Here is a 243,793-nt window from a genome sequence, read left to right on the forward strand (position 1 = left end):
TATAATTTTTTTAGAGGTTAGGACGTCCGCTTTCTAATCGGAGGTCGGGGGTTCGATCCCGCGGCACGCACCTCTAACTTTTCTGAGTTATTTGCGTTTTAAGTCATTAAATATCATATGCTTTAACGGTGAAGGAAAACATGGTGAGGAAACCTGCATGCATGAGAGTTCTCCATAATGTTCTGAAAGGTGTGTGAAGTCTACCAATCCGCACATGGCCAGCGTGGTAGACAATGGCCAAACCCTTCTCACTCTGAGAGGAGACTCGTGCTCTGTAGTGTGCCAGCGATGGGTTGATGATGATCATGATGTAGATAGTTTTAGTTTAGTTTTAGTTTGAGCCTCAATAGCTCAACCGGTATAGGAGTGGACTGAAAACCGAAAGGTCGACGGTTCAAACCCCGCCCGTTGCACTATTGTCGTACCTACTCCTAGCACAAGCTTGACGCTTAATTGGAGAGGAAAGGGGAATATTAGTCATTAAAAAAAAAGGCTAATCTTTCTATAAAAAAATAAATAAATTAGTAACACGAGGTGAAATAGAGCTTGCCGGCCGCGTGGGTTGGGTTCCGTCGCAATCGGCGACACAATTAATATTCAGTGCGCTGCATTTCAGTGTAGTAACTATTAACACGCTATGCACTAATTACTGCACCATTTTGCACGATAATTCAAAAACTATGATGCATAAAAATAAATATAAATCTGTTTTAGAATGTACAGGTGAAGCCCTTTCATATGATACCCCACTTGATATAGTCACTCACTTCGAAAGTTGAAAATACTAATTATTAGTTCATGACCACAATTTTTTTTTGTGTGATCCAACCCTAAATGCACGGTTTTCAGATTTTTCCCCAAATGTCAGCTATAACATCTACCTACCTGCCAAATTTCATGATTCTAGGTCAACGGGAAGTACCCTGTAGGTTTCTTGACAGACAGACAACAAAGTGATCCTATAAGGGTTCCGTTTTACCTTTTGAGGTAGGTACGGAACCCAAAAAAAAATCAGCAATGTATAGCGTACAAAACTCGGGTCAATGCCCCGCCTACGACGCGGCATTGACTCCGAGTGGCCTACTTACGCAACGTTCGTTGACCCCTAGCGTCAGTCAGATGTTTTATTTGCAATATATCGTAAAGTTTTACAAAATTATAGGTTTTTTTGTGGCGTTTTTTTTTTGTTTTATCATATCAGTGATCATCAATATCATCACCTGTCTTCGTTGTTGCTAGCGTTCTGGTTACACCCTGTACAATAACATTAGTAGTTATGTAACAAGAAATCTCGCGGTTAAGTGGATATCGCTTCACTTGATTATGCACATGCATTTGAACGTATGAGGAAACTGCATGGTTAACCATAAATAGTTAGTTTATTCACCGATCTTACGTAACTAGCTATGAAACCGTTGGTCCATCTGCTTTTCCTTGCGAATAACCTAATATAAGTCCCGCAAATTGCTAATGCGCGTGGCCGCCATTTTAGTGACGTCAGCACTAGACTGAAGTTTCGAGCTGATGGTTTTATTTCGGCTGACGTGAAAATGACGTCATTTCGATGTTGATGAAACATAGGTCCAGCGCAATCTCTTTGTATCTACTTTTTAAGATTTCTTTTTTGTAACCTGTCATTTGTGTTTTGTGGTGCAATAAAGAATACACATACATACGTATTATAAGTTATATTTTGAAAGTCAGTTCAAAAAGTAGCCTATGTTACTCCCTGGTTAATCCTCTACTTGTCTGTGAAAGTCCCGTCAAAATAGGACAGACAGATCGACAGACAGAAATTTTAAAAACGTGTGATTCAGTTATGGTACAGTTTAAATACCCACATGAGCTATGAGGTAGTTATTTCGAAATTACAGACAGACACTTCAATTTTATTTATTAGTATAGAAGTATATATTCAGATTAAGGTGCCTTTAAGTGTGTTAAAAGCCAAGGATAGAGAGAAATAGCACCAACTGGAGGAGGCCTATACCCAATGAGGGATCCTTAACAAAAAACATATCAATATTGAGTATAAAGAAGCAAATGTGCAAAAAATTAAATTAATATGTAAATAACTACTAATTTACTAACACAAATAAACACAACTACAATCATAAATACAGACGCACACATTTATACAATACGCTTATACACGCACACACACATCAACATAACACTGATTAACATACTAACAAATAGAATTAGATTAGGTATTAGAATAGATTCAGAAACTCTGTAAATAATATTAATTGATAAGGAAAATTAAGGCTTAATAAAAAAAAAATAAAAAAAAGTGTGTTATCATTGCAGGACCTCCAGGCATCCAGTTCGAAAATGCCCTCTTACAAATCGCTCCCGTCAACAAAGGGAAGTGTCCGTTCGTCCGAGACAACAACGACATCGTGTTCCAACTATACACAAGGTACAGTCTTCATCACCATCAACCCATCACCGGCCCACTACAGAGCACGGCGCGGCGGGGTGATTACGTATCACGCGACAGGCGTAAATCTCGCAATCATCGTAACACCGTCTAGAGCGAAACCGAAATAGCCACAAAACAAAATAACAAGAAGAAGAGAGACAGCAAATGAACTGATGCATTGCTACTGCTGTCGCTACTGCAACGATTTACGTAATCACCCCGCAGGTCTCCTCTCAGAATGAGAAGGGTTTTGGCCATAGTCTACCAGTTACCACGCTGGCCAAGTTCGGATTGGCATAAAACGCCGCCAAGAACATTATGGAGAACTCTCAGGCATGCAGGTTTCCTCACGATGTTTTCCTTCACCGTTAAAGCAAGTGATGTTTAATTGCCGCTAGGGGTGTGTGCCCGGGATCGAAACTGGACCCTCTGAAGACTTAAACTAATAGATGACACCCGCGATTTAGGTTTTTAAAAATTCCATGGGAACTCTTTGATTTTCCGGGATAAAAAATAGCCTATGTCCTTCCCCGGGATGCAAGCTATCTCTGTACCAAATTTCATTAAAATCGGTAGAACGGATGGGCTGTGAAAAGCTAGCAGACAGACAGACAGACACACTGTCGCATTTATAATATTAGTATGGAAGTATGAAGAATTAAGAATAATAAATTACAAAATTAAGAGAGTATAAGAAGAGTGGCGTGTGGCAGTCCCTACAAGAGACCTATGTCCAACAGTGGACGTCTATCGGTCATTGATGATGATGATGAAGATTTTTCCAACAATCAAAGTCAAATGATTTATTCAAAATAGGTAATAAATTACTCTTTTTGATAGTCAGTTGTTGGATTTGTAAGATATAAATACAATTTTCAGACACAACCCAACAGTGGGCCACAGTCTCCTAATAGATGACGATGAAAGCCTGTTCGCGTCCAGCATAGACTTCAACGACCCTACCGTCATATATTTCCACGCGTTCATGGAGACCCCTGATGATGGCAGCGCGCTCATGGTCCGAGAAGGTAACATAACCCATAACTGATGGAAACCCAAATAGTCGAAATCTGAACACGAGGCAAATCAGCCTACTGATTCGCTAACTCAGTGTCTAACACTGTATGATAGCCACCGGCGCAAAGTTACCTGTCTATCGGTATTTTTAATCGACTTCAAATTACAAAAAAAATAAAAACCGACTTCGATACACAAACACTAAAAATTGAAAAATAATTTAATTTATTACCGAATATATTATGTATACAAGAGTTAATATAGTTCCATAATAATACTTTTTGGTGCCGGTGCCAATTAGCTTTAGCTGCGCGAATCGCCTAGACTTCATATTTTTATGAGACTCCACAATGGCACCTCATTGGCACCGACCCCAAAAAATATTATTATGGAACTATATTAACTCTTGTATACATAATATATTCGGTAATAAATTAAATTATTTTTCAATTTTCAGTGTTTGTGTATCGAAGTCGGTTTTTATTTTTTTTGTAAAAAAATTTTATTTCACAATTTTTAGTGGCCCCATGGAATTATGCTATGACTGGTTAAAAATCTACTGTTTACTAAGCTATTACACTGATCGCGAGCAATTTACTCTTATCCGTTGAGGAGTTCCAGTATCTATCTTCGAAGATGTTCATCAGATCTTCACCAAATTTAAATGGGACCAACTTTGAACTATACCCTTTCAAACAAAAAAAGAATTTTCAAAATCGGTCCAGGCGTCTTTGAGTAATCGGGGAACATAAGATTCCGACGAATTGAGAACCTCCTCCTTTTTTTGAAGTCGGTTAAAAAAGGAGGAGGTTCTCAATTCGTCGGAATCTTTTTTTTTTGTATGTTCCCCGATTACTCGAAGACGCCTGGACCGATTTTGAAAATTATTTTTTTGTTTGAAAGGGTATACTTCAAAGTTGGTCCCATTTAAATTTGGTGAAGATCTGATGAACATCTTCGAAGATAGATAATGGAACTCCTCAACGGATAAGAGTAAATTGTTCGCGATCAGTGTAATAGCTTAGTAAACAGTAGATTTTTAACCAGTCATAGCATATTTTAATACCATGGGGCCACTAAAAATTGTGAAATAAATTTTTTTTACAAAAAAAAATAAAAACCGACTTCGGTACACAAACACTAAAAATTGAAAAATAATTTAATTTGTTACCGAATATATTATGTATACAAGAGTTGATATAGTTCCATAATAATATTTTTTGGGGTCGGTGCCAATGAGGTGCCATTGTGGAGTCTCATAAAAATTCGAAGTCTAGACGATTCGCGCAGCTGAAGCTAATTGGCACCGGCACCAAAAAATATTATTATGGAACTATATCAACTCTTGTATACATAATATATTCGGTAACAAATTAAATTATTTTTCAATTTTTAGTGTTTGTGTATCGAAGTCGGTTTTTATTTTTTTTGTAATTTTTTTTTACAAGATATATTTCGGAGAGTGTGCCGAAGAACTTTTCGATCTGATTCCTCCTTCACCTTTCTACTATCGTACCACAGGGCATCGCCAAAGTCTGCACCCGTACGCGAAATTCCACGGATACGTACAAAGCGATTTGCCTCCACATTTCTAATTCGAACCGCTAAGGTTTGGAACACCCTTCCAGGATTAGTTTTCCCCTCCAATTATAATATCGGTACCTTCAAGTCAAGAGTGAATAGGCATCTTCTAGGCAAGCGCGCTCCATCTTAGGCTGCATCATCACTTGCCACCAGGTATGACTGCAGTAAAGCGCTGGTCTATAATATTTAAAAAAATCATCATCATCAATTCAGCCTGCGGCGGTTCCAAAAGAACCATTACCCAGTCCTTAGCTTTCTTTATCTAGATTTCCCATCACCTATACAGAGTGTAACCAGAACGCTGGCAAAAACGAAGACAGGTGACACTACTGATGATTACTCATATGATACCGTAAAAACAATATAAAAAAACCTTATAATTTTGTAAAAGTTTACGATATATTGCAAATTAAACATCTGACTAACGCTAGACGTCAACGAACGTTACGAAGTAGGCCACTCGGAGTCAATGCCGCGTCGTAGGTGGAGCATTGACCTGAGTTTTACACGCGATACATTGCTGGTTTGAAAAATACTGTCTAAATCACTAAAATTACAAAACGAAGCAAATGGTCATTGGTATTAGATTGTGTTTAGGTAGTATAACAATAACGCTAAGTGTTTGCTAGCGTTCTGGTTACACTCTGTATAATTTTTTTTTTTAATTTTTTTCCAGCGTACACACACCGAGGCGACACGAATGTGATAGTGGTGGACGCGCAGCGCCTGGAGGCGGGCCCCTGGTACTTCAAAGCGGCGGAGAACACCTGGTATATTGGCAGGATCGCCGCGCAGTTCATAGACTACTTGGTTTCAAGGTATTTCTAGTGTTTTAATGTTTCTACTAGTTGAACCGCCCCGGTTTCGCTCGGATGGAAATGCTATATGTTATCCCACTTCTGATGTCGGCTAAACTGCCTTCATGAAGATGATGATGATTGATGATTAACCGGATAAGTCAGGATTACAACATATTAGATTAACCGAGCCTTTGTGGGCGCACTAACAATATCCTCGCACTACGAGAGACAAGACAGACTACCCTCAACAATAACTACATATAGCAACCCTAACTAAGTCCCTACCTAGATCGGCTCCTCCATCTCCACACCGATCCCAAACCAACCAGCTAACCTAACACACCACAACTAGTACAAACCAACCAACTGAAACCACATTATGTTACAACAACAATTATGAAACTCATGGCAAGACACCCTGTCTGCCGACAACCTCCTTTGGCCGAAGCCAGAACAAGAATGACTACTGAGTCTTTGGCGAATAATCAATCGTGACGCACTCCGCGTCCGATTTTATAGTTTCACAACGACGCGACGGTGGGGACGATGACGTGATGCTCAATGAGCAAACTATTTACAACTGAAAGACGGCATTGCCAACATATCCATATTTTCAGGGTATATGTATGTGTGTTTCTTTATTCCACCATAGCTTCTAAATGCCTGTACTTTGGATGTATGGCTATGGCGTATCGTTCGAATCCTTACATCATACTAAGTGACACTGACTGTCAATTTTTAAATATTGCGGCTGTATGTGGCGGCCATTTTGAAAGGTAATTTTTTTCTTTTTAGTTCGTTTTTAGGCAGGGTAGTTGTGGTTTTTTTTTTGGTTACATTTAATGTGATTTGGACTTACTTTTTGAAATCATGTAAATCAAGTGTAAAACCAGTAGACTTTTTATCTTGTTTCGCAGAGGTCTAAAACTGTCGAAGACGCACCTGGTGGGGCACAGTCTCGGGGCGCAGTCGGCCGGGGTGGCCGGGGGATCTCTGCAATCAGGTATCTCCAGTACTTACAGTACGCGGCCGATAGTAATATACATTGCCTTTAGAATGACATTTCGGCTTTGTAGAGCGTTGTCTCGGTCACTCATACCTATATGACGTTTTGTCGGGCTCAACGACAGAGACAGTGCTCTACAAATCTGCTATCTCCTTCTAAAGGTCATTACTTACGGCCGCGTATGTACATCACCTTTAGCAAATAGCAAATTTGTCTGTCTGTCTGTAGTCCTGACTGCCAGCGTCCAGTCAGGACGCCTGCCAGTGACGTCGAAGCTTCGACGTTCTGTTACACATTCTCTAACTGTGGTGAACTGTGGTTCTGGGACCTTTGGAACACCCTTCCACCATCAGTTTTCCCACCAAATTATAATATGGGTACCTTCAAGACAAGAGTGAATAGGCATCTTCTAGACAAGCTCGCTCCATGTTAGGCTGCATCATCACTTGCCACCAGGTCTGATTGCAGCCAAGCGCTAGTCTATAAATTAAAAAAAAAAACTAGGCAGCTTTTTGGAGCATTGGACATGGGTTTTGACAGATTTTCACAAATTCCAGGTCTCGTGTCCCGCATCACGGGTCTGGATCCGGCACTGCCCCTGTTCGACAAACTATCCCTCTCGCAGCGCCTGGACCCGTCGGATGCTGAGTTTGTGGACGTCATTCACACTGACGCCGGTATTTTTGGTGAGTCATCATCATCGACAGACCGACAGACGTCCACAGCTGGACATAGGTCTCTTGTAGGGCCTTCCACATACCGCTTCCTCCGCACGCTTGATGTCGCCCGTCCACCTAGAGGGGGTCTTCTAACGATGCGAGGTCGCCATTCCAGCACCATGGGACCCCAACGTCTATCGGTTTTTCTCTGACCTGCTGATTGACCCCGGAAAATCATAGAGTTTGATTTTCCACGGGATTTATTAAAATACCTAATTCCACACGAACGAAGTCGCGAGCATGAGCTGGTTCGGAATATATTCAAACTCATCTGTTTTCAGGTTTCAAGCAGCAAGTGGGCCACGTGGACTTCTATCCCAACGGTGGGATCAGCCCTCAGCCGGGCTGCGAACTGGAAGTGGTCATTCCTAAACAACTTGTGCTCAATAAATGTAGGTTGAACATTTTAGCATTTTAGCTAACCTAACCTAACATTTACATAACATTCTCAGTTACCGGCCAAGTGCGAGTCAGGCTCGCACAACGAGGGTTCCGTACTACAGTCGTATTTTTTCGACATTTTGCACGATAACTCAAAAACTATGACGCATAAAAATAAATAAAAATCTGTTTTAGAATGCACAGGTGAATCCCTTTCATATTAAGTACTTAATAGTAAGTAGTCTTTGTCTGGTGGGAGGCTTCGGCCGTGGCTAGTTACCACCCTACCGGCAAAGCCGTGCCGCCAAGCGATTTAGCGTTCCGGTACGATGCCGTGTAGAAACCAATGGGGTATGGGTTTAATAAAAACTGCCATACCCCTTCCAGGTTAGCCCGCTATCATCTTAGGCTGCATCATCACTTACCACCAGGTGAGATTGCAGTCAAGGGCTAACTTGTAACTAAATATTTAAAAAAAAAAAAAAAAAAAAATTAGTTCATGACCACAATTTAAATTTTTTTGCGTGATGTAACCACAAATTCCCGGTTTTCAGATTTTTCCCCTAATGTCTGCTCCCGCGTTTCGGCCCATATAACCGCAACGTTGGTGGGGCCATGGGTGGTGGTGGGTTAGAAGAATAACCTAACTAACTAACTAACACCTGTGGCCCTACCGCGGTTGTTTGACAGCTACAATGTCACGATCGCAATCATCTCTGATTGGTTAATGCTCGCTCACTATTGGCCACAATGCATTGTTGCAACAAGAATCGCACAAATTCAGCCAATCAGAACAATTGAGATTGTAATAATGATTGATGCAGGTTTTAGACAATCGCCCTTCTGTCTTCAAATTCAAATTCAAATTCAAATTCAAATTTCTTTATTGCGAATATGGGTAAACAGTGCAGATATTACAAAACAAAAAGGTACAGCCAAATTCTGCCTATTAGCATGCAATATGTTATGACTTATGATATACCGAACAACGTGTACATAGTTTTGATTAGTCAAATTAAATACTTAGTCACAAAAAAATACAAATTTAAATGATAATGTTACAAATGTCAAAAATTAAAATAAAACTAAAATTTCTCTACAAGGTAATCATTAATCGAGTAATATGTCTTTTCTAACAATAGTTTTTTCAATTTTATCTTAAATAAAGGAAGTTCTCGCGTCTCAATTATATTTCTTCCCCCAGTTTTCTGCAGCCACTGGCGATCGTACATGTTCTTCAGCGAATCAGTGTTACACCCAAAGTCGTTCGTGGCGTCAAGATGTCCCTCGTGGAAGGAGTACACGCGGGGGTTCTGTGCGAATCAACCGACCACCCATATGGGATTCGGAGTTGATTTGAAGTAGGTTTCATCCACTTCCCACAACTCAGGGTGCAATCGGGATGGGTGCTTTGGTTTCAAGACGCACAAAAGGAGTGGGTGTAAATTTGGGCTTTTGGGACGTTTGGAATGGGTATTATGGTTTCAAGACATACAGACCCTGAGATACAGGTTTTGCAAACTTACTTCAGGGTCCCTGGCACAATTGTAAAAAGACCTTTTAAAACAAATAAATCATTTCATTTCAAAAAAATCATTTCATTTCATTTCATTTCATTTCATTTCAAAGACATACAGAGATTTGGGCTTTTGAGACGTAAAAATATTGTAAAGTATGCGTGCTTTCTTGAAGTTTGTTAAAGTAGTCTATTTTATCTATATATATAAAAGGGAAAGGTGACTGACTGACTGACTGACCGACTGACTGACTGACTGACTGACTGATCTATCAACGCACAGCTCAAACTACTGGACGGATCGGGCTGAAATTTGGCATGCAGATAGCTATTATGACGTAGGCTTCCGCTAAGAAAGGATTTTTGAAAATTCAACTCCTAAGGGGGTGAAATAGGGTTTTGAAATTTTGTAGTCCACGCGGACGAAGTCGCGAGCATAAGCTAGTTTCGTTTATATAGGTTAAATTGGGTTTCCTTCGTCGTCATCATCACCATCTTCATCTTAAACCGTCGCCAGCCCACTACTGAGAAGAATAGAATAGAATGATTTTTTATTCATGTAAACTTTTTAAAAGTGCTTATGAATAGTCAGGTAGTTTTAATTTACCACTGGTTCGGAATGCCGTTCCTACCGAGAAGAACCAGCAAGAAACTCGGCGGTTGCTTTTTTTAATTTTTCAATTTACAATGTTATTATACCGTACTATACAAGCCATTGCAGCCACGTGCATTGCTGGAGCGAGTCAAATCCAAGCTTTTTTATCGTTTACATAGTCTGCGACTGTATAATATGCTTTTTTTAGAAGAGAAGAGTTTGGACATAGTCCACCATGTCAAAGTGCGGTTTGGCAGACTTCAACACTTTTAAAAACATTATGAACAACTCTCAGGCATGCAGTTTTCCTTAAGACGTTTTCCTCTGACTGACTTAAGTGAATCAGTGGTACACCCAAAGTCGTTCGTGGCGTCGAGATGTCCCTCGTGGAAGAAGTACATGTGGGGGTTCTGTGCGAATCAACCGACCACCCATATGGGGTTCGGAGTTGATCTGAAGTAGGTTTCATCCACTTCCCATTATTTAGGGTGCAATCAGGATGGGTGCTTTGGTTCCAAGACGCACAAAAGGAGTGGGTGTAAATTTGGGCTTTTGGGACGTAAAAAAATGTGTAAAATACGCGTCAAATTAAGAAGTTTTTTTTCAACTATTTTTATTTTAAGTTTGTTTAAGTTATAGAAGTGGTTATTCAGGATGAAACCAGAACGCCAGCAAAAACTTTGCGTTATTGTGATACTACCCAAACACAATCCAATACCAATAACCATTTGCCTCATTTTGTAGTTTTAGTGATTTAGTATTTTTCAAACCCGCAATGTATAGCGTGCAAAACTCGGGTCAATGCCCCGCCAATACGACGCGGTATTGACTCCGAGTGGCCTACTTACGCAACGTTCAAAGTTCAACGTTCAACGTAATGCACAAAGGCACAATCACTATGTAGTAATAATAATTGCACGCTATAGTAATTAGTACAGCACTCAGCACGGCTTTTCTTTACAGGTGATAACGACACCAAACTCAACGGCTTTTTCGTGTTTCAACTACAAGACAAACATTCCTACAAGAACACCAACACTATAGCAAACAATGACATTAATTCACTACAAACAATTAGAAGACAAGATATTACAAAAGAAAAGGAAGATACCAGAAAACATAGACTACTTGAAAGACCTAATACCATAACAGATACAATCAGTAAAAAAATAATCAAAAGACCAAAAAGAACATTCATCAAGCTTAGACAACACACCGGAAGATTTCAGGAGAAATCACAGATAGCCAAAGTTTTTAGAAAATATAAAAGATCCGACTCAACAAAGTCTACAAATGACAAAAATCAAAAAATCTACGAAAGACTCAAAAGAAATGGATTAAAAATCAAAATTCCAAACCACATACAACGACTTTTCAACCCAGTTTTTACAAAATCACAGACAATAGAAGACGATGAATTAATCGAAAAAACCTTTGATACTAAAATTACAAAGAATGCAATTTCCAAAACTCAGAACACCTTTAAAGGAAAATCCGAAAAACTACATCATAGACAATGTCGATTCATATCATTCTTCAAAAGACCACAGAATAGTGAAAATATGCTATTTGACTCAACAAAGTGTACAAATGACGAAAATAAAAAAATTAACGAAAGACTCGAAAGAAATGGATTAAAAATCAAAATACTGAACCACATACAACGACTTTTCCACCCAGTTTTTACAAAACCACAGACAATACAAGACGATGAATTAATAGAGAAAACCTCTGATACTAAAACTACAAAGAATGCGATTTCCAAAACTCAGAATACATTTAAAAGAATAAAAAGATCACAATCAAAATCCGAAAAACCACATCAAAGACAACGTCGTTTTATATCATTCTTCAAAAGACCACAGAATAGTGAAAATATGCTTTTCAAAATACTAGATTTTCTGATAAGGAATCGTCAAAAAATTACTCCGACCATATCCATAATAAGAGAAATAAGTACGATTGTAAAAACATCGAGTGGTATAATACAAAATGTTATTAAAGAACAAAATAATATAATTGGTGATAATTCAGGAAATATAAAACCAATATCAAGTACATACAATTTTGAAATCGCAAATGAGTCAAAAATTAAGTCGTTTTTGAGAAAACTTCTCGGATTAGGCCAAGGAAATAAATTGATTGTTACTGCCAGTACATAGTTGATAGAATAGTTTTTGTGTAAGTATTTTTAAATAAATCTAAGTATATATAAAAGAAAAAGGTGACTGACTAACTGACTGACTAATCTATCAACGAACAGCTTCAATTACTGGACGGATCAGGCTGAAATTTGGCATGCAGATAGCTATTATGACGTAGGCATCCGCTAAGAAAGGGTTTTTGAAAACTCAACCCCTAAAGGGGGGGAAATAGTAGTGTAGTCCACTCGGATGAAGTCGCGAGCATAAGCTAGTCCATTATAAGAGAAATCAGTACGATTGTAAAAACTTCGAATGGTGTAATACAAAATGTATAAAGGAACAAAATAATAATTCAGGAAATATAAAACCAACTAGCTTATGCTCGCGACTTCGTCCGCGTGGACTACACAAATTTCAAGCCCCTATTTCACCCCCTTAGGGGTTGAATTTTTAAAATCCTTTCTTAGCGGATGCCTACGTCATAATAGCTATCTGCATGCCAAATTTCAGCCCGATACGTCCAGTAGTTTGAGCTGTACGTTGATAGACCAGTCAGTCAGTCAGTCAGTCACCTTTTCGTTTTATATATTTAGATTTGTTAAATTAATTTTAATGAATAAATTATTTGATGAATTAATTTTAATTTCACTCGCTTTCGCTGTTGTCATTATCTTGCAGTGTTGCACATATAAATGTTAAAATATGTACAATAGTACGGAACCCTTCGTGTGCGAGTCCCGACTCGCACTTGACCGGGTTTTTTATATATTTTTTGTAATTTCGCAGGGCACGAGGGAAATACTTCGTATCAACACGCAGGCAATCTCCATACTCTATAGAATAAGTAGTTTTTAACTAGACAATTGTGTATTTTACTACTTTTGAATTTGATAAATATTATTACTTTATTATAAACTAGGATATAAATAATGACGTACCCTGAAAAAAATATTAAAATCCAACAAAGATTTACAAAGTTACAGGCATTTTAATATTGGAGTGGGAGGGTCTTCTATCCCTTTCTCGCAAAACGAAAATTTGTCTGAAACCGCACGAAGCTACTAGTGCATTAGTCACAATGACGTCATAATTCTATATCGCTATCTCTATCTAATCAGAAATATTTAAATGCTTATAACTTTTTTGTCATTTGATCGTTTTAATTAGTTTTTTTCAGTTATCGTCATTATTTTTATCCTAGTTTATAATAAAGTAATAAAAAAATTGGAGTCAAATACCCAATTCAATTAATAATAATATTTAAGAAAAAATAATGTAATGTGTAGTTTATAGCAAATAGTTTTATACGTTATTCGTTGTAAATATTAAATAGATTTTTGTATAAAAAAAGTTTTTTTTTTAGCTGGAATGTCATTGAGTTTTGTAATTCATCATCCATGTGCGACAAGGCTATCTTGGCGCGTGGCGAAAATCGGAACTAACATTGCCGTCAAGTGTCCCCTTTGTTCTTGTTTGAATAGTCTAAGCCTTTGTTCTGCAACAGCGCCCCCCTGTCAATGTCATTCAAGTGCCAAGAGAGCCTTGTCGCACTGTTGTACGCGACAGGTTGAGATGGCAATCGGTGTGGGGACGCCCCGCACACCCACTGCGCTAACCCTGTGCGGGCGAGCGCGAGGGCTGTGCGGATGTGGGGGGGGCGTTCCCTCCCCGATTGCCCCCTAGTAGATATAGTACTATATGAATGAATAAATGATTATTTATTTATTACTAAATTAGAAGATTTAGATTTTATTTAATTTAGATTTAGATAGAGATTAGAATTGATTTAGATGGCAGCAACAGTCGCTTGAGTACTGAACAATTGTACAACGAAAGGTGACCACTTACCGGTACATGTGATGCTGGTGCAGCAGCGAGCCCAGCACGAGCGAGTGCAGATACACAGGCCGTATGAGCCTGCCCAGCAGCGCCCCCTGGAGCCCCACCACGCACCAGCGCGCCATCTTGTCCGAACACGACATCGTTAACAGCCGCTCACCCTGTATGTGCCATGAGAAAAGAAAATCACGCTGTATATATAACACGACAAATATTAATAAAATCACGCTGTATATAACACGACAAATATTAAGAGAATCACGCTGTATATAATACTTGCATATGCTCGCGACTTCGTCCGCGTGGACTACACAAATTTGAAACCACTATTTCACCCCCTTAGGGGTTGAATTGAGAAAAATCCTTTCTTAGCGGACGCCTACGTCATAATAACTATCTGCATGCCAAATTTCAGCCCGATCCGTCCAGTAGTTTGAGCTGTGCGTTGATATATTAGATAACTGTATATCAGTACCCTTATTATAAATGCGAAAGTGTGTTTGTTTGTTGTTTTGTTGGTTTGTCCTTCAATCACGTCGCAACGATGCAACGGATTGACGTGATTTTTTGCATGGGTATAGATAAAGACCTGGAGAGTGACATAGGCTACTTTTTATCCCGGAAAATAAAAGAGTTTCCACGGGATTTTTAAAACGAAGTCGCGGGCATCAGCTAGTAACGTATATTTAGATAACTGTCTCACTACACAATCCGGCAAATATTCGTATGATACAGGGTGTGCTCACCTGCAACAGTCCGTCCCACGTCTGTACCACGTTGGTACTGTTCTTGACCGGTATGGTTCCCTCGCCGGACTCTATCTTGGTACGCAGTTGACCGCGCGCCAATCTGATGAAAAAAGTCATTTTAATTCTTTAATAATATTTTTTTTTTTTTTTTTGTTCCTGTTATTTGATTTTCTGTTACTTTACTTTAATTTTTTTTGTTGCTTCTGTTATTTTATTGTTTGTTGTTTTTTTAAAAATATGATAAAAAGGAGAAAAATAAATAAATGAGAGATTTAAATTAATTTACGTACTTATTTAAAAAAAACAATTAAACAGACAGACATAAGTGATATAAGTATGGATACTTTTTGAAATGAATGTGTTTCGACATGAGTGTGAATGTGTTTCGAGATGAGTGCGAATGTATTTTGACATGAGTGTGAATGTGCTTGGGGATGACTACGACAATGCTTTGCTGCGATTACGCACTGCCCTTCCGTCATCCGTAAGAATACTAGCAATTATCTACGACATATTTTTTTTTTTTTATTCGTTATAGGCGCACGCTTGACCACGATCACACCTGATGGAAAGTGATGATATGGCCTAAGATGGGACGCGTTTGCCTAGAAGGTATTCACTCTTGTTTTAAAGATACCCGGATTATAATTGACAGGAAACACGTCATAACGTCACGGAAATATGTCATAAGCTCCCATACAAAACAAAAAAGAACGTATTTTCACGGACTCGGATCGGATGAGTGCGTAACCGTTAGCATGAGTGTGTATAGACACCTGTCAGGTTGTCAGTCGGGTCCAGGACTGTAGTTCTCGTGCGGGCTGAATATGCATCCGTCACCACAAGGCTATATTATTTATTTATTTTGTTTTACCATGAGTGCAAATGTGTTTTACCATGAGTGCAAATGTGTTTTGACATGAGTGCGAATGTATTTTGACATGAGTGCGAACGGAAAATGGGGATGACGGTGGCATTGTTTTGATATGAGTGTGCGTGGCTTTAGAGATGAGTGCGAATGTATTTTGACATGAGTGTGTACAGTCACCTATTGGGGTGTCGGTCGGGGCCCGGGCTGTAGTTCTCGTGCGGGCTGAATATGCGTCCGTCATCAAAAGGCTGTCAAAGGCAAAATGGGACGCTTATATGGACGAGTGTTTTGTTTTAACATGAGTGCAAATGTGTTTTGAAGTGAGTGCGAAAGTGTTTTGACATGAGTGCGAACAAAAAATGGGGATGACGGCGACAGTGTTTTGTCATGAGTGCGAATGTGGTTTTGATATGTGTGTGCGTGGTTTTAGAGATGAGTGCGAATGTATTTTGACATGAGTGCGAACGGAAAATGGGGATGACGGTGGCATTGTTTTGATATGAGTGTCCGTGGTTTTAGAGATGAGTGCGAATGTATTTTGACATGAGTGTGTACAGTCACCTATTGGGGTGTCGGTCGGGGCCCGGGCTGTAGTTCTCGTGCGGACTGAATATGCGTCCGTCATCAAAAGGCTATATTATTATTAACTATTCAGTATGGGATGCTTATATGTACGAGTGTTTTGGTTTAACATGAGTGCAAATGTGTTTTGACATGAGTGCAAACGGAAAATGGGGATGACGGTGGCATTGTTTTGATATGAGTGTGCGTGGCTTTAGAGATGAGTGCGAATGTATTTTGACATGAGTGCAAACGGAAAATGGGGATGACGGTGGCATTGTTTTGATATGAGTGTGCGTGGCTTTAGAGATGAGTGCGAATGTATTTTGACATGAGTGCGAACGGAAAATGGGGATGACGGTGGCATTGTTTTGATATGAGTGTGCGTGGCTTTAGAGATGAGTGCGAATGTATTTTGACATGAGTGCAAACGGAAAATGGGGATGACGGTGGCATTGTTTTGATATGAGTGTGCGTGGCTTTAGAGATGAGTGCGAATGTATTTTGACATGAGTGCGAACGGAAAATGGGGATGACGGTGGCATTGTTTTGATATGAGTGTGCGTGGTTTTAGAGATGAGTGCGAATGTATTTTGACATGAGTGTGTACAGTCACCTATTGGGGTGTCGGTCGGGGCCCGGGCTGTAGTTCTCGTGCGGACTGAATATGCGTCCGTCATCAAAAGGCTATATTATTATTAACTATTCAGTATGGGATGCTTATATGTACGAGTGTTTTGGTTTAACATGAGTGCAAATGTGTTTTGACATGAGTGCAAACGGAAAATGGGGATGACGGTGGCATTGTTTTGATATGAGTGTGCGTGGCTTTAGAGATGAGTGCGAATGTATTTTGACATGAGTGCAAACGGAAAATGGGGATGACGGTGGCATTGTTTTGATATGAGTGTGCGTGGCTTTAGAGATGAGTGCGAATGTATTTTGACATGAGTGCAAACGGAAAATGGGGATGACGGTGGCATTGTTTTGATATGAGTGTGCGTGGCTTTAGAGATGAGTGCGAATGTATTTTGACATGAGTGCAAACGGAAAATGGGGATGACGGTGGCATTGTTTTGATATGAGTGTGCGTGGCTTTAGAGATGAGTGCGAATGTATTTTGACATGAGTGCAAACGGAAAATGGGGATGACGGTGGCATTGTTTTGATATGAGTGTGCGTGGCTTTAGAGATGAGTGCGAATGTATTTTGACATGAGTGCAAACGGAAAATGGGGATGACGGTGGCATTGTTTTGATATGAGTGTGCGTGGCTTTAGAGATGAGTGCGAATGTATTTTGACATGAGTGCGAACGGAAAATGGGGATGACGGTGGCATTGTTTTGATATGAGTGTGCGTGGCTTTAGAGATGAGTGCGAATGTATTTTGACATGAGTGCGAACGGAAAATGGGGATGACGGTGGCATTGTTTTGATATGAGTGTGCGTGGCTTTAGAGATGAGTGCGAATGTATTTTGACATGAGTGTGTACAGTCACCTATTGGGGTGTCGGTCGGGGCCCGGGCTGTAGTTCTCGTGCGGACTGAATATGCGTCCGTCGCCACAAGGCGCAGTGCTGACATACAAGTGTAGGAGCCTGTCTTCCTTCATCTGGTATCCGCCGCCGGACACTGGCTCCAGCTCAGACTCTGGTAGCATTTCCGTGGGATCTGGACAAATGGGATCGTTTTAATAATATCCTCAGCACTAATACGCTCCAAATGTTTCGTAAGTCCGTTTAGTCGCACGGTAGCGCGCTCCGGTCAGTGGTCACCCATACCGCGCACTTTGGCTGCGCTCAACGCGCTGCTGAAGGAGTCCCCTCGCTGTGACATATTTGCTGACAAATGGGCTGACCTCATGGGTCAGATCTTGCACTTTTGTGAAAATTTATAATTTTGCTTTTTAAAATTGATAATTTTAACAATTTTTGTATGTATGTTTATGTTAGTTTGTACTCGTAGTTTAATTAGTGTAATTGGCTTAATGGCCGTTCTAATTAAATAATAAATGAATGATAAATGATAATACACGACAGGTCGAGGTGGCCATCGATGAAAGCACGCCCCGCACACCCGCACAGTCCGTCACAGGTGTGCGGTGCGTCCTCCCGCCTCATACCCCGTTTGCCATCTCAACCTGTCGCGGACTATAGCATAAGGTATAGCATAAGGTAATAAGGTATTGGACTACACAAATTTCGAACCCCTTTTTTACCACCTTAGGGGTTGAATTTCAAAAAATCCTTAGTGGAAGTAGACTTCCACTAAGGATTTTTTGAAATTCAACCCCTATGCGGATAGCTATTATGATGTAGACATCATAATAGCTATCCGCATGCCAAATTTCAGGCTGATACTTGGGGCTGAAATAGGGGTTTGAAAGTGTAGTCCACGCGAACGAAGAAGAAGAAGAAGAAGAAGAAGATATAATTACCTTCAGATTGTGCGTACATTAGCAACTGTGTATAAAGAAACCTTTGCAGGCACCGTCGCGCCACCACCTGGGAACAATCATAAAGTTTTGGAAATAAATTCTACTCTACTACAAGTAGAGAACTGTTTAGAACTGAGAACTTTCTTAAGGGAAGGCCTATGTCCAAAAGTGGACGTCCACAGGCTGATGATGATAATAATAATAATAGCCTTTATTTCCCAATAAATATAACAAAACACACTTTATCTTAAACATAGTTATACTTAATTCTATTTTTAAATATATTGGCTTAAATTAGTTAATTAAATCACCTTTTCACATTTCAACATGTAATAATATGTTGTGAGGATAAAAAATATAACTCTTACAATGATATTAACTTATATTATTATATTATAAAAATATTAGTATTAAGTAGAAAAGTACTAGGTATTTCATTTAGTTATAATTGCTATTTATTTATTTATTTATTTATTTTATTTTGTAGAGACAAACAGTTACTTAGCTAGATAGTATATATATAAAAACACTTAAACCAAAGCAGTCTCCAATGAGAAATTAACACTTATAATAAAAAAATTGTGTCCACAACACACGGGCTATGCTTTATAATTTCAGTTCATTGACTTCTGTTACTCTAATTAGGTACATACTGGCAAAAATAATCCTACACAAGTATTTTGTTAATTAAGTTCAAAATCGTGATAGTAATTAAAACATTTGCTACTTGCCACTTCATTATTGATACTTAAAATAAACGATAATTATAGGTACCTACTTCTTTCTTTTCAAATAGCTCAACCGGTATAGGAGTGGACTGAAACCGAAAGGTCGACGGTTCAAACCCCGCCCGTTGCACTATTGTCGTACCTACTCCTAGCACAAGCTTGACGCTTAGTTGGAGAGGAAAGGGGAATATTAGTCATTTAACATGGCTAATATTCTTTAAAAAAAAAAAAAAAAACAATAAATTTTACATTTAACTAACAGTGAAAAAAAGTTTTAATGATGATGATACTATTGTAAAATAAAAATAAATAAATATGACAGTCACCTCAGCGTGTCCGTCGTTGACGGCTTGTCCTCTGACGGATATGTGTTCCCCGGACACGCACTTGGTGCCCGTCGCCACCGCCAGCACCTGAGTCATAGAGACACGCACTAAATAATCAAATCAAATCAAATCAAATATTTTATTCATAGTAAGTACATACGGAGTACACTTTTTGAATGTCATTAAAAACCGACTTCACAGTTTTTATTTCACAATTTTTAGTGGCCCCATGGTATTAAAATATGCTATGACTGGTTAAAAATCTACTGTTTACTTAGCTATTACACTGATCGCGAGCAATTTACTCTTATCCGTTGAGGAGTTCCATTATCTATCTTCGAAGATGTTCATCAGCTCTTCACCAAATTTAAATGGGACCACTTTTGAAGTATATATACCCTTTCAAACAAAACAAAGAATTTTCAAAATCGGTCCAGGCGTCTTCGCATAATCGGGGAACATACATATATAAAAATAAAAATAAAAGATTCCGACGACAAAAGATTGAGAACCTCCTCCTTTTTTTGAAGTCGGTTAAAAACAAGAAACATGTTGATGCTGTGTGTGCCCTAATACAGCGCGACAAGGCTATCTTGGCGCGTGGCGAACATCGGAACTAACGTTGCCGTCAAGTGTCCCCTTTGTTCTTGTTTGAATATTGTAAGTCTTTGTTCTCCAACAGCGCCCCCCTGTCAATGTCATTCAAGTGCCAAGAGAGCCTTGTCGCACATTAACATGGCTAATATTCTTTCATGATCAACCCATCGCCGGCTCACTACAGAGCACGGGTCTAATCTCAGAGTGAGAAGGGTTTTGGCCATAGTCTACCACGCTGGCCATGTGCGGATTGGTAGACTTCACACACCTTTGAGAACATTATAGAGAACTCTCAGGCATGCAGGTTTCCTCACGATGTTTTCCTTCACCGTTAAAGCAAGTGATATTTAATTAATTAAAACGCACATAACTCCGAAAAGTTAGAGATGCGTGCCCGGGACCGAACCCCCGACCTCCGATTAGAAAGCGGACGTCCTAACCACTAGGCTATCACAGCTTTTCAATAATAATATTACAAGCCTCAATAGCTCAACCGGTATAGGAGTGGACTGAAAACCGAAAGGTCGACGGTTCAAACCCCGCCCGTTGCACTATTGTCGTATCTACTCCTAGCACAAGCTTGACGCTTAGTTGGAGAGGAAAGGGGAATATTAGTCGTTTAACATGGCTAATATTCTTTAAAAAAAAAAAAAATCTTTAAAAAAATAAAATGGCAATGGCAGTAATGGAACCTTGGCCGTTTCCACGTTGTTCCCGATGGTCATGACGATGCCGGCCAACACTTTCCGTCTAGAGTGCACCAGGTCTGCGCCCATCAGCTCATTGAACTTCTCGTTCACTAGTCTGTGGAGAAAACACTATTGTTCAAAAAATTAAAAAAAAAGTCTTCACTAATCTAAAGATATAAAACGATAAGGTGACTGACTGACTGATCTATCAACGCACAGCTCAAACTACTGGACGGATCGGGCTGAAATTTGGCATGCAGGTAGCTATTATGACTTAGGCATCAGCTAAGAAAGGATTTTTGAAAATTCAACCTCTAAGGGGGTGAAATAGGGGTTTGAAATTTGTGTAGTCCACGCGTACGAGGTCGCGAACATGAGCTAGTTAAATTAAACAATATAGTCTATTTGGCCCACAGAGACTTCAACCTGAAGAGTACGCATATACAAAGTTTTGCATGAAAACAAAATCGTAAAATGGAGTCACGTCATCAAGACAATCATGTGCGGAATGTTAAAAAACTTACGTTACAAGAAAAATATGACCAGAAAAACATGAGAGCGCGATATATTTTACTACTAACGCCATCTATCGAGGTACATGTAAAACTAGCTTAATAATTAGCGCACGCTTTCGTCGAATAAATGCAGCCCTGTTAACGTCAGCTTCAATGCTGCCGGCGCATGCCGCCGTAGTTTGATGTTAAACTAAAAAGAGCAGTCGCTAAGTTTATTCCTGGTTCTTTTTGACAAGCATTCGGATCCAGTGGTAGATTCTCTTGACGATTCAATTTAAGCTAGTTTTATAAGTACCCCGATAGATGGCGTTAGTAGAAGGATATATCGCGCTCTCATGTTTTTCTGAGGGCCTAACATGCGCCCCGCGAGAAAATTTTGTCTACGCATTATCTCGTGTTTCTTCATACAAATAAGACGAGTAAATGCGTAGACAAAATTTTCTCGTGGTGCGCATGTTAGCCTAACAGGTCATATTTTTTTGTAATCAACACTCAACAGTGTTACAGATTTTTACAGTTCAGACTTAATCAGTACGCATATTATAAATGCGAAAGTGCGTTTGTTTATACATATTCTAAGCAGTGGCGTGCAGGTCATAGAAGCATAAATACACTGCTTACCCTAGTCGTAATAGCTCAATGCATATTTTCATTATGAGCTGCCAGTAAACAGGCTCCTAATTAACTAGTGCCTACCCTGGCTTCAAACCCTGTGCACGCTACTGATTCTAAGGTGTCTGATCGTCTGTCTGTCAACTCACTTGGCAATATGGTCGGCCATCAGTTGCGGCAGGGCCTCAGCGACGTAGTCCAGAGGCACGGCGACCGGCGACGGCGGCGCTCGTTCACACAGCTCGCCCAAAGCCGCCCGAGCTGCAGCAAGCTTGGCGAGCTTCTTGTTTGAGCCTGTGGGTAGTGGGTAGGGTATTCATAATCATAATCATCATCATCATCATCATCATCATCATCAGCCTGTGGACGTCCACTGTTGGACATAGGCCTTCCCTAAAGAGCGCCACCACACCCGGTCCTCAGCCTTCCTCATCCAGCCACTTCCCGCCAGCCTCTTTATATCGTCGATCCATCGTGCTGGAGGGCGTCCCACACTACGGTCTCCACTCAAGGAGTTTCCGGCTCCAACGGCCATCGCCTCTACGACAGGCATGACCTGCCCACTGCCACTTCAGCTTGCTAATAGTTTGGGCTATGTCAGTGACCTTGGTTCTCCAGCGGATCTCCTCATTTCTGATCTTGTCCCTCAAGGAAACTCCTAACATAGCCCTCTCCATAGCTCGCTGAGCGACTTTGAATTTGTGGACAAGGCCGTTTGTTAGTGTCCACGTTTCAGCACCATAGGTGAGGACGGGAAGAACACACTGGTTAAAGACTTTCGTCTTGAGGCACTGAGGAATTGACGATGAGAAGACTTGACTCAATTTTCCAAAAGCTGCCCAACCTAGCCGAATTCTTCTGTTGGCTTCCTCGTCGAAATTGCTTCTGCCTAATTGAATTGTTTGGCCAAGGTAATTGTATTGTGAAACAATTTCGATGCCAACATTTTCGACGCTCATCGGTGACGGGACAACGTGTTGGTTGAACATTATCTTTGTTTTGTCCAAGTTTATCATAATCATTTATTTATTTTGCTCAGATATGGTAGGTACATGTATATTATTTACATGGGGTCTTAAAAGTTAGGTAATCAGTTACATATCCTGCCAAGCATGGCGTGCAAAATTATTTCTAAATTATCTAATTTCATTAATATTGTTATGTCATCATGTACTCATACTCATCATGTAAATGTTTTTAATAATTCAAATGTCTATTTCTATGCATGCATTATTTAAAATTTGTCATTAAAAAAGTCATTAACACTATAATAAGTTTTATTTAGTAGAAAATTAAATAAATAACTTCTAAAAGATCTGAGGTTCATTCCATAGCTGTGCGACTATTATTAATAGACTAAGCAGCTTTCGCTGATTCGTCTATATCAGAAGTGCTTTGAGTTTTCCAAATGTTTGTCTAATCTATTCTTGAAGTGGTTAACAGAACTTGACATAACCACATCTAAATATATAATAAAGGTGACTGACTGATTGACTGACTGATCTATCAACGCACAGCTCAAACTACTGGACGGATCGGGCTGAAATTTGGCATGTAGATAGCTATTATGACGTAGGCATCCGCTAAGAAAGGATTTTTGAAAATTCAACCCCTAAGGGGGGGGGGGGGGGCTAAGGGGGTGAAATAGGGTTTTGAAATTTGTGTAGTCACTATTATATTTTTCAATTATATTTTTAACCGACTTCAACAAAGGAGGAGGTTCTCAATTTGACTGTTTTTTTTTGTATGTTTGTTACACGATTTACCCCGTCAATTATGAACCGATTTTGATGATTCTTTTGTTTGTTGTGTATGACATACTTCAGAGGTGGTGACGTTTCAATTTGGTAAAGATCTGGTGAATATCTTCGGAGTTGGAGAATGGTACTCCATTATTTTTTAATTTTCAGTGTTTGTGGTTATTGAAGGTTTATTTTTTATTTTTATTCAGATACAAGTTAGCCCTTGACTGCAATCTCACCTGGTGGTAAGTGATGATGCAGTCTAAGATGATAGCGGGCTAACCTGGAAGGGGTATGGCAGTTTTTATTAAACCCATACCCGTTGGTTTCTACACGGCATCGTACCGGAACGCTAAATCGCTTGGCGGCACGGCTTTGCCGGTAGGGTGGTAACTAGCCACGGCCGAAGCCTCCCACCAGACAAAAAGGTTTTTTATAGCTTTTTTTTACATACAGCGATCACTTACCATAGCCCTCGAAGACCTGATCCTTGATCTGGCAAACCACTTTGAACCTCATGCTGTGACTCAGTTGTGGAGGTGCTGTTAACAAACATACACATTTTCATTTTCGCTTACAAAATAAGCCGGCCAAGTGCGAGTCAGGCTCGCGCAACGAGGGTTCCGTACTACAGTCGTATTTTTTCGACATTTTGCACGATAAATCAAAAACTATGATTCTAAAAATAAAAAAACAGTTTTAGAATCCATAGGTGAAGCCCTTTCATATGATACCCCACTCGATATAGTTATCTTACTTCGAAAATTGAAAATACTAATTATTAGTTCATGACCACAATTTAATTTTTTTTGTGTGATGTAACCACAAATTCTCGGTTTTCATATTTTTCGCCGAATGTCTGCAATAAGACCTACCTACCTACAAAATTTCATGATTCTAGGTCAACGGGAAGTACCCTGTAGGTTTCTTGACAGACCAACAGACAGACAACAAATTGAGCCTATAAGTGTTCCGTTTTTCTTTTGAGGTACGAAACCCAAAAATGGATGGATGGAAAATGTGTACGGGAGCGGTGTCTGTGTGCTCGACCGTAGCAATGGGGGAATTTCCCTCCGAGCAGTGTTGTGCTCGGGGCGCCAGCTGGGCCGACGGTTGTATCTTGAAACTTCTCAATAAAATCCAGATCGCAGAATTTTTTTTTTTTTTTTTATAAAGAATATTAGCCATATTAAATGACTAATATTCCCCTTTCCTCTTCAATTAAGCGTCAGGCTTGTGCTAGGAGTAGGTACGACAATAGTGCAACGGGCGGGGTTTGAACCGTCGACCTTTCGGTTTTCAGTCCACTCCTATACCGGTTGAGCTATTGAGGCTCTAAAGAAAACTCCGTTAGTGCGAGTACTGCCGGCGGTACATTTGTTCGGGACTACGTCATGAAAATGTTATCGTTTGAATAGCGCCATCTAGTTTATTTATTTATTTATTTTTTTATTTTTTATTTATTCTTCAAATTTACATATGAAAACACTAGGGTGAAACGGTAATAGCTGTGTTAGTTAAAAAAAAAAAACTGTGTTACAGCTATTAGCGCCCACCTCCGGATTAAGATATTTATTACAGTAATATAGAAATAGAGTAGATTAGTAATACTTAAATAGTCAGAATTCACAAGTAATTTAAAGCACTTAATAAGCTAGTGTGCGTGTGTGTGTGTGTGTGTTGCATCTGTGGCAACCGTCACACATGTATACGATTTGTATGATCGCGCGGAGATCTCTACCGGACCAGACAGCGCGGGGAACACAACCAGCCTCGAGGCCCTAAGCCAAGATGGCGGGCCCTAGCCGGTGTAATAGGCTACTTGACAATTTTTTTAAGTTGGTCTTAAATGGTTAATATTTGTCCTATTATATCAAAAAAATTAACAATATATTTTTTTGCGCCCTAAAAACCGTAAAACTTTAATTTAAAAAAATATTTTTCTTAGACAGGTGAAAACACTGTCGGCCATGTTTGGCCGATAGATTATCTGTGCTCTGACGTCATGCATTTGTAAACAACAGTATAACCACAGGGTTATACTGTTGTTTACAAATGCATATAACAACAGTATAACCCTGTGGTTATACTGTTGTTTACAAATGCATGACGTCAGAGCACAGATAATCTATCGGCCAAACATGGCCGACAGTGTTTTCACCTGTCTAAGAAAAATATTTTTTTAAATTAAAGTTTTACGGTTTTTAGGGCGCAAAAAAATATAGTGTTAATTTTTTTGATATAATAGGACAAATATTAACCATTTAAGACCAACTTAAAAAAATTGTCAAGTAGCCTATTCCAGGGTAACGTGAATACCCCGCGCCCTACTCGTGTAAGGAGGCCCGTACACTGAGTAGAAGACCCTGTCGTCGTCGATTTGTATGACAGATTTGACTATCCGAGACAGGTCACTAACTATAGGCCTCAAAAGAAAGCTCAGAGTCACTCAGCGGGCGATGGAGAGAGCTATGTTTTTTTTTATTTTTTTTATTCAGATACAAGTTAGCCCTTGACTGCAATCTCACCTGGTGGAAAGTGATGATGCAGTCTAAGATGATAGCGGGCTAACCTGGAAGGGGTATGGCAGTTTTTATTAAACCCATACCCCTTTGGTTTCTACACGGCATCGTACCGGAACGCTAAATGCGGAACGGTAGAGTGGTAACTAGCCACGGCCGAAGCCTCCCACCAGACCAGACTAGAATTTTAGAAATTACGAAATTCCAAACCCCTGCCAGGAATCGAACCCGGGACCTCCCACTATTAAGACCACAGCGCTCACCACTGCGCCAGGGAGGTCGTCATGTGCGGAGTTTCAACTCCTATAACTAACTATTGATGCTGGCAGTGGCGTGCAGGTCATAGAGGCATAAATGCACTGCTTACCCCAGTTGTAATAGCTCAATGCATCTTTTTCATTATGACCTGCCAGTAAACAGGTTCCTACTTAACTAATGCATACCCGGGCTTCAAACCCTGTGCACGCCACTGGATGCTGGTTACCTTGCAGTGAGTCCAGAGGGGAGCCGTCTCCGAATGTGAACTGGAATGTGAGTCCAGGATACTGTTCATACAGCGTGTTGATGGGGCTCTTCATAGCCTGCAGCATCATAGACGGACCGAATATATCTGAAACATATCGACGCTGGAAAGCGATCTTGTTGTATCTTAAAAAAAACCGGCCAAGTGCAAGTCAGGCTCGCGCAATGACGGTTCCGTACTACAGTCGTATTTTAACGACATTTTGCACGATAATTCAAAAACTACGATGCATACAGTGGCGTGCACAGGAGTTCAAGCCAGGGTATGCATTTAGGTATGAACTTGTTTTACGGCAGGTTATAATGAAAAAGTAAGCATTGATTTCTTACAATGAGGGTAAGCAGTGCGTTTATGCTTCTATGAGCTGCACGCCACTGGATGCATAAAAATAAATAAAAATCTGTTTTAGAATGTACAGGTGAAGACCTTTCATATGATACCGCACTTGATATAGTTATCTCACTTTGAAAGTTGAAAATACTAATTATTAGTTCATGACCACAATTTAATTTTTTTCGTGTGATCTAACCCTAAATTCACGGTTTTCAGATTTTTCCCCAAATGTCAGCTATAAGACCTACCTACCTGCCAAATTTCATGATTCTAGGTCAACGGGAAGTACCCTGTAGGTTTCTTGACAGACATTTTTAACATCGGGATTTTTAAAAAACCTAAATCCACGCGGACGAAGTCAGACATCAGCTAGTTATTAAATAAATTCATGTCAGTCAGTTAACTTACTTGGCGTCGGAGATTTCTTGGCGATGATCTCAGGCGGAGGTCGAACTGACTTCCCTTGGAAGCGGGGGTACTCCGCAACTGAAAGTTAAATTCATCATCATGATCAACCCATCGCCGGCTCACTACAGAGCACGGGTCTCCTCTCAGACTGAGAAGGATTTGGCCATAGTCTACAACGCTGGTTATGTGCGGATTGGTAGACTTCACACACCTTTGAGAACATTATGGAGAACTCGCAGGCATGCAGGTTTCCTCACGATGTTTTCCTTCACCGTTAAAGCAAGTGATATTTAATTACTCAAAACGCATATAACTCTGAAAAGTTAGAGGTGCGTGCCCGGGATCGAACCCCCGACCTCCGATTAGAAGGCGGACGTCCTTACCACTAGGCTATCACAGCTATTAAATAATAAAAAGAAAGTTAAATTACTGCGTTTTAACTGTAAATACCAACATCCCTTCAGGTGAGGCTGTGTTAAGGATTGCAGAAAACTCCGTTGGTGCGAGTACTGTTATTCGGGACTGCGTCATGAAATGTTATCGATTGAACAGCGCCATCTAGTTGCATCTGTGGCAACCGCCACAATGCTATGAAGATGGCGTGCCAGTATACAGCGTCTTTTTTACCAGTAGCCAGCGCCTTTTTCTTAAAGCTGTATAAGAGTCGTGTAAAGGCTCAGAGTAAGTTTTTGTCTTTGTCATAGTTTACCTTTTTTTTGTTGGGCACGTTGTAGTTTGTGCCCAACAAACCTCTGTGATAGTAATTTATTGCGAATATTACGAGTTTTTATTTAATTTTCTGTTTTAAATTTAGTATTGAAGGTGTGTAGAAGCCATTTATGTTGCATTGCTGTGTAAAAGTTGTAGCGAACGCAAATTATGAAACACTAGCTTATGCTCGCGACTTCGTCCGCGTGGACTACAAAATTTCAAAACCCTATTTCACCCCCTTAGGAGTTGAATTTTCAAAAATCCTTTCTTAGCGGATGCCTACGTCATAATAGCTATCTGCATGCCAAATTTCAGCCCGATCCGTCCAGTAGTTTGAGCTGTGCGTTGATAGATCAGTCAGTCAGTCAGTCAGTCATTCAGTCAGTCAGTCAGTCAGTCACCTTTTCCTTTTATATATATCGAAGATAACCTTTCATACGTAAGTATTATTTCTTTTGCTGTTTTGTCCCTTTCGGGTATACGCGTCTGACAAGTCTCTTGATACTTAGTCTGAGTGTAAAGGTCATATAAGGGTTGTATAATGGACATACCAGTGTTTCTGGCTGGCTCGTCGCTGGTGAAGTCGGGCGGCGGGCCCGGCACCGGCAGCACCCTGCCCGCGCGCGCCAGCAGCGCCGTGAGGCAGGCGCGCGCGGCGGAGGCCCGGGCATCCCGCTTACTGTGGCCAGTACCTTCGAACGTCATGTTTGCAACCTGCGGGACAAATACTCATTTTTAGGGTTGTATCTCCAGAAAAAAAGCTACCCTTATAGGATCACTTCGTTGTCTGTCGTGTCTGTGAAGACCCTTGTATTGACAGACAAAGAGGGGACCTAGAATCATGAAATTTGGCGATCAAGTGATGCTGTAGTTCACTTCAGCCCCAACTCGATGAGGGCAGAAGCTGGAGACTTGCCGCCCGAGGCCACTGCGTCTGCCGCTTTGGCCAACACCTGGCCCAACAAGTGTACAAGGGTTCCCCAACATCAGATACTCACCGTGACTGACACAGTGAAGTTGGGGCAATGCGCGGGCCCGCCCTGTCGCGTGATGCTGTAGTTCACTTTCAGCCCCAACTCGTTGAGGGCAGAAGCTGGAGACTTGCCGCCCGAGGCCACTGCACCTGCCGCTTTGGCCAACACCTGGCCCAACAAGTGTACAAGGGTTCCCCAACATCAGATACTCACCGTGACTGACACAGTGAAGTTGGGGCAATGCGCGGGCCCGCCCTGTCGCGTGATGCTGTAGTTCACTTTCAGTCCCAACTCGTTGAGGGCAGAAACTGGAGACTTGCCGCCCGAGGCCACTGCGTCTGCCGCTTTGGCCAACACCTGGCCCAACAAGTGTACAAGGGTTCCCCAACATCAGATACTCACCGTGACTGACACAGTGAAGTTGGGGCAATGCGCGGGCCCGCCCTGTCGCGTGATGCTGTAGTTCACTTTCAGCCCCAACTCGTTGAGGGCAGAAGCTGGAGACTTGCCGCCCGAGGCCACTGCACCTGCCGCTTTGGCCAACACCTGGCCCAACAAGTGTACAAGGGTTCCCCAACATCAGATACTCACCGTGACTGACACAGTGAAGTTGGGGCAATGCGCGGGCCCGCCCTGTCGCGTGATGCTGTAGTTCACTTTCAGTCCCAACTCGTTGAGGGCAGAAACTGGAGACTTGCCGCCCAAGGCCACTGCGTCTGCCGCTTTGGCCAACACCTGGCCCAACAAGTGTACAAGGGTTCCCCAACATCAGATACTCACCGTGACTGACACAGTGAAGTTGGGGCAATGCGCGGGCCCGCCCTGTCGCGTGATGCTGTAGTTCACTTTCAGCCCCAACTCGTTGAGGGCAGAAACTGGAGACTTGCCGCCCGAGGCCACTGCGTCTGCCGCTTTGGCCAACACCTGGCCCAACAAGTGTACAAGGGTTCCCCAACATCAGATACTCACCGTGACTGACACAGTGAAGTTGGGGCAATGCGCGGGCCCGCCCTGTCGCGTGATGCTGTAGTTCACTTTCAGTCCCAACTCGTTGAGGGCAGAAACTGGAGACTTGCCGCCCGAGGCCACTGCGTCTGCCGCTTTGGCCAACACCTGGCCCAACAAGTGTACAAGGGTTCCCCAACATCAGATACTCACCGTGACTGACACAGTGAAGTTGGGGCAATGCGCGGGCCCGCCCTGTCGCGTGATGCTGTAGTTCACTTTCAGTCCCAACTCGTTGAGGGCAGAAACTGGAGACTTGCCGCCCGAGGCCACTGCGTCTGCCGCTTTGGCCAACACCTGGCCCAACAAGTGTACAAGGGTTCCCCAACATCAGATACTCACCGTGACTGACACAGTGAAGTTGGGGCAATGCGCGGGCCCGCCCTGTCGCGTGATGCTGTAGTTCACTTTCAGCCCCAACTCGTTGAGGGCAGAAGCTGGAGACTTGCCGCCCGAGGCCACTGCGTCTGCCGCTTTGGCCAACACCTGGCCCAACAAGTGTACAAGGGTTCCCCAACATCAGATACTCACCGTGACTGACACAGTGAAGTTGGGGCAATGCGCGGGCCCGCCCTGTCGCGTGATGCTGTAGTTCACTTTCAGCCCCAACTCGTTGAGGGCAGAAGCTGGAGACTTGCCGCCCGAGGCCACTGCGTCTGCCGCTTTGGCCAACACCTGGCCCAACAAGTGTACAAGGGTTCCCCAACATCAGATACTCACCGTGACTGACACAGTGAAGTTGGGGCAATGCGCGGGCCCGCCCTGTCGCGTGATGCTGTAGTTCACTTTCAGTCCCAACTCGTTGAGGGCAGAAACTGGAGACTTGCCGCCCGAGGCCACTGCGTCTGCCGCTTTGGCCAACACCTGGCCCAACAAGTGTACAAGGGTTCCCCAACATCAGATACTCACCGTGACTGACACAGTGAAGTTGGGGCAATGCGCGGGCCCGCCCTGTCGCGTGATGCTGTAGTTCACTTTCAGCCCCAACTCGTTGAGGGCAGAAGCTGGAGACTTGCCGCCCGAGGCCACTGCGTCTGCCGCTTTGGCCAACACCTGGCCCAACAAGTGTACAAGGGTTCCCCAACATCAGATACTCACCGTGACTGACACAGTGAAGTTGGGGCAATGCGCGGGCCCGCCCTGTCGCGTGATGCTGTAGTTCACTTTCAGTCCCAACTCGTTGAGGGCAGAAACTGGAGACTTGCCGCCCGAGGCCACTGCGTCTGCCGCTTTGGCCAACACCTGGCCCAACAAGTGTACAAGGGTTCCCCAACATCAGATACTCACCGTGACTGACACAGTGAAGTTGGGGCAATGCGCGGGCCCGCCCTGTCGCGTGATGCTGTAGTTCACTTTCAGCCCCAACTCGTTGAGGGCAGAAACTGGAGACTTGCCGCCCGAGGCCACTGCGTCTGCCGCTTTGGCCAATGCCTGGCCAAACAATGAATATACAAGGTATTTTGAAATGATTCGGGTAGAGCACCTTAATATAGTACATCTTCCAGCACATTTTAATTGCCAAAACTTTGATCTGAGATCTATAGAGGGCACTCTTAACACAGTGGGCGTTACCCATTTTAAGTGGCCAATCAATCACAAACGAAGCTATGTTTTTCCTACTGAATGTGAATGTTTGGTGAGTTTTTGTCTTTGTCATTTGTATGGGATTACGTAATAGAGATAAATCATTCTATCCGTGGCATAGAGTATAGCCACGGCCGTAGCCTACCAGTGTGTGCTGAAATCTAAGCCATGGTGTATTACTAACCATGAAAAACAGTGTGTGCCACTCGGGGTGTGAATATTTTGTTCTCAGGCGACGAATATTGAATTCATCGCTACACTCAGGCTTCAAAATAACGCCCTAGAGGAACAAAATATCACTTTGGCCCCTTGCAACATGATAGGGTATTTTACCCTTTTTTGAAAAGCGTCTTAATTTAATCCTAAAGTGATAATAAACTTCCAAAAAATTTATTTGATCGATATGTGCAATAAAAATGCATTTACATTTTGCATTTCAAATTTCGCCGCGAAAACGCTACCCGCCATCTTTTTAGATTCATGAGCTGTCATGACGTCACACGGATTGGTAAGCAACGGTGTTTTCTTAATACTTCACAATGTCAATCCATGTGACGTCACAATCGGTATTAACATGGCGGCTACGATATCATATATCATGCGTTTTGGATATTTGTAGAACAGATAAAAAAGTGAAATCTTTAAAATAAATTATATAATTTAATAAACTGAAATTTACGTTTTCGATTTCTTGTTGTTTAAGAGTATTAACTATTTAGTACGAAATTGATTGGAAAGTTACCTGCAAGTTCCATTTAAACCCGCCATCGGCTCGGATGGATGAAGCTGACTTTTTCGCCGGTGGTTCTTCGTCTGTACAAAAACACTCGTTTTTAGGATTCCCTAGTCATTTTAGCGTTTAAACTACCGTGAGATTTCCATTATAAATACTATCTGTCCCGGCTTTACTCACGTGTGTAGTCGACGTTAGCCCGACTAGTTTCGAACCCATACGGGGTCCTTTTTCAAGGGAGTCCGTCCGCGCACGCGCCGCGGTTTTAACTGCGGGATGCACGTGCCGCTGCCCGTAGAGCTCGTTGTGAGGGTGGCTGGGGTGGGGGGGGGGGGGGGGGGGGGGAGACAGCTGCCCCCGAAAAAGACCCCGTATGGGTTCGAAACTAGTCGGGCTAACGACGACGGCGACGACACACGTGAGTAAAGCCGGGACAGATAGTATTTATAATTCCCTAGTCAAATAAAAACCCATTGACGTTCAATGGACTGGTCTTGCATAAGTCAATCTTCTTCTTCTAAATATATAAAAGGAAAAGCTGCCCGACTTACTGACTGATCTATGATCTATCAACGCACAGCTCAAACTACTGGACGGATCGGGCTGAAATTTATCATGTAGATAGCTATTATGACGTAGGCATCCGCTAAGAAACGATTTTTGAAAATTCAATCCCTAAGGAGGTTTAATACGGGTGTGAAATTTGTGTAGTCGAAGTCGCGGGCATAAGCTAGTTAATCATAAGTGATGAATGAATAATTAAGATGTGATAGCCTAGTAGTTAAGACGTCAGCCTTCCAGTCGAGGGGTCCAGGGTTCGATCCCGGACACGCAATTTTAAAGTTATGTGCATTATAAGCACTTAAATATGCTTGACTATGAAAGGAAATATCGTAAGGAAACCAACATGCCTAAGAGTTCTGCATAATGTTCTTAGGCAACCCCCTGCCGGACACCCTTAAACTTTTAAACTTTAAGGTGTCTGGCAGGGGGTTGCCATGATACTAGTGTCTGACAATGCACGACGTGATTTCTATATATAATATTCTGTAATAAAAAAATATAAAAATTAATTATAGGAAATATATAAAAATACTTTGACGTAAGATTTGTTACACCTTTATTACCTGTTATCTCCCAAAGCTACCATAATCTAAACAAACGTACCTCCCAGTGTTGGGGACAATACGCAGAGAAACGTTCAGCTTTTATAAAATAAGGAAGGTCTAACACGCGCTGGCTCTTAGTCCGTTAAGTTACTTATCGACGGATTAATACAGAAGTATAATAAATAAGCCTGATAAAATTAACATTATTTATTTATTCACAAGTAAAAAAACAAACACAATATTCTTTTTTAATATTTTTTTTTAAATAGGTACAGTATTTTAAAAGTACCTACTGGTTTCCACCACTGTTTAAAACATTTCACCAGTAATTTAAAGGAACTATTATAATAATTGATTAAAACTAATTCACATACAAATCTTTAAGCTCATGCCAACTTAAAAACTAATTTTAGGTAAATCTGGCAAACCATAGACATAGATCTATTATAGGAAGACCAGAATCTCATGAAATGAAATTCCAAAGTTAGCAACACTGTACTTTGTGAATATCCTATGTACATAGTACTCTGTGGTGAATTATTAGGTAATATTCACCACAGAGTACTTCTCTGAATTCACCACAATATTCACACTATATTCACAGAGTACAGTGTTGCTAACTATGGAATTTCATTTCTGTATTTTTCATGAGATTCTGGTCTACATATAGTTTCTAGAACCAAACTGCGCGACAGGTTGAGATGGCAATCGGGATATGAGGTGGGGGGACGCCCCGCACACCCACACGTCACCCGCGCTCGCCTGTGTTCTCTTCCAGATTGCTATCTCAAGCTGTCGCGCACTATACGTTTGTCTCCATACAAATGATGGACTGTGGACTGTGGTGTGATGGAGAGACGCCATATTAGCCCTGTTAATTATGACTAATATTCCCCTTTCCCCTCCAATTAAGTGAAAATCTTGTGCTAGAAGTGGGTACGACAATAGTGCAACGGGTGGGGTTTGAACCGGCGACCTTTCGGACTTCAGTCCGATCCTTAACCGTTGAGCTATTGAGGCTTATTAATTAACGTTCTTTATCCTTTTATGGGTACACAAGCAACGCCCATCCATCTGTAATTTCTCTGACATCCAAAATTACCGCAAAATATACACCCTTGAACTATAGTCCTTTCTGTACTGGTATTGTTATTGTTCAAATCGTTAACGACCGTTACGTTATAACGATAACCGTTACGTTGCGTTATGTTATTACCGTAACCATTGTTATAACGATAACCGTTATCTTGCTTAGAGTTATAATCGTAACCATTGTTTGCGGATGTGTTATAACCATAACCATTTCCATAGCTATTCGTATAATTATTCGACTTAGTTCCATTTATCGGTATATTATGGCCATTATTGTAACTGCTATACGGATAAGCAATAGGAGAATTAACGGAACCATTTATAGGTTGGTTATAATAGTAACCATTTGCATAATTGTAGTTATAAACGGGTGCGTTCGTGTTATAACCATTAGTCGGTGTATTATAGGGTGCAATATTAGTGTTAAAACCATTTGTCGGAGTATTATAGGGTGCACTATTAGTGTTATAACCATTTGTAGGTGAATTATAACCATAACTATAAGTATTAAAGTTTGTAGGCGGTTCATAAACAGGGTTATTATAACCATAGTTAGTGTTATAATTAGTATAACCACTATGCGTTATAATATTATCGTTTATGCGGTTATTTTCATATTGATTATAACCACCGTTTTGGTTATTATAAATATTATTCTGCTGATGCAGACTGCCATAATAATTATAGTTGTCATCACTAAGTAATAGATTATTGTTGATATCTTCATCCTTTTTTGGATGCGTTATATCGTATACTTTAGTGTAAATATTACTGAAAAATTTGCTAACTCTGTTCTCTGGAGCTGCGTTTCTTTTAACTCGATGCGTGTTTAAAACTGTTGGTCCTTTTAAAACCTTTAAGAAAGTACTTATCTTTGGTATTTCTATAATGTATTTTTTACTTGCAACTTGCTTTAGTCGATTTATCAAGTTACTATTAGAATTTGTTATATTCAATTTGTTATTACTTTTAATTTCGTTTTGTTTCTTAGTTCTTATAGCTCTTTTAGGTATTGGTTTTATTGGTTTTTCTTTTTCTTTATTTTCTCTAACAGGAATATCTTTTATTCTTGGTGTTATAGATTTCGAAACATCTTTTAGTTCATGTTCATCTATATTATCAATTACTAATTCGTATACTTGACCAGATTCCGTGCGTTTTATAACACCTTGGTCATCCATTATTTTTTCTTCTTCGACGCTACTGTCTAGAACATAAATTTCTAGTATATCTTCTATGTCATCGAATGCTTTTAGAATTTTGAATGTTTTAATTTCATCATAATTTTTAAAGTCATTTGTGTTAATTTGGTCATCTTTCACGAAATCACTTTTTGGTTTTACTTCTCCATCGTCATTGTTGCTTTTCGTAACAAATTTTACAATTAAATCCTTAGGAGGATTCGTATCTTTATCTTCCGAATTTTTCTCAATTTCATCTTTATTCAGGGGTACTTTTTCTGGTAGGGGTGTGTCTGTTTGATATTCTTCCTTCGAAAGTATTTCTTCTGCTGCATCATTTTGTTGAGAAATGTTTTCCAGTTCTTTTTTGTTTAATAGTCCATCTTCGATCTTTTCGTTTAAAGTTATGTCCTCTATCCCAATTTCATTTGAGCGCATTTCTTGTTCTCTTGGACTCTTGTTTTCTTTTACATGTTTATCTTTGGAAACTATTTTTTCTATTGACTTTTCATACGGAAGCATCTGCTCCAGATATGGTCCATCGGGGGGTATTCCTATATTTTTTATGGGTATGTTTAATACTTTTTTATCACTCAGCTGTGTATCTCCACCTCCTATGATGATTTTATTATAACCTAGTGCATTTCCCACCATTGTCTCCAAAAGTCCTGCACTGTAATAATTTAAATGAAGTGGAGCATTCACTTCTCGCTTAACTCGTGGATCTAGTGTCATCGGTTCTTTTATATCACTTATGCTTTTTCTATATTCCGGGATAAGTTCTTGTATTTCACTTAATACCGACTCTATTTCTGTCAAAACTTTTATGTCATCATTTGGCTCCGTAATTCCAACACTTGTTTCTACATCACTATCTATAATTTTGGTGCTATCTGCTAATCTCCTGACTCTTATATTGACACTTGGATTGTTTCCACTGTAATTGTTATATTCCGTGATTAATTCTTTAATTTCATCTACTACAGATGCTATTTCCTTCCACTCTTTTGTATTATTCTTTAATTCTTTTAATTCAGCACTTATATTTTCATCACTATCGATAGTTTTCACGCTATCTGTTTCTCTTTTGACTTTTGTATCAAAACTCGTACCATTGATCACTTCTGTTTCTTCATAATATGGCACCGCTAATTCTGCTAGTTTACCCATTTCTGCTGTTATGTTGTTCCATAAATTTTCAATATCTTTTGTTACCGTTTCCCTCCATAATTTTGCCGTATTCTCCAATTCAAGTCTATCGCTACTAAGATCACCTTTGACATGTATGGCGTTATCTGCATTTCTGTTAACTATTTTATTATCCTCGTAGTTGTTGTATACAGGGATTAGTTCTTTTAGTTTATCAATTTTAAATTTTATTTCCTTCCAAACTTTTGCGTTACCCATTTCTTTAACTCCAACACCTGTATTTACATCACTAACGATATTTATAGGATTGTCACCTTCCCTATTCTTCCTTGAATTTGCATTATTTTCATCATAATCAATATATATCTTGAGTAATGCATTCAGTTCATTTATTATCACAGAATTTTCGTTACCTTCATTCTCCAATCCGGAAAGTCTATTGACATCGATATCAGGAGCTTCTCTTTTAACTCTTATATCAAAATCTGGATTTCTCGGAGTTTTTATATAATAGTTGTTATTTTTAGCGAAGATATTTACTAAAACGACGACAATATACAACGGTAGTAACATTTCGATGTCCGCACGTATTGATCGGAATTGCGTTTTGAATTGAGAGCCGGATATGACCGACGACGTGTTTTTCGAGCTTATCTTTAAATTACGAATACGACTAGTACATATTCTCGACATACTATAGAGCTTTTAAATATACACAAACTAGTTGACCTACCCCGGCTTTGCTCGGCTGGGAGTTCTGAAAATCCTTTCTAAGAAGGGTTTATGATATTATGAAAAATCCTAGATGTAAAATCTCAAGTTTCTAGACCCAACTAACTGTTTGAGTAAACCCTGTGTTATGTACGCTGATATGTAAGTGAGTCAGTTTTTCTTTTATATATCAATATATTATGTACGTTATAGTATATGGGAAATCGTACCGGGCCTCTTAATCACTAGGTAGCACAGTTTCGTCCCTGGTTATTTAGTCTGGTGGTAACCACACCAGGCAACGGGAACCATTTCGAAATTAAAAAATCTCAAGTTGCTCTTCCGGCAATCGAACTTGGTACCTCTCACTTATAAGACCTCAGTGATGTTTTACTAAATATTTTGCATGCTTATATGTAAGGCGAAACATTTCTACTGGACAATATTTAATAACATCTTATTGTAAAATGTTTCCGCAAATAAAGAATCTTTGAATCTTTGAATCTTTGTGATCGCCACTGTGGCAGAGATGTCATTAAAAATTATATAATCTACCCTACTATACATTCCTATATTAAGAAATACAGACAAACATATTTGAAAACCATATAATATATATAATAATAAGGAAACAGTAGCTTGCAATGTTTACAACGCACGGAGGCTGGCTTCGATAAATTAATTAGTGGCCTTCATGATATTAGCAGAGAGATTTACTTTAAGCATGAAGCGGCTATTGATGGGAAAATATTCTGATGAAAAAATATCCGTCAAATTAGTTTTCATTTTTAAAAAAATTAATAAAAAACGACCCCGTTAATATGACTGTGTACACGTATTTTCTTTTTCGGTAATTCATTTTTTTTCTACCAATCTAAATATATAAAAGGAAAAGGTGACTGACTGATCTATTAACGCACAGCTCAAACTACTGGACGGATCGGGCTGAAATTTAGCATGCAGATTGCTATATTGATATAATGACGTAGGCATCAAACGTAGGCTAAGAAAGGATTTTTGAAAACTCAACCCCCTAAGGTGGTGAAATAGGGGTTTGAAATTTGTGTAGTCCACGCAGACGAAGTCGCGAGCATAATTTAGTTTCTGTATAAAACAAATCCGTGAGAAGATAGAGGATGGAACTTTTCAACAAAGAATTACAATTAATAATAATAGACATATATTCGTACACTTTCGCATTTATAATATCAGTCTGGAATAGTATGGAACCAGACTACTTTTGATCAGTGCAATAGTTCAGGAAATAGTATATTAAACTTTTCACCAGCGAACAGTAGATATTATTCAGAATTTTTTTTTCAACCTTTTTGCCTTCTTTTTATATTAATATTTTGATCACTTTGAAAGATAAAATGAAAATGAAAAGAGCCTCAAAAGAATACAGACTTTTTTGCTTAAGACTTATCGCATTGTCCCATCTGACACTAACACAAAGGTTAACTATCTATAACATGAATAATAAGGAACAATAATTATTTATAGTAATTCATCGAAATGCTATCAAATGCAAGCAAAAATTTTTGGGTTGTACAGTACAATTTCTGGATAAAAGCCAGACGATCTCTCTGGTGCAGCGGTTGACTTTAAACTGAAGATTTCGGGTTTGATTCTCCTCCAGTCACAGTTAAGGAAAAAAAACTAAATCGCTTGTAAGTTGTAGGCACACCCTTAAGTGGTTATAAAGCAGGCATCAAAATACGCACTTTTGTTGTTTTGCTTGCCAAGAATTCGAATCTTTGACTGTCAGTAACTAACCACATAGTAGACTATGTGGTTAGTTACAGAGTATTGCGGATTCATATAGGTGATAAAACTATATAGTAACAAATTTTTTTCTGGCTGCAACTTGCAGTATCATATTATTAACTAGCTTATGCTCGCGACTTCGTCCGCGTGGACTACACAAATTTCAAACCCCTATTTCACCCCCTTAGGAGTTGAATTTTCAAAAATCCTTTCTTAGCGGATGCCTACGTTATAATAGCTATCTGCATGCTAAATTTCAGCCCAATCCGTCCAGTAGTTTGAGCTGTGTGTTGATAGATCAGTCAGTCAGTCAATCCTTTTATAAATTTAAGATTTTGACAGCTTTTTGGTGCTACACGATTTTTACCCAGAAGCGCTAACATACTATGACGCCATGGCGACGTCACCGGCTACGTATCCAAACAATTCGTTTTAAAATGTATGATAGTTAAATCACTTGGCTACAATCTGGAGAAGTCGCCAATTTGGAAGCTTAGCTATGACCGAGCCTACGTGGACACTGGCTACTCTGACGACCTAGCGACGCGTAGCCAAGTCGCCAGTATTAATACTCATCATCATCATCATCATCATCATCATCATCATGATTAACCCATCGCCGGCTCACTACAGAGGTTGGGCGTCCTCTCAGAAGAGTTTTAGATATTGGTAGACTTCACACACCTTTTAGAACATTATGGAGAACTCTCAGGCATGCAGGTTTCGTCACGATGTTTATCTTCACCATTAAAGCAAGTGATATTTAATTACTTAAAACGCACATAACTCAAAAAGTCAGAGGTGCATGCCCGGGATCAAACCCCCGACCTCAGATTAGAAGGCGGACGTCCTAACCACTAGGCTATCACAGCTTCGTATACACCCTGTATAGAGATAGCAATTGAAATACCTTCAGGGTTGTCAGTTTTCCGTTTGGTTGCTGAGTCGATGGTGGTGGGCATCTCAATGTCTGTTGTGGAACTGACGCCACTGGAGTTCTGGAAAAAGATATACCATACAGTTTATTGTCTGTGCTGCTTGTGGCAATCAAAGTCAAAGTCATTTATTAGGGTTCCGTATCTCAAAAGGAAAAACGGAACCCTTATAGGATCACTTTGTAGTCTGTCTGTCGGTCTGTCAAGAAACCTGCAGGGTACTTCCCGTTGACCTAGAATCATGAAATTTGGCAGGTAGGTAGGTCTTATAACAGAATCTGAAAACCGTGAATTTGTATTTAACATCACACAAAAAACTTAAACTGTGGTCATGAACTAAAAATGAGTATTTTCAATTTTCGAAGTAAGATAACTATACCAAGTAGGGTATCATATGAAAGGGCTTCACCTGTGCATTCTAAAACAGATTTTTATTTATTTTTATGCATCATAGTTTTTGAATTATTGTGCAAAATGACGATAAAATACGACAGTAGTATGGTACCCTCGTTGCGCGAGCCTGACTCGCAGTTGGCCGGTTTTTTATTCAAATTGGATACCATTGTTTGATTGCCAATTGTTAAATTTATATGACAATGATGACATTTAATTAAGTAAATTTAATCCTAACAAATTTAATTTTAACAAAGTATTTTTGCAATTAATCTGAATATATAAAATGAAAAGGTGACTGACTGACTGATCTATCAACGCACAGCTCAAACTACTTGACGGATCAGGCTGAAATTTGGCATGCAGATAGCTATTATGACGTAGGCATCCGTTAAGAAAGGATTTTTGAAAATTCAACTCCTAAGGAGGGAAATAGGGGTTTAAAATTTGTGTAGTCCACGCGGACGAAGTCGCGAGCATAAGCTAGTAAAATATAATGTAATCTAATCTAGTCTAATCTGCACCTTGGGACTCCCACGTCTGTTTTTCGAACTACATAGCCGCTTCAGCTTCGCAACCCGCTGAGCTGTCAGTTACTCTGGTTGTTCAGAGTTGATGAAAGTCATTCTAATTAATCAGAGCTTAGGGCTGTAAATCTGATGCACTCGGCAGATAAAAATGAACTTTATACCCTATATTGTTGAGTTGATTTTCTAATGCTTTCAATTCAGAATTAGCAAGCACCCTGAGTATGCAGTTGAGATACTCTGAAAACATAACATGTGGCCCTCTATGGAACTAAATATGTAGGTACAACAAAAGTGATGGTGGGATGATGGGACAGGCATGCACGCCTGGGTGCTAACTGCTAGCTAGCAAGTAACTTAATACAAGATTACAGTAAACAAATATTAGGATGTTAAGATACCGAATATTCAAATATTCCTATAATAAAAATTACTTACAGCATCTGTTTTTACATCTGAAACCAAAAAAAAACATATTCAGAACTATGTAAGATATTTTTTCTAACATTAACTTCTGATTACAATGGTTTAATGAATTGCTTAGTAAAGGAGAGTATTTTGTATATACTAAGTATCACATTTTACACACTAACATACCTACTAAAAATATTTTAACTAAGTATTTTTAAGGTTATTAAATAGATTTTGTTTTAAACGCTAAAATAGATTTTGTTTTTAAAACTATACATACATATTCATTATTAAAACATAGTACATACCATTGTTGGGCGCATCGAAGTATTTCTCCATATCCAGCACTAAAATATTATCACTATGTTCTTCAAGTGGCTTGAAATCGAAAAGATCTTGAAATATATCACTAAAGTTCACAGAATTCACTGCATTACTAACTTTTTACTTTCTTAGATAGTTATTTGGGACACTTATTTATTATAATGACTGACTGCTAAAAAAGGTACAAGTTAAAATTATTTCATACAATATTAAAGCAGTTATAAACACTTTACAGTGCTTTACAGATTCTTATTTCCAAGGGCAAACAAACGTAAACAAAAATCCAAAAATCAATCCGCTCTTTATTTTTTTTTAAACTGGTTTTACGGCTCTGGATTAAAGAGTACAATAAGTGATAACCATAGATAATATAGATCCGTGTTCATTGCAATGAGTAAACAATGTTCATTGTTATGCCTTTTCCGTTCGCGCTGCTTGATCGCTTTAATATTATAAAGGCGTGAGACGCGAGTTCATAAATACAATATACTACAACATTAAAATATACCAAGAAAAACAATACTTTAATATTTCAGCGTTATTAAGACGATCGTAGTCAGGTGTTAGGAGTCATATCTATTGAGTTACAAAACCAAGAAAATTACTTCATGAAAAGTCTGTAGGTACCTACTTTCCATAAAAATTACTATGTATTTTTAAATAAACTATCCATAAAATATATTATAGTTTTAAACTAATAGGTTTCATACATCGACATAGGAATTAGTACATGCAAATTCTTTGGTTTCATATATTTTAATAAAACAATTCTGTAATTCCTAATTTAAATTTTATTATCACTTCACAATTTCTTTGGTTTTTATGAGTAAAAAACTATAAATTACATGTTATTTTATGCAATAAAATCAGTACCTACGCTGCCTAAAGTGATGAACATCGATCTTTAGGAGACAGCAGATTTGTAGTTGTCTCGGTCATTGAGACCGACAGAGCATCATATGGGTGACAGAGACAACGCTCTACAAAGATGAAATGTCATTCTAAAGGCTGATGTTCATCACTTTCGGCCGCATACTGTACTTATTATATATACTGTAACACAAAAATTGACAACAATTAAAAATATGTACACAAGGATTCACCTAACAGGAGTAAAGACAAGCAAGTTTGTAGTACAAAATATTTCATTTACTATTTTCTTTTTCAGCAGAACTTGCCTTCCAAAGTGAAGGTAGTCCTAATATATTCAAAGAGCCATTAGTAAAAAGTAAGAACTTATGATTTTTCATTTCATAGGTTTTTAATTTACAATAGTCCATTTTGATGGCTGCTCACACTTTCCTGTATCCGGACAGAATCTGTTAAATGTAGTACCACTTTCAAAGCCTAATATTTCTCTCTCTTCTTGTATCCTAAATGTAAATGTACTTTCATGGGTACCTATGAAGTATGCTGCGTGCGAACAAATGATTTGATCAATTATTGCTATACCACCATCATTGAACTGTTGTAAATCTGATGTACTCGGCAGATAAAAATGAACTTTATACCCTATATTGTTGAGTTGATTTTCTAAGTGTTTCAATTCAGAGTTTTGAGCATCGGATGCTATGAAAATATCTAAAATATGTGGGTGATATGTTTTGATAGCTTTATCAATTTGCATGACAGTTCCTTTTATTGACGGCACATCTTTTCTGCGAGCTCTTGCAAAGTCCTGCCTCCTCCAATGAACGCTAATATATGTGCTACATCGTTCATCATTACAATTCAAACTCTCTGATATATATTTTTTTGCTTGTTCAATAAGTTTTTTATTAAATTTCATGCTCTTTCTGCAATCCCAGAAGCTTTTTGAACCGTAGTAATCATGCAAAGGTATCTCTCCATGTGCAAACATGATATATTTATCTGAACGATGCAATGAAATAAGTTCCAATAACATTGATGTCCTCCCTTGAAATTTTGTACACTCTGTCTCTTTAACTGTTACGTTATTATAGCCCCAGAAGCTTCCACTGTAGTGACAATCTGTATCACTCTCCCATTTATCATCAAAAATACCATTTTCAAAGGCATCTGGGAAGTTTTTTAAAACATACAACCTGTCGATTTCAAAATATTTTCTTTTGGTTTTTGGAAAAATTTCGTTTAATTCTACTACTGGTGCGAAGTTCCTGAGTGATTCGACGTCGAAAAACATACTCCACGGGATAGGTTTATGTGAAGAACCTACGGTTTTCCAATGGTATAAGTTATACCATGGAGGTAGAACTAATTTCCAATTTTTTCTCTTCTCGTGCTTTCGTGCTTCTGACATCATTATCGCGAACCTCATGTAGACATCTCGCCTTAAATTAAAGCCTTCTGGAGGGTTTACATCGTATAATATGAATTTTTCGTCTTCTTCTACGTGAATGTTACAAGATTGATGCGATTTAGCATCGCAGTACCCTTGTAAATCGTCTTCTGCACAAGTGAAAACTAAACAGGATGTTAGCAGAAGTGAAAAGAATAACATGTTTTTAAAACTTCACGATTTCCATTCAAAAATTGCAAAATTTAAATAAGTAAAAAATATGTAAAAAATATAAACAACAATGACAAAAACAATTTTAATTTCTCAACTGTCAAGTGAATTGTCTTTGAGTTTGACGTTTATGTACAACAAATTGTGCAAATTCCCCAAATTCCCCATTCTTTCTTACTGTACCTACTGAACGCAGCATTTTCTACGTCTGTCCATAGTCTGAACTGAGCTATTTATACCCTGGCAACACTAAAATTCTGATGTCATTTTCATTTCTGGTCGGTGCATTTGATGTCATTCGTGGAAAAAAAATAGATATACGAATGTTCATTTTACTCAAAATATATTAGTAAATCTCGTAAAGTGTAGTGAAATACCGCGTTTTATTAATTAAAATGGAGCTCAACGATGTTATTGTGAATCAGCCCGTCGTTATAGACAATGTAATTCATATGAATATCGCAATAAGCGATCGATTTTTTTGTCCCGTTATTGCACCTTACATTTCACGTAAAATCGATTTAAAATGTGTTTTATTCTTCAATAGAACAACAAAGCACCTTATTTTGTTGGTTATTCAACGTTATTCTGTAGATAAAAGTGCTTAAAAATACTCTTTAAATCCAATATGAGTCATCCGCTTCTGTAGCTGAAAAAAACTAATTTTATATTGTTTGGTGTTATTTAGGGTTCAGGGGTTATCAAAGCTGGGTTCGCTGGTGATCAGATACCAAAATGCAGGTTTCCAAACTAGTAAGTAATATTTTTTATGTTAATTTTTACCATTTGTATGCTTAAAATGGTCAAGCGGAACATAATATGTTTATATGGCATTGCACTACAGTGAAGTCGAATATCAGTTTATATATCCCACGGTTGGACAAAACTCGTCATTAGGGTTCCGTAGCCGAATGGCAAAACCAATTAGATTCGTCATGTCTGTTTGTCTGTGTGTATGTGACAGCCACTTTTTTCCAAACTATAAGAGCTATACTGTTGAAACTTGGTAAGTAGATGTATTCTGTGAACCGCATTAAGATTTTAATACAAAAATAGAAAAAAACAATAAATTTTGGGGTTCCCCATACTTAGAACTGAAACTCAATTTTTTTTTTCAAACCAATATTATTATTATTATTCTTTATTTAAAGGTATAAACCCAATACAATATATAAACTTAAAACTAAAATACAATAAAAATAAATAACTGAATGACAATAGGTAGTAGGTATATCACATGACCGTAAGTAGTTTATTTGCTCTGTTCATTATGGGGTTGTGTATAGACGGCGGGATTTCGACGTTGTCGGTATCGACGGTAAACTAAACCAGCGGGCCAGAAGTTAGTATCCAAAAACGTGTTTATTTTACTCGTCGGTATTGTTATTTTAAATGAATTGAATGATGTTTCGTTAAATTGTTTGAGCATCTCAACTTGGCTGCATTGTTCGCCCCTATCCTTAATATGGTCAATAATATCAGCTACAGAGACGGACTTCATTACTCTAGAAACGTAGATAGAACATTGTGATTCAGCTACGCGAATCTTGCCCGTTGTTACCAACGTTCCTCGCAAATTATTATAATGCTTTCGTTTTTTATTTCGTACTAGTGTAAACTCGTCATCACTCGGTTTCAGCTTTGAACCGCTCTCAACATGCACGCCACTCTGACCCGGCGGCGTATTCTGCATACGGGCGACTTTCGCACGCCGTGATCGGCCCGACTTATGTACAATATCTCTGTACGTTGGCGTAAATACCGCCTCAACTGGCATCGACGGACTCGGGCACACTATCTTTGTATTTGGTACATGCACAAGCGGTAGCGATTTTGGGTGTTCGGGTGTTGTAGGTTTATCTTCCTCGGTTCTTTTAGATATTTGTTGTTCAAATGAGTTGCGCAATTCGACGATTTCAGCACTCATCCTCGTCTGAAACTCGGACAGTTCCGTCTTCATGATAGTCATATCTTTTAAAAGTCGAGTTACATCGACATGGTCGAAAGAAACCGGTGGTAATCGGTTCAAGTCTTTAGCCACGAAAGTTGGTTGCACATCAGGGTCCACTTCCTTCAATAACTTAATAGTGTCTTTTATGTTGCGTTTCTTCTTATCATCTCCTTTTCTGTGTATTAATCGTACTTTATCACCACATGACTGATACAGAACACTCTTCCCAGTCTCAATTTCCGCATCCGTGAAGTTGGTAGCGCAGATTTGCACAATGCTCAACTCATCTAGCAAGTCTATTTTGTTTTGCACAAACGTTAGGTACTCATTGATAATAACTTGACCCGCCATATCTTATGAATTGGACCAGCGGCGTAAATGGCATTATGAACGTCCGTGCCATACAACCCGTACCGAGTGACTATGTGTGGGCTATCTATGGATAGGTCTTCAAAAATGATATTGAGGTTTCTATTATAATTTTTTTCTAAACTGAATAGTTTGCGCGAGAGACACTTCCAAAGTGGTAAAATGTGTGTGTCTCCCCCCTGTAACTTCTAAAATAAGAGTGATAAAACTAAAAAAAATATATGATGTACATTACCATGCAAACTTCCACCGAAAATTGGTTTGAGCGAGATCTTGTAAGTAGTTTTTGATTTATCGTTGCAAAATGTCGATAAAATACGATTGTACTACGGAACCCTCAGTGCGCGAGTCTGATTCACCCTTGGCCGGTTTTTTTGTAGAGGGATGAGGTGTTAAACCATTCATCATCACCATCTTCATGATGATACTCAATCCATTGCCACTACTGAGCATGGATCTCCTCTCAGATAGTTTTAACTACGATTACAAAGCTCCTTAACTTCTGTTGTTTTGTTGTAGTATTGGTCGACCCAAGCATGTCCGAGTGATGGCTGGAGCCCTAGAGGGGGAACTCTTCGTGGGCCCGCGTGCAGAGGAGCACCGAGGCCTGCTCAGTATCAAGTACCCCATGGAACACGGTATCGTCACAGATTGGAACGACATGGAGAGAGTCTGGAACTACATCTATAGCAAAGTAAGGCTTTAGTAGGCAGCATATCTTGAATTGATGGGGGTGACTGCCCTGGAGAATGGGGCTACAATCACCCAGTATTAATACTTGATTTAGGGCTGAATCAATTATGGTGTGTTAACCCCCTAGTCTAGCGGATCCCTCCCATAAAGAGGGTTATGACTACCCCAATTTGTAATATTGCATATCATATTTTATACTAGCTGATGTCCGCGTGGAATCAGGTTTTTAAAAATCCCGTGGGAACTCTTTTGATTTTCCGGGATAAAAAGTAGCCAATGTTACTCTACAGGTAAAGGACCTGGAGAGTGCAATAAATCACGTGATTGAAGGACAAACCAACAAACAAACACACTGTCGCATTTATAATAAGGGTACTGATGAAAACTGGCAAAAAAGATGGATTCCAAACCAAGGCTTCTTTTTCATTTGAGATGAGCTTGTTGACATTTAGCTTTAACCTCATCTTTTCAGGACCAACTGTCAACGTTCTCGGAAGAGCACCCGGTGTTGCTGACGGAGGCCCCGCTCAACCCGCGCCGGAACAGAGAGAAGGCGGCTGAGATATTCTTTGAGACCATCAATGTTCCTGCGCTCTTCCTCTCTATGCAAGCTGTGCTTAGTCTGTGAGTTACACATACTATACACACACACACTTCTATATTTACACTCACCTATATCCCCCCCCCCACACTACTTAACACACCTAGACAAACACACATGCTCTCATACAGATATCCACAACTACTTTTTTGTATTTGTATTTAAGTATTTATTTTTCGATTTAGACTTATACAAGCGCTTACGAAAGTCAGAGCGGCATAGTACAATACAATAACAAAACAAGTATACAAAATATGATCATATAATCTAGATAATACTAGTTAAAATGGCATAAAAATTACTAAGTTATTCAAGCACCTTGTTATCAATCAATATATCATCAATCAATACTTATAATAAAACTGTAACAGGTCAAATTCTGTACATTGAAGATATTTTGAAATTTTTTTTTCGAGGGCACTCTATAATCGATACTGAACACAAAACTGTAATTTTTTTCATTTTTGTCTGACTGTCTATCTGTCTGTCTGTCTGTCTGTATCACGGCCGCGCATCACGCTGAAACTACTGAATGGATTCCAATGAAACTTGGTACGATTTGAGGTCATACTATGAAGAAGAATATAGGATACTTTTTATCCCGAAATTCAGCATGGTTCCCGTAGGAGAGGGGATGAAAGTTAAAATGTATACTGAGTTGTAATTTATTAACGCGTAGTCCGATTTCATTCATTCTTTTTTTGTTAGAAAGGGGATATTTTAAAAATTGTTCCGTAAATATTTCAAGGTAATCAGTTTTTAACCGACTGTCAAAAAGGAGGTGGTTCTTTTTTCTACATCGATTTTTTCGAGATTTCTGGACCGATTTGCAATTTTTTTTTTAAATCAACAAAAAAAGTTTTCGTGGTGGTCACATAAAAAATTCTGGATTCAACTCCTTAATCCTGATGCTGCAGGGTTACTGCCCGCCTGAGTTATCAAGATTCAGGAAGTGTTCATAGTGAATTTATATTGTAGGTACCAAGCAACGACTTTATTCTCAGACTTCAAGTCTCAACTCCTCAACCCTGATGATGTAGGGTACAGCACTCCTAAACTATAATGTTTCAGGAACTGCGGATGATGCAAAATTATTTTAGGTACCAAGCATAGGCTACATCATTGAACTTCGAATCCTAACTCCTCAATCCTGATGCTGCAAAGTACTGAAGTCCTAAATCGTGGGGATTTAAAAAAAATTAAAAAATTTGAATCGACTGTTAGGCGGAACGAAGTTTGCAGGGTCAGCTAGTTTAGAAATAAATGGTGTTATTTAATTTCTAAATGACAAACCCACACCCATGGATACATTATACACAGACACCCATACCAGTGTCTATGTAGAAGGACTCAGGTCTATGCAGTGGGGTTGTGTCTGTGTGGATGTGTGTAGGCGTATGTGGTGTGGAAACTTGTAAAGTATGGCGTACGCAGTGGAAAATATTCTATATCCGTCTTTAGAATAATATTTCGGCTTTGTAGAACGTTGTCTCGTAGCTCATATAAGTCCTGCAAATTGCTAATACGTTTGGCCGCCATTCGTCGCAGCTTTATCATCATCATCAGCCTGTGGATGTCCACTGTTGGACATAGGCCTTCCCTAAAGAGCGCCTTTTATTCATTTACAGATATGCAACAGGCCGGACAACAGGGGTAGTTTTGGATGCAGGGGATGGGGTGACCCACTCTGTCCCCATATACGAGGGGTTCGCGATGCCCCACAGCATCATGAGGGTTGATGTGGCCGGGAGAGACGTTACCAGATATCTGAGGTATGTCAAACTTTTTTTTTTAACTTTATAGGATTGCGCTTGACTGCAATCACACCAAACAGGAGATGATGCAACCGTGTTTGCACTCTCTATTCCTTCACTCTCATAGCCCAATGGGACGGCAATCGGACATAACTGGAGAGAGATCAGGTGCGTTACAGGTATATAATATGATAATTATTAGGGTTCCAAATCTCAAAAGGAAAAAAGGAACCCTTATAGGATCACTTGGTTGTCTGTCTGTCTGTCAAGAAACCTACAGGGTACTTCCCGTTGACCTAGAATCATGAAATTTGGCAGGAAGGTAGGTCTTATAGCAGACATTAGGGGAAAAATCTGAAAATCGCAATGCCACACAGCATCATGAGGGCCGATGTGGCCGGGAGAGGCCTTACCAAATAATACCTGAGGTGAGTATGCTGCACGGGTCATCTCCGTTGGTCAATAATCGACCAGACGGGGGTACGGGCCTCGAGGCTTTGCCTCCTTACCCGGGCGGGTCGCTGGGCATCTTTTTTTTTTTTTTATTCATTATAGGTGTACGCTTGACCACAATCACACCTGATGGGAAGTGATGATGTGGCCTAAGATGGGACGCGTTTACCTAGAAGGTGCCTATTCACTCTTGTTTTAAAGATACCCGGGTTGTAATTGGTAGGAAACACATATCGCGGAAGAGTATTCCAAACCTCAGCCATGAGTATGAGGAATGATGACGCAAAACGTTTCGTGCGTGTACCTAGATGGAATGTCGACGACATAAGGATGGAAACTCGCCCGACGTCTTGCGGTTCGGTGGTAAAATGGTGAAGGGGGGACAAGATCGAAAAGTTCCTGAGCACACTCTCCGAAATCTCTGTGCCCAGGTGTTTTACTTTAGCCTTTTCGGCTAGGGCCTGCCATCTAGGCTTGGGCCCTGGTGGTTAGGTGTTTCCGGTGGTAGGTCTCTGCACGACGGCGCTAGGCGTGCCGTCCAGTGCAGAGACGGTATCGGTGTCAAATCCGGTGGTTGTCTCGTCGTCTCGGTCGTCGTCGCCATCGCCTGCGTTGCGCGCTGGTGAGGGCGATCGGAGAAGCTCCCGAGGTAATGGACGCCCGTCCATCGGACGTGGGATGAGTAGAGCGATGCCGTGGAGGTGTTCGCACGGTCCGTTGTCCGCACGCGCAAACATGCGCCGCGCGAGTGTAAAAGGTGCCTTCAAATTTGCCCCAAGGTGGCCGCGTGGATGCAGCGCGTCCGCAGCGCTGCAGTCGCGCTGCTTTGTACATCCATATAATTTCGAACGATGATCTGACGCGCGGGTGGAGCGCTACAGTCGCGCTATATCTATATATATAAAAGGAAAAGGTGACTGACTGACTGACTGACTGACTGATTGATCTATCAACGCACAGCTCAAACTACTACTACTGGACGGATCGGGCTGAAATTTGGCATGCAGATAGCAATTATGACGCAGGCATCCGCTAAGAAAGGATTTTTGAAAATTCAACTCCTAAGGGGGTGAAATAGGGTTTTGAAATTTTGTAGTCCACGCGGACGAAGTCGCGAGCATAAGCTAGTGGATTTATAAAATAGCACGGCCGCAGCGCTGCAGCCGCGCTACCTCCGCGCGACATCTTGTTGCAAATTTGAATAACCTGGATCATCAAATTAAAAAAAAAATGTACCCTCTCTTACAGGCTCCTACTCCGGAAAGAGGGCGTCAACCTGCGCACCTCGGCCGAGCTGGAAATAGTGAAGTCCATCAAAGAGAGGGCCTGCTACCTCTCGCCCAACCCTCTCAAGGAGGAAACCATGGACTCCGAGAGGGCCCAGTACACACTACCCGACGGCACGCAACTAGAGGTAAATAGTGACTTTTATCTGTGGAAAGAAGTTAGTATAGCGCTCTATTGTAGATGCGCTTTAGACCAAACATACACAGACAGCTTGAAGCAGTCAGGATGGACTGCTTCAAGCTGCGACTGCGTATTGAACTACAGACTGCTACGTATGTACATACACGAACCGCTCAAGCAGTTGCAACTGCTTCGGGCGGTCAAGCAGTCGCCAGGCATACACTGACTGCTCGAGCTGTTGACCGCTCTCGCGGTCTTCATTCCAGGTCGCGCACACTTCCCGCCCGCACGCATCGTTTAAGCTGCCATCGAGCAGTTAAGCTAACTGCTCAATGGCAGCTTCAAGCTGTTGACTCTGACTGCAAGAGCGGTCCGTGTATGTTGATCACTGGTTAACCGCTCGAGCAGTCCGTATATGGCCGGCCTTAGTATGGCCGAGATGTCGATAATCGTCGATTCAGGAACAAGCCGAGAGTTCCCTCACTCTAGTTCACTCTGGTATAGTCTCTACATAGTATAAAACTAGCTTATGCTCGCGACTTCGTCCGCCTGGACTACACAAATTTCAAACCCCTATTTCACCCCCTTAGAAGTTGAATTTTCAAAAATCCTTTCTTAGCGGATGCCTACGTCATAATAACTATCTGCATACCAAATTTCAGCCCGATCCGTCCAGTAGTTTGAGCTGTGCGTTGATAGATCAGTCAGTCAGTCAGTCAGTCAGTCAGTCACCTTTTCCTTTTATATATTTAGAAGATAAAGTCGCTTCCCACTGTCTGTATGTATGAACGCGTAGATCTATTAAACTACGCAACGGATTTTAATGCGGCTTTCGCCAATAGATAGAGTGATTCAAGAGGAAGGTTTATAGCTATAGTTTAGTTCTCAAAAAATTAGAGATCCCTAGAGAAATTGAAATAATGTTAATTAGGTCGGAGAAAATTCTCTCATTTGAGAGTTTCCGAGGCAAAATACACCTCAATGACACCACATTAGTATCTACATTGCACCCATGCGAAGCCGGGGCGGGTCGCTAGTACAATATAAGAGCCCTCGCCCACGGCGACTTTTTGTAGCGATACAGTAGCGATGCTGTCGCGCGTCCGCATCGATACAGTCGCGAAGCGGTCGCTAGCTGTGTGCCCTCGCCCACGGTCTCAGATTCAGTCGCGATGCAAACGCGATATTGTCGCGCTTCTGTGTCGATGCAGACGAGAAAAAATGTTGCACTGATGCTCGGTTCTCTATTCACGCGCCACCCTCCCTCCGTTCTTCCCCCGATGTCATCCGACAAAGTCGCGCGTTTGCATCGATACAGTCGCGATGCAGTAGCACGTTGCAAATGCGACTAACACGCGTTAGTAGTGATGCTGGCGTGCGTTTAGTAAACGCGCGACAGCATCGCTACAAAAAGTCGCCGTGGGCGAGGGCTCTACGTAGGCATTTGTTTAATACCCATAATATGATGGAGCCGAAAAGTCCTTGAGTGGAGACCGCGTTTAAGCAAGCGTAGTGTGGGACGCCCTCCAGCACGATGGACCGACGATATAAAGAGGCTGGCGGGAAGTGGCTGGATGAGGAAGGCTGAGGACCGGGTGTGGTGGCGCTCTTTAGGGAAGGCCTATGTCCAACTGTGGACGTCCACAGGCTGATGATGATGATGATGATGATGATGATGATGAATATGATACTTACAGATTGGTCCAGCGAGGTTCCGCGCACCTGAAGTGTTGTTCAGGCCTGATCTGATAGGTGAAGAGTGTGAAGGTAATGGTGACATATTTAACAGACCTCTAAAGAAAAAATTTACTGTCAATTTTTAAGAAAATTTTTTTTAACAACGAATTAATTGACATCTAAATAATATAGATTAGTAGCCCGACTAGTTTCGAACCCATACGGAATCTCTTGAAAAAGGACCCCGTATGGGTTCGAAACTAGTCGGGCTAACGTCGACTACACACGTGAGTAAAGCCGGGACAGATATTATTTAGAATGGAAATCACTCACGGTAGTGTAAACGCTAAAATAATTGACATCTCATTAATCAAAATCAGTCCAGTAGTTTAGCTTCTACGGTGGAACACACATAGATACAAACATCTAGGGTGTAACCAGAATGCTGGCAAAAACGAATACTGGTGATAGTACTGATGATTACTGATATGATACCACAAAAAAAAAACGCGATTTTTTTTTATTAAAAATCCTTTATTTTGTTAAAGTTAGTTAACGATACATAGCTGATAAAACATCTGACTGAGGCTGGGGGTTAACGACGAACGTTGCGTAAGTAGTCCACTCGGAGTCAATGCCGCGTCGTAGGTGGGGCATTGACCCGAGTTTTGCACGCTATACATTGCGGGTTTAAAAATACTAAATCACTAAAACTACAAAATGAGGCTAGCGTTCTGGTTACATTGTGTATACATAGACTGCCAAAATCATAACCCTTCCTATTGGCTTCGCCGTAGTTGGGTAAAAACAAAAATCTATTGCACCCCCCAGGCCTGCACGAGGTGCTAATGTTCGCGATCCAGAAGTCAGACATGGACCTGCGGAAGGTCCTGTATCAGAACATCGTGCTGAGTGGGGGGTCCACGTTGTTCCGCGGTTTTGGCGACCGCCTGCTGGCCGAGATACGACGCCTCGCGCCCAAGGACATGAAGATACGGGTGAGAATGACCTACAATATGCGCCAGAAAATAATGTACATCGACCTTAAGAAGGAGATAGCGGTTTTATAGAGCATTGGCACCGATTCTAAGCACAACTTAATTTTAGAGTATTCGCACCCTCTTTTTACTATTGTAATATGAAAAGGACAGAAGCAGTTTGACATTTCTAAATTTAATTTTTAGATGGTAAAACCCGTGATTTTAGCACGCACTCGCGAACCTACTGTTTAAATTTGTATTGTGCACTAAAATTTAGAGTCTTTAAATAAGTCATGTTCCGTTCCTTTTTTAGCATTACTAAAACGAAAAGGATGCAGATACTCTAAATTTAGTTTAGAGAGAGACTAGAGAATCGGGGCCATTGTCTCTATGGTTGAGACCCATTGACTTATAATAGTAGGTATAGACGAAGGCTCACAAACGAATTGACATTTGCACAAGTCTGTCTGTCAAGAAACCTACAGGGTACTTCCCGTTGACCTAGAATAATGAAATTTGGCAGGTAGGTAGATCTTATAGCTGACATTTGGGGAAAAATCTGAAAACCGTGAATTTGTGGTTACATCAAAAAAAAAATTGTGGTCTTGAACTAATAATTAGTATTTTCAATTTTCGATTTAAGATAACTATATCAAGTGGGGTATCATATGAAAGGGCTTCACCTGTACATTCTAAAACAGATTTTTATTTATTTTTATGCATCATAGTTTTTGAATTATCGTGCTAAATGTCTAAAAAATACGACTGTAGTACGGAACCCTCGTTGCGCGAACCTGACTCGCACTTGGCCGGTTTTTTTTTTACATAAAAATAGAGTAATTTCTACTGGAAAATATTTTTATGTTAAGAAATCAATACCCTTATTATAAATGCGAACGTGTGTTTGTTTGTTGGTTTGTCCTTCAATCACGGCGCAACGGTGCAACAGGTTGACGTGATTTTTTGCATGGGTATAGTCAAAAACCTGGAGAGTGACATAGGCTACTTTTTATCCCGGAAAACCAAAGAGTTCCCACAGGATTGTTAAAAACCTAAATCTAGTTAAAAAAAATATGTCGTTTATGCATTGTGACGTCATTAATCGCTTTCCGTAGAGCGTGACGTTAACAAATTATGTTTTTGAAAATCTTGTTTTTTTTAAATGTTAAAAATGTTTTTTTTTCTCAGATCTCAGCCCCACAAGAGCGTTTATACTCCACGTGGATCGGAGGTTCGATTCTCGCCTCGCTCGACACATTCCGCAAGATGTGGGTCTCTAAACGGGAGTACGACGAGGAAGGCCACCGGGCGGTGCATCGCAAGACATTCTAAACGCTGTTAGAATTCTAAGTTGTTTTAGAATTGTCGCTTATAATTACTGTAATACACTGTAAAATGACTCTGTATACCAGAAGGCATTCTTATATACATTCTTACAGCATATAGTATTCTAAATTGTTTTAGAATTGACGCTCATAACTCTAATACACTGTTAAATAGTCTATAAACCGGAAGATATTCTTATTGAGATTCGTAAATAGATTCTAATACCATTTGAAATTCTAAATTGTTTTAGAATTGACGCTTATAAGTCTAATACACTTTGTAACTAATCCATACATCGGAAGACATTCTTACTTAGATTCTGATGGCATTTAGAATTCTAAATTGTTTTAGAATTGTTGCTCATTATTTCTAATGCACTGTAAAATTAATATGTACATTTTGTTTGCTGTTAGAGTTTTAATGTGTATTATGTATTTTTGTAAGCTTAAAAATGTTTTTTCGGCTGGGCCGATTTTGATGAGACTCGATAGACTTTACTTACGAATTGTACGAGTGAGGAAATAGAGAGTGAATCCACACACACACACACTTGCGTACACACTTGTGCACTATAATATCTGCTACGCGTATTTGGCTAGTCTCCGTTAGGATGGACCGCCTAGGCCAAAATTTGGCCAAGTGGACATTCCGAGAGTTGCATAAGTTTGCAAAGTACCTATCAAGTTGCAAAAATTTGCAAAGTATCAAGTTGCATAAGTTGGCAAAGTATCAAGTTGCATAAGTTTGCAAAGTATCAAGTTGCATAAGTTTGCAAAGTATCAAGTTGCATAAGTTTACAAAGTATCAAGTTGCATAATTTTGCAAAGTGTCAAACAGAAGTGGGTAAAAAGTAAGTTATTTTCCTTACATTGTTGCAAAATTACAAATGAAAACATTATAATAATAAAAAATAATAAATATGTGAATTAAAAAGTTAGTTATAATTACTATAATAAATCGAAATGACAGCTTTGATATAAAAACTAGGAGTTACTAAGTATTTATTTATTCTTTTATAGCTTCATAAATTACTTATTATTATTTTAAGAGACTTCTATGAAATACTTAACATGTGCATGTCACATGCATTTTGCATACACATGCATGTCACAATTTGCACGGAAAAAATTCGTGCATGCGTGTATTACACGTCAAATTTAACTTCTTACGCGCTATTTTAACTTTTTGTGTCAAATTTGATGTCAAAAGTACGTTTTTAGTCCTTATTTTAAAGGTGAACCGTACTTTTGACATGACAGTTGATCCATAGAGTTAAAACGGCGCATAAGGAGTCATTTTGTACGGGCTATATACAGATTTTATTCCGTTGCCAAAAATTTGGTAATAATTTACTGTCAAATTAACAACTATAGTGCATAAAAAATTACTCCTTACGCGCCATTATAATTTTGTGTCAAATTTTAATGTCAAAAGTAGGATTTTAGTCCTTTAAAAGTGAACCGTACTTTTGACATGATAGTTGACCCATAGAGTTAAAATGGCGCATGAGAAGTTTTTTTTTACGATTTATAAAAATACAAAACATGACGTATCTTGCTGTCATGCACAATTTATTTCTTTACTAATCAATAAATAACTATCAAATATTATTAATTATATGCATGCATGTAATATGCACATGTTTGCATAACTAGATATGTAAGTGTAAGCGAATGAAAAATAAAGTATTTAAATTGTTTTAAATATGTTCAGAGATTTTTTTGTATTCCAATAAACATTATTTTTAACTCATTCGTTTGTTTTTATCTATCTTCTTCTTCTATATTTTAAAGAGGTAAAATTTGTAAGTTTATTTTTAGGAAGTAATCTCTGGAATTACTGAACCGATTTTGAAAATCCTTTCACCAGTAGAAAGCTACATTATTCCTGAGTGATGGTCCCGTTGACTATCCTTCGGGTACGGATTCCTAAAATCCAAATCCACGCGGACAAAACGGCATCATTTGGTAGTATAAAAAAAAAACAAAAAAAATATTTTTTTATTTCGACCAACAAGGATCATATTGGTGTTAGTAATTTCGCGAAACTTAAACCTAATTGTTAGTAATTATTAATATTGGTGTTAGTAATTTCACGAAACTTAAACCTAATTGTTAGTAATTATTAATATTGGTGTTAGTAATTACACGAAACTTAAACCTAATTGTTAGTAATTATTAATATTGGTGTTAGTAATTTCACGAAACTTAAACCTAATTGTTAGTAATTAATGATTAAACGAACTTACCTGTACGTGAAGTTCTATCATAATTATACGAAGTGCTACGTCCGAAGAATCAGTAACGTCTAGATATTATTGAACACAATGTAGTACGCATAAGGAGTCACCACTTCAGCACTGTAGTTTAGTTTTTTTTTTTTTTTTTTTTTTATTATTATTACCCCCCGATTGGACGACCTCACTCGCCTCACGGCCGTCGCACCGCCGCTTTTCATTTAGTTTAGATGATTGCGATGTTTCCGCAACATTCTGGGTTATCAGGGCGGGCGGGTGTTACTGATTCTTCGGACGTAGCACTTCGTATAATTATGATAGAACTTCACGTACAGGTAAGTTCGTTTAATCATTAATTATACTCGTGCTACGTCCTCGAATCAGTAACGTCTAGATATTATTGAACACAATGTAGATGTTGAGAGTACGTGGAGGGAACGTCGCAATAAAAATAATATGAATGATGTAGGAAACTTTTGCTCATTCATTACAGTAACAAAAGAGTATTACGTACAAAGAGTAATCGTCTTCAAAAATTGCAATATTATTTATAAATGTCATTAATTTTAATCAAAGCGAACATATCGTTCTTACTAAGGCCAAGTTATCTAGGCTACTAAGGTAAACTACCTTAGTAGCCTAGATAACTTAATAACGAGTTATTGACTACCGGCCTGTTGTAAAACTTGGCAAAGGTAGTGGAACTGCCGCTACACCCAGCGGTCTATCTTATTATATCTAGATTGACCCCAAGCTTGAACGCCATAGATGTTGAGGCGTGTCGGGTGCTGTGGGAAGAAAACATGAAAACGTCAATTCCACTATCTTTCCAGGTGGACTTAATCCACTGGCTTAGCGTTTGAGGTGAAACACAATAGTCGGTCAGACTTTCGTAAGTTTTTGGTTCTGGCCATGTATATAATACCTAAGCGTTTTTTGCAGGGCATATTTCTGGGAGTTCCTTGAAGGAAGGCAGGTAGTTACAAAATAGGTTTGTTATGTACCCACTTTGGACGTTTTAATAAATTCCATGATTTTTATAATTTATTGATCATTTGAAATAATTACTTTGTCAATTTTAACTTTAGACAGCGTTCGCACTGTGTGCTGTCACAAGAGCAAATAAAGTCATGCATTTCTTTGAAAGCTGTTCTACAGGGTCATACTTTCAATAGGAGACAAAGAATCTAACTGATTTGAACTATGTTTGTTTACCACGTGGATATTATGTGGTGGTCTTAGCTTGTAAGTAAACACTTTTACAAAATCTTGTAATCCTATCGTCCTGTGATATATTTCCAATTACTTATTAGATAGAGAGCAACTCTGTGACTATTGATAGTTCTATATTGATCACCAATATTAATTATCTTAATGAGGAACTCTATGACGATTGGAATGGATGGATCGTAAATGTTTAAACAATATAATCTATACAAAAGGTATAGGTACCAACGTTTGAGGCAAATGTTGTGTTTTATTATTAGAGTGTTAGTCGACCATGGAACCATCATGATTGATGATGATCAGGTAGGAATGGAAAGGATGGGCACATGTCGCTATAGCAATACGGTCCGGACAATACCCCGGCAACCCAGGGCAATGTTTGCTGGGACAAGGTATTAGAACATCGTTAAAATTTAACTTTACGTCTGATTTGAGCAGATGCATAAATAATGGGTACCATGGTTGATTGGGTCAATAAGTAACAACCATTATACCTACAGCTTTGTCTGTGCTCTGCAAAGTTTTTAGTATAACAGCGCTAGGAATAAATACATAAATTAAAGCTTGAGACCAGTCTAATGTGAAAGCGTCGATTTCAAAAGCATCAGGGTCCCTATGCTATGCCATGAGACGAATTTATCACATTTAGTATTTATTCGGGTAGCAAATAAATCAATTTGTGGGACTGGAAAAATTTCCCATCAATTTTTGATAGCCAGAGTTCGTTAACTCCCATTCAAACATCATGATGTGATTGACGAGATTCCCGATCAGCAATAATATTATCTAGCGACTTATAGTTAATATATAAAGCTACTATAATAATCATCTGAGACTCACACTACTGCCATATTATGGTCTTTAGTGACGTTGTTCATGTGAGGGTATTTAACGCCGCCTATGCGATTAATCTAGCTCACTGCAGTTGTGTTTAAGTAATCTCTGAAAGTCGTAAAAACATTTTGCAAATAGCTTTAGGGCAAAGTACGCAGTTAAAAGTTCGAGATGAATGATATATGTAGTTGCCCCTCACTATAAGACCAGCGACCACTTAGCGGTTTGACCATCCCGTTTTTGAGGCATCAGACCAGACATAGCTCCTCTAATACATAGCTGTCGCTTCTACGTAGTAGTACTTGCAAATTCTTTGGTCGCTTCTGATTCTATGAACTGAATTGTCAATGACATTCAGAGCCACCAATTTAAATTAGTAAGGGTTGTGACATTGTCATAAATGGTTCATAATTGTCGCAGGTTATATTGGTTTCGTACTGTAACCATCCGTATTCTATGGCCTGCATTCAGAGACAAATAAACCTAATAATTTGGCAAATTTCCGTATTTTGCAGCGTTTTAAGCGTAGCATAGGTTATGATATTATAAATTGCCATTTATGATAAGTATAACCTAAATAATTGCAAGACTTTGAAGGTATCCTGCATTCTGTTACTTTTTACTCATTATTTCCTCATTAATAATGAAGCCCAGCGCCCTTAGTAAATTTTTAATGGCCTCAATATTTTGCATACAGTCTTCGTAAGTATAACCTACGAAGTATAGCTTATGTATCTATAAGTATACTTATAGATGATACAAAACCACATGAATGTAGAAACTTTACAATAGGTTTCATCAGTTTAGTAAACATTTATGGCGCCGTAGGGTAGGTATACAGATACCGAATGGCAGGACTGGTCTATCAAGTTTCATTTGATAGCCGTTTATCTAAGATAAGATGGTATTAAATCAAAGTCAATTAAGACTTATAAAACTGGGCGAGGCGTCCAGCGTAACGTATCAGATGTACTGGCGGTGGGTCTACTTGGGCCACTGCGTGTAGCCTTGCGACAGGTTCTCACGGGACAGCACGTTCTGCGGGGCAGGTGGCTGGTGGCTGCGAGTCGCGGCCCTCGTGATGTTGAAGCTTTTGGGCTTCTTGGGAATTTCGGGTTTTAAGTCCGAGCTAGATTTTGAAACAGCCATCGACCATCAGAACAGCAAACTGTTCTGATGGTCTCCGGAAGGTTGCTACCAGAAAAGAATTTTGCCATTCTTAGTAGGCAAAAGCTAGTCCTTTAAATCCCTCTTAACCAAATATAAAGTGCGAAGTTACGCCGTGCTTCCGATTCGGAATGTCGAACTTTGCATAAAATTCGACTAAGTCCCATAAGACCTCTAGTCAAATCGTTGTTCTCGGTGGCACATAGCTGATCCGATATTACTTTTCCGAGCAAGAAAATACCAGCTGTTATCTGCTTTTGACGTGCCTCAATGGCCTTGTCCATTTGACCTGATCAGGAACTGTGGCCTTAAACTTGGGATTAAGCTTTGGTGCAGCCATATTTATACAGTTCCTCGGAACCAAGAATTTCTTCAAAAGTTCCTTGTGAACATCCTTATTTGAACCGGATGTTGCTACATGGATAAATCTAGGCGCAACTTCCTTAATAATGTCAGGCCCATATCGGGTCTGTACCCAGTATATCAAGATTATGGTGTTAGCAGCGTCCTCATCACGAACACTCGATGCAATCGGTTCTCCCGACACGTTATCGGGTATGATAGAGAAGCTAATATAATTGTGGTCTACAAAGACGGCAAGATAGTCCTAAGGACTACTCTTTTTACACTCAATTGCGACGATATAGTCCCTCAGACTACTCTGATGCATTTTGTTACACCCTAGAATTCCCCCAAGGGTTTAAAGTAGAACGAGTGTGGCGAAATAGTCCCGCAGACAACTCTGATATACTCTTAAGTTTATCTGTTATCATTATAATTGCGGGTACAAATGCGGCAAGATAATCCTAATGACTACTCTGATGCAATTTGTAAAAATAAAGCTATTTCACAGTCGTTAACATTCAAATGCGGCGAGATAGTCCCACAGACTACTCTGATGCATTTTAAAGAGTTAGGTATTTACGGCCAATAGTTCAAATGCGGCGAGATAGTCCCGCAGACTACTCTGATGCACTTTAAAGAGTTTATGCAATTTACGGCTAATAGTTCAAATGCGGCGAGATAGTCCCGCAGACTACTCTGATGCACTTTACAGCCAATAGTTCAAATGCGGCGAGATAGTCCCGCAGACTACTCTGATGCACTTTAAAAAGTTGGCAATTTACGGCTAATAGTTAAAATGCGGCGAGATAGTCCCTCAGACTACTCTGATGCAGTTTAAAGCCAATAGTTCAAATGCGGTGAGATAGTCCCGCAGACGGCAGACTACTCTGATGCACTTCAAAGAGTTAGGTTAAAATGCGGCGAGATAGTCCCGCAGACTACTCTGATGCACTTTAAAGAGCTAGGTTCAAATGCGGCGAGATAGTCCCGCAGACTACTCTGGTGCATAGACCGTAGCGTATCATTTGAAGGTTTAAACTAGAACGAATGTGGCGAAAGAGTCTCGCAGACAATTCTGATACATTCGTAAGTTTTTTCTTTTATCATTATAATTGCGGGTAGGTAGGTACTTACCATCAACAATTTCTTTTGGCGTGGCTGGCCTCGATGAATTTGACGATGAATCCGAAGATTGGCTCGATGATGATGGAGAACTTAACGTGACCGCGTCACGTTTTTTATGTCGTGAAAGTTTCACTTCCTTTTCTTAATTTATTCACTATTAATTCCAAACTACTTTTGTTTACACGTTTCGGCATAGTTACTATAATTATTAAATAATTCCAAACTACTTTTGTTTACACGTTTCGGCATAGTTACTATAATTATTAATTTATTAAATTATAAGTCTACTGCGTGCGAGATACTGAACAAGTGAAGTGGTTGAGCACTAAAATGCGAATGAAAAGCGGCGGTGCGACGGCCGTGAGGCGAGTGAGGTCGTCCAATCGGGGGGTAATAATAATAAAAAAAAAAAAAAAAAAAAAAACTCTAAACTACAGTGCTGAAGTGGTGACTCCTTATGCGTACTACATTGTGTTCAATAATATCTAGACGTTACTGATTCGAGGACGTAGCACGAGTATAATTATTAATATTGGTGTTAGTAATTACACGAAACTTAAACCTAATTGTTAGTAATTATTAATATTGGTGTTAGTAATTACACGAAACTTAAACCTAATTGTTAGGAATTATTAATATAGTAGATAGTAATATACAATAGTGATAAAAATTGATAACCCTGAATACAACATAATTTTCCCACTTCTATTCCTATTGTTGTATAGTCTTTGAAAAAAAATATGGTTAATAAGGTCAAGCTTAACAATGAAAAAACTATTCCTCAACTTGGATTGGGCACGTAGAAGGTCATTTTTTTGATTTTCATGTTTACAGGAAGACTTATAAAGTTTTGGCAAGGTCACCTCGATCGGTTCCAATAGGTAGGTAGTAGATACACTGATAAAAACATCAGTCAAGTGCGAGTCGAACTCGCACACGAAGGGTTTCGTACTATCGTACAAGAAATAGGTAGATAACGTTTTTTTTATTTTCATGGCAACCATTTTGAAATTTATAGGTAGGTATAGTCCGTACAAAATGACTCCTCTCGCGGCATTTTAATTGTAGGTATGGGTCAACTGTCATGCCAAAAGTACGGTTCACCCTGTGGGTTCACTTTTAAAATAAGCACTAAAATCGTACTTTTGACACAAAAAGTTAAGATGGCGCGTGAGGAGTTAAATTTTACGCGTTATTTTGTTGTAATAGCGGCAATAGAATTAGAGATACACATTCTGTGAAAATTTCAAGTGTCTATAGTACGCGGCCGAAAGTGATATGTACATCGACCTTTCGACGGAGATAGCAGATTTGTAGAGCGTTGTCCCTGTCGTTGAGACCGACAAAACATCATATAGGTATGAGGGACAAAGACAATGCTCTACAAAGCCGAAATGATATTCTAAAGGCCGATGTACATTACTTATGGCCGCGTATTGTCCCTTATCGGTCACGAGATACAGGACAGGACGGCGGAGGCAGTAACAGACTCACGTTGGCAGTGTTGGCAGTTGGTACCCTCTGGGTTCGGAACTACCCACTATAATATTATTGTAGTTTTTGTACGGAACCCTAAAAACAAGTTAATTGTTGAACCATGATCTTAGTGCATAGACTGCATAATCATGATAAATAGGAGTGCTGCCAGCACGCGGCAAGTTTCCCTATTTGTGGGGAATCGAAGGCTTGCGCGGAAGAGATCGACATGGCAGAATTTAGAGAGAGGAATGGATAAAAGTCCTTTTTTGCTCGACATAACATTCTCAGTTACAAATAAATCGGTGATTTCCACGACAAACAAACTAGGAACCGTGATAAGCTCGCAACTCCTACGCTCCGCCTCGCGAAAGTGGGAAAGTCATTTGTGGGAATGAGTGTAATCCATACTAATATTATAAATGCGAAAGTGTGTCTGTCTGTCTGTCTATCTATCTGTCTGTCTGCTAGCTTTTCACGGCTCAACCGTTCAACCGATTTTGACGAAATTTGGTACAGCGATAGCTTTCATCCCGGGGAAGGACATAGGCTACTTTTTATCCCTGAAAAGTGAAGGATTCCCACAGGATTTTTAAAAACGTAAATTGAGATATGTTGTGGCCGTATGGTAATAATTAAATGCGGCAACGGTGAAAGGAAACGGACAATTCGTACATATTACAAAATCCACGCGGACGAATTCGCGGGCATCATCTAGTATTTTATAATAACACAAACAATTTTAGACTTGCCTTTATACAAGTTTAGCCGAGTTTCTTGCTGGTTCTTCTCGGTAGGAACGCCATTCCGAACCAGTGTTTTTTTTATTTAATAGAGATAGCGAGCAAATGAGCAGGCGGGTCACCTGATGTTTAAGTGATTACCGCCGCCCACCAGAGGAACGCCGATGCCTTGCCGACCTTTTGAGGAATTTGTGACCTTTTAGAAATTAAACTAGCGCATCCATTTTGAGAACTCACTCGCAATATTTGCTCTGTCTCAACTGTCATGTCGAAAGTACAGTAGGTCTATTTCGTAAAACCTGCATCAACCATCGTTACTATCGCAATCGTTGTGATTGGCGGAATTTATGGCATTCTTGTTGCAACAATGCATTGTAGCCAATAGTGAGCGAGCGTCAACCAATCAGAGGCGATTGCGATCGCGACATTATAGCTGTCATTCTACCGCAATCAAGCAGCTGTCTGTGAGACGTGAGTACACCCAAGTTCTAAAAACGGAATCAAGGAAGCTTAATGGGAAGCCGTAAAGTTTCACTGGCAACACTAAGCAAATCAAGGCAATGTCATAAGTAAAAAAATGTTATCAACTCACCTTCCGAGGGCATTGATTAAATCTAGTGATACGACGGTCGGCTCTATAACAATAAATTCGCCTTTCGTCGGTCGGCTATACGCTTCTTAAATATTTACTCAAAAATACGTTCAGTATTTTAAAATAATAATACTGCAAAAATGGCTTCAAAAATGCCTTATGTGAAGTTTGATAACGGTTACGAGTGCCCTATACTGGGTTTAGGAACATGGCAGGTAGATATTATTATGGTAGAAATTCGATATCGTTTGGCAGGAGGAGGGGGTGTGGAGAGGGGGCAAGGCAAACCTCAAAATGAGATTTTTAAAAACCCCCCCCCCCCCCTCACCCCCTCCGCCTGCCAAACGATATCGAATCCAACCCAACCCAACTCTTTTATTTAAGTAGTTAAGTACTAATTATCAATAGATTTTACAATTTACTGAGTTATGTAGAAGCTTCAGTTACTAATTCTAGGAATTCCTGGCTTTGTGGAAGTAAATTATCCCATATATAATAGAAGATTAAGATGGCTACGGCTTACGTCACAGGCGCCGGGATAAATCCTAAGCGTAACGAGGAATTTTAAATTAACTCCTGAGCGTAGCGAGGGTTTTGCATCTAGAATCCTGAGTGAAGCGCGTAGGGGCGTCCCAGACGAAAGTATTACCCACAACTTCAATACTCTACTATTCACATCTCGCAAGACAATAAAATCAAAATCTTAAATAGGTGCCTACTTATAGGTATCTATCTGTCTTTCGAAGTTTCTTGGAGCAAATCGTTTATTACACTTTGAGCATTAATAGTATATAAAACTGTCCAACAATTTCCATTACAGTCCTCTTGGAAAATCCTTGCGTGCGGCCAGTAAAGACCCAATAACAGTCCTCTGATGTAACTAATGAAATACTTTCTTCAGTAAACTAGCCGATTCCGAGTAAGTGGGAGAAAATGTATTTTATTTTTCAGTCGAAGCCTGGCGAGGTGGTGCAAGCTGTGAAGGACGCCATAGACATTGGGTACCGACACATAGACTGTGCGTTCTTGTATGGCAACGAGCCAGAGGTGGGGGCGGCCATCGGGGACAAGATTAAGGAGGGGGTTGTTAAGAGGTATGGACCACAAAGTACATTGGTATGGTGTAGACTCCCACTCTTGGCAGTTCTGTCATGTATGACATTTCAATACACAAATATATTCCCTGGTGCAGATGTGCACAATGTAGACTTATGTGGGATTGTCTAGAATGGGAATGTCTTGGTTTTGAATTCGACTCTCGGCACTCGGAGCAATATGGAAAACTAGCTGATGCCCGCGACTTCGTCCGCGTGGATTTAGGTTTTTAAAAATCCCGTGGGAACTCTTTAATTTTCCGGTATCAAAAGTAGCCTATGTCCTTCCCCGGGATGCAAGCTATCTCTATACCAAATTTCATCAAAATCGGTTAAACGGGCCGTGAAAAGCAGACAGACAGACAGTCGGACAGACAGACAGACACACTTTCGCATTTATAATATTAGTATGGATGAACACATATTTTAAATTGTGCTATAAGACCTTCCTAACTGCCAAATTTCGTGACTCTAGGTCAACGAGAAGTACCCTATAGGTTTTCTTGACGACACGACAGACGGACTGACAGACACGACAGACGGGCAGACAGACAGACAACAAAGTGATTCTATTAGGGGTTCTTTTTTCCTATCGAGGTACGGAACCCTAAAAACCTGCACATCTTGTTCTAGAGAGGACCTCTTCATCACATCGAAGCTCTGGAACACCTTCCACCGACCAGACCTGGTGAAGGGGGCCCTAATGAAAAGCCTGAAGAACCTCAACCTGGAGTATTTAGACCTGTATCTTATACATTGGCCCCAGGCCTACAAGGTAAGGGAATATCGTCACCTCAACCGATGGACGTCCACTGCTGGACTTGTGAGGAGTTCCGTATGGGGTAGATGTGAGTTGGGTAGAGCTAATTTAACAACTTCAATCTGACTTCATAGTTCTTCAACTATGTAAACGATAAAAAAGCTTGGATTTGACTCGCTCCAGCAATGCACGGGGCTGCAATGGCTTGTATAGTACGGTATAATAACATTGTAAATTGAAAAATTAAAAAGAGCAACCGCCGAGTTTCTTGCTGGTTCTTCTCGGTAGGAACGGCATTCCGAACCAGTGGTAAATTAAAACTACCTGACTATTCATAAGCACTTTTAAAAAGTTTACATGAATAAAAAAACATTCTATTCTATTCTATTCTATTCTATTCATAACTGCCGCAGCTCAGTGGATTGTGAAGCTGAAGTGCACATAGTTTGAAAAAAATCAGCCAAGTGCGAGTCAGTCTCGCGCAACGAGGGTTTATTTTATTTGTCCAAGAAGCTGCTCACAGAATTACACACACAAGTTCCGTACTACAGTCGAATTTTTTCGACATTTTGCACGATAATTCAAGAACTGTGATGCATAAAATAAAAATAAAATCTGTTTTAGAATGTACAGGTGAAGACCTTTCATATGATACCCCACTTGATATAGTTATCTTAAATCGAAAATTGAAAATACTAATTATTAGTTCATGACCACAATTTAATTTTTTTTGTGTGATGTAACCACAAATTCACGGTTTTCAGATTTTTCCCCAAATGTCAGCTATAACCAGCCAAATTTCATGATTCTAGGTCAACGGGAAGTACCCTGTAGGTTTCTTGACAGACCGACAGACAGGCAGACAACAAAGTGATCCTATAAGGTTCCGTTTTTGCTTTTGAGGTACGGAACCCTAAAAACCAATGGATTTCAAGGTGCTAGAATCGTCCGCGACCTCACATCGGTAACCCCACCGTTGGAAGACCCCGACTAGGTGGACAGATTTCATACAAGTGTGCAGGAGCACAAGACTGTGGTGTGTGGAAGACCCTACAAGAGCGTTAATCCAGCTGTGGAAGTCTATCGGTTGATAATGATGATGATGATGACGAAAAACTGTATTTTTAAGCAGTTTACTTCTTGATCGACCCCTATTTCATTATATTCTAGGAAGATGGAGATCCGTTGTTCCCAACAGACGAGTCCGGCAATATCCAGATCTCAGATGTGGACTATGTGGACACTTGGAAGGCGCTGGAGCCCCTGGTCGGCGAAGGCCTGGTCAGGAGTATAGGTATCTCCAACTTCAACTCCAAGCAGGTTGAGCGACTGCTGAAGAGTGCTACTGTCAAGCCTGTGGTCAATCAGGTCAGTTAAATAAGTAATGAATGTCCTTTAACCAGAGGTTTAATTAATACTGTGGTAAACTAGGCCAATTAACTAAGTAGTGTATTTTTTATAATAAATAATTGTCATGAAAAATGCCTTCATAAATCCTGTAGTAACTAAGTAACGTGTTTTGAGAAAAGGTATCCACTGTTAAGCATGTGGTAAAGCAGGTCATTTAATTAAGTAGTGTATTGAGGTTATATAACGTCATGAGAAATCCAATATGGCGGATTTGACGCAAAAATATGACGCATTGTCTTACCTGTGGTAAACTTGGCCATTTAACTGAGTAGTGTATATGTACAAGTTCATCTCTTTGCTCCTTACTTCCAAATTATTCATTTATGACGACCTCTCTGGCGCAGTGGTGAGCGCTGTGGTCTTGTCAGTTGGAGGTCCCGGATTCAATTCCCGGCAGGGGAAATTTGGAATTTTATATTTTCTAAATTGCCTCGCTCACGATTTCGCTATTTATTAACTTAATTTATTACTACTATGTAACTACAATTTCGGTACATGAAAAATAAAAATGAAATAAAATAAAATAAATAAATTTATTGCGACAAGAATAACATGATTTCAGCCAATCACAACAATTGCGATTATAATAATGATTGATGCAGGTTTTTCGGAATCAACCCGCTGGTCTAAGAATTAAACAAAATTTCAGGTGGAATGCCACCCATACCTCAATCAGAAGCGGCTACAGGAGTTCTGTGAAGCGCGGGGAATCAAACTCACGGCCTACTCGCCGCTGGGCTCGCCCGACCGGCCCTGGGCCAAGCCGGGCGAGCCGCAGCTGATGGACGACCCCAAGCTGAAGGCCATCGCTGACCGCCTGGGCAAGACTGTGGCGCAGGTGCTTATCAGGTGAGCCGAGAACCTTAGCTCGAACTAAGCATCATCATAAAACAACTCCAACCCATACATTACTTAGGGACTCTCTAACTGACTATCATGCTTCTTAATTATTTATTTGTGTTTTTGTGTTTTCTTTGGTTATTTATTAGTAAGTTGTTAGAATACTCAATTGTGTTAGTTTATCTTTTAGTGAAGTAGGTAGGTTTAAATTAGTATGTAGTACAGTTTTTATTATAAGAATAGATATAGGTGTATGAATAGCGTTAAGGAAATATAGTAGTAAGTTATGTACTTAGTATTAAGAGCGCCACCTCGCCAACAAACTGGCCCACCAGTTTGGCGAGATAGATATGTAGGAAACTTTGTAAAATTATTATGAATAAATAAATTAAAAAAAAAAAAAAAATATCTAGTGTGACTCCAAATTCTTAAAAAAATAAACCCATAGGTTACTGTTATTGTCCCTATTATTAAATAGTCCGCCAAATTCTAAAAATACGTCCCCATATTCGTGACCAGAATGTTTTAGCAGTCAAGTCAATGTTTGGGCAAGACTGTCGCGCAGATGCTCATCAGGTGAGCCGAGAACCTTAGCCCGAACTAAGAAAAGGGTCTTGAACTGTTGTAATAAAATGATGAGATTTTTATTTCTTTTTAACATAATTACTTACTTATTTTTTTTTTTTTTTTTTTTTTTTTTTTAATACAATAAAACTTAAAGCTAGCCTTATCTAATTACTATATAAATCATGACCGCGTGGAATGGTGCCAAGAATACTGGCTGCATTTCCGCGCTGGACAGCCAGGCTGATCCGCTGCGCAAAAAATGAGCCAGCCCTTCTGTCACCAGTTGAGGCTATTAATCGCGGTGAAATGTCTCGTAAAAAATTTTTAGCACTAAGACTCCATGGCCCCAGGGTCTCCACGGCAAACGGCACAAAAATGTAACTCTCTATAAGAGAGGCATACTTGCGCCGCTTGCCGTTTTCAGCTGTTTCTGCTGCGGCTCCCGGTCTTGATGCTGTCTTCCTGATATGACACGGGGCCAATGTGTCAACGCAAGTTGCGTCCCACATTAGCGCCCGTCCCCGTTCCCAGGGAACCAGCGTCAATATTATCAACTTACTTATTAACGTCACGCTTTACGTACGGAAAGCGATAAATAAAGTCGCAATGCATAAACGACAAAAAAAAAATAATTTTTAGCATAAAAAGTATTTTCTCGCAGAAATTACTCAATTATGTTTTCGAATTGAATTTCAAATGTTTTTTAAAGCATGTTTGTGATTAGTTGGTGACTCAAAATAGTTAACGCTCACTGACATTTTCGTCTATCATTTGTATCATTACGTAACAGAAAGAGCCCTATTATACTAATTTCTTAACCTAGCGTCAAATGTCGGTAACAGTTGACGCCTGCCAGTGTAGGTGAAGCCCCAACGTTTTGTTCCAAGTTTCCTGTCTGCTCCAGGTACCAGATAGAGCGTGGCAACATCGTGATACCCAAGTCCGTGACCAAGTCCCGCATCCAGAGCAACTACCAGGTGCTGGACTTCCAGCTGTCCGCCGAGGATGTGCAGCTCATAGACACCTTCGACTGCAACGGACGCGTCCTGTTTATGCCTGCGTAAGTATCATCATCATGATCAACCCATCGCCGGCTCACTACAGAGCACGGGTCTCCTCTCACAGTGAGAAGGGTTTTGGCCAAAGTCTACCACGCTGACCAAGTGCGGATTGGCAGACTTCACACACCTTTGAGAACATTATGGAGAACTCTCAGGCATGCAGGTTTCCTCACGATGTTTTCCTTCACCGTTAAAGCAAATGATATTTTAATTTCTTAAAACACACATAACTCCGAAAAGTTAGAGGTGCGTGCCCGGGATCGAACCCCCGACCTCCGATTGGAAGGCGGACGTCCTAACCACTAGGCTACCACAGCTTCAGCCTGCGTAAGTATGGCATATATAATAATAAATATATAAAGGGAAAAGATGACCGACTGACTGACTGACTGATCTAACAATGCACAGCTCAAACTACGGACGGATCGGGCTGAAATTTGGCATGCCGATAGCTATTATGACGTAGGCATCCGCTAAGAAAGGATTTTTGAAAATTTAACCCCTAAGGGGGTGAAATAGGGGTTTGAAACTTGTGTAGTCCACGCAGACGAAGTCGCGAGCATAAGCTAGTCCAGTAGTCCCATACAAAAACAGAGAGAGCGCTTTAACTTTTTGTGATGTAACTACAAATTCACGGTTTTTAGATTTTTCCCCTCATGTCTGCTGTAAGACCTACCATACCTGTCAAATACCAGGATTCTAGGACAACGCGAAGTACCCTATAGGTTTCTTGGCAGACACGACAGACAGACAGATAACAAGGTGATCTTATAAGGGTTCCGTTTTTCCTTTGGAGGTACGGAACCCTAAAAATTAATAAAATGTGTTTTTTCAGGTCGTTTGGTTACAAATATCATCCATTTGAAAACGAAGAATTTTAAAAAACTGCTTTAAAATATTCACTTCTTAAATAATGGGTACAAAATAAGTTCTCACGCGCTTTAACATTCTGTGAATTGTCATATCAAAAGTACGATTCTAGTCCCCACAGATAATATGTCCAGAAATGCAACTAACGTGGCCCCCTCAGCCCTCAGTCCCTCTCGCTCAAGCAGATTTTCTTACTTGTGAAATGTCATTCCTTCTACACTTCACGTTGTTTGCCAAATACTCACGTACCTACAAATACATTTTGGCAATCAAAAAAAAGTGGCCACGGCGATAAGGCCAAAACATAATCATTTTGTCACGTTCTAATAAGAGCTTAAATGCATTTAGCTATCTCGCTCTAACAGGAAGTGTCACAGCCCTACTTCTAATAGTCCTTGTTCTGAGCTAGTCCCTCTGTACTCTTGACATGCCAGTTCACCCATGAAAGTTAAAATGACGCGTGAGAACTCATTTTGTACGGACTATAACTACCTATTTAACTAAAAGTTAAAAGAAGAAGCTATTTTAAGTTATTTCATTTTGAATCTTTATAACTTTATTATTCTTTATTATTAGGTACTTAGTCGAAATTATTTTTATTAAGGAAATATTTTAGTTTTAAAGGCAGTAGGTATTATTATACTCACGTTCCTACATATAATAATTATATAAAGATATTTTTTTGTCGTAAAGTACTGACACCAGTACTTTACTACCATTACAATCTAGCCTATGAGAGAGGCTAATAAGCATTATATTAACCTAAACTTATAAACGAACTTATACCTAAGAATCGGTCCATTGACTTAGCTTAGTTTATAGTTAAGAGACCTTATTGGAAGACACTTTGTTCTTGTGTTCTTTAAATTGCACTAGAACTAGACTTTCTCTATAACTACCTCTTAAGTCTACGTATTAGGTCTGTGTTGATAGGATTATATAAAGATGGTGCTACATTTTGTGATAAAATAATAAAAATGTTAAACCTATCTTGTGTTTTATTGACAACTGTATTGATAACTACATTGACATCCTACGGGTATCCTAAAACCCAAATCCACGCGGACAAAACGGCATCATTTTTTTATTTTATTTTATTTTATTCGTTTTTTGCAATCAACAGCGATATATACAATATAATTTTACATAATAACAGACTGAAAATAAGGCCAAATAGGATTACAATTTTTTACAGATTACTTAAATAGATATTAATTATAAATTTATAACAGTACGTTTGATAATTTAAACAAGCTTTACAATAATATAATCCTAATATGAAAATATAAAAGTCAATTAACTAGTAAAAATACCTAGTAGGTGATTCACAACATATGTATGTTTTTTTTTTTTTTTTTTTTTTTTTTTTTTTTTATTAACTATCAAATATTGAACATTTTACAAATACTTTTAACACAACAAAAAAACCACTAAGGTTTAGTATGTTGCTTATCATTCCGTCCATTAATCGATTTTGGGTATAGTGCTTCCATAAATAATGTATACATTATGTATAGAAGCACTAGCACTAGGGAGCGTTACATGATAATAATTTGTTATATTTAATTTTTCAAAAATGGGAATTGTTAATATTTGTTTTGAAAATATGATTTTAACTTGTGTTTAAAGTTAAATTCGGTTAGTCCTGACCTAAAAGTATTATCTAAACTATTTATTAGGCGAGGGATCATGTACGCGCTGGTGCGCTCACCATATTTATTTTTTGCAGAGATGGTAACTAGTTTTTTTTGAGTTACTTTGCGTGTCTGAATTTTGTTAATAACTTCCTTTTGCATGGCTAAATTAAAAAATTGTTCTTTTAGGATCGTAAGTTGAACTTTGTCATAAATATTAATCTCTTTACAATACTTAAATATAAGATTTTCATTATTTTTTGCAAGTAGTTTAATATTTAGAGGAACAATGGTTTTTAAAATCCTTAGTTGCAACTGATAAACATGTTGTAAGTGCGACTTGTCGGTTCGACCATAGCTACTCAACCCATAAGCAATTATGGAGTCGGCAAGAGCATTGTACAGCATCAATTTGACTTTAAAATTTAACCTCTTTCTAATTATAAATAAGTTTGCCAAGAATGCTCTGAGCTTATCACAGACATGCTTTATGTGCTCATGCCAGTTGAACTTATGGTCAATTATTAATCCTAAGTATTTATGCGAGTTAACTATTTCAATAGTGGGACAATTACAGTTGCTATGTGGTTGGTGCAAACAGTTATGATTATGCGCAATAAGTTTATGTTTTAACATGCTATTAGCTTTTAAATTTGGTGAATGTATGTGGACTAATTTTGTCTTTTGAGAGTTTAATATTACACCACTGTCATGACACCATTTATTTAAATTATCAAAGTCTTCCTGTAGCATTAGCAAGGCATCATTGACATCTTTAGCTGCTACAAGCATGCATGTATCATCAGCATATTGGTACGTAGTACAGTGTCTAAATATCTTATTCATATCATTCACATAAGTTATAAAATGCAATGGTCCAAGCACGGAACCTTGAGCTGTGCCCTCAGTTACTGTGATTGGTGCGCTGTAGCTGTCACAGATCCTAACGCGGTAGCTTCTATTACTCAGATAGTTTTTACACCAATTTAAAAGAGATCCCCGTATACCTGAGTTTTCTAATCTTGTAATAAGCTTGTTGTGATCTAATGTGTCAAATGCACGAGAAAAATCAATAAATAAAGCCAGAACATGTAGTTTTTGGTTCATCCATGAATTAACTTGATCTGTAAAGTCTGACAATAACATTGTCGTATTCTTACCGGGCCTAAAACCAAATTGGCTAGAGCTTAAAATATCATTTTTTTGATAGAACTCATGTATTTGATTACAGATATATTTTTCTACTATTTTATCAATGGAAGATGTTAAAGTGATTGGCCTATAATTATTTAAGTCATCATATTTACCTTTCTTGTGTACTGGTCTTACACAACCTACTTTAAGTTCATCAGGATAGGACTCAGTTTCAATACAGGCATTTATAAACTTAGCTAAAGGTTCTGAAATTATATTAGCAAAACCCTTGATGTCTCTCATTCTAACACAATCAAATCCTGGGGCTTTATCAATACGAAACCTATTTATTAATTTATAGACACTATCCGGCGTTGCCTTCCTAAAATACATGCTACAATTAGATTGTATCGTGTTGTTTTGACCAAGATTTAATAAGTTCTGGTTGCAATTCGGCAATATATTTTTCACGGTAGTGTCAAAGTTGGTCGCAAAGTTGTCTGCAATTTGTTGTGGTACACGACTGAGCGATTTAAAAGCATTTAACACAACCTCATCAATTGATCTTATTATCCTTCCAGCGATATCATTTAGTAATTGCCACAATTTTCTTGAATTATTAAAATTTTTAATTATTTTCTTTTTATAGTATAAATTTCTATAGTATTCAGTTATTTTATTTACCTTATTTCTTTTCCTATTGTATTCTAATCTTAACAATACGTTATTTTGATCTTTCTTCCATTTATGAAATAGTTCATCTCGCTTATTACTCAAATTAATGATTTTTTTATTTATCCATGGCGCCTGGCAATGTAGTTTTGAATTTATACTAATAATTCTCTTTGCCTTTGAATAAGCATTATTAAAAGTATCAGAAATGAAAGTATACATTTGCTGCGGAGACTGCATATTGTCAATATGAGACCAATCCACACATAATTCCTCGTAATGTGTGTGTGTATGTGTGTGTGTATGTGTGAGTGTATGTGTGTCTGTGTGTGTGTGGGTGTGTGTTTGTGTGTGGGAGAGAGAGTATGCGTGAGTGCGTGCTTGTGGGTTATGATATTATGCGGATTTATGTACTATTATAGATACCTACCTACTAGTATAATTATTATCAGTTACATATTATTATTTTTCCGATGCAGTTTAATTATTTCCTTTTATAATTGCATTTTGGACAGGTGAAAAAGGTCGAAGTCAGTATTTAGTATATTTAGTAGTATAGTAATATACAATCAATACTGATAAAAACTGATAACCCTGAATTCAAGGTAATTTGCCGAATTCTATATCTATTGTTGTATAGTCAGCCGGCGATCGCGTTTGATTTGAAAGAAAAATGGTTAAAGGTCCGCTAGTCAAGCTTAACAATGGAAAAACTATTCCTCAACTTGGATTGGGCACTTGGAGGGTAATTTTTTTTTTTTTTTTAATTTTTTGGCAAGGTCACTTCGACCGGTTCCAATAGATAGGTAGTAAGTACACTGAAAAAATATCAGTCAAGTGCGAATCGGACTCGCAAGGGTAAGGGTTTCGTACTATTGTACAAGAAATTGGTATTTTTAGGGTTCCGTACCTCAAAAGGAAAAACGGAACCCTTATAGGATCACTTTGTTGTCTGTCTGTCTGTCAAGAAACCTACAGGGTACTTCCCGTTGACCTAGAATCATGAAATTTGGCAGGAAGGTAGATCTTATAGCTGACATTTGGGGAAAAATCTGAAAACTGTGAATTTAGGGTTAGATCACACAAAAAAAATTAAATTGTGGTCATGAACTAATAATTAGTATTTTCAGCTTTAGAAGTGAGTGACTATATCAAGTGGGGTATCATATGAAAGATCTTCACCTGTACATTCTAAAACAGATTTTTATTTATTTTTATGCATCATAGTTTTTGAATTATCGTGCAAAATGTCGAAAAAATACGACTAAAGTACGGAACCCTCATTGCGTGATCCTGACTCGCACTTGGCCGGTTTTTTTATTTTTTTATTTTCATGGCAACCATTTTGAAATTTATAGATATAGTCCGTACAAAATGACTCCTCTCGCGACATTTTAACTCTATGGGTCAACTGTCATGACAAAAATACGATTCACCCTGTGGGGTCGCCTTTAAAATAAGGAATTAAATCGTACTCATGAAATTTGACACAAAAAGTTAAAATGGCGCGTGAGGAGTTACATTTTATTTTGTTGTGATAGTGGCAATACAATTAGAAATAGACATCCTGTGAGAATTTCAACTCTACTTATTACGGGTCACGAGATACAGGCACAGAATATATAATAGTATGATACAGGACAGGCAGCGGAGGCTTAGATAGGCACCAGTTGGCAGTGTTGGCAGTTGGTACCTACCCTTCGGGTTCGTAACTAGTCTACCCACTATAATAATATTATTGTATAATAATATATTATATATATATATATATATATATATATATATATGTATATAATAATATATTTGTACGGAACCCTAAAACAAGTTAATTGTTGAATCATGAATCATGATTATGGAGTATAGACTGCATAATCATGATGATTAGGAGTGTTGCCAGCACGCGGGAAGTTTCCCGATTTGTGGGGAATCGAAGGCTTGCGCGGAAGAGATCAAAAGAGAGGAATGGATTAAAATCCTTTCTCTTAATATTTCCAGCAGAAATTGTTTCTGAAATCATCTATTTATTTCAATCCGTTCAATAATTTAATGTATAAGATTTAAATTATTCTACTGTGCATGAAAAATAAAGAAAATACGTAGTAAGTAAGTGCATCCATTTTGAGAACTCACTCGCCATATTTGTTTCGTCTCAACGTTCGAAAGTACGGTTTTAATTCATTTGGGTACTTTTGACACGACAGTAACAGTTGAAACAGAGCAAATTACGCCGAGTGAGTTCTCAAAATTTATGGAATAATTCTATATGCATTATTCCATAAATTTTGAGAACTCACTCGGCGTAATTTGCTCTGTTTCAACTGTTACTGTCGTGTCAAAAGTACCCAAATGAATTAAAACCGTACTTTTTGTATACAAGTCAACGGTTTAGGTTTCCTGTTACACCCACAGAGTAGGATGTATATTATAATTTATAGTTATAAGTCCCACAAATTGCTAATGCGCGTGGCCGTCTGCACTAGACTGAAGTTTCGAGCTGATGGTATATTTTTATTTCGGCTGACGTCAAAATGACGTCATTTCAATGTTAATGAGACATGGTTCCAGCGCAATAGCAATTTGCGGGACTTGTACATCCTCACCCAAGTTCAAAACGGAATCAAGCAAGCTTAATGGGAAGCTATAAAGTTTCATTGGCAACACTAAGCAAATCAAAAAATGTCAATACCTATTATCATCATTAAGTAAAAAATTGTTATCTATTTGCAACTCACCGGTTTCCGAGGGAAGTAATTAAATATTTACTCAAAACTAACTACAACGTTATTTTAAAATGATAAAACTGCAAAGATGGCAATGTCATCATTATGTTAAAAAAAAACCGGTCAAGTGCGAGTCAGGCAGGCAGGTTCCGAACTACAGTCGTATTTTTCCGACATTTTGCACGATAATTTAAAAAACTATGATGCATAAAAATAAATAAAAATCTGTTTCAGAATGTACAGGTGAAGACCTTTCATATGATACCCCACTTGATATAGTCACTCACTTCGAAAGTTGAAAATACTTATTATTAGTTCATGACCACAATTTAATATTTTTGTGTGATCTAACCCTAAATTCACGGTTTTCAGATTTTTCCCCAAATGTCAGCTATAAGATCTACCTACCTGCTAAATTTCATGATTCTAGGCCAACGGGAAGTACCCTGTAGGTTTCTTGACAGACAGACAGACATCAAAGTGATCCTATAAGGGTTCCGTTTTTCCTTTTGAGGTACGGAACCCTAAAAATGTTATCTAAGTAGGTACCTAGGTATTTGCAACTCACCGGTTTCCGAGGAAATTGATTAGATAGGTACTTAAATTTAGCGATACGATCCGCGACGGTCGGCTCAATAAAAATAAATTCGCCTTCCGTGTCGGTCGGTCTGCTAGAGACTTCCTAAATATTTACTCAAAAAAATAATTAAAATAATATTAGGCACTGCAAAAATGGCTTCAAAAATGCCTCATGTGAAGTTTGCAAACGGTTGTGAGTGCCCTATACTAGGTTTGGGAACATGGAAGGTAGATATTAATAAACAACTTTTTATGTAGGTAATTACTAATTATATCAATAGATTTTACAATTTACTGAGTTAGGTAGTGGCTTCTGTTACTAGTTCTGGGCATTCCTGGCTTTGTGGAAGTTAATTACCCCATATATAATAGAAGATTAAGATGGCTACGGCGTACGTCACGGGTGCCGTGGGGGCAAATCTCAAACGTAACGAGGGAATTCAGAGTAACTCCTGAGCGTAGCGAGGGTATTGCATCTAGAATCCTGAGTGGGGCGCGGGGTTTAGGGGCGCCCAAGACTAAGACAGTCTTGAACCCACAAGTTCAATACTCTACTTTTCACACCTCGCAAGACAATAAAATCAAAATCTTAAATAGGTACCTACTTACCTATCTGTCTTACCTTATCTACCTAAGTTTCTTGGAGCAAATCTTTTATTACACTTTGAGCATTAATCTATATATATAAAAGGAAAAGGTGACTGACTGACTGACTGATCTATCAACGCACAGCTCAAACTACTGGACGGATTGGGCTGAAATTCGGCATGCAGATAGCTATTATGACGTAGGCATCCGCTAAGAAAGGATTTTTGAAAATTCAACTCCTAAGGGGGTGAAATAGGGGTTTGAAATTTTGTAGTCCACGCGGACGAAGTCGCGAGCATAAGCTAGTCTATATATATATAAGGAAAAGGTGACTGACTGACTGACTGACTGTCAACGCACAGCTCAAACTACTGGACGGATCGGGCCGAAATTCGGCATGCAGATAGCTATTATGACGTAGGCATCTGCTAAGAAAGGATTTTTGATAATTCAACTCCTAAGGGGGTGAAATAGGGGTTTGAAATTTTGTAGTCCACGCGGACGAAGTCGCGAGCATAAGCTAGTAGTATACAAAACTGTCCAGCAATTTCCATTACAGTCCTCTTGGAAATTGCTGGCGTGCGGCCAGAAAAGACCCAATAACAGTCCCCTGATGTAATGAAATACTTTCTTCAGTAAACTAGCCGATTCCAAGCAAGTGGGAGAAAATTTACTATTATTTTTCAGTCGAAGCCTGGCGAGGTGGTGCAAGCTGTGAAGGACGCCATAGACATTGGGTACCGACACATAGACTGTGCGTTCTTGTATGGCAACGAGCCAGAGGTGGGGGCGGCCATCGGTGACAAGATTAAGGAGGGGGTTGTTAAGAGGTATGGACTCCCAATCTTGGCCTTTCGGTCTTAAGACCCTCAATAGCTCAACAGGTAAAGGAGTCGACTGAAAACCGAAAGGTCGACGGTTCAAACCCCGCCCGTTGCACTATTGTCGTACCTACTCCTAGCACAAGCTTGACGCTTAGTTGGAGAGGAAAGGGGAATATTAGTTGTTTAACATGGCTAATATTCTTTAAATAAAAGTATGGATATGTCAATATACAAATATATTAATTATATGCATCCGAAAAGACACATTTCCGATTTTCAAAGAATCAAGTTTTGGCCTCAAAAACTACGTTTTTTTTAAAAATATTATTACTATAAAAATTAAAGATATTCTTTACTGAATCACGAGAGCTAAAACACGATTGGTGCAATTTGGTTCGATACAAAAAAATCGCGAAGTTTCCCCAAAATTCACATTTTTTTACCCGACCATTATAAGAAAAACCAGTTTTATTCGATTGATATAAAACTAATTTCAATAAAATTTCGTATTCACGTTCAACGTTTCACTAAGGGACTACGGTATTATTTTATTGACAGACACGACAGATGGACAGACAGACAGACAACAAAGTGAACCTATAACAGGGTTCTTTTTTCATATTGAGGTACGGAACCCTAAAAACCTGCACATCCTGTTCTAGAGAGGAGCTCTTCATCACATCGAAGCTCTGGAACACCTTCCACCGACCAGACCTGGTGAAGGGGGCCCTCATGAGAACCCTGAAGAACCTCAACCTGGAGTATCTAGACCTGTATCTTATGCATTGGCCCCAGGCCTACAAGGTAAGGGAATCGCCTACGCCCCGATGGACGTCCACAGCTGGATTCGTGGGGAGTTCCGTATGCGATAGATGTGATTTCCACAATCTAATTTAACAACCTCTCTTAGTTATGAAGAACTATAAAGTCCAGGACTTCATAGTTCTTCATAACTAAGAGTGTGCTGAATAACTTTTCGACCTGGTTCTTCCTTCACCTTCCTACTATCGTACCGCAAGGCATCGCCAAGGTCTGCACCCGTTCGTAGTTGAAATTCCACGGATACGTACGAAGCGATTTGGCTCCTCATTTCTAATTCGAACTGCTAAGATTTGGAACACCCTTCCAGCATCAGTTTTCCCCTCCAATTATAATATGGGTACCTTCAAGTCAAGAGTGAATAGGCATCTTCTAGGCAAGCGCGCTCCATCCAAGGCTGCATCATCACTTGCCACAAGCGCTAGTCTATAAATTAAAAAAAAATTGCCAAAGCTCAGTGGATTGTGAAGCTGAAGTGGCACATAGTTTGAAAAACCAATAGACGTTGGGATTTCAAGGGGCTAGACTCGTCCGCGACCTCACACCGGAAAGCCCAGCGCTGGAAGACCTCTTAGGACAGGGGTCCTAATAGTAGGGACTAGGACAAGTCTGCGGGAGCACAGGACTGTGGTGTGTCTTGGAAGTCCCTATAAGAGACTAAGTCCAGCAGTGGACGTCTATCGGTTGATAATGATGATGATGATGAAGAAATTAGGTTCTTTGTATAACAAACATGACCATAATGATGATGATGATGAAAAAGTGTATTTATTTTTAAGCAGTATACTTGTGTCGATGATGGACCCCTATAATTTTATTTCATTCTATTCTAGGAAGACGGAGATTGGTTGTTCCCAACAGACGAGTCCGGCAAGATCCAGTTCTCGGACGTGGACTATGTGGACACTTGGAAGGCGATGGAGCACCTGGTGGGCGAAGGCCTGGTCAGGAGTATAGGTATCTCCAACTTCAACTCCAAACAGGTTGAGCGACTTTTGAAGAGTGCTACTGTCAAGCCTGTGGTCAATCAGGTCAGTTAATTAAATAAAGTCATGAAATATTGCCTTTAGAAATCCTGTAATAACTAAGTAATTAGTGACGTGTTTTGAGAAGAGGTATCACTGTTAAGCATGTGGTAAAGCAGGTCATTTAATTAAGTAGTGTATTAAGGTTATATAACGTCATGAGAAATCCCGCTATATTGGATTAGAGCCGGCGCTATGGTCTAAGAATTAAACAAAATTTCAGGTGGAATGTCACCCATACCTCAATCAGAAGCGCCTACAGGAGTTCTGTGAAGCGCGGGGAATCAAACTCACGGCCTACTCGCCACTGGGCTCGCCCGACCGGCCCTGGGCCAAGCCGGGCGAGCCGCAGCTGATGGACGACCCCAAGCTGAAGGCCATCGCTGACCGCCTGGGCAAGACTGTGGCGCAGGTGCTCATCAGGTGAGCCGAGAACCTTAGCTCGAACTAAGCATTATGATAAAACAACTCCAACCCATACATTATCTAGTGTGACTCCAAATTCTTAAAAAAATAACAACTGTTAAAGCCCCTAATTTCTTAAATTGTCCACCAAATTCTGAAATATGCCGCCAAGTTCTAAGAAAATGTCTCCAAATTCTAAAAATACGCCTCCATATTCGTGACCAAAATGTTTTAGCAGGCCAAGTCAATGTTTGGGCAAGACCATAGATAACGGAATATAATATCTCTAGTCCGTGGGTAAGACTGTAGCGCAGGTGATTATCAGGTGAGCCGAGAACCTTAGCCCGAACTAAGAAACGGGTCTTGCACTATGGTAATAAAATGATGGAATTTTCATATTTTAATAAAAAATCCCCTTGATATCGTCTGATGTTGTCCCCCACTAGGTGGACGGACGTCATTAGACGAGTCGCAGGGAGCCGCTGGATTCAGACGGCGGAAGACCGTGGCGTGTAGAAGTCCTATAAGAGACCTATGTCCAGCAGTGGAAGTGTTGATGATGATGATACAAAAAATCACATCATTTTATTTCCACAGTACAAACCCTATTACAATATGATCGAATCCCATACAAATCTCAGAGGGCGTTAACCATTTTGGGACACCAACCAATCATAAACGAAACTATGTTTTCGAATTGAATTTCAAATGTTTTTTTGAAATAGAATAGAATAGAATATGTTTTATTCAAGTAAACTTTTTACAAGTGCTTTTGAATCGTCGGGTAGTTTTAATTTACCACTGGTTCGGAATGCCGGATCATCATGGACCGGAAAATCATGTTTGTGATTAGTTGATATGGTGACTCAAAATGGAACGAAAATCTCAGTGACGTTAACGCTCATTGAAGTTTTCGTTTATGATTTGTAGGGCATTACGTTATAGAAAGAGCCCTATTATACTAACTTCTTAACCAAGCGTCAAATGTAGGTTACGTTTGACGCCTACCAGTGTAGGTGAAGCGTCAACGTTTTGTTGCAAGTTTCCTGTCTTCCCCAGGTACCAGATAGAGCGTGGCAACATCGTGATACCGAAGTCCGTGACCAAGTCCCGCATCCAGAGCAACTACCAGGTGCTGGACTTCCAGCTGTCCGCCGAAGACATGCAGCTCATAGACACCTTCGACTGTAACGGACGAGTCCTGCCTATGCCTTCGTAAGTATAAGTCCCGCAAATTTCTAATGCGCGTGGCCGCCATTTTAGTGACGTCAGCACTTGACTGAAGTTTCGGGCTGATGGTGTATTTTTATTTTGGCTGATGTGATTTCGATGTTAATGAGACATAATAAATTGTTGTATTTTCATTTTTCAGGGCGGCGGGTCACAAATATCATCCGTTTGAAAACGAAGAATTTTAACTACTGATTTAAATTAATATTCACCGTTATAAACCCCGCAAATTGCTAATGCGCGTGGCCGCCATTTTAGTGACGTCAGCTAGACTAGACTGAAGTTTATGAGCTGATGGTATATTTTTATTTCGGCTGACGTAAAAAATGGCGTCCGTTGGTTCCAGCGCAGAGAAATTTTGTTTATCAACCAGCTCAGCTACATAACGATAGATTGCAACATTCGGCCTTACATTAATATTAACCTTAGAATTAGGCTTTGTGACACACTAATATTGTCGAAATTAAATTACTGTATAACAGTTTACGGTCCTTGCCTTTTCGGTAAAACATGGCGATTACTTGAACGCATACAAAATGCATGCGCTCGTTTTTGTTTTCCTATTCCACCAAGATCTCACGTCACTCCATTTTTAAATCAAAACAACTTGCTAAAAATGAAGAACAGATATAATCTACTTTTAGGTACTTTATTATTTGGTATTATCAAAACTAAGCAACCTGAGTATCTGTACAAAAAGTTAGTATGGCGCGAGCCAACCTTTGGACTTAGATCGACAGTGCCTCCATTATTGACGCCACGCCACAGGTCTGCAGCATTTCGTGGCAGTTTTAAATACCTTGCCACGAAATGCTGGAATGACATCCCCCCACCCTTCCGTAACGTTGGCTCCAAATTTGCGTTCAAAAGATTATACCGTGCTCACCTACTAAATATTCAAAAGTCGGTAAGCTAGTTTGTGGCAGTCCAAACAACAACATCACCCCTAAATTAACCCCTAGTTTAATCTATAATAGCAGTAACATAAAAATAAAGAACACAATTTTGACCTATTTTTATTATTTTATTTTATTTTAAGTACAAATAAATAATGATGCTACTAACCAGGACTTCCCTCGTTTGGGCTCGAACAGAAAACCAGCGTTGTGGTTACATCGTGTAACCACAACATTCAGCTGAGTTCGGGCCTTTTCGTTGGCACGACACATTTTAGATAATAGGTACCTATTAGATTTTAAGGAATGTTTTTTTTTGTAAATATTTGTGTTTGTGTTTATCATGTGTCGGATCAACTAATAAACTTCTATTCTATTCTATTCTATTCTATTCAACACTACGTAACATCGGAGGTTAAAGTTCGGATTAAAATAAAGTTTGACTACCACTTGCATTTTCCCTCCAGTTTAAGATCGGATTATTTTTAGTCCGAACTTCACCTAATAATATCTGCTTGGGGAAAGTCCGGATCTCAGCCTACAGCCCTATTTAGCCTATTTAAAACAGATTTATCACAAGACACCACATATCCTGATAGCTCAAAGATTTATTATTTGAAAAAATAGCTAACACCTACTCACCAAAAAAACCTCGTAAATTATCCTATAAGACGACTCATCCAGTATAACGTGCATTAACTCACGCCCGATGCGTCTGAACGACCAACATGGACTGGGACGTAGGGCAATACAAAATGGCGTCCCACACTTTGTTACCAGATTAGAAAAATAAGTACTAATTCGGAATTTATTTAACAAATACGGTCTTTCCCCATTTATGATCTTACCCCAAAGCGCTTTACTAGTCCTAATTTTAAAGGTGGTTCGTACTCTTGACATTTCTGTTTATTTTTGTGATAAAATAATAAAAATATTAAACCTATCTTGTGTTTTATTAATAACTGTAAAGTAATAACAACTACCTACATCATCATCATGATCAAACCCTTCAATTGAAGTGTCTGTCTGTAATATCGAAATAACTAAGTACTTACCTCATATTAGGCTCATATGGTTATTTGAACTGTACCATAACTGAATCACACGTTTTAAAAATTTTTGTCTGTCTGTTTGAACGGGTTAATCTCCGGAACGGCTGAACGTATTTTGAAGGTACTTTTACAGACAAGTAGAGGATTAACCAGGGAGTAACATAGGCTACTTTTTAACTGACTTTTTAAAAAGGAGGAGTTATGTTTTTCTATTTATATACACACCGAAATCTCCCAAGATTTCTGAACCGATTTGTGTAAATTTTTTTTAATCGATAGATAAACAGCGACAGTCCCATAAAAATTTTGGATCCCAACTCCTCAATCCTGATGCTGCACAGGATCGTGATTTAGAAACTGTCGGTTATAATTGAATCGGTGAAATGTACGTACGAGTACATAAAACTGTAGGTACGTCCATAATTTTTGAAAACAGCACCGAATTGGATTAGGTATTTTTATTAAAAAAAAAAATTGGAAAATCCATAGGAAAAGACCGTTCCATATCCATACTAATGTCCACACTAAAATTATAAATGCGAAAGTGTGTCTGTCTGTCTGTCTGCTAGCTTTTCCCGGCCCATCCTTTCAACCGATTTTTCTGAAATTTGGTAATTTGGAGCTTGCATCCCGGGAAAGGACAAAGGCTACTTTTTATCCCGGAAAATCAAAGAGTTCCCATGGAATTTTTAAAAACCTGGGTGACTGACTGACTGACTGACTGACTGATTGACTGATCTATCAACGCACAGCTTAAAATACTGGACGGATCGGGCTGAAATTTGGCATGCAGATAGCTATTATGACGTAGGCATTCGCTAAGAAAGGGTTTTTGAAAATTTAACCCCCAAAGGGGTGAAGAAGGGCTTTGAAATTTGTGTAGTCCACGCGGACGAAGTTGCGAGCACAAGCTAGTTTATAATAAGTAGGTACCAGAATGGATATAGTGAAGTGATAATGATAAACGTCGATTAACTATTGTATTGTTGTATTAAACTGATAAAATGATAATATATTATGGTAGGTACGTACTTGTAAATAGGATTACCTATGTGTCTCTCTACTTATCTCATCAATATCTATAGTTAATATTTTAAATGCAAAAGTGTGTCTTCCTGTCTGTCTGTCTGACTGCTGTCATTTCATGGCCCATCAGTTTAACCTTTTTTTAGAACTTTAGAAATAGCTTACATGCTGGGGTCGGACAAAGGCTTAAATTATTGTCCTGGAAAAACAAGGATTTGCGACAGGATTCTTCTAAAAATCTAAATGTATGAAGTCGAGAGTAGGTATCATATTTCACTTGGTACAGACGGATACAGCTTGCATCCAGGAAATGAACATAGACTACTTTTTATCCTGGAAAATCCAAAGGTTCCCAGTGTCCACGGAATTTGCAAAATAAAAATACCAGTCACGTGCGAGTCAGACTCGCACACTGAGGGTTCCGTACGTACAAGAAATAACGCTTGTTTAACTTTTTATTTTAAATCATTTCATTTTGAAATTTCCAGTATTTGTACTCAAAGCGGCATCTTCTAGTAGTATAGTAATATACAATACCTACTGATAATAATTGATAACCCGAGTTCAAGATAATTTGCCCTCCTACTTATACTCAGTTTTGATAGTCCGCCGGCGATCGCGTTTGATTTGAGTGCAAAAGAAAAATGGTTAAAGGTAGCGTAGTCAAGCTTAGCAATGGAAAATCTATTCCACAACTTGGATTGGGCACTTGGAGGGTAATATTTAATTTGATTTTCATATTAGCGATGTCTTTCTGCTTTCGAGTAACTACCTAGTTATAAAATGTCATATCCTATGTTATAAAATGTCATGTCATAGTCCGTACAAAATGACCCCTCACGCGCCATTTTAACTCTATGTTTAATATTTACTGTCATGTCAAAAGTACGTTTCACCTTTATAATGACTCATTCTGAGTAAGGGCTAAAATCGTACTTGCAACATGAAATTTGACACAAAAAGTTAAAATGGCGCGTGACGAGTTAAATTCTACGCGTTATAAGCATAGGCTTAAGAAACAAGATTATAGCCATTTTAGCAATGTCATCTCGACCGGCTTGACCAAGTAGGTATAAAAATTAGTCAAGTGCGAGAAGAACTCGCACACCGTAGGGTTCCGTACTATTTTGTAATTTTTATTATTTATTGTTTAAGTGGCAATAGAAATACGCATTCTGTGAAAATTTCAACTCTCTACCTATCACGGTTCACGTGATACAGCCCGCTGACAGACGGACGAATGGACAGCGGATTCGGAGCTTTACTGCCAAATACTTTCAAGTATTTAAAACCTGGTTTTAGACCCTGGTATTTTTACGTACTCGTACTTGGAAGCCCTGGTATTGAATTTTGCAAGTATGTCTCATCCCTAAGCGGAGGCTTAGTAATAGGGTCCCGTTGGCACCCTGAGGATACGGAACCCTAATAAAAGCAAGTTGAATGTTGAATCAAGAATGCTGCCAGCAAGCGGAAAGTTTCCCGATTTGTGGGAAATCAAAGGCTTGCGCGGAAAAGCTCGACATAACAGAATTAAGAGAGAGGAATGGAAATCCTTTCCCTTAATGTTTTCAGCAGAAATTGTTTCTGAAAGCATCTATTTATTTCAATCCTTTTATCAGAATTTAATGTAAGATTACATTAAATTATTCTACTGTGCATGAAAAATAAAAAAGTAACCTACCTACCTATAGTGCATCCATTTTGAGAACTCACTCGCCATATTTTCTCTCTCTCAACTGTCATGTCGAAAGTACGATTTTAATCATATTTTTACTTGGATGAATAATTTAATTTATGGTTGAACCGTACCTTTGACATGACATAACAGTTGACATATAAAGCAAATTATTGCGAATGAATTCTAAAAATGTATGCAATATTTATTATATTTACTCAAGTCAATGGTTTAGGACTCATTAGGGCTTACGCTACAGTACCCATGGAGTATGATGTAGGTATATTATAGTTAGGTAGGTACCCAAGTTCTAAAAAACGGAATCAAGCAAGCTTAATGGGAAGCCGCAAAATTCACTAAGCAAAACAAATGTCAATGTCATCATTGTAAAAAATTGTTTTCAATTTGCAACTCGCCGGTTTCCGAGGAAATTGATTAAATATTTCCTCAAAAATACAACGATATTTAAAAATAATACTGTACAAAATGGCTTCAAAAATGCCTTACGTGAAGTTTGCAAACGGTTTTGAGTGCCCTATACTAGGTTTGGGAACATGGAAGGTAGATATTATGATAATATACAACTTTTTTATACCTAATTATTATTTAACAATTTACTGAGTTAGGTAGTGTCATTAGCGGCTAATTCGGGGTATTTCTAGCTGTTTGGAAGTAAATTATCCCCTATAAACATATATTTTTACCCTTGTGAAAATGTATATAGGTATAGGTAAACCCACAGAGTACATTGAATATACGGGTAAACCCACACACCGAAACGCGCGCGCTCATACACACTCTAAAGAAAGAATATTAATCATTGTCATTGCATATCTGGGAAGAGACTGACCCCCATGACACGGGTTAACCTAGTTTGGGGTAGTTCGAGGGTAATTTTAGACGATAGTAAATTTTCAAAAATTTTGGTAATATTTGTGACTTACTTTAAAGACTAATTTTGAAATTTGTTTATTATTTTATGTTTTTTTTTTTTAAATACACATCTAAGAAATGTTACTGGTGTGTGCCTGGGATCAAACCCCCAATCTCCTGCATAGAAGGCCATCATCTTTCGACAAACAAGTTGAGTTTAATTAAAAACTTTCAACTTTATTATATTTTTCAGTCGAAGCCTGGCGAGGTGGTACAAGCAGTGAAGGACGCCATAGACATTGGGTACCGGCACATAGACTGTGCGTTTGTGTACGGCAACGAGCCAGAGGTGGGGGCGGCCATCAGTGACAAGATTAAGGAGGGGGTAGTTAAGAGGTATGGACCCCCAAATACACACAATCTTATTTTTTTTGTGATGTAACCGCAATTTTTGGGGTTTTTTTCATTTACTTTTGCTATAAGACCTACCTGCCAAATGTCATGATTCTAGGTCAATGGGAAGTACCCTATAGATTTTCTTGACAGACAGACAACAAAGTGATCCTATAAAGGTTCCTTTTTGCTCGGGAGGTGCTAAAATAACATTAATTGTCAGCTTTTATAACTAGATCTGTCTTACCTCTTCCTAGTTAGTTCGCTACCATCTTAGACTACATTGTCATTCACTCCCAGGTGATGAGATAGCAGTCAACGGCTAACTGGTCATCAAATAAACTAAATAACCTTCGCATCATGTTCTAGAGAGGATCTATTCATCACATCAAAGCTCTGGAACACCTTCCATCGACCAGACCTGGTGAAGGGGGCCCTGATGAAAACCCTGCAGAACCTCAACCTGGAGTATCTGGACCTGTATCTGATGCATTGGCCTCAGGCCTACAAGGTAAGGGAATATCGTCGCCTCAACGAATGGACGTCCACTGCTGGACTCATGGGTAGTTCCATATGGGATAGATGTGGTTTCCACAAACTATTTTAACAACTTCATAGCTCTGACTTCATAGTTCTTCATAACTGACACAGCTCAGTGGATTGCGAAGCTGAAGTGGCAATGTGCAAGGCATATTGTTCGTAAAACCGATACACATTGTGGTCCCAAGGTGTTAGAGTGGCGACTTCGCACCGGAAAGCACAGCATTGAAAGACCCTACTAGGTGGCCGGACGACATCAAGCAAGTCGCAGGGAACCGCTGGATGGCGGCGGTGTAAGTCTGTGGCGTGTGGGAGTCCTTGCAAGAGACCCATGTCCATCAGTGGACGTCTAACGGTTGATAATGATGATGAAGAAATTAGGTTCCTTGTATAATGTAGATGACCATGATGATGATGAGGATGATGATGATGAAAAACTGTATTTATTTTTAAGCAGTTTACTTGTGTCGATGATGGACCCCTGTAATTCTATTTTGTTCTATTTTAGGAAGAAGGAGAGATGTTCCCAACAGACGAGTCTGGCAAGATCCAGTTCTCGGATGTGGACTATGTGGACACTTGGAAGGCGCTGGAGCCCCTGGTGGGCGAAGGCCTGGTCAGGAGTATAGGTATCTCCAACTTCAACTCCAAGCAGGTTGAGCGACTGCTGAAGAGTGCTACTGTCAAGCCTGTGGTCAATCAGGTCAGTTAAATAAGTAATGTCATAAAAAACGCCTTTATAAATCCTGTGGTAACTAAGTAATGTGTTTTGAGAAGAGGTGTCACTGTTAAGCATGTGGTAAAGCAGGTCATTTAACTTAGTAGTGTATGTTATGTTTTGCTTCGAGCTAAAGTTCACAAGGTTATATGACGTCAAATGAATTTCAATATGAAATTCAATAATATTAGTATATTTCTCTACATCTTGCAGGTTGAATGTCACCCATACCTCAATCAGAAGCGGCTACAGGAGTTCTGTGAAGCGCGGGGAATCAAACTCACGGCCTACTCGCCGCTGGGCTCGCCCGACCGGCCCTGGGCCAAGCCGGGCGAGCCGCAGCTGATGGACGACCCCAAGCTGAAGGCCATCGCTGACCGCCTGGACAAGACTGTGGCGCAGGTGCTCATCAGGTGAGCCGAGAACCTTAGCTCGAACTAAGCATTATGATAAAACAACTCCAACCCATACATTATCTAGTGTGACTCCAAATTCTTAAAAAAATAACAACTGTTAAAGCCCCTAATTTCTTAAATTGTCCACCAAATTCTGAAATATGCCGCCAAGTTCTAAGAAAATGTCTCCAAATTCTAAAAATACGCCTCCATATTCGTGACCAAAATGTTTTAGCAGGCCAAGTCAATGTTTGGGCAAGACCACAGATAACGGAATATAATATCTCTAGTCCGTGGGCAAGACTGTGGCGCAGGTGCTCATCAGGTGAGCCGAGAACCTTAGCCCGAACTAAGAAAAGGGTCTTGCACTATGGTAATAAAATGATGGAATTTTCATATTTTAATAAAAAATCCCCCTGATATCGTCTGATGTCGTCCCCCACTAGGTGGACGGACGTCATTAGACGAGTCGCAGCTGCCGCTGGATTCAGACGGCGGAAGACCATGGCGTGTGGAAGTCCTACAAGAGACCTATGTCCAGCAGTGGAAGTGTATCGGTTGATGATGATGATACAAAAAATCACATCATTTTATTTCCACAGTACAAGACCCTATTACAATATTATGATCGAATCCCATACAAATCTCAGAGGGCGTTAACCATTTTGGGACACCAACCAATCATAAACGAAACTATGTTTTCGAATTGAATTTCAAATGTTTTTTGAAATAGAATAGAATAGAATATGTTTTATTCAAGTAAACTTTTTACAAGTGCTTTTGAATCGTCGGGTAGTTTTAATTTACCACTGGTTCGGAATGCCGGATCATCATGGACCGGAAAATCATGTTTGTGATTAGTTGATATGGTGACTCAAAATGGAACGAAAATCTCAGTGACGTTAACGCTCATTGAAGTTTTCGTTTATGATTTGTAGGGCATTACGTTATAGAAAGAGCCCTATTATACTAACTTCTTAACCAAGCGTCAAATGTAGGTTACGTTTGACGCCTACCAGTGTAGGTGAAGCGTCAACGTTTTGTTGCAAGTTTCCTGTCTTCCCCAGGTACCAGATAGAGCGTGGCAACATCGTGATACCCAAGTCCGTGACCAAGTCCCGCATCCAGAGCAACTACCAGGTGCTGGACTTCCAGCTGTCCGCCGAGGACATGCAGCTCATAGACACCTTCGACTGCAACGGACGCGTCCTGCCTATGCCTTCGTAAGTATAAGTCCCGCAAATTGCTAACGCGCGTGGCCGCCATTTTAGTGACGTCAGCACTTGACTGAAGTTTCGGGCTGATGGTATATTTTTATTTCGGCTGATGTGATTTCGATGTTAATGAGACATAATAAATTGTTGTATTTTCAGGGCGGCGGGTCACAAATATCATCCGTTTGAAAACGAAGAATTTTAATTTAACTACTGATTTAAAATATTCACCGTTATAAATCCTGCAAATTGCTAATGCGCGTGGCCGCCATTTTAGTGACGTCAGCTAGACTAGACTGAAGTTTATGAGCTGCTGGTATATTTTTATTTCGGCTGACGTAAAAAATGGCGTCCGTTGGTTCCAGCGCAGAGAAATTTTGTTTATCAACCAGCTCAGCTACATAACGATAGATTGCAACACTACGTAACATCGGAGGTTAAAGTTCGGATTAAAATAAAGTTTGACTACCACTTGCATTTTCCCTCCAGTTTAAGATCGGATTATTTTTAGTCCGAACTTCACCTAATAATATCTGCTTGGGGAAAGTCCGGATCTCAGCCTACAGCCCTATTTAGCCTATTTAAAACAGATATATCACAAGACACCACATATCCTGATAGCTCAAAGATTTATTATTTGAAAAAATAGCTAACACCTACTCACCAAAAAAAAACCTCGTAAATTATCCTACAAGACGACTCTTCCAGTATAACGTGCATTAACTCACGCCCGCTGCGTCTGAACGACCAACATGGACTGGGACCACAGATTACTGGGATGTAGGGCAATACAAAATGGCGTCCCACACTTTGTTACCAGATTAGAAAAATAAGTACTAATTCGGAATATATTTAACAAATACGGTCTTTCCCCATTTATGATCTTACTCCAACGCGCTTAACTAGTCCTAATTTTAAAGGTGAACCGTACTCTTGACATTTCAGTTTATTTTTGTGATAAAATAATAAAAATGTTAAACCTATCTTGTGTTTTATTAAAAACTGTAAAGTATTTAACAACTACATCATCATCATGATCAAACCCTTCAATTGAAGTGTCTGTCTGTAATATCGAAATAACTAAGTACTTACCTCATATTAGGCTCATATGGTTATTAGAACTGTACGATAACTGAATCACACGTTTTTAAAATTTTTGTCTGTCTGTTTGAACGGGCTAATCTCCATAACGGCTGAACCTATTTTGAAGGGACTTCCCTTCAAAATAGGTTTACAGGAATTACAGACAAGTAGAGGATTAACAAGGGAGTAACATAGGCTACTTTTTAACTGACTTTAAAAAAAGGAGGAGTTATGTTTTTCTATTTATATACACACCGAATTATCCCAAGATTTCTGAACCGATTTGTGTAATTTTTTTTAAATCGATAGATAAACAGCTACAGTCCCAAAAAAATTTTGGATCCCAACTCCTCAATCCTGATGCTGTACAGCATCTGACCACCAAAACTGATGTGATTTAGAAACTGTCGGTTATGATTGAATCGCTGAAATGTACCTACGAGTACATAAAGCTGTAGGTACGTCCATAATTTTTGAAAACAGCAACGAATTGGATTAGGTATTTTTATAAAAAAAATTTTTGGAAAATCTATAGGAAAAGACCGTTCCATATCCATACTAATGTCCATACTAAAATTATAAATGCGAAAGTGTGTCTGTATGTCTGTCTGCTAGCTTTTCCCGGCCCATCCTTTCAACCGATTTTTCTGAAAGGTAATTTGGAGCTTGCATCCCGGGAAAGGTCAAAGGCTACTTTTTATCCTGGAAAATCAAAGAGTTCCCATGGAATTTTTAAAAACCTGGGTGACTGACTGACTAATTGACTGATCTATCAACGCACAGCTTAAAATACTGGACGGATCGGGCTGAAATTTGGCATGCAGATAGCTATTATGACGTAGGCATTCGCTAAGAAAGGGTTTTTGAAAATTAAACCACGCGGACGAAGTTGCGAGCACAAGCTAGTTTATAATAAGTAGGTACCAGAATGGATATAGTGAAGTGATAATGATAAACGTCGATTAACTATTGTATTGTTGTATTAAACTGATAAAATGATAATATATTATGGTAGGTACGTACTTGTAAATAGGATTACCTATGTGTCTCTCTACTTATCTCATCAATATCTATAGTTAATATTTTAAATGCAAAAGTGTGTCTTCCTGTCTGTCTGTCTGACTGCTGTCATTTCATGGCCCATCAGTTTAACCTTTTTTTAGAACTTTAGAAATAGCTTACATGCTGGGGTCGGACAAAGGCTTAAATTATTGTCCTGGAAAAACAAGGATTTGCGACAGGATTCTTCTAAAAAATCTAAATGTATGAAGTCGAGAGTAGGTATCATATTTCACTTGGTACAGACGTATACAGCTTGCATCCAGGAAATGAACATAGACTACTTTTTATCCTGGAAAATCCAAAGGTTCCCAGTGTCCACGGAATTTGCAAAATAAAAATACCAGTCACGTGCGAGTCAGACTCGCACACAGAGTGTTCCGTACCATCGTACAAGAAATAACGCTTGTTAAACTTTTTTTTTTTAATCATTTCATTTTGAAATTTCGAGTATTTGTAGTCAAAGCGGCATCTTCTAGTAGTATAGTAATATACAATACTTACTGATAATAATTGATAACCCGAGTTCAAGATAATTTGCCCACTCCTACTTATACTCAGTTTTGATAGTCCGCCGGCGATCGCGTTTGATTTGAGTGCAAAAGAAAAATGGTTAAAGGTAGCGTAGTCAAGCTTAGCAATGGAAAATCTATTCCACAACTTGGATTGGGCACTTGGAAGGTAATATTTAATTTGATTTTCATATTAGCGATGTCTTTCTGCTTTCGAGTAACTACCTAGTTATAAAATGTCATATCCTATGTTATAAAATGTCATGTCATATTCCGTACAAAATGACCCCTCACGCGCCATTTTAACTCTATGTTTAATATTTACTGTCATGTCAAAAGTACGTTTCACCTTTATAATGACTCATTCTGAGTAAGGGCTAAAATCGTACTTGCAACATGAAATTTGACACAAAAAGTTAAAATGGCGCGTGAGGAGTTAAATTCTACGCGTTATAAGCATAGGCTTAAGAAACAAGATTATAGCCATTTTAGCAAAGTCACCTCGACCGGCTTGACCAAGTAGGTATAAAAATTAGTCAAGTGCGAGAAGAACTCGCACACCGTAGGGTTTCGTCTCATTTTGTAATTTTTATTATTTATTGTTTAAGTCACATAGTGATTATATACTCTTTGGTTTAAGTGGCAATATAAATAGGTATAATAGGTTATATAGGTATAATAGGTTATACGCATTCTGTGAAAATTTCAATTTTCAACTCTCTACCTATCACGGTTCACGTGATACAGACGGACGAATGGACAGCGGAGGCTTAGTAATAGGGTCCCGTTGGCACCCTGAGGATACGGAACCCTAATAAAAGCAAGTTGAATGTTGAATCAAGAATGCTGCCAGCAAGCGGAAAGTTTCCCGATTTGTGGGAAATCAAAGGCTTGCGCGGAAAAGCTCGACATGACAGAATTAAGAGAGAGGAATGGAAATCTTTTCCCTTAATGTTTTCAGCAGAAATTGTTTCTGAAAGCATCTATTTATTTCAATTCTTTTATCAGAATTTAATGTAAGATTACATTAAATTATTCTACTGTGCATGAAAAATAAAAAAGTACCTACCTACCTATAGTGCATCCATTTTGAGAACTCACTCGCCATATTTTGTCTCTCTCAACTGTCATGTAGAAAGTACGATTTTAATCATATTTTTACTTGGATGAATAATTTAATTTATAGTTGAACCGTACCTTTGACATGACATAACAGTTGACATATAAAGCAAATTATTGGGAATGAATTCTAAAAATGTATGCAATATTTATTATATTTACTCAAGTCAATGGTTTAGGACTCATTAGGGCTTACGCTACTTAGTACCCATGGAGTAGGATGTAGGTATATTATAGTTAGGTACCCAAGTTCTAAAAAACGGAATCAAGCAAGCTTAACGGGATGGGGAAGCCGCAAAATTTTCCTGGCAACACTAAGAAAAACAAATGTCAATGTCATCATTGTAAAAAATTGTTTGCAACTCGCCGGTTTCCTTCCGAGGAAATTGATTAAATATTTCCTCAAAAATACAACGATATTTAAAAATAATACTGTACAAAATGGCTTCAAAAATGCCTTATGTGAAGTTTGCAAACGGTTGTGAGTGCCCTATACTAGGTTTGGGAACATGGAAGGTAGATATTATGATAATATACAACTTTTTATACCTAATTATTATTTAACAATTTACTGAGTTAGGTATTGTCATTAGCGGCTAATTCTGGATATTTCTAGGTGTTTGGAAGTAATTTATCCCGTATAAACATATATTTTTACCCTTATGAAAATGTATATAGGTATAGGTAAACCCACACAGCGAAACGCGCGCGCTCATACACACTCTAAAGAAAGAATATTAATCATTGTCATTGCATATCTGGGAAGAGACTGACCCCCATGACACGGGTTAACCTAGTTTGGGGGTCGAGGGTAATTTTAAGCAAAGTTGTAATTGGAACAAATAAAGATTTAGAGAAAGAAAGATAGGTACCTACTTACTGAAAGTTTTTGTGGTCTTTATTGGTCCCAGGTCTAGCCACGGCCGATCGTTATAAAGTGCAAACTGTTAATATAAACCAGAAAAATTATTACATTACTGCACTAAATGAACACTTAGACGATAGTAAATTTTCAAAAATTTAGGTAATATTTCTGACTTATACTTACTTTAAAAACTAATATTGAAATTCGATTATTATTTTATATGTTTTTTTTCTTAAAACACACATCCTAGTGGTGTGTGAGTGGGATCAAACCCCCAATCTCCTGAATAGAAGGCCAACACTTTGACCACTAGCACCACTTACCACTAAACCATCATCCGTTTCAACAAACCAGTTGAGTTAAATTAAAAACTTTAACCTGTGTTTTATTCTTCAGTCGAAGCCTGGCGAGGTGGTGCAAGCTGTGAAGGATGCCATAGACATTGGGTACCGACACATAGACTGTGCGTTTGTGTATGGCAATGAGCCAGAGGTGGGGGCAGCCATCAGTGACAAGATTAAGGAGGGGGTTGTTAAGAGGTATGGACCCCCAAATACACACAATCTTATTTTTTTTGTGATGTAACCGCAATTTTTGGGGTTTTTTTCATTTACTTTTGCTATAATACCTACCTGCCAAATGTCATGATTCTAGGTCAATGGGAAGTACCCTATAGATTTTCTTGACAGACAGACAACAAAGTGATCCTATAAAGGTTCAATTTTGCTCGGGAGGTGCTAAAATAACATTAATTGTCAGCTTTTATAACTAGATCTGTCTTACCTCTTCCTAGTTAGTTCGCTACCATCTTAGACTACATTGTCATTCACTCCCAGGTGATGAGATAGCAGTCAACGGCTAACTGGTCATCAAATAAACTAGATAACCTTTACATCATGTTCTAGAGAGGATCTATTCATCACATCAAAGCTCTGGAACACCTTCCATCGACCAGACCTGGTGAAGGGGGCCCTGATGAAAACCCTGCAGAACCTCAACCTGGAGTATCTGGACCTGTATCTGATGCATTGGCCTCAGGCCTACAAGGTAAGGGAATATCGTCGCCTCAACCAATGGACGTCCACTGCTGGACTCATGGGTAGTTCCATATGGGATAGATGTGGTTTCCACAAACTATTTTAACAACTTCATAGTTCTTCATAACTGACACAGCTCAGTGGATTGCGAAGCTGAAGTGGCAATGTGCAAGGCATATTGTTCGTAAAACCGATACACATTGGGGTCCCAAGGTGTTAGAGTGACGACTTCGCACCGGAAAGCACAGCATTGAAAGACCCTACTAGGTGGACGGACGACATCAAGCAAGAACCGCTGGATGGCGGCGGTGTGAGTTTGTGGCGTGTGGGAGTCCTTGCAAGAGACCCATGTCCATCAGTGGACGTCTAACGGTTGATAATGATGATGAAGAAATTAGGTTCCTTGTATAATGTAGATGACCATGATGATGATGATGATGATGATGATGATGAAAAACTGTATTTATTTTTAAGCAGTTTACTTGTGTCGATGATGGACCCCTGTAATTCTATTTTGTTCTATTTTAGGAAGAAGGAGAGATGTTCCCAACAGACGAGTCTGGCAAGATCCAGTTCTCGGATGTGGACTATGTGGACACTTGGAAGGCTCTGGAGCACCTGGTGGGCGAAGGCCTGGTCAGGAGTATAGGTATCTCCAACTTCAATTCCAAGCAGGTTGAGCGACTGCTGAAGAGTGCTACTGTCAAGCCTGTGGTCAATCAGGTCAGTTAAATAAGTAGTGTCATAAAAAATGCCTTTATAAATCCTGTGGTATCTAAGTAATGTTCTCCATAAACGTGACACTGGCGAAACACTCTGTGCCCAGCTGGCACACCTAAAAGCCAATAATTGATAATTGAATTGAATTGAACTAAGTAATGTTTTGAGAAAAGGTGCCACTGTTAAGCATGTGGTAAAGCAGGTCATTTAATATAGTAGTGTATGGTATGTTTTGCTTTGAGCTAAAGTTCACAAGGTTATATGACATCAAATGAATTTCAATATGAAATTCAATAATATTAGTAAATTTCTCTACATCTTACAGGTGGAATGTCACCCATACCTCAATCAGAAGCGCCTACAGGAGTTCTGTGAAGCGCGGGGAATCAAACTCACGGCCTACTCGCCGCTGGGCTCGCCCGACCGGCCCTGGGCCAAGCCGGGCGAGCCGCAGCTGATGGACGACCCCAAGCTGAAGGCCATCGCTGACCGCCTGGACAAGACTGTGGCGCAGGTGCTCATCAGGTGAGCAAAGAACCTTAGCCCGAACTAGCATTATCATAAAACAACTCCAACCCATACATTATCTAGTGTGCTGTGTGACTCCAAATTCTTAAATAAATAACTAACTCCATACTGTTAATGCCCCTAAATTCTTAAATTGTCCGCCAAATTCTGAAATATTTCTCCAAGTTCTAAGAAAATGTCTCCAAATTCTAAATATACGTCCCCATATTCGTGACCTAAGTGTTTTAGCAGTCTTTTATAAATGGACAAATTACCCCGAAAAGGGGTAAAAAACGTAAAAAAGCATCCTTAAAGTTCGGCTTTGACATTACTTAGCGTCGAATGTAGGTAACATTTGACGCCTGCCAGTGTAGATGAAGCGTCAACGTTTTGTCCAAGTTTCCTGTCTTCTCCAGGTACCAGATAGAGCGTGGCAACATCGTGATACCCAAGTCCGTGACCAAGTCCCGCATCCAGAGCAACTACCAGGTGCTGGACTTCCAGCTGTCCGCCGAGGACGTGCAGCTCATAGACACCTTCGACTGCAACGGACGCTTCGTGCCTATGACGGCGTAAGTATAACATACTGTACCCGACAGGAAATATTGTACATAAATCGATCTTTAGAAAGAGATAGTGGTTTTGTAGAGCGCTGACGTTTATATTATAAACCATTTTTTTTACGTTACGTATAACTTAAGTTTTAAAGTTTTGAAGTAAGGTTGTCGCAAGCTTGTGGATCCACCATAAGAACTGTGAAATAAAAATCAAACTTGTAAAATATGATTATATTTGTTTAAAACAATCAATGATTACTTCGTTGATAAATAGATATGTGTTTCCTACAAAAACGTAGGTAAACGCGTCCCATCTTAGGCCACATTACCACTTGCCATCAGGTGTGATTGTGGTCAAGCGTGTGCCCGTATGAATTGAATAAAACTAATAAATTGTTGATTTTCAGGTCGCTCGGTCACAAATACCATCCATTTGAAAACGAAGAATTTTAACTACTGGTTTAAAATATTCACCGTTACAATGGGGCCAAAATAAGTTCTCACGCGCCATTTTAACTTTTTGTGTCAATTTTCATGTCAAAAGTATGATTCTAGTCCTTATTTTAAAGGTGAACATGCCAGTTGACCCATAAGAGTTAAAATGGCGCGTGAGAACTCATTTTGTATGAACTATACGGTACGGTACACCTATTTAACTAAAAGTATAAAAAAGAAAAACTATTTGTACTCATAAGTTATACTTTCATTTTGAATCTTTTAAACTATTATTCTTAATTGAAATTATTTTCATTAAGGAAATATTTTAGTTTTAATGACAAAGTTATTATACTCATGTAGGAATATAATAATATGTAAAGATGGTAGGTACTACATTATTTTTGTGATAAAATAATAAAAATGTTAAAACTATCTTGTGTTTCATTGATACAAGAGTTAATCTATACTTATAAATAAAATTGAAGTGTCTGTCTGTAATTTCGAAATAACTACCTCGTATTAAGCTGATAAGGCTATTTGAACTGTACCACAGCTGAATCACACGTTGGGCGTCAATCAGGCGATGGGTTGATCATGATGATGATGAGTCAAGAAAATAATTAAATGTAAAAAAACCGTAAGTCAGGCTCGCGCAATGAGGGTTCCGTACTACAGTCGTATTTTTTCGACATTTTGCACGATAATTCAAAAACTATGATGCATAAAAATAAATAAAAATCTGTATTAGAATGTACAGGTGAAGACCTTTCATATGATACCCCACTTGATATAGTCACTTCGAAAGTTGAAAATACTAATTATTAGTTCATGACCACAATTTAATTTTTTTTGTGTGATCTAACCCTAAATTCACGGTTTTCAGATTTTTCCCCAAATCTACCTACCTGCCAAATTTCATGATTCTAGGTCAACGGGAAGTACCCTGTAGGTTTCTTGACAGACAACAAAGTGATCCTATAAGGGTTCCGTTTTTCCTTTTGAGGTACGGAACCTTAAAAACTTCAAAACTGATTTTCAATTTAATAATTACCTATTAAATAACCAACAAACGTTCACATACGTTCACGAAACAAATCAACTATTTTTTTAAAGAATATTAGCAAAGTTCGTCATGATGACTAATATTCTCCTATCCCTTTATACTAAGTGTAGCTTGTGCTAGGAGAAAGTACGACAATAGTGCAACGGGTGGAGTTTGAACCGGCGACCTTTCAGATGTCAGTCCGCTCCTTTAACCGTTGAGCTATTGAGGCTCTGGCTATATACTTGATCCACAGAGAGAAGTCTCTGTTACATAATCCCATACAAATGACAAACTCAAAGGCCGCTAACCATCTTGAGTGGCACCAACCACAAACGTATTTTCAAAAAACATTCGAAATAATTAAATTAAAAATGTTAAAAAAAATCGAAATTCAATTCGAAAACACAGTTTTGTTTGTGTTGGTTGGTGACTCAAATGTGACTGAAATGGTTAATGCCCTATGATTTTTTATCTCTGTCATTTTAATGGGATTACATAACAGAGAGAGTCCTATACTCACTTCTCTTCGTGGATCGACGACTCGGACAGATAGCAATCGGGGGTGACAGCTTCCAGTATATATAATGTACTCTGTGACGACAGCAGACCACCCGCACGTCGCCCGCACCGGGCTAGTGCGGGGCGTTCCCTCCCCGATTGCCATATCGACCTGTCGCGGACTATACTATCTAATTTAGATTTTCTATTTCAAATATCACTTTAATTTTGAGCTTTGTTTGATTCATTTTCACGGTGACATGTTTGACATTGCGTTAAGTTTCTTATTGTATTTGTGATTTCTTCTTTCGCGTTTGCGGCGTACTTTTGCGTTGTATCAATTATCGTGGAGACCTTTTCAGTGGCCATCGTCGCGTATTGTTGGGTCCTGTTGGCCACTGCTGACACTTTCCCAGTGGCCATCCTCCCGTACTGTTGACTCCGCCTTACAACTCTGTAGACCTTGGCATGAGTCCTTCTAACTACTCTACAGATCATTAAACGCGTGTCAATTCCAATCCTTCTCACATAAACTACGCAATCGTTCGCTATAGCCAGTATTGTGTCGCTCAGTTCCTCCAAAACTTCGCAAAGCCTTGCATTCGAGTCGCCTTTGATTGTGCCGTGTACTTCTTTGCAAAGTTCGCCGAGCATGCAGCAACAATTACGACAGTTGTAACTGACTGACTGGTTTAGTGATGAAACTGAGGGGACGACCCCGCGGCGTGTTTTATTACATCTTAACCCTGGTTTGTCGCTGCCGCGAGTTTTGGATTTGGCATAACGACATGTGGCGCAACAAGGCGCGTCTTGGTTACATTCTTCTTTATTTGTGATAAATTTTTCGAATTTCTCCTGCGTTCTTTTTATTTTCTCCTGTAGTTTATCGATTTTCTCTTGCGTTTTATCAATTCTCTGCTGCGGGTTTTCAAGTTTCTCCTGTTGTTCATTGATTTCCTGTGGCTCTTTGGTTTTCTCCAGTGGTTTATCGAATTTTTCCTGTCGTTTCTTGATTTTCTCCTTCTGTTTATCGATTTTCTCCTGCGTTTTTTTGATTTTCTTTTGCAGTTTTTTGATTTTGTCCTGCGTATTATCACCGCATGAGAAAATTAATATTTTAATCGATTTATCGATTTTCTCCTGTGCTTCTTTGACATTCTCTAGTGGCTTATCGATTTTCTCCACTGGTTTCTCAATTTTCCCCTGTAGTTCTTGCCATGATGCTGGATTCAATTTATTTCCTTCCAACGCAATATCTTCTTTCACCTGGAAACATATTTTTTGTTTTTTACTTAGCAGTTTAAAAAAATACTTTATTTGGAAACCACTCAGGATTGACCATCAAAGTAGCGGTTTAAATTGCAATGCGACCGCAGTCGCTATTGGCTGAATTAATGAGGAAAAAAAGTACCTACTTAAGTATAATTGTATACATTATACCATAAAATTAGGTAGGTAGTTAGGTACCACCAAAGATAATATATATTATCTTTGGTACCACTTACAAAATATTGAATATCACCGGATGTTCTTTTGGAACTTATCTCACGAGTGGTTCTTTATTTCAGATTTCACTTCGTTGACTGTATTGTTGAGTTGTATGCACAGAGTACATTGAATATAGGGTAGTTGTATGTTGTTGAGACTCTATGGGTCAACCGTCACGTCAAAAGTCCGGTTTTTCCCAAGGGTTCACCTTTAAAATAAGGACTAAAATCCTACATTTACTAAAATGGCGCGTGAGGAGTTGAATTTTATGCGTTATAATATAAGTACTTACATTGTTTTTTATAGAAGGCATCTTAGCTTCCACTGAAGTCTCCATGTCGCTCCCAGGTAGGTATTGCCTACTTCCATGCCATGGCGAAATAAAATAATTTCTTCTAAATAAAATAATTTAATTTAAGTTCTATCATGATTTTAACTTAATAATTTCGGAATAATACTTATTTACAAAACACAAAAATTCTTGGCGGTTCCCAAAACCAAAATATGTCACAAATGAATTTGTCAATAAGTTTTTCTAGCATCTATCTATATCTTAAATCTTAGCATAGATGAATCAAATTCTTATTTCCCATAGATATGCCGTCTGCCGATAGTACGCTGGAAGAGGTGTGCCATACAAAAATGACAAATGTCGCAGTGGTGAGCGCTGTGGTCTTAATAGTGGGAGGTCCCGGGTTCGATTCCTGGCAGGGGTTTGAAACTTTACAATTTCTAAATTTCTGGTCTGGTCTGGTGGGAGGCTTCGGGCGTGGCTAGTTACCACCCTACCGGCAAAGCCGTGCCGCCAAGTAATTTAGCGTTCCGGTCCGATGCCGTGTAGAAACCAAAGGGGTATGGGTTTAATAAAAACTGCCATACCCCTTCCAGGTTAGCCCGCTATCATCTTAGACTGCATCATCACTTACCACCAGGTGAGATTGCAGTCAAGGGCTAACTTGTATCTAAATTAAAAAAAAAAAAAGATTAAGAACCCGTGAAAGCCAGAATTTCGTTATTTTATAAAAGCTGAACGTATTTCTGCATATTGTCCGCAACACAGAGAGCAACGATCAGCGACTACACAGTTTGAATCATGGTGGCTTTGGCAGATAACAGGTAACAAACGTATAAAATCTTTCATCGAAGTCTTACTTTTTTTATATTTCCTTCGGAATACTCTTAGTATTAGAAATCGTCATGCATTGCCAGACAGGAGACACTAGCATCGTTGCAGCCCCTTGCCAGATGCTAGTCTCGTTCCCCCCAGTGCAGTGTTGCGGACAATGCGCAGAGAAACTTTCAGCTTTTATAAAATATCGAAGATCTGGCCCTCACAGGCATTTTCTCCAGAAGAGCCTCGCCGACTGCCATACCCTTTCCAAGTTACCCGCTTCCATCTTAGACCTTGCATCATTGCCTTACCACAGATTGCAGTCACGAGCTAAATCAGCCCCTCGATTGTGTAAGAAAAAAGAAAAAAAACGTATTCATCGTTATAGTATTGTCAAAAATATCAAACCTTTGATTGGTTGATTCGCTGTTTACATTTTTTCACAGCCAATCAAAGGGCAGAATCTGTTGACGATTACGATAACGATGAATACGTTTTCTTACACAATTCGACAGTTTTAATCGTCGAAATAAAAATACACTATCTAATTATTTCTTAACATATTAGAAAAGGAAATATTATTTTTATTCTAAAAGAAAAAAAAGTTAAATTAAATTGCTATGTTTTTTATTATTCCGATACAAGTGAGCCCTTGACTGCGATCTCACCTGGTGGTAAGGGATCATGCGGTCTAAGATGGAAGTGGGCTAACATGTAAGTTTCATTAATCCCGTATCCCTGGTCAGTTTCTACGCGGCATCGTACCGAAACGCGTGAAGAAATGAATGAAGAAAAATAATAAAATTCAAGCAGGTAGAAGAAAATAAAACACACCGAATCCATAATAAACTTTCAAACAGCATATATTGTAGAAATAAAAAAATACATGATACAAATAAACTCTTTTAAGCTAAAAAACTTAAATCTAAAGTTTCCACCAGATTACTTACATCTGGCAACATTGTTGTGACGGAAGGAAATGAAAAGTCCCAAAGAAGTAAAACTAATAATTTATTTTTATTTTATTACAAATTACACAAAAACAAATTTTACTTTATTTATCTTGCATACATTGTCGTGTGTCCATAATTCAAAAGATTACAATTAATATATTGGTGTTGATACTTGATACGGATACCAGCAAAACTTTAAAGTATTGCTATCTTTTTCTTCCCAATGTAATAAGAAAAGGACAAACAAACATTTATTGTAATATAGAACTGTCAAATTTTAAGGGCCAGTCTTGAGCATGCAGTTTTTTATAACTAAAACTAAGTCGTTAATTTATTTAATATTCGTTTTCCGTCAATTTTTTAACAACATTCAAAAGAAAAAGATGCAGATACTCTAAATGAAATCAGAATCGACACCATTGTAATAAGAGCTAAAATTGTTTGTTTGTTTGTTTGTTTAAATATAAACAGAAGAATGCTTAGAACAGATTTTTTCACAAATCGCAACTTTTCGAAACACTCTATCCATAATATAAACATATTATTATTAATAATATTCAATTAATAATAATAATTATAAAAAAATCAACTTGTCATTTTAACAACTCTAGACTTACTCTAGGTAATGTCAAATTGAAAAGGCCCCGAACTTAACAGAACAAAACAAAATAAAATAGTAGTAAAAATAAAACTGGGCCTTAACATCCTACATATTAATAAAAAGATGTACTGTATTTTTTTCTAAATTTATTCAAGATGGCGGACTGTCTTTTTTTTTTTTTGGTGTATAGTTAAACCATTTAAAGGCGGATTAAAATAATTATGGCAAAAATGAGGTAATATATTGTAATATATTAATAAATTCGCGAAATTGTTTTAATATCATGTTGTTTTTTTTAATAGTGCGTCCACCATCTTGAATAAACGTTTAAATTACGTCCCAATAACACATCGAATCGAAAAAGAAATGGAAAATAAAAATAAGTTAAAAAATCTACAAAAATTGTAGTCGCTAGCCAATAATAATTTCTTAACGTTACATCGATAGTGCTATATATTATTATTATATTTTATTTTTAATAATATTTTTCCGAACACATCGAACCGCTCGATTTTCCAAGATGGTGTTCCGAGTGAACGGCTAAACTTAGGGATGCGCAAAAAGTATCGATATGTTATATACTCTACGCTTTATTGGTATCGATACTTTTGTAGCGATACGACGCTTTCTTAGTTAAACTAATTGATATTTTGGAGTTGATCTAAAACGTTTAACTTTTCAAAGGTGAACATATTCCTAAGATCCTAAAATAATTAATGATTTTTTAAATTGATTTGAAAACTTTATTCAGTTTCTAAATATATCTAGTCAATTATCACGTCTTTTAGGCGACGTTTTTTTTTAGAATGCCATGTCTTCTAAAACTTTCATATGATTATGTAGGGGGGTAACGTGAACTTTGTTACTTGAGATCACATTATGATCATGGCAATTTTTGTGATTGGCTGAATTTATGGTATTCTTGCTGCAATAATGCAGTATCAGACAAAGATGATTGCGATGGTCACACTAGCTGTCAAACTTTGATACAATTAATGATTTTAAGCTTATTTTATTCGCCTAATTGATTCTGGTATGTACCCGTTTTATACAATACAATTTGACGCAATTAAAAAGAAAGTCTAATATTTTTGACGTGTGATCTATATCGATACATTTTATACTTATGCAGTTATCGAATCATTATCGATACTTCATATTTGCGCATCCCTAGCTAAACTATTAAATTATCAATTACATTTTAAAAAAGCACGAATGGCGCGGGTGTCCCCAACATGGAAAGCATTACATGCCGTATTTTATTTTATTCATTTATTTATAAAAAATACAATAATTATACAATTAATATAATAATAGTTATAATTAAGAATGCACCAAAATACAAGTCCGAACGTTTTACAATGGGAATGTTGCCTATATTTTACACGACTGCTCAAAAAATTATGTTTTCAGGGTCCGTGTTTGTATGTATGTTTTTTTTTTTTTTAAACTGGCTATAATTTATTTGAAAAAAAAATAACATGGCAGCTGTAGCACAATTTTTAAGTGCTTTTGTTTACTTTTTAGTTAGTTTTTGACAGAGCAGTCGTATTTTTCAATTTCTTATTTAAACCATACAAGTTAAATTGTTATCAAATTAAAGATAATTTTTGAGCATTGCAGATCCCTCTGCCTTATCAATGACATTATAATATGTTCATACAACATGGCGTATACAATTCGTACTCAGTATTGAGTAAGACAGAACATAAAAACGCTTCAGAGTAGAAGAGATAGCGCTCTACAAAAGTGTCCTAGTTTAAGTATTCACTTTAGATACCTCGGTCAGTATATTAATTAGTCTGGTCATATAAGTCCCGCAAATTGCTAATGCGCGTGGCCGCCATTTTAGTGACGTCAGCACTAGACTGAAGTTTCGAGCTGATGGTATATTTTTATATCGGCTGACGTCAAAATGACGTCATTTCGATGTTAATGAGACATGGTTACAGCGCAACAGCCATTTGCGGGACTTATACATCGAAATATTTTTTTAAAAATAAAATTAGATTTGAACATATTGTGTTAATCAATTTTATTTTTGTGTTAAATAGCAACAAACCCCATTGAAAACGCACAGACATGCCCACAGAAAGTATATATAAAAAATCAATAGTTAAAAATATCAATTTCTCATAAGACGCTTGGCAAGTCATAAGAAAAAAGAGCATTATATTCAACCGACTTCAACAAATGGAGATTTTTATCATAAGATGTATGTTTGTTTGTTCAAGATCACTTAATAACTATTCGACAAAGTATATTTTTTTCATTGATAACGTCAAAAAAGGGGACTGTCCAGTCTTGGCTTCACTTATGTACACTATACCAAATCATAAAGAAAAATAGAAGGATATTATTAACAACAACAAATTAATAATAATACAAGTTTTTAAGCACCAAAATATTTGAAATTGAATAATTTTAAAGATTTTCAACTAATGCCATCGCCTATTTCTTTTATAGCAGCCATTGAATTAAACATATAAAACGGCTTCCAAGCAAAAATCATATTACACAAAGCTGTCAAATCAAACATGACACTGGTCATCAGTTTATAAGCAAAAGCATATAAATTCTAGTTTGGAATAGCCAATCCAGTACGTGGTACATCATTTATAGCCGTAGACGGAGTAAAAAATCTAGACAAAGGAACGTTTACTTTCTCATTCACACTAAAAAGAGAGCACAGATAAAGTTACTAATGTGATAAGCAGAGAAGCAGCTAACCTATTTTTTGTCCCTGATAAGGGACAAAAAACGATACACGATAGTGAAACCGATTTTTTTCATAGACTACAACATTAGTTGCAAAACAAACTTTGAGAATTCGTGGCATCATTGTATTTCTCATTAGTTATTTACTTGTTTTCACATGTCTAGCTTTTTTAATCAGTCTACGTTGATAGCGAACTTTTAAATCATGTGACAATTGGTAGTCACAAGTCAAATTGACGTACATTATTATCATGTTTAGTACTGTTGGAATAAAATATAACTACAAACATTAAAAGAATGATGAAATTTTAAAATTAAACAGTTAAAAATGGATTTGTTTGTTATTTTTGTACATGATAAGTATTGTACATAACCAAGCTAGGACTCCATAAGTTTTTGAACAATCTCCTTTTAATACTGAACACTTTAAGGTATTCACTAACGTTGAAGTCGGTTTTGAAATTATTTTTTCGAAATCGTCAAATAAATTACGTCTGCATCTACCTTACTACTAAATGCTCAGAGCTGAGCGTATGCTCAGGTGCAACTGAGCGGATGCTCAAGCGGTTTGAGCGCCATCTATCGTGAAGTGGCCACACTAACGCCAAGGTGGGTTACGCGTTTTTTTTTATACCCAGTCGTTTTATACTATTTACTATTTGACGTCTCATACTACGTCGTTTTCTATGCCAAGTATATTGCTATGATATCGATCGATAAACTGATATTTATGTTACAGAAACTATACTGTTTCGCGTATTCGCGGACAATCAATTGAAGATGATCAATTGAAAAACTGTCATACAACTATGGATATCGATAAATAAAATTATCGATATGTTGCAATTTTATATTGAATAATTACATACGAATCTAAAATTATTATTGTAAATATGGATGTAATGTCTGATAATAAAGATTATATTATTATTATTAATTCAGACTTAACCAATCTGTCAAAGTTTACATGCACAATACAATAACTAGACTATCGATAGTCGATTTGATACGTTTCGTACAACACTACACCTGTCAAATCTAAACCTGTCAAATAGTGAACAGTACATTGGACAGGGTACAATTTGCGTATTTTACAGTATTCATGGAAAAAGCGGCATAAGAGCGATTTGCAATAATTTTGGGAACTCTTAAAAATACTTTTGAAAGCGAGATGGCAGTGTTGATTTTGAGTTTTATCTGTGGACAAAGAAATAAAAATTATATATTTTGGTTTTTAAAAATCCCGAGGGAACCTTTGATTTTCAGGACTAAAAAGTAGCCTATGTCATTCGTTATTAACTATACCCATGCTAAAATCACGTCGATCTGTTGCTCCATTGCGACGTGATTGAAGGACAAACCAACTTTGACACAATAACTGAGAAACAAACACACTTTCGCATTTATATGGGTAGTGATTTTTCGCTTTATGAAATCGTAGTGTGTTACGTAAACGTACGATTTTGATGAAATTTTGGGTAATGTTTGCCTTTCAAAGTTTATTGATTGACGAAGCGAGCGCAGCGAGCCCGAAATTTTTCTATTAAAAAAAGAGGTCTCAGCTATACCTCTACGCGGGCTGCGGCGCGGATTTGTCCTTCTTCTTTTCCTTCTTCTTCTTGAGGAAGGAGGGCGTGCGCAGACCCTTCTTCTTCTTTTTGTCTTTCTTGGGAGACTCCTCTGTCGACACCTCCTTCGAGGGGGAACCCTGCAATGCAACAAATAAGGGTTCTTATCTACATATATAAAAAGAAAAGCTGACTGACTGATCTATCAACGCACAGCTCAAACTACTGGACGGATCGGGCTGAAATTTGGCATGCAGATAGCTATTATGACGTAGACATCCGCTAAGAAAGGATTTTTGGAAATTCAACCCCTAGTGCGATAGAGAGAGCTATGCTTCAGAATGCTGCTATGAATCGGAAATGAGGAGACCCGTAGAACTAGAATAACCGACATAGCTCAATGGGTGGCGAAGTTTAAAGCGCATACGCACGGAGCCGCTGGATTTAGGCGGCGCAAGACCGTGGCGTGTGGAAGTCCATTTTTTTATTCAGATACAAGTTAGCCCTTGACTGCAATCTCACCTGGTGGTAAGTGACGATGCAGTCTAAGATGTTAGCGGGCTAACCTGGAAATGGTATGGCAGTTTTTATTAAACCCGAAACACTAAATCGCTTGGCGGCACGGCTTTGCCAGTAGGGTGGTAACTAGCCACGGCCGAAGCCTCCTACCAGACCAGACCAGAAATTTAGAAATTCCTGCCAGGAATAGAACCCGGGACCTAATTAGACCACAACGCTTACCACTGCGCCAGGGAGGCCGTCAAACAACATATAAGTCCCTCAAACTGCTAATGCGCGTGTCTGCCATTTTAGTGACGTCGGCACTAGACTGAAGTTTCGAGCTGATGGTATATTTTTATTTTGGCTGACGTCAAAATGACGTCATTTCGATTTTAATGAGACATGGTTCCGGGCAATAGCAATTTGCGAGACATATACAACTATGTCCAACAGTGGACGTGTATGATGATGATGATGATGATGCTGAGTGTGTCTGCAGTGGGAACGGACCTCTTTACTGCTGTGCGAGAAGGTGCTCTGGTGTGCGTCGGAATGGTCGCCGTTGACTGTGTGCTCGCCTGGAAACAAACACATATACATATATCTGTTCATCTCACCAGCATTGTAGACAAAGAGCCTGTGTGGGCCAGACCTACGTTATTTTATGAACCGCATGAAAAACAAAAATAATCTAAATATATAAAAGGAAAAGGTGACTGACTGATCTATCAACGCACAGCTCAAACTACTGGACGGATCGTGCTGAAATCTGGCATGCAGATAGCTATTATGACGTAGGCATCCGCTAAGAAAGGAATTTTGAAAATTCAACCCCTAAGGGGGTGAAATAGGGGTTTGAAATTTGTGTAGTCACAAATTTGTGTAGTCCGCGTGGATTTAGGTGTTTTAAAAATCCCGTGGGAACGTTTTAATTTTCCGAGATAAAAGTAGCCTATGTCCTTCCCCGGACCTACTCTGTACCAAATTTCATCAAAATCTGTTAAACTGTTGGGCCGTGAAGAGCTAGCAGACAGACAGACAGACACACTCACAAGTATGGATAAGTATTGCACTTAGACTTACATTGAAAAAAAAAATTTTTGGGGAGTAATTATTGTTTTGTACGTTAATTGCAATAATTAAAGTAAGGCAATTATAATTAACTTACAATATAATGTTATAATAATTAATGTGCGTTATAAATTAGTAACATAACCATGCGGTGGATGCAAATATAGTACGCGACATATCGAGATGGCAATCGGGGTATGATGCGGGGGGAAGCCCCGCACACCCGCGCTATTCCGGACCGGGTTAACGCGGGGGGTGTACGTCTCCACCCCGATTGCCATCTCGACCTGTCGCGTACTGTAGATGTTATAATTATTTAAATAGACATCTTAACTTAATTGCATCGTAAACGGGCTATAAAAATTTAACTTTGCAATGTTGCTATAAAATGTGTAAACTTTTTTCATATAATATAATAATAACTTATAATATTCATTAGCTTATCCTCGCGACTTCGTCCTCGTGGACTACACAAATTTCAAACCCCTATTTCACCCCCTTAGGGATTGAACTTTCAAAAATCCTTTCTTAGCGGATACCTACGTCATAATAGCTATCTGCATGCCAAATTTCAGCCCGATCCGTCCAGTAGTTTGAGCTGTGCGTTGATAGATCAGTCAGTCAGTCACCTTTTCCTTTTATATATATAGACTAGCTAATGCTCGCGACTTCGTCCGCGTGGACTACACAAATTTCAAACCCCTATTTAACCCCCTTAGGAGTTGAATTTTCAAAAACCCTTTCTTAGCGGACGCCTACGTCATAATAGCTATCTGCATGCCAAATTTCAGCCCGATCCGTCCAGTAGTTTGAGCTGTGCGTTGATAGATCAGTCAGTCAGTCACCTTTTCCTTTTATATATTTAGATATGGAGATATGGATAAGTTTTTTGACGCCAAACTTTAAAAATTGCAGAAGTCTAGCCCGTTCATGATGGCGTTGTGAATGTAAAGCAAGCACACTTACCCTGGTGAGTTAGTTGCGTGTAACTCCTGCGGCGGAACCAGCCCAAAGCTAAGCGTGCGCGGCGGGACACGGGCCAAAACGACACTTTACTCAAAAACAACCAACATTGCTTCTAAAAGCTATTTAGTATTGGTTAAAAAAAAAATGAGTCGAATTCCAAAAAAAATAATTGAAATCTAACTTTTCAAATACTATCCAAAAGTTAGTAAAATAGCTTTTGAAGACATTTGGTTTGTCAAAGGCAAAACAATGATAAGATACAGATAAAAAACTAATTTTAAAAAAATAGTTTAAAAATCAGTTTTCTAGGCGAGATCTATAGACTTATACTTAGAGTTAACACGAGACAGATGTTTGTCTCTGACATAAATCTGTCTCGTTTTAGTTAAGTCTGAGCAAAATAAAAGTTCCCTTTATAGATCTCAGCCTTAAATTAAAATTTTAAAAAAACACCGTTCCAAATATGATACAGTTTTTGCAATTCACGAAGGCGAGTGGACTTTAGTTGTGGTAACGTCGTATACACGGGCATTGCGTAAGTGTGCGTGCGTGTCGGACCAATCAGTCGCGAGCAAGCGTTGTTCAGTGTACCTTACTTATACCGATACGACTTAAACACAAGCATGAGCCACTCGCCTTCGTGAAATGCAACAACTATAACAGAATTAAGGTTAAATAAAATAACTTATATTTTAAGCGATATAATATTATTAAAATGACACAAAACCACAGCGAGCAATTAAAAACACAAAGTACATACACAACGAGCAAAAACACAAAATATGACGATAAACACGTACAGTAGCCGGCAGAAAGTAATGTACATCGACCTTTGGGGTGCCTGTCCACTGAACCGGAGCGGAGCGGAGATGTGTATAGTTGAACAATCAGAGCCTTGTCAGATGACGTAATAAAATTATCACGTTATTTACCGACAATCTGATTGGTCTGCTCAACACATCTCCGCTCCGCTCCGCTTCAGTGGACAGGCACCCTTAGCAGGAGATAGCAGATTTGTAGAGCACTGTCACTGACACTGACAAAACATCATATAGGTATGAGTGACAGAGACAACGCTCTACAAATCCGAATGGACTACTTGTTTAGCGATCACTGTATCGACACTAAACACCAAAGTGAACATTGAACACCACAGAATACAAAATAATTAATAGAAAGGGTGGAACAGCGTTAACTTGTCATTGTGGCTAATTCCGTTGTACACAAACTCTTAACTAAACTAAAACGACACGTCTAAATCTATTGCTATACCTTTCATAATGTTGCTTGCAGAAAAGGATAGCACTAAATTTAGACCCTTTAATTTAGTTTAGTTTAGAGATTGTGTACAAGAGAATCGGCCTCAATGAGTGAAGCATCATTGCGTTGTAAAAACAGACGTATTTGCATGGAATAACAGTTTAATTTAAAAGCAATACATCATTTCTATTATCTTATTTTTTGTACTGTGTGGTCACAAATAAAATTTAAAAAAAATAATTAACATAGGTATAGCTTTATATTGTTATATTTACAGTGAACATGCAAAAAAAATCGAAATGTCCTATACGTTTTAAATAAGAACATTCAAAAATAAAGTAAATTCAATTCAAATAAAATCATTTATTCAAGTTGAAGTCGGGTTTATAATAGATGATAGTGGTATATAAAACGAAAAGCTGACTGACTGATCTGTCATCGCACAGCTCAAACTACTGGACGGATCCGGCTGTTAACATGCAGGTAGCTATTATGACGTAGGCATCCGCTAAGAAAGGATTTTTGAAAATTCAATCCCTGAGGGCATAAAATAGGGATTTGAAATTTGTGTAATCCACGCGGACGAAGTTTCGATATTCTTATTTAAAACGCATAGTATATTACTCGCAAAAATACACCAAATCATATCAGTTTAAAATCCAATCAATACAAATCACCAATTTAAAAAAAAAACATTTAGATAAAGTAATAATTTAAAAAAAAACCAATATTTTAGGACATATAACTTTAGCAGCAAAATTTGATTTAGCAATCAAATAACTTTTTCTTTAAATCATTACACTAAAATCAATCAGTACATTAAAATCTCTCCCAAGGAATTATAACTTTAGTTTTAACCTAAATTATAAAGTATTATCAAATCTAGCTTTGTCTAAATCGCTTAAATCGAAACTCTCTGAAAGTCTAAATTTAGATATAATCTTATAAAATATCGTATGTTCAAATGGCGGCCATGACGAGTGCAGACGTCTTTTAGTCGCCACTAATCTAGAATCGAAAATCAATCGTTCTTTATTATTACTTTCTAGTTTACAATCGAATATTAGCCTTTCTTGAAAACTGAGGTTACTTGTTTTAGAATCAACGGGCGATTCGCATGTATTGTACTCAGAGGCTTCCGTTCCAAAAGTATCACTCGTATGCCTTTCTATATTACCATTATCAAAGAATATATCATTTGTTTGTGTTTCTATATTATCATTATTAAAAAACCTATCATTTCTATTAACATTGACATCATCACTGCATAAGACACCTGAACGACGTTTAACATTAGTTTCGTCAAGAAATTTTTCATCAAATTCTTTGACGAAATTAGTTTTTTCCATTTTGTCTTCTAAATCTACGACTACAAAACTTGGTAGTAGGTTTTCTGAGAATTTAGGTTTACGTTTAGGTCTATCGATTTCTAAATCAAGGTTATCGTCGAATGATAACCAGTATTTAATTCCACCACTGTGAACTGTTTGAGACATTGACAGAATGTTTGCTTTCTTGACGAACGGGGAGCCAAGTATGGTATCATCTTTTTCGTATAAGACAGTCAAGTCGTCGCCTGCAAAAGACTTATTTGCATGACGTATAGGCGATACTGTACACTCCTCGAATTGACTCCTCTCTGGCGATGAAGATCTACCGTAACACATATCTGATTCTACGAACGCTGTATTCAAAACAAATGTATCGTTGAAAGAAGTTTTGAGTTGAGAATCTTCATCTTGTATTCTACAGGACTTTTCTATTAAACTACATATTATGTATGCAGCAATTTCTGCACTGTTACCGTCGAATTGCTGAGAAGTGTCAGTTTCATTGTTATCTTCTAGCTCATCGCACATATCGTGATAAGAAAATGATGACGTGTCTTCTATGCGAGCTATGTCTTGTTCGTTTTCAGTTATATCATTGGAATAAAAAGATTCATTCCTCTCACTAGACATGTCGGTTCTGTTGTTTTCTTCTTCATTTACCTTCATAACACCTAGTTCTTCGTCACTTGTATTAAATTTGGCAAGTGTTATTGCCATATTGGCTTCTTGCTCAACATTATGAACTGTCAATAGGTCAAAATTTTCACCACTTGTATTGAAATTTGTTGATTCTGCATTAATGCCATCGGTTTTGTGTATTTCAACGTAAAGGCCATTGTTTTCGTCATCATATTCCTTATTTTTTTCGAATTCCTCATTTTTGTCGTCTATTTCAGTAAAAGTATAATTTGCATTCAAATCCGCCAACCCTTCTACATTGTTATTGTCTATTCCAGTTGTAACATCTATCAAACTTTCGTTAAAACCTAACCATCTATCATTGTCGTCATTGCTAATCTGTATATCTAGTTTATCGTTTGAATACAACCTTGCTGCTTCTTCGGCATTATCATCGCTTATTTTATCTGTAACATCAAAGCCTAGCCAACCAGGCAAAGTAGTGAACAGTATATCCTCGTAATCAACTACTGTGATAACCTTTTTATATTGTTTCCTTTTATTACACTTTTCTTTATTGGCACAATAGTAAAACGCCGCATCAAATATGTAGTAGACTATTGCTTCAACGATTGTATGTGTAATACTAAATCCAGATTCGCTAGTTTCAGTTAAAATTGTTTCGTTCATATTGCGTCTAAGATTTTCCACCATTTGCGTAATCGAAAAGCTTTCAAACTCTTCCTCTTTTTCTATTTCTTGTACTTCTTCTGTACTTGTGTCTAAATAAAAAAACATATTTTCAGTACAATGTCGTTTCTCAAAAAGTAAAGTATCCTCATTGATTTTGTTTTCGACATTATTCAAAATCGAACTAACTAAATCCGCGATCAGTTCAACTTTTTCGAATTCCGCTGTTGAATCAAAACTTGAGCCTTTTTCTGAAGTGGTACCACTAAGTGAACTTAACCTGTTTTCATGTTCCTCTATTCGATCATTTGAATGATCCTTAAAGTTATTGGAATCGATTGAAACTATTTTAACACTGTTGTCTACGTTTTCTGTTGAATTTTTGTCACTTTTATCTTCATTTAAAATATGGTGTTCTTTGACGGAATCCTCTTTATTTTGAAGCTTACTACTATCACTAGAATCATCATAAGAACTTTTAGACTCCTCTAATATCGGTTCTAGAATATTCTGTTTAGCTAAAGCCAGCTGTTTCATGGGCGATTTCTTGGGACTCGAGTCTTTTTTGCTGTAATCGTCACAGTAAAAATCTATCGGTATAGAATAATCTCTTATATCTTTCTCCACTAGATTTTTAACTGGACTTTCATATACGACTTCTTCGAAATCCATGTCATCTATGAAGCTGTGGTATTCACCTTCAACAGATTCAATAGTTACATTTAAATCTTCAGAATTATTGTCGATATTGATAGGTATTGCTCTGTAAACGTCTGCACCGCCTCCTTTATCGTTTTGTTCATTTTTTAATTCTTCATTATTAGTTTCAATGTCTTTATTTCTCAAAGTATCATTTCCATCATCTACAGTACCTTGATCTTTTTCAATAACAGTCCGATTCGACAAAAAACTATTATCAATATCTCCCAAATAGTTATCCTCGTTAAACTCTTGACTATCTACGAACTCTTGACTTGCGATTTGGAAAACTGGTACAACACTCTCTTTTACTTTAACAACGTTTATATTATATTTGATTTCCTCTCTACATCTCTCTGGGATATTATCGACTGACATATAGATATTGCAACCTTTTACCAGATCTTTACAACAGATGTTGTCTCGTCTCGATTCTCTTGGATAAGAGCTAACAATTGAACCACAAGAGTTGCATCTGGGAACATGGTAATGGTTTGGTTCAGGATCGTTTATGTTTGAATTGATGAATCCACTGTGAGATCTAGTTCTATACAACTTATTGGTGGTATGTTTAGATTTTTTCCTTGGGAGGGATCTTGTACGTAGACAATAGTCTTTACATCTATCAGAATCGAGTGAAGCTATAGAATATAAACTCGACCGACTGCCAAACGTTCCCGGATTATACAACGCGACTGCATTATCTAGTCGACAGTTTAAGCTAACTTTACATTTAGGATGTGCGACAGTTTCGTATTTTTGGATGACGCTATCGAAGTTGGGATTTCGAGGGTACTTGTGGAGGGTTCGCTTGTGGGATGACAAAGCCTCGTGAGGGTTAGCAGCGGGTGTTAGCTTTGTACCTGTTAGTAAAGGATTTGTTAGTCGAACAGCCCAATACTGAAATGCTATGTTATATTTGCACCGTATAAAAATTAATTGGTTACCGGGGCCGATTCTCTTGTACACAATCACTTAACTGAACTAAATTAACAGGTCCAAATCTAGTGCTATCCTTTTCCGCAAGCAACATTATGAAAGGGATAGCAATAGATTTAGACGTGTCAATTAAGTTTAGTTAAGAGATTGTGTACAACGGAATTAGCCACATTGACGTATTTGCTCAAAGATTACAATACGGCAAAAATCGTCGGTAAAACCGTTAAGAGGCACTAAATATTGGGAAGCGTTTCAATATTGTGGCAGAAATTTGGTTGTACACAATATTTAAACTAAATTGACATTAAAATTATGCAAAACATGGTTTTTCAGCACATACAATGATTAATAAATAGGCATTATTCGTTCTGTCAATGTAGTTACTATATGAATACAACCGAGTTTTAGGACAACAGAGCAAAGATTAATTACTGTGTTTTTTACTAAATTATAACCAATTTATAATATCGAAACTAGTAGTAAACTTAAATATAATAAATACTTTCAATAAATACGATAAAATTTACATGTTTTCTAATAATTTTTCTTACACGAAAAGCAATGAATTTTAAAATATTGTTTATAAGAAGAAGAAAAAAACGATTTTCGAACCAAACACGATCACAATATGAGTGGACTAGCTAAATGAATGATGATGTGACAACCACAGACAATAATGAAGGTCATACCGACCGAGGGACAACACAATGAAGCCTGGATAGTGACGATGATGATGACCAACCGTAGCATAAACATTGATCTCTATAACGAATGGTATGTACGACAAATACTGCTTGTATCACCACCAAGCGACGACAAGAGCTAACAACAATTTACACAAACAAATATAAACCATTTCATATCTATCTATTCTTTCATCATTTTTATCATCTTTCTTACTTTAAGAGCATTTTTAAATCCAGACTTTACTATTTATTAGATGATGCCTGCGACGACTTAGGTTTTTAATGATCCCGTCTAAACTCTTTCATTTTCCGGGATAAAAATTAGCCTGTCATTCCTTGGGATGCAAGCTATCTCTGTACTAAATTTCGTCAAAATCGGTTGAACGGATTGGCCGTGAAAGGCTAGCAGAGAGACAGACAGACAGACACACTTTCGCATTTATAATATTAGTATGGATTTTTCATGTCTATCTTTCATCATTTTTATCATCTTTCTTTCTTTAAGAACATTTTTAAATCCACACTTAACTATTTAATTCTCGAACTCTAATCTCAACATAACCATCCAGAATAAATATTGATGCCATTTTTGTACCTCCTTCAATCAACATGTCTACTTTTTATCCCGGACAAAGAGTTCCCACGGGATTTTTAAAAACCTAAATCCACGCGGGCGAAATCGCGGGCATCATCTAGTGTCTCTATAAGGTGAGACTGTTAGATACATCATAATTCATCTCTTTTGTTCTTTCAACCAATTTTATATACCTGTCGCCCTCACACAAATCGACACTTTGTCCCTGCATGCCCCTCTTTACAACAGTCACAACAATATCGCCCATCTCTCTCACACCCGCGCTATCTCACCTTTGCCCACCGTGCCCTGAACGGCAGTATACTGGGTTCGAATCACGACTGGTCCTTGGATAGGCACAGAGCCAGACCCCGACGGTACAGACGACGTGGAGTCCAGGAACACTTCGTCATCGGACAGTAGGTTCGGATCCCGTTGCGAATCTTTGTGTACAATTCGGGAGTTAAAAACAAGGGTAGAAACGACTATCCCAAAAAAATGATCTTTTGATTATATTTATATATTCTAGTTAGGTATGTAATATCTTCTTAATCAACCCATCGCCGGCTCACTACAGAGCACGGGTCTCCTCTCCTCTCAGAGTGAAAAGGGTTTGGCCATAGATTGGTAGACTTATAATATATTTGATAGAAATTGCATTCAATATAGACTTAAATTAAATTGAAGATCATAAAATATAAAATATAAATAATAAACGTTTATATATAATTTGAACTTCTGAGGGAAACTATTGGAATAAAATCTAATACCTAACAAAAAACTGACTGCCTCGAGAAAATATACTAGTTTTAAGGACGTTGTTTGCAGGAAAATAACCGTTATTATGAAATTAATTAATATTTACTATACATGCTTTTAAATGCATGTTGGTTAAAAGAAATGCATATCATATCCAAATCCACAGACTAAAGAAAAAAGATAGATTGAGCTCAAGTACAAAAAAAAATTATTAAAGTCGAAACAGATTTGAACGCGGTATGCAAAAAAAAACAGACGTAAGCTTGGCTTGTTTGTTAAAATGGGCTGCTGGAAGCATCACAAAGAGCTCGTTTGTGAAACTTTTCCCTTTAGTCTGAGATCATGCTATGTGCAATAAAATGATATTTTCACACTCTCAAGTTTTTTTTACATAACCTTCAAGATGTATAAAAATATCATAACATAATAAAATATAATATATGGTTTACGGCTTCACTAGCGCGATTCGGCAAATTTATTGTTCGAGTTCGGGCTACGACAGTTCGGCATTCGGCAAATTAATTGATCACACTATTCGAAATACAGATAATGTTTTAGTTTGGCAAATTTTTAAATAAGTTTGGCAAATCAGCGGCCTGCAGACGCGGCATTCTGTGACAGAGACAGTCCTCCCTGTGGTGTATTAGATATATCCCGCAAAAACAGTGAGTTCCCGCAGGATTTATTTAAAAACCCTATATTTAAACCATTGTCGCCAGCCATACAGTTCGGGATATCACAAATCAGTTGTCGAATCCCGATAGTGGAGCCGAACCAAAAGTGCAATTTAGTGTGTAAGTTAGTGCATACCACTAAACCCACTAAATTAAAACTAACCTCTAGTCCGGTCGGCGTGATTCCGCTCGGCATTCAAGAAATCTGTCGTGTCCACTACGGAAAAATACAATGTCATGCAGAAAAGGAAAAAATCTAATTTTTTTTACAGATTCCAAGAAAAAAAAACCGACGGAAAATTAGGCATCAAGTAATGAAACTTTAATTACGAAACTAGCTTCAATTTTATCTGCAAATACTCCGTCCATTTTTTCCTTTGGTCTATTTGGTTTTTCATACAAAATTCAAATGCAAATTAGTTAAATAGGAGAAAAACGGTAGAATGCAACGGGCTAAAGTATTGAGAAAGCTAATTTTAAAATTTAAATCTTATATAAATAAACATTTTATTAATTGTTTATCCATAATAATTATATTTAAAATTAGCTTACTATTAATGCTGTGTTTTAAAGAGTTCAAATCGAAAATCTAATTCCATGCCAAAATGGTCACTAAAAAATCTAATTAGTATCAAATTTATTTATGTTAAGGCATACATAGTTCATCAAGGAAACTCGAAAAACAAAAAAAATTGCAAAAGAAAGCATGCCTTTCATACAAATTGGGATGATGGCTATGTCAAAAAATTATTTCTTAGTAATTGGGTATTTGCCTATCACCGGCTCACTACAGAGTACAGGTCTCCTCTCAGAGCGAGAAGGGTTTTGGCCATAGTCTACCACGCTGGCCAAGTGCGGATTGGCAGACTTCACACACCTTTGAGAACATTATGGAGAACTCTCAGGCATGCAGGTTTCCTCACAATGTTTTCCTTCACCGTTAAAGCAAGTGATATTTTAATTACTTAAAAACGCATATAGCTCCGAAAAGTTAGAGGTGCGTGCCCGGGATCGAACCCCCGACCTCCGATTGGAAGGCGGACGTCCTAACCACAAGGCTATCACAGCTTTTTTTATTTGCCTATGTAAAAAATAAATTATTTCTCAGTCATTATTAAATAGAGGGTTTTCCAAAATATGTAAAATCCGTCCTTTGTTCATTTTAAGTGTAGGTATGTAATAAGTAACCATTTTAAATTATCGATTAAACTGCAAAAAGCACGTCAAATGATTGTGACGTCACATTTCAGTATTTCATAGAAGCTCGCGTACTAAGCGCGCGTTTTGACGTTTGATAAAAAGTTCAAATCAGTAATTTTAAAAAGTAAAATTAAAAAAATAATAGGAATTTTACAATTTTCATGGCGTGTATTATACATTTTTTTTGCAATACAACTGACTGAATAACGATAAACGGTGACCACTTACCATCGCTCAGAACAACTTCCGGTTGGCTGCGCACCGGCGCTTGCTTGGTCTCTATCCGCAACACGCGTTGTTCTGAAAATATCAAATTTAAATTCATTTTTTAGGGTTCCTTACCTCAAAAGGAAAAAGTAACCCTTACAGGATCACTTTGTAGTCTGTCGTGTCTGTCAAGAAAACCTATAGGGTACTTCCCGTTGACCTAGTATCCGAAAACCGTGAATTTGTGGTTACATCAAAAAAAAATTAAAATGTATTCATGAACAAATAATGATTTTCACAGTAAGATAACTATACCAAGTGGGGTATTATATAAAAGGGCTTGTATATTCTAGCCCATCATTTTATTTATTTTTATGCATAGTAGTTTTTGATTTATCGTGCAACATGTCGAAAAACTATGACTGTAGTACGGAATCCTCGGTACGCGAGTCTGACTCGCACTTAGCCGGGTTTTTTTTTGTTGAACAAATCAAACCCTTCTCATTCTCAGAGACTCGTGCCCAGTAGTGGGCCGGCAACGGGTTGGGATGATGACCACTCACCATCTCGCGACTCGTCCTCTGTGTCGGACGGGGCCGTGTTTGGTGACGTCACTTGCGCCGCGCTGACTGCCTCCGATTCAGATATGTCTGTGTCATCTGTGAACAGTAATAGCTGAGTGAGCTGGAGTGAGGGAACTCTCGGGTTTATCGTAAATCGACGATATCAGTACCCTTATTATATCAGTACTAGGGTTCATGATTTCTCGAGCTTATCAATTTCTCGGGTCTCGAGAATTCTCGAGGCTAATTTCTCGGGTCTTCTCGGGTTGTCGAGAAATTTACATTTACGTACGGATTTGCATATTCTTCGGTTCCAATAATGCGATTAATCAACAAATTCAGTGGTTTCCTCTCAAATAAAAGTACCAAAATAATTATAAGACTTTTATTGACAGTCTTCAACATAATTAGCTTCTTTTTCTTAAAGAAAACTAAAAAAATAAGCTATTCTGACATTTGTGACTTATACATATATACAATTACAGCACAAGCACAGCATTAAAAAGAAAAAAAAAACAACTTAAAACTTCTAGCTTCTTTCTTTTAAACAAAACAAACAATAAACAAAAATTTCAACATGAAAACGTTAACCTTATTCTAACTTAATTAAATTACAATCACAGCACCATTTTTGGCATGTTAATAGGCTAGTTGACACTTTTTTTAAGTAGGTCTTAAATGGTTAATATTTGTCCTATTAGATCAAAAAAATTAACACTATATTTTTTTGCGCCCTAAAAACCGTAAAACTTTAATTTAAAAATATATTTTTCTTAGACAGGTGAAAACACTGTCGGCCATGTTTGGCCGATAGATTATCTGTGCTCTGACGTCATGCATTTGTAAACAACAGCATAACCTCCCAAAGTTTAATAAACATGACTTCTATACTAGTTTACATGAAAAATATAGTAATTATCGTTAAAAATATAGTAAATATAGTAATTATTAAGTTGTGGATTAGAGTGCCCAGTGAAATAAATATACGTAACACGCGAAGACTTGCTTAAAGGGATCTATATGACTAACGACTTCAACCCAAATTTATTTTTGCAAAGATCACTTTGTTGTTAGTCTTACTTAATAACTTATTCAATTTATAAAGAGAAAACGATATTTTTTTACGTTTACTCTGAGTTTTTAGAAATATAGAAAAACTAGCTTATGCTCGTGACTTCACCCGTGGACTTCATAAATTTCAAACCCCCATTTAACTCACTCAGGGGTGGAATTTCATAAAATCCTTTCTTAGTGGATACCTTCTCTTTACCTACAAAGAACACACGCACAAAATTTCATGTATCTAGGACCAGCTGTTTAGATGTTTAGGCTGTGCGTTGATATATAAGTTAGTCAGGACTTGAAATTTTATATATATGGATACTACGTTAGTCAATAGGGATGACATTTCTTTGTTTACATATTTAATGACGTCACATCATGGCTGACAGCGTTTTCTGAGTTTCAAATAAAAATAAAAACTGTATTTTTTAAAATTGGATTTATATATCCATCCTGCGTTTTTAATAATTGTTATTGATATATTTCGTTGTCTTAAGCAAAATACTATAATAAATAATCATTTATTGGACGAAATTAGATATGAGTCAAGTAGCCTATTAGAAAAAAAAATCAAATGAAATTTTTGCATTTAAAACAAACGGCAAACGCAAATCGTTTTATTTTATAATTTCATAGACTCAAATATGATTTCTCGAGTTCTCGAGTTTTCTCGAGCTTGATTTCCCGGGAACAAAGCCCAACGATTTCCCGGGAATTCTCGGCTCGAGAATTCCCGGGAATGAACCCTAATCAGTACCCTTATTATATCAGTACCCTTATTATTATTATTATTTTTATTATTTTTTTAAAGAATATTAGCCAAGTTAATTGCTGACTAATATTCCCCTTTCCCCTCCAACTAAGCGTAAAGCTTGTGCTAGGAGTAGGTACGACAATAGTGCAACGGGTGGGATTCGAACCGGCCACCTTTCGGTTTTCAGTCTGCTCCTTTAACCGTTGAGCTATCGAGGCTATTATTATATCAGTACCCTTATTATATCAGTACCCTTATTATATCAGTACCCTTATTATATCAGTACCCTTATTATAAATGCGAAAGTGTGTGTATTTTCAACTATCAAAGTAAGATCAATATACCAAGTGGGGTATCATGTGAAAGGGTTTTACCTGTACATTCTAAAACAGATTTTTATTTATTTTTATGCATAAAAGTTGTTGATTTTTATTATTATTACTAGCTGATGCCCGCGACTTCGTACGCGTGGAATTCGAATTTTTAAAAATCCCGCGGGAACTCTTTGATTTTCCGGGATAAAAAGTAGCCTATGTCACTCTCCAGGTCTTTATCTATACCCATGCAAAAATCAGGTCACTCCGTTGCACCGTTGCGACGTGATTGAAGGACAAACCAACAAACCAACAAACAAACACACTTTCGCATTTATATAAGGGTACGGATCATTATTTTTTATTCAGATACAAGTTAGCCCTTGACTGCAATCTCACCTGGTGGTAAGTGATGATGCAATTTGATGGGATCCGGCCAGTGGCGTGCACAGGAGTTTAAGCCAGGGTATGCATTTAGGTATGAACTTATTTTACGGCAGGTTATACTGGAAATTAAGCATTGATTTATTATAATGAGGGTAATCAGTGCGTTTATGCTTCTATGAGCTGCACGCCACTGGATCCGGCTAACCTGGAAGTTGGTTTAACATGCAGAATGTCGTAAAAATACAACTGTAGTACGGAACTCTCGGTGCGCGAGTCCGACCCGCACTTGGGCGGCTGTGTGCGGATACTCTAGTTTGCCTATCATGGAAATCAGTGATCTCCATGATAGGCAAACTAGAAACAGAAATAAGCTGGCTACTCCTGCGCTCCGCCTCTGGAAGGTGGGAAAGTCATTTGTGGGAATGAGTGTAAAATTTTATAATAAAATTCCACAAGCAATTTTAGACTTGCCTTTACACAAGTTTAAAAAATGTGTTAAAAGTATGCTCCTAAAAAAAGCATATTATACAGTCGCAGACTATGTAAACGATAAAAAAGCTTGGATTTGACTCGCTCCAGCAATGCACGGGGCTGCAATGGCTTGTATAGTACGGTATAATAACATTGTAAATTGAAAAATTAAAAAGAGCAACCGCCGAGTTTCTTGCTGGTTCTTCTCGGTAGGAACGGCATTCCGAACCAGTGGTAAATTAAAACTACCTGACTATTCATAAGCACTTTTAAAAAGTTTACATGAATAAAAAAAACATTCTATTCTATTCTATTCTATTCTACTCACAGTCGGGGCGTTGTTTCCGCTCGACGGTGCGGCGGTAGTCGTCTATCTCGGTGTCGGTGACGTGGTCGAACGGGTTCCGGGCGTAGGGCGCGCTGTACACTGTGGCGTTGTGCTGGTACCCGCGCTGGATGATGCCCTTAGATGCTGCTCCCATTAAGACCTGGAATTTCATTCAAATTTGAATAGAATAGAATAGAATAGAATGTTTTTTTATTAATGTAAACTTTTTACAAGTGCTTATGAATAGTCAGGTAGTTGAACCTTAACGCAAACTTTTAAGGTTCGATTTTCAACAGAATACCTTCATAAATACTATCTGTCCCGGCTTACTCACGTGTGTAGTCGACGTTAGCCCGACTAGTTTCGAACCCATCCGGGGTCCTTTTTCAAGGGAGTCCGTCCGCGCACGCGCCGCGGTTTTGACTCCCCAAAAAAAAAAAAAGGGAAAAAACCGAAAAAAGGACCCCGGATGGGTTCGAAACTAGTCGGGCTAACGTCGACTACACACGTGAGTAAGCCGGGACAGATAGTATTTATAATGGAAATCACTCACGGTAGTTTAAACGCTAGAATACCTTCACTTGTTGCAGAATATATTTTAATTCAAACGACCCTTTGTGGCTGTCTAGACACTTGCAATGTTTAAACGTACGTGAACTAAAGCTACTCACGACATTGTCCCCAGTGTCCCCAGAAATATATATATACATTTGTATATACATATTTCTATATATAAAATGAATCAATGATTGTGTTGTTAAGCGCAAATCTCGAGAACAGCTGAACCGATTTCGCTAATTCTTTTTTTTAATATTCCTTGAAGTACGGGGATGGTCCTTACGGAGAGACAAATTTAGAAAATTGCTTGAAAAGTCTATAAACAACACTTATCTATTGGTTTAAATGTTGACTGTTAGGCGGTACGAAGTTCGCCAGGTCAGCGAGTTTATAATAAACTAGCTTATGCTCGCGACTTCGTTCGCGTGGACTACACAAATTTCAAACCCCTATTTCAAACCCTTAAAAGCAAGTACTCACGACATGATCCCCAGTGTGCGTGTTGGCTGCGTCCTCGCCGACCAGTTTGGCTGCCTCGTCCCACGTCACACCTTCTAGAATGTGCGATTGGGGTCCAGCGCTGATTTTGTCGGCACGCCGATTTTCCTTGATCTGTGGTTTTTAGAAAATGATTGATAGGTTTTATTAACGCCTTAATTGTGAAATTTTGGTCTCAAAATTCATTAACACATTTTAAGTTTTTTGTGATGTAACCACAAATTCACGGTTTTCGTATTTATTCCTTAGTTGTGCTATAAGATTTATCTACCTACCAAATTTCATGATTCTAGATCAACGGGAAGTATCCTATAGATTTTCTTGACAGACAGACAGATAGCCAGACAAGTAATCCTATATCCTTTTTGCTTTTTGAGCTACGGAACCTTAAAAATGGACTTTCGCGCGCATTTCGTTTTAGTTCAACGTACGTAAAGATTACACGCAGTTTTTTTTTATAAAAAATAAGTCAAAAACGATACCTGTTGCTGCAACTGCTTGAACTCCTTGGGGTTGGTATTTTTGGGCACGAACTGGAGGGTGTCGATCTTCACCGGAGTGCCCGAGTGCGCCGGCGATCCGTCTTGTATCCACTTTTGTACGAACATCCGTTGAGGAAGCGACCAAGTCATTTTTTGCAATTTTTTGTCCATTTTTTCGATAAACAAGTAATTATTTTTAAGATTTTTTTGTATATGACGTCCATGGATAGTTTTATATGTAGTATTCATTTTTCACAAGCGGCCAAGTCATTTTAGCAATTTTTTTTTACAATTTTCCGTACGTATTCAACGAAGTTTTGTAAATGACATCAACGATTTCGTATCAATCGTCACGTTTCATACGTAGTATCCATTTTTCACAAGCGGCCAAGTCATTTTTTTGCAATTTTTTCGACCATTTTGTACAATGTGCCAATATTTTTAGCAATTTTTACGTAGTGTTCATTCGTATCCATATTGCATCAAATTTTTTCATTCACAATAAAAACAAAAATTATTAAAAAAAATCATGTCAAACGTAGAACATGTTTTTCATTACGTTTTTTTTATTTTTCGATACGTTGATCCATTGTGAGAGCCCAAGTAGATCGTTTCACATTTTTCGCATTTTATGAATCCGCGCCGACGATACGTGTAGGGGAAAAGAGAAAAAGAGACAAATTAGTAAAAATGTTGCCAGATCTTAAGCAAAGGATTAAGGTTAATAAAGGTTAAAAGGTTATTTTGCGTGAAGGAAGTATGAAACTGTGCATAAAAATAAAGCGTATTAAATTTCCTGGTAAAAAAAACCATCGAGCATGTACAGTATAGTCTAATTTCTTATTAATATTTTTTTTATTTCCCATGCAAAGCATTTTTTAAAGCATTCACCTGTTATTTTTTTTGTTTGATGCAAAAAATCTTTTTCAAAACATTCATAACAATGATTTCAAAATAAAATGACAGAATTTCATAGGGTTGCAATAAGGGAGAAAAAAAACGAAAAAAAATATGAAAAAGGTGCAGGGAAAGAGGATTTTTTGAATGGCAACATTTCGACCACTTTCTCTTTTGCCCTACACTGTACAAACTCGATGTTTTTGTTTCGGATAAAATCGATGTTTCATATTCAAAAAAAATCGATAAAACAACAACGTTTTAAACTCTATATCATCAAGTGATATTTTAATAATTGATTTTAAAATCGATGCATAAGCGAATCGATATTAAAATCGATATGAATTTTATCCAAATCACCAGGGAATGTTGAAATGCTGTTGAATTTAACAGAAAAGCGAAAAGTTACATTTTTGCTGTGAATGATGAATTGATGATTTAGTTTTGTTAATGGGTGAAAACAAGAAGTAACTCCCTGAAACGTAACATAGTACATATAGTAAAATATACATATGACAACATTGTAATATGACCCATCGGACTTGAAGCGGGCGGGAAAATAGGGTATTTGACTATTTTTTCCCTAAAAATCCAAAATATATAATACAAAACAAACAAACAACGAAACACACAATGTGGCTAATTCCGTTGTACACAATCTCTAAACTAAACTAAAATGACACGTTTAAATCTATTGCTATCCCTTTCATAATGTTGCTTGCGGAGAAGGATGGCACTAGATTTAGACCTGTTAATTGAGTTTAGTTTAGAGATTGTGTACAAGAGAATCGGCCCCAATGTGTAAAATTGTGTAAATAGTGTAAATTAAAATAAAATTGTATAAATTGTGTCAATCTAAATATATAAAAGAAAATGGTGACTGACTGACTGATCTATCAACGCATAGCTCAAACTACTGGAAGGAGCGGGCTGAAATTTGGCATGCAGATAGCTATTATGACGTAGGCATCCGCTAAGGAAGGATTTTTGAAAATTCAATCCCTACAGGGATAAAACAGGAGTTTGAAATTTGTGTAGTCCACGCGGAAGAAATCGCGGGAATTAGCTAGTCATACATAGTTCTTTAAAAAAAATAGATTCTTAGAACTTCCAACGAAACTAGCTACATTACCTAATTAATCTATTTATAAAACTGTCTTATTACAAAAAAAAAACACTTTTACTATAAAACATAGCCAAATACCCTAACCAAGAAAACACCAGTATAAAAGATAACCCATAAAATAAAAAGATAAGAAAAAAGATGTTAAAGATAACAAATAGAAAATGGCGCCTCAGTTATTTACCTCTTCGTTGTTAGCGTCCACCCACTGCAAAACATTATTATATTAGTCACGAAAAAAAACCAAAAAAAAAAAACACACTCCCCCCTAGCCTCCAAACCTTGATTGTTACATTACAATTAATCAAACTTGTTATTATTGACTCAATTTACGATACTCTTAAGTTCAAGATGCATTAAGGCAATGCTGAAGCGATGTCACGGTAATGTTATCTATGCAGTATTCCAACTTCATACAAACGGGCGAAACGCTATACCTACGCGCCTCGATCTCGCGGTGCGCTCGCGGTGCAGCCAGTCGCGACTGTGCCGCAGTGACGAACAGACGGTGTTTTGTTTTTTTAATAACCGCGCGATTTTTTCACTAAAAATAAGTTCAAGTACATATTTAATATGACGTACATATCTAAACACAAAGTAGGCAAATGACAAGTACATATTAAAACACAAAGTAAGCAAATGTAATTAAAATGCCGGAGGCGGGCAGCCCTATCGCATGTTTACGTACCGCGCTGCTGTAGGTATTTATTTCAAAGATACGGCCGAGTTACAATACTGTATAGATAACATTACCGTGGCGACGTGTACCTTGAACCTTAAGCAGCATACATTCAGCCAATAACAACAATTGCGATTGATCGCATTGTGACTATCACAAGTTTGATGCTAAGGAGGCAGAACCCTGATTCTCTATGACATTGAAATCTCAACTAGGGATTATTTTGTGATGTCAATATTGACACCTTATATGAAAAAGTTAAATAATAATTGTAGTTACGAGATTAATTGCCTCATGTGGTGATAGGTACACTAGCTTATTTTTTGCGCATAGAATCAGCCTGGCTGTATAACGCGAATATGCAGTCAGTATTCTTGGTACCATTCCACTCAGGCATCACTTTCACAGTAACTAGTGATTTGAATGTCATAGCGAAAAATGGCTCAAATTAAATTAAAAAAAACAGCAAAAAAAACTTATTTTTCTATTATTTAGAAAGAAAAAATTCAAAAGCATTTCATTTTTTAAGAGCTTCGTAAAAGAATAGAGGGGGGTTATATTTTTCGAATATATCTTTAATTATTATTTATTTTCAATATACATATATATTTATTACGCATGTTACGTATATAAAACTTTTATAAGCACTAAATGATTTTTGAAAAGCGAATTTTAAGTGGAATTTTTTTGGTAGAAACTTTTTCTAATCATAAAAATATTAATAGTTATATGTTTTTATAAAAATACATGATTAAAAAATAACATATGTTTTTTGAAATAAATGATCTTAAATTAAAAAAATCATTTAATATGAATGATAACATGAAATAATTGTGGAAACCTCTAACAAAAAGCTTTTACCAAAAGCTTCCAAATATTTCCCAAAATTGAATACACACAATAGCAAAATCTTTATGAACTAAATAATATGTAAATTATCCTTTATATACTCCAATAAACACCTTAAAATCTAAACATGATTTTCGTTGATTTAAAAAAGTTAAATAAGTAAGAAAAAAAAATATTTTGCGCGATTTTGAAAAAAAAAAAGCGATTTTTTTATTCTTATTCACTAACAGCATAAAGGAATGTATTTTATATCATTTTTGTTATAAATATTTATTACGGTCTATTTTTTCTCTCTATTTTTAAACATTAACTATGTATACTTTAAAGAAATCTACAACCAAGATATTTTTTACTTTATATTTTTAGTTTTTTTTTATATATAAATGCCTATTAATCTTTAGTAACGTTACGTTAGATCGCTTGTAATATAGCATATTGCGTTTTTTATAACAAGATATTAAGAAAAATTATATCGTTGAAAAATCGACACATTTTTCCTACAAACTACAATAAAAAATTATTTATAAATCTACATAGCGAATTGTATATTATAATATATTTAATAATTATGCATTTTTTTAACTTTTAGGTCGACAGCTTATTTTTGTCATTAATTTATGCTAATGTTTTTGATTAAATTATATAAAAAATCATTTTGAATCTAAATTGAAACTTTTAAATATATATTTTTATACATAATAATTGCAAAGCCCGATAGAAGAAAGCCTACACTATGAATAAGATCATAGACAATATTATAGATTCCAGTTAAAAAACAAAGTTATAATTAATTTTGGCAACAAAATATGTTAACTTGAAATTAGGTTATTTTAATGTAGTTAACATACAATTAATGTTTTTTACGTGACATCATTCACGCGAAAAGCTAGCAAAGACACACACATTAGTTCCGATTATTATCCTTAAACAATAATACTATTAAAAAAAAAATACATCTTTGGACAGAACTGACACTGTATATTGTGAAATTTTATGGCAACTCCACATGCTCGCGTGAAACAACATACAGCAAGAATCGGCAATCACCACAGAGTACTTTCTATACACAGTGTGGCTAATTCCGTTGTACACAATCTGTAAACTAAACCAAAATGACACGTCTAAATCTATTGCTGTCCCTTTCATAATGTTGCTTGCGGAAAAGGATAGCACTAGATTTAGACCTATTAATTTAGTTTAGTTTAGAGATTGTGTACAAGAGAATCGGCCCCAGTGTTTGACTTGTTGAACGACAAGCGTTGGCAAGCACTACAAACACCCGTCCACACGCTTGCCAATGCTTCTTGTTTGCTGTTTGTCGAAAGCATGTGGCGCCGCCATTATATTGAACACTACCAAACCTGGATTTTTTACGTGTAATTCTTTTATTTTGCAAAAAAATATGATTTTCTTTTTCCCCCGAAATTTCCTCAATCAAGAGCGCCTATCGCTTATCGTCTATCATCAACCCATCGCCAGCTCACTACTGAGCACGCGTTTCCTCTCAGAATGAGAAGGGTTTAGGTATGTCCATCATGCTGGGCAGGTGTGTACTGGCAGACTTTACACACCTTTGAGAACATTATGGAGAACTCTCAGGCGTGTAGGTTTCCTGACGATGTATTCCTTCATCGTTAAAGCAAGTGATATTTAATTGTTTAAAACGCACATGACTCGGTCAGAGGTGCGTGCCCGGGATCGAACACCCGACCTTCCGAATAGGAGGCGGACGTCTTAACCACTAGGCTATCACGGCATGGCTTAACAGATTCGTATCTGTTATTAATGAACGAAGTCTTTAAACTGGGGGTAGTACTGTTAACATTATACTATAGTTAGTAGTTATGCATGAACATAAGAAATCCAGGTTTTCCTCTACCCCTCGCAAGTTCTTTACCACCCCTTTGTCGCAACCTTCTGGAACTATCTCTTACCCCATTATCTTCCAGAATTCCCTCTCTTCAAACCTCCCAACTCCTCCAAAAAAAATCCGAGTCACTCAAAATTTTCCCAAAATAACCTCATCTCTCCAATCTTACCCCCCAAGCTTCTCAAATAATCCCCAAGCTCCCCATGATGCGTACCCGAATCCCCTCGATAAATTTCCCTAGTCCCACAACATTTTCTCAATTCCCCCAAAATTACCCAATTAACTTCTCGACCATCCAAAACTCCCCATGATGTTTTCCCAATGCCCCCCAAATATTTCCCAAGTCCCCCAAAACTTCCCCGAGTCCCCGAAAGTTTTCCCAAGTCCCCGAAAATTTTCACAAGCCCCCCAAAATTTTCCCAAGTCGCCTGACCCCCCCCCCCCCCTGCCCTTTTACCCAGTGGCTCGCTACTCGGCCTCGAGGCGCAGGTATTCTACCTTGGTGATCTTCTTGGGGTCATGCGTGCCGGTCTCCAGCACCTCCACCTTCTGGTACACGTTGGGCGAGTTGAGCCAGCGCGTGCGCTCGCCTGCCTTCAGCCCCCCCTTCTTCCACAACCTGACCACAGACAGAGATAGTTTTAACACAGAAAACTACCACCACCACCCATGAATGATGTATGAACGATTGCTACGAGCCGAAAAAAATAATCTAGGGGGGAGGGGGGGGGGGGCACCTACACGTCATCCGCATTTATGCGGGGAGTTCCCTCCCCGATTGCGTGTAAGTACTATCCAACATACCTAATTTCTCCTTTCACTAATGAGTAATGGTTGCCTGTTGGACATTGCTTTGAGCAATAAAGCTGCCTTTGCATACACTAGTTTTTAGTTACTTCGTTTTTTGCCTAGTTTATTTCATGTTTTGTGTGCAATAAAGTATTTCTATCTACCTATCTATTTCTAAGAGAAGACTCACCCCTGTTTGTAGAGTTCCTCTTCCTCCAAGAGGTATCCGAGTGAGGACACCGCCGGCGGGACCTCCACGTCGTTTTTGGGCCTCGGTACATCGTTCTGTAATAATGGATACTTAAATTATCATCACACACACATAGTACAAACGTCTCCATTCTCAAAGAACTGACGTTTAGGTAATATTTAAAAGGCGGTCACTGAAACTCAGCGTTGGGGCGTCTGGTACCTCAGATATTTGCTCTAGAGGTTTGTGTCTGAGTGTGGAGGGGCCCGACGTCTCAACACAAGCTGAGTGGCCTACCTGTTCGAGGTGTTGCACTGCTGTACAGGACGATATTGTCTACACCATGTACCACCTATATACCTCGAATAAACATTATTCTATTCTATTCTAAAAAATAAATCAAAGTCTTTCGTACTTCTTTCACTAGTACAATAGGCTACTTGACTCATATCTAATTTCGTCCAATAAATGATTATTTATTATAGTATTTTGCTTAAGACAACGAAATATATCAATAACAATTATTAAAAACGCAGGATGGATATATAAATCCAATTTAAAAAAATACAATTTTTATTTTTATTTGAAACGCAGAAAACGCTGTCAGCCATGATGTGACGTCATTAAATATGTAAACAAAGAAATGTCATCCCTATGTCACGCGTGGACTAACGTAGTATCCATATATATAAAATTTAAAGTCCGTAAAAGTTTGTCAGGACTTTAAATTATCTACTTTTTTTACATTCTCGGATGATACAATAACGATAATGTGGCTAATTCCATTATACACAATCTCTAAACTAAACTAAAATGGCACGTCTAAATCTATTGCTATCCCTTTCATAATGTTGCTTGCGGAAAAGGATGGCACTAAATTTAGACCTGTTAATTTAGTTTAGTTTAGAGATTGTGTACAAGAGAATCGGCCCCAATTACTATATTTTTCATGTAAACTAGTATAGAAGTCATGTTTATTAAACTTTGGGAGGTTGTGCTCTTGTTTACAAATGCATGACGTCAGAGCACAGATAATCTATCGGCCAAACATGGCCGACAGTGTTTTCACCTGTCTAAGAAAAATATATTTTTAAATTAAAGTTTTACGGTTTTTAGGGCGCAAAAAAATATAGTGTTAATTTTTTTGATCTAATAGGACAAATATTAACCATTTAAGACCTACTTAAAAAAAGGGTCAACTAGCCTATTGCGAATCCTCAAGTTCTTTGGGCACATCACAAGGAAGAGGTACCATGGATTAGAGTCACTCATCTGTGAGTGGCATCGAAAGCCTCGTGGTACAAGGTCAGAGTGGAGGACACACGTTCACAGAGACAACGCTCTACAAAGCCGAAATGACATTTTAAAGGCCCATGTACATTACTTTCGGTCGCGTACTGTACAAAAAAAACAGCCAGTGTTTTTTTTGGCAACTTGTACAGTACGTGACAATGGTGACAAGGACAAAAAAAAATCATTCGTCACGTTCTAACAAGGGATTAAATGCGTAAAGCTATCTCGCTGTAGCAGTAAGTCACTATAGGGTTTTCTTCCTTCCTACAGTGCGACAAGGCTCTCTTGGCACTTGAATGACATTGACAGGGGGGCGCTGTTGGAGAACAAGAGCTTAGAATATACTAACAACAACAAAGGGAACACTTGACGGCAAACGTTAGTTCCGATTTTCGCCACGTGCCAAGATAGCCTTGTCGCACTGTACACGTATTTGTTCTGAGATGCCAACACTGTTTTATCTCACTGTTCTGTGGCAGAACAGTGGCAGCGCCATCATTTGACGGTTACCTTGACAAGCGGGTGCCGGTAGATGTACCCGGTGCGGAAGCCAGCGTTGTCCAGCATCCGCATCAGCGCCTCGAACTCCTCGCCTCCCACGCGCCACTTGGCCGAGTCAGTGGGGGGCTTGCGAGACGACTCGTACATCTAGAAAAAAAAATTTTTACTCCTTAGAAGAATTTTTCCAACATGATAAAAAGCGTTTTTGACATTCTATTGTTGGACATTATTTAAAAAAAAAAAAAAAGCTTATTACAGTGCCTATATTCGCTTGGTTTTGACATTTTATTTATTACTCGTACTTACTAAGTTTAATTTTATGATTTGCCTGTATTATAAAAAAATATCTAGTCACACTCAATAATCTCAACTGTTAACTATATTTGTACGCCGCCATGGCCAATGTGCTGGACTGTTTCTTAGATTTAACATCTTATGTACCACATTATGCAAATAAAGAATTATTCTATTCTATTCTATTCTAGACAAACATTCACATTGCATTACTACATAGTGGCTTAGGCGATTTAAGTTAAACCATTTTTTGTGTCCCTCCCTCCCACCCGCTGGACCGACGACCTGAAGAAGGTGGTGGGGAGCGGTTGGATGAGGAAGGCGGAGGACTGTGTTTGGTGGCGCGCTCTTGGAAAGGCCAATGTCCAGCAGTGGACGCAAACAGGCTGATGGAATCGGGAATGGCAATCGGGGTATGAGGCGTCACCCGCTCTCACCCGCACCGGGTCAGCACGGGGGCTTGCGGGTGTGCGGGGCGTCCCCACCCCAATCGTTATCTCGACCTGTCGCGTACTGTACTAGAGTCCCTCTCGACCCTCTCCGATCTATTGAGATCACCACCAATTTTAAATTTCTCCACATACATCAGTATTTTCTTAACTTTGAATAAATTTCAGTGTTTTGATGTACCAACTCAGTCTTTCCAAATCTCTAAACTCCTCAAATCCCAGGAGCTGGAAGTCCCACTAACCTGTCTTCTAGTCTCCTCATCAAGCAGCGTTAGTTCATTTAGTGATAGCGAGGCTAGGCGAAGCTGAACCTCCCTCTTGGCCTGGTAAAAACTTGCACTTAGCGCAAGTTTTTTACCAGGCTAAGAGGGAGGCTCCTAAGCAAAAATCCCCTCTCCGGATAACCCAGTGTCTTGACGTAACTACTAACTAGTCAGACCTTCCGAGTTCCTAAACTCCTCAAATCCCAGGAGCTGGAAGTCCCACTCACCTGTCGCCTAGTCTCCTCGTCAAGCAGCGTCAGTTCATCCAGTGGCAATGAGGCTAAGCGAAGCTGAACCTCGCAGGCAGCATTCAAGTTCTTAGCCTGATAGAAGGCTTCCTCCAAGGTTGCTCCACAGCAGAGAGCGCCACCTCCAGACAGCATCAGGATCTTGGCGTGAGGGCCCAGGGCTCGGACGAGCTTCTCCTGTTCTTCGTTATCCAGAAGACCTGGAATGAGATTTTAAGTTACCATGTATTTCCTGAACTACAATAATTTGGCTTGTGATATAAGTGAATGTGTTTAGATAAATTAAAGTGTGAAATTACAAATACAGTTTTGAAGAGCATGTTTTGTTTTTATGCAAACCATCTTCTTATTCTTCGCTCTGGGCTGGTTTCTGCACTTAAACGTTTCCGTCTGTTGTGCGTGCATCGCCCCTCCCCGCCGAAGTCTTCACTCCAGCCATCCAGATTCAGATTCAGATTTATTTATTTGCTTTCATGTACATTTACATTTATTGATGGTGGGTGCTTAAAGCTAAAAGCTAAATACATGAGACCCTGTCAGGGTATTGCAAATATAATTTTAGGTACAATAAAATGGTAAATATTAAAGATACAATACGAATAGGATTAAAATTATTAAAATTATCATTACTATATATTAAATATTATTCATTTGCATGCTTATATATTATTATATTATGAGAATGTTGACTAGAATTTATTATAAAGCAAGATTAGTACAAAATAAAAATAAGGTCAAAGTATAGTAGTATTAAATAATTGCTGTCATGGTCTGATTAAGTCTCTGTCAATGGAATAAAATATTTAAAAATAGTTACTGTAAGAATTTAATTTAGTTATGGTTATGTTGCAATTATTTAATCTTACAAGGTCTTATAGTTAAATGTCAATATCAGATGTCATTTACAGGTGCGTCACGCTATTGAGGTTTATGCAGTTAGAAATTCTTGTATATCATAAAAGCATTTTTGTAGTAGCCATTGTTTTAATTTTCTCTTAAAGGTGACTTCTTTTGTTTCTTCTTTAATGTCGTTGGGAAGTTTGTTATAAATAATGATTGATCTGTAATACGGGCTGCTACGGCGTATTATTTGTAAGCTGTAAGCTGTCCAAGCTCGCTCATGACACCACAGCATACATATATCTCACCATTGGGCACACGATGGTAAGCCACGTCCCCCAGCAGCGCCGCCTCGTTGCACAGCGGCAGCAGCCCGCGCTTGGTGGCGGACACGGCCAGCGCGCCCGTGGACCGCACGTGCAGCACGCAGCGCACGTCGGGCCGCGCCGAGTGGACGGACGCATGGAGCGAGAAACCTGGAATCAACCATTATTATTAAGATAAAGAAAAACAAAGAGTTTTATTGTCAAGAAGCTCTTCGAAATTTAGTTCACTATTCGAGCTCAGATGCTCGCTGGTTTTAAAAAGATATCATATTTTAGAAAGTTACAGTATAGTTGATTATAGTTGAGTGGCAAGAGACAACCTTCCTACATATTATTCTCTCCAGAGTATTAGCACCCGTTACCTTCAATGTTTACGGGGAACTTGGTGATAACCTGGTCCCCTTGACCAGCGACAAGGCTGTTACCTGAGGCCCCGCTCTCTGTCCCCCTGCATAGTATTATCCCCGCTCATCTTCACAGACAACGGAGAGGTTGGTCCTGGACCTGGTCCCCTTGACCAGTGAGAATGCCATCACTTCGTGCGGCAAGAGGCCACCTTCATATCCCCTCCACAGTATCATCACCCCTCACCTTCAACACTGATGGGGAAGTTGGTGGTAACCTGGCTCCCTTGACCAGCGACGAGGCCATCCCTTGGTGCAAATCCCCCGCTCAGTATACCCTGCATAGTACCATCCCCCTTCACCTCCGCAGTCAACCTACTCCCCCTATATCCTCACCCCTCACCTTCAACGTTGACGGGGAAGTTGGTGGTGCCCTGGTCCTGCACGGCGCCCTGCATGTCCACCTTGACCAGCGACGAGGCCGTCACCTCGTGCGGCAAGAGGCCGCGGGGCGTTGTAAGGACTGACTCCACCGCGGTGTTCAGGCGGGCAGTTATCTGACCGCTAGTGCTTGCTGAAATCAATAATGGGAAATTCATCATCGTCATCTCCACCCATCAGTTTTCAGGCTTTTATAATCGCAAAAAAGATCCTCAGGAAATGAAAACTTGAAAACACAACTCCAAAAATCTTCGGAGTTAAACTGAAACTATCAAATCACAAATGGATATGTGGAATATGGTTACAAGAATACAGACAGAGTCGTCACTGCTTCCGATAGTTAAATGGTAACACGGAAGAAGGAAATTTTGGTGAATCTCCGATCACTCGACTTAGGGTTGCAATGACAGGAGCAAGGGAGCCATGTACTCACTCTGAGTCCATCCAAATAAATCCACAAGACGGTACACCGCCGCCAGCTTGCACCGAAGGATCTTCTCTCCCTTCTCATAGCCCACACCCTCTATTCCTCTGATGTCGTTGATGGGAAGAACACAGCTGGGGCCCTGAAGATATAAAGATAAAAATTATGTGACCGACACGACAAGATGTTCAGGCAGCCGACAACAGCTGACAGATCAATTTTTATATTGTCTTCTCATCTATTTAAATACATTTGCCAATATTATGGTATAGGCAAATATGTGGGAGAAGGAAGACAATAAGACAAACCTATCTCAAATAACTGAAACATCTGACCCCTGAAGCCAGAAAACCTCAGACACGAAAGATCTTATATATAGATATTTGAAGAGGTCAAGAACACATCACTGGAAGTGGAATTTAAACACACACACAAGTTTTTTAAGGGATGAGACTGGGGTCACTAATTCAATAAAATCTATTACGACAGAAAGTGACATACCCTCTTTCACCAACCATCTCCCTGATCCTCTGCAACAGCGGAGCATCATTCCCCTCGTGCATCTGCTGATCCAGGACCCTCTCCAGTTCCTCACGAAACAGCTTGGATAAAAGGGTCTCAGCTTCTGGGCAGTTCTTCCACTTACCCTCATGCTGCCAGTATGCAATCTTCCGCCCACCATCTCCCTGATCCTCTGCAGCAGCGGAGCATCATTCCCCTCGTGCATCTGCTGATCCAGAACCCTCTCCAGTTCCTCGCGAAACAGCTTGGATGAAAGAGTTTCAGTTTTTGGGCAGTTCTTCCACTTACCCTCATGCTGCCAGTATGCAATCTCCCGCCAACCATCTCCCTGATCCTCTGCAGCAGTGGAGCGTCATTCCCCTCGTGCATCTGCTGATCCAGGACCCTCTCCAACTCCTCGCGGAACAGCTTGGATGACATCAGCGCTTCCACTCGCTTCCGTCGCTCCATTTCACGGACATCCTGCGGAATTAACGGTACTATTTATTTAGAATGGCCTCTCAAAGCCAATTAAGGACACAAGCCTTGGTGTCAACACCTGCCATACCTTTACCTTTTTAGGGATACTAAAAACTAGACTCCACATTGTATTAGCTAGTTGACTATGTCACAACTCACAGTTCACGATAGTTAGGGAACTTCTAACTTGAGGTTTCGACGTATCCGGACACCCCCTATCGCCAAGCTTAGGCAGTCGCATAGCATAAAAGTCGGCCCACGCCCGTTCCCTAGCCTCATTCCACACAATGTCTATTATCATATATCATTACTGCGACGCGTGCGCGAACTTTGAAAAAGGATCCCGGATGGGTTCGAAACTAGTCGGGCTGACGTCGACTAAACACGTGAGTAAAGCCGGGTGTCGCTGATGAGGAACAGTTTACTCACAGCGTCGATGTCTGCAGGGCGCTGCTTCAGCCGCTCCTCCTCCTCGGCCGAGAGGGGCCCGGTGCCGTTCGGCAGCGTCTCCGTATCCGTATCCGCCATCTCGCTGCTCCCTTACTGTGGACAAAGAGAAACATGACATGAGGAAACGCTCGTTGATTACTTCATTTTTGATAGAGGTCGTTACTCGTTACCCATTTCATGTGATATGCACAATACGCGGTAGTAAATAATGTACATCAACATTTAGAAAGAGATAGATGTTTTGTAGAGCATTGTCTCTGTCGTTGAGACCGACAAAACGTCACATAGGTATGAGTGTCAGAGACAACGCTCTACGAAGCCGGAATGTCATTCTAAAGGCCGATGTACATTATTTTTTGCCGCGTACTAATATTATAGCCTAAAGCCGAAAGGCCGGCGGATCGCGATTGGCCGACCACTTTAGGACAGCAGAATGATTTTTTTTTTTTACCAAAATAATAAAAACTCTCTAGAGTTTGTGTGAATGTTGCACATTCCTCTTATGATCTAAACTAAGCTAGAAATCGATGCAATCAAGGTGTGAAATAAAAAGTAGATCGGTAGGTAAAAACTAAATTTAAAATTAAATTAAGGTAAATTTAAAGTGACAAAACTAAGTTTAACGAACAGATTGCAAGCTCGCCAGCCACAAGTCGAAGATTTCACTTTACTTTTGACTACACACTCTCAGTATTTCTGAGCATTGCCTCTTTTTCCGTGGGGAAACCCTCATGGATGCCACCGCACCCGGGGAGGTGCGGAGGTTATGTCGGACTCTTACCGACTAAAACCCCACGATGTTCCACGCATCGCCTGGTGGCTGGGCTACGGGGCCAAACGCGATGCGCTGGCGATTTGGCTTTGGACCGTAACATACTGACTGAAACACTAAAGTCCATCTAAAACCACTGAGTCTAGAAGCGTGCTCCCTCTCTATAATGTAAACTCTCACCAAAAAAGGACCACCCGAGCGAAGCCAGGGAGGGTCAACTAATTAAAGACATTTCGTAACGCAAATCATATGTTATACAAAGGCATTGTGAGCACCAGTGGCGTGCACAGTGTTTGAAGCCAGGGTAGGCATTAGTTAGGTAGAAACCTGTTTACTGGCAGGTCATAATGAAAAATATGCATTGAGCTATTACAACTGGGGTAAGCAGTGCATTTATGCCTCTATGACCTGCACGCTACTGGTGAGCACCCACTAACTGACCCGCCATGGTTCTCACGGCTGGGATGGGTGCTTGCGAAAATGTATAATAGGAACGAGGCTTCGGGCCGGGCGAAAGTTACATGCGCCTTGTGTAACTGATGATTAAGATAACCGTGATTAACTAACTGTTACGGTTGTACTGATGACTGCGCTGAAAAGCTCCAGCCTTTTTCTAACCGACTTAGTAGGCCAGTTTTTAAATCAACATGATTTAGGAATGCAATCCCTTACAGCATCAGAGTTGACGAGTTAAGTACAATATCAATTTATAACCGACAGTTTCTAAATCCCATCAGTTTAGGTGATCAGATCCCGTGCAGCATCAGGATTGGGGAGATGGAATCCGACGAATCTGATGACCTCCCTGGCGCAGTGGTGAGCGCTGTGGTCTTAATAGTGGGAGGTCCAGGGTTCGATTCCTGGCAGGGGTTTGGAATTTTATAATTTCTAAATTTCGGGTCTGGTCTGGTGGGAGGCTTCGGCCGTGGCTAGTTACCACCCTACCGGCAAAGCCGTGCCGCCAAGTGATTTAGCGTTCCGGTACGATGCCGTGTAGAAACCAAAGGGGTATGGGTTTAATAAAAACTGCCATACCCCTTCCAGGTTAGCCCGCTATCATCTTAGACTGCATCATCACTTACCACCAGGTGAGATTGCAGTCAAGGGCTAACTTGTATCTAAATAAAAAAATAAAAAATAAAAAAATTTATGGAACAATGTCGCAAAGTTCCTCTATCAATTAAAAAATAAACTGCGCAAATCGGTTCAATAATCTCGGAGATTTCGGTATACAAACACAACTCCTCCTTTTTTGGAAGTCGGTTAAAAATTGGTCAATTCCCTCTCTACTTGTCTATGAAAGACCCGTCAAAATAAGTTCAGAAGATTAACCCGTTCAAACAGACTGACAGACATAAAAACGTGTGATTCACTTATGTACAGTTCAAGTAACCATATGAGCTAAGGGGTAGTTATTTCGGAATTATTACACTTTACACTTTAATAATTTTATTTTTGAGTAAAGATTCAATTGATAACATTAACTGTACCTTGCCCGCTCATCTGTAAAGGCCTCATTAGCAAACGTTATCGTCTGCGCTGGTCGAGCGCGGCGCATCTGAGATGGAACCACTAATGCACCGTTTTGCACATTTGCATTACTCGCACTAGCCGGCTGCACTTACACTAGCTTATTGTCGCAACTTCATCCGCGTGGACTACCCAAATTTCAAACACCTTTTTTACCCCCTAAGATGTTGCATAAGTGAATGTTAGAGCCTCAATAGCTCAACCGGTAAAGAAGTGGACTGAAAACCGAAAGGTCGACGGTTCAAAAGCTGTGATAGCAGCGATTAGGACGTCCGCCTTCAAATCGGAGGTCGGGGGTTCGATCCCGGGCACGCTCCTCTAACTTTTAGGAGATATGTGCGTTTTAAGTTATTAAATATCACTAGCTTTAACGGTGAAGGAAAACATCGTGAGGAAACCTGCATGCCTGAGAGTTCTCCACAATGTTCTCAAAGGTGTGTGAAGTCTACCAATGGCCAGCGTGGTAGATGGCCAAAACCCTACTCACTCTGAGAAGAGACCCGTGCTCAGTAGTGAACCGGCGATGGTTTGATCATGATGAATGTTGAATTTTCAAAAATCCTTTTTTGCGGATGTCTACGTCATAATAAGCTATCTGCTGATCCGTCCAGTAGTTTGAGTTGTGCGTTGATAGATCAGTCAGTCAGTCAGCTTTTCATCTATATTTATAAAAGGAAAAGGTGACTGACTGACTGACTGACTGATCTATCAACGCACAGCTCAAACTACTGGACGGATCTGGCTGAAATTTGGCATGCAGATAGCTATTATGACGTAGGCATCCGCTAAGAAAGGATTTTTTAAAATTCAACTCAAGGGGGTGAAATTGGGGTTTGAAATTTTGTAGTCCACGCGGACGAAGTCGCGAGCATAAGCTAGTTTTATATAAGAAGAGGAAGGTATAAAGTCAAGTATGCATATTGCATATAGTCCGCGACAGGTCGAGATGGCAATCGGGGTATGAGGTGTGGGAACACCCCGTACACCCACGCTCGCCCACACCGGGTTAGCACGTGGGCTGTGTGTGTGTTGCCATCTCGACATGTCGCATAGTATAAGCGCGCAAGGTTCAACGTCCCCTAACCATGACATTTTGACACCCACCCATTCAAATGCCATGTGGCATATATACAGTATTTATTTTTTATTTTATTTATTTTATATCTAATTAGAACGGCAGTGCCACTTACACTAACTAGATGATTAATAATAAATTTAAATACAAATAAAGGTACAAGAAAAAAGACATAAAATACAAAACGATAAAAGATCAAAGTATACATGTAGCGCTGACTTATAGCTGTTTCATTGTGACCAATTGTGCTTAATTCTTTGATAAATTGTGTACTTAAATTACTACTAGATGATGCCCGCGACTTCGTCGGCGTGGATTTAGGTTTTCAAAAATCCTGTGAGATCTTTCAATTTTCCGGGATAAAAAATAGCCTATGTCCCCCTGGTATGCAAGTCATCCCTGTACCAAATTTCGTCAAAATCGGTTGAACGGTTAAGCCGTGAAAAGCTAGCAGACAGACAGACAGACACACTTTCGCATTTATAATAAGTACTAGATGATGCCCGCGACTTCGTTCGCGTGGATTTAGGTTTTTTTAAAACCCCATGGGAACTCTAATTTTCATGTCCTTCCCCGGGATATAAGCTAACTTTGTACCTACCAAATTTCATCAAAATCGGTGAAACGGTTGGGCCGTGAAAAGCTAGCAGACAGACAGACACAGTTTCGCATTTATAATATTAGTATGGATCGAAGTATGAATTATGAATGGTTATGATTATAGGACACTCAGATACAGGCCACCCCATTGACAATTTGACTGATGTCTAAATTGAGTCGACTAACTGATGCCCGCGACTTCGTCCGCGTGGATTCCATTTTCCGGGATAAAAAGTAGCCTATGTCACTCTCCAGGTGTTTATCTATACCCATGCAAAATATCACGTCAATCCGATGCTCCGTTGCGACGTAATTGAAGGACAAACCAACAAATCAGCAAACAAACAGACTTTCGCATTTATAATATGGGTAGTGATGTTACGTATTCTTCTAGAATCTAGATGATGCCAGCAATATTGCCAGAGTGAACTGGAGTGAGTGAGCTCTCGGTTTGATCCTGAATCGACGACATGTCAAATATTAGGCTCTGGTGACGTACACTCACAGAAAATAGGGCTACCTTAGGGCTTCCTGCGTCAAATGTACTAACATTTGACACCTGCCAGTGAAGCCTCAATGTTTTGTTTATAAACATCCATACTAATATTATAAATACGAAAGTGTGTCTGTCTGTCTGCTAGCCTTTCACAGCCCATCCGTTCAACCAATTTTAAAGGTACATAGATAGATTGCAACCCGGAAAATCAAAGAGTTCCCACGGGGTTTTTGGAAATCCACGCGGTCGAAGTCGCGGACATCAGTTAGTTCACAACAAAGAGAAAAAGAGAGAAAAATTTTATACAAAAAAAATAAAAACCGACTTCGATACACAAACACTAAAAATTGAAAAATAATTTAATTTATTACCGAATATATTATGTGTACAAGAGTTGTTTGTATTGTTTCTTGTGTCTAAATTCTAAATAAATTATTCTTATTCTTATTCTTATTTTTTTTGTAAAAAAAATTTATTTCACAATTTTTAGTGGTCCCATGGAATTATGCTATGACTGGTTAAAAATCTACTGTTTACTAAGCTATTACACTGATCGCGAGCAATTTACTCTTATCCGTTGAGGAGTTCCAGTATCTATCTTCAAAGATGTTCATCAGATCTTCACCAAATTTAAATGGGACCAACTTTGAAGTATACCCTTTCAAACAAAAAAAGAATTTTCAAAATCGGTCCAGGCGTCTTCGAGTAATCGGGGAACATACATAAAAAAAAAATATATATATATAAAAAAAAGATTCCGACGAATTGAGAACCTCCTCCTTTTTTTGAAGTCGGTTAAAAAGTGGACTTATCTCTATGAGAGATCTCTACCAGTCTCCAGGCAGTGCGAGGTTGTAGAGGGAGTGGAATGTGCCCCAACTGTCGGGAACTGTGGCATTGCTACGTGCCTTGCCTGGATCTAGATCAACGGGAAGTGCACTATAGATTAGATTCCCTTGACGGGTCTTGAGAGACAACGATATGATAAGGGTTCCTTTTTTCCTTTAGATTTGAGGTACGGAACCCTAAAAACCAGCTTTTAGGTTACAGTTATTATCTCTAAGTGTACCTTCGGTATAATGACAGCAGCTACATTAAGAACGCGTTTTTTTTCTGACGCAAACGCTTATGGACTAAGAGCCCCTGAGAGCCAGACCTTCGTTATTTTATAAAAGCTGAAAGTTTCCATGCGCATTGTCCCCAACACAGGTAGGAACTATCAGCTACTATGAAGTTTGGATCGTCGTGGCTTTGGGAGATAACAGGTAACAAAGATGTGTAAAATCTTTCGTCGAAGTATAAAACGTATTTTTTATATTTTCCGAATATACCACGATACTAAATGCATGACGTGATTTCTTACTATTCCGGGAAAAATATAAAAATTACATTTCAAACTTTGAAGAGAACCAGACAATCAATACGAGTAGTTTATTACCTATTTTGAATAAATCATTTGACTTTGACTTTGAAGAAAGATTTTATTAGTATTTATTACCTGTTATCTGCCTGCTCATCCCGACTTCATAGTCGCTGATCGTTCCTCCCGTGTGTTGCGGACAATGCGCAGAGAAACTTTCAGCTTTTATAATATAACGAAGGTCTGGTTCTCACGGGCTCTTGCTCTATCAGGCAGCTCTCACAGCTTACAATTTCAAAAATTGCCATCATTAGTTTTGGAATCATTAACTCGAATAGACCATTTCCGTGGTGGCTAGACAATTATTACAAACATCTCCCGGGTAGGGTTGCCAGGTGAAAGACATTTTCCTGACATGTCAGAAGTTTACATTTTATGAACACATTAAACTGGTCTGGTCTGGTGGGAGGCTTCGGCCGTGGCTAGTTACCACCCTACCGGCAAAGCCGTGCCGCCAAGCGATTTAGCGTTCCGGTACGATGCCGTGTAGAAACCAAAGGGGTACTGGTTTAATAAAAACTGCCATATCCCTTCCAAGTTAGCCCGCTATCATCTTAGACTGCATCATCACTTACCATCAGGTGAGATTGCAGTCAAGGGCTAACTTGTATCTGAATTTAAAAAAAAAAAAAAAAAAACTTGTTGAGAGATATGTGTAGGTATTTCTATTGTCGCTATTTATAACAATAAAATTTTCAAAATGGCTAAATATTCACATACTAGCTGATGCCCAAGAAATCGGTCAAGTGTGAGTCGGATTTACTCACGAAGGGTTCCGTACCATCCTACAAGAAATAACTTTTTTAAATTAGTAGGTACCTTTATTATAAATGCGAAAGTGTGTTTGTTTGTTGGTTTGTCCTTCAGTCACGTCGCAACGGTGCAACGGATTGACGTGATTTTTGCATGGTTATAGATAAGGACATGGAAAGTGACATAGGCTACTTTTTATCCCGGAAAATGAAACAGTTCCCACGGGATTTTGAAAAACCTTAATCCACGCGTACAAAATCGCGGGCATCAGCTAGTATTTATTATTATTAATATTTATTTATTTATTATTTAATTAGAACGGCCATAAAGCCAATTACACTAATTAAAATACGAGTACAAACTAACATAAACATACTTACAAAAATTGTTAAAATTATAAATTTTAAAAAGCAAAATTATAAATTTTCACAAAAGTGCAAGATCTGACCCATGAGGTCAGCCCATTTGTCAGCAAATATGTCACAGCGAGGGGACTCCTTCAGCAGCGCGTTGAGCGCAGCCAAAAGAGTAGTATACAAGTCAAGACAAGCTACGAGCCCCTGGGTCCGCGATAACCGCAGACCGTATCGTGGCCAAGTTCTCTCTGGTGGCCTACTTACTCAGCGACGCGGAAACGGCGCCATGTTGGATAATATTACGTGCTGAGGGCTCGCTGCCCGTTATGCGTTATGAGTGTGACTTATGACATTGAAATACAATGCGACAAGGCTCTCTTGGCACTTGAATGACATTGACAGGGGGGCGCTGTTGGGGAACAAGGCTTAGACTATTCAAACAAGAACACTTGACGGCAACGTTAGTTCCGATTTTTGCCACGCCTACACAGGTAAGGGTATCTCTCATAATATATGAGTCTATATATCAGGTAACAAAATAAAAATAAAATAAAATAAAAAATAAAATAAAAATCTTTTTTATTCGTATAAACTTTTATAAGTACTTACGAATAGTCGGATGCATCTACCACTGGTTCGGAATGCCTTTCCTGCCGAGAAGAACCAGCAAGAAACTCGGCGGTTGCTCTTTTCAAATATTTGATATAGGTACAAGATTATGCCATGTATAAAATAGTATTTGCAGTCTTGTGCGTTGCTGGAACGAGCTGCAGGTCAAATCCACGCTCTTTTATCATTTACAGAGTGTTGAACTACGTATCAACAGTTCCCACAGCTGGATATACATAGAAACTTGAGATTCTCCGAGTAATATAGACCATCAGAAATCGGGGCGGATCAGTAGATGATCTATCAACGCACAGCTCAAACTACTGGACGGATCGAGCTGAAATTTGGCATACAGATAGCTATTATGACGTAGGCATCCGCTAAGAAAGGATTTTTGAAAATTCAACCCCTAAGGGAGTAAAATAGGGGGTAAAAAATTCATGTAGTCCACGCGGACGCGGTTTCAATCAGGGGTTTTGCTACCCTTGATTCTTGAAAATCATTGAAATTATTACTGTTATTAAAACTGCTCGTATAGCAAGTAACCGCAAAGTCAGTCGTCGGAGCCCCCTGACACACAATCAGGCGAAGCCCCACGCGCCCCACTTCCTCGTAATCGGATATACCCACTACCTACATACCTACTATCCGCTACCCACTACCCGCTATCTGGTACCGATGACTGAGTATTGATTGTTATTATATCTGTACGGCGATTGTCTAAAACCTGCATCAATCATTATTACAATCTCAATTGTTGTGATTGGCTGAATTTGTGCCATTCTTGTTGCAACTGTACGGGAGCGGTGTGCAGGCTCGACCGTACCAAAGGGGAGATCTCCCACCGAGCGGTTGGTTGTGCTCGGTAGCGCCAGCTGGGCCGACGGTTGTGTCTTGAAACTTCTATATATAGTCCAGATTGCAGAACACTCTGTTAGTGCGAGTACTGTCGGCGGTACATTTGTTCGGGACTATGTCATCGATTGAACAGCGCCATCTAGTTTAAATTGTGGCAACCGCCACACAACAATGCATTGTAGCCAATAGTGAGTGAGCGTCAACCAATCAGAGATGATTGCGATCGTGACATTGTAGCTGTCATTATACCGCAATCGCGCAGCTGCTCTCGAATCGCTGACGATTTGGGCACTGGGTGAGTTAGCTATATAATGAACAAGCCTATGCTCGCGACTTCGTCCTCGTGGATTACACAAATTTCAAACCCCTATTTCACCCCCTTAGGGGTTGAATTTTCAAAAATCCTTTCTTAGCGGATGTCTACGTCATAATAGCTATCTACATGCCAAAGGAGATCGCCCGTGAACAGGCCCTCTTTTGTGGCGTCGTGTCAAAACTTTTTTTTTTTTTAATGTATTATTTTTTTACGATTATGTTTTATAACGACTTTTTTTCACTCTATTATTGAAAATATTCACAATTACAGTTAGAATCGTAAACATGCATTTATTTTGAAGAAGTATTAATTAAATATAACCTCAATATCAGCAATATAAAAAATAAGATTTGTTTACAACCAGGGTGAATAAATAGAAATCGTTTGCAGAATATAAAGAGTTAATTATTTGTCTACAAAATAAAATTAAAACCATGGTGACATAACAATTATATTAGGGGGGGCCCAAAGCTCCTAAGAAAATGGGCAATCTCTTTTCAGCCCGATCCGTGCAGTAGTTTGAGCTGTGCGTTGATAGATCAGTCAATCAGTTTTCCTTTTATATATTTAGAAGAAGAAGAAGAAGAAGAAGACTAGTACTAGCGACCTGCCCCGGCTTCGCATGGGTGCAATGTAGATACTAATATGGTGTCAGTGAGGAGTGATTAATAATCCATACTTGCATATCTCTACATAGTATAAATGTGACAAGCGCCGCCTCCGTCTCGTCTTGTTGCGCGTTAGTTTTAATTTTACGATATTTCATATTATTTTAATTTTGTGGTTTTTTTTGCCACAGTCGGAATTCATCATGGCGATGGCGTCATCAACTTCGTGCGTTTAGAATATTTTGTAAAAAATTAAAATCTTTAAAATGAATTAAAATTCATTATACTTATAACTTTATAAACTGAAATTAATATTTTTCGATTGCTTACTGCCAACACTATCTTGTTTATATACATTTTTAGATTATTTCTCGCTTCGTGTAAAATATCGTATTATTAATTATTACGTAGGTAAAGTACCTACCGTGGACGAAGTCGCGGGTAAAAGCAGTAGGGCGATTGTCTAAAACCTGCATCAATCATTATTACAGTCTCAATTGTTCTGATTGGCTGAATTTGCGCGATTCTTGTTGCAACAATGCATTGTGGCCAATAGTGAGCGGGCATCAACCAATCAGAGGTGATTGCGATCGTGACATTGTAGCTGTCATTCTCACGCAATCGCGCAGTGGCCCTACCGCGGTTGTTTGACAGCTACTATGTCACGATCGCAATCACCTCTGATTGGTTGATGCTCGCTCACTATTGGCTACAATGCATTGTCGCAACAAGAATCGCACAAATTCAGCCAATCAGAACAATTGAGATTGTAATCATGATTGATGCAGGTTTTAGACAATCGCCCCGCAGCTGGTCAATAAAAAATAAGATCCCATATCACGACCCCTAGAAACTAGGTCATATATAAAATGGGTCGTGAGGTCGAATCCGTTGCTAGGCGCCGGCTAAACACAAAAGGGGTCAGTTGCAACTCCCCCTGTATGAGCTGCATACAGGGGGGAGGCGATAATGTAAACAGCAGGGCGATTGTCTAAAACCTGCATCAATCATTATTACAATCTCAATGGTTCTGATTGGCTGAATTTGTGCGATTCTTGTTGCAACAATGCATTGTGGCCAATGGTGAGCGAGCATTAACCAATCAGAGATGATTGCGATCGTGACATTGTAGCTGTCAAACAACCGCGGTAGAGCCACGGCTAAACACAAAAATGTAAAATGAGTTGTGAGGTCCTCCCTACTCCCTAGGCGTTGTGGTCTTATAAGTAAGAGGTTCTGGGTTCAATTCCCAGCAGGGGAACTTTGGGAATTTATGTTTTTCCGAACTGTCTCTGATCTGGTCAGGTGGGATGCTTCTTGCCGTGGCTAGTTACCACCCTACCGGCAAAGCCGTGCCGCCATGCGACTTAGCGTTCCGGTACGATGCCGCGTACAAACCGATCAGGGCAAATGGGTTTAATTAAGCTGCCATACTCCTTTCAAAGTTAACCGACTTCGAAAAAGGAGGTGGAAGAGGATTTTTTACACGGATACATAGTTAAAGACTACTAGAGAGTGTTATACATAGACTAAAGACCACTTTTTAGGATTCCGTACCTCAAAAGGAATAACGGAACCATTATAGGATCACTTTGTTGTCTGTCCGTCTGTCTGTCAAGAAACCTACAGGGTACTTCCCGTTGACCTAGAATCATGAAATATGGCAGGTAGGTAGATCTTATAGCTTACATTTGGGGAAAAATCTGAAAACCGTGAATTTAGGCTTAGATCACACAAAAAAAATTAAATTGTGGTCATGAACTAATAATTAGTATTTTCAACTTTCGAAGTGAGTGACTATATCAAGTGGGGTATCATATGAAAGGTCTTCACCTGTACATTCTAAAACAGATTTTTATTTATTTTTATGCATCATCGTTTTTGAATTATCGTGCAAAATGTCGAAAAAATACGACTGTAGTACGGAACCCTCGTTGCGCGAGCCTGACTCGCACTTGGCCGGTCTTTTTTTCTCAGAAAATCAAAGCGATCTTATATTGACTGTTTCATCTCCTTATATTATGGTGCAAAAGTAGGTTAATGTTTACCTTACGTTCCGAGAACGGTTCAACAGTAACTCGTTAGTTTGTTGGTTAGCAAAGCGTTCTGACTCACCACTCTATTTATAGAACTCGTAATTGTTGACCGTGCGGTTCAAATTATAACTAGGTATACCTACTTATTTAAAGTATAATCTATAAATATTCTCTTAACGATACAATTAAAAGAGCTCTTGCCACCATAAATATTCCTGCGCTCATTGAGCCGGCAGGGATTAGTCGGGATCATAGAGCAGAAACAAAGAGGAGTTGGCCTAAGCAACTGTGCACTGTGATTTTCAACTAGGTCCTGACGTCATCACTGTGGGCGGGGCCTTAGTTAGTATGCTGTCTGCGTTCGTCAGGTTCACATATATTGAGACTCGTATTATCGGTGTGTTTTCGCGTTTTTAAGAACAAAAGGATGAAGTGTTGTGTTTTATCGTGTCAAAGTTATTCAGACAGACGTTCTGATGCTATGAATGGTATCACATTTCATTTGTAAGTAATTTTATACGTAATTTCTACACTTATTGACATCTAGTGTGAGATAGCTGAACTATGTAGTGACATCAATATATCGATGTTAGGTCGCTAAGCGAGTAGTTTTGCTACTAACCCGCAGATGGAAAATTGAGAAGTGGGCGGCGTTCCACAACCCCTCACCCCGCAAAATGTCACTCGATATTTCATAGGGAAATCTTAATACAACATCTCCTCTTTGTTTCTGCTCTATGGTCGGGATGATGGCAAGAGACCTGATGGATTGACGCTGGTTCCCTGGGAACGGGGACGGGCGCTAATGTGGGACGCAACTTGCGTTGACACATTGGCCCCGTGTCATATCAGGGAGACAGCATCAAGACCGGGAGCCGCAGCAGAAACAGCTGAAAACGGCAAGCGGCGCAAGTATGCCTCTCTTATAGAGAGTAACATTTTTGTGCCGTTTGCCGTGGAGACCCTGGGGCCATGGAGTCTTAGTGCTAAAAATTTTTTACGAGACAATTTACCGCGATTAATAGCCTCATCTGGTGACAGAAGGGCTGGCTCATTTTTTGCGCAACGGATCAGCCTGGCTGTCCAGCGCGGAAATGCAGCCAGTATTCTTGGCACCATTCCACGCGGTCATGATTTATATAGTAATTAGATAAGGCTAGCTTTAAGTTTTATTGTAATATTTAAAAAAAAATTTATGCTCCTGAAAAAAGCATATTCCACAAATCTTAATGATAAAAGATCGTCAGAAGAGCGTAAGAAACAACAAAACGAATCAATTATTTATTTATTTACAATACTTGAGTCAACATAACCTCACTTCACAGTGTTTAATAATAATAATAATAATGTTATTTATTTAAGGCAAATTGTACCATATATACCACACCACCATTGTACCATATATTGTACCATATATTGTGTGGCATATTATTACAGAGTTCAAATCTATATATATAAAAGGAAAAGGTGACTGACTGACTGACTGACTAATCTATCAACGCACAGCTCAAACTACTGGACGAATCGGGCTGAAATTTGGCATGCAGATAGCTATTATGACGTAGGCATCCGCTAAGAAAGGATTTCTGAAAATTCAACTCCTAAGGGGGTGAAATAGGGTTTTGAAATTTTGTAGTCCATGCGGATGAAGTCGCGAGCATAAGCTAGTATAAAATAAAATTAAAAAAATCTCAAAATGCCAGAATCTCACGTACAAATACATTTTGGCAAACAAAAAAAGTGGCCACGGTGATAAGGACAAAACATAATCATTTTGTCACGTTCTAACAAGAGCTTAAATGCATTTAGCTATCTCGCTCTAACAGTAAGTGTCACAATAGGGCTACTTCTAATAGTCCTTGTTCGGAGGTCATGGGTGTAGTTGACAAAGTTCAGTGACCTGACGCAATGCGTTATGCGACTTCAGCACTTCTAGGAAACAATACAATGGCTGCTTCACCCGTAATCTATCAACAATCGATTATCTATGCACTCTACGCGTACTTAACTACCTACACAATTATAGTCTGCGACACGTTGACATGGCAATCGGGGTATGAAGCGGGGTGACGCCCCGCGTACCCGCACGTCACCCGCACGTCTCCCGCGCTCACCCGCACCGGTTACCATTTCAACCTATCGCGTACTTCTAGTAACTTTTTTTAATTTTATTTATTTTAATTACCAACATAAAGAATGTTTAACAAATCCAATTTAGACACAGCAAAAAAACCACGAAGGTTTAAAAAGAATTGTTCAATTCAATATGAAATAAAAGAATTATTAATTCAGATACAAGTCAGCCCTTCACTGCAATCACACCTGGTGGTAAGTGATGATGCAGTCTAAGATGGAAGCGGGCTAACCTGGAAAGGGTATGACAGTTTGTATTAAAGTTTAAACCCACACCCCTTTGGTTTCTACACGGCATCGTACCGGAACACTAAATCGCTCGGCGGCACGGCTTTGTCGGTAGGGTGGTAACCAGCCACGGCCGAAGTCTCCCACCATACTAATCCCCGAATTTTCTTCAGGATTTGATCCAACGACGTTTAAAAAGGATCCTCAAATTCTAACCACTAGATTAGCTATCACATTATCAAAATAAATATCTGTTTCATAAAAATAAACAAAAGTTGTGAAAATTTTCAAATTTGGAACGGGCGGAAGCGCATTCCTCGTTCGCGCGCCGTCTATTTCGGACGTGTCCACGCGCGCGGTGTTAATTTAATTCTTTTTTTGGTTTTATAGAATTAAAATACCCGTATAGAAACAGATACCACTTTGGAGATCGTCGTGAAAGGAATGTTTTGACAGGTGTTTACTATTTAGCGCTTTTGGCTTCGTTTGTGACTAATGTATTTTTTTTTAATTTATAGACTAGCGCTTGGCTGCAATCAGACCTGGTGGCAAGTGATAGAGTGAAGAGTAGAAGATTCTAGATAGTAGTCGGATAAAAACTGTCATACGAAGTTATGAAATTGTGACACGTTAGCCCACTTTCATCGTAGACTGCATCATCACTTACCACGTGGTGACATTGCTTGCCTGAATGCCATGAATTAAAACGTGTTATATAAAAAATTGATGCTGAGTTTAGTCACCCAAAGAGAAATATATCTGATGATAAAAATTATGTCGAAAATGGAGCGCGATAACCTGTTATCAACAAAAAACTTGCGTTTTAAAATAGCTTGATCTTTCTATAAATAAATAAAATAACGAGCATGTCCAAATGGTCCGTGGATTCAATGAACCGCTAAATAATAAATTGTTACTACGGAAAGACGGGCAGTCTTTTTAGGGTTCAAATAAATTTATTTCATGTAGTGTAATATGTACGAATTGTCAGTTTAAACGTAGCATGTTCATATTAGCTGTAACATAAAAATGCAACTCCTCAATATATCGAAGTAGCTTGCCTGCACATGGGATTGAAAGAGAGGTGATGCAAAATTATGTAGGTTAAGTAGTTAGGAAATACGATTAAGACAATAGTATGTAAGATTTCTTTATTGGTATTGTTAGTCCATAAGCAAGAGTAGATCATAAGCCGGCTCTCAATAAACATCTTTCACCGTTGTCGCATTTAATTATTACCATACGGCCACAACATATCTCAGTAGGACAACTAGTGTCTCTTAGGTGTCGTCCTAATACAACGCGATTACGCGATAATCGCGCAAATTGATTTTTTATTGATTTATTAGGAAACTAGCTAATGCTCGCGACTTCGTCCGCGTGGACTACACAAATTTCAAACCCCTGTTTCACCCCTTTAGGGGTTGAATTTTCAAAAATCCTTTCTTAGCGGATGCCTACGTCATAATAGCTATCTGCATGCCAAATTTCAGCCCGATCCGTCCAGTAGTTTGAGCTGTGCGTTGATAGATCAGTCAGTCAGTCAGTCAGTCACCTTTTCCTTTTTATATATTTATATATTTAAAATAGATATCCTCGATATGCTTACACTTAAGTGGCGATGCCAATTAAGACATCTAGATTCTATTCAAGATCATTTTGTTTGATCTCGCGTTCGTACGAGTAAAACTCGCGCGAACTTGCGATGATCGCGCATTCGCATTGTCACCTCTATTAACTCACTAGCCAAGCCTTTAATAGAATACTTAATAGAGATTTGGGGATGTGCATATAAAACTAATTTAAAGGATCTTCAAATATCACAAAACAAATTGTTAAAAGTTTTATTCCAACTAGACTATCGCTTCCCGACCAAAGAATTATATAAGAAAACTGATCAACTATCTATTAGTCAATTATACAAATACAAAACATGCATACTAGTTAGAAAAATACTCTTAGAGTCCGTACATACACAAATCACTTTTAAGACAAAATCTCATAGACATGGTACGCGAAACAAACATAAACTACAATTAACTAAAGCTAGGACTAATTGTGGGGTGAAAACTATACAGTTTGAGGGAGTGCTACTATATAATAACTTGCCGAAAGACATTTTTAACGAAAAATCTTTTCCAAAATTTAAAGAAAAATTAAAAAAATATTGTCAAACACTATAGTTTTAAAATATATATAAGTTTTATTATTGTATAAATTCACCGTATCTTCTTCTATATTTATGTTTTCTTCTATATTTATGTATGCCCGTTGTGAGGGTGGCCCGTTGTGAGCCACCCTCACAACGGGCTCTACGGGCAGCGGCACGTGCGTCCCGCAGTCAAAACCGCGGCGCGTGCGCGGACGGACTCCCTTGAAAAAGGACCCCGGATGGGTTCGAAACTAGTCGGGCTAACGTCGACTACACACGTGAGTAAGCCGGGACAGATAGTATTTATAATGGAAATCACTCACGGTAGTTTAAACGCTAAAATATATTTATGTAAGTGAACTTTTGTTCTTTTTTGAGAAAATAAAGTCTTTAAACCTTAAACCTTATTTCAGGTACCGTATGACAAAGTGATTGTATTCAAATACATTTTTGACCGAGTTTGTAACGTGTAGGCATTTGGCATCGTTCCGTTGATAAAATACCGTTGTTCAGTCGCGGTGATCGATGGTGCAGATAAAATGAGGTGTCAGAGATTAAGAGATATCAATACTTTTGCACCTTCTGTGAACCTAAGCCAGTGGTCCGGCCGCCGGCGAGAAAACGACTAACTATCGGCGATATTCTCTCAAGAAACGCACAATAAATGTACATTCCGTGTAAACGAAAGAGATGCATTTATCAAAAGTTGCTCTCTGACTGTTCCCACTGCCGGCGACGATTCGCTTTACTAGTTTTGTCGCTGAGCGACGAGCTTTCAAAAATAAACTCGCTCAGCGATATTCGTTCAGCGATGCTCGCTCGCTTGAACACGTGTAACCAAAGGGGGGTCCAAAGAGGGTAGACCATAGTTAAGTGATAATCGGCAATAGGGACTGTAGTAATAAAATGAAGTGATTTTTTGTATAGCGATCCAATTCGAGTCCGTGAAACTACGTTCCTTTTGTTTTGTATGGTAGCTTATGACATAATATGTAGTAGACTAGCTTATGCTCGCGACTTCGTCCGCGTGGACTACAAAATTTCAAACCCCTATTTAACCCCCTTAGGAGTTGAATTTTCAAAAACCCTTTCTTAGCGGATGCCTACGTCATAATAGCTATCTGCATGCCAAATTTCAGCCCGATCCGTCCAGTAGTTTGAGCTGTGCGTTGATAGATCAGTCAGTCAGTCAGTCAGTCAGTCAGTCAGTCTCCTTCTCCTTTTATATATATAGATAATCGCTGGTATTCTCACGGGTGACGGATACAACTCGGATGAACAGAAGTGCATTGCGTAATCGTCGTAAGGGGGTAAAATGTTGTACTTACCATAACCTGTTAATTTAAGTTTAATATAACATTCATACTGATAATCGAAACTATTTTATATTAACATACTTGTACCTACTTAATATTACTAAATTATTAACAAAGAAGAAACTAATTGACATTATAACAAACTTAATTAATTAGTGCGATCAATAAATAAAAATAATTTCGATTCAAAATGAATGCCCTATATAATTACATGATAAAATCTATTATAAAATAATGTAACACGTAGTTTGCATGTAATTGTATAATAATTATATATTTAGCATGTATGTATTGTTAATGTACCTAACTTTGCAATGCCCTAACGGGGCTTCATGTAACCATGAAAGCAAATGAATAAATAAATCATAAATCATAAATACAGAGTTGAAATTTGTGTAGTTCACGCGGATGAAATCGCCACTGATAGCATAAAATCTTCTCCCGAATATTTCCATGGAAAGCGGAGATGACATCAAAATGTTGCCTCCCACGAGTCGACATCCCACTACTGACTACATGCAAAAACATGCAAATGATTACTGAACTCGTTGCATAATGAGTGTGGCGCGGGGAATGACCGGAAGCGATGTCTTTTTTTTATTCTATATTTTATCTAGGTCTTTTCTTTAAAAAAAAAAAAACCGGCCAAGTGCGAGTCAGGCTCGCGCAACGAGGGTTCCGTACTATAGTCGTATTTTTTTGACATTCTGCACAATAATTCAAAAACCAATAAAAATCTGTTTTGAAATGCACAGATTTAAGAAGCCCTTTCAAACGATACCCCACTTGATATAGCTATCTTACTTCGAAAATTGAAAATACTAATTATTAGTTCATGACCACAATTTAGTTTTTTTTGTGTGATGTAACCACAAATTCACGATTTTAGATTTTTCTCCTTATGTCTGCTATAAGACCTACCTACCTGCCAAATTTCATGATTCTAGGTCGACGGGAAATACCCGGTAGGTTTCTTGGCAGACAGACAGACAACAAAGTGATCCTATGAAGGTTCCGTTTTTCCTTTTGAGATACGGAACCTATTTCACGGTCTGCATACGCGGGGGCGCATTAGTTTCCTACAACGCGGAGACTCTCTGTCCATGAAGCAAAGTTAGTGATTGGTTATAGTAATTTGGATGCTAGCACTTTTTCTTCTTCTTCACTCTGTGCTAGTTTCCGCACTTAAACATTTCCGTCTGTTGCCCCTCCCCGCTGAAGTCTACACTCCAGCCATCCAGAAGCCGAGTAGACCGCTCAGGTTGAACTCTTGAACTACTATGTGCAACGCGCTGATGCGATTAAAACAACTGATTAAAAAGCCCGCTTCCGCTTAAGCCTCGGTCCACACACGAGTAGCATTAACGTTAAACGAATGCGGAGACGAAACGAATGTCTCGTAAGTTGTAACGAGCTGTGGAACAGCTTGTTTGTTGTCGCGATTACGTCACAGCACGTGACACTGTGATGCTCTTATGTTGCAAAGAATTAACTAGTTCTCAACCTTTTTACGGTTCCGTACCCGAAAGGTGCTAATAGAACCCTATTACTAAGCCTCCGCTGTACGTCCTTTTATCTGTCTGTCAGCGGGCTGTACCTCATGAACCGTAATAGGTAAAGAGTTGAAATTATCACCTACTCCGCTACAAAAACAAATAATAAAAATCTCAAAATGGCCACCATGTAAATTAAAAAAAAAAAGTAAATTAAAGAAGGGCCGGAATAACCAGCTCTTAGTTTTAAGATGTGATGTGTGGCACAGTTTTGTAAATAAGCATCTTTACTTTCTTTATTTCTTCCAAAAAGTACACAATCTAGTACGATGGTACGGAACTCTTCTTGTGCGAGCCCGACTCGCATTTGACTGATTTTTTCAGCAAAAAGCATGGCTACCGTCCTAAGTTTTAAAGCAAAAACAATTTCGACATGCCGCAGCGCGTAATGCGATCGTAAAATAAAAATGTTCTATAAATAGAGGGTAATGTAATATTTATTGCTTTGCAGCGAAAGGGAACCGCGATGCGGTATCAAAGGGGCTTTTATGAGCCCTTAGTATCTTTCGTTTTAATGTTCTGAAGCCAAAGAAAATAGTCTCTTAAACTAGAGTAAGATTTTTCTATCCCACTTCTGATTATTAAAACAATTTTGACTTCCATGCTTCGAAATACTAAAGACACCCACTAAGAAAGGATGTTTGGAATTCCACCCCTAAGGGGGTTAAATAGGGGATGGAAGTTTGTATGAAAGTCCGCCATTTTTCAAGTTATTTCAATGAAATCCCGAAACACGTATTCGGTTACAAGTGAAGAAATACGTGTTTCAGGGTATTTGGAAATTCTAGCCCCTCGCCGATTTTCTAAATTGGGGCGGGTCAGCCAGTTGTCTATAAAATAGACCCCCAATAATGATTTTCAGGAATTTCACCCCAGCGAAGCGGGCGGGTTCAGCAGTTCAGCACCTCTTAATACTGCAAGAGTGGAATGCAAGTGCGTGATATAAATATTGATCGAGTTGCTACGGACAGAATGGCGCCCGACGTGGGGCCTATTGCTGAGGAATGTTACAATAGGGGTGATGACTACTCACAGAGAATTTAACCTCAAGAGTACGCATATACAAGGTTTTGCATGAAAATCAAAATATTGGCGGGGGACAGGGGAAGAATGCTTTGTTGTGATTGGTGGACTCAAAAGTCACGTAATCAGGACAATGTGCGGAATGAGGGTACCGAACGGACATGGGCCGACTTTTATGCTAAGCAACTGCCTAGGCGTCTATATTAGTGGTGTCAAATACTGTTAAATGTTCATAATATGCTAAAAACAATTGTTAAAAAAAAATATCGATAAATAAATACGTTATAAATATAACGGTTAAAAAAAAATGAAATTCCCTTCATACTTAAACAGGCTTAGGACTGTCTAGCTACCCATCAGTGCCTACTGCCTAGGCGTATTTAGAAGTTCATTGATTTTATCTTACATTACTTACGTTTTATTTTTTTTAACTTGTTTTTTATTTGTTTTAGGTTTTTTTAATTTAATAGATTTTATTGACATTTAGAATTTTTTTCTACTTTTTTTTGGATTTTTTTTAGCATTTACTTAATAGATTTTATTTACATTTAGAAACATGATTTGGGCCACCTTTGATGTACTGAGGCGAGTCCTTCTATCATTAATGATATAGCCCGCCTTCGAAAATGCCCTCTCAAACGGCACCGAACTAACCATTATGTTACACTTGGTTTTGAAAATTTTGTATAGCACTGGATATAATATTAATTGGTGGGTTTTCCACCACGTCAAAGGGCAAACTTTTCTATTTACTACAGTCTCCTTCAAAAACATGTCTAGCTCCTCTTGAGCTTTGGTTTCCGCCGTCTTTGGAGCAATTGATGATATTATTACTGAATCAATTTGTTTCCATATTCTGTTATTATCGACACCACCATCATTTACTCTATTCACCACCCCGGGATGTAAACCGTTGGGTCATGAAAAGATAGCAGACAGACAGACACACTTTCGCATTTATAATATTATATGTATAATAATATAATATTAGTATAGACTAGATGATGCCCGCGACTTCATCCGCGTGGATTTAGGTTTATAAAAATCCCGTGGGAACTCTTATGATTTTCCGGGACAAAAAGTAGCCTGTCTTTCCCTGGAATGCAAGCTATCTTATGAACGACAAGAATCTTGTCGTTCTGTGTTGTTTATCTCTGTCAGAAATTTCGTCAAAATCGGTTGAACGGATGAGCTGTGAAAGACTAGCAGACAGACAGACAGACACACTTTCGCATTTATAATACTAAATATGAACAAGTATGGATTACCTACTTAAATAAGTATATAAAATCAATTTAAGTTATCTAGGTAGGTACCTACCTAACTTACTAGGTACATAAATTCTCACTTGAATTTTGAATTTTAATTCGAACCTCGATAAATTATATAAAAGTTAAAACCTGCCATATATCATGTTATACCTGCTAAAGAAGTAGGTACCTACTTAAACACGAAAAACGAATGCTAACTAATACTCAATACCTACCTACCAACTTTATTTCATAACGAGAGAAGGAATGCCAAAAATCCTTTTTTTTAATAAAGTCATCATCATCAAATTACCGAAATAAAATAAACTAGTAAAAAGTCTACCAACGCGCACTATCGTTAATAATCAAAACATCAACAAATAACAACAAAGTTATTTAACTTATGTATTATTTGTGTATCAAATCAAAACATCAACAAAATTAACAACAAAATTATTTAACTTATTTGATAACACTTTGTATGTATTCGATGGGAACAACAAATCATTTGCTAACTGATATGCTAAATTTATTATCATATCGATGAGGTGGTATTAAACATTAGTTGACTTGCTATTTTTAACCATATTCAATACATCGGTATTTTTAACCGACTACTTGTTGCGGACTCGCGGATATCGCGTGACGTAATCGGTTTCGGTCGCCTTCGGTATGGCTCGGCGCGCGCGCGTTTTGCAACAGCTGTGCTGTTCATTCCCCACCCCACTGCACCGCGCGCCCGCTTCGAATTTTAATTTCCTGGAATCTTCGCGCTACCTACCTACCTACTGCAGCTACTTAGAACGTAGGTATGGGACATAATTAGGTATAATATTATGTATTTTTTGATTTATTAATATTTTTTTATTTAAAATTGTTAACTTTTAGTATCGAATGTAATCAACAAACTTTAATATGTGTTAAATTAACAGGTTAATGAATAAATGAATCACCTCTAGTCTATATGATATAAATATTGATCGAGTTGCTATGGACAGAATGGCGCCCGACGTGGGGCCTACTGCCGGGGAATGTTACAATAGGGGTGGTGACAACTAGTCAAATCAGCTACTTTTTTATCAAACGTCAAAACGCTCGTTTAATAAAGGAGCTCGTATGAAGTACACATGTGTGACGTCATACACGTTTGACGTAATTTGACATACTGTTTTAATTAAATCGATGTGTATTTTACGAATTTTGGAAGACCCTCTATTCAATTATTACTAAGAAATAAGTAATTTATATTTGAACACAGAGAATTCAACCTCAAGAGTTATATAAGGTTTTACATGAAAACAAAATCGTAAAACGTTGGCGGGGGACAGGGGAGAATGCTTTGTAGTGATTGGTTGACTTTAATCAAGACAATGTGCGGAATTTGACGACCTTCCTGGCGCAGTGGTAAGCGCTGTGGTCTTAATAGTATGAGGTCCCGGGTTCGATTCCTGGCAGGGGTTTGGAATTTTATAATTTCTAAATTTCTGGTCTGGTCTGGTGGGAGGCTTCGGCCGTGGCTAGTTACCACCCTACCGGCAAAGCCGTGCCGCCAAGCGATTTAGCGTTCCGGTACGATGCCGTGTAGAAACCACACCAAAGGGGTATGGGTTTAATAAAACTGCCATACCCCTTCCAGGTTAGCCCGCTATCATCTTAGACTGCATCATCACTTACCACCAGGTGAGATTGCAGTCAAGGGCTAACTTGTATATGAATAATAATAATTTAAAAAAAAAATGAGGGTAGGGAACGGGCGTGGGCCGACTTTTATGCTAGGCAACTGTCTAAGCTTGGCGATCGGTGGTGTCTGGCTATTAGGCATCTATAGGTGGTAGTCTGTGTTTTTGACATAGTCATCATCCCCATTATTAGGTTGTTATTGAGCTTTGTAAACTAAACTCATAATATATAATGTTGTTGATATAAAGCCATATAACAGGTAGGGGACGGAGAGTTTGTACGTGATTCAAATATTAATCTGACATCCCCCGGGCGCGGCGTTCTGGCGCCCGATACGGGGCCTAATAAAAATAAATCGAGACTCGCACACGAAGGGTTCCGTACAAGAGATAAGATTTTCAATTTGTTGTTATAGCAGCAATAGACAGACACATTCTGTGAAAATTTCACCTCTCTACCTATTACGGTTCATGAGATCCAGTCCGCTGACAGACAGACGTACGAACGGACAGCAGAGACTTAGTAATAGGATCCCGTTGGCACTCTCCAGATACGGAACTCTAAAAATAGCCCCCCCCCCCCTCCCTTCGAAACTGTCAAACGTTGCGATTTAAGGTGCCAGTCTTGCAGTCTTTTGGTATTTAAATTTGTAGAACAGAACTAAAATTTCAAGCTGTTAGTTTGACAGATGGGCCGTGAAAAGCTAGCAGACAGACACACTTTCGCAATTATAATATGAGTAGTGATGTTCAGTAAGAAGTCACCTTTCTAAAATGTACCTTTTTCTGGTGAGAGGCTTCGGCCGTGGCTAGTTACCACCCTACCGGCAAAGCCGTGCCGCCAAGCGATTTAGCGTTCCGGTACGATGCCGTGTAGAAACCAAAGGGGTATGGGTTTAATAAAAATTGCCATACCCCTTCCAGGTTAGCCCGCTATCATCTTAGACTGCATCATCACTTACCATCAGGTGAGATTGCAGTCAAAGGCTAACTTTTATCTGAATTAAAAAAAAAAAACATAAATTATTCCAACAAAATTCCCCGTCAACAAGTTGACTACACAACACTCCCCATACAAAACCCCATAGCTGTCGCATTTGCAATTACTTCCCGTCTGAAGGACACTGAGAACCCATGTTTTTTCATCTACCCACAGCAGGCTTAGTACAGGTTTGCATAAGCAAAGCTTATTCCTAGTTCCAGACATACAAAACTACGTGTGCTGAGTACTGACTGACCGAGTAATCTATCAACTCACAACCTAAATCTAGGGGTTAGAAACCTGAAACCATTCCATCTTCGGCCGCATCATCACTCGCCACCAGGTATGATTGCAGCCAAGCGCTAGACTATAAATAAAAAAAAAATTATAACAGCTTTTTGGAAATTACAACCCTAAAAGGATTAAATAGCAGATGAAAGTATGTAGAAAGTCCATAACTTTATCAAGTTACATATTTATGAAATTGGTATTTGGACTTTCGGTTTAAAATAAAGATTTAAGGGTATCAAAGATTTTTGCCATAAATGCCACCCCCTCACCGATTACAAAAAAAATCCACAGCGAAGCCGGAGCGGTTCCTTCCTATGCTTTAAAGTTTGGGTTAGTCCAAAGTCATCGCTCTAAGCGCAAGCTTGTAAAATAAAAATCTGTAGTACAGAATAAACGAATTTAAAACTACACTTAACTGTGGAACCAACTCCCATCGGCGGTGTTCCCCCTAGATTATAACATGGGGTTATTCAAAAGGGCGGCCCAACAAATTCCTAAAAGGCCGGCAACGCATCGGCGGCTCCTCTGGTGCTGCAAATGTTCATGGGCGGCGGTAATCACTTAACATCAGGTGACCCGCCTGCTCGTTTGCTCGCTATATCTATTTTAAAAAAAAAGTTTGGGTCCAATTTTGAGCCTCAATAGCTCAACCGGTATAGAAGTGGACTGAAAACCGAAAGGTCGACTGTTCAAACCCCGCCCGTTGCACTATTGTCATTCCTACTCCTAGCACAAGCTTGACGCTTAATTGGAGAGGAAAGGGGAATATTAGTCATTTAAAAAGTAGCTAATATTCTTTTAAAAAAAAAAAAAAAAAAATTGACATTATAGTGTTTCGATACTCAAACATGTACTAAGGATACAGAACAGCCTGAGCCCTTTAGAAAGGAAAACCGATGCAAATCCACGTATTCAAGTGGTTAACCCGAGTAATTAAGAGCTTGAACATTTTATAATTTCATCTCTATCGCAATGGGATAGAGTTGAATATCTAGTTTGTTTTCAAATCTGGATTTCTTGTTTGTTGTTAGGAATATAGCTCTTATTAAATCGCTGTAAAGTTAATTTTTTTTGGTTAGTGATGTAGTGGGTGCATTGACATACCTTCAATGCGTTCATCATAATAAATCTTTGTAAGTGTCCGACGAAACCATAGTATTATAATTTTTAAGTACATACACACAATTATAATTTAAAGAAAGAAAGAAAGAAAATGCGTTTATTGGTTGTTGGTGTCACAGATATAAACAAAGTACAAATGTAACATTTTCGTCTGTGACACCACCCGAAATGGGCGTACAGCTCAGCATAATGTCTTACATCATATAACTCTATGGTTAACACACATAAGATGCAGAAGAACGATGCAATTTGTAGACCAGTCCAGAGTAATATACAAAATAAATTTTAAATACATATCAAAAATTGCGTAACCGGCAGGAATCGAACCTGCATCTTCTGGGTTCGCGACCGATGCCTTGACCAACTCGGCCACGGTTTCGCTTACCGCCAGTGACGAAATTTGTGAAACGTATGTTCTCTCAGTACTGAAGCGACTGTTTAATGCCATCTAGTAGCGACACTTTGCAGTTATCGAAACTACTTTCAAAGGCCCGTATTACAATGAAGCTCTTTGAACGAGAAATGACATTATTTGCTTTTTACTATATTTTTTTATAATTTTTTAGTGTTTTTACCTACACTTCAAGGAAATTACTAAATATACATATCAAAAATTGCGTAACCTGCAGGAATCGAACCTGCATCTTCTGGGTTCGCGCCCGATGCCCGATGCCGATGCAGGTTCGATTCCTGCCGGTTACGCAATTTTTGATATGTATTTAAAATTTATTTAGTAATTTCCTTGAAGTGTAGGTAAAAACACTAAAAAATTATAAAAAAATATAATATACAAAGTTCGCGATCTTGATTTTTTACTATTAATTTGTTGTTATAGCACCTACTCAGTAAAAATTTCATCTCTTTACCTAATAATTAGGTAGAGAGATGTAGCCCGCTGACAGACAGACGGACGGACAGCGGAGGCTTATTAATAGGGTCTTGCATTTGGCAACCTTGGGATACGGAACCCTAACATGTCGGGTGCCAAATTTAATGATGTATCAATGTCTATACACGCGAAATGTGGTTTCCCGGGAAATATGCATGCCTCATCCAGTTTGGGGTGCGCTTCTGAGAACTCTACAATTCACACTCGTAATTAGATTTTTGGTGCTTTGGGAACTGGGGTCTATAATAACACCCTAACCACCAGCTCGTTCCAGCAACGCGCGGGACTTCAAATACTTGTAAAAGTTGAATTGAATTGTTTAGAAGAAAAGCTAATGGACGGTCAGTGTTTGTAATGCAGTCACTTACCGGATCCGGGAACGCGCTCCGATGATGGGGGCCCCCAAGATGCGCTGGTAAGGTCCAGGGTTGATGCTCTGGTCCAAGTTTGATGAATTTCGCGTCTATAATTTCGGCTTTGTCGGCGATAGCCGTTAGAGGCTTGTTTCTCGTGCGTCACGGTTCGCGCGGAGCGTTCGAGGTATATGTCAACTTCGACTGACAGCTGTAGTGTTGCCGTTTTAGGTTATCCGTACCATTTTAGAAGTGGCCACATTTTAAACCCTGACTGATTTTAATAAAATTATAAGAATTTGGAAAAAGGCAGCTGTTTTGTGCTAGAATTAATAAAACTATCAAAAGTACGGAACATGAATAAAAAATATTTTTATTTAATTTATATTATAATAATTGGTGGGGAAAACTGATGCTGGAAGGGTGTCCCAAATCTTAGCATGTCCAAAATCCAGCGCTCAGGTTTTATTTTAAAACCTGCAGCATTAATGCTGAGCTGGGACCATTTCATCTTGTGCCAAGTGGGTGCAAGAACTCATTTTAGATTTAATTAATTATTAAGTACTTCTTATTATCTACTAACTACTATCTACTAACTATTAATTTTAAGTTTGTTTGTACCTTAGGCATAAGATGAATAAACCAGTTTTCTTTCTTCTTTCTTTCTTTCAAAAAATTACAAACCCCTACCGGGAATCTAACTCGGAACCTCCCACTAATAAGACAACAAGCAACGCTTCCCACTGCGCCAGGTAGGTCGTCGAATGTAAATGAAAAAATACATCATCTTCTACGACGGTACGGAGCCCTTCTTGTGCGAGTTCGACTCGAACTTTACCGAGTTTTTCATAACTACCTGCCGACTTAAGGGCTTATTCCACCTTCCTAAATCCTACGTACTAAATGGTATAGTTACTGTCAAACTAGCCAACTTTGCCATTCAATAATCATCATCATCATGATCAACCCATCACCGGCTCACTACAGAGCACGGGTCTCCTCTCAGACTGAGAAGGGTTTTGGCCATAGTCTACCACGCTGGCCATGTGCGGATTGGTAGACTTCACACACAGTGGCGCGCAGCTCATAGAGGCATAAACGCACTGCTTACCCTCATTATAATAAGTCTATGCTTATTTTTCATTTTGACCTGCCGTAAAATAAGTTCATACCTAAATGCATACCCTGGCTTGAACTCCTGTGCACGCCACTGTTCACACACCTTTGAGAACATTATGGAGAACTCTCAGGCATGCAGGTTTCCTCACGATGTTTTCCTTCACCGGTAAAGCAAATGACATTTAATTGATTAAAACGCACATAACTCCGAAAAGTTAGAGGTGCGTGCCCGGGATCGAACTCCCGACCTCCGATTAGAAGGCGGACGTCCTAACCACGAGGCTATCCCAGCTTATTTCAATAATACTTCGCCCAAAAAGCAATTTATTTTTCTTTTTGGGATTTTTTTTTGTATCATTGAATGGCAAAGTTGGCTAGTTTGACGGTAAGTGGTAACTATACCATTTAGGACGTAGGACTTAGGAATAAGCCCTTTAGCACCATAATATGATACCCCATACACAATTTTCACGGTTGATGCCTGACGTCTGACGTTAGTCAATGTGACCCCATACCCCACAGCGCGGGCGGGGATGGGGGGTGGGGAGGGTGGGAGGGGGGCGGTACGTTGACCCCCATCGATTTTCCTGCGTCAAGCTGTTGTGTTGCTACCTGTCGATTTTCCCGGTACTAGGGTTGAGTTTATCGATTTTCATTGTTTTTAGGGTTACGTATCTCAAAAGGAAAGAAGGAATCCTTGTCTGTCTATCCGATAGTCTGTCGTGTCTGTCAACAAAAGCTATAAGGTACTTCCCGTTGACCTAGAATCATGAAATTGGGCAGGTTGGGTAGGTCACGGAAAAAATCCGAAAACTGGCCCGGCGTTGCGCCGCCGCCATCCAGCGGCTCCCTGCGACTCATCTGATGTCGTCCGTCCACCTAGTAGTTCTAACGCTGCGTCATCCGGTGCGAGGTCGCCATTCCAGCACCTTGGGACCCCAACGTCTATCGGTGGTACGAACTCTGCGCCCTGCCCATTGCCACTTCAGCTTCGCAACCCGTTGAGCTATGTCGGTTACTCTAGTTCTCCTACGGGTCTCCTCATTTCAGATTTGATCACGTAGAGAAACTACAAACACAGCTACATATAGTTTCGCATAAAATCCAAGTAAGGTCAACGTACTTGGACGATGGGGCGCCAATCGCCATGGAGTCATTGCCAAAGTCAGACGACGAATCCCGTCTCCTCGACCAAAATTGTAGGCTATTCAATATTTCAACGACGACAATTTTATTTATTTATTTTATTTTTATTATTCATGTACCAAAAATTGTAGTTACAAAGTAATAATAAATTAAGTTACATCGGAAATGCTTATCTCTAAACAGAGATTTCTTCCAGCTTCCCATTCAAGGTTGTGAGTAAGGCGTATCAAGAAGTGGAATAGGTCTACGGTACTAGACTCTAATAAACTACATAAATATCTTATAATAAATACCCAAATCAACTTATATACAACTAGCATATGCTCGCGACTTCGTCCGCGTGGACTACACGAATTTCAAACCCCTATTTCACCCCCTTAGGGGTTGAATTTTCAAAAATCCTTTCTTAGCGGATGCCTACGTCATAATAGCTATCTGCATGCCAAATTTCAGCCCGATCCGTCCAGTAGTTTAAGCTGTGCGTTGATAGATCAGTCAGTCAGTCAGTCATTCAGTCAGTCAGTCAGTCAGTCACCTTTTCCTTTTATATATTTAGATAAACATAATAATACTTATCATAAATAATTATATACATAATATATGAAAAATATAAATACATATAATATATAAAATACTCTATATTAATGATAGGTAATACTGCTTGACTCTGTATTTGAATGAGTGTACTGAGTGGCAGTTCTCTCTGACATTTTCAGGAAGTGAGTTCCTGAAAGATTTGTTTGCAATTTATGTGCTTGGGAATTTTCACCAGACTATTTATACGGGAGTGTATCCTATCCACACTAATACAGTAGAAAAGTCAAAAGTCAAATGGTTTATTCAAAACCCATACTAATATTATAAACACGAAAGTGTGTCTTTTTTTTTTTTTTATTCATTATAGGTGTACGCTTGACCACAATCACACCTGATGGGAAGTGATGATGTGGCCTAAGATGGGACGCGTTTACCTAGAAGATGCCTATTCACTCTGTCTGTCTGTCTGCTAGCCTTTCACGGCCCATCCGTTCAACCGATTTTGACGAAATTTGGTACAGCGATAGCTTGCATCCCGGGGAAGGACATATTTTTTCGGGATAAAAAGTAGCATAAATGTCCTTGCCCGGGATGCAAGCTATATCTGTACCAAATTTCGTCAAATTCGGTTGAACGGATGGGCCGTGAAAAGCTAGCAGACAGACAGAGTGAATAGACACCTCCTAGGCAAACGCGTCCCATCTTAGGCCACATCATCACTTCCCATCAGGTGTGATCGTGGTCAAGCATGCGCCTATGATTAAAAAAACCGGCCAAGTGCGAGTCAGGCTCGCGCAATGAGGGTTCCATACTACAGTCGTATTTTTTCGACGTTTTGCACGATAATTCAAAAACTATGATGCATAAAAATAAATAAAAATCTGTTTTAGAATGTACAGGTGAAGATCTTTCATATGATACCCCACTTGATATAGTCACTCACTTGGAAAGTTGAAAATACTAATTATTAGTTCATGACCACAATATTTTTTTTGTGTGTGATCAAACCCTAAATTTGCGGTTTTCAGATTTTTCCCCAAATGTCAGCTATAAGATCTACCTACCTGCCAAATTTCATGATTCTAGGTCAACGGGAAGTACCCTGTAGGTTTCTTGACAGACAGACAGACAATAAAGTGATCCTATAAGGGTTCCGTTTTTCCTTTTGAGGTACGGAACCCTAAAAAACAGACAGAGATACTTTCGCATTTATAATATTAGTATGGATGGTACGGAACGTGCGCGAGCCCGACTCGCACTTGGCCGGTTTTGCTTCTGGAGAGTCGTATAAAAAGCAACATATTGGAAGCCCCGCTAATCAGTTATCACCATTAATTAGTCAAACAAGAGCACCACTCACGCCGCCAGCACAGTGGGCCCCCATTCATGCGATGGCATGCGGCCAAAATTGACCCCATTAATGCAATTAGCATCCGCCGGGAAGCGAACCCGCGCTCTCTGACTCACGACACGATCTGCAAGATCATCTTGGGATTGTTGTTTTTTTACAATAATTTTGTTTCAAGGAGATTTGTGATCTTATATAATCTACTAGCTGATACCGTCGACTTTATCCGCGTGGATTTAGGTTTTAAAAATCCCGTGGGAACTCTTTGATTTTGCGGGATAAAAAGTAGTCTATGCCCTTCCCTGGGATGCAAGCTTTCCCTGTACCAAATTTCATCAAAATCGGTTGAACGGATAGGCCGTGAAAGGCGATTAACTCTTTGATTTTGCGGGATAAAAAGTAGTCTATGCCCTTCCCTGGGATGCAAGCTTTCCCTGTACCAAATTTCATCAAAATCGGTTGAACGGATAGGCCGTGAAAGGCGATTAACTCTTTGATTTTGCGGGATAAAAAGTAGTCTATGCCCTTCCCTGGGATGCAAGCTTTCCCTGTACCAAATTTCATCAAAATCGGTTGAACGGATAGGCCGTGAAAGGCGATTAACTCTTTGATTTTGCGGGATAAAAAGTAGTCTATGCCCTTCCCTGGGATGCAAGCTTTCCCTGTACCAAATTTCATCAAAATCGGTTGAACGGATAGGCCGTGAAAGGCGATTAACTCTTTGATTTTGCGGGATAAAAAGTAGTCTATGCCCTTCCCTGGGATGCAAGCTTTCCCTGTACCAAATTTCATCAAAATCGGTTGAACGGATAGGCCGTGAAAGGCGATTAACTCTTTGATTTTGCGGGATAAAAAGTAGTCTATGCCCTTCCCTGGGATGCAAGCTTTCCCTTTACCAAATTTCATCAAAATCGGTTGAACGGATAGGCCGTGAAAGGCGATTAACTCTTTGATTTTGCGGGATAAAAAGTAGTCTATGCCCTTCCCTGGGATGCAAGCTTTCCCTTTACCAAATTTCATCAAAATCGGTTGAACGGATAGGCCGTGAAAGGCGATTAACTCTTTGATTTTGCGGGATAAAAAGTAGTCTATGCCCTTCCCTGGGATGCAAGCTTTCCCTGTACCAAATTTCATCAAAATCGGTTGAACGGATAGGCCGTGAAAGGCATGCAGACACACAGACACACTTTCGCATTTATAATATTAGTATGGATTAGAAGGTTTAAGAGCTAAGCTAAACTAACAGCTTGGTTCTTGGTCTGCATTCGGCTTTAGTGCTATGATTACAGCTTACAAGCGGCGGCTCTAGACTTGTAGTGAACTTGTAACTTGTAATACTAGTGACTAGTGGGACGCCCACGTGACACCCTTCCAATATCCTGGAAGGGCTGGCGTGGGCCGCGACTCATCGGTGCGGGTCGATGCCCTGCGCACGCGCAGCCTCGATCGACTCCATAGGTAACTATAGTTCTTGCAATTCACGAAGGCGAATGGCTCATGCTTGTGTTTAAGTCGTATCGATAATATACGTAAGGTACACTAAGGGTGAGATCTATAGAGCGGACTCTGACTTAGCTTAGACTTACGACAGAGTTAAAACGAGACAGAGCTATATCTCTCATCTGTCTCGTTTTTAACCGACTTCAAAAAAAGGGTCGGTGCCAATGAGGTGCCATTGTGGAGTCTCATAAAAATATGAAGTCTGGACGATTCGCGCAGCTAAAGCTAATTGGCACCGGCACCAAAAAATATTATTATGGAACTATATTAACTCTTGTATACATAATATATTCGGTAATCAATTAAATTATTTTTCAATTTTTAGTGTTTGTGTAACGAAGTCGGTTTTTATTTTTTTTGTAAAAAATTTAACTTAATCTTAAGTTTGAGTAAAGTCAAAGTGCGCTCTATAGATCTCAACCATAATGTGTGCGTTTCGTCCGACATACACACACACACACACACAATACACAATGCCCTTGTATCCGACGTAACCACAAGTAAAGTCCAATCGCCTTCGTGAATTGCAACAACTGTACCTAAACTTTCATCATCATCATCATCAACCCTCTCAAACCTCATCTCTCTTAATCAATCTCATCTTACCACATCATCAAATAGCCTCGATAGCTCAACGGTTAATGGTGCGAACTGAAAACCGAAAGGTCGCCGGTTCATATCCCACCCGTATCCTCTCAATATGAGAAGGGTTAAAGACAGTGGCGTGCACAGAGTTTGAAGCCAGGGTAAGCATTAGTAAGATAGGCTTTAGATACACCTTATAGAGACCTGCTAAATGGCAGGTCATAAAGAAAAATGAGCACTGGTCATTTCAACTAGGGTAAGCAGTACTTTTATGCCTCTATGAATTGCACGCCACTGGTTAAAGATCACTCGTTTTAAGTAGTTAAATATTACTCTTACACTTGCTTTAACGGTGAAGGAAAACATCGTGAGGAAACCTGCATGCCTGAGAGTTCTCCATAATGTTCTCAAAGGTGTGTGAAGTCTACCCAATCCGCACATGACCAAACCCTTCACACTCTGAGAGGAGACCCGTGCTCTGTATTGAGTCGGCGATGGGTTGATCATGATGATGATGATGATGATGAAACAGCAGAATTATTTTCTTAACCGACTTCAAAAGGAAGGAAGGTCGTGTGTTATTCGCGCACCGTTTCTCACAGCACTAGTCACCAGTCGGAACTGGCAGGGGACCCGGACGCGGCCAATTGGGGACGGGAACTGTGAACTGACTTGTTTATGATTTGGGTTACTACAAGTAGCTTAGCTACTAAACTACTAATCATCATCATCAGCGTGTCAACGTGTGCCTCTTCGAAACGAACCTTTTAGCAGATTTTGTTTGACGTAAGACTTTTTACACCTTTATTACCTGTTATCTTCCAAAGTCATCAAGATCCAAAGTTCATAGTTGCTGATCGTTCCTCCCTGTGTTGGGGACCACAAACAGAGAAACTTTCAGCTTCTATAAAATAACGAAGGTCTGGCACGCGCTGGCTCTGTATGTATGAGGGTTGTAGAAAATTAAAATTTTAAAAAGAGAACAAAATGCTCATTTCACGCTCGACTTTCAATGGGGGCGGACGTGTCGGATGGGCCGTTAATTGCACTTTCGGGCGGCTTTGCTAAGCACCGCGCACTAATGAGGGCCCTGTCATGAATACATAATTATGTTTGTATGTTTTGTCTTCATTATCATAATGATTTTCACCTTTTAGCAGATTTTGTTTGACTACGAGATTTTTAATGCACCATAGCTTCACGCTTGAGAAACATGTTTGAAAGTATAAGTGCCCTTTGGTTTTAGAGTGGTACAGTTCTTGCAATTCACGAAGACGAGTGAACTTTACTTGTGGTAACGTCGTATACATGGGCATTGCATAAGTGTGCGTGCATGTCGGACCAATCAGTCGCACACATTTAGTGTATCTTACTTATACCGATACGACTAAACACAAGCATGAGCCACTCGCCCTCGTGAAATGCAAGAACTGTATTACCCGGTCAAGCTAAGTTTGCACCTCACGTCGATTAAAATTTCAAAAAAAAAAATTAAAAACTCAACAAGTGGCAAACAAAAATTCGTAGTAGGTGTATCAGTGACAAAGATGCAAACATACACGTACTACGAATTTTTGTCTGCAACTTGTTGAGTTATTTTTTTTTTTTTTAATCGACGCGAGGTGCAAACTTAGCTTGACCGGGTTATAACGATTTGTAGAAGACTCCCCCTAAATCATCGCTAGTATACAACTAGCACACCCGGGCACCCTGTATATCCAGTCGTCTTATTTGTATGCAAACTATGAATAAGAACACTCATTGAAGACCTTAGTAAATAAACTTACTTAGTTGTTCGTGATGAGTCAGTTCACTGCAAACTCCTTTTTGGAATCATGCACGACCTGCAACAAAAAGAAAAGAAAAAAACTCAAAATTAATTGATACAAAAATTCATACCAAAACTCGTTTTCAAAAATACTTATATAGAGAGATTTCTCGATAATCTTCTATAATATAAAAATGAATCACTAAATGTGTTGCTCATCGCAAATCTCGAGAACAGCTGAACCGATTTCGCTAATTCTTTTTTTATAATATTCCTTGAAGTACGACGAGAAACTTCTTACGGAGAGAAAAATTTGATTCGACTGTTAGGCGGAACGAAGTTCGCCGAGGCAGCTAGTATAATTATAAAACCTATTATTAGCTTGTAGTTACTTAATTTTAAGATTAAAATAGATTAATTTAAGCTGTTGGTTTTCCTAATAAAATAAAAATAACATAACATGCGTTGTTTAAATTGATTTTGATTTAATCTTCTCGAACCATCGCCGGCCCACTACAGAGTACGGGTTTTTTTAGGGTTCCGTACCTCAAAAGGAAAAACGGAACCCTTATAGGATCACTTTGTTGTCTGTCTGTCTGTCTGTCAAGAAACCTACAGGGTACTTCCCGTTGACCTAGAATTATGAAATTTTGCAGGTAGGTAGATCTTATAGCTGACATTTGGGGAAAAATCTGAAAACCGTGAATTAAGGATTAGATCACACACAAAAAATTAAAGTGTGGTCATGAACTAATAATTAGTATTTTCAATTTTCTAAGTAAGATAACTATTCAAGTGGGGTATCATATGAAAGGTCTTCACCTGTACATTCTAAAACAGATTTTTATTTATTTTTATGTATGTATATTTTTTGAATTATCGTGCAAAATGTCGAAAAAATACGACTGTAATACGGAACCCTCATTGTGCGAGCCTGACTCGCACTTGGACGGTTTTTTTCAGAATAGAAGGGATACTCTGCCATGCCGGTTTCGGCGAGTCGGGAGTTCGATCCCGTGTACGCAACTCTAACTTTTCGGAACTATGTGCGTTATAAGCAATTAAATATCACTTGCTTTAACGGTGTAGGAAATTTGCATTTGCATTGCTTTTGAATCGTCAACTAATTTAATTTACCACTGGTTCGGTAATTTTTTTATATTTTTTATAACGAATATTAGGCATGTTAAATGACCAATATTCCCCTTTCCTCTCCAACTAAGCGTCAAGCTTGTGCTAGGAGTAGGTACGACAATAGTGCAACGGGCGGGGTTTGAACCGTCGACCTTTCGGTTTTCAGTCCACTCCTTTACCCGTTGAGCTATTGAGGCTCTGATTTAAATAAATTAAACTAGTTGACGATTCAAAAGAGACGATTCAAGAGGAGATGATATCCAAAGGCGTTGGCCTTGTCAGCGAAAAATCAAATGTGAATGGTTGTTACTAGCCATCATGTGAAACGGGTCACGGGAATTGTGCGAGTAGTGACTGCAGGGTCGGCTTGCGTCATGTGTAATACACACACACACAATACATAGCTGCTGTCATTTCCGCTCGCTGCTAGGGTTGCCACAACGGAAAATGGACCCTCTCAATAACGCGCTGAGGAGGGCCACCGAGGGGGTTTTAGTGGGTAGAAATCCCACATAACCCGATTGGGTATCTTCAGAAGATTTCCCCCTCGAAAAAAAAAAAAAGGGTTGCCACAACGGAAAATGGTAGACACGCTCCGTCAATATGACATCCCACACGCGTACTGCTGAGCGCCTCTTTCAGCGCATTGACGTAGAGGTTAAAAAGCTTAGGCGAGGTTAAGCCCCCCCTGCCTCACGCCACACCAACCTATAAGTCAAAGTCAAAGTCAAATGATTTATTCAAACCATACTAATATTATAAATGCGAAAGTGTCTGTCTGTCTGCTAGCTTTTCACGGCCCATCTGTTTGACCGATTTTGACGAAATTTAGTACAGAGATAGCTGGCATTCCGGAGTCCTTATAATTATTAGTATCTATAGTACGCGACAGGTGGAGATGGCAATCGGGGTGGCACTCACGTGTGCGGGGCGTCCCCCCGCCTCATAGTTCACGTGGATTTAGGTTTTTAAAAATCCCGTGGGAACACGTTGATTTTCCGGGATAAAAAGTAGCCTATGTCACTCTCCAGGTCTTTGACTATTTCCCATGCAAAAAAATAACGTCAAACCGTTGCGGCGTGATTGATGGACAAACCAACAAAGAAACACACTTTCGCATTTATAATAAGGGTACTGATAGCTACGGATTGTGGCAACCCTAGGTGTGGGTGGAAATTGCGATTATGTGATGTTATGGGATGGAACGCGGAGAGCGCAACATATAATTTGGGTTTTTAGGCTATTTGAAATATTATTAACATAAATATTTCATTACCTACTCTAAATTTAAAAAAAAAAGCGTGGGCAGAGAGGAGAGCCGTAGGTGAACTAGAGTAACCGACATAGCAACCCCCAGGCGGAGCTTCATACTGCCCCCCCCCCCCCCCAATAGAAGTTAGGCCAAGACACATATATCTTGATCCATATCAGATACATTAATCTGTTTTAATTCTAAGTAAAATCTGAACAAATAGATCTGAATCTCATATCGGCCTTAGACCATTTTATTCATCCATGCCATAGACACAAAAACAGGCAATGTCGTCTAGCAGCTAGCTAGCCTGTACGACACGAGGTGCCGACATTTCGTCTGTCCGTCGTTTCACCGCGTCCAAAAGTCCCTGACATTAATTAAGGTGGAATCACTGCCAACTATACCATGGCTGCAGGGGTCGATGACCCGTTGACAGCCGGCGCCATTGTTCGACGCCATCTTTACTTGGCGACAGTCGTATGTATGTAATGGGGGTTATCGGTTAGTCACCCGATTTACTTATTTGGGCTATTCGATACTGAATGTTATTGCTTATAATTAGTGATAAATAGTAGGCAATTAGGCTAAATATATTTAAAAAGGAAAAGGTGACTGGCTGACTGACTGATCTATCAACGCACAGCTCAAACTACTAGACGGATCGGGCTGAAATTTGGCATACAAATAGCTATTATGACGTAGGCATCCGCTAAGAAAGGGTTTTTGAAAATTCAACCCTAAGGAGGTGAAATAGGGGTTTGAAATTTGTGTAGTCCACGTGAACGAAGTCGCGAGCATAAGCTAGTTGATAAATAAAATTAATAAGTCATCAGCTTTGATACAATGTTACGTAAGTGCGAGATAGGTAGTTAAAGTAACAGATGACAAACAATGTGGCTAATTCCGTTGCACACCATCTCTAAACTAAACTAAAATGGCACGTCTAAATCTATTGCTATCCCTTTCATAATTTTGCCTGCGGAAAAGGATATCACTAGATTTAGACCTGTTAATTTAGTTTAGTTTAGAGATTGTGTACAAGAAAATTGGCCCCATTACCTAAAAGTTGTATAGAAGCAGGCGTTACTTTGCGGAAGTCCATGATATACCTTTATATACCAAGTTTGTGTACTGTACGGCCAATACGTATTTATAACCATTTACCGTCGCCAGCTATAGAATGAACCTCAGATCTTTTAGAAGTTATTTGTTTAATTTTCTACTAAATAAAACTTATTATAGTGTTAATGATTTTTTTAATGACAAATTTTAAATAATGCATGCATAGAAATAGACATTTGAATTATAAAAAACATTTAAATGATGAGTGATGACATAACAATATTAATGAAATTAGATAATTTATGAAGATAATTTAGAAATAATTTTGCACGCCATGCTTGGCAGGATATGTAACTGATTACCTAACTTTTAAGACCCCATGTAAATAATTTACATGTACCTACCATATCTGAGCAAAATAAATAAATGATTATGATTATGATTACAATGAACCAAAAGCTCAATTTGCTATAATCCGCTGAAACAGGTCGAATCTGTATGGTCGACACCGGAGCATCCTCAGGAGATATAGCCCTTACAATCCACAATTATTGAGGAAATAAATAAAAAGTCTGAAAAAACCGGCCAAGTGCGAGTCAGGCTCGCGCAATGAGGGTTCAGTACTACACATTTCCACGATAGTTCAAAAACTATGATGCATAAAAATAAATAAAAATCTGTTTTAGAATGTACAGGTGAAGACCTTTCATATGATACCCCACTTGATATATTCACTCACTTCGAAAGTTGAAAATACTAATTATTAGTTCATGACCACAATTAAATTTTTTTTGTGTGATCTAACCCTAAATTCACGGTTTTCAGATTTTTCCCCAAATGTCAGCTATAAGATCTACTTACCTGCCAAATTTCATGATTCTAGGTTAACGGGAAGTACCCTGTAGGTTTCTTGACAGACGGACGGACACAGACAGACAGACAACAAAGTGATCCTATAAGGGTTCCGTTTTTCCTTTTGAGGTACGGAACCCTAAAAACAGACAAAAATACATAAATAAAAACAGATCAATTCTTTGCAATTGTGGATTGTAAGGGCTAAATCTCCTGAGGATGCTCCGGTGTCGCTTCTGGTTCATTGTAAACAATGTGGCTAATTCCATTGTACACAATCTCTAACCTAAACTAAAATGACACGCCTAAATCTATTGCTATCCCTTTCATAATGCTGCTCGCGGAAAAGGATGGCATTAGATTTAGACCTGTTAATTTAGTTTAGTTTAGAGATTGTGTTCAAGAGAATCGGCCCCAATACCTAGTTATGTCACCACCTGAGGTCACCATTAAATTCTAAAGTGACGCGCGTCAAGTCACGCCGCGCGCGCATCAACCAGCTAACTGCAAGCGTCGGCAAAAAAACAACATTGAAAATCGTGACTCGCGAGTGACACGAGCCAAATCGTGAAATGGTGCACTTAACGGTTAACTTGACGGTTCGTAAAAACAAATTGAACGAGGTAAAAATAATATATTATTCAAATTCAAATTTCTTTATTGCGAATATGGGTAAACAGTGCAGATATTACAAAACAAAAAGGTACAGCCAAATTCTGCCTATTAGCATGCAATATGTTATGACTTATGATATACCGAACAACGTGTACATAGTTTTCAATTGTGATGAGAAACAAGAGTTTCTGTAAATAACTATACCTAATTCAGTGTAAATGTTTACAATTACCCGCTCGAACACTTCGCCCCATCAATAAAGACGTCAGCGTCGTACCGGTCGACAAATTGCCGTCGTAAATGACACGTGTCAACTCACTGCAGCGCCATCTAACCGGGATGAGTAGCGACAGCAAAAAAAAAAAAAAAATTATTGTTTCACCAAAAATTACAACCAAAATTAGGTTAAGCCACCGATGCCTAAAATAAGTTGTACACTCGTGTTATAGGCATCAGTGCTCTCCCCTTACAGACTAGAATATTAAAAACAATAAAGGAATGAAAAATATTATACAAAACAAAAACATTTTTGACATTAGGTTACAACAATATGAAGTAATAAATAAATAGAAAATATACAAAGTTCGGGATAAATATTACGTTGTTCGAACTAGTTTTTAGAGTTGCGTACCCGAAGCGAGTCAACGGGACCCTATTACAAAGCCTCCGCTGTCCGTCCGTTTGTCTGTTGGTCAGCGTTTCTCGTGAACCGTATTAGGTAGAGTCAGAATTTTCACACTGTGTATTTCTATTGCTACTATAACAATCAGTACCCTTATTATAAATGCGAAAGTGTGTTTGTTGGTGGGTTTGTCCTTCAATCACAACGGTGCAACGGATTGACGTGATTTTTAGGGTTCCGTACCTCAATGCCAAATTTCAGTCCGATCCGTCCAGTCGTTTAAGCTGTGCGTTGATAGATCAGTCAGTCAGTCAGTCACCTTTTCTTTTTATATATTTATACTAGCTTATGCTCGCGACTTCGACTATGCGTGGACTTCAAAATTTCAAAACCCTATTTCACCCCCTTAGGAATTGAATTTTCAAAAATAATTCAAAAACTATGATGCATAAAAATAAACAAAAATCTGTTTTGGAATGTACAGACGAAGACCTTTCATATGATACCCCACTTGATATAGTCACTCACTTCGAAAGTTGAAAATACTAATTATTAGTTCATGACCAGAATTTAATTTTTTTTGTGTGATCTAACCCTAAATTCACGGTTTTCAGATTTTTCCTTTTATTTTTCAAATGTCAGCTATAAGATCTACCTACCTGCCAAATTTCATGATTCTAGGTCAACGGGAAGTACCCTGTAGGTTTCTAGACAGACAGACAGACAGACAACAAAGTGATCCTATCAGGGTTCCGTTTTTCCTTTTGAGGTACGGACCCTAAAAAAGTCGAAAAAAGAAAACGGTCCGAATTGAGAACCACCTTTTTGGAAGTCGGTTAAAAACAGCGATTTCCAATAGTCAATCAAAACTGACGTAAAACAAAACCAGCATTAGCCCAACTGGTCGGTGCCCGTAAATAACGACCATAAATTTTTGGGCGCTCATGCGCTAACCAGATTTTTTGTCTCCCTCCCACTCGCACATAATTGTATACTGCCTCCTCGCTCGCGGGACCGGTCCAGTGGGTCCCGGGTTCGGATAAAAAAAGCACAATTTGAACTTGGTCTCGATGTCCTTTTATTTCTTGTTTCATGTAATACTAAGCGAGTTTTATGGTAAGGTATTTTTGGGTAGTTTTGGGATTTGCTTCGGAAAAAACCGGTCAAATGCGAATCGTTCTCGCACAGGACGGGTTCTGTATCATCCGTACAAGATATGACACTCTTTATTTTTTCTAAATTTTCGTGACTGCAATCACTAAATGCGAAAGTGTGTTGGTTTGTCCTTCATTCACGTCGCAACGGAGCAACGCAACGGATCGACGTAATTTTTTGCATGGGTATAAATAATATCTGTCCCGGCTGTACTCACGTGTTTAGTCGACGTTAGCCCGACTAGTTTCGAACCCATCCGGGGTCCTTTTTCAAGGGAGTCCGTTCGCGCACGTCCCGCGGTGCGGGAAAAGGACCCCGATGGGTTCGAAACTAGTCGGGATAACGTCGACTAAACACATGAGTACAGCCGGGACAGATATTATTTAGAATGGAAATCACTCACGGTAGTTTAAATGCATGGGTATAGTTTAAGACCTGAGGGTCTAACATGCGCCCCGCGAGAAAATTTTGTCTACGCATTATCTCGTGTTTTTTCATACAAATAAGACGAGTAAATGCGTAGACAAAATTTTCTCTACGCATTATCTCGTGTTTTTTCATACAAATAAGACGAGTAAATGCGTAGACAAAATTTTCTCGTGGTGCGCATGTTAGGCGTGCTCGAGAGTGACATAGGCTTCCTCAAGATGTTTTCCTTCATGGCTAAAGCAACAACGCACCATAGAGCCGAAAAATTCTCGTGCCCGAGATCGAAGATCAGACCCCAGGTTAGGTTATTCCGAACCAATCAGTGGTTGACTCTTTCACGATTCAAAAGCACTTTTAAAAGTTATATGTATTTAGATGTAGTTCAGAGTCACTCAGCGGGCGATGGAGAGAGCTATGTGCGGAGTTTCTCTACGTGATCAATGAGGAAATGAGGAGATCCGTAGGAGAACTAGAGTAACCGACATAGCTCAACGGGTTGCGAAGCTGAAGTGGCAATGGGCAGGGCACATAGAATAGAATAGAATGTTTTTTTCATTCATGTAAACTTTTTAAAAGTGCTTATGAATAGTCAGGTAGTTTTAATTTACCACTGGTTCGGAATGCCGTCCCTACCGAGAAGAACTAGCAAGAAACTCGGCGGTTGCTCTTTTTAATTTTTCAATTTACAATGTTATTATACCGTACTATACAAGCCAATGCAGCCCCGTGCATTGCTGGAGCGAGTCAAATCCAAGCTTTTTTATCGTTTACATAGTCTGCGACTGTATAATATGCTTTTTTTAGGAGCATACTTTTAACACATTTTTTAAACTTGTGTAAAAAAAAGGCAAGTCTAAGTCATAGTCCGTACAACCGATAGTACTAACTGTAAAATGGTTCATCTCCACTAGACAGACGGTTTGTGGCCACCAGTGGGCAACAGCAACGCGTCCTTGCCCTCACTTGAGGCGATCGCTGATGTCATAACCTCTAAATGATGCTGGCCTAACATTCAATGTGAATGACGCAAGGCTTCATTACAACTGGAACAAATCAAACACAGGTTCGATGCTAACTCAGTTTAATGGTGATACGCCGGTACCCGCGTTTACATTATTATTTTTCCTACCTACTGATTACCCTGCACTTTTCCCCCCTTTTTAAACAGAAAATAACATAGTTATACATAACTAGACCTTTTTATTACGCTTATATGCTCGCAGAGCTCTAGCAGACGCGTCCGGGGGCGGCGGTGTTGGAGAGTGCACCTCAGGCGCCTGGGCCGAACCCTCGTCCCCGGACACACCGACAGCGTCTTCGAATGTAACGTCGGCATCGCTATCAACCGCTACCCTTTCGTCGGCATTCTCCCCCTGCTGCTCGGCTTCCTGACCGAGGATGCTAGTTCGAGCGAGAGAGTAACGATTTTTTTTATTTACTTTGATTACCTGATCTCGGTGTCTACGCCATTCTATGCCCTTACCAATATCTACTTTATAAGACACCGGTCCTGTCTGACTGACTACGACTCCTTCAGTCCATTTGTTTCCTTTAGAGGAATAATCTCGTGCCATGACCGTATCTCCAATATCTACTTGTCTCTGCGTACCCCCTTTCTGACTAATCTGGCGATCTTGTGCTGAGCGGACTACCGAAGATACGTCCGGACGCAACGCGTCCAGTCGCCCACGCAATCGCCGGCCTAGCATCAGTACGGCGGGGGACACACCCGTCGTAGCATGTTCACAGTTTCTATATTGAAATAGAAATTTATTTAGGGCAGCTGATACATTTTCTTTAACAAATAAAGCGCGTTTGATAACTTTTTTAATGGTTTTCACCATATTTTCAGCCGCACCATTACCCTGCGGTCGATACGGTGCCGTCGTTACACTCTTGATGCCGTTATTAGCACAGAATTTCTTAAAATCTAAGGCGCTGAACGGGGGGCCGTTGTCAGTTACGAGCTGCGCGGGCTGCCCAAATCTGGCAAATAATGTCTGAAAGACCGAAATTGTCGACTCTGCATCCGTGCGCGTCATACCAATTACTTCTACCCACTTTGAATGAGCATCTAAGACGATCAAATATTTCTTACCCGCACATTCCGCAAAATCGGCGTGCACGCGTTGCCACGGACATAGTGGGTACTCCCAGGGGTGAAGTGTGGCGCGGGGTGGGGAGTCGCGGACTACCCGACATGCTTCACATTGTCGACATAAATCCTCGATGTCGCGGTCTAAACTGGGCCAATAGACATAGCTACGTGACACATTCTTCATTTTATTAATGCCCAAATGGCCTTCATGTATTTCTTTTAAAACTTCTGTACGCAATGACGGCGGAATTATTATTCGATATTTATAAATTAAACAACCCAGTTCCAATACTATCTCATGTCGCCTAGCAAAATAAGCCTTTTCCTCCTCGCCGCCCGCTACTGACGACGGCCAACCGAACATTACATAGCCGACTATTTTACTTAATAAAGGGTCTCTCTTCGTCTCCTTACTAACATCTTTAAAACTAATCGGCAAGTTATCTTCCATAAGTTGGACATAGCTTACGCACTCCGAAGGGGTCGCCCGCTGGCACGGCAAGGGCAGGCGGGACAAAGCATCGGCCGGCCCGTTGTCCGAGGAACGCACAAACTCCACCGTAAAGTCGTAGGCCGACAAGCGCGCAGCCCACCGTTGTAAACGACTGGCAGCCGTCTGGGGGATTCCACATTTTTTTCCGAAAATGAAACTTAAGGGCTGGTGGTCTGTGCGCAATATAAACTGTCTACCGAATACATATTGGTGATGTTTGGTAATACCAAAGAAAATAGCTAGCGCCTCCTTATCAAGCTGGCTATAATTTTTTTCGGAATCATTTAATGTTCGCGAAACACAGCTAACAGGGCGTTCACTGCCGTCCGGATAACGGTGCGCGAGCACAGCGCCCAAACCGTACGCGCTGCTGTCCACGGACAGTACCAACGGCCGACCCTCTTCATAGTGAGCTAACACTTTATCGCCCAACAGTGCGCTCTTGGCTCCCGAAAACGCGGCTTCACAACGTGCATCCCATTTCCAAGGAACGTCCTTTTTAAGTAACGCGTGTAACGGATATAATAATATACTGAGGTTAGGTATAAATTTTCCATAGTAGTTTAATAATCCGAGAAAACTTTTTAATTGTGTCACGTTTTCGGGGCGAGGCGCATCGTGGATCGCTTCTATTTTATTCGGATCAGGGTGCAAGCCTGATTTATCGATAATGAAGCCTAAATACTTTACACTAGGTTTAAGAAAACTACACTTACTTAACTTAACAGTAAAACCCATCGACCGCAACCGTTCAAGTACAGCTCGTAAATTGGCTAGGTGTGTTTGTCTGTTAGACCCCGTCACACAAATGTCATCTAGAAACACTACCGTTCCAGGAATACCTCGTAATGTTTCCTCCATTAATTTTTGGAATTTTTCAGGAATGCATGATAGCCCGAATGGCGTACGGCGGTATACGAACGTACCTATGTGCGTAGTAATAGCGGTATAAGCTTGGGAGTCCTCGGATAACATGACTTGTTGATACGAATGCTTTAGGTCTATTTTCGAAAACTCTTCCCCCCCGCTCAATGAAGCAAATAGTTCCTCAATTCGAGGTAAAGGATAATAATCGCGTTTTAATTTTGGGTTAATCGTAACTTTATAGTCCCCGCATATTCGTATTTCTCCGCACGCCTTTACCACCGGCACGATCGGCGTGCCGTACTCAGAGTGGTCCACGCGGTACATGTACCCCTCCCGCTCGAGTCGCTCGAGCTCGCTTTGCACGCGGCCGCGCAGCGCGAGAGGTACCGGCCGGGCCTTCACATAAACAGGTTCCTGGTCAGTGAGCTGTAATTGAATGGTCTTTTTACAAGTGCCTAACGTATCCGTAAATACTTCCGGAAATTCGGCGGTTAAACGGTCCACAAATCGATCTTCGGCTATCTCTTTTAATGTTATTTGTTTAATATCTAAGGCTCGAAGCCAATCTCGGCCCAACAAAGGTCGAGAACCGTTTTTGATTACATATAATGCCAAGTTAGGTACTCGCACGTTCCCAACCGTGACATCTACATGTACATAACCCAACGAATCGATCTGTGTACCCGAGTAGCAACGTAATATTAAATTATCGCATATTATTTTTTTATGAGAAAAAAGTTTATAAAAAAGTTGGTCACTAATCGCCGAAATACGACTACCGGTATCAATTTCACATTCCAATAGATGCTCGTCTATTTGCACTTTAAGAAAATATGGTCCGTTACCTTTGGCTGCCAGTTCGATCTTAAAGAAGTCGTCTTCCTCCGAGACACTTCCCTCCTGTACATAATTATTTCGCACATTAAACCCGTAATTATGCACTTCATCACACATGATTTTTAGGTGTCCGCGGCGTCGGCACTTATCACAATTAAATTGCGCATATCTGCATCTGTTTGCACGGTGCGGCTTTCCGCACCGCCAGCACCGCACAGCCGCACCCGACTCCGCCGTCGGTCCCGGTGCGCCGCGGCCGCCGCGCCCTCCCGCGCCGGCAGCGCTCGACGCCGCTCGCGCCGGGCCGCGCCGCCCGCTCGCATGATGCAGGACCTCGCCTGCCTCGCCGCCCGCACCCGAGGTCGATGTCGAAGTCACCGTAGACCCGCTCACCTCCGCATGCTTTTCTGCAGCCTCCAACGCCAGAGCTAGCTCGATTGCCTCCTTGTATTTGATGTCTTTTTCGGCGAATATTCTAGATCGCATCAGTTCGTTTGCCAAACCTGACACGAACTGATCTCGTAAGTTCTCCTCTAACATTGTTCCAAAATTGCAAGTTGTTGCCAGATGTTTTAAGTTATGTAGATATTCCGTGAGGGACTCGCCTGGACGTTGGCGACGTAAGCGAAAAACATGGCGCTCGGCTATTTCGGAACGTTTTGGCTCCAAGTGTTCCGAAACCAATTCCACTAATTCTTCGAAACCTTTCGATTCAGGATGCGCCGGCGAACATAGATCGCACATCAAGGTGTACGTCGCTTCACCCACAATCGTAATTAGTAACGGCACTTGTAATTCAGCCTTCACTTCGTTTAAGATAATATACTGCTTAACTCGCCTTATATACGCGGGCCACTGTTTGGAATTCAAGTCAAACGGTTCTAATTTACCTATAGGCATTGTATTTTTGAAATAATCACTTTAAATCGCGTGGTAAATAATATAAAATACACAAACTCGTCGCCAGTGGAACAAATCAAACACAGGTTCGATGCTAACTCAGTTTAATGGTGATACGCCGGTACCCGCGTTTACATTATTATTTTTCCTACCTACTGATTACCCTGCAACAACTACTTTAGTATTTAGGACTTAACTAGACTAAACTGCAAGACGAAACTATAAAGCTACGGCCACACCTGCGCGTCATAAACGCGGGATGCGGGAGCGTCCACGACGCTAATCTGTACGTTCAGGTGGCAAGGCTTTTTTAATTCCATTACAAACTGTGATAGCCTAGTGGTTAGGACGTCCACCTTCTAATCGGAGGTCGGGGGTTCGATCCCGGGCACGCACCTCTAACTTTACGGAGTTATGTGAGTTTTAATTCATTAAATATCACTTGCTTTAACGGTGAAGAAAAACAACATGAGGAAACCTGCATGCCTGAGAGTTCTCCATAATGTTCTCAAAGGTGTGTGAAGTCTACCAATCCGCACATGGCCAGCGTGGTAGTCTATGGCCAAACCCCTTCTCTCTTTGAGGAAATCCGTGCTTTGTAGTGAGCCGGCTATGGGTTCATCATGATGTTGATGATGACAAGTTAGCCCTTAACTCGATCTCACTTGGTGCTAAGTGATGATGCAGTCTAAGATGGAAGCCGGGTAACTTGGAAGGGGTAGAGCAGTTTTATGAAATCCATACCCCTTATCGGTTTCTTCACGGCATTGTACCGGAACGCTAAATCGCTCGGCGGCATGGCTTTGCCGGCATGGTGGTAACCAGCCACGGCAGAAGCCTTCCACCAGATAAAACTCAAATCACTAGCACCAGACAGGTAAACTTATGCGACCCTTATCAAGAAACAGATTCGCGTCGTGGATGTTCCCGCATCACGTCCCGCATCCTGCGTTCACGACGCGCAAGTGTGGCTGTAGCTTTTGGGACAGCAATAGCTGGATTATAAAACAAAGGTTTTTTAAATAAATCCGTAATAAAACTAGGAAGCGTAGAAAAAAACAAATGAATGCTGGTAGAGTATAGCTACAAATAGAAGTGGATTTATTTACTAAACACCCATGTCGCTCGGACGGTTGGCGGTGGGCCAGGGTGTGAGTTTGGGCGTGACGTCATAGTGCGCGTTACGGATCGGAGGAGCGGATTCATTATCAACGGACAGACCTTGACTTTACAAGCACTTGAGAACATTCCAACTACCTGCATATTAGATGTCTTCTCGCCCAATATTCCTCAGTGTTTTTTTTAAATAGAGTTAGCGAGCAAACGAGCAGATGGGTCACCTGATGTTAAGAGATTACCGCCGCCCATGAACATTTGCAACACCAGAGGAACCGTCGATGCGTTGCCGGCCTTTCAGGAATTAGTTGGTCCGCCCCTTGAATAACCCCATGTTGTAATCTAGTGGGAACACCGCCGATGGGAGTTGGTTCCACAGTTTGCAGGTTCTTGAAGTCTTCGTACAGTGTGTGTTGATGAATGACATATAGCATACTAGCTGATGCCCGCGACTTCGTCCGCGTGGATTTAGGTTCTTAAAAATCCCGTGGGAACTCTTTGATTTTCCGAGATAAAAAGTAGCCTATGTCCTTCCCCGGGATGCAAGCTATCTCTGTACCAAATTTCATCCAAATCGGTTAAACGGGTGAGCTGTGAAAAGCTAGCAGACAGACAGACACACTTTCGCATTTATAATATTAGTATGGATATGGATCCGAGACATGGTCGCTAACTATGGGCCTCGTAAGAAAGCTCAGAGTCACTCAGCGAGCGATAGAGAGATCTATGCTTGGAGATTCTCTATATGATCGAAATGAGAAATGAGGAGATATGTAGGAGAATCAGAGTAACCGACATAGTTTTTTTTCTTTCTTTCTTTGTCGTCTGACGACGACGGGTTGAGATTTGAGATGATGGCTACAAACAAAGCTGGCCTACTTTTTCCATAAGGCCGTTAGAAAGGAACGGTACTATGACGTCATAGGTCGATGGAAACCTCCAGTGCCTCTAGACTCTAGGTCCTTCACATTTGGACGTGAGTTAGCGCCGGCAATCTGTGTTATGCAATAGCATCGATATAAATATGACAAGATATGGTCAAGCGAACAAAATTCTTTACGGTTTTGGGACCAAATTAATCAGCGCCACCTCTTAGATGCTAACTAGCTTATGCTCGCGACTTCGTCCGCGTGGAATACAAAATTTCAAACCCCTTTTTCACCCCCTTAGGGGTTGAGTGTTCAAAAATCCTTTCTTAGCGGATGCCTACGTCATAATAGCTATCTGCATGGCAAATTCCAGCCCGATCCGTCCAGTAGTTTGAGCTGTGGGTTGATAGATCAGTCAGTCAGGCAGTGAGTGTCTTTTCCTTTTATATATTTAGATGAACGCCCCGTTTGAAATCCAGACGTCACTGAGGTTGCATTGGTGCTAAAGCACCACTGAGTCGGTGCCATTTTGTTTGTTCAACAACCCTGTTAATACGAAGTAGGAAATAAATAAATAAATAAATAAATAAAAATCTTTTTTATTCGAATAAACTTTTACAAGCACTTTCGAATAGTCGGATGCATCTACCACTGGTTCGGAATGCCTTTCCTACCGAGAAGAACCAGCAAGAAACTCGGCGGTTGCTCTTTTCAAATATATAGGTAAGTCAATGCGGCCAAACGATATTCTAGTCTGCAGTCTGCAGTTTAATCGGCGAACAGATCTTTAAAACAAGAGTGAATAGGCATCTTCTAGGTAAACGCGTCCCATCTTAGGCCGCATCATCACTTCCCATCAGGTGTGATTGTGGTCAAGCGTTTGCTTGTAGTGAATAAAAAAGCCGGTTCGGGAGGTAGGAGCGCAAAAAGGGACCCACTTAGATGTTTGTCCGTGCGTTGCGTAAACCAACACGACTTACGGTTGCCGCGATTGAGACTTGCGAGACCGGACTGTCTGCTTGTCGAGCTGCTGGCACACCACAAGCTGTGATTATAGCTTAGCTATGTCATTATCTGCTAGCTTGAGACCTTGAGCATCAAACTGATGCAATCTAGGTATCTAAATATATAAAATGAAAAGGTGACTGACTGACTGACTGATCTATCAACGCACAGCTTAAACTACTGGACGGATCAGCCTGAAATTTGGCATGCAGATAGCTATTATGACGTAGGCATCCGCTTAGAAAGGATTTTTGAAAATCTAACCCCTAAGGGGGTGAAATAGGGATTTGAAATATGTGTAGTCCACGCTGACGAAGTCGCGAGCATAAGCTAGTGTCATATAAAAAGACTTGTCCTCACTGGCTGATTATAGACTGATCTATCAACGCACAGCCTAAACCCCTAGGGTTAAAAACTTAGAGACTGTAGGCAGTGGCGTGCACAGGGTTTGAAGCCAGGGTAGGCACTAGTTAAGTAGGAGCCCGTTCACTTGCAGGTCATAATGAAAAATATGCATTGAGCTCATGAGCTATTACAACTGGGGTAAGCAGTGCATTTATGCTTCTATGAAATGCACGCCTGACCTGACTGTAGGTAGGTGAGATCGCAGGCAATGGCTAACTTGTATCTGAATAAAAATTGGAATAATCTCGCTGCTAGCATCGCATTGACTGTGGCACAGGCTTGACGAAACTGGTCTCATCGAGGCACGGATCAGCCTGTATAGTACGCGACAGGTCGAGATGGCAAGCGGGGTGGGGACACCCCGGACACCCGCACAGCCCTCGCGCTAACGTGGTGCGGGCGAGCGCGGGTGACGTGCGGGTGTGCGGGGCGTTTTACCGCCGCATACACCGATTGCCATCCCAACCTGTCGCGGATACTTATATCCACATACACGAGTCTGGTTAACGGACAGTTTGGCGTATATAACAATAATACAAACACACATCGCTAGCCCGATCGCGGGTCAGTGACCCCTTGGGGCCAACATTTGACAGATACTTGTCGAGTCGGGTTGTTACGTCACTTTAATGCCTTTATTATAATGACTAGATGATATCAGCGTGACGTTAAAAAATTAATTATTTCAAAATATATAAAAATCATTTTTTTTAATTATCCTCTCTAGCCCCATAAACTACCGCTATACAAAAAATCCCTTCAAATTACTACAGTCCAAGACCCTATTATATAGTTCCAAGACCCTATATACAGGTGCTGGAATAGCGACCTCGCACCGGAAGACGCAGCGTTGGAAGACCCCCCACTAGGTGGACGGACGACATCAGACGAGTCGCAGGGAGCCGCTGGATTCAGGCGGCGCGGCGCAAGACCGTGGCGTGTGGACCGACCTACCCTACAAGCAGTAAACGCACTGCTTACCCTCATTGTAATAAATCAATGCTTATTTTTCATTATAACCTGCCGTAAAATAAGTTCATACCTACATGGATACCCTGGCTTGAACTCCTTTTCACGCCACTGCCTACAAGAGACATATGTCCAGCAGTGGACGTCTATCGGTTGATGATGATGATGATGATGATGATGATGATATCGGTGTTCAAATTAATCTAAATATATTTCAAAGGAAAAGGTGACTGACTGACTGACTGATCTATCAACACACAGCTTAAACTACGGGACGGATCGGACTGAAATTTAGCATGCAGACAGCTATTATGGTAGACATCCGCTAAGAAAGGATTTTTGAAAATTCAAATACCAAGGGGGTAAAATAGGTATTTAGGGTGTAGTCCACGCGGACAAAGTCGCGAGCATACGCTAGTCGACGATAAGTCTAAACAGTTCATAAGACGAGTCACAGCTCAGTAACATTCAAGCAAACCAATCAAGTCGATAAGTTCACAGAGATAGGCGTTATCGGGAACCGAATACACTATCTATCCGTTATCTTACAAGTTATTTCAAATTTAAAGGATTATATATCTTGGGGTAAAAGAAATAGAGGGTAGATTTGAATTCGGTGTTGATATGGCGGAGTATTGACCGTACACTATAACTTGACCCCTGCCGTCATGTTGGCAAAATTGCTTTGTTCGCTTCATTCCTTAGAACTTAAAGTTTATTATCGTGCGATTTGCAATGGTGCCAACATTACGTCAGGCGTCAAGTTATAGTGGACATACAGTATTTCAGATATACAAAGAATTATGTACCTTGGTGTTAAAGAAATAGGAGGTAGAATAGAATTTGGTTTCGATATTGCATGGTATAAGTTGCTTTGGCAGTAACATTATGTTGGTGATAAGAAAATGATGTTTTGTAAAGAAAAGAGAAAAAATGGTAGCCGTGTAGATTATGTATATATTTTCTTGGTTATTTAAAGACGAATGAATCTAAGATAATAACTAAGAATATCTATTATCTTTAAGAATAGTAAGCCTATAATTTTATTTATCATCACCTATAATTTTATTTATCATCACCTATAATTTTATTTATCATCACCTGTAATTTTATTTATCATCACCTAAAATTTTATTTATCATCACCTGTAATTTTATTTATCATCACCTATAATTTTATTTATCATCACCTATAATTTTATTTTAAAAAAATTAGAGATCCCATTCAAATTGTAATACATACTTAATATTATAAATGTGAAAGTGTGTCTGTCTGTCTGTCTGTCTGCTAGCCTTTCACGGCCCATCCGTTCAACCGATTTTAACGAAATTAAATACAGCGATAGCTTGCATCCCGGGGAAGGACATAGGCTAGTTTTTATGCCGGAAAATGAAAAGCGTTCCCACGGGATTTTAAAAAACCGAAATCCACGCGGACGAAGTCGCGGGCATCATCTAGCTACTTATAAAGAGGTAAAATTTGTTAATTTGTGAGTATGGATGTAGGGGGTGATCCCCAAAACTATTTTACTGACATAATTGATATTATGAGCCTCAATAGCTCAACCGGTAAAGCAGTGGACTGAAAACCGAAAGGTCGACGGTTCAAACCCCGCCCGTTGCACTATTGTCGTACCTACTCCTAGCACAAGCTTGACGCTTAGTTGGAGAGGAAATGGGAATATTAGTCATTTAACATGGCTAATGTTCTTTAAAAAAAAAAAAAATTATATAGCTACTAGCTGACACGCCCCGGCTTCGCTCGGGTGGAGTTTAGAAAATTGAGGGGGAGGTTGAATTAAATTTTTCTCTCCGTAAGAACCATCCTCGTACTTCAAGGAATATTATAAAAAAAGAATTAGCGAAATCGGTTCAGCTGTTCTCGAGATTTGCGATGAGCAACACATTTAGTGATTCATTTTTATATTTTTTTTTTTTTAATATTTTTATATTATAGATCTATTATCCTCGAACGCGATTACGCGGACGAAGTCTCAGGCAAAAGCTAGTGTAAAATACAATTGAAGTTTAGTGCTTTGATACAAAAGCTATCACGCCTACACAACTGCCACATACAATGTTTTTGTGTGTGTTTTTGTTACGTTTTTTACGTGCTCTGGCGCGGCGCGAGGCGTGTATAATTTTGCATCTGTTTTTTAATGATTTTGGTTTTTTGAACCTACTCATACTTAATGAATATTGACAGACCTACAGTACGCGGCGGAAAGTGATGAACATCGGCCTTTAGAATGACATTTCATCTTTGTAGAGCGCTGTCTCTGTCACTCATACCCATATGACGCTTCTTTGTCGGCATCAACGACCGAGACAGTGCTCTGTCTCCTTCTAAAGATCGATGTTCATCTCTTTTGGCCGCATACTGTACTATCTATTGGATCTTCAACAATACATAATAAACCGGTCAAGTGCGAGTCGGACTTACACACCACGGGTTCTGTACGATATAAGAAATGTAGTACACTGCAGAAAGTAATGTACATCAGCCATTAGAATGACATTTCGGCTTTGTAGAGCGTGTCTCTATCATAATCATAATCATTTATTTATTTTGCTCAGATATGGTAGGTACATGTAAATTATTTACATGGGGTCTTAAAAGTTAGGTAATCAGTTACATAATATCCTGCCAAGCATGGCGTGCAAAATTATTTCTAAATTATCTTCATAGAATAGAATAGAATAGAATAATTCTTTATTTGCATAATGTGGTACATAAGATGTTAAATCTAAGAAACAGTCCAGCACATTAGCCATGGCGGCGTACAAATATAGTTAACAGTTGTGATTATTGAGTGTGACTAAATATTTGTTTATAAAATACAGGCAAATCATAAAATTAAACTTAAACCAAAATGTCAAAACCAAGCGAATATAGGCACTGTAATAAGCTTTTTTTTTTTTTTTTTAAATAATGTCCAACAATAGAATGTCAAAAACGCTTTTTATCATGTTGGAAAAATTCTTCTAAGGATTAAAAATTTTTCCCTTGCAACCATTTTTTAAGGCTAAATGAAATAAATTATCTAATTTCATTAATATTGTTATGTCATCACTCATCATTTAAATGTTTTTAATAATTCAAATGTCTATTTCTATGCATGCATTATTTAAAATTTGTCATTAAAAAAATCATTACCACTATAATAAGTTTTATTTAGTAGAAAATTAAACAAATAACTCACTCTTACAGTTCTTGCATGTCACGAGGGCGAGTGGCTCATGCTTGTGTTTAAGTCTTATCGGTATAAGTAAGGTACACTGAATGTGTGCGACTGATTGGTCTGACATGCACGCACACTTACGCAATGCCCGTGTAAACGACGTAACCACAAGTAAAGTTCACTCGTCTTCGTGAATTGCAAGAACTGTACCTATGTTTTATGACGTTTTGTCGGTCTCAACAACTGAGCCAATGCAATCTCCTTTTAAATGTCTATTTTATTTTATTTTTTATTTTTATTTATTTACCACCAGGTGAGATTGTAGTCAAGGGCTAACTTGTATCTGGATAAAAAAAAATTAATTAAAAATCACAGACTGCATTGAAGCGAGACATACAGGGACGATTCCAAGGTTCAATTCCCGGGTGATGCACTAATTGCATTAGTATGATATGTGTGTAGCTCACGGCATTTAATATCAGTACTGATTCCGTTCAATATAATCTAGTTAAACGGCTAATAACTCTGCTGACTGTAAGGCCAGAGTCAACTAGAGTAAGGTAACTCTCGGTTTGACCCTGAATCGATGATAATATTTTTTTTAAAGAATATTAGCCATGTTAAATGACTAATATTCCCATTTCCTCTCCAACTGAGCGTCAGGCTTGTGCTCCCCTCGTTTACCCGTTGAGCTATTGAGGCTCATAATGTCATGCAATGTCATGTAATGGCTCATATTGTACTAGTATTGAGCTAAGGGTGACGTGAAATCATAGAAAAATAGGGCTACTTTAGGGCTATCTGCATCAAATAAATCAAAAATAATTTAATAAACCTGCAAGCCTGAGAGATGATGTTCTGATGTTCTCAAAGGTGTGTGAAGTCTACCGATCGCACATGGTCAGCGTGATGATAATGAGTCATTTAGTAGACATAAGATCTAAATATTTATGACATTTTTTACAGAAATATCTAGTATATCCTTTCAACCTATAAAATCATACTATACTAATATTTTACCTGTGAAAGTGTGTTTGTTTGTTGGTTTGTCCTTCATGATTGAAGCAGAGCAACAGAATGATCTGATTTTCAAAAAGTTCCATCAGGATTTTCAAAAAACCTACATTCTAGAGGAGGAAGTTGCTAGATGATGTAAAAGATTTACTTAAGTAGCTGTGATAGCCTATATATAAGACTATGGCCAAAACCCTTTTCATTCCGAGAGAAGACCCCCAGCTCAGTAGTTCACTAGTTGCAGAGTGAACTGGAGTGAGGGAACTCTCGATTTGATGCGGAATCGACGATACTTATGTCAAATATTAGGGAATGGTGACGTGAAATCATAGAAAAATAGGGCTACCTGCGTCAAATATACTAACATTTGATACCTGCCAGTGCCAGTGACGTAGAAACGTCGACGTTTTGTTACAAGCTCCCTAACTGTCGTGAACTGTGACCCAGACGAAGTCGTGGACATAAGCTAGTTTCATATAAATAGGGGTAATAGGTATATAATACATGACATGAGGTGTTGAATTACTCTTTTACACTTGACTCAGACATGTAAACAAGCGATCAAATTACTTACATAATGTATTTATTGATAACTTATGTTATGTTGGTAAGTAGGGTTAATGTAGTCACTGAGCAATGTTGCAACTTTAATGATTTATTTATATATGTTATCTGAGAATGATGTCACTGTATGTAAATTTGCTGAATAAATAGTTACTATTAGAATAGAATAGAATTTAGTTGCTGAATATAAGTACACAGGATGTTTATAAGTATAAGCGTCTTCTTGTTAATAATATCTTCATATCTAGCATGCAAATCCTATAATATTATAAACTAGCTGATGCCCGCGACTTCGTACGCGTGGATTTAGGTTCTTAAAAATCCTGTGGGAACTCTTAAATTTTCCGGGATAAAAAGTAGCCTATGTCCTTCCCCGGGTTGCAAGCTACCTCTGTACCAAATTTCGTCAAAATCGGTTGAACGGTTGAGCCGTGAAAAGCTAGCAGACAGACAGACACACTTTGTGATGTGAAAGTGTGGATGTTAGGATGTTTGTTACTCAATCACGCAAAAACGGCTGAACGGATTTGGATGAAATTTGGAATGGAGATAGATTATAAATAAAAATAAAATAAATAAATAATTTTTTTATTTCAGGCAATGAAAATACAACCCATAACAATATACACAGTATGAAGCGGATTAAATTAATATTAGAATTGATTAGAATATAATATAAATGTAAAAAAATGGAGCTAACAATTTAAAAAACTAATCTAAGTAAAGGTGTTATTGTCGCACTGATGCAGGTTGGACCAATGTTTTGTAAAAGGATTACTAAGATCCTCTACAACAGCACACAAGATAGCGTTTGTACTGTGTGTCAGTCTTTTCCAGAAGGATGCCGTCCTTGCTCGGAGTATGGCGAAGAAGTCAGGGACTCTTGCAGCAGCAAACATAGCTTTTATACCCTGGATTAACACATAGGCTACTTTTTATCCCGGAAAATCAAAGAGTTCCCGCGGGATTTTGAAAAACGTAAATCCACGCGGACGAAGTCGCGATCATCAGCTAGTATTCAAATACTCATCAGGAAATCTACACAGATAATTCTGATGAGATTAAAATTGGTAGGTACAAGATAAATTATTGTTTTTATTATTTTAGAGAAGTGCTCAAAAATATCATTAAAAAAAATGTCTCTTAATTAGATGGTAAATCACGTTGAGATTATTTATTAATATAACTTAAAAATTCAGAGATGGAATAAAATGATTTTTCACACAGCCAACGAAAGATTTTTTTAAAGTGTCCTGTAGGAAATCTCTGTTTAGAGATAAGCATTTCCAATGTAACTTAATTTGTTATTACTTTGTAACTACAATCTTGGTACATGAATAATAAAAATAAAATAAATAAAAATAGGTTGATTTTTATGCTTGGATCAAGTTTGTTATATATATATTTTTATGCACATAGCGTGTGGAGATTTACATGTTTGTTGTAGTTTATATTTTTAACCGACTTCAAAAAAAGGAGGAGGTTCTCAATTCGTCGGAATCTTTTTTTTATTTTTTATGTATGTTCCCCGATTACTCAAAAACGCCTGGACCGATTTTGATAATTCTTTTTTTGTTTAAAAGGGTATACTTCAAAGTTGGTCCCATTTCAATTTGGTGAAGATCTGATGAACATCTTCGAAGATAGATACTGGAACTCCTCAACGGATAAGAGTAAATTGTTCGCGATCAGTGTAATAGCATAGTAATCAGTAGATTTTTAACCAGTCATAGCATAATTCCATGGGGCCACTAAAAATTGTGAAATAAAATTTTTTTACAAAAAAAATAAAAACCGACTTCGTTACATAAATACTAAAAATTGAAAAATAATTTAATTTATTACCGAATATATTATGTATACAAGAGTTAATATAGTTCCATAATAATATTTTTTGGGGTCGGTGCCAATGAGGTGCCATTGTGGAGTCCCATAAAAATATGAAGTCCAGACGATTCGCGCAGCTAAAGCTAATTGGCACCGGCACCAAAAAGTATTATTATGGAACTATATTAACTCTTGTATACATAATATATTCGGTAATAAATTAAATTATTTTTCAATTTTTAGTGTTTATGTAACGAAGTCGGTTTTTATTTTTTTTGTAAATTTTTTTTTGTAGTGCATATTAAAAGCTTGAGCCGTGATAGCCTAGTGGTTAGAACATCCGCCTTCTAGTCGGAGGTCGGGGGTTCAATCCCGGGCATGAACCTCTAACTTACTTTTAAACAGGGCAGTGGTATAAAACAAGTGTTTCACATATTTTATTTTTATTTTTTACTAAGTATGTTTCTTATGCTCCTGAAAAAAGCATATTACACAATTGAAGATTATCTAAATGCTAAAAGAGCGAGAGGATTTGACCTGCAGCTCGTTCCAGCAACGCACAAGACTGCAAATACTATTTTATACATAGCATAATCTTGTACCTATATCAAATATTTGAAAAGAGCAACCGCCGAGTTTCTTGCTGGTTCTTCTCGGTAGGAAAGGCATTCCGAACCAGTGGTAGATGCATCCGACTATTCGTAAGTACTTGTAAAAGTTTATACGAATAAAAAAGATTTTTATTTTATTTTATTTTATTATCCCGTTTTAAACAGAATGTTTTGTTTCTTTTAAACTCCTTTTTTTATCTAGCTTTAAGCAATTAAGTAAATATCTTAGTTAGCAATTACAGTAGGTATGCTGCAGCAAATAATGTACATCTGCCTTTAGAATGACATTTCGGCTTTGTAGAGCATTATCTCTGTCACTCATAGCTATATAATATGATGTTTTGTCGGTCTCAACGACCGAGACAATGCTCTACAAATCTGCTATCTCCTTCTAAAGGTTGATGTACATTCTTTTCTGTGGCATACTGTAAGTAAATATCTAAATGTCTTCTATGATAAGACAAGATTATATTCAAGATGTAGACCTAGATTCAACTAGACTAGCACCGGTTTGAAAAAACAGGTTTCACTGAGAAGACTTGATAATTAATTTTATATTTAAAGTAAGTAAGTATAATTATTTTATTATGTATTTGGGTCTAGAAAATGTAACAAGACAGTTTTTAAGATAGTAATTAATTATAAAATAGCAAGAATCTTGTTTTTATTCTGAGTTGCAAATGATTTTTTCCACTTTCCAGCCTCAAAGATAAAGAACAGAACACTTAAGTCATCATCATCATGATCAACCCATCGCTCACTACGGAGCACGGGTCTCCTCTCAGAATGAGAATGGTTTTGGCCATAGTCTACCACGCGGCCCAAGTGCGGATTGGCAGACTTCACACACCTTTGAGAAGGCATGCAGGTTTCCTCACGATGTTTTCCTTCACCGTTAAAGCAAGTGATATTTTAATTACTTAAAACGCATATAACTCCGAAAAGAGGTGCATGCCCAGGATTGAACCCCCGACCTCCGATTGGAAGGTGGACGTCCTAACCACTAGGCTATCACAGCTTCACTAAATGACTAAATAGACATTATTACACAATTATTTCAGATCACTTCAGTTAATTATAGTGCTTTTTATAACAAAACTCAAAACAATGCATTATGCATTCTCACAGTAAATATAAATGAATCACATCAATGTAGCATCCAAATACAACTCAAACAAGTATCATTGAGACATAGACGGGCAATTTTAGTTTTAACCTCGACCAAATCAGTTTTTATGTCCAGTTTATATACCTACATCAATTACTGTGGACTGTAATCCTATCTATACAGAGGTATTACTGACTAACCGGACGAATTACGAAGACATTATAATGAATGGTCGTCACACATACAGGTGTACTCCCGCAATCGGGCGGATAATCTCCGCGCCCAGGCGGGTGACATCATCACATAAAGGTAGATAACAGGGCAATTGAATTGTGTCACGCCCAAAATATAGTCCAAATAGCCTTCAAAATAGCCAAATCGACCTCTACCAACCATTGTGAACAGTGCTATTGTGTAATTTCGAACAAAGACTCCGGCAACCAATTTTGAGATAAAATGTCGGAAGGAAGCGTGAAAATTGCGTCAATTTAGCTGTGCCCAGTGTCAATCGTCCAGAAATACGTCGAGTTACTCATTATGCAGCGGTCGAAGCTAAAAAAAACGACCTAATTTGATCTACGGTCGGCTAAACCACACCCAACTTCGGGCGTCGCCGGTCCGAAATCCTATAAGATTTTTATCTTATTATCGACTAGTTAACCAGAATACATGAAATACATACCGGCTAACGACTGCAAGAGGCCGATAAGACGATTTTTTTGTCACGGCACAAACCACTTCACTTTAGTGTAGCTGCAAATCACACTAAGCACACATTCAACATAATATCCCGTAGGATAGCGCGCACTAACGTCTCTTCCTATATTTTATTGCACTAGCACCACAGACATTACGCGTGGAAGCGTTATTTCTATTTTTCGTTCGTGAAAAAAGTCCGTCTGTTCACACCGCTTCCGTAAATCGATGTCGAAAAGTTTCGGTTCGGAACCGCGGCGACAGTGTCGCTGGCGTCGCATCGGCTGTCTGTCGTTGCGAATCTGCAGAGTTTTTCTCGACAGCCATCAGATGGCGCTAGCTGTAAATGTTGCTACTAAATATTTTTTATTCACCCCACTTTTACCATTAAATCTTCTTCCTTCCAGTTTGAAGTTCCTTGAGTGAGAGTGGCAAAGTGCTAATTCGGCACTGTAGTCCAGTCAAAATAGACACTCAGGGTTACAATAATTTGCATAGAGCTAAAAATTGATACGAATATTGGCAGCACCATTATAAAAGAATTGTTTAAAATGACCTACGAGCCCACATTTGCAAAGAAATATTCAAGGCCCACAAAGTTTCAATTATTGTGGCTTCCCCCTATTTTGGAGCTAAATTGACTGGGCTACTGAGAAAAACCAAAGAACATGAGAAGAAGAATTAATAACAAAATTATCAACCTATTGATTTTAAAATTATTAGTTGTAACGTATAAAAAGGGTTATTTTTGTAGTATACTCAATGCTATGCGATGTATTTCTAGCAAAAATATTTTGATGTTTTACGAGTATTACCTTAGTATAATTTTGGATCTTGGGACGTATTAATGATGGATAGGTAAATGATATTATTGGTGGATGGTTGATTAAACCTTTAAAGAAATATTTACCTTTATTAAGGGAAAACGTAAAATACTGACAGCACAGTAAAACGTTTCATTTTATCAGCAATATAAACCATAAGAAATTAGAAATGTTTGGATTATTATTGAATAACAGATATATTGATTATGAAAGTTGAATGTTTTATTAAATTAACAAAACCAATACAACATTTAAAATTAACTTGCAGTAGAAATAGGAACGTTATTATTTCCCGTCATGTTCCGTTTGATGCAACTTCTAAACATACGACTCTTCAGAATCAATAGTTTATATGAGATTTAAAGAAAAATAAAGGAATTTTATGAAATCAAAACAGTTTTTGTAAGGTTCTCATAGATTTAGTTGTTGTTTTTTTAACAAACTTGATAAATTTCAACAAAAAATCGAATAACTAATCTCTTTCCTCAAAATCATATATGCGTACAACGAAACGCATTTGAGCGTTGCGTCGTTAAAAAAATGACAAGAAAACGCATTTTCAAACAAAATGGCGTGCGTTTAGGTTGTGTGTTACTGTTATATATTTTTAGTTTTTACAAATTCTACACGCTGTTGACCTGACGTTGAGGTAAATATCACTTTAATGACCCATATTAAGTAATTAATTATCAGTTTTATTATAATATTTAACTGTGTTTTGTTAGGTTAAATGGGGCGGTCGCCGAGCCCGCGGCGGCGTGACGACAGAAGAGATCGTCGGGACAGAACTGATAGAGACCGGGACCGCGATCGAGACCGCGACAGGCGGAGACAGAGAACTCGCTCCCGCTCGCGGTCCCTAGACAGGCGAAGACGCTCTCCCGAACGCAGGAGGTCGCCGTCGCCTCGAAGACGTCGCTCTCGATCCATATCGCCGACTCCGACGTCATCTTTCGTCCCCAAACCGAAAAAGAACTTCGGCGAGCGACCGATAGTCACCCCCGCCGATTTGGAGGGAAAAACTGCCGAAGAACAGGAAATGCTTAAAGTCATGGGTTTCTGCGGCTTCGACACCACTAAAGGTAAGAAAGTCGACGGCAACGTGGAAGGCGATGTCCATGTAGTCTTAAAAAGGAAGTACAGACAGTACATGAACAGGAAAGGCGGGTTCAATAGGCCGCTGGACTTTGTGGCGTAACGGTAACGCACAACCTATTTAGTCCCAGTTGGTTAGACCTGCAGGGTCCATGTGATACTAGTTGTTTAAAGCTTGTTATGTGAACGTTAACCATGTTTTAACGACATTCATGTGTTTATTCAAATGTGGCCATATTATGTCCACCATTTATAACATGCTAATTTGATGGTATTGTACTTAGTAGGTTAGGTTGGCCAATATTTTAGACCAATAGCTTCGTTTCAATTTATAATCTCATCTACTTTTATCAATGCACCAAGTCGTAAAACACCATAATATGCATTCAAGACAAATTTTACAGTAATTGCCACAGTTGCTATTTCAATGTTTATCAGTAAACCAATTCCACAAAACTTAGACTGAGATCTATAGAGCGCACTTTGACTTTGCTCAGACTTAAGATTGAGTTAAAACGAGACAGATTTATGTGAGAGATATAGCTCTGTCTCGTTTTAACTCTGTCTTAAGTGCAAGCAAAGCCAGAGTGCACTTTATAGATCTCAGGATGAGACTTGGGGTTGTGTATTGATGTAATTAGCTTGGCAAACAAATTAGGGAAATTCTATTTGACTGGTGATTTATGTCTTGTTAGTTTTACAAGACAGCTCAAATTGTTTTTTTAAACATGTGTTTTTTACAGTGAAAACGGTGAAAATATTACATAGAACTTAAAGCTAGCCTTGTCTAATTACTGTACAAATCATGCCCGCGTGGAATGGTGCCAAGAATGCTGGTTGCATTTCCACTTTGGACAGCCTGGCTGATCCTTTGCGCATTTTTTATGAGCCAAATGAGTACAAATTAGTTCATGTCAACAAGCTTTAAAAACATTTTTACTTAGTATTAAGCGTTAATTGTTTCCATTTTTTGAAACTCAATATTTTTTGAGTTTTGGCTGTGATACATAGTACAACAAATCTGTACTGACAGATTTTAATATAATTTTATAATTACACTGTACAAACACTATTAACAGTCTGTTCAGAGTTATTTTACCTCTGACTATAAAGTTGGTAAAATTGAATAATATTATATTTCTATATTGTTATACTAGCTTATGCTCACGACGTCGTCCGACACAAATTTCAAACCCCTATTTCACCCACTTAGGGGTTGGATTTTCAAAAATCCTTTCTTAGCGGATGCCTCGGTCATAATAGCTATCTGCATGCCAAATTTCAGCCCGATCCGTCCAGTAGTTCGAGCTGTGCGTTGATAGATCAGTCAGTCACCTTTTCCTTTTATATATTTTATACATTTTGAGTCCCATAACTAGAAATGAAGCTAAGAAAGCTGTGATAGCCCAGTGGTATGTCTGCCTGCTGTTCAGGAGATATCAGGATTAATCCTGGGCAAGCACCTCTAACTTCTTGGGCTTTAGCAATTAAATATCACTTTCTTTAACAGTGAAGGAAAACATCGTGAGGAAACCTGCATGCCTGAGAGTTGTCCATAATGTTATAATGTTCTCAAAGGTGTGTGAAGTCTGCCAATCCGCTCCTAGCTAATGTTGCCGATTATGACCTAAATCCTTCTTATTCTGAGAGGAAACTTGTGTTCAGTAGTGTACCAGCGAATGGTTGATGATGATGATGAACGGAAAATGAAACAATTGGATTGACGATTATGTTGTTTTCTGAATAGGTGAGGAATGGGGCGAAAACGAAGTCAAAAACTGACGTACCGCTGCACGTTACCATCTTGACTGATTACTTAATGAACGACTGCATGTGAATCCAGTCCAGCAGGTAATACCAAGTGTCAGGTAGTGAATGGGATACCAATATAATATGATGACAAATGTCAGAGGTAAAATAACTGAACGGACTATAGGGTGGATTTCTCAGTTCCTGCTAACTTCACCACTTCAATCTGTCCCCTTAGTAACACAACAACGTATCTCGAATTTTATCGATTTTGAGTGAACCTATCTCGAAATGACTATTTATTCTATTTAGTCACAAAAACACGTATCTCTGTGACACTTTATTCCTAAAATGAAGGTTGATAAAGTAGTAATTATGTTCTCATTATTATGACCTCCCTATGATGTAAGCGCTGTGGTCTTATTAGTGGGAGGTCCCGGGTTCGATTCCTGGCAGGGATTTGGAATTTTATAATTTCTAAATTTCTGGTCTGGTCTGGTGGGAGGCCTCGGCCGTGGCTAGTTACCACCCTACCGGCAAAGCCGTGCCACCAAGCGATTTAGCGTTCCGGTACGATGCCGTGTAGAAACCAAAGGTGTATGGGTTTAGTAAAAACTGCCATACTCCTTCCAGGTTAACCCGCTCCCACCTTAGACTGCATCGTCACTTACCATCAGGTGAGATTGCAGTCAAGGGTTAACTTGTACCCGAATAAAAAATAAAAAAAAAAACATGTCGCACAATAGTTCTTGTATCTGTTTTTTCAAATTGGACAAAATCGAGATACGTCTTTGTGTTACTAAGGAGATGTATCATCTAGCCAACTACTGAGCATGGGTCTCCTCTCATGGGAGTTTGGCCATAGTGCACCATGCTGGCCAAGAGCAGATTGTCACTTGTAATGTCACCAATATTTTTTTTTTGTAAGTGAACTTAGCAGTACCTGTTGATGTCATTAATTATATCGAATAAGGTAGAGGTAGTCTGCAAAAAAGAATCTTAAATAATATGTACAATTTAAAAAGATAACATGCCCAAAATAAACTGAGGTTAGGGTATCTGTAAGTGGGGTTGGAAAAAAACAGTTAAAAAGTGTAAACCAGGATTTAACCCAGGATTAAAAACTTTTAAAATAATACCGACTCTGCCTATAAGTGTACCATTTGACTGTAATGGTTTGTAAGTAACCATCCTCTTTGACAACCTCCCTGGCGCAGTGGTGAGCACGGTGGTCTTATAGCGGGAGGTCCCGGATTTGATTTCCGGGAGTTGCAATTTGGGAATTTACAATTCTAAATTGTCTCTGGTATGGTTTGAAGCTTCGTCCGTAGCAAGTTACCTTCCTAGCGGCAAATTCACGCCGCCAAGTGATTTAGCGTTCCGGTACGATGTCGTATATAAATCGATAAGGGATATGGATTCAATAAAAGTCCCATGTCCCTTCCAAGTTAGCCCCCTTTCATCTTAGACTGCATCATCATTTACTATCAGATTTGCCTCCTCATTTCTGATTCGAACCACTAAGATTTGGAACACCAGTTTTTCTCTCCAATTATTATATGGGTACCTTCAAGTCAAGAGTGAATAGGCATCTCCTAGGCAAGCGCACTCCATCTTAGGCTGCATCATCACTTGCCACCTGTCTTGCCCAGGTCTGATTGCAGCCAAGCGCTAGTCTATAAATAAATAAATAAAGTTTAGATCACAGTCAAGGGCTGATTTGTAACGGGATAAAAAATAAAATTAAACTGACATGTTCCTACAACCCACATCCTATCTCACGAGCCATCTCAAGCCTAGACTAGAAACAGCAAAAAAAGCTGATTCTATAAGTTATTGCAGCCAAAACTCAGAATATGTATTTATTATGCCACAAAACCACAACAGGTGTAAATAGTTTGACACATATGATTAATTAATATTTATGTAGTTGGTCATTTCTATGGTCTTAATAATAACGTAAAATTATTTACAAAGATCCATGGCCAATATGCCTCAACCCTTTTTTGGCATTATCACTCAACTCTATATCAAAACCATTTTAACTCAAAAAATGCTTTTTCCAGAAACTAAGATAATCAGATTTTTTATAATCTACAGAAGATTATAAAAAAACATTATTAGAATTCTATAAAAAAATATTGCATTGTTTTTAATTTATAAAGCATAGTTTCTATAGTTCTATTAGCATACAGATAAAATTAATTAAGTCAGAGATCAGAAAATATGATATGTCAAAAGGTTTTTGAGTTGAAACAGTTTAGGAGTGTGAATTGATAATGCCAAAAAAGAGTTAAATTAATTTGGCCATTAATTTGTGAACAAAAAATACCACCAATATAGAAATCACCAATTACAACCACAAAAACTATCAAAATTAGTGTTTTTGTGGCAGACAGTTAGTCAGTAAGTTAGTTTTAAGTCCGTTATTGCAGTGCCCGCGCGCAGCTCCGGCCCGCGCGGGTTTAGGCCAAGCGCTCAGCGCACCAAGAAGTCCCTAGAAGTCAGTTTGGGAGCAATATTTACACGGTTTGTGAAGTTATACCCATAAGCGAGTATTTTTATATTACAGGTCTAATATAATTATTTATACCAATTATCATCTTAAAGTAATCTTAATAGAACATAAAACTGTTGGTTATTTACAAGTATTAATTATAAGTCGAAATTACCTATGTTCCTTTATTTCAGTGATTTTGGCCATTTAATGCCAAAATTACTTAATTGATACGAGATGATGTTTTACTAATTCATACTTGTTACAGTTGGACATCTTGCACCAATTAAGTAATTTTGGTTGTTTAAAATTTGAAGTCATGCAATTTAATGATATTTTATTAAAAAATCTCCCCTTAGGGTAGAGCGAAAATATTACGAGCGATTCAGATTATTGAAAGCTGTCGTGATGATTTTTTGATTTGATTTTTACATTATCTTTCAATAATCATCATCTGCACAGGCAGCTTTAAAAGAAATACCTTGCAGCTACCGTATGGCCTAACTTCACAGAACTGTCACATAAGACTGAGTTGTTGTACCCTCGTTGAGCGTTGTCCGCGCGTCGCGTCACCATAGATATATTTATACACTTTACACCCACCACCCCCCAGAATACCCCCTTGTCCTCCACAATGTACAATAGTTAAAGATTGGTATGTCAGAGTGTGGTTTTTTCAAAGTTTTTTGTGATTTTTTGGTACTATTATCCATATTTTATAGTTTTTTTGAGAATATTAATTGAAAAAAATCTCTTTCCTCACGTTTTTTTGCGAAAAAATTAAAATTTCACATCATTTTTTTAATTTTTTTTGTGATATGAAAAAAAAATCGATACATCTGCCTCTTTAGTCGTAATTTTTGCATTATTTTGCATCTTTTTAATAAAAAAATTATTTTTTTTTGGTCCCATAAAATCAAACCTTGTAAAAATCGCTCTCTGCCCAGCTAGTCTCCATAGACCATATACAATATACAAATGTTACTTGAATGTGATATTTTTTAGTATTAATGCACAACGCGGCGCGCGGGCGGTACGACTGCATTTTATACAGAAATGCGCCCAAACTGACTTCTATCGATTTGTCACTACACCCGCAACCAATGAATGAATCTATACACAATAAACTCCAAAAAAAATCACACATACCAGAAAAAACACAAATTATGTAAGGTTACTGTAAGTTTTGCTGAAGATAATTCTAAGTGGAGAGGTTTAAAAGTCCTTGTTATACTGTTCTTTGTAGAAAAGGATGGTATAACTTTTGGCCTGTCAATTTAGTTCGATTTATGGGCAATAAGCATCAAAATCTGCTATTTTTATACAAATATTTTAGACAGTAAACGTTAGCAAAACTAATAGTAGTCCAAATTCACCAATAAAAAAAGTAAAAATAGAAAAAAGCATGTCACTTTCAAAAATGTACGAAGACATGCACTTAATACAATATCTGAATTGTGTTACTTTTTGTAAGGATCATTGTTTTTGCAATCGTCCCAATTTTCTTTTAAAGATTGTAATATCCAAAAAAAAGATTTCTTTTGCAATTTTTCTGTCAAGAAACAATTTTTTTCATCACAATCTTTTAAGTTTTATCTGCGTAAAATTACAAGAAAATATAGAATAATAAAGGAAGAAAATATTTCTATTGATAGGAATTTTTATGAAAATAAATAAATGAAAAAAATATTAAAGAATCTTATTACCAAGAAAAGAAGATTCATTCCCATATGTACATACCACGAATTTCTATTTGTATTAAATTGTTATTCTAAATTGTACATTTTGTCTAAAATTAAAGGTAGTCCTTGGATACATTTTTCGTTCGAATAAAACCCAATCATTTAATTTATAAAAAATGTAAAGCTTAGATTTCTGATAATCTCCTATAATTATGCAAAAAGAGAAAAGAAACTATGATTTTTATTAATTCTGTGTTATAATATTTAGTTTCTAATTTTTTGTTGTAAAAGCATTTAAAAATCGGATTTTATTCTACCATTTTCAAAATGAAATAAAGCAATATTTGTATGTGCTTCATTTCACTTCATAGTGTTAGTTTTTGTATTGAATAGGTACTTATTACCATTTTACCATTATTTTAGCAAGAAAAGAGATCTAAAATATTATGTTTTTGTATAAAAAAAATAGTTCTTTTAAGTTAGTAAATTAAAAAGTATAATAAAACACTTGCACTAAGATTTTGTGCAAAAAAATCTTGCTTATCCTAATTTTGTTAAAATAATATCTTAGTATATAAAAAATTTCTGTTAACATTACAAAAAGGTGGCTAAGATAAAAAAATTAGGCATTTTATGGTTTAGTAAAAATTTATATTTATTTAGAATTTTAGACTCTTTCTCGGCATGAGTTTAGTTGAATAATTATTTCTTTGTTCAATCACAGCATAATAAGTTATTTGTGCATTTTTTATAGAAATAAAAGTATTTTGAAAAATGTAAAAATTAATGTTTAAGTTATAAAATGTTTCGTTTTTTATAAATCCAAGGAGGTAAAAATAGAAATGATTTGGATTCAATACTGAGTTTGTTTTCTATTTACTTATCCTTAGGCCGGCCATACACGGACTGCTCGAGCGGTTAGCCAGTGATCAACATACACGGACCGCTCTAGCAGTCAGAGTCAACAGCTTGAAGCTGCCATCGAGCAGTTAGCTTAACTGCTCGATGGCAGCTTCAAGCAATTTCAATGCAGGTGGGAAGCGTGCGCGACGTGGAATGAGGAGAGCGGTCGACAGCTCGAGCAGTCAGTGTATGCCAGGCGACTGCTTGACCGCCCGAAGCAGTTACAACTGTTTGAGCGGTTCGTGTATGTACGTACGTAGAAGTCTGTAGTTCAATACGCAGTCGCAGCTTGAAGCAGTCCATCCTGACTGCTTCAAGCTGTCCGTGTATGGCTGGTCTTGGATCAAGTCTTCAGAGTGATCATGCTGTTTTCAAATAAAAATGCAGTGTTCTCATGTCAACATTTATTTAATTACCATATCAATATTATAAATTACAATACAATAATTTAGATGTGTCGAGAACTATCATACAAAAGCATTTATCTTTGAAAAATAAAATCTTTATATATACCTAAATCAAAATCGATTCAAATGAAAAAAAATACTAATTAAATTAAAACCTATTTAGGAACTTTGTTAATACATTTTTATGGCATTTAGTCCGATCCGATTAAAAAGAAAGCAGATCCGGCTGAGATCTGTTTGTATACAATGCGCCTCGCCTCGTGTTCAGATAGGTCTACTTGATTTGCGCGCTTACTTTGACTAGGCTAGCTTTTGCCAAAATAGCGATTTTTTTAGAAATGACGGAATTTATTATTTGTTCATCGTAACTTGACACGTAAGAATATGTTGGCACTATTGCAAATTACACAATAATAAGCACTAATAGGGCTGATTCTCTTGTACACAATCTCTAAACTAAACTAAATTAACATTTCTGAATCTAGTGCTCTCCTTTTCCGCAAGCAACATTATAAAAGGGATAGCATTAGATTTAGACGTGTCATTTTAGTAGTTGAGTTTAGAGATTGTGTACAACGGAATTAGCCACAAATGTCTAAGGAATAAAGCAAACAAAGCAATGGTGCCAATATATTCTCACGCGTCAAGTTACGATGAACGGACATTATAAAAATCAATCAGATATCAATAGGAATGCTGTAAAAAATTACATACTATTTGTTTTTTTGTTAAATTCATTTGTTATACTTACTCTTACTTTTTAATAATTCACAAAATTCAAGGAAAGTAGTTCGAATAATATTATAATATTAACATTATTATAATTATGTTACAGTAAATGTCCAGTGCATTGTTGCAAACTGACTAACTGACTGACATATCAACAGTTCACACAGCTGGATTTCACTGACTGATCTATCAACGCACCGCTCAAACTACTGGACGAATCGGGCTGAAATTTGGCATGCAGATAGCTATTATGACGTACATATCCGCTAAGGGGTTTTTGAAAATCCAACCCCTAAGGGGGTAAAATAGGAGTTTCAAGTGTAGTCCACGTGGACGAAGTCGCGGGCACAAGCCAGTGTTACATATTTGCGTTTCGGACATTGAAAGTGACATAATATGCAAAATGCATTGGCATGACTTATAATCTAGGCACAATATAGATATATAATAATACTATTTACATAGTATAGATAGGCTAGATAAGGCGTGCCATACAAAATGACAGTAATTTTATGTGGCGTGCCATACAAAATGACAGTATATTTTTATATGGCACGCCATACAAAATGACAGTAATTTAATGTGGCGTGCCATACAAAATGACAGTAATTTAATGTGGCGTGTCATACAAAATGACAGTAATTTTGTATGGCGTGCCATACAAAATGACTAATTTTTTGTCATGACGCTCACAGCTGCTATCAGCGCCAAAATGGTGAAAACCAAGTTTCAAAACCTCATCGTGAATAAATAGCATATATAAATAGTATTATAACATATCTATGAGATAATAATATTTATAAGTATTTTTAGGATATGCTCATTAAAATGGACTAAATCTTTTCTGGCATAAAATATATAAAATTAAAGAAATTAATACTTCTTGCAAAATACTTATTAAGATATTTCCCGAGATAAAAAGTTTCCTACGAGTATTTCTTTACCATTCATCAAAATTGGTGAAACGGATGGGCCGTGGAAAGTAGCAGACAGATATACATTCGCATTTATAATGTTAGTATGGGTATATTACTACTATATTATATTAAATTCGTCTTACGACAATTTTTGACAAAAATAGCATTTAGTAAATAATGGCGCCGATTATTTTGTCTTTCTCTAAACTAAATTGAGAGTAGGTATCTGCATCTTTTTCTTTTTAATATTGCTAAGAAAGGACAGAACATGAATTTTACATTTAAAGACTCTAAATTTTAGTGCACGCTACAAATTCAAACAGTAGGTTCGCGACTGGCAGCTAAAGTCACGAGGTTTGACAGCTGTTAATTAAATTTAAAACTGTCAAACTGTGTCTGTCCTTTTAAGATTACATTAGTAAGAAGAGGATGCGAATACTCCCAAGATTTAGGTGTGCTCACTGCTCAGAATCAGTACCATTGGCACCGATTCTAAGCACAACCTAATTTTAGAGTATTCGCACCCTCTTCTTACTATTGTAATATGAAAAGGACAGAAGCAGTTTGACATTTCTAAATTTAATTTTTAGATGGTAAACCCGTGATTTTAGCACGCACTCGCGGACCTACTGTTTAAATTTGTATTGTGCACTAAAATTTAGAGTCTTTAAATGTGAAAGTCATGTTCCGTTCCTTTTTTAGCATTAGTAAAAAGAAAAGGATGCAGATACTCTAAATTTAGTTTAGAGAGAGACTGGAGAATCGGGGCCAATATCCGCCAAAGTTTTTAGCATGGCTACAAAACACGCACGTGATTAATTTTATCATTTTGGTACAGAACCCTAAATATAGTCATATCATATGACTTTAAAAATAATGGAACGCTCCAGAACTATAAAATAATTATCATAACAAATTCATTCATAATAAATAAACGTTTATTCGCTGGAATGTGTAAATGCAAAAATTAAAGTAATCTTAAAATATTAAATATAATATAGTCAGAACATTTTATTAAATCAACAAAACTTGTTATGTTTCTAAATAATTTTAAATACGTATCAAAAATTACGAAAAAGAGCTGCATTGTAATATGGGCCTTTGAAAGTAGTTTCAATAACTGCAAAGTGTCGCTACTAGATGGCATTAACAGTCGCTTCAGTACTGAGTGAACATACATATCACAAAGTTCGTTCCTGGCAGCAAGCGATCAGTGGCTTAGCGGTCAGAGGAGACGCGGGTTCGAATCCTGCCGGTCCGCAACTTTTGATATGTATTTAAAATTATTTAGAAATTTCCTTCAAGTGTAGGTAAAAAATCTTAAAAATTATAAATTTTGTCATGTTTCATTTGTGATTCATTTGAATCTAATCTTCATGTAATCATAACTTATAAAGAAATATTAAAACTATAACAAGATAGAATATAAAACGGAACTTAGAATATGAATGTTTAACTTAAAACATGTTTTGTGCAATGGAACGGCTCAGAACGCGAAGGAACTAGTCAGAACGCGATGGAAAGAGTCAGAACACGATGGAACGGTACGGGCTTCATCCAAGATGTGGAGCCATTTGAATATTTTTATTTGGAAATTTAGTTAAACTTCCATTAAAGTTGAGAATGCTTTAAAATAAGTCAAGTTGTGCTCTTTTTTATAGTTTTCATACTTGTTAATAACTGTTAACTCATTAAAAACGCTCTTAATACAATAAATGTAACAAAATTATCAAAAATTAATTAGTTAAAAGTACATAATTTTCTTATTATTAACACAATAATTGATACTTAAGAAAAGCCATCAAACAAGTGGGAATGCATTGGGACGATACAAAACGCGTGTCTTATATTATTGGGTATGTGCCTGTGTCAAAAATTATATTTCTCAGTGATTATTATCAAAATATGTAAAATCTTGTAAAATCAAAATAGAGTTCAAATTTGCAAAGCAAAGGATGTAAAGAAATAGGAATGATCCCTTTATTCATTCAAAACATTCAGTCACAGTTTTCTATTAGAAAAACAGGTTTGAACCTTTTCCTTCAAGCGTTGTTAAGATTTTTCAAAATGTGCTTAAACGTAACAATAAGTACTTCTTAACTTAATAAATACGTCAACACGATTAAAAATGCCAGAAAGCCATCAAAAACGATTCAGAACGCCATGGAACGAGTCAGAACGTGATGGAGCGGTTCAGAACGCGCGTCTAGAATGGAGCAGCCTCATCCAGGGTGTGGAGCCAGTTGAATATCATCATGTTTCTCTCGTATTTGGAGAGCGGTCGTCCCCTCTCGCGTTCGAGATCTGCTGCCGTGAGAGCTAATTGAGCTGCTTCTAGAAGCAAAAAGAAATTGACACTTGAAAGGTGACTAACTGACTGATCTATCAACGCACTACTAAAACTACTGCACGGATCGGGCTGAGCCATGCAGATAGCTATTATGACGTAGGCATCTGCTAAACTTCAACCCCTAAGGGGGTGAAATAGGGGTTTGAAGTTTGTGTAGTCCACGCGGACGAAGTCGCGGGAATAAGCTAGTTTTAGTGTAAAATGTATTTTATATCATCACGGTAAATATCTCTAATTTCGAACTTGCGCAGTGAGTGATTTATCGATTTACTTGGTGGTAATTGATATAGAATAGTACAGTAGGCGGCAAGAAATAGTGTACATCGACTTTTAGAATGAGATTTCGGCTTTGTAGAGCGTTGTCTCTGTCACTCATACATATGTGACGTTGTCGGTCTCGACCGAGTAAATTATATTAGTGTAGATATACCTGGGTGCACAAACTTGGTGTTGGTCTTGGTGACAGTGGGCACGGCCAGCGTGGTGGGTCCCGGGTCTGTGTTGTCCACCGCGGCCGATGCTACCGCCTGCCGAAACAGATCCATACTAATATAAATGCGAAAGTGTGTCTGTCTGTCTGTCTGCTAGCCTTTCACGGGCCATCCGTTCAACCGATTTTGACGAAATTTGGTACAGATATAGCTTGCATCCCGGGGAAGGACAGAGGCTACTTTTTATCCCGAAAAATCAAAGAGAGTCGCGGGCATCATCTAGTACAAAATAAATCTAATAAAAATATTTTTATTCATATAAACTTTTAAAAGTACTTTTGAATCGTCAAATGCATCTACTATTGATTCGAAATGCCTTTCCTATCGAGAAGAACCAGCAAGAAACTCGGCGGTTGCTCTTTTCTAAGATTTGATTTAGACTCTAGTGGCCTATTTATTTACCCCCCTAAATATTTATTTTAATACTAGATGATGCCCGCGACTTCGTCCGCGTGGATTTAGGTTTTTAAAAATCCCGTGGAAACTCTTTGATTTTCTGAAATAAAAAGTATGTCTATAAGTAAGTCTATGTCGTTCCCCGGGATGCAAGCTATCTCTGTACCAAATTTCATCAAAATCGGTTATACGGATGGGCCGTGAAAAGCTAGCAGACAGACAGACACACTTTCGCATTAATAATATTAGTATGGATAATTTTTAAAAAATTAGAGATCCCTACGAAAATTGTAATGAGCTACCCATGCGAAGCCGTAGAGGGTCGCTAGTCTAAATCTAAATATATAAAAGGAAAAGGTGACTGACTGACTTCACTGACTGACTGAATGATCTATCAACGCACAGCTCAAACTACTGGGCGGATCGGGCTGAAATTTTGCATGCAGATAGCTATTATGACATAGGCATCCGCTAAGAAAGGATTTTTGAAAATTCAACCCCTAAGGGGGTGAAATAGGGGTTTGAAACTTGTGTAGTCCACGCGGACGAAGTCGCGAGCATAAGCTAGTTTAATGATAAACCGTACTTTAGAACTGTAGGGCGATTGTCTAAAACCTGCATCAATCATTATTACAATCTCAATTGTTCTGATTGGCTGAATTTGTGCGATTCTTCTTGTAACAATGCATTGTAGCCAATAGTGAGCGAGCATTAACCAATCAGAGATGATTGCGATCGTGACATTGTAGCTGTCAAACAACCGCGGTAGAGCCACTGTTGACATGACAGTTGACTCAGAGCAAGTATGGCGATATGTTTATAGTATACGTACCTCAAGTTTGTCAAGATTGAACTCTGATTGTGACATCCTCTCCAGCGCGCGGTAGGTGGTCAGCAGGCGACGCTTGATGTAGTTCTGACGCACCTGCCGACAAGTGGTCACCGTCACTCTACATTATCAACTATTTTAACACAATTCGCTTTCTTGTCTCGTCTTGTTTGTTTGTTCGATACAAATTTTGTAATAGATTTTAAATCTGGTCTGGTGGGAGGCTTCGGCTGTGGCTAGTGCGGTGCCGCCCAGCGGCACTTGATTAGTTTTATTTTGATGAGCTTACCTTCTTGTTATCGCTGGGCAGAGGTCGCTGCGGGGGTTGTGCGGGGTGCGACCTCTGAGGGGAGGGCAGTTGCGAGCCTCCTACTGCGGACAACACATCGTATTATCATATGAAAGAGCTTCAACTGTACATTCTTAAACAGATTTTTATTTATTTTTACGCACTAGCTTATGCTCGCGACATCGTCCGCGTGGACTACAAAATTTCAAAACCCTATTTCACCCCCTTAGGAGTTGAATTTTCAAAAATCCTTTCTTAGCGGATGCCTACGTCATAATAGCTATCTGCATGCCAAATTTCAGCCCGATCCGTCCAGTAGTTTGAGCTGTGCGTTGATAGATCAGTCAGTCAGTCAGTCAGTCAGTCAGTCACCTTTTCCTTTTATATATTTAGATAATAGTTTTTGATGATGCATATTTTTAGGTGACCGATCAATTGACAAAAAACAAATGACAAAGTTTCATTTCCCAAACAAATTTTGGCAAAATTATGAATCGTTTTATGATCGTTATAAAACTTATGTTTCTACAAATAATTCACTTGATAAAACAAATTGCCAGACAAATTGTTATTTCATAAAATATCATTTGACAAACAATTGATTTCTTTAATCGTGTTAATTAGTAAAACAACATATCGCACTTTTTTTTGATAAAATGAATTGTTTGATAAAATGAACTGTTTGATAAATACTTTAAGAATTCACCAAATATTTTATATGTCGACCGGGCCGACGGAAGAGACCGCTTACTATAATAGGGGGTCTCTTTTCTTCCCCCCGCTCCCACCATCAAGAGCGAGCGAAGCGAGCTCGGGACTTGGGGCACTCCGACTCGGAACGGTTAGGTTAGAAGGGGATGGCGGGGTCTGTAAGACCCCGCCATCCCCTTCGTGGGTTATTTCTTTTTTTACGACCCAGAAAAAAGGAGCCCCGCGAAGCGGGGCTCCGTCGACGGGCCTTGGTCGACGAGAAGAGACCACCACCACTATGGTGGGGGGTCTCTTTCCTCCCTCCCGCTCCCACCATCGAGAGCGAGCGAAGCGAGCTCGGGACTTGAGGCACTCCGACTCGGAACGGTTAGGTTAGAAGGGGATGGCGGGGTCTTACAGACCCCGCCATCCCCTTCGTGGGTTATTTCTTTTTTTACGACCCAGAAAAAAGGAGCCCCGCGAAGCGGGGCTCCGTCGACGGGCCCCAGTCGACGAGAAGAGACCACCACTATGGTGGGGGTCTCTTTCCTCCCCCCGCTCCCACCATCAAGAGCGAGCGAAGCGAGCTCGGGACTTGGGGCACTCCGACTCGGAACAGTTAGGTTTTTTACCACCTAGAAGAAAGGAGCCCCAAATTATTTGGTGAAATAATAATTTTTTAAATGATATTTTAACATTCAGCAAATTTGCAAAGTAAAACATTTGTGAATAGAATATTTGTCAAATGATCTTTTGTAAAATGATATGTTTGCGGTACACGATGTTTGTGATTTGATTAGTTTTTCAAAAGTTTTTGGTGAACTGATAATTTGTCATACGTTTTTTGTCATTCATTAGTGAACCATATTTTTATCATGCAAAATGTCAAAAAAATACCCGAGTACGGAACCCTCAGTGCGCGAGTTCGACTCATACTTGACCGGCTTTTTTCACTACAACACTCTTAAATGTAAAGTTATCCACTTATTCTAAAAATTAATAAATTAATTCAGGAAACATATTGTACAGCATGCGACAGGTCGAGATGACAATCGGGGTGGGGACGCCCCGCACACCCGCACAGCCCCCTCGCTAACCCGGTGCGGGATAGCACGGGTGACGTGCGAGTGTGCGCGGCGTCCCCCCGCCTGTCGTAAGCGGGGCATTGACCCGAGTTTTGCACTTTATAAATAAATAAATAAATAAATAATCTTTATTTCCTCAGACATCAAAGGCCCACAATATTATGTTAGTAACCATCTTAACCTATGTTAGTAACTATATTATAATATAATGTATGTTAGTAAGAAACTTATTCTATGTTAGTTTTAAAAGATACTAAATCACTACAAAATGAGGCAAATGGTTATTGGTATTGGATTGTGTTTAGATAGTATAACAATAACGCTAAGTTTTTGCTAGCGTTCTGGTTGGTTCACTAATGATTAACAAAAAACGTATAACAAATTATCAGTTCACCAAAAACTTTTGAAAAACTAATCAGATCACAAACGTCGTATACCGCAAACATATCATTTTACAAAACATCATTTGACAAATATTCTATTCACAAATGTTTTACTTTGCAAATTTGCTGAATGTTAAAATATCATTTAAAAATTTATTATTTCACCAAATAATTTGTTTTTCAAATTCGCAATTTTACAAAATAATAGATGATAAATTTATTATTTGATAAAATAACTAATTAACAAAAAACACACAAAATGTCTGTTTTGCATACATATGCAAAGCCCTATGCAACACAGACATACTATTATGTGGGTATATTAAAACGTTATTTTAATATACCCCATGATAGAAGGGGATGGCGGGGTCTTACAGATCCCCTTCTAACCTAACCGTTCCGAGTCGGAGTGCCCCAAGTCCCGAGCTCGCTTCGCTCGCTCTTGATGGTGGGAGCGGGGGGGGGGGAGGAAAGAGACCCCCCCATTACAGTGAGCGGTCTCTTCCGTCGGCCCGGTCGACATATAAATGATTTGGTAAATTCTTAAAGTATTTATCAAACAATTCATTTTATCAAAAAAAAAAGTGCGATATGTTGTTTTACTAATTAACACGATTAAGAAATCAATTGTTTGTCAAATGATATTTTATGAAATAACAATTTGTCTGGTAATTTGTTTTGTCAAGTGAATTATTTGTAGAAACATAACTTTTATAACGATCATAAAATGATTTATAATTTTGCCAGAATTTGTTTGGGGAATGAAACTTTGTTATTTGTTTTTTGTCAATTGATCGGTCACCGTTCTTGGTTACACCTTGTATAATACCGAATTATATTCAAAGTTTTCCTTAAATTTTGAGGAAAATTTAGAATATAACTCGATATTATATAAAGCTAAGCATTTGGTTTCAGTAACCATTTGTGATTAGAAATCTAGGCATACAGATACCTTTTCGACAACAATTCAATTAATTTATTATTATAGAACTCATAAAATCTCTCAATTTCTCTGTGTGTTTGTTTGTGCGCGCATCACTCAGAAATCTGTGGTTCTGTGGTTCACTACAAGTTCAATCCAAATTCCGCGCGAATGAAACTGCAAGCAAAACTGTAGATATATAATATATTGCAAGAGAAGGAAGACAAGATGTTGAAATTTCTGCTGATATTAATAATAGTGGGCGCTGACAACTGTACACCATGCCGTGTTCAAAACGGTACCACCACAGAAATTACAAATATTGACAAAATTGATTTGCTAAGCAAAGCAACAACTTCGAATTACGAAAACAAAATCCTTAATGATGAAATTGCAAAAGTAAATAATCATAATGAAAGTGAATCCAAAGCAATCGGAGTTGTATTTGATGAAATCGCAAAAGTTAATAATCACAATGAAAGTGAATCCAAAGCAATCGGAGTTATATTTGATGAAATCGCAAAAGTTAATAATCACAATGAAAGTGAATCCAAAGCAATCGGAGTTATATTTGATGAAATCGCAAAAGTTAATAATCACAATGAAAGTGAATCCAAAGCAATCGGAGTTATATTTGATGGAATCGCAAAAGTTAACAGTAGCATAAGTGAAATAATAAAAGCAGATGAAAATGATAAAACTCTTTCAAAAGAAGCTTTGATAACTGTAAGGGTGGTAAATTGGGCGGAATAGAAATATACCCGGATACGGAATAATCTACCACCTTACAAAGATTAGAGAAAAAAAAATAATTTTACTTACTTGATCTATCTACCTAGTAAAGAATAGAAGCTAGCCGTCGACTCCCTTGTAATGTATATGAGGTGTTATAAATGAAATTTGCTAGATGTTAGGCAAAATTGTTTTTTAATGTAACTTTTACCGGGGTCGCTTAATACATAGTGATGGCTAATAATGCTTAGTTATTCTAGCTTAATGCCAAGACTTAATTTAGATACATTAGAATGCCTTAGGTAGATAGTACATAAAATCTATGTTTTAAATTTAAGATGCCATTGGCATGGAATAGACAATGACACAGTAAAATTCATAAAATTGTTTCAAAATAAAAGCTCAGTAGTAAAGACAGGGTTCTTACTGTACACATACACTAAGAAGGTTCACTAAACTGTTCCAGGATACAAACATTTGCTTACTTGTAGGTGCGAAGACTGCAATGTAGCTGGACGGCATCGGCCAAGATCCAAAACTCAATTTAACTTGATTCTTCACAACCGAAATGTTTCCTTACAAAGATTTTCACCAAGTCTTATCCATAGAAATTAAGTTGCCAACGTGAATGTGCAAAAGAAATAAATACGGAAAACGAAAGCAAAAAAAAACGGAAAACCGAAAACTAAAAACGGAAACGCAAACGGAAAACGGAAACGCAAACGGAAACGCAAACGGAAACGCAAACGGAAACCCTGTAACAAAGAAAAAACAAGATTATAATTTGTGCTGTGTGAAAATTTCGACACGTGGAATTTTCCCGATCAAACACAACTCACCTATTGAACTCCTGGCCACCAATGGTTTTCAGGAGTCCACCCACAACCCATTATCCTCATTTATTTGGGAAGGTAAAAATAACTGGAACATAATTGATGAAACATTGAAATACGTTAGGATGACTAAATTTATAACTATTGTATTTTCCCAGGCGAAGCCATGGGCGAAAAGGAGTGAGATTTTCCTGGAACGAAAAAATTCGTCTTCACATGTTGACTCCAGAAAAATTCTCAATCTCACCAATCGGTGCTGCCAGACGCAACCCGAGTGTGGCCGCTCTCATTTAGTTTGATCATGAAGCCAATTCATTTTTGAATATTTGCGGAACCTAAGGATATATTATAAGAACCGTTTTGTTAATGACTTAACAATAAACAAATGATATTATGGTTTTATTTAATTATTTTGTTTTATTTTTACGACAATTGACAACGAAGCAAACGCCATCTATTGTGGCTCGAATGAACTCTGAACATCGACCCACGCGTAGTTCTGCACCTTGATGCTAGGTGGCACCAACATACTTTGAACAAAATTGATTTTTATTAAAAGCGAAACGCTAGTTAGTAGTTCAAAATTTACAACGTCACAATACTTCCCCTCCTACGAAAAGGTTCAACAGGTTGAACCACGCTGCCCTCAGCGTCATCCAACAACTACTAACAATTTGCCTGAAACAAACAAACAAAAAAAACACAGAAGTTACGCGTGAACGCACATCTACTACTAACAAGGAAAATTGTCTAACAAAATAAATAGACTGAAAACAGTGTAAGGTTTTATACATTATACTTAACTACACAACCCTAACTTCTAAAAAGAATATATACAAAAAAACTTCATGGTGTCTAAGACACTTGAGTGGAAACATCTTGGCATCATTCTTCAGCTGACTGATAGAATGCGTCTAGGCCTACGGTGGTTCACTCTTTTAAACTACCATCTTAATATTTGTTACTCAACAAATACGGAAAAACTGGTTGTGAACGGGTCCATCTGATATGGCAACCGTTCTCTATCCCATTCGGAAAAATAAAACCGAATCAAAATCGGAATATGAGAAAAAAAACGAAATAACTCTCCTAGAAAATAGATCTCGGAACAGAATCGGAAAAAATAACAGAAATGATCCATTATCTAGAAGGAAAACGAAAACAAAACACAAAACCCCCCCCTTTTCGTTATCCCCAAAGTACGATATTTGCATTTTTACTTTCTCTACCGGTTGGTCTACCACAAGCATTCCAATCATCACATATTCATCCCTACATACATCCACTACATTCATCCTCAACTGAACCATGGTAATGTAACTGTTAATTCAGAACATCACTACACTCATACAAATTCCTAATTGAATATTGATAACTTAAATATTCAAACAGTTTAGACCAAACTAAGTAATGGCAAATATCTACTTCTTAATATCCTTAATATGCCAAGTGCCTATTGGGTGGTTGTCAGCTACTCTAACTAGTTCGTAAACCAAAGGTGACAAAACCTTGACAACCCTGCACTTTTCATACTTAGGTGCCAGCTTAGCTGCGAAAAAATTTGTAGCGTCGCTTTGTGGATAGGTCTTTTTCCACACTATGTCCCCAACAGAATAGCTTGCAGACCTACGCCTTAAGTTGTAATGCGTTGCATACTCTGCATGAGCCTGAAACAAATTTCTCCTAACCTGACCAAATATGTCCTCCAAAGTTCCAAACTTTCCTGCGTATTCCTCCCTTGGAATTCCGGCCTCGTACTCCTTATCCGTGTCCTTATAGAAGGAACCATTTAAAACCGGTTCTCTAGCGTGGACAAGGAAGAACGGGGAGAATCCAGTGGATTCATTAACCGCACTGTTTATGGCGAACTGGACCTTGTACAGGTTTTCGTCCCAGGACCTGTGGTTATCTTTCACAAAAGCGGCTACAGCAGTCATAACAACCTTATTGTACCTCTCAACAAGGTTAACTTGCGGAGTGTACAGTGGTGTGTAGTGTAATTTCGGAATATTATAACGCTTAATGAGATTACGGAATTCAGATCCTGTAAATTGGGACCCATTGTCCACAATCACAGTCTCTGGAACACTATGGTTCAAAAATACAAAATTCTCTAGCGCTTTAACAACAGCGGCACCTGTGGCACGCCGTAACGGAAACAACATTGTATATTTCGAAAAACAACACGTCACCACAAAAAGAAATGTAAATCCTGATTTAGACCTAGGCAAAGGTCCGACTAAATCAGCCGAAATGACCTGAAAAGGTCTCTCGCAGACTTTAGGCTTCCCTAGCAGACCTGGAGTGGCTGATGTCGTGTGTTTATACGCAGAGCAAGTATCACAATTCTTAACGTACTCAACCACGTCCTTATACATACCACGCCAAAAATATCTGAGGGATAATCTGCGATGAGTTTTGAACACACCAAAATGACCTGCAGTTGCATCTGCATGGTTTTGTTGCATAATTCTAAGGATGTCGTTCTTGTGGACTACCTCTTTCCAGTCGAACTCACTGAGAAGCTGGTATTTACATTTACTGTAACGATATAGTTTATCGTTCAAAATACAAAAATTCGGAAAATTTGCTGGATTGATTTTACAGCCATTAAATGTTTTGTCATACCAGTCATCTACCAAAACTTGTTGACTAGAGTTATCCTTACGATCACCAACTACATCTACGTGTATGAGTCTCGACAAGGTATCCGGAACTACATTATCACAACCCTTCCTATGTTCGATAACAAAATTATACTGTGATAATCTACAACCCCATCTGGCGAGTCGTCCTGAGGGATTTTCTAAATTTAAGAACCACTTTAGGGATGCATGGTCTGTGATAATTGTGACTGGCTTGGAACCAAAATAAGCCTGAAATTTCTCCACTGCAAAAATCACAGCTAGAGCCTCGCGTTCCGTCGCGCTGTAATTCCTTTCGTTTTTATTTAGGCTCCTACTGACATACGCAATGGGATGATCGCAACCATCGGTTTCTTGCGTCAGCATACCGCCAACACCATATGCAGAAGCATCACAATGTATTTTGAATGGTTTTTCAAAATTCGGTACCGCAAGAACAGGTGCGGTTACCAACGCATTCTTCAATGTATTAAATGCTACCTCTGCCTGTTCGCTCCACTCAAATTTAGGTGCGTTCTTTCCTTTACTCGTTAGTCTATTGAGTGGTGCAGCGATGGTTGAAAAATTCCTAATAAAGCGCCTGTACCAAGAACAAGTGCCTAGGAAAATCTTTACCTCCTGTGCAGTTTTTGGGGTCGGAAAGTTCAAAACTGCGGCAACTTTTCCAGGATCTGTGCGTAAACCAAATTCATCCACTATATACCCTAAATATTTCAAAGAGTTTCTAAAAAAATTACATTTATCAAAATTTATGGATAGTTGAGCCATTTTTAGTTTATCCAGAACTCTGTTTAATAAAATTAAATGGGTTTCAAAATCAGCAGAACAAATAACAATATCATCTATATAACAAAATACTATTCCATTTTCAATATCACTACAAAAATTTTGATTAAATAACTGGTCCATTAACCTCTGCTGTCGTGCTGGTGCACCGCATAGGCCAAACGGCATGACTTTAAATTTGAATAACCCTCTACCAGGAACTGTAAAACTGGTTTTTTCCTGAGAGTCGTCAGCTAACGGAATTTGCCAGAAACTTGAACTTAAATCAATCGATGATAAAAACCTTGCCTCTTTCAAGCTATCTAGAATTTGTGGAATGTACGGTATTGAGTATGAATCCCCCTTTGTCACTGAATTTAATTTCCTGCAATCTAGGCAAAATCTCCAGTCTCCATTTGCCTTTTTCACTAAAATTGCTGGGTTATTCCAAGGGCTTTCACTCGGAGTAACTACGTCCATTTCCAGCATCCTATCTAACTCTTTACTTAAAGCTTCCTTCTTTTCGGGAGAAAGTGGATATTGTTTTATTTTTATTGGCAAGGCATCACCGGTGTCAATAACATGTTCAATTAATTTTGTTCTACCCAATCCAATTTTCGTTGAAGAAATATCTAAAAATTTATTTACTACAGACTGGGCTAATTCTTTCTGTTGAGATGATAAGTTTTCAAAAGAAGTGATGGTATGAATTTGTTCATTATCAATCGCACAAATATTGTAAAATTGAGAAGGTGCCTTAATTAATTCTAAATTATCAAAAATGCCAGGGGCTAACTGAAATGTTTTCCAAAAGTCACAGCCAAAAATAACATCCGCTATTATAGAGGGTACTACAAAAAATTTTATTATGTGAGTTACGGAATTATAAGTAATCGGAATAAACATATAACCCATGCAATCAAGTTTGTCTCCATTTGCCACTGAAAATGTGGTATCAATACTGCTATGCAGTTTATAACCGAATCTCAAAAAAACCTTGTGCGCCTGGTTACCCAAAATTGACGCGCAAGCACCGGAATCTAGTAAACCTGTAATCTCAAAACCGTCAACAAAAACCTTTAAATGTGGCCTAAAGTCTCGTTTATCCACTGAATACAGAACTGTGTCAGGTAAAAGGGATGTTTTGTTGTTAATGACCAAGTTATTTACTTGTGTCTCTGCACAGTTCTTACTAATTAGTTTTTTGAATTTTTGTCCGGAGCGGGTTTACTAATCGCCTTTTTACTACAACTTGGACATGTCTTTACTGTAAAGTTCTGACGTCCACACGAAAAACATCTAATAAATTTCGGAACTGTCCTGCAAAATTTAAAGGAATGGTTACCCTTGCCGCACTTGTAACATAGTTGTTTATTTGTTTTCGAAAAATCAGTGCCTTTACTTGTATCAACCTTAGGTGCAGGTGTGACTGAAAGTGTGTTTATCTGTTTTGTCACTTGTTTGTAAGCAAACTCTGAACTTAAAGTTGCCTTACTGTTAGTAGGCTCAGAAAATAAGGCGGAACGCTGCCTCGCAGCCTCTAGTTTGCGACACTTTTCCTTCAACATTGCGACAGACTTAATGTCAACAAGAGCTAATTGTTCTGAGTAAAAAGGGCGAATATTATGTAATAAAATTTGTAACTTTTGTTCTTCGGAAAGTGGTGTTGACAACCTTGAAAACATGCAAAACATTACAGCGAAATAGATAGACACAGGTTCTTCAGAGCCTTGTGTTCTTGCTCGAATTTCACCTAGCAACCTGTAGTCATAATCTACTGCATCAAATTCCTCTAAAAATAAAGTTCTCAATTCTGACCAAGACGAAACTTGACATTTGTTGCCTCTGTACCATAACAATGCTCGGCCTGTAAAAAGATGAAATGCAGAAACAAATAATTTTCCATCTGAAACGCCATAAGATCTTTTATATTCCTCAACGCGTTCGATGAAACTGCGCGGATCACCCTGTCCGTTGAAATTTAACTTCCACTTGGCAACATTTTTATCACCAGTGCAGTCAACGGCGGTACTCTCGGAATCCAGTGATTCGTCGTGAGACGACTCATTGTCAGCATCTAATCTGGAAATCAAACTCTGCAACTTTGTATGTAATTCACTCTTCCTACTTATTAAGCTGAGTTCGGAACACTGTATTCTCAAAATTCTAAAGTACAAATGTGAAGCTAAAGCTTTAGACCTACAGAGGGCATGTCTATCTTTAGTGTCAGAACACTTTTTTAATAAATCTTCTAAGTCTTGAAGTTTTTTAGTAATAACCCCTAACTCACTTTCAGAAGAGAAATCTGTCTCTAAAATTGATTCAGAAGGAATTTCCTGAATTAATTGTTTTAACTGTTTCTTTAAACCTAGCACTGTAGGTGCTGGAGTTTCGGAACGAATGGATACCTCATAACACAATTCGTCCTTCAAAAGTGAATGAAACTGGGCAAAAGTCTGTTCCATTGTGTTAAGTCAAAACACATTTAACAAAATATCGAGCTTGTGTAACTGTCTATGTTTAGCCTTATACAAATTGGTTAAACACAAACACAAAAGAAGTTATTTAAACTATTAAATATACACAAGCAAAATACACAACAAAAACAATATTCTTAAGTCTATCCTAACCTATTTTATCAATTATGTTCCTATTCCAAAATATTGTTAATAATACAAGCACATATTATTACTATAGTAAACAAAATATAATAAAATAAAACTTCCCAAAATTGAATAAATGATTGTAAGGTGCAGTATCACCTTTATGAGTACACAGTGTGTTACAACCTTTACAATTACAAAAGTAAACAGGCAACAAAGTTGCAATGAACTCTGAATAGCATATTATCTTTAAAAAAAACAAAGAGATTGTGCAATGGTTTGATGACTGTTACTTTACACTTTTAACACATAACCTAAAATACAACAAAATCTGTTTCTAAATGTCACTTTAAACTACCAGCATTCAATTAAACTTAACATGTTTTGTGTGTGAAGTAGCTTTTATCATAACCTTAACACAGCTCTAAACAAAATTTCAACAAAAATAATGAAGTATCAAGTCACTGAAAAAAAAAATTGTTCATAACTTCATACTTGAACTTAATGTAATCTCTGAATATAGTTTATATATTTAGTTTCACAAGTTGTAACTCTTAGTATTTATAAATGTATGTGTGTAACTAGTTAACGGCACATAGCGTTTCAAAACTTTAATTATACTAAGTTACCGGAATTTTCAAACATAAGATGTACTTACTATTGAAAGCAATACCCAACAACAACTCAGTTAAGCAATGTTTATTACTAAACTGAAGGCAAACATTCACTTATACACCTCCAAGGTAAGTCGATAACATAATTAAACGGCATAAGCACCATTTATAAAGTGTTGATTAAGTAAGAAAGAAATCCAAGGGTCCAGGGTTCATGCCCCACGTTGGGCGCCATTTGTAAGGGTGGTAAATTGGGCGGAATAGAAATATACCCGGATACGGAATAATCTACCACCTTACAAAGATTAGAGAAAAAAAAAATAATTTTACTTACTTGATCTATCTACCTAGTAAAGAATAGAAGCTAGCCGTCGACTCCCTTGTAATGTATATGAGGTGTTATAAATGAAATTTGCTAGATGTTAGGCAAAATTGTTTTTTAATGTAACTTTTACCGGGGTCGCTTAATACATAGTGATGGCTAATAATGCTTAGTTATTCTAGCTTAATGCCAAGACTTAATTTAGATACATTAGAATGCCTTAGGTAGATAGTACATAAAATCTATGTTTTAAATTTAAGATGCCATTGGCATGGAATAGACAATGACACAGTAAAATTCATAAAATTGTTTCAAAATAAAAGCTCAGTAGTAAAGACAGGGTTCTTACTGTACACATACACTAAGAAGGTTCACTAAACTGTTCCAGGATACAAACATTTGCTTACTTGTAGGTGCGAAGACTGCAATGTAGCTGGACGGCATCGGCCAAGATCCAAAACTCAATTTAACTTGATTCTTCACAACCGAAATGTTTCCTTACAAAGATTTTCACCAAGTCTTATCCATAGAAATTAAGTTGCCAACGTGAATGTGCAAAAGAAATAAATACGGAAAACGAAAGCAAAAAAAAACGGAAAACCGAAAACTAAAAACGGAAACGCAAACGGAAAACGGAAACGCAAACGGAAACGCAAACGGAAACGCAAACGGAAACCCTGTAACAAAGAAAAAACAAGATTATAATTTGTGCTGTGTGAAAATTTCGACACGTGGAATTTTCCCGATCAAACACAACTCACCTATTGAACTCCTGGCCACCAATGGTTTTCAGGAGTCCACCCACAACCCATTATCCTCATTTATTTGGGAAGGTAAAAATAACTGGAACATAATTGATGAAACATTGAAATACGTTAGGATGACTAAATTTATAACTATTGTATTTTCCCAGGCGAAGCCATGGGCGAAAAGGAGTGAGATTTTCCTGGAACGAAAAAATTCGTCTTCACATGTTGACTCCAGAAAAATTCTCAATCTCACCAATCGGTGCTGCCAGACGCAACCCGAGTGTGGCCGCTCTCATTTAGTTTGATCATGAAGCCAATTCATTTTTGAATATTTGCGGAACCTAAGGATATATTATAAGAACCGTTTTGTTAATGACTTAACAATAAACAAATGATATTATGGTTTTATTTAATTATTTTGTTTTATTTTTACGACAATTGACAACGAAGCAAACGCCATCTATTGTGGCTCGAATGAACTCTGAACATCGACCCACGCGTAGTTCTGCACCTTGATGCTAGGTGGCACCAACATACTTTGAACAAAATTGATTTTTATTAAAAGCGAAACGCTAGTTAGTAGTTCAAAATTTACAACGTCACATAACGAAAGATGTCAAAGAATATAACAAAAGTATGGCAGTTGAAAAATTACATAATAACGAAACTGAAAATAACAGAAGTGATGATGACATAATGAATAGTTTATTTAATGATTATAAGCCAACATATAATGACTCCATATCCAACGACACGGCATTGCCTCCCGTGCTCAGGCCAAAGCCAAATGTTGGAGATGTTCTTGTTGCAAGATATAAATGTCCAAAGGATTATAATTGGTATTCTAAAAATCAAACATGTATTATTTGTCCTACAAGTGAAGGATGGGTAGTTAGATTTAATATGTGCTTGAAGAAAAAAAATCATTAACAATATACATATTATTGTGGTAGCACGGAGTATGAATGAAACGGCTGCTCACATATTTACAAGATATAATCCAGGATAAACACAATTAATATAATGTCCTACATCGCTGACCACAACACAACCTCCTGAACCCGACGCGAGGTTCATACGTGCATGCCTTGTGAGTGCATATCCAAGGCGCCCTGAGGAGGGATCCAGGTTTTATAAGGACATTATTTCCTCTGTGCTGAAAAACAATTTCTAACAATAATATTTGTGACATTGCATTTTGTTTTGTGAAAATTATTTTTGAGTGACGTATTTTTGTAATTTTCAAATTCAGTGAAAAAGAACATTAACATTCCATGAACAATATAGACAATAAGTGACGTCTCATCATCTCATTTTAAAAAGGGAATTTTTATAGACATTTTACTTTTTTAGAACAATTTTATTTAGTTATATTGTCATGTCATAATTGCCATTGTATTTTGTAAAATTTTCCTGTCATAACAATTTAAATTTCAGCAATTTATAAAGAAACAGTATTACACGTATGAAGAGGACTAATCTCTCCGTTCCATTCACAACAGACCCCTACGAGAATATGTGGTAGCACGGAGTATGAATGAAACGGCTGCTCACATATTTACAAGATATAATCCAGGATAAACACAATTAATATAACAGACGAAATCAAGAAAACTGGAGTTCGGTGCTCGACAGTGATGTGTCGGTCTTGGTATCTGAGGAGCGAATGTGGCCCCTGGATTTCGCCCAGGGCCGCAGGATTTTCGAATCGCTCCGTATTCAAATTTCCGTTCTAAGTGGCAGCTGCGATGTGAAATGTCTTCTTTACAGCTGCCAGTCTTAGAAGAGGCCGCATGCCTCTACATCATAATGTATATTGTTGTATGTGTATATTATACAGGGTGTAACCAGAACGGTAGGAAAAATTAAGACAGGTGATAGTACTGATGATTACTGATATGATACCACAAAAAAAACGCGAAAAAAATATAAAAAAATATCCTATATTGTGTAAAAGTGCACGATATATTTGCAAATAAAACATCTGACTGACGCTAGAAGTCAACGAACGTTGTGTAATTACTAATTAGGTCACTCGGAGTGAATGCCACGTCGTAGGCGGGGCGTTGACCTCAGTTTTGCACGCTATACATTGCGGGTTTGAAAAATACTAAATCACTAAAACTACGAAATGAGGCAAATGGTTATTGGTATTGGATTGTGTTTAGGTAGTATAACAATAACGCTAAGTTTTTGCTGGCGTTCTGGTTACACACTATAGATAACGCCCGCGACTTCGTCTTCGTGTATTTGGATATGTATTTTAAAATCCAATCAGAACTCTTTGATTTATCGGGATAAAAAATCGGTCATGTGCGAGTCGCCTCGGGTTCCGTACCATCGTAAAAAGAAGTAAACACATTTTTTTAAATTTTCATGTTGGTCATTTTGAAATTCTTGTTATTTGTTATAGCAGCAATAGAAATATACGTTCTGTGAAAATTTCAACTCTCTACCTATTACGGTTCACGAGATACAGTCTGCTGACAGACAGACGGACGGGCAGCAAAGTCTTAGTAATACGGTCCCGTTGGCGTCCTTCGGATACGGAACCCTAATAGTCAACCCCAAACTAAATATTACAATCTAAAGAGATAAAACAAAATTTTGTTATGTATACATATAATACAGGTTTTTGCGCTGTTTTGTTGTCACATGACCGACCTTTAGAGATAGCAGATTTGTAGAGCGTCGTCACTGTCGTTGAGACCGACAAAACTTCATACCTATAGGTATGAGTGACAGAGATAACGCTCTACAAAACCGAAATGTCATTCTAAAGGCCGATGTACATTACTTTCTGCCGTGTACTGTAGGCTACTTTATATCCCGGAAAATCAAAGAGTTTTGAATATCTAAATCCACGCAAATGAAGTCGCGGACAACAGCAAGTTGAAAAATAAATATTTCTATTCTATAATAAAATTAGTTTGTTTTGTTCTATTTTTTATACTAATTATTATCATCATCATCGCGTTGCCTTCTTTGAAACGAAGTTTGACGATCTTCATCCGAATAGCTCCTCTTTCTAAAACCGCCTGTTTTAGCTTCGGGTAGCTAAGCCTTGTCCTATACTCGGCTATAATAGTTTACTTTGCGCACTAGTAACATAAATACTGAATGTAGGGACAAAAAACGTACAAAAATGCGGAGTATGTATATTGTATAGTACGCGACAGGTCGAGATGGGCAATCGACGTATGAGGCGGGGGGGGACCCCGCACGTCACCCACGTGGCTGTCCGGGGTGTTCTCGACCTGTCGCGTAAGTACTATAGTAATAGAACAAAATTCGAACCCGCGACCCACGTGCTGCAGGAGCGCGACGCGGCCGTCATGGTGAGCGCCTCGAGCGCCGCGCACAGCCCCACCTCCGACGTCGCGCTGGAAACAACACAAAGGGTTATATATAATATCTGTCTGTACGTGAGTAAAGCCGGGACAGATATTATATGTAATGGAAATAAATCACAATAGTTTAAACGCTAAAACACAAAGCGTCATCATCATCATCATCATCATCAACCCATTGGCCTAAGAGCCAGCGTATGCCAGACCTTCCTCACGTCTCCCGCGCTAAATGACCGACGTAAGCCCAACTGCGCACACAGCACGGCACAGCCAGCTAGCAGCTCGCGGCATGCGTCCGTGGACTGCAACGGCAGGGCGCACGAACCGCGTCTGTGGCGGTAGACAGACGAATAGCTACCTACCTCCTGGTGGGCTTGCAAGTAGCAGGCTGCGCCACGTCTCCCGCACTAAATGACCGACGTAAGCCCAACTGCGCACACAGCACGGCACAGCCAGCTAGCAGCTCGCGGCATGCGTCCGTGGACTGCAACGGCAGGGCGCACGAACCGCGTCTGTGGCGGTAGACAGACGAATAGCTACCTACCTCCTGGTGGGCTTGCAAGTAGCAGGCTGCGCCACGTCTCCCGCACTAAATGACCGACGTAAGCCCAACTGCGCACACAGCACGGCACAGCCAGCTAGCAGCTCGCGGCATGCGTCCGTGGACTGCAACGGCAGGGCGCACGAACCGCGTCTGTGGCGGTAGACAGACGAATAGCTACCTACCTCCTGGTGGGCTTGCAAGTAGCAGGCTGCGCCACGTCTCCCGCACTAAATGACCGACGTAAGCCCAACTGCGCACACAGCACGGCACAGCCAGCTAGCAGCTCGCGGCATGCGTCCGTGGACTGCAACGGCAGGGCGCACGAACCGCGTCTGTGGCGGTAGACAGACGAATAGCTACCTACCTCCTGGTGGGCTTGCAAGTAGCAGGCTGCGCCACGTCTCCCGCACTAAATGACCGACGTAAGCCCAACTGCGCACACAGCACGGCACAGCCAGCTAGCAGCTCGCGGCATGCGTCCGTGGACTGCAACGGCAGGGCGCACGAACCGCGTCTGTGGCGGTAGACAGACGAATAGCTACCTACCTCCTGGTGGGCTTGCAAGTAGCAGGCTGCGCCACGTCTCCGCACTAAATGACCGACGTAAGCCCAACTGCGCACACAGCACGGCACAGCCAGCTCGCGGCATGCGTCCGTGGACTGCAACGGCAGGGCGCACGAACCGCGTCTGTGGCGGTAGACAGACGAAGAGCTACCTACCTCCTGGTGGGCTTGCAAGTAGCAGGCTGCGCCACGTCTCCCGCACTAAATGACCGACGTAAGCCCAACTGCGCACACAGCACGGCACAGCCAGCTAGCAGCTCGCGGCATGCGTCCGTGGACTGCAACGGCAGGGCGCACGAACCGCGTCTGTGGCGGTAGACAGACGAAGAGCTACCTACCTCCTGGTGGGCTTGCAAGTAGCAGGCTGCGCCACGTCTCCCGCACTAAATGACCGACGTAAGCCCAACTGCGCACACAGCACGGCACAGCCAGCTAGCAACTCGCGGCATGCGTCCGTGGACTGCAACGGCAGGGCGCACGAACCGCGTCTACAAAGGTTACGTTTCAAAGTAATTCCTGCTCTCTTGATGCATCTTCTATACAAAAATATGCTCTTTACCTGCGTGTTTGTGACAATTGTTAGTTTTCTATTAGTGTTCTATTAGTAGATACAATAATAATACAAGAGACCGTGCGAAAATATTATTATCGCACAAGTGCGGTAATATTTTGTATGTCACCATAAAACAGGTGTTTTGAGGCCGCCATCTTTTGAATAGGTACTTCAAAACATCGCCAAGCTGCGTCGTAATATTAAAATGTGCACCTCAACTATAATTTTATACTTTGCGCACTAGCAACATAAATTAGATTATATTTTATAAGATTTTAAGGTTACTGTTTTCTTACAATGGCTGATTCTAATACCTATGTTCTAAAATCTAAATGAATTTAGAACATAGGTATTAGAATCAAGGTCTGTACCCGTATACAGTCAATATTCCATGGATATGTATGAAGCGATTTGCCCCCTCATTTTTAGTTCGAATCACTAAGATTTGGAAACACCCTTTTATCATCATATGGCTACCTTCAAGTCAAGAGTGAATAGGCATCTTCTAGGCAAGCGCGCTCCATCTTAGGCTGCATCATCACTTCCCACCAGATCTGAATGCAGCCAAGCGCTAGTCTATTTAAAAAAAAGGAATACTTACTTGACCATCTTCCCCTCAGGGTTGGGGCTCGCTACCCTCAATGATGGATCTGGACCCTGGCCAGCCTGGAACAAACACAATCAATTATATACAACTAGCTGATTGATGCCAGCGACTTCGTTCGCGTGGAATTAGGTTTTTAAAAATCCCGTGGGAACTCTTTGATTTTCTGGGATAAAAAATAGCCTATGTCCTTCCCCAGGATATAAGCTAACTCTGTACCAAATTTCATCAAAATTGGTTGAACAGTTGGGCCGTGAAAACCTAGCAGACAGACAGACAGACACACTTTCGCATTTATAATATTAGTATGGATAAGCTTGCAGCTCTTAAGTGCGGAAACCGGCCCAGAATGAAGAAGAAGAAGTAGAAGAAGCTTGCAGCTCCTACCTTCCGCCTCAGGAAAGTCCAAGTCATTTGTGGGTATGTACTATTCGAAAGTACTTGTAAAAGTTTATTTAAATAAAAAAGATTTTTATTTTATTTATTTATTTTATAATAAAATCCCTCAAACTATTTTGGACTTGCCTATATTTGGATCTATTAAAAGTATGCTGTTGAAAAAAGCATATTAGACAATTGAAGATTATGTAAATGATAAAAGAGCGTGGATTTGGCCTGCAGCTCGTTCCAGCAATGCACAGGACTGCAAATACTTTTTTATACATGACATAATCTTGTATATCAAATATTTGAAAAGAGCAACCGCCGAGTTTCTTGCTGGTTGTTCTCGGTAGGAAAGGCATTCCGAACCAGTGGTAGATGCATCCGACAATTCAAAAGTACTTGAATAAAAAATATTTTCATTTCATTTCATTCATTCATTTCACACATTCTTTTCATTTCATTGGAATTAGTGTCTAAAATCCCATGGAACTTTTGGATTTTCTGGAATAAAAGTGCTATAATGTAACTCAGGAATAATATAGCTTTCTATTGGTGAAAGAATTTTCAAAATTGGTTCAGTAGTTCCAGAGATTACCCCCTACAAACAAACTTACAAACTTTACCTCTTTATAATATGATGAGTACAGATTAGGTAGAGTAAGCGGTATATTAAATTCATTCCGTGGATAGAGTAAAGCAAGATCATATGGTGACAGCATCTGGCTTTAAGCGTGAGATAGAAAGAGTCACCTTGCAAGCCAGCAGCCGGAGCACCCTGGCATCCGACGCAGCAGACGAGACGCTGAACAGGGACAACTCCGTGGTCACCGACTCGTGCGACGGCGAGCGAGCCACGCCCGCGGCGCGCCACGCCTCGCCCGTGCATAGCTCCACTGCAAATAACAATCTAAATATATAAAAAGAAAAGGTGACTGACTGACTGATCTATCAACGCACTGCTCACACTACTGGAAGGATCGGGCAGAAATTTGGCATGCAGATAGCTATTGCGAAGTAGGCATCTGCTAAGAAAGGATTTTTGAAAATTCAACCCCTAAAGGGAGGAAATAGGGGTTTGAAATTTGTGTAGTCCACGCGGACGAAGTCGCGAGCGTAAGCTAGTTATCACTAAGGCTGACATTTGTAAAATTTCAGCCCGATCCGCCCAGTAGTTTGAGCTGTGCGTTGATAGATCAGTCAGTCAGCCAAACACCTATTCCTTTTATATATCCATTAAATATCTGTTAAAGTTTTGGACTAGAACATTATGTAAACACATTTAATGATTAACGGCACTGTTACATAATTTATTTTGCAAATACTATTTAACCAGTCTGAGACATTATTTCAGAAAGCATTTCAGACTAATGAAGTGCGAATTTTCGTAATAAAATAAAAATTAAAATGCCACGCCGGACCATCTTCAAAACAATAATAAACACATATTTACCACTTATGTTGGGATCCACGGCGAATAGATATGTTTGCCACTTCTCAAAAGTACACTTCTAGCTCTAAATTTTATGATATTCTTCTAAATATTAGTTAATTTGTTCTAGTAAACAATAATTTTTAATTTTTTGTGAAAAAAATTGTTTTTTTTGCGTCGGCAGTCACAAAATGTCAATTGTCAAGTCAAATTTTTTTTTTTTTTTTTTTTTTTTTTTTTTTTTTTTTTTTTAATATGTGAGAATATATTACTTATCTCAATGGTAAAACTTAAAGCTAGCCTTATCTAATTACTATATAAATCATGACCGCGTGGAATGGTGCCAAGAATACTGGCTGCATTTCCGCGCTGGACAGCTAGGCTGATCCGCTGCGCAAAAAATGAGCCAGCCCTTCTGTCACCAGTTGAGGCTATTAATCGCGGTGAAATGTCTCGTAAAAAATTTTTAGCACTAAGACTCCATGGCCCCAGGGTCTCCACGGCAAACGGCACAAAAATGTAACTCTCTATAAGAGAGGCATACTTGCGCCGCTTGCCGTTTTCAGCTGTTTCTGCTGCGGCTCCCGGTCTTGATGCTGTCTTCCTGATATGACACGGGGCCAATGTGTCAACGCAAGTTGCGTCCCACATTAGCGCCCGTCCCCGTTCCCAGGGAACCAGCGTCAAATTGTCAGATATCAAATTCATACAAACGGTCACGTTCAGAAACCACAGTTACTGTTCCAAAAACTAATATTTTTTATGATTTTTTGTACTTTGGTATAAATGTTAATTAAAATAATACCTTACTATTCTACATACAAAAAAATAAATAAATTGGTTATTAATATATTTTTAATAAATGTAGTAAAGTGGCGACATCTATTGAGTAACATTGTCAACCTAGTTTCACACTGTAAATGATTGGTGTCACTACGTTATCGAAGTGTTTCATTTATTTTCCTTCATGAATCATGATTCATTACTAGGTACAGGATTTACAAAGAAGAATAGGACTGAAGAAGAAACAAAGAAATTTTTCAATATGTAGATTATAGGGTAGAGATTCAGGAATGTAGAATACGCTCATAACAAAAAAACCGGCCAAGTGCTCGGCTATCTGACTCGCGAACCGAGGTTTCCGTACTCGGCTATTTTCTCTAAATTTTTTAAAATCAAAAACTATTATGCATAAAAATAAATAAAAACCTGTTGTAGAATGTTCAAGTAAAGCCCTTTCATAATGATTCCCCACTTGGTAGAGTAATCTTACTTTGTACTCTGACTATTCGAACGTACTTGTAAAAGTTTATTCAAATAAAAAAGATTTTTATTTATTTATTATTTATTTATTTGAAAATACTAATTATTTGTTCATGAACACATTTATTTTTAATATACTGAACCACAAATCCACGTTTTACGGATTTTTCCATTTACTTGTGCTATAAAACATGGAGCTGTAAAGTCCCGCAAAGCGCTAAACCACGTGACCGCCATTTTAGTGACGTCAACACTAGACTGAAGTTTCGAGATGATGGTATATTTTAATTTCGGCTGACATCAAAATGACGTCATTTCCATTTGTGACGTGGTTCCAGCGCAATAGCAATTTGCGGGACTTATATATAAAGTTTTATTTAAAGTAGTTAACAAAGTAAGTAGGTAGGTACCTAAGTATATAGTTAGTAGAGATAAATATAATTATTATTACACGTATTGATTCCATCGAATCGCTATACAAGCTATCGGCCGCCACGCATCATGTTTATCAAGGTATTGCTTAGCTAGGCGACGCTTACATGCTGACGACTGATACAATTTAGAGCCTCAATAGCTCAACTGGTAAAGGAGTGGACTGAAAACCGAAAGGTCGACGGTTCAAACCCCGCCCGTTGCACTATTGTCGTACCTACTCCTAGCACAAGCCTGACGCTTAGTTGGAGAAGAAAGGGGAATATTAGTCGTTTAACATGGCAAATATTCTTTTTTTTTTATAAAAAAATTAGGGTATTTTATTTTATTTTATTTCTCAAAGAACCGCCCACAGAATTACACACTTAAAATTACATAAAATGTTATCGAGTTTTATATGTCTCGTGTAACTCCAATTACGGACAGTCACAGCGAGCATTAAATAAAACAATTCGTACATTATTTATTTATTTTATTTATTTGCACAGAAAAAGAAAAAAGCACTTACAATATTGGTTTCTTCGTGCTCGTAAGCGCTTGGCGGCTTGTCTGAGCACTGCACATTCCTCTGTAGTTATTAAAATAACCTAACCTAAACATGAAAAATATACCTAAGCCATACAATACAAAATGAATATTATAATTAAATGAATACTAAATCTATCTAAATATATAAAAGGAAAAGGTGAATGACTGACTGATCTATCAACGCACAGCTCAAACTATCGGACCGGGCGGGTAACGGATCAGGCTGTTTGGCATGCAGATAGCTATTATGACGTAGGCATCTGCTAAGAAAGGATTTTTATAAATTCAACTCCTAAGGGGTAAAATATGGATCGAAATTTGTGTAGTCCACGCGGACGAAGTCGCGAGCATAAGCTAGTTAAAAATTAATTTTGCGAGCGCCATGTAAGCCAATGTCAAAAGGATTGCCTATATATAAGTATAACCAATCTACATGTACAGCTGTGTACTGTATTTTATATTCGCTGCAGTCAAAATTAACAGTTGGGACATTCTTATAAGTATCCAGCTATTTTAAAATAGAAATAAATAATTGTTTGTTCAAACAAACTGTTTTACTTACAGTGCTTTCGAGTCTTACATTGGTTCGGAATATCTGCATTCTGCAATTCCGAGTAGAACCAGCAAGAAACTTGACGGTTGCTCTTTTCTAAGATTTGATTTATAAAATAAGCTTATGCCCGCGACTTCGTCCGCGTGGACTACACAAATTTCAAACCTCTATTTCACCCCCTTAGGGTTGAATTTTCAAAAATCCTTTCTTAGCGGATGCCTACATGCCAAATTTCAGCCCGATCCGTCCAGCGGAAATGGTGAGCAGATAGATCAGTCAGTCAGTCACTTTTTCCTTTTATATACTAGACCCGAGCTCTGCATTAAGTCGGTCATGGGTTGATCATGATGGTGATCTAAAAATTAAAAGTTAGCAAAATACCTTGGCGGATTTTTTAGTAGTCAGCAAAAAGTAGTTTACGTTTTAACCCGGACATTTTACGGAACACCAATATTTCTCACTTGTCCTGTAACACAGAGTAATATAAACGCGGCCAAGTCTCACACATGTGTATATAACACTGTGTGTGTATGTGTGTGTGTTTGTGTACATTTGACTAATAAAACACTAAACCACACTGTTTGGAGTTTTAGGTTTTAGTTTTAGACTAATCGGAATAACTAAAGGGTTTTTTAATTAGTTTTTTTGACATAGAAAGATTCCCAGATCCCAGCTCGAGAAAATAATAACTTAGTCAAAATTAATGAAAATAAAATAGAATTATTGATTAGATTAGGAGTTTTATTATTGCTAATAATATAAATGCGAAATTCTGGTTCATTAAAAAGAACATTGTTAGTTTGTCCGTCAATCTCATCGGAACAGAGCTACGTGATTTTTGCATGGGTATGGTATAAACTTGCGAGCTATGGAGAGGGCTATGTTAGGAGTTTCCTTGAGGGACAAGATCCGAAATGAGGAGATCCGCAGGAGAACCAAGGTCACTGACATAGCCCAAACTATTAGCAAGCTTAAGTGGCAGTGGGCAGGTCATGCCTGGCGTAGAGGCGATGGCCGTTGGAGCCGGAAAGTCCTTGAGTGGAGACCGCGTTTAAGCAAACGTAGTGTGGGACGCCCTCCAGCACCATGGACCGACGATATAAAGAGGCTGGCGGGAAGTGGCTGGATGAGGAAGGCTGAGGACCGGGTGTGGTGGCGCTCTTTAGGGAAGGCCTATGTCCAACAGTGGACGTCCACAGGCTGATGATGATGATGGTATAAACATGGAGAGTGACATAGGCATAGGCTACTTTTTATCATGTAAAATCAAATAATTCTCACAGGATATTAAAAAACTTAAATCCACGTGACCAAAGTCGCGTGCATCAGCTAGTAGATATATAGATTTTAACTTGAATTGATCGAAAAATAGTATTATTCGGAAACCTTCATACGAATTTAAAATTAAAACCGATTGCAATCGTGTGTGTCCGTGTGTACACGACTATATTATATATACCTACATACAATGTGTGCCGTTGTGTGTGGCGGGACGAAAGAATAATGCTGATACGAAGAGATCAAAATTATATTTTCCAAGATATAACAAATGTAGCTATATTATCATTTAAAATTAACAAAACAATGAAAATGAACTGTTGTATTTACTATCATTTTGAAGTACCTATTCAATTGTTTTTGTAACCCAAGGGATTCTTTACAAATATAACAAAGAAGAAATATGTATATAGTATATATTGCATTTTAAAAAGATACAAATTAAAAGTTAATTAATTAATAATTTAAACTAAAACTATAACTTTAAAAAATATAATATTATAACTAAAATATATTACAAAAGGAGTCCCTTTAGGCAAGGTTCCGAAGATACTGGCAGCGTTCCCCCTTTGGATAGCCAGGCTAATTCTTTGTCCGAGGTAGCTGCCAGCTCTTCGGTCTCCTGTGATGTCCGATTATATAGTTATATATATATATCTCTATACATAAAAATTAATCGCTAAATGTGTTGCTGATCGCAAATCTCGAGAACAGCTGAACCGATTTCGCTAATTCTTTTTTATATTATTCCTTGAAGTACGAGGATGGTTCTTACGGAGAGAAAGATTTTAAAAAAATCCTGAAAAAGAATCGACTGTTAGACAAAGCTATACGAGGAAAGCGCGGAGTAAGACAAGGAGACCCGATTTCTCCACATTACTTCACTTGCTTCACTTATGCGTCTAAGGGCGTTTGTGCACTTATTTGTATTCGGTTGGTATCTGTGAGTCTTCGAAGTGGCCGTTATACAAATACGTACTCATTCGATTCGCACTTTTACGGAATCCGTGATTTCACGGACGAGTACACAAACTCCCTAACCTCCCGTTTCCACTTGTCGTTTGTTGCTTGATGTTCCAGTGGCAGTACATTTTGACACAAAATCGGTTTCCAACAAGTCTTCTTCTTCTTATAAAATGTTCTGTACCATTTTCGCATTTATAATACTAGCTTATGCTCGCAACTTCGTCCGCGTTGACTACACAAATTTCAAACCCCAATTTTACCCTCTTAGGGGTTGTATTTTCAAAAATCCTTTCTTAGCGAATGTCTACGTTATAATTAATAGCTATCTGCATGCCAAATTTCGGCTCGATCTGTCCAGTAGTTTGAACCGTCCGTTGATAGATCAATCAGTTAGTCAGTCAGCTTTTCTTTTTATATATTTAGATATGTAGGTGTGGATTAATATTTATTAATACGGTGTTATGCATCTCTGGACAAATATAAGCCATTTTTTATCCTTAGGACAAATAACACAGCTTCGGTTTCTAAAATTCCAGTTATATCCCACTGGACAGTGATATCTCGGTCGCATCACGGCGTAGCGTCTATACCGCTCAACAGAGTCATTGGTATCCGCTGAATCATAAGCATCATAATCATAAATCATTTGGCCATAATTGTTGGGTTCTTCCAACATCAGTGCTTTTAATCCCTTCATTAAAGCGTTGAAGTACTCATCTTCATTCATACTGTCTACAAAAGAAGCTCTGTCTCTTATTTCATTTTCCGCTTTTGGGATTCCTTCGTTGGGAAGTGTGTTTTCATTATTTTTTCCTGTTGTCTTGCTCAATACTTCGCTAAATGAACGTTTGGGGTTTTCGGCATCGTAGATTGGAATATTATCTGTTTTTAGAAAATAACAGTTCACGACACCAAAGGCTATAATTAATATTGTCAGAAACTTTAACATTTTGACTTCCTTTCTTACGATTGTAAGTGGTACAGATAACAGAGGTGTTCTGATGAGGCGCGCTCTGTTAGATAAACTGGGAATTAGTTACAATTTTAAATTGACCATAAATTAATATTTAAGCAACTTTGTAAACTAAATGTAAGTAAGTATATTCTGTGATAGTTGATTTTCAATGGCCGTTAACACAAATTTTCTGCTTTTATATACAGAACATAACATCGATTTAATTTTAGATTTTCCTCAAAGCTTAAAAACAATTCATGTTACCTGAATTCGGTGATTTTAATAAACATGGAAATAATTTTACTTATCATGTGATTTTTTTTTTAATTTTTTTTTTATTCAGATACAAGTTAGCCCTTGACTGCAATCTCACCTGGTGGTAAGTGATGATGCAGTCTAAGATGATAGCAGGCTAACCTGGAAGGGGTATGGCAGTTTTTATTAAACCCATACCCCTTCGGTTTCTACACGGCATCGTACCGGAACGCTAAATCGCTTGGCGGCACGGCTTTGCCGGTAGGGTGGTAACTAGCCACGGCCGAAGCCTCCCACCAGACCAGACCAGAAATTTAGAAATTATAAAATTCCAAACCCCTGCCAGGAATCGAACCCGGGACCTCCCACTATTAAGACCACAGCGCTCACCACTGCGCCAGGGAGGTCGTCAACTTATAATACTAACTAATTAATGGATGAAAACCAGATAAACAGACGGACTTGTGGTACCATAAGAGTTTATATTTTACCATTTAGGCACAGAAACCTAAAAAGAAACAAACAAACAAACAAATAAACAAACCAATACACATTCAGGTTTAAATAATATTACTTACTAGCTGATTCCCGCGACTTCATCCGCGTGGATTTAGGTTTTTCAAAATCCCGCGGGAACTCTTTGATTTTCCGGGATAAAAATCCTATGTCCTTCTCCAGGATGTAAGCTACCTCTGTACCAAATTGCATCAAAATTGGTCAAACCGTTGGGCCGTGAAAAGCTAGCAGACAGACAGACAGGCAGACACACTTTTGCATTTATAATATTAGTATGGAAGTATGGATATGGAAGTACGGTTTAATAGCATGACTAACGGTAAAATATCATCCATGTTAATATTATAAATGCGAAAGTGTGTCTGTCTGTCTGTTTGTCTGCTAGCTTTTCACGACCCAACAGTTCAACCGATTTTGATGAAATTTGATACAAAGTTAGCTTATATCCCGGGGAAGTACATCGGTACTTTTATCCCGGAAAATTAAAGAGTTCCCACGGGATTTCAATAAAACCCGAAATCCACGCGATCGAAATCGCGGGCATCATCTAGTTTATAATATATACCTATGTATGTACTTACAGGATAAATTTCGTTTTCGCAA

The 243,793-nt window shown here is 38.8% G+C and overlaps 11 protein-coding genes across 22 annotated transcripts in view; 6 read left to right on the forward strand and 5 right to left on the reverse strand.

Moving 5' to 3' along the window:
* The window catches only part of Adar (Adenosine deaminase acting on RNA), a 53,668-nt gene extending 11,123 nt beyond the window's left edge, over positions 1–42,545 (reverse strand). The window contains exons 1-16 of the mRNA XM_069507400.1: positions 42,230–42,545; positions 41,949–41,965; positions 40,566–40,653; positions 32,656–32,726; positions 31,617–31,760; positions 28,902–29,064; positions 27,640–27,717; positions 26,860–26,985; positions 24,321–24,395; positions 22,261–22,405; positions 20,988–21,099; positions 19,699–19,785; positions 18,645–18,711; positions 17,707–17,878; positions 14,773–14,875; positions 14,036–14,187 (exon numbers count right to left, since the gene is read on the reverse strand). Coding sequence (XP_069363501.1) covers positions 14,036–14,187; positions 14,773–14,875; positions 17,707–17,878; positions 18,645–18,711; positions 19,699–19,785; positions 20,988–21,099; positions 22,261–22,405; positions 24,321–24,395; positions 26,860–26,985; positions 27,640–27,717; positions 28,902–29,064; positions 31,617–31,760; positions 32,656–32,726; positions 40,566–40,653; positions 41,949–41,965; positions 42,230–42,260 — 1,631 coding nt within the window. The 5' untranslated portion in view covers positions 42,261–42,545. The remainder of the gene's footprint in view (positions 1–14,035; positions 14,188–14,772; positions 14,876–17,706; positions 17,879–18,644; positions 18,712–19,698; positions 19,786–20,987; positions 21,100–22,260; positions 22,406–24,320; positions 24,396–26,859; positions 26,986–27,639; positions 27,718–28,901; positions 29,065–31,616; positions 31,761–32,655; positions 32,727–40,565; positions 40,654–41,948; positions 41,966–42,229) is intronic.
* Positions 2,165–12,441, forward strand: LOC117994323 (lipase member H-like). 2 transcript variants are annotated; one of them, XM_069507399.1, is made up of 8 exons: positions 2,165–2,422; positions 3,305–3,453; positions 5,703–5,844; positions 6,744–6,829; positions 7,390–7,518; positions 7,833–7,943; positions 9,137–9,293; positions 11,007–11,092. In XM_069507399.1, exons 2-8 carry the CDS (start codon positions 3,411–3,413, stop codon positions 11,008–11,010), a joined length of 672 nt encoding a protein of 223 aa, XP_069363500.1. In that variant the 5' UTR covers positions 2,165–2,422; positions 3,305–3,410; the 3' UTR covers positions 11,011–11,092. The 2 variants fall into 2 exon arrangements, with proteins under 2 accessions (XP_069363500.1, XP_069363499.1); XM_069507398.1 differs by lacking the exon at positions 9,137–9,293 and having other exon boundaries at positions 11,007–12,441.
* Positions 42,546–43,013: 468 nt separating the features above from the next.
* O-fut2 (O-fucosyltransferase 2) lies at positions 43,014–44,833 on the reverse strand. Its single transcript, XM_034982209.2, has one exon. The coding sequence runs from the start codon at positions 44,725–44,727 to the stop codon at positions 43,507–43,509; it is 1,221 nt and encodes a 406-aa protein (XP_034838100.1). The 5' UTR covers positions 44,728–44,833; the 3' UTR covers positions 43,014–43,506.
* Positions 44,834–45,020: 187 nt separating this feature from the next.
* On the forward strand, positions 45,021–57,699 carry Arp1 (Actin-related protein 1). Its single transcript, XM_034982193.2, has 9 exons — positions 45,021–45,179; positions 45,425–45,489; positions 47,576–47,750; positions 48,222–48,373; positions 49,979–50,122; positions 51,806–51,971; positions 53,662–53,731; positions 54,473–54,639; positions 55,810–57,699. The coding sequence occupies exons 1-9, from the start codon at positions 45,132–45,134 to the stop codon at positions 55,951–55,953; spliced, it is 1,131 nt and encodes a 376-aa protein (XP_034838084.1). The 5' UTR covers positions 45,021–45,131; the 3' UTR covers positions 55,954–57,699.
* Positions 57,700–65,749: 8,050 nt separating this feature from the next.
* On the forward strand, positions 65,750–72,320 carry LOC138404184 (aldo-keto reductase family 1 member B1-like). The gene is made up of 7 exons (XM_069507586.1): positions 65,750–65,907; positions 66,644–66,786; positions 67,420–67,561; positions 68,717–68,914; positions 69,606–69,805; positions 71,268–71,423; positions 72,260–72,320. Exons 1-7 carry the CDS (start codon positions 65,833–65,835, stop codon positions 72,303–72,305), a joined length of 960 nt encoding a protein of 319 aa, XP_069363687.1. The 5' UTR covers positions 65,750–65,832; the 3' UTR covers positions 72,306–72,320.
* A 4,065-nt stretch (positions 72,321–76,385) lies between these two features.
* LOC117994311 (aldo-keto reductase family 1 member B1-like) lies at positions 76,386–101,035 on the forward strand. 5 transcript variants are annotated; one of them, XM_069507583.1, is made up of 7 exons: positions 76,386–76,479; positions 80,309–80,451; positions 81,108–81,249; positions 82,098–82,295; positions 82,513–82,712; positions 83,754–83,909; positions 84,067–84,205. In XM_069507583.1, exons 1-7 carry the CDS (start codon positions 76,408–76,410, stop codon positions 84,110–84,112), a joined length of 957 nt encoding a protein of 318 aa, XP_069363684.1. In that variant the 5' UTR covers positions 76,386–76,407; the 3' UTR covers positions 84,113–84,205. The 5 variants fall into 5 exon arrangements, with proteins under 5 accessions (XP_069363684.1, XP_069363682.1, XP_069363686.1 ...); XM_069507581.1 differs by lacking the exon at positions 76,386–76,479 and adding an exon at positions 79,112–79,261; XM_069507585.1 differs by lacking the exons at positions 76,386–76,479; positions 80,309–80,451; positions 81,108–81,249; ... (2 more) ...; positions 83,754–83,909; positions 84,067–84,205 and adding exons at positions 87,518–87,614; positions 97,741–97,883; positions 98,250–98,391; ... (2 more) ...; positions 100,025–100,180; positions 100,573–101,035.
* On the forward strand, positions 88,954–93,604 carry LOC117994046 (aldo-keto reductase family 1 member B1-like). Its single transcript, XM_034981921.2, has 7 exons — positions 88,954–89,134; positions 89,700–89,842; positions 90,209–90,350; positions 90,888–91,082; positions 91,311–91,510; positions 92,560–92,715; positions 92,866–93,604. Exons 1-7 carry the CDS (start codon positions 89,060–89,062, stop codon positions 92,909–92,911), a joined length of 957 nt encoding a protein of 318 aa, XP_034837812.2. The 5' UTR covers positions 88,954–89,059; the 3' UTR covers positions 92,912–93,604.
* An 8,443-nt stretch (positions 101,036–109,478) lies between the features above and the next one.
* Positions 109,479–201,803, reverse strand: hts (adducin 1-like protein hts). 6 transcript variants are annotated; one of them, XM_069507470.1, is made up of 23 exons: positions 201,502–201,803; positions 175,851–175,907; positions 141,408–141,521; positions 140,808–140,981; positions 140,007–140,139; positions 139,536–139,706; positions 138,771–138,938; positions 137,602–137,822; positions 136,378–136,515; positions 134,575–134,669; positions 134,094–134,214; positions 130,382–130,405; positions 128,178–128,288; positions 127,678–127,809; positions 126,640–126,799; positions 123,324–123,419; positions 122,782–122,853; positions 121,517–121,570; positions 120,214–120,363; positions 113,124–113,171; positions 111,597–111,664; positions 110,586–110,725; positions 109,479–110,214 (listed from the first exon to the last, which is right to left on the reverse strand). In XM_069507470.1, the coding sequence occupies exons 3-22, from the start codon at positions 141,504–141,506 to the stop codon at positions 110,588–110,590; spliced, it is 2,373 nt and encodes a 790-aa protein (XP_069363571.1). In that variant the 5' UTR covers positions 141,507–141,521; positions 175,851–175,907; positions 201,502–201,803; the 3' UTR covers positions 109,479–110,214; positions 110,586–110,587. The 6 variants fall into 6 exon arrangements, with proteins under 6 accessions (XP_069363571.1, XP_069363572.1, XP_069363573.1 ...); XM_069507471.1 differs by lacking the exon at positions 130,382–130,405; XM_069507472.1 differs by lacking the exon at positions 113,124–113,171.
* LOC138404161 (dentin sialophosphoprotein-like) lies at positions 114,062–118,241 on the reverse strand. The gene has a single exon (XM_069507447.1). It carries the CDS (start codon positions 118,097–118,099, stop codon positions 115,247–115,249), a length of 2,853 nt encoding a protein of 950 aa, XP_069363548.1. The 5' UTR covers positions 118,100–118,241; the 3' UTR covers positions 114,062–115,246.
* A 1,081-nt stretch (positions 201,804–202,884) lies between the features above and the next one.
* ytr (U4/U6.U5 small nuclear ribonucleoprotein 27 kDa protein yantar) lies at positions 202,885–210,219 on the forward strand. Of its 2 annotated transcripts, XM_034982196.2 has the most exons (3): positions 202,885–202,988; positions 203,065–203,421; positions 205,182–210,219. In XM_034982196.2, the coding sequence occupies exons 2-3, from the start codon at positions 203,070–203,072 to the stop codon at positions 205,214–205,216; spliced, it is 387 nt and encodes a 128-aa protein (XP_034838087.1). In that variant the 5' UTR covers positions 202,885–202,988; positions 203,065–203,069; the 3' UTR covers positions 205,217–210,219. The 2 variants fall into 2 exon arrangements, with proteins under 2 accessions (XP_034838087.1, XP_034838086.1); XM_034982195.2 differs by lacking the exon at positions 205,182–210,219 and having other exon boundaries at positions 203,065–204,136.
* A 3,060-nt stretch (positions 210,220–213,279) lies between these two features.
* On the reverse strand, positions 213,280–242,191 carry LOC117994048 (uncharacterized). Its single transcript, XM_069507824.1, has 12 exons — positions 242,012–242,191; positions 236,466–236,505; positions 235,766–235,908; positions 234,629–234,693; positions 233,813–233,962; positions 233,093–233,242; positions 232,729–232,878; positions 232,314–232,399; positions 216,674–216,756; positions 216,388–216,480; positions 215,099–215,195; positions 213,280–214,652 (listed from the first exon to the last, which is right to left on the reverse strand). The coding sequence occupies exons 1-12, from the start codon at positions 242,189–242,191 to the stop codon at positions 214,525–214,527; spliced, it is 1,365 nt and encodes a 454-aa protein (XP_069363925.1). The 3' UTR covers positions 213,280–214,524.
* Positions 242,192–243,793: the final 1,602 nt, after the last annotated feature.

The sequence above is a fragment of the Maniola hyperantus genome, chromosome 26 (genome assembly GCF_902806685.2).
Source record: "Maniola hyperantus chromosome 26, iAphHyp1.2, whole genome shotgun sequence".
In the NCBI taxonomy this organism is placed as follows: domain Eukaryota; kingdom Metazoa; phylum Arthropoda; class Insecta; order Lepidoptera; family Nymphalidae; genus Maniola; species Maniola hyperantus.

Excerpts from the sequence above, each read along its gene's own strand:
- LOC138404161 (XM_069507447.1), bottom strand. The coding sequence starts at position 118,099 with ATGTCAGTCGATAATATCCCAGAGAGATGTAGAGAGGAAATCAAATAT.
- ytr (XM_034982195.2), top strand. The coding sequence starts at position 203,070 with ATGGGGCGGTCGCCGAGCCCGCGGCGGCGTGACGACAGAAGAGATCGT.
- LOC117994323 (XM_069507398.1), top strand. The coding sequence starts at position 3,411 with ATGGAGACCCCTGATGATGGCAGCGCGCTCATGGTCCGAGAAG. Across the intron at positions 5,845-6,743 it reads ATAGACTACTTGGTTTCAAG|AGGTCTAAAACTGTCGAAGA; the intron begins GTATTTCTAGTG and ends CTTGTTTCGCAG. Across the intron at positions 6,830-7,389 it reads CGGGGGATCTCTGCAATCAG|GTCTCGTGTCCCGCATCACG; the intron begins GTATCTCCAGTA and ends CACAAATTCCAG.
- LOC117994046 (XM_034981921.2), top strand. The coding sequence starts at position 89,060 with ATGGCTTCAAAAATGCCTTACGTGAAGTTTGCAAACGGTTTTGAGTGC. Across the intron at positions 91,511-92,559 it reads GTGGCGCAGGTGCTCATCAG|GTACCAGATAGAGCGTGGCA; the intron begins GTGAGCCGAGAA and ends TGTCTTCCCCAG. Across the intron at positions 92,716-92,865 it reads CGCGTCCTGCCTATGCCTTC|GGCGGCGGGTCACAAATATC; the intron begins GTAAGTATAAGT and ends TTGTATTTTCAG.
- O-fut2 (XM_034982209.2), bottom strand. The coding sequence starts at position 44,727 with ATGTTATTCTTTTCACTTCTGCTAACATCCTGTTTAGTTTTCACTTGT.
- hts (XM_069507470.1), bottom strand. The coding sequence starts at position 141,506 with ATGGCGGATACGGATACGGAGACGCTGCCGAACGGCACCGGGCCCCTC. Across the intron at positions 127,810-128,177 it reads TCAAGCAGTTGCAGCAACAG|ATCAAGGAAAATCGGCGTGC; the intron begins GTATCGTTTTTG and ends TAAAAACCACAG. Across the intron at positions 121,571-122,781 it reads GGAAGTTGTTCTGAGCGATG|TGGACACGACAGATTTCTTG; the intron begins GTAAGTGGTCAC and ends ATTTTTCCGTAG.
- LOC117994311 (XM_069507581.1), top strand. The coding sequence starts at position 79,187 with ATGGCTTCAAAAATGCCTCATGTGAAGTTTGCAAACGGTTGTGAGTGC. Across the intron at positions 81,250-82,097 it reads ATTGGCCCCAGGCCTACAAG|GAAGACGGAGATTGGTTGTT; the intron begins GTAAGGGAATCG and ends ATTCTATTCTAG. Across the intron at positions 83,910-84,066 it reads CGAGTCCTGCCTATGCCTTC|GGCGGCGGGTCACAAATATC; the intron begins GTAAGTATAAGT and ends TTCATTTTTCAG.
- Arp1 (XM_034982193.2), top strand. The coding sequence starts at position 45,132 with ATGGAGCTCAACGATGTTATTGTGAATCAGCCCGTCGTTATAGACAAT. Across the intron at positions 45,180-45,424 it reads AGCCCGTCGTTATAGACAAT|GGTTCAGGGGTTATCAAAGC; the intron begins GTAATTCATATG and ends GGTGTTATTTAG. Across the intron at positions 53,732-54,472 it reads GATAGGTGAAGAGTGTGAAG|GCCTGCACGAGGTGCTAATG; the intron begins GTAATGGTGACA and ends TGCACCCCCCAG.
- LOC117994048 (XM_069507824.1), bottom strand. The coding sequence starts at position 242,191 with ATGAATGAAGATGAGTACTTCAACGCTTTAATGAAGGGATTAAAAGCA. Across the intron at positions 235,909-236,465 it reads CGTGGATCCCAACATAAGTG|TGGAGCTATGCACGGGCGAG; the intron begins GTAAATATGTGT and ends TGTTATTTGCAG. Across the intron at positions 232,879-233,092 it reads ACTTGCAAGCCCACCAGGAG|ACGCGGTTCGTGCGCCCTGC; the intron begins GTAGGTAGCTAT and ends CTACCGCCACAG.
- LOC138404184 (XM_069507586.1), top strand. The coding sequence starts at position 65,833 with ATGGCTTCAAAAATGCCTTATGTGAAGTTTGATAACGGTTACGAGTGC. Across the intron at positions 66,787-67,419 it reads AAGGAGGGGGTTGTTAAGAG|AGAGGACCTCTTCATCACAT; the intron begins GTATGGACCACA and ends ATCTTGTTCTAG. Across the intron at positions 69,806-71,267 it reads GTGGCGCAGGTGCTTATCAG|GTACCAGATAGAGCGTGGCA; the intron begins GTGAGCCGAGAA and ends TGTCTGCTCCAG.